We start from the raw sequence: 213,089 nt of genomic DNA on the forward strand, positions 1-213,089 counted from the left end.
TTCTTTTCTCTTGTTGCCTTGAGAATCTTCTCCTTATCTATAACCTTTGAGAGCTTGACTATAATATGCCTTTGGTAGATCCAATCGGTATAAATTTGGATGGTCATCGTTGGTCTTCCTGTACCTGGATATTTGTATCTTTCTCTGGGTTTGGGAAGGTTTCCATTATGATCTCTTTGAATAAACTTTCTACCCCTTTGGCATTCTCAAGTTCCTCCTGAGCCACAATAATCCAAATATTAGCTCTTTTAATGGTATCCCAAAGTTCCCATAAGCTTTCTTCATTCCTCTTCATTCTTTTTCTCCTTCAGCTATGTATTTTCAGATAGCCTGTCTTGGGCTGGGGAGATAGTTCAGTCTGTAGAGTGCTTGTGTTGTAAGCACAAATCCATGGGCTTGATCCCCAGCTCTGCAAAATAAAATAGCCTGTCTTTAAGCTCACTAATTATCTCTTCTGTTTAATTTATCCTGCTATTAATACCTCTGTCATTTTAAAATTTTACTTAATGCATTTGTAAGGTCAAGGGTTTCTGATTTTTTATTATTTTTATTATTGCTTCCATTTCTCTATAAAGTTTCTCTTTTAGAATATTGAGTCATTTTGGTGTGTTTTCTTGGACCTCATTGTGGCTCCTTAAACCAACTATTTTAAATTCTCCATAGAAAAGTTTACCCTTAATGGTAACTATCTGGACAGCACCTGACACCTCATTTTGACCATTAGGTAATGTTAACATTTCCTGAATGTTCTTGATACTTGCTGCACATTGAAGGATTAGGTAATTTTTCCAGTCTTTGTAATCTGGCTTTATATATTTGCCTGTCTTTCTGAAAATTCTAAGCAAACTGCTTATTTCCTTTAAGCCTGTAACAACTTTCCCTGTTTCAGCACTAGATGTCAACCAGGTCCATGTTTACCACAAGTGCACTGTTGATACATTGTCACTGTTTTGGCACTAGAAGACAGCCAAAACCCAATTTGGTCCCAAATCCACTGTTGGTGTGCTGTTCAGCATAAACTGGTGGAGTATTTAAAATGAGTAGTCTGTCCTCACAAGTATCTCCCATAGTCAGTAGAGGCCCAGAAGTTCTATCCACAGTCACTCACCCAAGAATCCCAAGGAATTCTGCCTTGCTCTAGACACAATCACTACTAGAGGAACCATCCCCAGGCTCCTCTGCCTTGTCTGTGGCCACCAATGTGAAAATGCATGTCACACTCTTAGCCCACAGCCTGATGAGAGCACTACAGCTCTGAGTTAGGACCAAGGTTCATACTATTATGTTGTGTCTACTACTGAGGTGGACTCTGGTCTAAGACCCATGCAACTAGTCACAGGTGATTCTGGATAGAATAAAAGTCTAGTATGTTGGGACCACATATCTCTGCTTGCAGCAGGACTGCTCCAGAGACTCTTATCTGTGGACAAAGGCTGGGAGATGATAGCCATTAAGAACTACCCAATGTTCTACTTCACCAGTCCAACACTGAGTTCCAAGGCCATATCCTGAGCTTATTACCTTGTCATATCTCCAAGAGAACAGAGTCTTACTTCATGCTAGCCTGTCCAGGATTGGTGTTGGATAGATGAAGGCAGTAACTTGGCCACCTGCAGTAACACTAAGCTGAGTTCTACCTGAATCTCACAGGTGCAAGGACCTGCACAGTCTCAGGAGCACACTGAGGCCTATGCCATATCTGACAGTGATGCAGATCAAAACATGATTTCTTCCCACTAGGGTACAGGCTGTGTGTGGTGCTAGGGTAGATCTAGAGGCTCCATCTGAAAACACTGACCTGGTGACAATTGTGCAGCCTAAGTTTGGAGAATGGGTGGTGGAGAAAGTCCCTTGGCCATCAAGGCTGATGCTAAAGTTGGGCTACACTAGAGTCTCACAGCTGCAGGAGCTTGCATAATCTCAGGCGATTGGGGTAATATACCTAAGGCACATTCCAAGGCTGGCACTGAACCAGGTCAAAATTCAAATGTGTCCTGCCAACATACACTTTTTTGCCTGGTGCTAGGGCAGATCTAGAGGTTTTGTCTGCAAGCTCCAATATGGGTATAAGGGCTTTTTTTTTCCTTACCTGGTGTTTGGTCCCACCAAGGTAGGCCAAGAATTGAGCTCCAAGACAAAGTCCCATGTTGGCTTCCATGCCCTGTTCCCAAGTGAGTGGAGTCCTGCTGCCTGATCTTCCACCCAAGGTTGGGGGAGGAGAGTTGATGGAGTCAGTCTCTTTACCATCCAGCTAACACATTTCCAGGAGCTTAACCTGAAAATACTGTCCTGTAAATAGAGGTTATAGGTTCTGTGCAGAACTAGGTTTCACTATGGTGGATCTGGTAATGGGTTTTCAAGTCTAAGGTCTGGACCTAATTCTCTGTCCCTACTCCATTGAGAGTTGGGAGAGGATTGACATGTGAAACTTTTCTTCCTGCATTCTTTAATGCATCCCTTCTTATTATTATACTAAAACCTGGAACTACAGTGTCTCACTTGGTCTCCTTAGTTCTTCAAAAGGTTATTTCCTGCATAAAAAGCTCACATTCAAATTCACATGACTGTGGGGAGACAATTGCTGAAGGATGCTACTAAGATATCATTTTCCTTTAACTCCTTATTCTGGGTATGTCTAAAGCACTTTCCCTAATTCACCAATACTGGAAATAATATATAGAAGAATAAACCAATAAATCCCTCACACTTAATCTTTGACATAAATAGTAAAATTTCTAATTAGAATGTTATACTCCATATATGTATATGTCAAAATACACTCTACTGTCATGTATATCTAAAAAGAACAAATTTAAAAAAGAAGAAACAAAAATACATACAGTGAAACTAAAAAAAAAAAATAGTAGAATTTTAAGTAAGTGACATCATCAAAAGTTGCAGAATAAAAAAACTCCAGGGTTCTGTTCCTTCTCACCTCCCAACACCAAAAAAGTAGAAACTAATAAGAGGGCAAAACCATCATAATCAACATTTTCAGAACTCTGTAATTTAGTAAAAAACTGGCAATAATCAGGGAAGAGTTTAATGAGGAAAAAGATGTTGCATGCAGTAAAGTAGCACTGTGGTGCTATAAATTTCTGCCTACCAACCCCACCCCCCAGTTTGCCAGTGGCCAGGAAGACACAGCCCACAGTCATAATGCATGTTCATAGTAACAGAGAAAGCAATATGGCCTTGTTCTCAAGGAGTTATGCTGGTGTTTTTTGAAATGTCTGGTAACTTCCTCAAGAACTAGTGGAAAGTCTCCTTTGTTACCAGTAACTTGGAGCATTCCCAGAACTGAGGTGGTTTCGTGTGCAACTTTTGTCAAAATCATTTTAAGGTAAAATAGTTGAACATAGCAGATAGGGTCAGGGAAAAACCCAGGACAAGGAATATACAGAACAAAATGCCTGGAGATGGAGAGGTTGATACAGGAAAAACTTGCAGGAAAAAAGGTATTTTTAAAGCTATAGTGTATACTGGGGTATCAGGAATGGTATGCCTATATATTGAACTGAGAAGACCAAAGTTTCCCTAATATATGACCTTCATATTTAGTGAAAACAAGACACAAATACCAAGGGAGTGTTATAAATATCCAATCTTTAAAGAATGAGACAGTTTTTATTTTTATTTTTGTTTTGGCTTCAGATGGTTAAGAGAACTCTTTCAAAAAACTAGTTGACCACACTACAAAAAATGTGACTTAAGTGGTCCCAAAAATCAAACAATGCAAACTTTTTAAAATAGCTTTTAGGGAGAAAGAATCTTTCCATTTCATCTGGCCATTATCTAAGCTAAGATGTACACTTGAGAAAGAAGCAATCTGATGTAATGCACTTCCCTAGGAGGATCCACTGCTGGCCATACTTATACCTCTTCACTCTGTCTGCATGGCCTCCTGCCCCATTCAGTTCTATAAAGTGTGCAGACAAGAATAAATGGCCAAGGAAGTTTATGTCAAATATAATACTTGTGTATTCCATAGTGGTTGCAAACATCCAGTTCCTAGGGGTGCAACCTATGGCAAGCCTGTCTATCATGGCGTTAACCAACTGAATTTTGCTCAGAGTCTTCAGTATGTTGCCAAGGAGTGGCCTGGATATCACAGTGGGTCACTAAGAGTCTTGAATTCTTGCTGTTTGGTGAAGGTGTCACTTACAAATTATTTGGCTTATCCTCATTGATCCACTACATAAAGCTATCAGAAAAATAAATCCTGAAACCCAGTAGATCACCATACTGGTCTACAAGTCAGGACACTGCAGATCCTAAGATCCATGGCCTTGTAAAGGGCCAATCCCACTATTGATGGTTCTCACTATGCAGCATAAAGATGGTGCAACACTCTACAGCTCCACTGTTACCACTAATATAAATAATGTTTAAATTCATACCTAATAAAAATTTAGGACAGTCAAACATAGTTTAAAAAAGGCATTATACAAATAATAGTAAGACACATAAGAATATACTAAGCAGCAGCCATAAACCCAAGGGAGTAAGGAAATTATGATTTCCAGAGTTGCCATAATATTAAAAATGTCCTGTTACAAACAAATTATTGCAAGGCACACAAAGAAACAAAAAATCATAAACCCAGCCTGAGTGGAAAATTAAATTAATAAAACTACCCCTAAAGAATTTCAGTCATTAGACATACTGGAAAAAGACTTTAAATCAGTTGTCTTAAGTATGCTTATATAACTAAAGGAAACCATGAACAAAGAATGAAATGAAAGTAGGAGAACAATGTCTCATCAAATAGACAATACAAGAAAAGAAAAAAAAAAAAAAGAAAAGAGCTACAAATTATTGAAAAGGATAGACATCAGCAAAATGGGAGATTAGAACCCTCTAGTGCTCATCCCACAGAAAACTCAGGCTTTGGACTATCCCCACTGTCAATTCTGGGAAAATAATAAAGGAAAGGTTTCTCATCTCTCATTTGTATTTACCAAATAATCGTCAAATTAAAAACCTATAATTTCTCATTACTATGCTAAAACAGAATGAAAGATTATTTAACAGTCATAAGTGAGCAATAGATAATGATCTATGTTATACTGGTTTTCTTAACTTTTTTATTTTTTTATTTTTTTCTAATTGTTATACATGACAGTAGAATGCATTTTGAAACATTCTACACAAATGGAGCACAACTTCTCATTCCTTTGGCTGTACATGTTGCAGAGTCACACCAATAGTGTAATCATACATGTATATAGGGTAATAATGTCCATCTCATTCCACCGTCCTTCTGTCCTCTCCCTTCACTTCCCTCTGCCCAAGTCAAAGTTCCTTCATTCTTCCCTACCTCTTCATTATGGATCAGCATCCACTTAGAGAAAACATTCAGCCTTTGGTTTTTTGGGTTTGGCTTATTTTACTTGGCATGATATCCTCCAACTCTATCCATTTACCTGCAAATGCCATAATTTCATTTTTCTTTAAGGCTGAGTAATATTCTATTCTGTATATATAGCACATTTTTTTTTATCCACTCATCTGTTGAAGGGCAACTATGTTGGTTCCATGGTTTAGCTATTGTGAATTGAGCTGCTATAAACATTGATGTAGCAGTGTCACTGTAGAATGCTGATTTTAAGACCTTTGGATATAAACCAAGAAGTGAGATAGTTAAGTAAAATGATGAATCCATTCCATGTTTTCTGAGGAATCTCCAGGCTGCTTTTCAGAGTGGTTGCACCAAATTGCAGTCCCACCAGCAATGTATGAGTGTACATTTTTCCCCACATCCTCACCAACATTTATTATTGTTTGGATTCTTGATAATTGCCATTCTGAATGGAGTGAGATGAAACCTTAGAGTAGTTTTGATTTGCATTTCTCTAATTGCTAGAGATATTGAACATTTTTTCATATATTTGTTCATCAATTATATTTCCTCTTCTGTGAAGTATCTGTTCAGTTCCTTAGTCCATTTAATGATTGGGTTATTTAGTTTTGGGGGGTTTTTTTGTTTGTTTTGGTGTTAAGTTTTTCAGGTTCTTTATATATTCTGGAGATTAGCGCTCTATCTGAGGTGCTTGTGGTAAAGATTTCCTCCTACTCTGTAGGCTCTCTCTTCACGTTATTGTTTCCTTTGCTGTGAAGAAACTTTTTAGCTTTAATCCATTCCATTTGTTGATTCTTGATTTTATTTCTTGCATTTCAGGAGTCTTGTTAAGGAAGTCAGGTCCTAAGCCAGCATGATGAAGTTTTGGGTCTGCTTTTTCTTCTATTAGGTGCAGGGTCTCTGGTGTAATCGCTAGGTCCTTGATCTTTGAGTTGAGTTTTATGTAGGGTGAGAGGGGTTTAATTTCATTTTGCTGCTTATGGACTTCCAGTTTTCCCAGCACCGTTTGTTGAAGAGGCTAACTTTTCTCCATTGCATGTTTTTGGCACCTTTGTCTAGTATGAGATAACTGTATTTACATGGGTTTGTCTCTGTGTCTTCTATTCTGTACCTTTGGGCTTCGTGTCTATTTTGGTGCCAATACCATGCCATTTTTGTTCCTCTTGCTCTGTAGTATAGTTTAAGTTCTGGTATTGTGATGCCTCCTGCTTCACTCTTCTGGCTAAGGATTGCTTTGGCTATTCTGGGTCTCTTATTTTTCCAAATGAATTTCATGATTGTTTTTTCTAGTTCTATGAAGAATGTCATTGAGATTTTAATTGGAATTTCATTAAATTTGTATAATGCTTCTGGTAGCATGGCCTTTGTGATAATAATAATTCTGCCTATTCAAAAGCATGGGAGATATTTCCATCTTCTAAAGTCTTCTTCAATTTCTTTCTTTAGTGTTCTGTAGCTTTCATTGTAGAGGTCTTTCCCCTCTTTTGTTAGGTTGAGTCCCAAGTATTTTATTTTTTTTGAGGCTATTGTGAATGGGCTAGTTTTCCTAATTTCTCTTTCTGAGGATTCATCACTGATGTATAGAAATGCATTTGATTTAAGGGTATTGATTTTATATCCTGCTACTTTGCTGAATTCATATATTAGTTCTAGAAGCTTACTGTGGAATTTTTTGGATCCTCTAAATACAGAATCATGTCATTGGCAAATAGTGATAATTTGAGTTCTTTTCCTGTTCCTATCCCTTTAATTTCTTTGATCTGTCTAATTGCTCTGGCTAGAGTTTCAAGGACTATGTTGAATGGAAGTGGTGAAAGAGGGCATCCCGTGTTTTTCCAGTTTTTAGAGGGAGTGTTTTCAATTTTTCTCTATTTAGAATGATGTTGGCCATGGGCTTAGCATAAATAACCTTTACAATGTTCCTACTATCCCTAGTTTTTCTAGTGTTTTGAACATGAAGAGGCACTGTATTTTTTCAAATGCTTTTTTTTGCATCTATTGAGATGATCATAAGGTTCTTGTCTTTAAGTCTATTGTTGTGATGTATTATGTTTATTGATTTCCATATGTTGAATCAACCTTGCATTCCAGGGATGAACCCCACTTGATCATGGTGCACTATAATTTTAATATGTTGTTCTATGCAATTTGTGTGTATTTTCATCAAGGATATTGGTCTGAAATTTTCTTTCCGTGATATGCCTTTGTCTGGTTTTGGTATCAGGGTCATGTTAGCCTTGTAGAATGAGTTTGAAAGGGTTCACCTATTTTCTTCTTTATGGATTAATTTGAGGAATATTGTTGTTGATTCTCCTTTGATAGTCTTATAGAACTCAGCTGAGAATCCTTTTGGTCCTGGGTTTTTCTTGGTTGGTAGATTTTTGATGGTGTCTTCTATTTCATTGCTTGAAATTGATCTGTTTAAATTGTGTATGTCCACATTAACAATAAAAAGAATTTTCACACAGAAAATCAATAAGGAAACAGCAGATTTGAGCTACACTATATACCAAGTGAACCTAATAGATACATTCAAAACATTACACCCAACAATAGCAGAATACACATTCTTCTCAAATGCTCACAAAATGTTCTCCAGGAGAGATCACATGTTAGTTCATAAGACAAAGTCTCAACAAATTTGAGGTTGAATCATCCAAATATCTATTTTGACCACAATGAAATAAAACTGGCAATCAACAACAGAAGGAAAACTGGAAAATACACAAATATGTGGAAAGGAAACAATACAATATGGAACAACTATTGAATCAAAAAAGAAATCAAAAGGGAAATTAGAAAATATCTTGACATAAATGAAAATATAACATTGCAAAACGTGTGATATAGCAAAAGCAGAATAAAGTAGGAAATTTATCATAATAAATGCTGACATTAAGAAAGAAGAAAGATTTCAAATAAGTAACCTAAATTTAAAACTCAAGGAATTAGGAAAAGAAAAACTAAAGAGAAAGTTAGAAAAAGAGAAAAAAATTAAAGGTTAGACCAGAAACCAATCAAAAAGAGAACAGCAAAAGAATAAGAAAAACAACAAGTCTAGGGCTTTGTTTTTTGAAAAGAAATACAATTCACAAACCCTTATTTATAATTACATTTCTTTAAAAATAGGTAACTCAAAGTATAAAAATTAAAGTAACATTAAAACTGATGCCATGGAAATAAAAACAGTCATTAAAAATCAAATTCATATTTGTCTCTTTAATTTAGATCCCATATACATGTGAGACCACTCAATATTTTTCTTTTGGGGTAGCAGGAAATGGAGAAAGAAAGGTTAGAGTTTACAAAGCAGCAGATATGTAAGCTGAACAAATGTAGGGATCTAATATACAATATGAGGTAGAGTTAATACAATCATACTACATTTAGGATTCCTGTAAAATAAATGAGTTTTAGCTGTTCTTGTGACAAAAACAAAAAATGGGCAAACTTGTGAGATGACGGATATGTTAATATGCTTCACTAAAGTGACCACTTTGGTATCTATACATATTCCATAACATCTTTTAAATATCTTAAATATATGCAATAAATTTTATTTTTATTTTTAAGATTTTTGTTTAAATTAATGATTTCTGGATGTAGCCAGAATCTGATAGTCACCATCCTGTTCTAACAAATAAGAAGTTGTACAAACTGAAAAATCAACAATTCTTCTTAGATCTGTCAGGGAGGTAGGGTCAAAGGGCAAACTACTGCTCAAAATTGGAGAGACTGACAGGCAAATGTAGATAATCATGGCTTGACAGAGCAGAAACCCACAAACACAAATGTGCACAGAAACCAATGCTGATGTAGAAAAACCTGAACTATAATTGATGAATTACTTGAGGCCAAGCAAGTACAAGTTTGAGAAATTTCAAACACCAGGGAATCATCAGGGGTCTCCATATATTTGAGAGTTTTATCTGAGATTCTCACTATGAATATTGAAGAAAAATCCCTCTGTGCTTCCAGTGGAGTAATGGGGAAATTAATCACTTTTAAATACACCAGAGCATTCTGCCTTTCATAACAGTCATCTCTCAGGAGAAACTATTTAACCAGAGCCTAAACTGCTGTGCTTTCATCAGAGCCTAAATGATCTGGGAGAAAGGAAATACCCAAATCCAGCTGACTTTAGCCATCAATGCAAAGGAAAGGAAATAAACAATTCTAACCACCTCTAGCCCTCTATGTGGAAGAAATGTACAACTCTAGCCCACTATAGCCATACTGTCACACCATGGAGAAGGGGAAAAAACTGAGAAGTGTGTGTGAAGTTCACAGTCCAAGGAAACTAAAAGGTTGAGACCTACTCATAGAACTATAAAATACTTCCTCTCCCTCCACACCTTACCACTGCATGACTAACAACCTATATAAACAAGTTCTTTGGGCCTGATGGGTTGCTTGCCTAGCACATGTGAGGCCCCCAGCATAGCATAAATTAAATAAATAAATAAATTTCTTTCACTGGTACTAAAAGGCAAAAAGCAGTTGAATATACAGAGTTAACATCCAAAACAGACTCAGTTATGGAATGGAATTTAAAACAACTCTGGTTAACATGCTAAGAACTTTACTCGATCAAGTAGACAGTAGATAATATGTAAGAGATTTTAAAACTCAATAGGTGGAAGGAAGTACTGTATAGAGGGAAAAGAGGGGTGGGAGGGGTGGGGGAAGGGAAAAAATAACAGAATGAATCAAACAACAATACTCTATGTAAATTTATGATTACACAAATGGTATGCCTTTACGCCATGTACAAACAGAGAAACAACATGTATCCCATTTGTTTACAATAAAAATAAATAAAAAATTTTAAAAATTTAAAAAAAAAACTCAATAGGTGAAAAACACTAAAAAAAATTAAGAATGTCTTTGATGGGTTCATTTGTGGACTGGACATAGTTAAGGAAAGAATTCATGAGCTTGAGCATATCTCAATAGAAACTGCCAAAACTGAAAAGCAAAGAGAAAAAAAACACTAGAAAAAAACCCCAAATAATCAAGAACTGTGTAACACACATGTGAAAGGAATATTAGAAGAAGAAAGGAATAATAGCAATATGTGAAGCAACAATAACTGACAATTTCTCTCAAATTAATATTAGACACTAAATCACAGTTCCAGGAAATTCAGAGATTTTTTTATTCAATTATGTGTGTGTGTGTGTGTGTGTGTGTGTGTGTGTGTGTGTGTGTGTGGTGTGTGTTTGTTTATATAAAGAAAATGAAAAACAGCAATGATACAATGGAAGGGAGGGAAGAATCAGGATTCTTTTCTTATTAAAAGTTACATTACCTGTGAAGTGGTATAGTGTTATTTAAACATGGACTTGGATTATGTGTAAATGTTTACAGCAAACTCCAAGTCAACCACCTAAAAATGTAAAAAAGAAAAAGAAATACAACTAATATGGCAAGAAAGGAGAGAAAATAGAATCATGAAAGCTATCCCACTCCTCAGTTTATACCCAAAGGACTTAAAATCAGCATATTACAGTGATGCAGCCACATCAATGTTCATAGCAGCTCAATTCACAATAGCTAAACTATGGAACCAACCTAGGTGCCCTTCAACAAAAAAATGGATAAAGAAATTGTGGTACATATATACAATGGAATATTACTTGGCCTTAAAGAAGAATGTAGTTATGGCATTTGCAGGTAAATGGATGGAGCTGGAGAATATCATCGTAAGTGAAATAAGCCAATCCCCAAAAAGCAAAGGCAAAATGTTTTCTCTGATATGTGGATGATGATCCATCATGGGGGTGGGGCATAGGGAAGAATGAAGGAACTTTGGATTAGGCAGAGGGGAGTGAGGGGGGAGCAGGAGGTGTGGGGGTAGGAAAGATAGTAGAATGAGATGAACATTATTACTCTATGTACATGTATGATTGCACGAATGGTATGCTCTGCATTGTGTACAGTCAGAGAAATGAGAAGGTGTACTCCATTTTATACAATGAGTTGACATGCATTCTGTCACATATAACTAGTTAGAAGAAATAAATAAAAATACATATTTAAGAAATAAAAAGTGCACAGTTAAAATTACAAGAGGCAGAAAAAATGAAAGACAAAAATAGGAACAAAGAAACCACCATTCTTCTCTTTTTCTGTCCCTCCTTTCCTATGTACATATATGAATATAACACAGTGAATTTCACCTTTTTGTATAGTGCACTGATTTTTAAAAAACTATAAACAAAAAACTCACTGAAAACTAGGCATCAAATAGGAAAGAGTAAAAAAAGTAGTACATATTATATCAACAACAGCAATAATCCTTAAATCTTAAATGTGATTTAAAGCACCAATTAAAAGAAAGATTATCAAAAACAAGACCAAACTATCTAAATGTTGTGTATACAAATCCCACTTTAGTTGGCCCCCAATGCCCACCTCATTCACCTGGCCTGGCCTGGCCATGATCAGGACAATCCTCATCTTCAATTACCACAGAAAGTCACAGCTCTCCAAATTCTACCAGCCCTACACTGAAGATAACACAACAGCAAATCATTAGAGAAACTTTCCATTTGTTATCTAAAAAGAGATGAAAATGTTCTTAATTTGCTAGGAGGATTTTGATAATCGGTCTTAAGCTGTGTAATTTACTGTGACCTAGGGAATTAAATCTAATTAATTGGAGAATCCAACAATACACTAATTTATAGACATTATGTGACATTATGTTTTGTCTTCTGTGTGGATTCTTCAGAAGGTGAACTTGGAATTTTAAATCCAATTCAACTATTCATGGAAATATTAGACAAATGTTTTGAAAATATCTGTGAACTGGATATAATTTTCCATAAAGACAATGTTCACAATATTCTAACAGAAATGATGTTGGGGGAACGGTATTGGAGACCAATATAAATGAGACTGTTACACAAATAGATGCACAAAACAAAGTGGAGAAATCTGAAGCTGGCTTAGCAGGAGCTCTAGCTTATGTTGTATTAGCTGTAAAGAATATGAATCTTCCTCAAATCCCAAGAAATATTAACATTGGTCACATCAGTATAAAAGTGCCAAACCTGTACTTCTTTAAATAAAATATTAAATAGGTCATTCCAAGATAAAATCTGGGGAGAAATTTATCTATGTTTACCATGCAATTGCTTATCAAAAATAGAAGAGCTGGGCACCCTGGCACACGCCTGTAATTCCAGTGGCTCTGGAAGCTGAGGCAAGAGGATCATGAGTTCAAAGCCAGACTGGGCAATTTAGTGAGGCCCTAATGAACTTGGTGAGACCCTGTCTCTAAATAAAATTTTTTGAAAAGGGCTGGGTATGTGGCTCAGTGGGTACTGGATTCAATCCCCAGTACCAAAAAAAAAAAAAAAAAAAAGAGAGAGAGAGAGAGTCTTAACTTTTGTTTTTGGATTTAAGTCAAAGTACTCTATGGAAGTTGAAAGGTTTTTGCTTTTTTTTTTTTTTTTTGCTCAGTGATTTTAAAGAAATTGAGTAGCCTCTGTGGCCTCTGTGTATTAGCTAGAATTTTGAAAAGTGAGCTATTTCTTTAATTAGGTATAACCCAAAATATTTGGGCTTTGTATGGATCACAAGTGCAGCATTCATTATTTCTTCTATTTGTCACAATTGTTTAAAGAACCAAATGTGTATTGCATGAAAACATTATGAATGTTTTCTCTAAGTTTAAATAAACTTCAAGGTAATCGGGGGAGAAAAGAACCCCCCTTTAAACATAAAGACACATATAGAATAAAAGTAAATGGATGAAGGAAGATATTCTATGCTAATGCTGATCAAATAATAAAGTAGTGAAGTAGTCCTCCCTCCCTTCACCCCTCCCCATTTGTCTACAAGGGATATGTTCCATGACCCTCAGTGAATGCCTAAAACCACCAATTGTACAAAACCCTATATATACTGTTTTTTTCCTAAATGTACATACTTGTGGTGAAGTTTAATTTACAAGTCAGATTCAGTAAGGGATTAACAATAACTTACCATATATCTTAGCAACTTCAGTAAACAATTTTTTCTTCCTTATTTGGTTGAGAACTTTTTTTTTTTTTTACTCAAAGGAAGCACTTTTCAGCTTCCATTTGATGTATCTGAATGACCAGCACCACTGCTCTTGTTCTTTGGAGCCATTATTAGGTAAAATAAAGGTTACATGAACACAAGTACTGTAATACCAAGCCAATCTTATAACTAAGACAGCTAATAAGTAACTAATGGGCAGGTAGCATATACAAAATGGATACAGTGGAAAAAGGAATGATTCACACCCCAGGCAGGAAAGAACAGGTTAGCACTACTCAGAACAGTTGCAATTTAAAACTTCTAAAATATTTATTTCTGGAATTTTTCATTTACTTTTTCCAGATGATAGTTGACTTGGATAACTGAAACCACAAAAATGAAACCAGAGATAAAGGGGGAATACTGTAGCGATTATTTCCAGAAAGAGCAGGCTTCAGACTAAGAAAAGCTATCAAAAATAAAGAGGGGCACTATACAATAATAAAGGAATCAATTTGTCAAGAAGACATAACATCCCTTAACCTCTATGTGCCTAAAAACACATCATCAAATATTTGAGACAACTGATAAAACTGCAAAGAGAAACAGATGGATTCACTATTATAGTTGGAGGCTTCAACACCCTTCTATTAGGAATGGACAGATAAAGCAGGCAGAAAATCATTAACAACATTCCTGAACTCAACAACACCATCATTCAGCTGGATGTAATGGACAAGTATATACTACTTCATCCAACAACAACATAATACATTATTCTCAAGTCTGGTGGAATATCCATCAAGAAAGAGCATATTCTAGGAAATAAAATACACATTAAATTTTTTAAAGACTGGATATCACACAATGACTGCCTCAGATCACAATGGAGTTAAAATACAAATCATTAAAAGAAAGCTGAAAAATCCCAAAATATGTGGAGCTTAAACAGGACATCTCTAAATAAAGGATCAATGTATAAATCTCAAGAGAAATTTTAAAACATTTTGAAAATGAAAATGTAACAACAAAATTTGTGTGATATAGCAAAAGTAGTGTTATATAGGGAAGTTTATAGAACTGAATGCATATATTAGAAAATAACAAAGAGCTAAAATCAAGCACCTAAGCTCCTACCCTAGGAAACTAGAAAAAGTAGAGTAAATTAAATCCCAAGTAATCAGAAGAAAATAAATAATAAATATTAAAACCAAAATCAATGAAATTGAAAATGAAAAACAGAAAATCGATGAAACCAAAAGCCATTTCTTTGAAAAGATCAACAAAATTTTTAAGCCTCTAGCCAGGCTAATGAAGAAACAAAAGAGAATTCTGTAAACATTTTTTAAAAGAATTAAAACCACTCCTTTTAAAACTGTTCCAAAAAATTGAAGAGAAGGGAACAGTTCCAAATGTATTTTATGAGGCCAGCATTACCCTAATACTGAAACCAGACAAGGACACTACGAAGAAAAGGAAAATTACAAACCAATATCCCTTATAAAAATAGATGCAAAAATCCTCAAGAAAATATTAACAATCCTAATTCAACAACATATTAAAAAATCATTCTGTATCATCAAGTAAGATTCATCCCAGAAATATACAGATGTTTCCATATATGCAAATCTATAAACATGATATATCATAATTGCTGAATGAAGGACAAAAACTATATGATCATTTCAATGGACGTAGAAAAAACATTTGACAATGTCTATGCCTTTTCATGATCAAAACTCTCAACAAATTAAGTATAGAAGGAAGGTACCCAAACACAACAAAGAACATATATAATAGATCAAAATTTAACATCATACTCAAAAGTGTAAACCTTATCTTAGAGAATCTAGACGAAGGTAAGGATGTCCAATCTCACCAAAAAAAGAAATACTATTTATCCAAATTAGAAAGGGGAAAAGTTAAAATGTCTCTGCCGATGCCATGATTTATATAAAGAAAACCTTGAAGATTTCATCAAAATGCTATTAAAACTAATCAATGAATTCCATAAAGTTGTAGGACAATAAAAAAAATCAGTTACATCCTGTAAACTAACAATGAATTATCCAAAATACAAATTAAGAAAATAATCCTCTTAGAGTAGTATCAAAAAGAATAAAATATTAGGAGTCAATTTCTCAAAGGAGTTGAAAGATTATACACTGACGACTATAAAACAAGGATTAAGGAAAATGAAAATGATACAAATAAATGGAAAGATGCCCCGTGTTCATGGACTGGAAAAATTAATATTGTTCAGATGTCCATAATACCTACAGCAATCTACAGTTTCAGGGCAATCCCTATTAAAATTCCAATGACATTTTTCACAGAAAGAGATAATGCTAAAATTGAAATCAAATAAAAAGGACCTCAAATAGCTAAAACCAATGTTGTACAAGAAGAATAAAGCTATATTACAAAGCTATAAAAATCATAAAGTATGGTAATGTCATGAAAATAGATATATAGACTGATAGAAAGGGAACCCAGAAATAGATCCACACATTTATAGTCAACTGATCTTTCACAAGGTTTCTAAGAACACACAATGGGAAAAGGATAGCCTCTTCAACAAACAGTGCTGGAAAAACTGGATAGACACATGCAAAAAAAAAAAAATCAAAGCCTCATATTAGAACATAAACAAAAAATTCAAACTGGATTAAATACATAAACATAAGTCCTGAAACTATAAGTTTACTAGAAAAAAACATGGGGAAGTTCCATGGCATGGGCAATGACTTTTTGGATATGACAGCACAAGCACAGCAAACAATAGAAGCAAAAATAGACAAGTGGGACCACATCAAATTAAAACGTTTCCATACAGCAAAAGAAGAAAATCAATAAAAATCAAAGGCAATCTGTAGAATATAAGAAAGTATTTGCAAACTACATATCCAACAAGGGGTTAATATCTAAACTAAGGAAAAAAATATCTAAACTAAGGAACTCATACAACACAATAAAAAATAAAAACTACAAATAACACAGTTATAAAAGGGGCTGAAGTCTTGAATAAATATTTTTCCAAAGAAAGCATACAAATGGCCAACGGACATAGCAAAAATGCTAGCATTACTAATCATAGAGAAATACAAATCAAAGCAACAATGAACTATCACCTCACATCTGTTAGGAAGGCTATTCTCAAAAGTCAAAAGATAAAAAGTGTTGGCAAGGATGGGAAGAAATGGAAAAACTTACACATCATAGTGGAAATGTAAATTGGTATAGCCATCATGGAAAACAGCAAGGAGGTTCCTGAAAATATTAAACAGAGAACTATCATATGATCCAACAATTCCACTTCTAGGGATATATTCAAAGGAAATGAAATCACCACCTTGTAAAGGTATCTGCACTTCCATGATCATTGCAACATTGTTTACAATAGGCAAGAGATAAAAACAACTTAATTGCTGACAGGTGAATGGATAAATAAAATTATATAGATATGTTGTAGATATGTAACACATATTTATATGTAATAATATATATATATACACATACACACAATGTAATATTATTCAGCCTTTAAAAAGAAGGAAGTGAATGTGCCATTCATGACAAAATGGATAAACCTGGAGGATATTGCACTAAGTGAAAAAATTCAAACACAGAAAGACAAATACTTTGTGATTTTGTCTATATGTGTAATCTAAAAATGTTGAAACCATAGAAACAGAAGGTAGAATGTCGATCAACAGAAGTCAAGGGGGAATGGGGAGATTATGGTCAGTGAGTACAAAGTTTCAGTTATAAGATGAATATGTTCTGGGGATCTAACATTCAGCATGGTAACTATAGCAAATAATTGATTATATACTTGAAATTAAAGAAGAGAGTAACTTTAAGTGTTCTCACCTTGCACACAAAACAAGGTGATGGATACGTTAAGTAGTCTGACTGTGGGACTCTTCACAACATATATGAATATCAAAATATCACATTATACAGCTTAAATATATATAATATTTCTTGTCATTTAAACCTCAATGAAGCTGGAAAAAAGAAAATACTGTATTTTCCCAATCAAAAAATTTTCAGGCAATCTCATAAAAGAATAATTTCAATATGTAATTTTAAATTATAAATTTCTTATCATTAGATTCAAACACATAGATTTAATAATATGAAATACCTTTAAAGTAACCACTCTTAAGTGCAATGGGATCCCTGCATTTCATTTATTGGCACTAATAATTTTTTTTAAATGTTTAAAAGTAGTCTCCTTAAGATTGCATCTGATGCATATTTACAATTGGTTTTCTTGCCTTTGTAGCAACCACACTGCTGCAGTGAAAATCTTTGAAATAAATAAGTTGGTGAAAATGCTAAACAAAAATGCTTATTGGCTTTTTTGTTGGACATTTACTCCCAAGAATTATGTGAATTAGGTCTTCATTTTGTAGTTTGATAGGTAATTTTGAAGGGTTCTTTAGAATTTGACCCTCATTTAAAACAAAATTCCTCTGGGTAATGAAGCTGTTTATAAAATTGTTTTGAATAAGGCTCACGTTTCCAAGAGCCCAACCCAAGTCCTATTAAAGGGAGGTGTGTGCATCTATTTGTAGGATGTCACTATTTGCTAGGATAGAGTACTGCCGGCTTCTAAGAGTTCTTGGCTATTGAGTTACTCATGCTCAACTTGGGTACTAAGCTTCGCCAAGGGTATTTTCAGTATATGATCTCTACATACAACTTTTCAAATTCAATTTTCATGGTTGCCCAAAGCTAGATGACATTCCTTTAGTGATGAATTCCTGAGTTCTCATTTGCCTAACAAATAAGTTATCTGTCTTCATGTGCACTTCCAAATGTTTCCACAAGGAAACTTTGTCTAAGGTCGTAGATAAACATACCCTCCATGACAAAAACAATTCACAAGGAGCCCCTACTAGGCTCCCTTACTTGATCTTATTGTTTCTTGGGTCTTGTAGACTAGGAGACGATGAAATGGATAAAACTGTCAGTAAGATGTGGTCCCTGTTCCTCAAAATGCCTTCTTTCACCTGTGGCAGCCCTCCTCAATTCTAGAACATCTCCTGGGTAAATTGCAGTGCTTCAAAGTGAAGCACAGACCCTTTTTACCTCCACTATGAATGTGTGGGTGGTGGAGAACATAAGGCTGGAAATCAGGAAATGAATCTTTCCTCCAAACAGCAAATCCCTTCACCTCACTGGGCTTCACTTCCCTTTTAATTAGATGTTTGGAGAGTTCAATGGTTCATACATTCAATTCCATAAGTAAATTACATCTGTCGATATTCCTCATTTCATTTGTTCTGCTCAGTCTCTTCCAGACCCTCCATGTTTCACCTCTGGACTATGTATATAAGTTGGCCCCTATGGTTGTCTAAATCTCTGGGTCCCCCTGACTTGTTATCTCCCCCTCTCTAATATCCACATTTCTAGCCCAACACCCTGTGAGCTCACTTTGTTCTTTGCTGCGCCTGTAGTCTCTTTTTGCACTGGTCTTACTCCCTTAGTCTGTTTGGAACAGGCAGTGCCCGCTCCATTACTCACAGCTGCACCTACTTTCCTGCTGTCTTCAGACCTTGCTTCCCCCAGAGATACTCTCCAATACCCCAGAAACTGCTTCAGTTTAGGCAGATGGGAACTCATACACCTCTGTTAGAACCATCCCTGTCTGATGCCCAGCAGCAGGAGTCTCTCAAAAAACGCAGCTGAATTGAATTGAACTGATTGAACTACCCTCTGAGAATTGCCATTCCCCAAACTCAGCTCCTGGCACTTGTCTCCTGTCAAACATTAGCATCTCCACAACTCTTAAGGACAGTTTGTTTACTCTGGCCACAGTCGGGCTGGGGAGACTCTCCAATCCACTTATTGGAGAGGACCGAGTGGGGGTGGGGGACTGGCAGACCAGAAGGAGCCTAGCCACACCGTTCATTGTGAGTTATAGTATTTTTTAAGTGTCCCTGCCCTTTCCCCTCACAAATCCTTTTGTTAAAGAACACTTGTGTCCAATCCTATGATTCAGCAATTTCCTCTCCTAGACCCTTTTCACTTTGGGGCCGCAGCTGCCGCAGACCCTTATGAAACAAAATCCACACAATGAAACGGCCAAGAAGATAGGTTTGCAAATTGGGAGCGCTAATCTCAAGAGAACGGAAGAAAAGGTTGGCCGGTCCCACGATTGCGCAAATGAGTGAATAGACTGGTATACAAAGAGGTAACGGCCCTCCTGTCAAAGGACTCGGGAGCAGTGGCTTTCCATTCCCGGGCTTGGGGAGGCACACATTGAGTCAATGTCTTTTGATGTCCCTCGATGAGCTCTTCCTCTTTTCAGAAGGCCAGGCTGCAGCGGCTGGCTGTTAGGCGGGAAGGACTAAGGACCACCTGCCGAGTGTCAGTAGCCTCAGAACCATCTAGATTGGGGAATTGGAATCTCCACAGAACTTAACTAAGAGAAAGAGGGCCATTCCTCGGTCACTCCTGTGTTCTTGGCCCCGCTAAGAGAACCAGAGGAGGATGCCAAAGGGGCAACGGAGAGGCAGGAAAAGTGTGGTCCGTTATAGTACCTTCCCGGGGGGAGGGGCAGTGTGCGACGCGCGCCCGCTGAGGTTCAGCCTGGCACGCAGGGGCTCGCTCGGTTCTCACCGGCGTTCCGAGGCAGAGACGTGCCACGTTGAGGTCGCCCTCCGCCCACTGCTAGCCCAGGTCCCGGAGAGGCTTAGTCCACCACCCCCAGTTCTTCCCAAGGTAACTTGTCGCGCGCACATGACAGAAGTACTGTCCAGGGATTTGGGGGACACTCAAGTGCTTAAAGCACAGAGACGCCTCGACGTGGTGGCGGTATGGTGGGAAAGAATGGGACCTTTGTCAGCACCGGTGAGGGGGTCAGCCAAGAAGCCACGACCTGCCCCCGCCCCCTCCCTCCCCTTTCCCCTGACCTGGTGGCCTGGTTAGTCTGTCAGTACCCGCCCAGGGCCAAGGGCCTGTGACCCCACAGAGGCGAAGGCTGGGGGCCCAGGCCCGCGGCCACTCTTCTGTTTCTTTTCCTGTCACTTTTTCTTCTTGCCCCTCCCCTCCCCGTCCTTGGGCTCGGAACAGCTGCTGCTGTAGCTCCTAACTTTGTGCCTTTCTTCTGCCCCCAACGGCTGTTGGCGTGCTCGGAAACGCGGACTTGTGGCCCAGCCAAGGGGGCGTGAGCAGACTCCTCAGGGACTTCTGCGCGGGGAGGGGACACAGACGGTGCGGTGACCGGATGGAACGCGCCGAATAGCACGCGGCTACGGAGGGGTGGCCAGGGGGCGAGGGGGGCGGAGGGGGCGGGGTGGGGCGGGGCCACCCGGCCGGGGGCTGAGTTCGCCTGTTGCTGGGATGCTGATGGATAGGGTTACACGGCTGCTGGGGCCGGCTCAAGGAGGTGAGGGGATATTTTTGGAGGGAAGAGTTTCGGAGTTTGGGGTCGGGGTGGGGGAGGGCGAGGAGAGACCAAAGGTTCCTTTTACATCTGGACCTTCATTTACATTGGGACCCTATAAAAGGCTCACTTCCCCGCCAGCCTGTGGGTGCCGCATGGAAGGACCTTACTTCCACCATCCCCAGTGCCGCGCGTTCGCCGCTTGGGCCACGTAGGTCCCGCCCGCTCCCCCTTTCTTCGCTTAGCTTCACTTGCTTGTCTTTGTATTTGGTGACTGCTTTTCCAGACCAGGCTTTTATCTTTCTTAATGGTGAATGGGTCCGCATTGCTTACTCTCTTTTCCTCTCTGAAACGCGCGGTCCCAGCTGGAAAATACCTGAAGGGTGACTTGCTTTTGGAGAATCGTCCTTACGGCAACAGTAGTTTTCTGTGTGGAGCTGGTTATAGAATTTGGAGCTTCTAGGGTGGGAGAACTGCTTGTGGGAGGTCGTGTCTATTTCTGTAAAGTGCTGGTTTTGATCTTGCCTTGTTTTCCCTTTCTTTTCTTTCTTTTTTTATATTTTACTTTCTTTTAACGTAGACATTAACTGGTAAGTGAACCAAGTTCTTGTTTTATTGATGGAAGGCATTTAAATTAAATTGCGAAATGTTCACAAGAGCATTGCCCAGCGCTAAGGCATCTTTTAGTTAACCGACTAACAGATAAGTATTTGTGGCTTAGGGTGGGAAGATTGTTTGGAAATCATTTTTGTCCTTCATCTTTGCAAGGCGCCTTCAGGGTACCTGTTGTTATTTCTGTGGACTGTTGACTGTTCTAAAGCTAAAAAGAAATTAACTGATAATGCCTTTGCTTTTGCTACCTGAATATTATTATTATTATTATTAAGACTTACATGAATGGACATCTCTTAAAATCCTTTGAATCAAGTTGTTTGCTCTTTCGTGATGGTGTAGTTGCAAGTTTTTCTTTCTCAAATTTGTCCTTTAATAAACAACTGAACAATAGGACAAATTAATTGTTTTCAAGGAGTTTTGCTGATGCCAAATTAATTTAAGAAACTAATTATTTTATCAATATTCTGACAAATAATCAAAGAAATCAAGAACCTTAAACATTACTTTATAACTTGCAATACCTTAAAGGGAAAAATCAACCTTTTCTTACCTCCAACCTTCCCGCACCAACTTCCCCCTGCCACCCCGTTCTTGCGCACGCCACCCCTCCTGTGACATTCCACTCTCTTACAAGGTTGAAAACATAATGAATACAAGTGAAACGTGGTTCTTAAAGTAATATCTGTGTCATATAGGGTGGGTAACAGAAAGACCAAGGAACTTTCATGGTTTATTTCTGTAAATGACCACAATTTTTTGAAATACTTTGTTACCTTAATTTTTTTGTTTGGCAAAGAATGGGAAATTAATTCTTAGAAACTGGCTTGTTTTTTCCCCCACAAGTGATAATATACATTATTTTTAATCAAATTATAAAATGCTCATGGAGGGAGGCAAGTTAAAGATAATTTGTATCCTAAAGATACGTTTAAATAACTCTCAATAACAAAAATTTAAAGCTTTATTTTATATTGCTTCTCAAACTCAAAAACAGATGACTTATTTGAAAAGTTTCTAACTTTTTTCTTTCAACATTAAATAGAAACCTAAATGGCAGAATTAGGAAAGCATTGCTTTCTTTGTTAAATTCTTTTCACCTGTTTTTGTGTCCATCTCAGAGCAAGTCTGTGGTTAAATCTTTCCAGACTGAGGTGACTCCATGCAGCTCATCACTGCTGAGCCACAGAGTTTTGTAGAAGAATAAGTACCTTTTCAGCGCTGACTTCTTTTATTAAACCCATAAAGTGCGTATTGTAAAATCGCTTTCAACTCCTAATTTAAATTTTTCTCTTTGCTCATTAGTACAAACCTAACATCCAAGGACCCCAAATCCAGTTTTAAGCTCTAGACAAAATTCCTTGTGCTTTAGTCCAGTAAAGTTAGATTGACCAAAGAAAACTAAATCTCAATTTCCTTTCTACAATATTTCAAATGTGCTATGAATTGAAATTGCAGTTCATAATTAAATTTATTTTGGAAATATTTGAGGGAAAGTGAATTTATAATGATCTGCTACTTAAACTTGCCACCTTTCAATATATCTAAACCTTAATACAACAGAGGTTTTGTTTGCATATGCAGTTGGTTTTCTTTGTTTTTATTTGTTTTGCTGTGATTTAGAATTAGAATTTGACATTATCACCAATATTTTCACCTCTAAGTGAAAACAAAATTTTTTGAGAAACTCTCATTCTGTTGTAATTATACTACTTAGTGAATTAAATATGCTAAAAGAAAAAAATGGTAAGTTTAAACTTTTCATGTATACTCACCTTATTTATATCAACATGTTTTCAAAAAGTAAGTAGTTCTTTCTATTTGCAAGTGTTAACAATCAAAAACAATGCTCAAATTTATATTATTGAAATGACAGAAATGTGTAATTCTTAAGATATTCTATTTTTGTCCTGCTTTATGATTTTCAGCATAATTTGGTTTTTAATGATATTTTGAGAAAATAAATTCAGTGGCCTTTCTAAAATGAAAGAATAAATGATATTTAAAAGACAGCCTTTTAATGAGAACATCTTATTCCTCTAGTACAGAAATGCTATACTATTCAGTATAGGAAATTTAGTGGGTTTGGAGATTAAAATAATTTTAAATAGTAAGGATTATATGACACCAACCTAAGGAATATATTTATACATCTATTAATCTAATATAATAATTGGTAATATCTTCATTCTTTAAAATTATTTTATCAAAAATGTATCACTGATTTAATTCAAGGGCAGAGGGCCACAACATTCAAATAGAGACTCATATGTCTGTCTAGGAATTACAACACATGCAACGTATGGTCCCACAGACCATTGCCAGAGCTAAACATAATTCCTTAATTATGACTGATATTTGTAGTTTTGACTCTTCTTGGGGAGCCTTAGTTTTTTAAAAAATGTAACCTAAATATTTCTTAATTTAAAAACTGAGGGGTTAGAAATGCTATAGTAGGTCAACCCATTGACCATCCATTCCTATAATACATATCTTGTGGTAACCACAAGACATTGCATGAAGAATATATCTGCCTTTCATCACATCAGCCCCAGAAGACTAGATAGGCATCTCATACATCCACAGCTTCTATTAATAAAACAGCACTGATTGGATATCTTAGAATATTCTCTAATAACTTCTTAAATCCATATACTATATATATTTTCATACATATTTTCTGTCAAAAATTCTATATTTAATCTCAGCTAGAGGTACCACTTGGACAATGTATCAATTCTTCTTTATATTTGTCTTTAAAACTATTTCTTCAGCCTTTAAGTGACTTCTAGGATGGTAGAAGGGAGTAGAGGGAGGAACACGATTTCTGATACTTCATTGTTTATGGTACAGATGTAAACTTGTCTTAGGTTTACTCTCATTTCCTGTCTTTATGATATAACTTGTGTTTTAATTTTAGAACATAAATAGAAAAATTTAGAAAATATTTTCTTAAAAAATAAGTCACTTGTAATCCCACCCAACCAGAGATAGACACTGGTAAAGTCCAGGTATATTTATGTCCAGTTTATTTCTCATGCATATGTGTATACATGTGCATAAACTTACAAGTCATGGTTGAATGCATGCTATATATAGTTTTATATTCAGTCATATTTATTCAAGTGTATCTTGTATATTTTCCCATTTCTCCAGAAATTGTTGTGTTCCAACAATTCATTCCTTCTCATTCTTTATCTTTCTATACTAAAGTTCTAATTTTTAAAAGCAATCCTTAAGCATGTTTGCTTCATTGAGATTTGGAATCATGTTTACATCTCAAATGATGCATTATTTCTCTACATATTTCATTGAAGGGCCATAGAGTCTGCTCAAGAGTGTTTGTGTCTCTTTTGGTTTACTATTACCCGATTTACAAAGTCCTCCAAAAATATTTAATTTACATATGGCATGTTTAAAAATTGTACTCAACATCTTTCTTAATGTATTCTGTACAGAAAGTTTAAACCAGAACCTCTATTAGAGTTTTGACTTTAAAGTTGTTTTCAGTCATGTAAATCATAATAGCATATTAAAACTCTACTTTTTACAAAGTTTCATGTAGCAGTTTAGCAGTTCCAAAATACTTGTAACTGGGTGATGTTTTCACATTTTACTCTCCAATATTACCTTTTATGTCCATGTTTTAAGGAAATATCTCAATATTTATTCTTTACATTTTTTAACCTAATTACATGTTTTTCTTATCTTTTATTTGTTTTATCAACCTATGCATGCCATGACTAGATTAAGAGGATGGTACAACAAATTAATTTCTATGTGACTTTTTTTTTCAAAGAAACAGTTTTCTTCCTTCAAATTCTAGAAAACTTTATTGATCAGCACATAATCATTCAAATATTATAAACTTGTACATCTAAAGCTAAGTAGTTTTGAAATTTTGGGGGTTACAATAGATGATATATATGTGCAGTTATGTAATATATGTACACCTGGCCTGTCTGACTTGGTAATATCCCATTGATCTTCCACATTCTCCCAGGGCTGCTATAAATTCCAATGGGGACTGTGATTATTTGCATAATAATGACTTCATGCCTTTAGAGGTCCCTATTTGAAGGGGAGCTACACTATTAAAGCAAGAAGATAGTTATTAATAGTCTCTAATTTTATGAAAGGAAATTTTAAAACTAAGAGCTGCAGTATTTGCTATATATCACATCACATCACATCACAGAGAGTGGAAATGAGAATTCTCACTTGCATTCCTTGGCTTCCATATGTAAAAGAATTTTGTTTAATATTTCTATATATTATCATTTATTTTATAATGCATAATCTAGATATTTATACATATTTTCTATTAGAAATTATATTTTATCATATAGACACTACATATGTATATATATATGTATATATATAAACCTAATTGAATATAAGTGGCCTTTGAGGTTTGCTAATATAAATACATATTTCACAGCTCATTTCAAGTCCCATTCATCTATAATTTCAAGCATCATTCATCTCTCCATTTCCAATTATTATTCCAATTATTATTGACTAATAATATATTTTATGTTTTATTATACTGAGTTCAGCATTTTATTTTATATTGGTTACCCCCCACTCAGCTAACAGGTGTATGCTAAAAACATGTAACTTATAAATCTGAACACTCTTGTGCCTTTTGCCAAAGAAATAAAGCTATAAAATGGTAACTAACATTACCAGAAAGTTTCTTCAACACACGATGCAGCTGAAATGCTAGAAGTTCAATGAGAGTATGAACATAATATTCTTACAGGGTTAGTAATCAAAAACAGAAACTACAAGCATATTAAAATCTTGTTGCAAACTGAATGCTGGTACTTGAGGGGAAAACTTGTTAAAAGATAATGAAAGTAGTAACTAAAGACATGGGAATTCTTAAGAAACTTCTAGGCAAGCAGGTAGATGGCATTTATCAGTCATATACCATTTCACTTCTTTTTTTTAATAATTGGGTAGATAACATCCTTTTTTAAAAAATTTTTAGTTGTAGATGGACGCAATACCTTTCCATTTTTTATTTATTTATTTTTGTGTGGTGCTGAGGATTGAACCTAGTGCCTCTCACATGCTAGGCAAGCACTGTACCACTGAGCCACAACCGCAACCCTACAATTTCACTTCTAAATGTAACACTTTGTTTTAGATTTATTAACTGTACTACTCTTTATTAATAGAGGACAAAAAGGTTGTTTCCCTCCTGAGACTCACAGATTAGAGTGGAATTTTCAGTGGGAATTATGCAAGAGTTAGAAGACCAAAGAATTAAGATGGCATTGAGAAAAATCTTGTCTGTGGTAGAATTAACTAAGTAATAAAAATAAATATAGAGATTATAGGCTACAGCATGAATTAGATTAGGGGATGAATTGGAAAGAAAATGACCTTAAATCAATTGTTTTGGCCAACAGTTGATAACATCACAGGTTGGAGGGATATGGGCAGAGTAGAAGTCAGAAGTCAGTAAATGCCTCCACTGTATTGTCTTGTTTTATATCTAAATTCCCTTCCTCAGAAGAAAAACTCACCTTTGAAACTTCTAAGCTGGTAGATGGATGGCCAAGGAAGGTACTGTGCATTGCCCATATCCCACAAATACCAAGTGCAAACCAATCACATATTAGATGCTCAATACGTAATAACAACTTAATAAAATGCCAACTTCATAGACCATTTTAAGGATTAAGTGAGTTCATGGATGTGCATGTTATCTACTGTTATTGCTGTTACTACTATTTTATTGTTTTTTATTAAACCTCTTGCAATACTCAGAGAAGTCATTTATGAAAAATATAAGCACACATTTCTGTGATTTAAAAAGATGATGTACATCAGGGTGAATATAATTAATAACAATGCATTATATAATCTCAGAATAGTTAGAACAGAAGTATATGAATATATTCACCATGAAGAAAGTTTAAGGTAATGGAGATGGTGATCGGAGCTGATCACTACCCAGTGTATTCATGTATTGCAATATCCAATTGTACCTCAAAAATATGTACCTTATAAATATGTTCACATATTCAATCAAAAACTACATTTTTTAAAAAAGGTGATGACATGTGACTGGACAACCTAATTAAAATTTGCCTTATATTGGATGTATAATCTAGTCTTAGCTTCATGTGTTCGATCCTCAGCAACACATAAAAATAAATAAATAAAACAAAGGTATTATGTCCATCTACAACTAAAAAATATTTTTTAAAAATTAAACTGGTCTTTTGAAATAGGGGCTGGTTTTGAGCTGAAAGGAACCTGGAGATAAGCTCTGTTTCATCTGTTGTTGACCAATTTGTGCACTCTTATTTAAATGAAAAGCCCAAGTCTTGATAACTGTGTCATATCCAAGGTTACATCCCACAGAGCCCATTTCAATGATCCTGATCCAATCATTCTATTCATGATAAGCTTTATTGGAGATGTACTTTCAATAGATAATAGAAGACATCTATATTTTTTGTTTAAATAAAATAGGTATCTCTGATATTAGCCACCCATAAATTTTTAAATGCTTAAGAAATACCCTGGATAATTTCTATAAGCTTAATTTCATCTCTAACGTTCATTTTAACTTTGAAGTATACAAATATGTTCATCTTAGACATTCATGAAAGGTCAGTGATCTTTAAGATAATCATTCCTTTAGATATTGAACTGTATTATTTAATATATATACTTTCCTTGAAATTGAGTATTTGATTCTCAACACCATAAATAGGAATATTTTCAAATGATTGTCTCCTAGAGTATGACATGTTCAGATAAAATGTTCATCATTTATTCAGAATTTCTTAAATGCCTACTATATACACAGCAATGTGAAATACAAAGCTTGCCTAGTAAGGGGCAAATCAATAATTTGACCTCATGTCTTTTGACTATCAGACTTACTGCTATGAAACAATGCAATTTTCCCTTCTCTGAGATAAAACTAAAATGTTAAAATCATATGGTTTCTTTCACTAAGATTTGTGTGCCTTAGCAATGTCTTACATAATTCATGTCAATTTCATTAGAATACAGCGTTTGCTTTATATCAAGCTATAAGTTATATTTTAAACTGTGATTCTGTGGCAAGAGTATATTCTAGAAATTTTTTTAAAAACAATTTATTTTAGTTTTAGCAACAATTATGTGTAACTTTTGAATTGGATTTTTAAAGACTGTTGTAAGGAACTTCATTGGAAATGTTACATTTGAGAAACCAAGTAGGAAACCTGAGAGCTGTGGCCCCAAACTATGCATTCTGAATTGAAATACACAAATTATGAAATTTCAAGGAATTTCTGAACCTAAAATTTATTTCTGAGCCAGAAATTTAGTTCTGCTTCTTAATCAAATTAAATATTTGTTTCCTTTTTTTAAAAAAAGTGAAAAATAGTGTCCAAAGTTCACATGTTCCTATCAAAATGTTTTACACGTGGCATAGTATAAAATGTACTTAAATTGGATTCTGAAGTACTGTTTTTACTGAATCACATACAAAAAAATTATATACCAAAGTAATCCATTTTGAAATCTTATACTACTTCTGTCATTGAATAAATTTAGAATATTCATATCTGACCCAAAATTAGATTAAATAAACTATAAAAATTCACAAAACAAGGTGTTCCCTTGTAGACCTTCCCTTTTGATGCATTTAATGTTAGTGTTAAATGTGTATAGTCACATGGTTTAGCTTGGACATCATGCAGTAAGGCACATAAATCCTTTAGTAGTAGGGTATCAGAATTTTTAACTGTAGCAATATTTGCATTTATAGAATTGTGAGAGTGCTTAAATTTAGAATCGGCTTGAAATTAATATATAAAAAGCACTAAACCTAAAAAATCTATTTTAACATTTTTGTCACCAATTTATAAGGCTTTTTTCTGCTTCTAAGGAAACCAAGTTTATTATCTTTCTGTTCTATAATTCCTTGTTTCCTCCAGTTAATAATATTTGTTTATATACAGAAAGTTTTTAAGATGAATTTTTGGAGATTTGTTCTTCATTTGTAGAAATGCCAGTCAACATTTTTCACTTTTTCTCATGAGGCATTTTCTTTCTTTAAAGCTGTTTCATGTTAAAGCATTACATTTATAGATCAACTACAGTGCAAAGTAGCAGAATAATGGTAAATTTGTGAGGAGAATAGAACAGCAAAAATGGGAGCTTCTATAGGATTTTTTTCAGGAGATTTCAAGAGCCTGGAAAGCAAAATTATGAAAGCTGTATTGAAAAAGGTACTTCACCTCATAGAGGAGTTAATTGACCTACCTAATGAGATGGAAAATAGATTATGTTGGAAGAGAGGTATTTAATGAAGCAACCCTAGAAATTCTCTGCACTGAAAAAAAAAGTCCTTGGCAACCAAGCCTTTGTCAAACTGTCCTTCATTATGTAGTTATTCATCTTACTTTTATATAATGGATGAAAGCTGTATTTAAAGCAGATGTTAAATTAGGTTCTAGACAAGAAAATTATATGTCTTATTACCTTTATTCCACCTTTGCCTATAATAATGCTGATAAAACTATAAAAGTTAAGTTCTATAGCTTTTGCACTTTGATTATGCAGGATTTTTATTGGATAAACTAAAAAGGAAAAGTGTATCTTCATTAAAAGTAATTGTAAGGCTATTCTTACTCTTAAATTTTTGTGATTCTTATATAGCTAATTAGTCATAGTATCTTTCAAATATTGAAGATCTACTTAAACATGAATTTAAAGGCTAAGTGTAAAATGAGAGAAGTAATGACCAAAACAAGGAGAAAAAAAATCAAGAACTTTTCCAACTTCACGAAGAAAATGTGATTCCTTATATAATGGAGATAATTTAATGTATAAAACTCAAATACTAAAAGAATAATAAATGGGAGATTTAATCCTATATAATGTTACCCACATAAAGGATAAGACAATTTTAATCATTTATATTTTAAGAACTCTAATGCCAGTTAATTTTTAGTTTCAGAACAAGTAAAATCCCCTTCTCATTTTCTACCTCAAGCTGTTCACTATGAATCTGTTTGCATATAGATGGCACCCAAGATTGAATCAATGATTAAATTAATTCTAGGCATAAGTTGATACTTAGCCAAAGAAAAGATAAAGAAGTAAAGCAGTAAAATCTATTAATTTAACACAATATGTGCACAGATTATTGGAAATTCCAATGAAAATTAACATGTTAAGAAATGGGAAAGGAGATATCAGATAGATAATAGAGTTTGTCTGCCAGTCTCCATTTTTAAACACCATTATAGGTTATGTTTAAAATTTTGACCAATCCAGCCATTAGAATGAAAGAGAAAGCAATGACTTTTGCCCTGAATGAAAACCAATGCTGTGGTGATAAAAGAGATTTAAATTAATATAAGGTGCTTGGCACTGTTGAGTAGATATATTAACACATTAAGTTGGTAGCTATTTCCTATATCTCTGACATATGAGAACATTCATATTTTCCTGCTAGATACACTCCATATTTATCTTTGTTTCATTTTGTTTTAATTTTTAAATTTTATTTGTTCTTTTTAGTTACACATTACAGCAGAATGTACTTTGGCAAATTATACATATGTAGAGTATAACTTATTCTATTTAGGATCCCACTCTTGTGTATATTTTTAATTTATAAAAACCAGAAATTTGCTGGGCACGGTGAAGCACACCTATAATCCCAGAAGCTCAGGAAACTGAGGCAGAAGGATCATGAGTTCAAAGCCAGCCTCAGCAACCTTAGTGAGGCCCTAAGCAACTTGGCAAGACTATGTCTCAAAATAAAATATAAAAGGGGCTGGGGATGTGGCTCAGTGGTTAATTGCCTGTAGGTTTAATCCCCAGTACCCAAAAATAAATAAATAAATAAATAAATAAATAAATAAATAAATAAATAAATAAATAAATAAATAAATAAAACAAAAATTTATTTATCACAGTTCTAAAGGCTGGGAAGTCCATTATCAAGGTACCAGCATCTTTTGAAGGCCTTCTTTCTTTGTCATAACATGGCAGAGGGCATCACATGGAGAGAGAGCACACGTGTGAGAAGGTGGGATCAAGAGCACTTTGTATTTCTTTCTGACATTAAAACAGTTTCATTTTTTAAAACAAGACTTTCATTTATGAAAATCTGTATTTTCAAATAAAAATATAGTCTGCTAAAACTACATTTTCAAAAACTTGGTAAGGAAGTGATGTAGGTAGTGATTAGAATTATGACATAGTGATTGTTCTATTACCAAGGAGTTGTGGAACCACAACAGTACACTTCATTTGGAGGACCTGCCTAGCTCCAGAGAGGTTCCCTCTTGAGTAGCCTCTTTCTCCACCTTTGGAATAATCAGATTTTTCTTTCTGAATTTTGTTCAAGCATTTATGGTACCAAGGACTGGAAAGTTACACCATATTTTGTCACTTGGTGCCATCTACACATGAACCTAGAAAGTATTTTAGGTTTAAGAATTTGGATCATGCTTAAGACGTTTGCTTTTAGTTTCTGAGTTAAGGTAAATTTCTATGTTCCTATCATTTTTAAAGGAATCTAATTAACTCTTACAGCTACTTATGTGGTATGAAATCTTATTTGGTAATTAATATCACAGATTGGAAATCAGTCGTTTGAACTCAACCTGTGTGGATCAAATAAACAATGACTAGTTTAAAACCACTCTTCATGCTGTGAAATGGAAGTGTCTTTATCTTCATGTGAATGAAGACCAAACAATCAAACAAAAATTCTTGATTGCAAGTTTTATAATCTGTCACTCATGAAGATCAATGATTATTTTAAAATGTTGCCATAAAACAATTTTTCTTAAGTAAACATTTTTAGAGTAAAAAATTAAGATGGATTGTCTCAGTATTGTGTCAGGTTTTTTCATTTAAAGCCATGACTCTGACTTCATGTGACTAATCTAATATTTCATTTTTTTAGAATCATCACTCATTTTGAAAGTCATTCTAAAGTGATGGAACATCGGCTTGCACCTACTTTTACTGAAATACCTCTGATAGCTCCACTTATCAATGGCGAGCCCATGTATCAGGTAAAGATAGTTTTGCTTTTTTATTTTTTCATTTTAACTGATTAAAATGTTCTCAAATCTAGCATTAGTTTTTATTTAGAAAAAGTGTTCCATATTTTATGATTGACCACTTATTTTGGAAGATTTTAATTTTTCATCAACATAGGTTTATCTTTCTTATAAGCCTTTTTAAAATCACTTAAGGCATTTAACAGTAGCCTAACCCGCACGTAACTTCCTTTTGGGTTGATTTAGCTGCTTTTTCAGACTCCTTTAATCAGCACAAAAGTCCTGATGCTGTGTTTTAAAGTCTATACTACCTATATCTCTTGTGATTTAAAAAATATGGCTCTAATGTAGACTAACATCCCTTCATATTCATTCACAGCTGAGTTCAACTTCCTAGTAATTTAAAAGTATTGTGTTTGAGCAGCAATGACTTCCATGTATATGAGCAGTTTCCAGAAAGAAAGAGAGAGTATAGTTCAGATTTAGCATTTGCTCCTTCTTTATTCAAGAGAAGTCTGAGCTCAATATGTTATGTGCAAAGATCACTAACTTTTCTTCTCTGGAATTAAAAAAAAGAGCAAAGTTGTACTTCTAGCTTATAATTTTGTTTGAAATAAAAGTGATTGAGATAAAATTTCATTGAAATTAAAATCATTTTTTACTAGATGGAGAGTAATCATATAGACCCCACTGTTGCAATACAGTATTCTACCAATTATTCACAAATGATGATTCATCCCAAGAGATATGCGAGATGGCCTTCTTGTCCTCAGTACTGGATACAACAAGTATGTCTGAATTTCACCTTCAGATAAGAAGTTTTATTTTGTGCATTTCATTTTGGGGAGAAGGGCAAGGGAGAAGTCAATCTTTGTACATCAGTTTACCTGTTTTCTGTGATCTTACTAAGTTTTACTTGGGTGCAGGAGGACCTTTCTTACTAAGGGTATTAAAATTCCCTCCTAAGTGTCCATTGATTCAATGTGCTCTTCTCCTTGAGTTATTTTGTTTTGTTGTTTGTGTGTGTTTGTGGTGCTGGGGATTGAACCCAGGGCTTTGTACCTTGAATAGGCAACTGTTCTACCACAAAGCCACATTCACAGCCCTCCTTGAGCATTTTGAGCCATATATAATTAGTGAGTCTGAATATTATTTTAAAAGGTAATAATAAATTTTAATAGATTTACTAACTTAAAAAGTATGTCATTAAAGAATAATTTATTTCTAGATTATATTGGTGCAAGTTAACCCTGGAGAGACCCTTACCATCAAGTCTGATGATGGGACCATTCAGAATATTCAAGGTCAGTTAAAAGCATAGTTAGATGTGTGTAATATCAAATAGATTAAATTTAAATATTAGTGTGAAATTACTAATAACTCACTAACAGCTTTTGTGGTTGGAGCTAGAGCAAATACTGATAAATTAATATAATACTCCTAGGAGCTTAGCATCAACAGAACGGTTAGGTTCATCTTGCAAATCTTAGTAGTAGCCTTCAAAAGTAAGGTTCTATAAAAATAAGAGAGATCCATTCAAAAATTCCATTTGAAGAAGTCCAGATTTTGGAGATTTGATAGCCATTTACAGTTTTAGACTATTACATAGGAATGCTAAAGGTCTTCAGACAGCTCATTCATTCATACATATAAGTATTTCTTTAGTGCCTAGTATGGAGCAGCACTGTATTAGATATTTAGGGTAGGATAATGTACAGAAGGGAAAGGATAGATATAATAATAATTTATATATATTTTATATGTATACAAATTTTATTGTATATAATATATATTTTCATTGTTTTTATATAAAGAACTGATGGCTTTATTATTACCTATTTCAAATTGAGATGATTATTTCTGTTTTAGGCCAATTATTGTATCCTAAAGTGATTTTTGAGATATGTCTCAAGAATTTCTACAAATATTATCTTCTAGCAATGGATTGCATATGGCCACTATATAAACTTTATCATAAAATTCATTTATTATTATCATAAAATTCATTTATTATTTTCCCCATTACTAAAAAGTTACCATTTTATAACTTTAAAGCCACATATATATTTAGAACTCAGAACTAATTATAATTTCAGATTAAAAAAAGAATATTAACATTTAAAAACATTTTGTGCTATATTTTGAGTTACTATACAATCATATATTTCAAACAGTAGAATACCTAGTATAAAAGTAGAGCACTACATGAGTGGTAGTGGGTCCTCCTTTATAAGATACTGTTTCCTAAAAGTTATTTCACTTTAATATTATTGGTGGGAAGCCTTAAAATGAAAATTGATTTAAGTTTATTAGCTATCACTATAAGAAATATATTTTATGGTAGAGAGAGTTAAAACTTAATTAAGCAATATGTAACCATCACAGGTGAGAAAGAACTACTAGAAGGCTAATAGTTCATTTTCAGTAGCAGTAAAAATTGCCAACATTTTTATAGTATAAATTTTACCCAATACCCATTATGGGTCTCAGTTATTTTCTGTTATTTGTGGTACAAACCAATAGATATTGCAAAGTCCAGAGTCCACTTTGTGAGTAAACAGCCCTCACTTTCAAAATGACTAGCTTCTATTGAAGCTTAGTGCTGATTTTGATTATGCAAAGTTAACTGGCTCCTGTAATAGACTGTGTTTAACTTTATTACAGTATTTATTGGTAATAATTTTCTTAGGGCCTGCTGATGTACCTCTGATGTCACCAAGTGGAACTTTACCACCAATATATCTTCCTCCTGGTTACATGTCTCAGGTATGATAGTGTGATTTTTATTGGGTACTCTAAATTATTATTTATCATTTTTCATTATGTCACTATATAAGAGCCTATAGCCATAGGTGGCTGTTTGATAAAAGAACTTCTGGAATAGTATTTATGTATTCACTTTGCTATTACCATCATTACCAAAAAGCAATTGATTTTAACTAAACCTTAAAATTCAGTTGTTTAAAAGTGACTGGTTTTTTAAATCAAACCTCCCTTTGTAAATGATGCCTAACTTACCTAATGAATTTGGATCTCCTAATCCTCCATTGTTTTGTGGTTGTTTCTAAGTTAATCCATTTTACCTACCTGTTAAATTGCAACAGTAATGGCTACTGATAGTGTGTGTCCTTTAGTCCTTAAAATTACTTACTATGTTCAGTTCTGTAGTATTTCATTCTCAGACTACGACAGGCACTTTTTAAAAATTCCTCAAATTTATCAGGCACCTAAAATTGGCAGGGAGGTATGGCTCCTATAGAGATTAATAAGATGTTTCATAGCCTTGGAAATTTAATAATTCAAAATATGTCTGTTTATGATTCTTCATAGTTTTTGTCTTAGTGATATATCTATTTCTATTACACAACTGAAGAGATGAAGAATACACAAAATAAGTCAATATAATTAGTTTAATTCTAAATAGAATTATCTATTGAGCAATATCTTGTGAAAATACAAGTGCATATCCTTCACTCAGTAATTTCACTGTAAGGAATTTATCTTCAGATATATTTTTACAAATTTGGAAAAGTAAATGTACAAGATTATCCCTTACAATACTGTTTGTAATCACAAAGGGCTGGAAACAATACACATGCCTGTTAATGACCAACCCTGAAGCTGTGCAAAAAATAATGGAAAACTATACACTGGTATATAAAACCCTCCAAGATATATTGCTGAGCACAAAAAGGAAAGTACAGAGTAGTTTAAATAGTGTTCACTTTTATGTAGTAAAAAAGAAGGAAAATATGAATTTGCATTCTTATTTGCTTATATAAGTATAAAGAAATTCTGGAAGAAGTCATAAGAATCCAAGAGCAATTGTCTATTGGAATGAATTGAATATCTAAATATTAAGAGAAACTTAATTTTATAATTTCTTTCACCTTATGGTTTTGAAGTATGTCAATATCTATGGTCAAAAGTCACCTTTTTTAAGAAGGGGACTGAGGGGTAGGGAAGAGAGGTGGGAAAAGGAAGGAAGAGGGAATGAATTTGACCAAATTATGCTATGTGCATTCATAAATATATCACAGTGAATCTTTTATGTATAATTATAATATACCAATTATGAATAAGTACATATAAGGAAGACCAGTACAATAGAGGATAGGGATCAGGGGAAAGGAGGAGAGAAAGAAAAGGGAAGTATTGAGGACTGAAATGGATCAAATTTTATTATATGCATTTATGAATATATCATAGTGAATCCCACTATTATATATAACTATAATGCTCTAATAAAAACACTACCTGTTTAAAAGCTATATATACAGGAAAAAGGAAGAATTAACCTTGCTTCCTGCTTTACATTATAGTTTCACTTGATTATTAGTTTTTTGTTTTGTTTTGGTTTGGTTTTTTTTTACAGTGCTGGGGATTGAACCCAGGGCCTTGTGCTTGCGAGGCAAGCACTCTACCAACTGAGCGATATTCCCAGCCCGATTATTAGTTTTTGATGTGTTTGATTTCTGAATTAAAATCTTAGAATATAAATCAAAATTTAGTAGGGAAAAATCTGATGTTTATGGCTTCTAATATGTATTTTGACTTTCACTTCCACTGTAGGTGGTAGAAGATAATGGAATTCGCAAAATTATCATTGTGCCTCAGACAATTGAGTATCGCATGCCCATGCCTGCTCCTGTACAAGTATCGCACTTCATAACACCACCCTCTCTTATATATCCACAAGCCCCTCAACTGATGTTTCCCCCACTTCATGGGGAATTTCCACTAACTTATATCCAAGAACCTGTGCCTCAGCAGCTACCACCACTACCACCACCACTGCCACCACCGCCACCACTGCCACCACCACCAACATTTATTTACCAGGAGCATCACGGTAGTATATGATTTTCTTAAACAAGAACTATTTTGAGTTTGTTAAAATTAACGAATATGGACAATTATTAAAATGAAGAAAGTTGAACATTCTGTGAATGATTGCATTTCATGCATGTATATTAGAATTGATGTCATAGGGAAAATGTTTATAGTTCCTAAGGTTTATTTGTCTCTTAGATAAAATGTTCATTAAACAGAATTTTCTGTAAATAGTTGTCATACTTTGATATAGCATGTGATTTAAGACAAACTTTTACTGACTGGGTCTATAACATTATTTTATGATTGGAAAAATCATTAAAAATTTTTTGATTACTAATGCCACATGGATATAAAAGACAATGGAAAGTCAACATTACAATCATCTTAGGACCTTAAAATTTGAAAGTGGAGTTATTACCTAAGAAAACACTGTATTTGCTCATGTTTCTTTCTGTGCAAGTCAATATATTATAAATATAACGATACCTACACACATATACCTAATACCTGTTAAGGCAAAGGGAAAAAAAATTTCAAGTAATGCATGGTTTATCAATGCTCTTTTGTTGGTTAGGTAAGAAAAGAACTTGAAGTATATAATTATTATGATCATTAAACATCATCCCATTGTCTCTTTTAGAAACCTATTCTCATGGAAGAGCAAATTATAACCAATTTGATGAAAGGGCTGCTAAAATGGGAGAATATATGAAGAAAAAAATGAGAGAACGCCAAGTTGGTGGATACAAGAATAGCTATATGGTTAACAACACCTCTTTGATTGTAAACAAAACTAATGATTTTTCTAGTATCTCTGGTACTCCAGGTAGTTACTCTGTGAACTGTGCTCCAACCACCTACACTGCTGACAATACATCCAACATTTATACTGTGGACAATGCTCCAAGCACCTATGCTGTTGACAATACTTTGAGCACCTGTACTGTGGACAATGTCCCGTGCACCTACACTGTTGAAAATACTTTGAGCACCTACACTGTGAACAATACTTTGAGCACTTACACTGTGGACAATGCTCCAAGTACCTATACTGTGAACGATGCTCTAAACATTTATGCTGCTGACAATACTCCCAGTACCAACACTGTTGACAATCCTCCAAGCATTCCCAATACTGACAAAACTCCCAATAATTCTTCAGCTGACCATGTCCTTACCACTTCCACCTCAGACAGTACTCTTTGCCCTGACACCACTGATAGTGTTACAGCCCCTTCGGGCACTAATTATGCTCCCACAACGACCACTTCTGACAGAACTCCCAGTCCATCAACTATTGACAGTACACCAAATTCTCCTATTTCTGAGGATGATCCCAACACTTCTGTCCTTGAAAGTGTTCCCAGCATTTCTGTCATTGAAAATGCTTCCAGTACTTCTGCCATTGATAATGCTCCCAGCACATCTGCCATTGATAATGCTCCCAGCACATCTGCCATTGATAATGCTCCCAGCACATCTGCCATTGATAATGCTCCCAGCACATCTGCCATTGATAATGCTCCCATTACTTCTACCATTGATAATACTCTCAGTTCTTCCAATACTACCACAATACCCAGCACTGCTAGGGCTCTGGTTGAGAGTAATCACGGAAAGAAACGGAATGCTATGGGAGGCAGAGACAACAAACATAAATCAGGTGGAAAAGAAAACAAGAGCCAATCATCAAATGCAACTGTAAAAGGTAAAACCAGAAGTTTAGTTGACAATGAATGAACATTCCAGTTTAGGACTCTTAGCACATTTTAAATATTTAGGTGCCATTTTCTGCTTCCATCCACTTTTTCTTCTTTGTATGCCCCTACCTTTAAATTGTTTTTCTAATTTATTTTAAATTTATTAATATTATTTTTGACAATTCATAATTGTATATTTTGTGGGATTCACTGTGATGTTTTGACACATTTACTGTGTAGAATGATTAAATGAAGCTAATGAACATATCAATCACCTCACCTATGTTTTTGATGGTGAGACATTTGAAATTTATTCGTTATTTTGAAATATTCAATACAGTATTATTGACTATACTCACCTTGCTGTGCAATAGTTCTCAAAACCTGTTCCTCCTATCTGAAATTTCATACCCTTTGATTAACAACTCCCCATTTTCTCCCTTCCTACCCCATCCCCCAGACCCTGTTAGCCACCATTCTTTTCTCTACTTTCTATGAGTTCAACTTTATAAGATTTCACATGTATGTAAGATGGTGCAGTATTTGTCTTTCTGTGCTTGGTTTATTTCACTTAGCTTAATGTCCTACTGGTTCATACATGTACAAATGACAGGATCCCCTCCCTCCATTTTAAAGCTGAATAGTATACAAAACCATATGAAAAACTGCTTTTTCAAATCAAGAAGAAAAAACTGTCCTTATACAACATATGTATACCACATAATTTTTTCTAGTTGCCTGCCAGTAAAATATAAAATTGCCCTACAATTCTGACCAGTTCACATGATTTGAAATTGAGGACTTTTGTTCATCTTTTGTTAGAATTTGTTTAGTATTTTATACTTGGTACTGCTCTCTTCTTTTAAATCTTTTAATGTAAATTGCTACTACGTGTTTAGTTGTTCTTTTGGTGATATGTTTGTAGTGGGATAATGGACATCTAACCCCTTTTTCTTATTTTTGCCAATGTAATGTTTGTCTTGATGTGCTTTTTTTTACTTTTAGAATACAAAACAGAACACAGAAAATCATACTATTTCATCACTGAGAAACCCCTTGTAAGTAACTAAAGTGAATATTTAAGCATTCCTTTTCATACTTTGATGGCTGAAAATTTGCAAATTCACTGTGTATTTTTTTCTTGTTTTTTTCCACATTTTTATTGGTACATTAATGTCTTGCATAGTTTTAATTTAAAGTTTTTACATGGTTAATATTTCATAATCTTCTTTAGTAACCTAATAAGTGAAGATCTAATGTAGCATTGTTAAGGATAGGATTAATGGCTCATTGTTTATTCACAGTATTTAAGTACCCAACATGAGAACAATACAGTTAACATCAAGTAAGATTTAAGGAGACTATATTGTAAATTCCAGATTATAATTTTTAAGTATGCTATTTGAATTTTTGCTATTTTAGGTTTCTGATATTCAAACAAGATCTGCTGTTATTTCATGGAATCTATATGGTTCTGAGACATGTGATCATACTAAATCTCCTATAACATTTGAACTGGCAATATCTAATAGTGGTAAAAATGGAAAATACAAAAACGTTTATATGTAAGTCTTTTTAATCAGTTTTCATTTCTTATACTTCAATTAAAATATTCTATCTAAACATACAGACCACAATTTATATCTAGGCTGAATTCTAAAGGGTTTTCTGCAATTTTTCTATGCTTTGAAAGCATGTTTCTACAGAAATCATTTTCTACATAGTGGTAGGTTACCAGATCAGATTTGTCCATGAAATTCATTGGATTATAAATATATTACAGGTGAAAGGCAACTTAAATATCAACTGGTCCATTTTCTTCAGTCTAAAGACTTCCTATTTTGGCAAATTTGAACTCAGGAAAGGAAAAAGAAAATTTTCAATTCTCCTTCTCATCTTTCCCTTAGGTCATTTTAGGACAAAATAAAGTTTCGCATGATTTTACAATGCCTTTGGGTACACAAGCAGTATACATTGCCACAAAAATTTAAGGTTTGGCCTCTCCTGGGGATTTAATTATAGGAGCTAGTTACAAGATAGAGGCTGTGATAGTAGCAGATGAGCTCAGAAATATGTCCACAAGCTAGAACTGGGACTAGGGAGGATAAATTGGAAGACTAGTAAGAGCATACCCAGCCATTCCCAACAGTTTCTGGACTAGATGGGGATATGCAGTCCAAATGGGGAAGGAAGAAAAATTCCTATGCCCCCAGACAATTGGGCATGTCAGTCAGAGATCAGGGAGCTATCTGCACAATATTTTGAAAAACATTTCTTAAACTTTGCTAGAATTTATCATCTTTACTCAGAGACTCAAAATGAAAATTTGAATTTGCTTATATATTGTTCAAAGTTTTATTTCTTTTATAATTAGATAATTTTTTTATTATAATACACAGTCTTCTATATTGGGTAGGGTGAATGGAAGATATAAAATGTAGTGAAAAGCTTTGTATAAAATTAACTTTTCATGAATTAAAATGGCAGTCTTTTTCTGGTATTATGCACTTTACAAAAATTATTGTTGTTTTATTTAAAAATATTTGCTTCCCAGCACTGTAAAAAACAAAAACTTGCCTAGTGATCACTAAGTGGAATTTGCTTTAAAGTATCATTTTTTTACCTTTTTTGAAGTGTGTTTTAGGATCTAAAGTCTGAAGGAGTTCCTTGAAATAATATAATACACCTAGTTGTTTGTGAGTACTTAGGAAGACATATAGACATGGGAAGACAGTCACTTTCTTCATGTAACAAGAGTTCACTACAGAAAAACTGCTCTGTGTGAAAGAATGAATAAACTGCATGACATGTGTTGTCTGAGACTTTTCACATCTACACTATTTAAAATAAGCTAGTTAAAAACAAATCTCTATTAACACAGTGTAAACACTATGCAGGGGTCAAAATGGTAAAATTTTGTTTCTTAAAGCTCTATTAACTTGGCATTCAAATTAAGTATTTTGAATTATTAATATCACCATTTTGATGCACATAAAATGAGTTAAATTTATCCAAACTTCAAGGAGATTTGTGCTTCTTTGTCAGTTGAAATTGTAAGAGTAGGACTGCTTTGCTTAGCTTTTAAATACAGGCGAGATCCATTATTTAAAAATCTCTTCACAGTGGTGATGGAGTTACATTTACCCTACATGATCTGCAACCATCCATGGCCTATTTTTTAAGGTAAGAGTTCCATCCTACACAATCTACCCCCAGTCTGTATCAGTTCGCTACTTAAACAATTCCTCCAACTAGCCTAGCTATTTGCTGGCAAACTAGCCTTTCCTTCAAGCTTCAAAATAACCACTCCAAATCCAGCATTAGTTCACTTTTTCATTTAGAACAGATGAGAGAGTGCTTTGAGAATTATTATCTGCAAGGACCCAGATCTGTTCTATTAGTAAATTTTTTATAATTATCTCTTAAGAAATGTGTCTGGGAATTCGAATTTGTGATTTAATACATGTGTTAGGATAAATATTTGAAAGTTTACAATTGTGATTACATTTTTAGAGTTACAACCATAAGAGGTTCAGAGCACAGGACTGTGTCTGAAGTGTCTAGCTTCACAACACCAGGCTGCGAACCGGACCCTCCACTTGCACCCAGACTGATTAACCGATCCAAGAGTAGCCTGAATTTACAGTGGAAGGTAAGCATTCTACTTGAAAAACACAATTTTAAGACACTCTTTCTACTATATCTTTAATTTTAAATGTGGATTTATGCATGCCTAATCTGACCTATTTCCCTAGCACTTTTTCTTCACAATAATCTTTCTCGTCTTCTATCTGAATCATGTCAAGTAAATTGAGAAATGTCAATAAGAATTTTGATAATTAATAAAGCTGAAGTACTAATTTCTACAACCTAAATTTAGTTATTTACAGTCATAGTTACCAACAAATTTATATCACAATTTACTTAAAGTATTAATTTTCTTCTTTGTATGTAATTTGGAAAATACAAAAAAATCATAGAATCTAGACATGTCTTATAGAATTCAAAAAGTGTATTTTAACTTTAAAATCTAGACTGCTTTATAAACAAGATATAATAAGATTCATTCAGAGTAACATGTCATTTTTAAATGTATATGCAACATATGTAAAAATAGCTGATCATAATTTTATCTTTCTGATATTTCTAGGGTTCCAATGATAATGGCTCCAAAATAAACAGTTTTGTTTTGGAATGGGATGAGGTACACAATTTTATCTTTAAAAACACTTGTGAATAATTATTAATGTTGTGATTAATTTTGTTCTTAATTTTATAATACTCTAATACTTTGTGTCCATTGTTAAGGGTAAAGGTGAAGACTTCAAATGTTGTTATGTGGGTACCATGAAACAACACAAGATCCTTAAACTGAATGCTTCTACAAAATATTCATTCAGATTAGCTGCCAAAAATAACTTTGGCTTAAGGTACATTGAATTATTTGCAGTATTTAAAAGTCTGCTCTTACATAAAAACCTGGAAATAATTTCTCATCCTTAATCTATTTTTCAGCGATTTCAGCGAAATAGCAGTCTTCCATACATCTGGAACTATACCTCCAACACCTTCACCTCCTAAACTAAGAGAAGCAGGAGTCTATAGCTTGTCACTAGAATGGGTTCCCCCAGCTAACTCAAATCCAAATGACAGTCTTACTTATGTACTAGAAATGGAAGATGCTGGATCTGTAAGTTTTATTTTCATATGTTTTAATCTTTAACCTCAGTGTTAGGTACATTTTATAAGTATTTGTCACTTGAAAAATACTTAAATTTGATTAGCTTACTTTCTACTCAGTTCAATCAAGAATTATATGATTCTTGAGTCTGTGCTCTAGATGAGGTCAATGCAGAGCCAGAGTTACTCAAGCCTGAACAAATATGCAAGTCCTGCAAACTAGCTAAATATAGCAGCCACTGTAAGGGCAACATAGAGACTTAAAGAAATGTGTTAGTATTCTCAACTTTAGTCTTCTTCTGGATGATCTTGAGTGGTCAAACAGATGTTTAGCACCTTAACATAATTTGTATTAGTCAGGGTTCTCTAGAGGAACAGAATCAATAGGAATAATGATTATAAAAAGGGGATTTATTAGATTGACTTACACGAACAGAAGCTGGATAGTCCACAATGGCCATCTGCAAGATAGAGAACTGCAATAATCAGTAGGCTGCGCAGTTCAAGAGGCAGAAGTCCCAGAACAAGAAGGATCAACAGTGCTACCCTAGTATGAGACCAAGGCTTCTGGAAGCTACCTGGAAAATCACCAGAAGAGTCTGCTTTGGAAGAATGACGAAGTGAGAGTCTGATATCCTCAGATGATTGAAGCAGCAAACAAGAACCTGTTCAAGAAGAGCCGAGCTTGCATCTGCATCTGCTTCCTTGTTCTTCCAACATTTATTCCATCCAAGCCATCATCCTATTGGGCAGTGCTGCCCATGCTTAGGGAGGGGCTCCACTTCAGTTCACTATCCCACATTCCAATTATTCCTAGACATGCCCTCATTGACACACCCAGAAGCCTCTTAATCATTGATATCTCTCAATCCAATCAAGTTGACAGTTCAAATTAACCATTACATAATTCTTTCAGCTATGCCTTTTCTTTATCATCTTGGATTCCTCATGTGGGTGGGCAACTATTTCATTTCATTCTGAACTTTCAAATCTATACTGAAAAGGCTAGGAGCTGAAGAAATAGCTTGCTTTGGAGAGTGCTTGCCTAGTGTGTGCAAGGGCAGCAGTTCGAATCCCTGGTGCCTCAGAGGGGGGAAAAAAAACTCTTTAAAAAAAAAAGTCTAGTCAATTTCAAAATAAATTGTTGTACATATTTTACCACAGTTGAAAAGCAGCTAACAATGAGAAGTGTTGCAAGTGTTGCAAGTAATATGCTAAGTGCTTTCACATATATAATTTTATTAAATCCTGAAAAGCAGGAGAGGCCCTTTAAAGAAAAATTATCTTTATCCTTTAATAGAGATATATGGAGGTTCAGAAAGATTAAGGACTTGATCAGAACTACCCAGCTGGATAATAAGGTGAATTTAGAACTTGACCCCAGGCCTGCCTAATTCCTAAATTTATCATCTTTCATTTCCAGGGCTTAGGTTTTAAACCTAAATACAATGGAGAAGACCTCTCATGCACTATAAGAAATCTTCAGAGAAGTACTACATACAAGTTTAGGGTATGTAGCTATAATTTATATATTTGTGTCATATTTTAACATAAAATAATACTCTTCACTAGAGAAAATGAGTCTTTTTCTTTGAAATTATTTTGCATTTAGTCCTCAGAAATTCTCACTCATATAACTTGCTTTATATTTGCAAACCATGCACTACAAAACCAGACATTTATTTCCAATGGTCAAGCAAGGAATTCTCTTTTACTCAAATAGATCTTTGCCTACAATATGGAAGGAAGAAGTAACCCCAGTGGAGAAGTAAAATATACTACCTCTCCAGATAAGCCTGGGCCTCCTAGAAAACCACACATAAGGGGAAAGATCCATGCACACAGAGTAAAAATTGGATGGGGTAAGTAATATTTTTGTATTTAAATTTTGCTCTTTCTGTCTTATCTTTTGAGAGCAAATCTTTCTTTAATTGCCCACAACTTTATAGTCTAAATCATTTTTATGAAATATTCTGCCATATAAATTAACTTAGTTGTAAACCATATTGTTTTTTCTAGTTTTATATTAATTTTCTATTGCTCTCATTAATTCATACATGAACAAATTGTAGAACTTTCTGAGTCATTAAGTATTATGCTTATTTCAAGTAAAATTACATCTAAGATTGAGGCCACAATTAAAAGACCACATCAATAATAAATATCACCTTGAAAAGAAATTTATATAAATATTTTTGCCTGAAAACTAGAGAAATGAACTTTATGACACATATATTTGACATTTCAGTCTCTTCTAAATAGCATTTAAAATATTATTTAAATTCTTCATGTCTAATATCTTAAGCATGTAACTTGTATTATATTTTATAATCTTTATTAATATCTGTATACTAATTAAAAAATGGTTAATTTTGTTTTTTCCTCTGTGAAAAAATTAATTTGTGAGATTACATTCCAGTGAAAGACTTATAAGTTTACCAAGTTTATTCAAGAATCATTTTAATTTTATATACCCTTTCAGAATCACCCAAAGATAATGGTGGAACGTACATTTCAAGCTACAGTTTAGAAGTTAGTGAAAATTCAAATGGTAAGATGTCATGATTTTTAAGGTTTTATTTTTAAATAATTTTATACTTACCTAGAAGTTGTAAAAATGGTATAGAGTGTTCCCATATAAACTTTTCACTTGGCTTCTCCTAATCTTAATATCTTAGATAGCCATATTGCAATAATCAAAACCAGGAAATTAGCATTGGTAGAGTCCTATTAACTAAATCCCAGAGCTTGGGTTTCTCCAGCTTTTGATAACAAATCATGTTTACTTACTGACATTTCATGATTTTTATGGTTAATTCTACTGGCAATATAATTTTATTTAACTATATAGAGAATTGGATCATTAATTTCCAAAATAGTTACTACTGAGTATATACATAAGATATCATGAGAACCCATAAAATTTATGTGACCCATAAATAAATTGGATAAATTTGCTTTTATACCTTCAGAAAATCTCTGGAATATAATCTACAATGGCACCATAAAGGAATTTTTATATGACAATTTGAAACCTGGTACTACATATAAACTGAGAGTTTTTTGCAACTCGCCCGTAGGCCAAAGCCAGGTGAGAAAAGAGAGGGGAAACTTTTTTAATTGAGAATTGAAATGAACTATATTACTAAATATTTTACAAAATTGATCTTAAATTTAGTATAGTCATGAGGCATTTTGTATTTTTTCTCTTAGCCTTCAGATATATTGACCATTCAAACACCAACTCTTTCTCCTGCATCTTGCCGTCATCCACCCTTAAATGGTAAAACGAAGTCCAAAGAAATGAACCTCCAAAGTGGTGAGGCTTCCTTGTCTGACTTGGATAACTTCACCTCAATTTCCTGTTCTGTATTTTTGCACATTAAATGTTATTACAGCAGAACAAATGTTTTTTAATTTTTTTTTTAGTTGTAGATGGACACAATGCCTTTATTCATTTATGTGGTGCAGAGGATTTAACCCAGGGCCTCATACTTGCTAGGCAAGCTCTCTACCACTGAGCTACAACCCCAGCCCAGAACAAATGGTTTTTAATACAGAATCAAATATCGCTTAGCAAATTGCCTCTCAATAATTGAAAAACTTATAGTTTTAATGTCTGTAAATCCAATTAAGAAGTTAATTGACACAATGTTTTGAGTCTTCTGTTACTTTAAGCATTTTTAAATAGAACTGTCTTAAATCATTTTGTATTATTTTAATGAAATACCCTTAAAATTATTTTTAGGGGTTGGGAGTATAGCTCAGTAGTAGAGTGTATACTATGCATACATAAAGCTCAGGGTTCAATCCTCAGCACACACAAAAAAAAAACCATTTTTAAATATAGTAAATTTTTTTGTGTACTTTATAGACAATCCTTCTGCTAATGGAAACTCTGAAGTACTTGTACATGTCAAAAAGGCAAAAGGTAACCAAGATGACACAAAAGAGCAACCTGGCTCTGAAAATGGATGCATAGTGAGTAAATTAATTCCTGAGGAATCCACAGTTTTCTGGTTAAAAGTAGCAAATAGGGTTGGGGATGTTATACTGTTCAGTTGGACCATTTGTAGTTCATTTTGCTTTGGATAAATATATGCTTCTACAGTAGTTCTTGTCAAAGTGGGGAGTGACCACACCTGCAAAATCATTTATGTCTTTGCTTCTTTGTTTGTAGCTTGGATCTCATTCAATGACGTGTGAAACAGCACCTTTCCCAGGCCCTCCTTCTCATTGTGGTACACCTGTGCTAAACTGCAAGGGTCCAACCTGTGTTGTTGTTAGTTGGGGAGTATGTTATCAATTTATTTTTATTAATTTTGCTAATATAAAAGCACATTAGTTCATTTAGAAAATCTTTTGAAAGCCTAGAAATCCATAAGAAATGAGATATTAGAATTAGAGTCCCACAGATCTTCAACCATGGTTTCTAGAAAACAACTAGGACCTGATGCCAATGGTATTAGGAACACTATGACAATAATAACCCTGCTCTGCAGATCTATATTTAAGGAGACTAATAAATTTGGAAAACTAAATAGGCCATCAATAGGTAGCTAATTGAATTTTTTAAACTAATACAAGAGATACTGAATTTAAACCAATTTTCAAAATAGCATTTTTTAAAGAACTTCATTGATAAATCTCTGGTAGCGTTTTTTTGCATGTAACTACAACACAGCAAAGAAGAAATGTGACTATACAATATTGAAGCTTTAAAAAAAACAAACACTTTAACATCCATGTGCATATTTTCCCATTTGAACTAATCAAGCTCAAAAATAAAAGAATTTCCCTAATTATTTAACCACATAGGCATATTTAAGTTTTTCTTCCCTTTTTCCCAGACTATAGTAAAGGGTTTTAGCATTGACACAAAATTCTTAGTCTGTTAGTAATAAGTTACATAGCTGATTACACCAAATACTAACCAATACTAATTAAACAACATTAATATATGTTTAAATAACTCATTTGAAAATAATTTAATAAATTTTGGAAAAGTAATTTATCTAACATGTAGGATTAGCAAATCCTTTTTCTTAATTTTATTTGAGTTCTTTAATGTTAATTACAGTGTCCTGCCTGTGTTTGTTCCTATATGTCTCTATCTCATATCATCTGATTATAAATTTTGACATTGAAAAGATCATGTCATAGCTCTCCATAGTATCTAATGTAGTGACCGCTTAGAGAACTCAATTTCAGTATTTTTTGCATCTTTTAGATTCCTGAAAGCAACGGTGCTGAAATCACTGATTATAGACTAGAGTGGGGACAAAATGAAGAATCAATGCACTTGATTTACACTGGCCCTTGTCTGCGTTATGAAGTTAAAGGTCTCATCCCTGCAACTACTTATTTTTGCAGAGTCCAGGTAAACCTGACACTTTTTCCAATGTAAATGAGAAACAGCTATTAACCTACACTGTCCACATTTGTAATACTGACAGGATTTTCAGTATAGAGACCAGAGGCAAGTTCATAAGGGAGGGACTTCTGAATCATAAATATTTTTCATATTCAGCAACACCATTCTGAGCTCCTTCACATGCCATTTAAAGCCCCACATATCTAGCATCTACCTTCTATCCCAATTTAATCTGTCACTATTTCCTCTACAATTGTGTATTTCTCAAATTTTCCTGATCTTGACAATCACCTGAAATACTTGTTAAAAACACTAACTCCAGGCTGGGGAGGTAGCTCGGTTGGTAGAATGCTTGCGTTACAAACACAAGGCCCTGGGTTCAATCCCCAGCACCACATTAAAAAGAAAAACACTAATTCCTACACCCCTATTCAGACCTATTGACCCAAAAGCTCTAATCCAGAGGTTTGCTAATTGGGATATTTAATAAGCACCCACAGTGACAATTATTAATTAGGAAAAATTGCATAAAATCTTTGTTCTAAACAAGCAACTCAGTCACCACCCCCAAGTATACTTTCTACATTAATACATACTATGCTACTGCCTCTTTTGTCCCTCAACACTTGCATGAGTATTTCCCTGAAAATCTTAGTCCAAATTTAAAGTACTCTGATATGTTCTCCCTATAAAATTTAAGTCATCAAAATACCCTAGGAGAGCCTGAGGACATAACTCAGTGGTGGAGCACTTGCTTGGCATACACAAAGCCCTAGGTTCAATTCTCAGCACTGCAAAGAAAAAGGTAGGGGACTAAATACCCTAGAAGCTCTAATACTGGGCATCTAAGCTCCATCTCCCATTGCCTTTCATAACTGAATGGAATTTATTTATTTATTTATTTATTTATTACTTACTTACTTACTTACTTAATTTACCCATTGATCAACTTTTTCCCTTTCCTCTCTACTTCTCTCCCCAGCCTCTGGTAACTACCATTCTACTCTAAATTTCTATCAACCATTGTAGATTCCACATATGAGTGAGATCATGCAGTAGTTTTCTTACTGTGCCTGGCTTATTTCAGTTAACATAATGATCTCTATTTCCATCTATGTCTTAGCAAAAGAAAGGATTTCATTCTTTCTGTGGCTGAATAGTATGCCATTGTGTATACATACAACATTTTATTCATCCAGTGATTACTTGATGGACACTTAGGTTCTTTTCATTTCTTGGCTATTGTGAATAGTGCTGCAATGAACATGAGAGTACAGAAATGTCTTTGCCATACTGATTCATTTCCTTTAGATAAATACTCAGTAGTGGGGTTGCTTGATTGGATGTTAATTCTATTTTTTAATTTTTTGAGAAACCTATATTGTTTTCTGTAATGGCTACACTGATTGATATTCCCACCAACAATGCATAAGGGTTTGCTTTACTCTACATCCTAGTCACCACTCATTATGTTTTGTATTTTAATTAATAGCTGTTCTTACTGGGATGAGGTGATATTTCATTGTTGTTTTGATTTTCATTTCCCTGATGATTAGTTATGTTTGCTTAGCATTTTTCATATATGTGTTAGCTGTTTGTATGCCTTCTTTAGAAAAATGTCTATTTAGGTCTAATGCCCACCCCCAATTTTTACCAGATTATATGTTTATTTCCATGAGCATTGCTCCTGCAGATCAGCCCACATCCCCCTGGCTTGCTATGCAGAGTTCTCATTTTTCTCACTTTAATTTAATAAATTTTAGCTGATACAGGAAGCATAACATCTGTGCACATTAATGAGGTACTCATGGGCATTTATGCTAGAGAAATGAAAACTTACATCTACACAAAGAGACCATATGTGAATGCCCATAGCACCTTTACTTGTAAGAGACCAAAACTAGTAAAAAGAAGTGAGGAATGACTCTAAAACCTCAACACATAAAAATTCAAAGAACCCAGTTAGAAAACAAGCAAAAGACATGAACAGACAGTTCACTGAAGAGGATACACAGATGGCAAGTAAGCATATGAAAAGATATCCAGTATCATCAGTTACTAATTAAATGCACAACGGGATGCTATGGCATACCTATCAGAATGGCTAAACTAAGCAGGGCACATGGTAGCACACACCTATAATCTCAGCAGCTCTAGAGGCTGAAGCAGGAAGATTCCAAGTTCAAAGCCAGCCTCAGCAACTTAGTGAGGACTTAAGCAACTTAGCCAAAACCCTGTCTAAAAATAAAACAAACAAACAAATATATATAGCTGGGGATTTGGCTCAGTAGTTAAGCACACCTGGGTTCAATCCCTGGTATCACCCCCCCCAAAAAAAAACAGCTACACTAAGGGACAGTGATAACACCAAAAGCTGTCAGTGAATAAAAAACTGGATCATTTGTGTTTTTCTAATGGTAATTACAGCCCCTCTAGAAAAGAGTATGGCAGTTTCTTACAAAATTAAAAATATACCTGGTTTAATACTGTACTATAGTTATGCAAATATTATGTTTGGAGGACAGTAGGTAAAGGGTATATGTGTATTTATAATGATCTCAAAATAAAAAAGATTTTACAAAATCCATGAAATTTGTTGAGTGGATATGAATGTCTAGCTACCACCAATAAAAATAGAAACTACAACAGGAACAAAAGGAAAAAAAAGTTTGGTGTGGTGGTTGATGGGTTCTATTTTAGCACATTTTTTTTCTGTGGTGTCCATATTAACACTCTTCACTTACCTTCCCTTATGTATACTCTTTGCCTTCTTAATTACGCAACTTAAATGTTTCATTATATATTTTAGCAACTTAGAACCATGTTGTTAGTATCTGAGTTTATGGAAATTTATTTCCTTATGTAACAACATGTTTTATGCACAAAACAAAGTAATAATGATTCTCTAACAAAGTATATACATTTTCAGGCTGTAAATATAGTTGGAGTTGGAATGTTTGGAGGAACTGGCATAGTAACCACACCAGCAACTGTGCCAGCAGTAGTGCAAATGTTACATGAAGTTGAAAACAAAGTTCCTGCCAAATTGGCATCATCCTGCCTTGCTATTAAATGGGAGGAACCAGATTGCCATGGCTCTCCTATCACTGGATATAACATTGAATATGGAGATAGAAAAATTTTGAATGTTGGTAGAGTAACAGAGTGTCTTCTAAAACATCTACAGCCTGACACCACATATAAGTAAGTCACTTATATCTTACTTTGAGTGAATGAAAAGATTTTTTGAGACTTTTAAACAGATCTCTATTTTTATATTTTATTTAATCTAAGATTTCTTTTGAAAAATATTATACTGCATTGGAAAATTTGGCATTATTAAGAGCCAGTTTCTCCTTCTCATCAATAATTCAAGAGTTTTGATTTGAAAATGTGTCTCTGATAGTATAATATCATGGTCAGTATCCTTTATAAGGTTACTAGGGATTTAGCATATATGTAGAAAATTATTTACTTTACTAAATATAGGTTAAAATATTTTAATTTTTTCCTTCTTAACACTAGAATCAGAATTCAAGCTATCAATCATTATGGACTAAGCCCTTTTAGCCAATCAATAAGAACCAAAACCAAACCACTACCACCTGAGCCTCCACATCTTGATTGTGTAGTCTATGGACACCAGAGCCTCAAACTGAAATGGGGTAACACTTCGAACAAAAGACTACTTTCCAACCTTCTAAGCTATAACTTGTTAATGGGAGATCGTTCTGGCAGGTAAACTATTTTTACCATATATGTATTGTAATAAAAATGGTTTAAATTTTTAATATCTTAATTCTATAATCCAAAGTGGTTCCAATGAACTAATTAGATGTAAAAGCAACCCATTACCATGGAAGATAAACTTTTTAAAATTCTTTCTCATAGTTCAGCAACTTTTGCCTCTTCCAAAGCACTTGTTCATTTAGCACACTTTAAATACCAGGGAATAGAAGGTATAAAAAGAAAGAAAACTGAAATCTTGCCATTATATTTATGACCTGTTTGTTATCCTTTACATTTTGCCTTTCTGGCTTTAAGTTGATTTCCTTAGGCCTTATTGAGGTTTTTAAAACATTTTAAGTTAGTTGTATAAAGAGTTATTTGTACATGTTATAGTTGATTAATAATATCGCTTCCCTCATCTCCATTTCCACCCAGATTCTCTGTCATTTACCATGGACCTTGTCAAACTCACAAAGTGCAGAGATTGGGCGAATATACTCAATACAAATTTAAAATCCAGGCATGTAATGAGGCTGGTGAGGGACCACTCTCTGGCATCTATACTTTCACGACAAACAAAACCCCACCACCCACACTTAAAGGTAAGTATTATTTGCCATGACATTAAAAGTTGCCTTAATTTGAGTTCCAGTAGCTCATATATAAAATTTAGCAGCAATGATTATTTAAATTCAATAATATAATACCAAAAGAGACTAGTACTTAATTATGGATTCAAAGGGCAATGTAGAATTTAATGAGGCTCCAAAAATACATATTTTTAAATACATTAGAAATCATCTAATCCAGCCAATCACTCTACCACCACTACCACTTTTCAGAGAAAAAAGCTAAGTTCAGGGCTGGGGATATAGATATAGCTCAGTTGGTATAGTGCTTGCTTTGCAAGCACAAGGCCCTGGGTTCAATCCTCAGCACCGCAAAAAAAAAAAAAAAAGCTAAGTCCCCCAAATGGTGAATAAGTTAGCTAAAGGCCCCCAGCATCAGTGGCAAAGCCAAGATTAGAGTTATAGGCTCCTGATTCCCATAACAGTACTCTGTCTACTTTGTTATGATATCTATTCCTTGCTGAATCTTTTATTTTCTCAAATACTTTATTACAGGAATTATCAATTGAGAGGTGCGATTATACTTACTAAAGCTAAAAATAAGGCTCTGTAACGTTAGGTTATTTCAAAAACTCTAAATTTACTCTCCTTATTCAAACAGTAAAACAAAATGCTGTCTGTAATACATAACAATGACTCTAAATTACAGTCTGTAGAGCCTAGGATTTGAGGATATTTTTTCTTCCCAGTTGTGAAATTTAGTTGTTCCAATGCATGCATATGAGTATGATCACTATTATTAAATCATTTGTCTTCATTGTAAAGTGTTATAGCTGGAACATATTGGAATTAAACATGATTTAGACCACAGTTATATCTACCTCTCTTCCTGAATAATATCCCTAATATACTTAAGCCCCATTTTCCCCCCAAAATAAGGAGATTAATAATATAAAATAGCCTGCCCACAGTTACTTCCAAATGTATAATGTACAATAGAAATACAGTGCAGGGGATTATACTAGAAGGGAATAAATAAAAATAATAAAAGTTTTAATAAGATATTACTAGAAAAACTAAAAAGTATATATTATTAATTGAGAATTTTAATTTCTTAAAAATTTTATTACAGTGATTAAAATGCCTGATGGTATAGTGAAATAGTGATGATATAGTTAAAATAATAACTGTAACTGTATATTCTTAATTAAGTTTATATGGGCTGTCTTTTAATGGTCATAGAATTGTATAACAAGTTTCAATGTATCTAAGATCATCTAGAAAAAAATAGAACCCTCTAAACTGAAATTTTATTTTTTTAGCACCTAAATTACATCACCTGAATAGCAATATATGTGAGATCAAATGGGAGTCTTTGGAGCCAATAAAAGGAGATCCCATTGTTTACAATCTTCAGCTCATCAGTGAAAAAGGAACTGACTTGGTAAATTCTTGGAAATTTAGTCTTTATGGTTTTATATCATGTTAAGGATTGAGCTTATGTCAAGGAGTATGATATTCTTTTAAGATGCTTAAAGTAAAAGTAAATCTTATCCAGTCCATCCTCCCTAATGGTTATGTACATAATACTTATTATTTTTAGACAAATAGCTTAGTCATTTCATTAGCTAATTACTATTGAATTATTTGGTATTTCTTGATTCCACTGACTACAATCAATGACTCAGTTCCAAACTAATGCAGTTAATCTTTAACAATTATAAATTTTTGTTAGTTATTACTTTGAACAAAACTCCCTAAATAATACTGAATGCTCAAAACATTAGAGACATAGAGTAAAATTTTAGTTTTGTTGTGAAAATGTTCATGAAATGAATAAATTCATATCTTTCCTATTGTCAAAAATATAGATGTATAGGTAGATAGATAAGTGAATGATTTTCATCTTAACTCTTTTTCCTTTAGATTTACAAAGGACCGAACACTTCATTCTCCTTTTCCAACTTTCTCACAAATTCACATTATCGCTTCAAGGTTTGTGCTGGACGCCAATATCAAAGTTCTGCAGGGATGCAAGAACTCTGGGGACCGTATAGTCCCAGCACTCTTTTCTCAACTCATAAGCAACAGCAGGGGCCTGGTAAAGGTGGTGGAGGAAAGGGAGGAAACAACCCTAGTGAAGAAAAAGATGAAAAGCATAGAATAGAGATGAGCGATGATACATTTGTTCTAATCCTTGTGATAGGATTTGCACTTGTTGCCATTCTGTGTGCTGTTGCAATTCAACACTTCCTAATCAACTAGTCTATTCTTGTGCATTTTCTCCACTTTAGGAAGTCCTAAAACAAATTACATCAGATGTAGAAATTGTTAGATATAGCTCAACTCTTACTTAAATGTAAAACCCATTTGGTAGAAATTCTTTACAACTTTTACATAATAGTAAAAGAACTGCCTTAATATTCAAGAAATCCACTGTGACATTAGAAGAGATTTTTTTCCTTAGGGAATAGGTCTATTTTAAATTTCATAATTTTAGAAACAAAAGCATTTCCATTGTTATACAAATCTAGAATCTCTATGGAAGCTATTTCCTGCCTTAATTTTTCAAATGAATATTTTCCAAACTTTGTGGAGTTATAAGAGTAAAACAGCATTTTGGAATTTTATGTAGAACAAAATGAGAAAAATCAATTCTACATGTCAACTTACATTCGTATAAAATAATAAAAAGTATCTACCAAACTTCCTTATGGTAATTTTTTCAAATAATGTACTCAGATATATCTTTGTGTCCTGATAATTACTTTGTTACTACAGAAATCGTAATATATACCATTTTGCTATAGTAGGAACTATAGGAAATGGAAATTAAGAAATGAAGAGCCATTTAATACCTTTCTAAATTTTTTAAAATACATCCTGTGTTGGTTACCTTCTAATCAAAATTGTTAAACATTATGAACATAAAAACTCATTAAAATTATTTTAATACATGACATTAAAAATATTTTTTCTCAGGCTGGGGAGATAGCTCAGTCAGTAGAGTGCTTGCCTTGTAAGCACAAGGCCCTGGGTTCGATCCTCAGCACTGCAAAAAAAAAAATATTTTTTCTCAAAATATATGGATTAACATTCATGTCTAGTTAAAAATGAAACATCACTTCTCCATTCTCATGATTCATCCTTCTGGAGCTATTTTGGCAATCTTGCAAGAAGCTATTTTTTACCCTTATTGAAATATTTAAATATTATTTCCTATTTCAGAGCTTTTTCTTTTTATTTTAAAACTGAAAATCAGAACTTCAAGTTGAAAACATCCAACTTTCATTTGCACTAATAATTTTGTTATATGACATTTTCTTTCACTGAGAACTGAGAAGTGGTAGTATAGAATAAGTAATATGATAAAAGTACTGGTAAATTTTGACAGGCATTGGTTCAGGCTTCCTTCCCAACAAGGACTGTGACTGCCATCACATGTCAGGTAGTACTCTGTTTCCAATTAACCAAATAGTCCATATCTATTTAATCTACTATACAAGTTCAGTATACCCTATTCCCTCTTCATTCCACTCAATGACTTCCAGACTGGTTTTTAGACCTTTTGATAAATTGGACATTGCAAAAGAAATTATTATTAAACCTTATTACAGCACTGTTCACAATAGCCAAGATAATGAGTCAACTTAGGTGCCCACTGAAGGAGGAATAAATAAAGAAAATATGGTTTGGATACACAACTGAATATTATTCAGCCATAAAGAAGCATAAAATTCTGTCATTTTCAGCAAAGTAGATGATGGGACTGAAGGATATTATTTTAAACGAAATAAGACAAACATGGAAAGATACTGCATATTTTCTTTCATATGTGGGAGTTAAAAAGCCAATCAGAATGTAGAATTGTGATTACCACAGGTTGTAAGGGTTGGAAGGAGGGAATATAATGAGGGGTTGAATAATTGGTACCAAAACACAAATAGAAGGAATAAGTTCTAGTGTTCCATAGCATAGTGTTATGACTATAGCTTATAATAATCTATTACATATTGCTTGAAGAACTAGAAGAGAGGAGCTCAAAAGGCTCCATTCATAAAGAAATGACAAGGAGATGATTTTGTCAATGCATGCTGTATACATGTGTTGAAATATCACCGAGTGATGCTTCACAAACTTGGAGGAAGGGAGGTGGGCAACAAGTCATTGCCTAGGCAAGAGACGTTGTTCCCTCCATGGTGAGGCTCAGAGTCGGGTAGAATCCTGCAATGCCTGACTTTGATTATTATATATTATTCAAAAATTTAAAAATAAAACTGAAAAAAGATTATTGAGTCCCAAACTGTAGCAACATAAATTATTCAAAATGAAACATTGAGATAAACATTTTTAATTAAGGTATTGGGAGCAAGATGGCAGCTGAGTAAGATGCTCCTACAATCACCTCCCCAAAGACATACCAATTTGAACAACTATTCATTCAATAATCCATTTTCACAAAAGCTAAAAATCCAGGTGAGAAACCATGGTGCCTGGTATTAGCATAATGATCAGAAAAGAAGCAATGATGAAGGCAGGAAGGATAGAGTTGCCAGTGTCACTTCTCCCCATATCCCAAGTAGCAAAAAAGAGGGACACCTCCCACTTGGAAGAGGGAGAGGGAATTAAGTCCAGACCTTTGATTTAGAACTCAGTACCACCATAAAATCCAGTGGCAGGCTGCACATTAGACCCTCCTTTGCCAGGAGACCAAAGAACTACTTCCATTACCCCTCTCCCAACTTTGGGCAGCAGAGCAATGAGTAGACTATACCTGCTAAGGAGTATGACATGAAAGCACAAGACTTTGCTTTTGTGTGAGGCCTGCTGTAATGGGACCTAGCACTAATTAGAGCCCAAAGGCACCTATCTCCAGGACAGTAGTCACAGAGCCTTTGGATCAGTCCCAGCACTAGACAGGAGCCTGTACTCTGGTAATTCAACCAGCCACAGATGGGCCTAGGACACACTACCAAGATTTGTTCCAGTCTCTAAGGCTATGAGATTCTGGTGTGATCCAGCTTAGTGTCAGCCTGAGCAGCAAGAGACTGCCTCCATCAAGCCAACCCTAACCTCTGGAAGACAGGAAGGACTAAGACTCCAAATTCAAGGGAGCAGAGCAAGAAAGTGAGCACAGGAGTGTCTCTTGCAACTTAATATAAGGCTGGTCAAAACCGGATGGACCTCAGGCAAGTACATATGAATAGAAACTATGAACATAACTCAGTGTCAGTTGGAAACCCATGGGGTCTGTCAGTTGATCTTATAACCCAGCCTGCGGTATGTTGTTGTAGTATTGGGTAGCAAGTCCACTTCAACAAAAGTTAGCAGTGTGGGCCTTTGTTCTACCTATATGCTGCAATGATCTTTGCAGGATATGGGCTCCAAGGGTGATCTAACATTGCACCATTAGAGGCCATGGGACTGCCCATCCCATTCCCCTGCTGCCCCTAATCACAGGTAGCACAGCATGGAGAGAGTAATTCTCATCTTGGGGGAAGAGAGGTGGATACCAAGTCATTGAGTAGGACAGTGGGGCTAGTCCCCCCACTAACTCTCAGTGAGGTTCAGAGCCAGGTAGAATCCTGCACAACCTGACCTTAGGCTTCTGACTATGGATGTGGCATCAATTCCAGCCTCAGGTAGAAATTTGTGATAATGGATTACCCTTTGTAGATACTGCTCCAATTCATTCTGAACATTTGGGACATTTGGGACAATCCTAGACTTGGTATACCCTCTAGTACTGAAATAGTGAAAATTTTCACAGGCTCAGAGAAAATAAAACTGCTTAGTATTTCTGGAAGGATAAGTACAAATAAAACTAGATTATGAAAATTGGGGAAAGTGCCTAATCCTTCAGCATACAGGTGATACATATACCAACACTCATCAAAAACTTAAAGGGAATCATTGTGGGAAGCCATCCTTATCTAGCAGAATCAGTCAGTTCCCTATCTAGTTTTCCTGAGAGAATGGCTCCCCTAACTCTATCCTATCCTGTCCATCACAGAAGAAGCTCCTCCTGGTCTTTCCTCCCTTTACCTGTATGTCTATAAATAAAAGAGAGTTGAGCTACTCCAAGTCGTCGTTGTCAGAGGCCAGAGCTGGTATAGCCAGACCCGTCACACCCCTCTCATTTAAAAAGAGTATTGGCTCTTGTGTGTTCATTGAATAGATAAGTTTTTGGGTAATAGATTGGAAAACCAGCCAACATCCTCCTCCAGCAGTTAACCCTATTCTTATCATGCAAGACATGGCAGAGAGGCCTCCCACAAATCATGACTTTACTTAATGAATAAAGTAATGTTCTAGAAATTGACAATTTAGCAACTGATATCTGAAAATTCTCAAAGAATTAAAAATAGTTGTTTTAAGGAAACTCAAGGAACTTCAAAAAAAAGAAATGATTTAGTAGTCTGACAGGAAAATTCAACATAGAGATAGAAGTAGTTTTAAAAATCAAATTCTTGCATTGAAAAGTACACTAGGTGAAATTTAAAATGTGATAGAAGATATCAGTAGAAGCATAGATCAAACAGAAGAGAGAATTAGGGAGCCTGAAGTTAGGCTATTTGAAAATACACATGCAGAAGAGAAAAAGGAATGAAGATAAATGAAGAAAGCATTAGGAAATTTGGGATGTCATTAAAAGAGTGATTTTTTTAATTGTTAAGGTTAAAAAGAAATTTGAGAATGACAAAGGGGTAGAAAGCATATTCAAAGAGATAACAGAAAACTTTCCAAACAGAGAAAGATAAAAATGTCCATACAAGGTCACAAGTTAGAACCAGTTCAAACAATTCTACCCCAAGACATAATCAGGCTCCAAAGGTGAAAAAAAAATATAAGATTCTTGAGACAGCAAGAGAAAAACCAATAACAAATAAGAACATTTCAATTTACCTGAAATCAGACTTCTCAGAAGAAATCTTACAGACCAGGAAAGAGTGGTATATGATTTTCACAGTACTGAAAGAAAAAAAAAAAAAAAAAACCTGTCATACCCACCCAGCCAAGCTATGCTCTAGAAAGAAAGGAAAGCTAAAGACATTCCCAGATAAAGACTGAGAAAATTTATCACCACCAGACCTGTCCTACAAGAAATGTTAAAGGGTATCTTCAAAAGGAAGAGGAGCTAGTAAGAAGAAAATATTAGAAGTCATAAAACTCTCTAGTCAGAGGAATTATACAGATAAATTCAGAATGCTCTAATATTATATACAAGGTACATAAAACATCCATAACTTTAGTATGAAGAATGAAAACAAAAAAATAAAACTACATTAATATGTTGAGAGATAAACAATATAGAAATATGTAAAATGGTACAACAAAAATTCAAAACGGAAGGAATGGAGGGCAAGTCTAGAGTTTTTATTAGTATTTTTTCTCTTTCATTTCTCTTCATATCACTATGATCAATTGCACTGTTATCATTTCATAAGAACTTGTTATAATTAAAAGATGCTTTAATCCTCATGGTAAACTCCTTCTTTCATCCTCCTTTTCTCCATCATCCCTTTTTCCATTTTACAAATATCAGTGACTTTGCCCTTGAGTTCAGTAAACAAGATAATGCAATTAAGAATATCCAAATGTGTCTGCTGAATTCAGCAAAGCAAGATGAACTCTAATTGCTACTCATAACTTTAGTCTTGAGGCGAAAATAATATGCCAGTCAGCAACATTTCTCACAACGTAGCAGACACTTCTTGGAACCTAAATATGACAGTCAGAAAATCCATGGAACAGAACTGCAATCCCAGAGGTTTGGACGTGAAGGAAAATTAATGCAAACTTTCTATCATTCATATTGGTCAAGACCAGAAGGAAAGGAAATCTCTGCTGTTTAGGATTTCATATTACATTATGCTATTTGAGGATCAACTTTGTGAAAAATACCTTTAAAACAAAGTGAGGGTTGAGGGTGTGGCTCAGTGGCAGTGTGCATGCCTAGCATGGCAGAGGCCCCTGCCTAGTACAATCTCCAGCACCGATCCCTCCCAAAAGAAAACATGATTATAACCTCCCAAGACTTCAGGAAAGCACAAAATTTGTTATGAATCTGCCTTCCCCCATCTAGGCCCTGCCCCCAAAGTAACCACTTCTCTAGAAAAATACTTAGCTTATGTGGGTCTACTGGTATACATTCTACCTCCTCACCCCACATTTCAAATGTATACAAATGATACCATTTTCCTTCTTTACTTTTTTTCTCCTCTAAATATTTCTTAGAAATATCCTTGTGAGTCACATCAATGTTTATAGCAGATCAATTTACAATAGCTAAACTGTGGGACCAACCTAGATGCCCTTCAATAAAAGAATGGATAAAGAAAATGTGGTGTATATATATATACAATGGAATATTACTCACCCAGCCTCAGCAATGGTGAGGTGCTAAGAAACTCACTAAGACTCTGTCTCTAAATTAAAAAAAAAATACAAAATAGGTCTAGGGATGTGGGACAGTGATCAAGTACCACTGAACTCAATCCCCAAGATCCCCCCAAAATTATTATTATTATTAAGAGAATTAACAACCCAACAGAAAAATGAGTATAAGTTATACATAAGTATTTCATACAAGAATAACCTGTAAAGCCAACAAACTTTATTTTTTGGTACCAGGGACCAAACTCAGGGGTGCTTAACCACTGAACCACATCCCCAGCCTTTTTTAATATTTTGTTTAGAGACATGGTATTGCTGAGTTGTTTGGGACCTCACTAAGATGCTGAAGTTGGCTTTGAACTCAAGTTCCTCCTCCCTCAGCCTCCTGAGCTGCTGGAATTACAGATGTACACCACCATGCCTGGCACTAATAAACATTTAAAAAGGCATTCAATGTCATTAGTAATTGGGGAAATGGAAATCAAGCCCAAAATTAGATACAATTGTATACCAATTTTACTAGCAAAACTTTAAATCTGACAATACAAATGATTTAAAAGGATGTACATCCACAAGATTTCTTATATATTGTTCATATATTTTGTATATGTAGCACTTAAACTATGTGTGTGACCAATAATCTACAGTTCTTTTAGATACATACCTGAGAGAAATGTCTATACATGTACAAAATCTCCTATACAAAAGTGGTCATAGTAGTACTGAAATAAAAAAAATACCTGGAAACAATTCAAATTCCTGTCAATTGGAGTGTAGATGAATAAGTTGTGGTAGTCATATAATTCAATATTACACAACAATTAAAACAAACTTACAGCAACGTGTCATAATATGAATAACATAGAACTATGATGTTAAGCTGAAAAACATTAAGTTTAAAAATATTTTATACAGTTAAAAACAACTGAAATAAATATCTGTGATTTTAGGAATATATGTGGCTACAATAAAACAATGAAAAAGTAAATCAAGGAAATGATAAAGAGTATTAGGATGATAACTGCTTCATGTGAGGAAGATAGAGGTGGGGTTGGAAAGAATTATACAGTTATATGGGTTATTAAGGTACAAGCTTTAATTTTGGATTTATTATATTATTAAAAGTAAATAAAAGAGGTTCATGTATGGAGTGTATCACAAGCTGAAATTTATATTAATCCAATTCTAGGCAGTTGTGGGCCTAAATAAGAGGTAAAACAAATAAAAACACAGCATATATTGAATAGATTATTCATTTCTTTGGTTTGTATGTGCCTTCCTCAATACCAATAATTCTTAAATTTGGTCTTTTCATGATATCCCATAACTCTTGGAGGATCTGTTTGTGATTACTTACCATCTTCTCTGTTTGGTCAACTTTGTTTTGAAGAGTAAATATTTTGTCTTCAATGTCTGAGGTTCTGTCTTTCAAGTGATCTAGCCTGTTGGTTATGCTTTCTAATGAGTTTTTAATTTGGTTTATTGTTTCCTTCACTTCAAGGATTTTTGTCTGTTTTTTTTTTCAGAATCTCTATCTCTTTATTGAAATGCTCTTTTGCATTCCTGCATTTGCTCTTTTGACTGTTTATTGGTACGATCATTCATTGCCTGCATTTGCTCTCTTATCTCATCATTTGCTTCTCAGATCATTTTAATTATGTACATTCTGAACTCCCTTTCTGACATTTCTTCTACCATGCTGTCATTGGATTTTATTGACGTAGCATCTAGGTTTGTTTGGGACACTTTCTTCCCTTGTTTTCTCATGTTGTTCATGTATCTTCTCCTCTAGCAGCATGAATCCAAGGTACTGCAGTTTCCCCCCTATAGACTTATAATGTCCCTGCAGGTTTCCAATACCTCACCTTGAAGTGAGAGATCAATATTATCAGCACACCATACAAACAATATGCATCCTTAACCCAAATAGACCCTATTGCCTTAATAAACAGAGATGGTGAGTTCAAATATTATCTAGAGTATAACCAATAGATTTGCAATAAGGACCACAATTTATATTGGTAGACAAAGAGGATGGTGAGGGGTGTAGGATATAACATTAATGAGATAAGAAGTGAGTCTATAGAATATTATGTCATAGGAATAGAGAAAGCAGAATTAAAAGAAATAGATTGTTAGCATGAGAAAAGAGAGAGTCTCCAAGGAAACAGATAGATAAGAGGAAAATAAAGTGAGAAAAATATTAATAAAAGAAAAAAGTAGGAATAATAGGTATAATAGGAATAATTATAATAATACTACTAATAAAAAATTCTACAATAAAACTATACAGTACTATTCAAACCTCCTTGTCTTCAGTAGCCTGATGCCTGAGAGGAACTTGATACTGCAGTGTCCCAAGAAGGGTGCAGTCCCACTATGAATGTTGGCCTCCAGGTAAGGAATAATCCGTGCTAGTGGGCAGAAGCAATCCCATGTGATGATAGATGGTCAGCAGCAGTGCAGGTGCTAGACATCAGGCTGGGGTGTGGGCACTGGAGACAGCGGGTGTGGGCTGGGGTATGGGCCTTGGCACTGGAGATGGCAGGTGGTGGGCCTGGTGGCTCAAAATACAGCATATGTAATCATCTACATAGTATTACCATTTCATTAATATGTATATTTTCTTGGAAATCATCTGGAAGTATAGTCATTTCTTTTTTGGGGTAATGATATTCCAAGCAATTTAAATGATTTCAGTTTTCATTTACCTATATTTTTATTTTTTCAAAAAATATGTACCCACATCATTAATATAAACTTTTTTAAAATTTATTTTTATTGTAAACAAATGGGATACATGTTGTTTCTGTTTGTACATGGAGTAACAGCATACCATTTGCATAATCATACATTTACATAGGGTAATGATGTTTGATTCATTCTGTTATTTTTTCCTTCCCCCCCACCCCTCTTTTCCTCTATACAGTCCCTCCTTCCTCCATTCTTGCCCACCTCCCACCCCCCATTATGTGTCATCATTCGCTTATCAGCAAGATCATTCGTCTTTTGGATTTTTGAGATTGTCTTATCTCATTTAGCATGATATTCTCCAATTTCATTCATTTGCCTGCAAATGCCATATGAGTAATATTCCATTGTATATATATACCACAGTTTCTTTATCCATTCATCAATTGAAGGACATTTAGGTTGGTTCCACAATCTGGCTATTGTGAATTGAGCAGCTATGAACATTGATGTGGCTGTATCTCTGTAGTATGCTGATTTTAAGTCCTTTGGGTATAGGCAAAGGAGTGGGATAGCTGGGTCAAATGGTGGATCCATTCCAAGTTTTCTAAGGAATCTCCACACTGCTTTCCAGAGTGGCTGCACTAATTTGCAGCCCCACCATAATATAAACTTTTTATTGATTATGCCAGTTAATATTGCCTATTCCTATTAAAAGTGTTCTATACTTTCAAGGAGAGCTCTTATCATTGAGAAAAATGTCCAGACTTTAACCCTAAGTACATATCTGGCTAGGCTTCCTCACACTTGATGTTATCATAGGAAAACTGCCAGCAAGACTTCTTTTGATTTCTCTATGTTACACCTGTAATACTATATGAATATAAAATAAATTATCTCTAGATTTTCAAATAAAAGAACATTATTTGGGATCTTATGAACTGCAATTTAGGAGACATGGATTCAGACATTTCTGAATCAGTGTTCCAAAGAAAGAAGGAAAAGTGGGAGCTTATATTTTGAATAAGAACAGGAACATGAGTTATGTGACAAATAGAAGATTGAAAAAAAGAGAATGTACAAACAGATTAGAAATATCCATTAGACAAAAGTCCAGTAACCTCTTGATATATACCTTGAGCCTCTGGGTACGATTTAATTTTCCAATCACTTAGACCTTTCCAGAAGTCTGTAGTCAGAGTGTGTGGGTAACCAAAGTTCACATTGGAGGAAGCTTCTATATGGTTTTCATAATGGCTCCTATCTCCATTTTGAGAAGCTCTTTCAATGTTTATTTCACTGTAATTTTCCTTTGATTTTCACATTTTCCCTGTTTTGATCATGAAGTCTTTGACAGGAAGCACTGATGATCAATCTTTGGATCATGTGTTCATTTTTATAGGTCTGGTCCTTCAGACCTTAGAAGGTTCATTCCCGGGAAGTCATGTCACATGGAAGAGGAAAAGAGGTGACTGTAGATAGAGAGATTAAGGCCACATTTGAGAAACAAGAAAATGGTCAGGAATTAAGGCTGAGGCAATATCTTAATATTTTTCAACATTATGTGCCCAGTAAGAATGAATGGTTTCCTCCAGTCACTGTAAGACCATTATTTCAGTAAGAGCAATGGTTCAAAAATTAGTTACACAACATGTAAGGATGTTATAGAAAATAAAGCAATAGGAATGGGGATGTAGCTCAATGGTAAAGCACTTACCTAGCATGAGCAAGGCACTGGGTCCAATCACCAGTATCACAAAAAGTACAGATAATAAAAAGAATACCAAGAGCCAGATGTGGTGATGCATGACTATAATCTCTGTGCCTTAGGAGACTGAGGCAGGAAGATTACAAATTGAAGATCAGCCTCGGCAATTTACTGAGACCCCATCTCAAAATTTAAAAATTTAAAAAGGGCTGAGGATGTAGCTCAATGGTTAAATGAGTCTAGGTTCAAACCCCAATACTCCAAGACACACACACAAATAACAGCAAGTCACAATAATAGCATCTTTACTAAGGATTTTAACCAGCTAAAACCTGATCCAAACCAATGATTTTGTCTCCATATTTTTTTATTTTTAAATTATATATAAAAGAACAAAGACTATACATAGTAATGAGGTACAATGTGATGTTTTATAAATTTATTTTCCATACATATTCTAGGATTATTCTAGTTCAGGGAAGAATGGTATTTTGATAGGGAATCTTTAGATCACAAATGGGTAGTATGTAAATATAAACAATGTTGATTCTTCCAATTAATGAACATGAGATGTCTTCCTACTATTTTTGTGCCCTTTCATCCTTAATTTCTTTCACCAATACATTTCCTTGTAGAGCTCTTTCACCTATTTTAATAGATTTATTTCTAGGTATTTTTGTAGTTACTGTGAATGTTACTGCTTTCTTGATTTCTATTTCAGATAAACCACTATTGGCATATAGTAGCATAGCTAATTTTTGTATCAAATGTATTACACTATGAGATAAGGTGGTAATAAACCTATACTTGAATTTTGTATTTTTAATTTGTCTCCTCAACTAGGTGTAAGAATCACTTAAGGTAACAGTTTATTTCTTCATATGATTAAATGGGTGGTATTTGATAATTTACCAGGTACAGAGACACAATATTCTGCTTGAACAATAGCACAACTACCCCTTTAAGAGGCAGTGATAATATCAAGGGTTATGTGGCTGAAAAAGACTATTTTGTTATTGTACATTTTTATAGAACATTTCAGTATTTAACAAACTTAATGCTTGCTGTATGCCATTTAAAGCTGTTTTAGTAAATTTTGTTAATGCTTTGAGTCCTAAAGTAAAGACAAATGCAAAAAATAAAGCCATAAATATCCATTCCATAACTAGGGAACAATTTCTCCCAAGAAGTGGGCAAAATCATTCCTGGGGTTTTTCTATCCTTTTTAATGATGATCTGTGCAGCATCATATGAAATTATCTACAGGGTGATCAAGTGGTTAATTTACAGGTCAATTAAAGGGCTCTTGAATAGTAATGCCAAAAGACTACAAAATAGATGCAGTGGCACACACCTGTAATCCCAGCTACTGAAGAGGCAAAAGCAGGAGACTCAAAAGTTTGAGGCCAGTCCTGACAATTTAGCAAGACCCTGTCTCAAAAATAAAAGGGGCTGGGGGTGTAGTTCCATGATAGAAAACCCCCAAGTTAAATATCCAGTACCCGAGAGAAAGAGAGGAGAGAGAGAGAGAGAAAGAGAGAGAGAGAGAGAGAGAGAGAGAGAGAGAGAGAGAGAGAGAGAGAGAGAGAGAGAGAGAGATAGAGTCCAAAATATAGGGATGTTCTCTTTCAAATGAAACAGTTTCTTAATGCTCCCCCATCAATCCAGTATAATTGAGCTATTCGCCAAAAAAGTCCAGAGGTGTCGCATATAAGTCATTGACCAGAAATTCAACAATTGGATTTTTCTTAAAATTATCATATGATTAGGCCACTGAAGAAGAACTATTGAAATTAAAGGTATCAGTATTTGGTAACATACAGAGAAACAGAAAGTATACAGACCATGTACCCATTCTTAGGAGAGCTGTCCACCTCTAACACCATCTACTACATTTTTCCAGGTCTGACAAGTTATTTGCCAAGTATCAAGGGAATTTGAGGTCTCCAGTGTCTTCAGTAAATCATTCAGGAGTAACCTTCTTTAAATAAGAAACAGGAATTCAGAAATCAATTCCTTTTAGTTTCATAGCACAAGTATTAGTTAATAATACCTGATACAGTCCTTTCCAATAATATTGGAAGAGGCTTTTATGAAGATGGTGTTTCCAGTACATGTAATGGCCAGGTTGAAGATTGTGTAATTGATGAGGTTTTTTTTTTCTTTTCCAAGAAGCAGACAGCAAAAAGTCTGCTCTATGGCCTGTGAATATATTTTAAAGGCTTTTGTAAATTCTTGATTATATATAGAATTCATTCAAGTATAGGTTTATTACCACCTTATCTCATAGTGTAATCAATGAAAAACCTAAATAAATTCTCTAGCTTCATTTACTTTCAACTTTTAAAATCACTCATTTTGGAGATGAAACCACTTAGCAATATATTGTTTGTCTCCCACTAGCCCTGCTATACATGACATTTCTGATTTTGATGCCACCTGGTGATTAACATTAAAACTGTTCTCTTGCAAAAGTTGACTTTTCACTTTCCTCCCATTCTGTATCTTAAATGATTAACTGAAGGATTTTTTATTCCTGAAAAAAGAAATTTTCTGTTCAGTAACTTATTTTCAGAGTTACAGAACCCAGGACATTTGGTGACCTTCAGATAACACCAGCATGTGCATATAAAAGCAAGCCACCATAAACTTCATGACTATCCCAGGGCCCCACCAACCTAAGACTAAAATTATACTTCCCCAAAGTCCCTATATATGCTTTGTGCCCATAACCCCTAAGAAAGATGTCTTTTTTTAGGATTAGAGTTCCCATCTTACAACTGCCAGCTTGTTGTCAATACAGATCTTTCTTCTCCCATCACTTTGTCTTTCCCGTTATTGACTTCATTAGGCATCGGTGGAACTGTACCTTTCACATTTAAAAAAGGTCAGCCAGTGACAATTTTATGGGATTTTTTTCATCATTTTTGGCACATTATATTGTACATATTGATAGGATTTGTTACATATTTGTACATGCACACAATATAACAATATAATTTGGCCAACATCACTCATTTCCCCCTCCAGCCCTGCCTCCCACCCCTTGGTCCCTTTCTTCTACTTATCTCCCTTTGATTTTTTTTCCTTTTTTGTTCTTTTCCTTTTTCCTCTCCAGCTTCCTAATATGAAAGAAAACATATGACTCTTAACCTTCTGAGTTTGACTTATTTTGCTTAACATGATTGTGTCTAGTTCCATCCATTTTCCTGCAAATGTCATAATTTCATTTTTCTTTATGGCTCAGTAAAACTCCATTGTGTATATATACCACATTGTCTTTATCCTTTCATCCATTGATGGACACATAGGCTGGTTCCATGGTTTGGCTATTGTGAATTGTGCTGCTATAAACAAGGATTTTCACATATCCCTGTAGTAAGCTGTCTAATTCTTCAGGGTAAATACTGAGAAGTGGTAAAGCTGGGACATATGGTGGTCCCATGCCTAGCCTTTTGAGGAGCCTCCACAATGATTTCCATAGTGGTTGTACTAATTTACAATTCCACCAACAGTGTAAAAGCATTCCTTTTTTTCTACATCCTCTTGAACACATATTATTTGTATTCTTGATAACTGCCATTCTGACTGGCATGAGATGAAATCTCAGTGTAGTTTTTATTTGCATTTTCCTAATTGCTAAAGATTTTGAACATTTTTTCGTGTATTTGTTGGCCATTTGTATTTCTTTTGAGAAGTGTCTGTTTAGTTCACTTTTTGGTGTAAAGTTTTTTGTGCTCTTCAATATTCTAGATATTAATCCTCTGTCAGGAGAGTAGCTAGCAAAGATTTTCTCCCATTCTGTGGGTTCTCTCTTCCTATTACTCATTGTTTCCTCTGTTGTGCAGAAGCTTTTTAATTTGATGCTGTTCCATTTATTAACTCGGCATTATTTCCTGAACTTTAGGAATTCTATTGAGAAAGTCATTGACTATACCTAAAAGCTAGAGTGTTGACTCTGTTTTCTTCTAGGAGTTGCATAGTTAACTGGTCTAATTTCAATGTCTTTGATCCATTTTGAGTTGATTTGTTGCCAGGTAAGAGATAAGGATCTAGTTTCATTCTTCTCCATATAGGTAGCCAGTTGTCCCAGCAACTCTCTGTTTAAAAGACTGTCTTTTCCAGTATGGAGATTCCTTAGAAAACTTGGAATGGAACCAACATTTAACCCAACTATCCCACTCCTCGGTCTATACCCAAATGACTTAAAATCTTCACACTACAGAGATGCCACCACATCAATGTTTATAGCAGCTCAACTTACAATAGCTAAACTGTGGAACCAACCTAGATGCCTTTCAATAGATAATTGGATAAAGAAATGTGGTGTATGTATATACAATAAAATATTACTCAGCCTTAAAGGAGAAAAACATTATGGCATTTGTAGGTAAATCAATGGAGCTGGAGAACATCATGCTAAGTGAAATAAGTCAATCCCCAACGAAACAAAGGCCAAATGTTTTCTCTTATATGTGGTTGCTGATCCATAATGGGTGGGAGTAAATGGAAGAACTTTGGATTGGGTGGAGGGGAGGGCAGAGAGGGAAGGGGACAGAGGGTAGGAAGATGGTGGAATGAAATTGACATCTTTAACCTAAGTACTTGTATGATCGCATGAATGATATGGACTCTATATCATATACAATCAGAGAAATGAATAGTTGTGCTCCATTTGTGTGCAATGAATTGAAATGTATTCTGCTGTCATGTATAACTAATTAGAAGAAATAAAAATTTAAAAATTTATTTCACCTGAACAAAAAAAGATTGTCTTTTCTCCAATGTATATTTTGACACCTTTGTCAAGGATCAGATGACTATATCTGTGGGTTTGTCTCTGTGTCTTCTATTCTGTACCATAGGTCTATGTGTCTGTTTTTACACCAGTACCATGAAATTTTTATTACTGTAGCTCTGTAGAATAATTTGAAGTCAGGTATTGGGATGCCTCCAGCATTGCTCTTTTGGTTTAAAATTGCTTTGGCTATTCTGGGTTTTTTATTCTTCAAAATGAATTTTAGGGATTTTTTTCTAGTTCAGTGAAAAATTCCACTGATATTTTGATGGCAATTGTATTGAATCTGTATATTGCTTTTTGTACTATGGACACTCAAACAATATCAATTTTGCCTATCTGTGAACATGGGTTCTGAGTTCTTCAATTTCTATCTTCAATGTTCTATATTTTTCATTGCAGAGGTCTTCTTGGTTAGATTTATTCCTAGGTATGTTTTTGAGGCTATTGTGAATGGAATTGTTTGACTATTTTCCTCTCAGCAGATTCATATAGGAAAGCTATTGACTTTGGCATGTTGATTTTGTAACCTACTTTGCCAAATTTGTTTATTAACTCTAGCAATCTTTTGGTGGAGTGTTTTGCTGTTTTATTTATTTATTTTTTTTATCTTCTAGGTATAGGATCATATCACCTGCAAACAGTGATAATTTGACTTTTGCCTTTCCTATTTTTTTTGGGGGGGTGGGTGAGTACCAGGGGTTGAACTCAGGGAAACTTGACCATAAAGCCACATCCCCAGCCCTATTTTGTATTTTATTTAGAGACAAGGTCTCACTGAGTTCTTTTGTACCTTGCTTTTTCTTAGGCTGGCTTTGAACTCACGATCCTCCTGCGTCAGCCTGCTGAGCCACTGGGATTACAGGCATGTGCCACTGCACCTGGCTGCCTTTCCTATTTTTATCCATTTTATTTCCTTTTCTTGCCCAATTGCTCTGGCTAGATTTTCTAGCCGTACCTTAAATAGGAGGGGTAGTACTGGACATCCTTATCTTGTCTGAGATTTTAAAGGAAATACTTTCAGTTTTTCCCCATTTACTATGAGGTTGGCTTTGGGTTTCTAATATATAGCTTTTATGATGTTGAAGTAAGTTCCTTCTATCCCGAGTGCCAGTGATGATTTCAAAATGTAACAGCTAATTTTTACCTGAAGCATTGGGTCTAAGACTAAGTAACACCAAGGGCAGAGCCTTAGGCCAGAGCAAGCTAAAGGTTTTCATTAGTTTAGCCAACTGAGCTTCTACAATTTCATTAGTGCATTCCACTAATCCTGAGGATTGAGGATGATATAAACAATGGAAATATTGGAATATAGGCCAAGTTTGAATACAGACTAAACTACTTGTTCAGTCAAATGAGATCCCCTATTACTATGAAGTTCATAGGGTACTTTACAAGGGATAATCTTTTCTAACGGTATTTTACTGGTTGCCATGGTTGTGAACCTGTGATAGGGGAAGACATCTATCCAATGATAGAACAAAGAAATCAATACAATATATATTAATAACATTATGCAAATATAACTCAAAAAAGCTAAACATTTTTATTTGATAATGATTTCTGAATTAGTTAAATGGAACAAGCTTAATATGTTGTTTTTGAACTCCCAGGGCCCCTCTAGAAATCCCAAAGTTAGTTTTAGGTCAGAAAGACTTAATTTTAGAATTTGATTTTGGAAATTTTATCAAACATACTAAAATGCTTAAAATAATTAAATAGAATTATTATGAAATGAACCCAGGATGACAAAAGTTTTCAAAAGCACAAAAAACAAGAAATTAGAGAATCTGTGTTTTTAGTTCATATACCTAAAAAGTAAAGAAACACCTCTTACAATTTTCTATTAAGAGCAGATCACAACAAATCCCACTGTTATATGTAATTATAATGCACCAATAAAAGGAAATAAATGCTTCAAAAAATTCAATCATTTGAACACAAGGGATCAAACTTGAGTTTCACATCAGTATATTTTTTATATCAATGTTTAATTTTTAGAAAAACAGTTTTCTTCTATTTTTTCATTACCATACATTAGAATTTTAATACTTAGTAAACATGAACAAACATTCTGTAGATTACCACCAATTTATAAGTTTTAGAAATATGTGTTTTCTTGTAAGACAATTTTAAATGTGTAAATGTGACATATTTACTAGCAGACCCAAATATATTTAGTTTTCTGTATCTATAAAAACAAAATGCCAAAATATACAAACTTTAAATCTATGCTTAATAATTAATGATTTAGTATTTTAACTTACTCAGAAATGACCTAGAAAATTAGATATCACTTAACTTAGCAAAATTTGAAGGATTAGAGGCCTGTACAGTAAGCATATTACAAAACAAAATTATTGTTTAGAATGTACATTTATAAACTCTTATCCCATTTATACCTACTTGGTTTACTTTTTTAGATAAAACACATTTTTATGATCCTAAGCATCTAATAGAGTTGATACTTGTGTTTCTCTATTATATGTAATGCAGATAGACATGTCTGTTTGAATTAAACCAATATTTTTATTCTAAAAAGATTACTACCATCATGTCCACTTGAAAAACATTTTTCTAAAAGTGAATTGCTTTTATAAGTACTTTATGTATTTATTTATTTTTAGTTGTAGATTGACAGAACGCCTTTATTTTATTTATTTATTTATTTATTTTTTTTTTGGTGCCAAGGATCAAATCTAGTGCTTCACACATGCTAGGCAAGTGCTCTACCACTGAGTCACAACCACAGCTCCCTATTTATTATTTTATGTCAATTAAAATAGATGATTTGTAAACCCATGGGAGAAAAATACCACATATTATATCACACACATATATTAATACAAATACATGAACAGAAGCAGATTTTATAGTTTTGCTTTGAAACTTATGGCCATACCTCAGGTCCTATAACTGAAAATTAATGTGGGCTAAAATGTAAAAATATTTGCCCCTTTTTAGAAAATGAAATATGTGCCTGATAGGCTTTAAGAAAATGCTAGAAGAGGTATAGGTATAGAAACAAACTATTAGGAAATGGTGTGATCCTTAGATAGGTCCCAAATCTCTCTATCCACTCATCTGTTAATAAACAATTCTAACACTCAACTATTGTGAATTGTGCTGCTATAAACATGGATGTCCACATATCACTATAGTATGATGCCTTTCTTTTGGATATATACCAAGGACTAGAATAGCTGGATTATATGGCATTTCCATTCCTTGTCACTTCAGAACCTCCATACTGATTTTCACAGTAGTTGTACTAATTTACAGTCTCACCAAGAGTATATAAATGTTCCTTCTTCCCTGCATCTTTGCCATAATGCTTTAACTATTTATGGTACTTTTTCAAATACCCAGGATTTTTACAATAACATATCCACTGGAGAAAACCAAAGGAGTTTGAGAAATTTGGTTTAAGACATAATTGTTTCATGTGAAGACTCATTAGCTAAGAACCTGAATTTGCAAGTCCATAACTTTAATAACCTTTTTTAAACAATAATTTATGGTAGCTACTCAGCCACAGTAACTAGATAAGGATGCCTTTATTCAGTCATTGCCAGGGAAAGGTGTTTAATTATATTGTTTAGGTCATTCCAAAGGTCAGTTAAAAACTCAAATGGAATAAAATACTAGTTTCTTCTACCAGGTGTTTAATGCCAGAATTTTAAAAGATTTCTTAAATCAAGCATAATAATCATAAACTAATGCACCTAGTCATTGAAAGCATTGTCAGATAAGGTGTCCATCAATGCATTGGTGAAATAGAATAGGGATTTGTTTATGAAGTTCTTGGGCTAATTTCTAAGCATCTGCATGGCCTCTCATACTCACATTAGAAAAATCCCCAGTAAGGTGGTTTCTGCTAGCCACTGTAATCCATTCTGTATCCATGGTATCTACGACAAGGAGGTGGATAAATTTATATAAATGAAAGGGCAGGCTGACAAGTTTTGGTTAAGATATCAAATTGTAAAGTGAACTAAATTGAGACTTCTTTAACATTTGGAAAATCTTCAGCAATAGCATGCAATTCAGCCTTTGTCCAAAGGACAAATATAACAGTTTTGGTACTATCTTCATTAGATGTAGTTTTTTTAATTCATTTTTATTGTAAACAAATGGGATACATCTTGTTTCTCTGTTTGTACATGAAGTAGAGGCATACCATTTGTGTAATCATACATTTACCTAGGGTAATAGTTTTTGATTCATTCTGTTATTTTCTTTCTCCTGCCCACCCCTCCCACCACTCTTATCCCTCTATAGAGTCCCTCCTTCCTCCATTCCTGCCCCCTTCCCACCACCTATATGGGTCATCATCTGCTTATCAGTGAGATCATTCATCCTTTGGTTTTTTGCGATTGGCTTATCTCACTTAGCATGGTATTCTCCAACTGCATCCTTTGCCTGCAAATGCCATAATTTTATTCTTCTTTATGGCTGAGTAATATTCCATTGTATATATATATACCACAGTTTCTTTATCCATTCATCAATTGAGGAGCATCTAGGTTGGTTCCACAATCTGGCTATTGTGAATTGAGCAGCTAGGAACATTGTTGTGGCTATATCTCTGTAGTATGCTGATTTTAAGTCCTTTGGGTATAGGCCAAGGAGTGGGATAGCTGGGTCAAATGGTGGTTCATTCCAAGTATTCTGAGGAATCTCCACACTGCTTTCCAGAGTGGCTGCACTAATTTGCAACCCCATCAGCAATGTATGAGTGTACCTTTTTCCCCACATCCTCTCCAACACCTATTGTTGCTTGTATTCTTGATAATCGCCATTCTAATTGGGGTGAGATGGAATCTTAGTGTAGTTTTGATTTGCATTTCTCTTATTACTAAAGATGTTGAAATTTTTTTTCATATGTTTGTTGATTGCTTGTAGATCCTCTTTTGTGAAGTGTCTGTTCATATCCTTAGCCCATTTGTTGATTGGGTTATTTGTATTCTTTGTGTAGAGTTTTTTGAGTTCTTTATATATTCTGGAAATTAGTGCTCTATCTGAAGTATGAGTGGCAAAGATTTTCTCCCACTCTGCCTTGTTCCAGTTTTTAGGGGGAATGCTTTCAGTTTTTCACCATTTAGAATGGTATTGGCCATGGGCTTAGCATAGATGGCCTTTACAATGTTAAGGAATGTTCCCACAATCCCTATTTTTTCCAGTGTTTTGAGCATGAAGGGATGCTGTATTTAATCAAATGCTTTTTCTGCATCTATCACAATAATCATGTGATTCTTGACTTTAAGTCTGTTGATATGGTGAATTACATTTATTGATTTCCTGATGTTGAACCAACCTTGCATTCCTGGGATAAAACCCACTTGATCGTGGTGCACTATCTTTTTAATATATTTTTGTATGTGATTTGCTAAGATTTTGTTGAGAATTTTTGCATCAATGTTCATTAAGGAGATTGGTCTGAAATTTTCTTTCCTTGATGTGTCTCTGTCTGGTTTAGGTATCAGGGTGATATTGGCTTCATAGAATAAGTTTGGGAGAGTTCCCTCCTCTTCTATTTCATGGAATACTTTGAGAAGTATTAAAATGAGTGCTTCTTCAGAGGTTTTGTAGAACTCGGCTGAGAACCCCTCTGGTTCCAGACTTTTCTTTGTTGGCAGGCTTTTGATGACTTCTTCTATTTCATTACTTGAAATTGATCTATTTAAATTGTGTACGTCCTCCTGGTTTAGTTTAGGTAATTCATATGCCTCTAGAAACCTGTTGATGTCTTCGAGATTTTCTATTTTGTTGGAGTATAGATTTTCAAAATAGCTTCTAATTATGTTTTGTATTTCAATCGTGTCTGTTGTGATATTTCCTTGTTCATTCCGAATTTTAGTAATTTGAGTTTTCTCTCTCTTCTCTTCGTTAGCATGGCTAAGGGTTTATCAATTTTGTTCATTTTTTCAAAGAACCAACTATTTATTTTGTCAATTTTTTCAATTGTTTCTTTTGTTTCAATTTCATTGATTTCAGCTCTGATTTTAACTATTTCTTGTCTTCTTCTACTTTTGGTGTTGCTCTGTTCTTCTTTTTCTAGGGCTTTGAGTCATAGTGTTAGGTCATTTATTTGATTTTTTCTTCTTTTATTGAATGCACTCCATGAAATAAATTTTCCTCTAAGTACTGCTTTCATAGTGTTCCAGAGATTTTGATATGATGTATCTTTGCTCTCGTTTACCTCTAAGAAGTTTTTAATTTCCCTCATGATATCTTCTGTTATCCATTCATCATTCAATAGCGTATTATTTAATCTCCAGGTGTTAGAGTAGTTTCTGTTTTTTATTCTGTCATTTATTTCTAATTTCAATCCATTATGATCTGACAGAATACAAGGTAGTGTCTCTATCTTCTTGTATTTGCTAACAGTAGCTTTGTGGCATAATATATGGTCTATTTTAGAGAAGGATCCATATGCTGCTGAGAAGAAAGTGTATCCCCTCTTTGTTGGATGGTGTATTCTATATGTGCCTGTTAAGTCTAAATTATTGATTGTGTTATTAAGATCTATGGTTTCTTTGTTCAATTTTTGTCTGGAAGATCTGTGCAGTGGTGAAAGAAGTATGTTAAAGTCACCTAGTATTATTGTGTTGTAGTCTATTTGATTCCTGGAATTAAATGGGAAAGACTCACCTGGTGGGGAAGTCTCGCTGGGCAGCTCTCCTCCGAGAAGTTCCCTTCAGTCCAGAACTACCACCTGGGCTGGGCAGCCTTCCTCTGCGACGTTCCAGGGGTCTGGACCTACCTCCTGGGCCAGGGAGCCTCGCCCTGCAAGTGAGTCTCTCGCTGGGCAGCCCTCCTCTATGATGTTCCCTGGGGTCTGAAACTACCACCTGGGCTGGGGAGCCTCACCCTGCACCAAAGCCTCTTTCTGGGCGTCCCTCCTCCCAGAAGCTGCCTGCGGTCCAGTCCTGCCACCAGTCCTGGGACCCTCACTCTGCACCTAAGCTTCTCCCTGGGTGGTCCTCCTCTACAATGCTCCTGGTTGTCTGGGTTCACGTCTCTAGCAGAGGAGTCTCACTGGGCAACTCTACTCCATGAAATTCCCTGCATTCCGGGACTACGGACCAGTTCAGGGAGCCGCGCCCAGTGGGAGAGACTCACCCGGCGGCTCTGATTTAGTCTGGTGTCTCTCAATACCTCCTCTTCTTGAATCCTGAGTCCTGTCAAAGGGCCTCCAGTCTCCTGTAGATGTGTCAGGAAGGGAGCCACCCTTCCGATGATGATGGCTGCACCCTCAAGAATAATTCAAGGTGCCTGCACCAGCCTATAAAGAAGCTGGGGAGCCCCAGTGAGGGTGCGCTGAGTCAGCACAGAGGCAAGTTCAGTATTCCTCAGCAGTAGGGGGGCAGGCGGGCAGGCTCAGCGATGGCATCTGACCTCAGTGTGGGGTTCAGCGGGCTGGCTCACTCAGCGATGGCGTCCAACCTCAGTGTCCAGAGAAAGAAATTAGGAAAGCAATCTCATTCACAATAATTTCAAAAAATAAAATACCTAGAAATAAACTTAAGCAAGGAGTTGAGATAACTCTACAAGGAAAATTAGAAAATAATGAAAAAATGAATTGAGGAAGATACTAGAAGATGGAAAGACCTCCCATGTTCTCGGATTGGAAAAATTAATTTCTTAAATTTAAGACCATACTACCCAAACCAATCTACAAATCCTGTGCAATTCCCATCAAGATATCAATAACAGGCCAGGCATGGTGGTGCACACGTGTTATCCCAGCAGCTTGGGAGGCTAAGGCAGGAGGATTGCAAATTCAAAGTCAGCCTCAGCAAAAGCAAGGCACTAAGCAACTCAGGGAGACCCTGTCTATAAATAAAATACAAAATAGGGTTGGGGATGTGGCTCAGTGGTCAAGTGCCCCTGAGTTCAATCCCTGCTATCCCCTCAAATAATATACCAATAACATTCTTCACAGAATTAGAATAAATTCCAAATTCATATGGAAGCACTAGATCACAAATAGTGAAGGAATCCTGAGCAAAAAGAGCAATGCTACAGGCATAACAATGCCTGATTTCAAAATATACTCCAGAGCTATAAAAACAAAAAATAGCATGGTATTGGCATAACAATAGACATATAAACAAAAGGAATAGAAAAGAGGACTAAGGAATAAACCCATAGATCCACAACCACTCGATTCTCCATAAAGGTGCCAAAAATGGAGAAGACAACCCCTTCAATAAATGGTACTAAGAAAACTAGATATTAACCTGTAGAAGACTGAAACCAGATACACATATTTCACCCAAAAATCAACTTAAAATGGATGATGAACCTTAAAGTAAAACCTGTAACTCTGAAATTACAAGAGGATAGGGAAAACACTGAAAGATATTGGCACAGGCAACAATTTACTGAATAGAACTTCAGTAACTCAGGAAACAAAAGCAAGAATTGACAAAATTGAGATTACATCTAATTTTAAAACTTCTTCACAGCAAAGGAAACAATCAACGGAGTGAAGAGACAATGTACAAAATAGAAGAAAACCTTCACCAGTTATTCATCTGACATAGGATTAATATCAAGAATATATAAAGGCTGTTTCTCGATTTCTCACTGTCAGGCATTTGTCACCCGCCATTTGCCTGGCTCTCGCCTGTCCATCGCCTGCCTTACCCTATCCATCACCCAACACTCGAGGTTCACCTCCCGATCGTCTGACAGCTGCCAGCAGATTGACCGCAGACCGCCAGTGGAGAACCAGCTGCCAGCTGCTGCCTGGAAGTTCACTGTTACAGTACCTGCAGGTTTGATTACACGTGGCTGCCGCCATTTTGAGACAACAGCCAGGCCCAGTAGGACCCCTGGCCGGACTGACTGAATCCTGTCGCCAGGATCCCTCAGCCCAACCGATCACTCCCTGCCTCTGGGGCCCTCACATCAACTGACTGCTCCCTGCCGCCAGGACCCCCAGACCAACTGACTGTGCCCTATCACCGGGAACCCAGACCAACTGATTGCACCCGGCCTCCTGGATCCCACAACCACACCAAACAAACCCAACATCCAGGACCACTGCCGGACCAACTGCATCCTGTCTACAGGACCTCAAACTGACCACGTCCACCACTGAGCTGCAGCTCCCCATTTGCCAACACATTTGGAAGCCAGAGCAGCCATCTTGGATAATCCTGGAAGCCGTAGCTCCGACCTTTGGGTGGGGCAAATCCCATCCTGAGACGCCTGCTGGAGGCTTGAAGCTCATTGTCAGGTACCTCTCATACATCAGGCTACTGAATACTGGGAGGTTTCATTAGTATATGACTATTATACAGTAGATTTTTGTTTTTCTCCTTTTTAAAAAAAATTAAGTTTTTATTTCTTGATGTTTCTTGCTTTCTTTTCCTTCTGTTTACCTGTTCCCTCAGAGTCACTTTCTCCCTTATTTACATGATGTTATTGTACCCATAGGGGCTATTTGGTCTAGGATTGCATAGTGTCTGATTTGGGTACTGCTAATATTGATCTCCCCTTAAAGAAAGGGTTTTGGACACCTATAGGGCCACTATAAGCCAATAGGGGAAATCTGCAATACCCCAGATCTGCAGCGCTAGAGGGGAAGATACATGAACAACATGAAAAAACAAGGGAAGAAAATGATCCAAACAAATCTAGATTCTATAGTAATAGAATCCAATGACAGTATGTTAGAAGAAATGTCAGAAAAGGACTTCAGATTATACATGAATAAGATGATTCGTGAAGCAAAGGATGAGATAAGAGAGCAAATGCAGGCAATGAATGATAACACCAATAAGCTGAAAGAGCACCTGCAGGAAGCAAATGATCATTTCAGCAAAGAGATAGAGATTCTCAAAAAAAAAAAAAACAAATGGAAATCCTTGAAATGAATGAGACAATAAACTAAATAAAAAACTCAATGGAAAGCATCACCAACAGACTAGACCACTTGGAAGACAGAACCTCAGACAATGAAGACAAAATATTTAATCTTGAAAATAAAGTCGCCCAAACAGAGAAGATGGTAAGAAATCATGAGCAGAATCTCCAAGAGCTATGGGACATCATGAAAAGACCAAATTTAACAATTATTGGGATTGAGGAAGGCACAGAGATACAAACCAAAGGAATGAACAACCTATTCAATGAAATAATAGCAGAAAATTTCCCAAACCTGAAGAATGAAATGGAAAATCAAATACAAGAGGCTTACAGAACACCAAACGCACAGAATCACAACAGATCCACACCAATGAACATTATAATGAAAATGCCTAACATTCAAAATAAAGATAGGATTTTGAAGGCCGCAAGAGAAAAGCATCAGATTACATACAGGGGGAGAACAATACGGATAGCAGCCGACTTCTCAACCCAGACTCTAAAAGCTAGAAATATGTTGGCCTGGACCAACATCTTTCAAGCTCTGAAAGAACATGGTTGCCAACAAAGAATCCTATACCCAGCAAAACTAACCTTCAGATTAGAAGATGAAATAAAATCCTTCCATGATAAACAAAAGTTAAAAGGATTTACAAATAGAAAGCCTGCACTACAGAATGTTCTCAACAAAATATTCCATGAGGAGGAAATGAAAAACAACAATGTAGGTCAGCAAAGGGAGGAACTACCTTAGAGAAAAACCACTCAAAGGAGAAACCAAGCCAACTTAAAAACCAAAAATAAGCCAAATGACTGGGAATACAAATCATTTCTCAATAAGAACCCTGAACGTTAATGGCCTAAACTCATCAATCAAAAGACATAGACTGGCAGAATGGATTAAAAAGAAAGACCCAACAATATGCTGCCTGAAAGAGACTCATCTCATAGAAAAACACATCCACAGACTAAAGGTGAAAGGATGGGAAAAACCTACCACACACATGGACCCAGTAAAAAATCAGGGGTTTCCATCCTTATATCAGATAAAGTGGACTTCAAGCCAAAGTTAGTCAGAAGGGATAAGAAGGACACTTCATACTGCTTAAGGGAACCATAAATCAGGAAGACATAACGATAGTTAATATTTATGCCCCAAACAATGGTGCATCCCTATACATCAAACAAATCCTTCTCAATTTCAAGAATCACATAGACCACAACACAATAATTCTGGGCGACTTAAACGCACCGCTGTCTCCACTAGATAGATCTTCCAAACAAAATCCAACCAAAGAAACCATAGAACTCAATAACACAATCAATAACCTAGACTTAATAGACATATATAGAATATTCCATCCATCAACAAGCGGATACACTTTCGTCTCAGCAGCACATGGAACCTTCTCGAAAATAGACCATATGTTATGCCACAAAGCAGCCCTTAGGAAATGCAAAAAAATAGAGATACTGCCTTGTGTTCTATCAGATCATAATTGACTGAGAGTAGAAATCAATGACAAAGTAAAAAAAGGAAATTACTCCAACACTTGGAGACTAAATAATATGCTATTGAATGAAACATGGATAACAAAAAACATCAGGGAGGAGATTAAAAAATTCTTAGAGGTCAATGAGAATGATGATACAACATACCAAAATCTCTGGGACACTATGAAAGCGGTACTAAGAGGAAAATTCATTGCATGGAGCGCAATCCAGAAAAGAATGAAAAATCAACAATTAAATGACCTAACATGACAGCTCAAAGCCCTAGAAAAAGAAGAATAGAATAACAGCAAAAGTAGTAGAAGACAGGAAATATTAAAATCAGAGCTGAAATCAATGAAATTGAAACAAAAGAAACTATTCAAAAAATTGACATAACAAAAAGTTGGTTCTTTGAGAAAGTAAACAAAATAGATAAACCCTTAGCCACACTAACAAAGAGAAGGAGAGAGAAGACTCAAATTACTAAAATACATGATGCAAAAGGAAATATCACAACAGACACCACTGAGATACAGAACATAATGAGAAGCTACTTTGAAAATCTGTCTTCCAACAAAATAGAAAGTACCGAAGACATTGACATATTTCTAGAGACATATGCTCCTCCCAAAATAAGCCAGGAGGACATACACGATTTAAACAGATCAATATCAAGCAATGAAATAGAAGAAGCCATTAAAAATCTACCATCCAAGAAAAGCCCAGGACCAGACGGATTCTCAGCCAAGTTCTACAAGACCTTCAAAGAAGAACTCATTCCAATACTTCTCAAAGTATTCCAGGAAATAGAAAAGGAGGGTACCCTACCGAACTCATTCTATGAAGCTAATATCACCCTCATACCCAAACCAGGAAAAGACACATCAAGGAAAGAAAATTTTAGACCAATATCCTTGATGAATATAGATGCTAAGATCCTTAACAAAATATTGGCAAACTGTATCCAAAAACATATTAAGAAAATTGTACACCATGATCAAGTGGGGTTCATTCCTGGAATGCAAGGATGGTTTAACATCCGTAAATCAATAAACGTAATCCATCATGTCAATAGACTTAAGGATAAGAATCATATGGTTATTTCAATTGACGCAGAAAAAGCATTTCACAATATACAACACCCCTTCATGCTGAAAATACTAGAAAAAATAGGGATAGTAGGAACATACCTCAACATTGTAAAGGCTATTTATGCTAAGCCCATGGCCAACATCATTCTTAATGGAGAAAAACTGAAACCATTCCCTTTAAAAACAGGAACAGGACAGGGATGTCCTCTTTCACCACTTCTATTCAACATTGTCCTCGAAACTAGCCAGAGCAATTAGGCAGACTAAAGAAATTAAAGGGATACGAATAGGAAAAGAGGAACTTAAGCTGTCACTATTTGCAGATGACATGATTCTATATTTAGAGGATCCAAAAACCTCCTCCAGAAAACTTCTAGACCTCATCAATGAATTCAGCAAAATAGCAGGCTATAAAATCAACACACATAAATCTAAAACATTTTTATACGCAAGCGATGAAACAGCTGAAAGGGAAATGAGGAAAACAACTCCATTTGCAATCGCCTCAAAAAAAAAATAAAATACTTGGGTATCAATCTAACCAAAGAGGTAAAAGATCTCTACAATGAAAACTACAAAACACTGAAGAAAGAAATTAAGGAAGACCTTAGAAGATGGAAAGATCTCCCATATTCTTGGATAGGCAGAATTAATATTGTCAAAATGGCCATACTACTTGAAGTGCTATACAGATTCAATGCAATTCCAATTAAAATCCCAATGATGTACCTCACAGAAATAGAGCAAGCAATCATGAAATTCATCGGGAAGGATAAGAAACCCAGAATAGCTAAAGCAATCCTTAGCAGGAAGAATGAAACAGGGGGTATCACAATACCAGAACTTCAACTGTACTACAAAGCAATAGTAACAAAAACGGCATGGTATTGGCACCAAAATAGACAGGTAGATCAATGGTACAGAATAGAGGACACGGACACAAACCCAAATAAATACAATTTTCTCATACTAGACAAAGGGGCCAACAATATGCAATGGAGAAAAGATAGCCTCTTCAACAAATGGTGCTGGGAAAACTGGAAATCCATATGCAACAGAATGAAACTAAACCCCTATCTCTCACCCTGCACAAAACTCGACTCACAATGGATCATGGACCTTGAAAGCAGACCAGAGACCCTGCATTTTATAGAAGAAAAAGTAGGTCCAAATCTTCACCTTGTTGACTTAGGATCAGACTTCCTTAACAGGACTCCCATAGCATAAGAAATAAAAGCAAGAATCAATAACTGGGATAGATTCAAACTAAATAGCTTTCTCTCAGCAAAGGAAACTATCAGCAATGCGAAGAGAGAGCCTACAGAATGGGAGAATATCTTTGCCTCTCATACTTCAGATAGAGCACTAATTTCCAGAATATATAAAGAACTCAAAAAACTCTACACTAAGAATACAAATAACCCAATCAACAAATGGGCTAAGGAAATAAACAGACACTTTACAGAAGAAGATGTGCAAGCAATCAACAGATATATGAAAAAATGTTCAACATCTTTAGTAATAAGAGAAATGCAAATCAAAACTACACTAAGATTCCATCTCACCCCAATTAGAATGGCGATTACCAAGAACACAAGCAACAATAGGTGTTGGAGAGGATCTGGGGAAAAAGGTACACTCATGCATTGCTGGTGGGACTGCAAATTAGTGCAGCCACTCTGGAAAGCAGTGTGGAGATTCCTTAGAAAACTTGGAATGGACCTACCATTTGACTCAGCTATCCCACTCCTCGGCCCATGCCCAAAGGACTTAAAATTAGCACACTACAGAGATACAGCCACATCAATGTTCATAGCGGCTCAATTCACAATAGCCAGACTATGGAACCAACCTAGATGCCCTTCAATTGATGAATGGATAAAGAAACTGTGGTATATATATACAATGGAATATTACTCAGCTATAAAGAATAATAAAATTATGGCATTTGCAGGCAAATGTATGAAATTGGAGAATATCATGTTAAGTGAGATAAGCCATTCTCAAAAATCCAAAAGAGGAATGATCTCACTGATAAGCGGATGATGACACTTAATGGGTGGTGGGAGTGGGACAAGAATGGAGGAAGGAGGGACTTTATAGAGGGAAAAGAGAGGTGGGAGGGGTGGAGGGAAGGAAAAAAATAATGGAATGAATCACATCATTACTCTATGCAAATTTATGAATATGCAAATGATATGCTGTTACTCCATGTACAAACAGAAACAATATGTATCCCATTTGTTTACAATAAAAATAAATTTTAAAAAAGAATATATAAAGAACTCTATAAAATTAACAAAAGAACAAATAATCCAATCAATAAATGGGCACATGATCTGAACAGACATTTCTCAAAAGAAGTACAAATGCCCAATAAATATATGAAAAAATGTTCAACATCTTTAGTCATCAGGGAAACAAATCAAATCTTCATTGAGATTTGATCTCACCCAACCAGAATCGTTATTATTTTTAAAAAAAACTAAAAACAAAAACAAATGCTGGTAAGGTTTTAGATTGGAATGTCAATTAGTATAGCCACTACAGAAAACATTATGTAATTTCCTCAAAAAACTATAAATAGAACTCCCATATGTTCTAATATTCTACTCCTTTGTGTGTATGTGTGTGTGTATAAAATGAAGTCAATACACAAAAGAGATAGGTGCACATTGATGTTTATGGAGGCACTATTCACAACAGCCATGATATGGAATCAGTCTACCTATACATCAACAGATGAATGTATAAAGAAAATATGGTATATATCTGTTATGGTTTGGATGTGAGATGTCCCCCAAAAGCTCATGTGTGAGACAATGCAAGAAGGTTTGGAGGAGAAATGATTGAGTTACAGCATTAACCTAATTAGTGAATTAATCCCTGATGGGATTAACTGAGTGATAACTGGAGGCAGGTGGGGGCGTGGCTGGAGGAAGTGGTTCATTGGGGGCTGGGCTATGGGGTATATATTTTGTAGCTGGAGAGGAGTCTCTCTCTGCTTCTTGATCATGTGAGCTCTTTCCCTTTGCCACACTCTTCCACCATGATGTCCTGCCTCACCTCAAGCCCCAAGGAATGGAGCGTGCTATCTATGGATTAAGACCTCTGAAATTATAAGCCCCTAAATAAACCTTTCCTCCTCTGCAGTTGTTCTGGATAGAATTGGAGTATATCTTGCTAAGCAAAATGAGTCAGCACAGAAAATTATTGTATATTTTCTCTCATATGTGAAAACTAAAAAACAAAATGACTTTGAAGGAGAAGAGGAATTATCAGAAAAGTAGAAATGAACTAGAAGGAAGAGAGAAAAAGGGGAGAGAAGGGAATAAATCAACACATGATATACACATACATTGAAATGTCACAGTGGAACATTACCTTGTATGATAAATATGCATTAATAATTGTAATAAAAAGACATACCTGGATAACTTTAATACTACCACAGGGCAATATAAAATAAGTAAACAAATAGCAGTTCAACCAAAATGCTATACACACTCAGAAAGTAGAGCCATCAATTTTGGTTAGATTCATGCAAGAAGGGTTTATGGTGATCAATAAGACTTCATTGCACTGGGCCTTAAAAAGAAGGAAGGGAATATTTCTTTCTAGGGAAATCTTGGCAAAGGGATTGTTAGAATAATTCCTTTACAAGAAGGTATGCAATAAATATTTTTTGCACTCATTAATGAACAATAGTGCAAAATCAGAAAAGGGCAAGAAACATTTGAAGAAAACTGAAAAACTAGAATGCAAGTACATATGAGGGAAATAATAAAAGGAAATGGTTAGAAAAAATAGGTTGAAACTATTAGCATTCTGTACCCCCTTTAGATTCCCAGAGACTTGTCCAGAACTTGATATACAATATGTATATTCAATTTTTGTTGAACAAATAAACTTCTCTACATTTTAGGAATTTTCCTATATACTTGTAATTCAGACATTTCATTGGGGTTTCTTTAGGCATTTACTTTCTGGAATTTCAAGGTTTTTTACTTATCTTTATCCTTTGGAAAGACATTATCCTTCACTCAATTTCCAAATCTGAGTTATTTTTAAAACCTAGAGATTATTAAGGTGAGAGCAAGTACTCTTGAGAAAGGACTCTATACACCATCATAAAGCATATACAATAAACCTTTCTCCTAACCCTCTCCAAAGATGTCTGAAATCATTTATCAGGTGACTTTACATTGGAGAAAGAAAAATAACTCATTATTTGGGGGTTGCTGAGCATTAGCTCTGAGGTTATGTTAATCCCAGACCAGTTATCTACTGGACAGAGCAGGAGCTTAATGGAAAATCAGGTGATAAAGAGTTTCTTAACAACCCTACCTCACAGTGAAGCTGATGAATATGTGACTCCATCCCATGATTACTTCCTGAGTTCTTGAATGCATATTTGGAATAGACATTCTGTAACTAGCAGAATCCCTATTTCAGTTTTCTGATCTGTTACAAAGGTACCTACCAGCATCTTTTCCACCTATTCTACCAGATTCTCAGTGTACTCATGAAAAAAGTAGCCATGGTGGCAGAGAGATAAGTTATACATGTAACCATAAAACTGGCAACATCAGCTTCATCAAAACTGATCTGGCTACTTTAACTACTGAATGCCTGTTGCAGTTTAGGCTTCCAAAGAATCAGACTTGACATAGAGATTAACAAGCAGGATACTTATTATGGAATGCTCTAAGGATCCATACCTGTGGAATGAAGGAACTGAATCTGTTATATAGGTGATGATATGAAAGTTAGCATATCAACAAGTCAAGCTGTCATGCTGTCCCAATAAGATCCTCAAGTGACTCCACAGGGATCTATGTAGTTGGAAAGGCCCTCAACATTGTCCCAAGTTGGGCAAGGGTGTCAGAACCTTATAATCCCACTTTACTCAATGATTACACATTGTCCATGAAAGAAGGCACAATCTTGGGTAAGACAGTTTTTTTCAGCCAAGACAATCCCAAAGAGGGTTGATAGGTAAGGATCATTTTCCAACAGCACTTCCAGCAATATGGGAAAATTCTTTTTTCTGAAGAAGGAATTGAGAGGGGCATCACAGTGTCTACCACAGTGTGCAATCTGACAACAATCCCTGATATAGCACTATATTCTAGGAAGCCAAAATTGGAAGCTAATTAATCATATTGAAAAACTTCTATCATGGAGGGGAAAATGCCTTATCCTCAATAAAATAGAAAATCATTCTGGATATGAATTTACTTCCTATAACCAATATGGGTTTCCCAGAAATTCCATCCATAGACATAATGAACACACTGATCACTGGTGTGGTATCCCACACAACATTGTTCTTGACCAAGGATCTTGTTTTACAACAAAAGAAGGAGTAAAATGGTCAATGCCCTAGGAATTCATTGTTCTTACCATGTATAACATCATATATAAGGAGCTGACCTGAAAGATGGTGAAATAGCCTACATACGGCTCAACTGTAATGTCAACAGAAAAAAGACCCTTTGCAAAGTTGCAAGGTATCCCATAGGATGCAGTATATTTGCTGCAAAGCTCTAACTACATGCTTGTTCTGTTTAATATGCAAATTGAATGATCGAAAAGCCAAGAATGAAAGAGAGGGAAAGACTTTTCAATTTTTTTTATATAATGACTCACAATAAAATATTTGATTTCTGTCACTTTGACTCTGGGATCTTCTGCTTCAGGGGTCTTATCTCCAAGGGAGGAATGAGTCCACAGATGACACTTCAAAGGTTCAATTGAAGTAGAAGTTGAGGCTACCACTTGGCATTTTTTAGTTACTTCTGCCAGTGAATAAACAAAGAAAGGGGGAGAGGAATTGCTGTGTTGACCAAATTAATTCTGATCATCAAAAGGAAATGAGATTGTTTAGCTATTTTGAATTAGCTGCTATAAACATCAATGTGGCCATGTCACTGAAGTATGCTGATTTTATGTCCTTTGGGTATATACCAAGGAGTGGGATAAACTGGATCAAATGTTGGTTTCATTCCAAGTTTTCTGAATATTGCTGCCACATATAAAAGGAACAAAAAAAGAAGAAAGAGGTCAGTATATCTGGAAATCAGATAATCTCCAAATACATTTCCATGCCCAGTAGTTAAAAAAAAAAAAGTGTAGGGTTTTCAAGATGGCGGACTAGAGGGCGGCTGCATTCCATGTTGCTCCAGGACTCAGGATTCAAGAAAAAGAGATATTGAGAGACTTAGGACCAACTCAAAGCCACCAGGGAGTCTCTCCCATTGGGGAGGCGTCCCGGATGGGGCGGTAGTCCCAGAACTCAGGGAACTTTGTGAAGTAGAGCTGCCCGGCGAGACACCTCTCCCCCCGCTGGAGCGGGGAACTGAGACAACTGGGAGCATTGTAGAGGAGGCCGCTCAGCACAGCACTTGGACTCGGAGCAACCACTGGGGATCCAGGCAGCTGCCCAGAGGAGGAGCTGCGAGGAGAGCTGTTTGGACTCAGAGCGACTGCTCCTGAACACCAGGGCCTGCCCTGAGGAGGAGGAGGAGGAGCGCGGTGGGTCGCTTGGACTTGGAGTGACTACATCAGGGCTACAGGCGGCTGCCCTGAGGAGCAGCTGTGCAGCGAGCTGTTTGGAATCAGAGCGACCGCTCCTGAACACAGGGGCGGGGCCTGCCTGGAGGAGGAGGAGGAGTGCGGCGGGTCGCTTGGTCTTCGAGTGGCCACACCAGAGCTCTGGGCGGCTGCCCGGAGGAGGAAGTGTGCGGCGGGTCGCTTGCACTCAGAGTGACCGCACCTGAACACCTGGAGGGCTGCCTGGAGGAGGAGGAGGAGCGCAGCGGGTCACTGGACTCGGAGTGACTACACCAGGGCTACGGGCAGTTGTCGGGAGGAGGAGGCCTGCAGTGAGTTGCTTGAACTCCTAGCGACCGCACCGGAACACCGGGTGGCTGTGCAGAGGAAGAGGTGTGTGGCGGGTCATTGGGACTCGGAGCGACTGTACGGGGCTCCAGGTGGCTGCTCAGAGGAGGGGCCGAATAGCCAGGTGATTAGGTGCAGAGCAGGGTCCCAGGACCTAGGAGGCTTCTTGGTGGAAGAGCCACACAGAGACAAGCTTAGGGATGAAGCAAAGGTTGCAGGACGGCAGGCAGATTCTCTGAGGAGCGGCAGCCTAAGGAGACTCGTTGGCGAAGGGTGAGGCTCCCAGGCCCAGGAGGTAGGTCCGGGCCCCTGGGAACGTTGCAGAGAAAGGCAGCCCAGCTCAGGCGGTAGTTATGGATTGAGGGGGACCTCTAGGAGGGGAACTGGCCAGCGACACCTTCCCACTGGGTGAGTCTTCCCTGCCGGCTGAGGTTTTCCCATGAGGACGGTAAAACCAGAGACACAGGCCCAAACAGGCCGTGCCTCAGCCCGCAGCCTAGTTCCCCTTTGAATGACCACTGGTCAACAAGTGGAGGCACCTCTGCCCGCTAGCAGGGAATATACCCCACCTGAAGGCCATCACCCCTACAGAGGCAGCTTCCTTGTGGAGCACCGCACTATCAGCTTCCTCCAAGATTTTAGGCTACTGAAGGCTAAGAGGGGATATACTAGAAATCTTCAGGGACATTATAAGTCAAGAGAGGAAATCTGCAATATCTCAGCGGTCCACTGATACCTGAACAATATGAGAAAACAAGGGAAGAAAATGCCCCAAACAAATCTAGATGTTACATCAATAATATCCAATGACAGCATGGCAGAAGAAATGACAGAAAAGGAGTTCAGAATGTACATAATTAAAATGATCAGGGAAGCAAATGATGAGATGAAAGAGCAAATGCAGGCATAGAACAATGAGATGAAAGAGAATGCAGGCATTGAATTATCACACCAATCGACAGTTAAAAGAGCAAATACAGGAAGCAAAAGATCATTTCCATAAAGAGTTAGAGATACTGAAAAAAAACCAAGCAGAAATCCTTGAAATGAAGGAAACAATAAACCAAATTAAGAACTCCATAGAAAGCACAACCAATAGGATAGAACACCTGGAAGACAGAACCTCAGATATTGAAGACAAAATATTTAACCTTGAAAACAAAGTTGATCAAACAGAGAAGATGGTAAGAAATCATGAACAGAATCTACAAGAACTATGGGACATCATGAAAAGGAAAAATATAAGAATTATTGGGATTGAGTAAGGTTTAGAGAAACAAGCCAAAGGAATGAACAATTTATTCAATGAAATCATATCAGAAAATTTCCCAAATCTGAAGAATGAAATGGAAAATCAAGTTCAAGAGGCTTATAGGACTCCAAATACACAAAATTACAACAGACCCACAAGAAGGCACATTATAATGAAAATACCTAACACACAAAATAAAGACAGAATTTTGAAGGCTGCAAGAGAAAAGAACGAAATTACATTCAGGGGGAAACAAATACAGATATCAGCAGATTTTTCAATCCGGACCCTAAAGCTAGAAGGGCCTGGAACAACATTTTTCAAGCCCTGAAAGAAAATGGATGCCAACCAAGAATCTTATACCCAGCAAAATTTGACGATGAAATAAAATCCTTCCATGATAAATAAAAGCTAAAGAATTTACAAAAAGAAAGCCAGCATTACAGAACATTCTCAGCAAAATATTCCATGAGGAAGAGATGAAAAACAAAGAAGCAAATCAGCACAGGGAGGAATTATCCTAAAGGAATTGTCAAATAAATGAGGAACCAAGTCGTGTCAAAATAAATAAATAAATAATTTTCTTTTAAATGAACCAAATGACCGGGAAACCAAATCATATCTCAATAATAACCCTGAATGTTAATGGCCTGAACTCATCAATCAAAAGACATAGACTGGCAGATTGGATTAAAAAAAAAAGATCCAACAATATGTTGCCTGTAAGAGACTCACCTCATAGAAAGAGATACCCATAGACTAAAGGTGAAAGGATGGGGAAAAACATACCATGCACGAGGACTCAGCAAAAAAGCTGGGGTATCCATCCTCATTTCAGATAATGTGGACTTCAAGCCAAAATTAGTCAGAAGGGATAAAGAAGGACATTTCATACTGCTTAAGGGAAGCATAAATCAGCAAGACATAACAATCAAAAACATCTATGCCCCAAACAGTGGCTCATCCATGTATGTCAAACAAATCCTTCTCAATTTCAGAAACCAAATACACCATAACACAATAATACTAGGTGATTTTAACATGCCTCTCTCACCACTGGACAGATCTTCCAGACAAAAATTGAACAAAGAAACCACAGATATCAATAACACAATCAATAATTTAGACTTAATGGACAGTTATAGAATATACCAGAATATACCATCCAACCAAGAGTGAATACACTTTCTTCTCAGCAGCACATGGATCCTTCTCTAAAACAGATCATATATTATGCCACTAAGCTAATGTTAGCAAATATAAGAAGATAGAGACACTACCTTGTATTCTATCAGATCATAATGGATTGAAATTAGAAATAAATGAAAGAGTAAAAAACAGAAACTACTCCAACACCTGGAGATTAAACAATATGCTATTATATGATGAATGGATAACAGAAGATATTAGGAAGGAAATTTAAAAATTCTTAGAGGTAAATGAGAACAAAGAAACATCATATCGAAATCTCTCGGACACTATGAAAGCAGTATTTAGAGGAAAATTTATTTCATGGAGCACATGTAATAAAAGAAGTAAAACTCAACAAATAAACGACCTAACACTACAGCTCAAAGCCCTAGAAAGAGAATAGACCAACACCAAAAGTAGTAGAAGACAGGAAATAGTTAAACTCAGAGCTGAAATCAATGAAGTTGAAACAAAAGAAACAATACAAAAAATTGACAAAATAAATAGTTGGTTCTCTGAAAAAATAAACAAAATTGATAAAACTTTATCCACACTAACAAAGAAAAGACGAGAGAAAACCCAAATCACTAAAATGCGGAATGAACAAGGAAATATCACAACAGACACAAGTGAAATACAAAACATAATTAGAAGCTATTTTGAAAATCTATACTCTAACAAAATAGAAAATCTCGAAGACATCAACAGGTTTCTAGAGACATATGAATTGCCTAAACTGAACGAGGAGGACATACACAATTTAAATAGACCAATTTCAATAATGAAATAGAAGAAGTCATCAAAAGCCTACCAACAAAGAAAAGTCCAAGACCAGATGGGTTCTCAGCCGAGTTCTACAAAACCTTTAAAGAAGAGCTCATTCCAATACTTCACAAAGTATTCCATGAAATAGAAGAGGAGGGAACCCTCCCAAACTCATTCTATGAAGCCAATATCACCCTGATACCTAAACCAGACAGAGACACATCAAGGAAAGAAAATTTCAGACCAATATGCTTAATGAATATTGACGGAAAAATTCTCAACAAAATTTTAGCAAATCGCATACAGAAATATATTAAAAAGATAGTGCACCATGATCAAGTGGGTTTTATCCCAGAGATGCAAGGTTGGTTCAACATCAGGAAATCAATAAGTGTAATTCACCATATCAATAGACTTAAAGTCAAGAATCGCATGATTATTTCAATAGATGCAGAAAAAGCATTTGATAAAATACAGCACCCCTTCATGCTGAAAACACTAGAAAAAATTGGGATAGTGGGAACATTCCTTAACATTGTAAAGGCCATGCTAATATCATGGCTAATATCATTCTAAATGGCAAAAAACTGAAAGCATTCCCCCTAAAAACTGGAACAAGGCAGGGATACCCTCTTTCACCACTTCTATTCAATATCATCCTTGAAACTCTAGCCAGAGCAATTAGACAGACCAAAGAAATTAAAGGGATATGAATAGGAAAAGAAGAACTCAAACTATCCCTATTTGCTGATGATATGATTATATACTTAGAGGAACCTGGAAATTCCACCCGAAAACTTTTAGAACTCATAAGTGAATCCAGTAAAGTAGCAGGATATAAGATTAATGCACATAAATCTAAGGCATTTTTATACATAAGTGATGAATCTTTGGAAAGAATAATTAGGAACACTACCCCATTCACAATAGCCTCAAAAAAAATAAAATACTTGGGAATCAATCTCACAAAAGAAGTGAAAGATCTCTACAATGAGAACTACAGAACACTAAAGAAAGAAATTAAAGAAAACCTTCGAAGATGGAAAGATCACCCATGTTCTTGGATAGGAAGAATTAATATTGTCAAAATGGCCATACTACCTAAAGTGCTATACAGATTCAATGCAATTCCAATTAAAATCCCAATGACATACCTTACAGAAATAGAGCAAGCAATTATGAAATTCATCTGGAAGAATAAGAAACCCAGAATAGCTAAAGCAATCCTTAGCAGAAAGAGCGAAGCAGGGGGTATTGCAATACCAGATCTTCAACTCTACTACAAAGCAATAGTAACAAAAACGGCATGGTATTGGTAACAAAATAGACAGGTAGATCAATGGTACAGAATAGAGGACACGGACACAAACCCAAATAAATACAATTTTCTTATACTAGACAAAGGGGCCAAAAATATGCAATGGAGAAAGATAGCCTCTTCAACAAATGGTGCTGTGAGAATTGGAAATACATATGCAACAGAATGAAACTAAACCCATATCTCTCACCATGCACGAAACTAAACTCAAAATGGATTAAGGACCTTGGAATCAGACCAGAGACCCTGCAGATTATAGAAGAAAAAGTAGGTCCAGATCTTCAACATGTCGGCTTAGGACCAGACTTCCTCAACAGGACTCCCATAGCATAAGAAATAAAAGCAAGAATCAATAACTGGGATAGATTCAAACTAAAAAGCTTTCTCTCAGCAAAGGAAACTATCAGCAATGCAAAGAAAGCCTACAGAGTGGGAGAAAATCTTTGCCAATCATACTTCAGATAGAGCACTATTCTCCAGAATCTATAAAGAACTCAAAAAAACTCCACACCAAGAATACAAATAATTCAGTCGACAAATGAGCTAAGGAAATGAACAGACACTTCACAGAAGAAGATCTACAAGCAATCAACAAAAATATGGAAAAATGTTCAACATCTCTAGTAATAAGAGAAATGCAAATCAAAACTACACTAAGATTCCATCTCACCCCAATTAGAATGGCGATTATCAAGAATACAAGCAACAAAAGGTGTTGGCGAGGATGTGGGGAAATCATACATTGCTGGTGGGACTGCAAATTAGTGCAGCCACTCTGGAAAGCAGTGTGGAGATTCCTTAGAAAACTTGGAATGGAACCACCATTTGACCCAGCTATCCCACTCCTTGGCCTATACCCAAACGACTTAAAATCAGCATACTACAGAGATACAGCCACATCAATGTTCATCGCTGCTCAATTCACAATAGCCATATTGTGGAACTAACCTAGATGTCCTTCAATTGATGAATGGATAAAGAAACTGTGGTATATATATATATACAATGGAATATTACTCAGCCATAAAGAATGATAAAATTATGGCATTTGCAGACAAATGGATGAAATTGGAGAATATCATGCTAAGTGAGATAAGCCAATCTCAAAATACCAAAGGACGAATGATCTTGCTGATAAGCAGATGATGACATATAATGGGGGGTGGGAGGGGTTATCATTAGTTTTAGTTTTAGGGTTAGGGAGGGCGGCAAGAATGAAGGAAGGAAGGACTGTATAGCGGGAAAAGAGGGGTGGGAGGGGTGGGGGGAAGGGGAAAAAAACAGAATGAATCAAACAACATTACTCTATGTAAATTTATGATTACACAAATGGTATGCCTTTACGCCATGTACAAACAGAGAAACAACATGTATCCCATTTGTTTACAATAAAAAAAATAAAAAAATAAAAATAAATTTATGATTACACAAATGGTACGCCTTTACTCCATGTACAAACAGAGAAACAGCATGTATCCCATATTTTTACAATTTAAAAAAATTAAGGAGAAATTCAAAAGTAAAAAAAAAAGTGTAAGGCTCAACAACCATATACAGGTTCAACCATGAACCATATACCATGTGTTCAGATTCCTCTGGAATGAAGCACTGAGACATTCCAAGAGACAAAGAACCCCATTCAAGTGAAAGAAAAGGAAAAATGGAATAGGCAATAGAGAAAAGAATCTGGAAATACCAAAGATAGTCTTATGCCAAATTACACAAACTAGAGCTTGTATAAACTAGCAATGTTTTCCTTCTTTATTATGTATACATTTACATATTAACTAATTTAATTTCCCTTTCACTTTTCTCAATGGCTATAAATTAATCCTGTTCATGTTCTCAAGTTTTATGCATTAATGTTTAATAGATAGAATTTTAACTGAATTAGAAGAGAAAGAATAGCATCCGGTTTTGGAAGCAGTAAATGATGGACTTTAGGTATTTCCTCTTGGGAGAAGATGAGTGCATTATTGATTGCACAAGAAATACCTGCATTATGTTATAAGGGAATATTTTATCATGACTGTTCTTTGAAAGTTTAAGTACAGATTGAAAGTTATAACTTCATGTTAAATAGTTAATAGTCAACATCCATTCCTACCTACTTCTGTGTGTTTTGCCATACTAAAAAATGTAGAAATTTTTAATTTACATTTTTTCAGAGTCTCTTGAAGCCAGAAGTCATTGAAGAACTATCAAGATAATGAGCTATTGAACGAAGATTCAGAGGAGGATGGAAGCCCAAGAAGGTAAAACCAACATTTGGGGCTATGTTCTCTTAGAATATTTGTTGATTCTGTATGAGGTGGCTAAGAGGCTAATAGGCTAAGTGGTGATTTTCTAGACTAATGGGAATAAAGGGACAGAGACTCAAGAACAAAGTCCACCAAGGGTAAAAGGGCAATAAGGAAACAGTCCCTTCCAGGGATACAACTCAGCTTTTAACCATCTCAAGACCCAAAACTGGAATGAAATGATCTCCTCAGGCATATGGCAGAAGAAATATAAATCTTTTCTATAGAAAAATATATATTTTCATATTTCCTTATTTTTTTCAAATGATTTTTAAATATAATATCTAGAACTAGTAAAAACTTACAAGGTAACTGTCACATTATTCACAATAGCCAAGATATGAATTAATAAAGAAATTGTGAGATACACACACACATATATATATATACATATATATAATGGAATATTATTTAGACTTTAAAAAAAGAAGATACTGCCATTTGTGATATTAATGAACATTAGAAAGTATTATGCTAAATGAAATAAGCCAGACACAAAAAGGAAAATAGTACATAAATTCACTTGTATGTGGAATCTAAAAACAAACAAACAAAAAATCCCCAAAGTCAGATACATAGAAATAGAGATGTAGATCAAAGGGGACAAACTTGCAATTACATAAGATATATAAGTCTAGAGCTCTAATGTACAGCTGGAGGGCTATAGTTAATAATATTGTACTGTATATTGAAAATTTGCTAAAGGAGTATATTTATGTGCTCATAAGACAAAACTGGTAACTATGGAAGATGATGGATATGTTAAATAGCTTACTACAACAATCATTTCACTATGTATATGTATATTAAAATATCATGTTGCTCACCTTAAATGTATGCAATAAAAATAACCAGGCTGTCAAGATGATAAAAGCAAAAACTATCAGAAAAAAATAGACAACAATATAGATAGAAATATATTCACAGGAAGTTAGCCACAAACTTTAAAACACATTTCCATTACCAAAGAGATAAAAGAAAGGGCTGATAATTTTAGCTGAGAACCAGAAAGTACAAAAAAAATAACCAAATGGATATTCTAGTGTAAAATGTACAATAACTGAAATTGATAAATTAACAGATTTAAATATAGATAGATCAGTTAAAGGGAGAACTTGTGAACTAGAAGATGAATCAGAAGAAAATATCCACAATGAAACATGGACAGAAAAAGAAAATATAAAACAGAGTGTAAGAGTCCATAATAAGAAGCTCTAACATATGTTCCTATGGAGTGACAGAGAAGAGAAAGAGAATTAGATAGTTTAACTATATAATGACTGCTTTAGTTGGCTTTTTTGTCATTATAAACAAAATATCTGAAAATAACAACTTAAAGGAAGGAAGGTTTATTTGGGGTTCATGATATCAGAGTTCTCAGTCCATACATGGCCAATTTCATTGCTCTAGGCCCAAGATGAGGTGGTACACCATGGAGGAAGGGCCCAGTAGAAGAAAGGTGCTCCAACTATGACAGGATCTGGAAGCAGAGAGTGTAGAAAGAGGCCACAGGGAAAATGCACCCTTCCAGGGCATGCCCACAGTGACCCACCTCCACCAGCCACGTCCACCTGCCTCCTGTTGCCACCCAGTCAGTCCATTCAAACTAGTATGAACTGATTATATTACAGCTCTCATTGTTCATTCCTTTCACTTCTGAATATTCCTATGTTAAAAGGAGCTTTGGAGAGACACATCATATCCACATATCCAACCACAACACTGACTTTACAAATTAAAGACATAAGGTCACAGACCAAATAAAGTCTAAGACAGAGTAAAAAAGTCTATGCAGAATTAATACAAATAAAGCCATATGTGTGTGCATTATGGTAATTGTGCTGAAAACACTAAAAGCAGCCAGAACAAAAATCACTTGAAGGAGCAATAACTAGTTTTCAACAGAAATGGTTGAAGCAAGGTAAAGATAATAGAATTATACGTTTCTAGTACAAAAACGAGTCAGTTGATCAAGTATGGATATTCAACAGGTAGTACTAGGGAAATGTTTTACTCATAAGTAAAACTTATTTTCATGCAAAAAATTAAGTTCTTAGATTGCAGGCCTAAAGTTGAAAACCAAAACTTTTAAGACTTGAAAAGAAAACATGATACATCTTTATTATTTCATGACAAGACAGGAAAGGATTTTTTAAACATGATACAAAAAGAATAAATATTATCCAGGTACCATGGTGTACACCTGTAATTCCAGCAACTCAGGAGACTGAAGCAAGAGGATTACAAGTTTGAGGCCAGCTTCAGCAACTAAGCAAAATCCTATTTCAAATTAAAAGGACTGAGAATGTAGCACAATGGTTCAATTCCAGTACCAAATAAACTGTAAAAAATAATACTAATTTGACTATATTGAAACTTTAAAAGTTAAATTTTGTTCAACTAGACCAGATATCTTTTCAATAAAATTGAAAAGTTATAGATTTAAAGAAAATAATTCAATATGTATTATATATATATGGACCCTATAAATATGTAGATATATATACTAGCAGTGAATAGATGTATTTAAAAGAACTGCAAATCAACTAAAATAAAAATCAAGAAGAAAAATGGGTAAAGTATATGAACAAGTTATTTCCCTATTGCTATGATACCAAATTACCACAAACCTAACGCCCTAAAATAAGATAAATATATCTTTAGTTCTGGAAGTCTAAAGTCCAGAATCAGTGTTAGTGGGTAACAATCAAGGTGAGCAATTTTTTTTTTTCTGTAGGCTTCTGGGAAGAAACGATTTCCTTGCTGTTTCTAGATTCTGCGGCCATGCTGATTCATTGGCTCCTGACTCCTTCCCTTGTATTACTTCAACTTCTTCCTTCCATTCATCTTCACATCACCTTCTCTCTTGCCTTTTTTTTTTTTTTGTAGTGCTGGGGATATAACAGAACTCAGGGCCTTGTGCATGCTGGGCAAGCACTCTACCACTGGGCCACATCCCAAGCCCCCTTTCTCTTCTTATAGTCAAATATTCCTCTGTCTTCCTACTATAAGGTCATCTGTGATTACATTCAGGGTCCATGTAGGTAATACCAAATAATCTCTCAATCTTCAACTTAATCACATCTACAAAATTCCTTTTGCCATATAAGGATAGCCCTCACAGTTTCCCAGGATTAGAACATGGACATGTTTTCTCATTAAACAAGCAAGGCTTATTATTCATTGTAGCAAGAGAGAATATGCACCATGGGAAGCTACTGGACATCTCAGGGAGCATTAGAAAATCTAAGGAAGAAACTATTACCAGAATGTGGGGACAACTCCCTGGGCACATGCCTGTAATTCCATCAATTTGGGAGGCTGAGGAAGAAGGATTGTAAGTTTGAAGAAAGCCTCAGCAAATTAGCAAGGATCTAAGCAACTTTGCAAGACCCCATCTCAAAGTAAAACAATTTTAAAAGGATTGAGGATGTAGCTTGGTGCTAAACCACCCCTGGGTTCAATCTCCAATATAAGGAAGGAAGGAAGAAAGAGGGGACAAATTTGATTGGGTATCATAATAAAGCTCACCTACAGAGAAGGCAGGTTTTCAAGGATAAAGTTGTAATTGGTAAAATAGTAGTCACTTATACTACCTGAGCAAGAAATGTGTTTGGTATTTCATAGGTCATAGTGACCTTGTTTTTGTCTACACTTAGACAAAGTTACAAAGAGATCTTGGTATGTCTCACTTTTTCATACTACCAGAGTGACTCTGTCTGATATTGGTATTCCTTGAGAGTCTTTCCAAGACAATAACATGACCTAACTTTGTACCAGGCAAGTTTCTAACAACACTGAGGACTACCTGTGTTAGACCATTTCCTGGACGTCAGAATATACTTTTTTGTCAGTTCCCTCATTTGGTCAAAGGCAAATAAAGTCAGACCAGAAAACTTTAATCCACGTTAACCAGATTTTCACCATTGCCAAAATGTTGCTGATCAAAATGAAATGAATACCAACTAGGATACTTTGTGAAACTAACACAGGCTATTATCAGAAACAAAATGACTATTGGTCCTTGTGTGGTATGGATATAAAAACATACCCCAAAGTGCATATTTGTTAGGCAATGTAACATTGTTCAGAGGTGAAATAACTGGATTATGAGAGCTGTAACCTCATCAGTGGATTAATCCATTTGATGGATTAATAATTTGAATGGACTGCTGGTTGGTAACTGTAGGCAACTGGGGCATAGCTAGAGGAAGTAGGTCAGTTGAGGCATGCCCTTGTGGCCCATAGCTTGTTTCTAGTTCCTCAACTAGTTCTCTGCTTCCCAGATGACAGGAGCTGAGTGCTTTTCCTCTGCCTCACCCTTTGGGCCCAGAGCAATGGAGTCAGCCAACCATGGACTGAGCCTCTGAAACCATGAGCCCAAAATTATTTTTTTCCTCCACTAATTTGTTCTTATCAGGCATTTTGGTCACACTGCTGAAAAGCTAACACAGTCCTTCCAACAGATCTCAAAGTCAAGGGGCCTCAATTATAAAACCCAGGCAACTAAAGCATGTTCCAGAATCCAGCTGGGTCTCTCTTATAGAGTCAAATTTTTTGTTTGTTTGTTTGTGGCTAATCACACACTGTTATACTTGTCCTGTGGAATTTATTTAGATCAAACAAAATTTTGCTTAATTATTCAAGAGGAAATCAAGGGTTATATGACTGTCCATGACAAGTGTAACTAATGAATTACACTAGTTTTTAAATTATTTTATTGTAGATAATGGATTTAGACTAGTTTGGTGGACTTTCGGAGAAGAAGTAATGTCATATATGACATCTGCTAGGGTCAGAGACAAACTTAGAACCAGTTTTAGTTGTATTAGTCTCACTCAGGGCACTGTAGATCACAAAGTTCACATGAAAAGGAAATCAGTTATTTCTCCCAAAAGTTCTCCCAAATAAGTGGTGCTTGTCCCATTTCAAAGGCATTCTGGATATCATTCTCAGAAAAAAAAATGATTTACAAGATAGTAGTTGTGAATATCTGAAAATCTCTAATAAATACTCCAAATACACAGGCTAAGGTAGTGTGCAGCAGACAAGTATAACCCTGATGTCCCTATAAGAAGATATAACCTAGTAAAGCACCTATTGTATTGGGACTATAAGTACCATTCAGTGCAATAGGAGTGAGCTAATTTTGTGTCCCAGTGCTGGATGCTTATAATTTTATTTTTAGTTGTAGATGGACATAAAAATTTTATTTTTTTATGTGTGCTGAGTACTGAACCCAGTTCCTCACATGTGTCAGGCAAGCACTCTAGCACTAATCCACAACCCCAGTCCTGTATGTTGCCTTAACATCCATTTTAAATGCAAGTTTAGTTTTCTCGTGTCAGATGTAGGGCTCAATCACACTTGCAAATTACAGTTTCCAGTTCTACACTATACCTCAATGGTTCAAGTCAATGGGCAAGAGATAAAAATTTAAAGGCATCTCTAAGACTGAGTTCCTCACTTTCCTACTCATTTAACAATGAACTTAAAATTATCCACACCTTTACCCAATGTATACTACTAGTCCCCTTACTCTCTTCTCTCTCTTGGCTTGTGCTCCCTGGCCACTGTGACCATCCCATAAGAAATCACACAGATGGGTTCCCTGCAGATGCTCTTCCCCCTCATATTATTTAATTAGTCTTACAATTAAGTAGCAATAATTGGAACTGTTAAGGAATCCTGTTCTGTTTAGATAACAGTATTATATAACAGAAACATGAATAACAAAGTTTAGATGAACAATTACTTTCAAGTATCAACATGAGTGCAATTATTTTTTTATTATGTTATGGGGTTTTCTACCTTATACAGCTATATTACTGTTTGGCTCTCTAAAAGTTGGTCACCCTAAGAATATAGTACAATTCAGTAAGTGGAAGAAGATATAAACTATTTATTAATCATGCAAACAAAAAACAAACAGTGATTCCTTCTGGGAAAGAAAAATGAGTGGCTGAAGGTGGGGAAAGCTTTTTTCTCCTTTATTTTTAATTTTGTATCTTGTTTATATAGTACCTCTTTAAAAGGGATTGTTGTTAGTTTTTTAGAGGTCTGGCAGGGTTAGAAGTGGGTAAAGTTCTCCCACTGGAAACAATGTATTGAGACACGTGGTTTTTGAGGGACCTGCTTAAAGTTCAAGATGGCTACCTGGTGGGCAGACGAGTCAGACGACTCAGATGAGGTAAACTGAAGGAACTACTAAACCCAGGAATCAGAGAAGGAGAGGGAGACAGAAAGAGAGAAACTACTGAAGGAAAACAATATTTTTTAATTTATAAATCAGAGATCCCTCCAGTTGTATGATGTATGTGTGGGATCCCTATTTCAGGGGCCCCTTTCTGTAATTTTAGTAAGGTGGTTGTCTCGGACTTGTTAGAATGATAGCACTGTATGGAGATGCAGAGAAACAGACACATGCGTAACTCTGGGAGGTCGCCCGGGTAGGACTTCCTGCTAAATTACATGTGGATTGTGAGGGAAAGCAGCAACATGGCTACCTGCTCCTTTTCCGGTGTGGGGCAGTCATAGTGCTTTGTCCTGATATGGAGGATGCTAGGGCATCGATGGATGCAGGAGTAAAACAGAGATCTCTGCGCTATTTTAAGCCAGAAATGGTTAACTGATGTTTGTCTTTTTAAAATAACTCAGGCTGGATGACTGACTCTCAAGAACTTCACTAGGGTTCTTCTAAGAATTAGGGGTGTCGAGGAGGAAGGAAGATCCCTGTGTGGGCCTCCTTGGTGACAACTACTCAGACCAAGAGATGAGTTTGTAGGGGCTTGAGTGAGACAGGTGGTTAAAGATTTTAGCTCCCACAAGCTTATAATCCCAGCCACTCTGGAGGCTGAGGCAGGAGGTTCCTAAATTCAAGGGAAGCCTAGGCAACTTAGCAAGACCCTGATTCAAATTTTTTAAAAAAATAAAATTAAAAAGGCTGGGGATGGAGCCCAGTGGTAAAGCACCCTTGGGTTACATCCCCAGTGCCTTAAAAAAAGAGTTTAGCTTTCCATCAATGTGAAATATGCAGAAGGCAGAGCTTGGAGAGCAACAAGAGCTGACCAAAGTTCCACTGACCAAAGTCCTGGGTGTGGAGAACAGCTTATTGGGTAGGGCTACCAGACTTAGCAAATAAAAAGCCAGGGCACCAAATTGAATTTGAATGTCAAATTAACAACAAATAAGTTTGTAGTATAAGTATGGCCCATGCAATCTTTGGGATATACTTATACTAAAGTATACACCAAATTCGTCAAATATAACTGGTTGTTCTGTGTGGCCGGGCAATCCTAACACTGAAGCAGGCCTCTGCAGTAATTCCAGGAGCTGGAAGGGGCCAGGGTGGTAGTGCAGGGTGTGAGGAGGGAGTCCAGAGGGCAGCCCACTCGGTGTGCTTTGCCGGTGAACAACGTTGGAAGCTTCTAGGCTCTTCTGTATTATTTAGCTCCCGATAGGGCTCCCAGGGAAAGGCTTACCCGCCTCTTCCAATCCTCCCAGCTGGCCCCCACTGTTTTGGGCGCCGGCGCACGGCTCGCAGAGCCTCTTGGAGAGCCCGGTTTCCCGCGGGCCGCACAGGCCAGGAATAGCAGCTGTGAAACAGCCACAGGCTCTGCCTGCGCGGTAACCCCGCCTTCCGCCCCGACAGAGGTGGAGCCTGAGCGAGGAGTCCTCGAGCTGCCCTCTCTCCCCGGATGACGAGAGCCTGGATAACATGGAGTCGGGCAAGATGGCGCCTCCCAAGAACGCTCCTAGAGATGCCTTGGTAAGTGCGAAGGATGAGAGGCGGGGCGCGAAGCCTGGCGCGGCCTGTGAACTGCGAGGCAGGCCCAGACTGAAGGCCAGAGGGTGGGCTCGCACGCCTGCTTCAGCACAGCCGAGGCAGCCAGGTGGAGGGGGCGATGGGGGTTCGCTTGGCCCCAGGGTCGCTCTCCCTCAGCTCCCGCGTAGCCCCTCTGAAGGGTTGTGGTTCAAGTAAGTGCGCGGGCGGCCGCCAGGCTTTGTCTCCTGGGCCTCTAGGTATCGCCGCCGTCACCTCCTCGTCTTATCCCATCGCCCCACCTATGAGCCCTGACTCTCAGCGTCCAGCGTTCTGATGCTGGCTTCCCCCACCGCTCCATCTGAAAATGACAACCAGCTGGAGCCACCCCACCGCTGCTGAAAAAGCCAACCCCGACCTTTTTCTTTTGTCAGCCTTGCCAAAAACAAAAAGTTTTCAGCCAGAGCATACAGTCGGTCTGGTGTGATCATTGACACTTGGGAAGACAAGGAGAAGTAGGAGTTTGGAGCCCAAAGAAGGGGGATGTTGTCTCATAAATATAAACAACTAGCTTCAGTTCAGCCTTGATTTTCCAGTACCTAGTTTTTTCATCTGGCGTTTTTATTTGAATCCACAGGTGATGGCACAGATCCTGAAGGATATGGGAATCACAGAGTATGAACCAAGAGTTATAAATCAAATGTTGGAATTTGCTTTTCGTAAGTTAAAAACACCAAAAACTTGCCAAACTTGTGAATTTAAAAAAAAAAATCATTTTATTATAAGAATATTTTTCAACCAAATTATATTGAATTATTAATATAAAAATAACTAGAATACTGGATGTGATGGCACATGCCTGTAATCCCAGATGCTTGTGAGACTGAAGCAGGAGGATCACAGCTTCTGCGACTTAGTTAGACCCTGTCTCAAAATAAAAAGGGCTGGGGATGTAGTTCAATGATAGAGTGCTCATATGTGAGGCCCTGGGTTCAATCTCCAGTACTGCAAATAAGTAAATAAATCAGTCATTAAAAAGAAGCTCAAGCTAGGGGCAGTAGTATTTACATTGTAATACCTGTTTAAAATTTATCATCTGTACAGAAAAATTAGCCATTAAAATCAAAACTTGTAAACTTCCCAGAAATTACTGGGAACTAAGACAAGTTTCTATAAATATTAAGCTGTCTTCATATACTTAAAAAGATTTGTTCTTAAAGGATATGTGACTACAATTCTGGATGATGCAAAAATTTATTCAAGCCATGCTAAGAAACCTAATGTTGATGCAGATGATGTGAGACTTGCAATCCAGTGTCGTGCAGACCAATCTTTTACCTCTCCTCCACCAAGAGATGTGAGCGAACATTTATTTCAAGTTATTTTTACTTAGAATTTTTCAAATTGTAGTTCTAACGAAGGTTTTTTTCTTTAGTTTTTACTGGATATTGCAAGGCAGAAAAATCAAACACCTTTGCCACTGATTAAGCCATATTCGGGACCAAGGCTGCCACCTGATAGATACTGCTTAACAGCTCCAAACTACAGACTGAAGTCCTTAATTAAAAAGGTTAGAATTTTTAGTCAACTTTGCTTTTTAAACAAAGTGGGATACAGAGGGTGGGGATATTACTCAGTGTCAGAGACTTGTCTAGCAGGAGTGAGGCCCTAAGTTCATCCCCAGCACTGCAAAAAACAAAACAAAACAAAACAAAAGTGGAATAGGGGAAAAGCAAACTCCTATTGATAACAGTTAATTAAAGATTAAGATAATTTTCTAGAATTTTAGAACATTTTTTAGAGCTAGAAGGAACTTTAGTATTCACCTAATCCAGTAGACTTTTGTTCACATCAGGAAATTATGCCTGGACGTATTTGTGGAATTAGTTTCAAAGCTAGAAATGATTCCCAGGTCTCATAACTACTGATCTTTCCACTACACCATAGTTTTTTAGTAAGATCCGATAACAAGAGTAAATGTTATACTATCATGAATTAGGCCTGCTTTCTGAAATATGATGTAAGGCTCTCCCACCACTGAAAATAGTTCTCCCTACATTCAGCTGCCTTTGTTTTCTGAAATTCTGCTATAAGAGAATTTTCTTTCATTGGGGGTTAAGACATTGAATAGTGAAGGTTAAAAATCACAAAAAAGTTATCTGTTATCCCCGTTCAGATAAGACTCTAAGCACTGTATAGAATTAAGATACATAGAGTCATAATTATGTTTATATAGATATGTACTTGTATATACATTTGTGAAAACTTTAGTTTAAATATTGGATTCAGAACACAAATAGAACAAAAATAAGACATTCTTATCATGGGTTATCCACTAATAACTCGCATTATTAATTGCAAATTCACTCTTTGTTAAGTTTAGGTATCAAATCTTAACAACATTGAAACTAACTTGTGTTTAAATTCCCTTCTAGGGGCCTAACCAAGGAAGACTAGTTCCACGGTTAAGTGTTGGTACTGTTAGTAGCAGGCCTACTACTCCTACTATTGGTGAGTGAAAGGGGGAAATGGCTTTTCTGGCTGGTAAAGAAGTGCTGCAGCACTTGGTTTTGAACTATAATCCAAGTCAAAATGTGACTCAAATTTCCATGTGTATGTTGCCATTCATAATTGTACTCATCCTCTAATAAACCTGTAAACATATTTTACTTCATTTTAAAATGAGAAAGCCACAAGGTTCATCTGATCCCATATGAGCATAAAATCCCATGAGTATAAAATTGGACATTGCCCAACACTGTTATTGGTATAAACTATGATACCAGAAATAGGAGTTTACTCTTAGGCTGTGGTATTTTCATTTTCTATACAAATATAAATGTACTGATTATCCTTTATTGGTTGTCCTATAGTGGTCAATGAGAGCCCCCATCAAGCAGTGCCCTATATATCCTTTTTGATAGATCTCCATCATACTTTGAACATTTCTTTCTTTCTAACACAAGATGTTCAAAGCCCATCTTATATTTTGCTGTGTCAGATATAGAATCAGCCACTTTTCCAAAGAGACTTGGTTCTTTTAGTGAAGAATGGTATTTACTGGTAACCATTATTTAATTTTTAATGTCATCATTATTTAGATGAGGGAAAACAAATAACGTAATCAGGTTTCCCTGTTTTTGCTGTGGTTCTTTTTTTTTTTTTTTTTTTTTTTGTGCTGGGAATTGAACCCAGGGCCTTGTGCATGCAAGGCAAGCATTCTACCAACTGAGCTATATCCCCAGCCCCTTGCTGTGGTTCTTAAGTAACCTAATTTAAATATTTTCAGGAAAATCCCCATCTCTTTCCCAATTCCATGGTTCTCATTGTTTATAACTTGTATCTTATAGCTGTCATATAACTCTAGTATAAGCAATTTGATTTTTGAGGTGTGAACCATCTCTTATTCTCAAGATAAAAATTTACTGTTTCAGCATTTTAAAACCAGCGTTGTATAGAATCAAATGTACACTTCTAATTACCTACGTATAACTTTTGTGGATAGATATTTGCATATATGATCTGTATAACTTTGTGATCATATTCTTCTTATCTATGAATACATGTGTATTTATTTTTAATTTTTTGAGGGGGAGGATCTTGCTATATTAAGCAAGCTGGTCAAAAACTCCTGGGCTCAAGTCATCCTCCTGCCTTCTGCCTCCCAAGTAGCTGGTACTACAGGACCATGCTACCTCACTTGAAAATATTAATTTTTTTTATACCAGGGATTGAAACCAGAGACTTTTAACCACTGAGTCATACCCCTGGCCCTTTTTTATTTTTCATTTTGAGACAGGGTTTGACTGAGTTGTTTAGGGCCTCACTAACTTGCCAAGCTGAATTTGAACTTACAATCCTCCTGCCTTGGCCTCCCAAGCAACTAGGATTATAAGCATGCACCACCACACCCAGCGACAATACTAATTTTTTAAACCTCTAAGATGTGGTAATCAGTTACATATGTTATGTGAGTTAACCAATTTCAGTTATCAATTGTGATTTTTATTCCTAGTCATTTGTTGTACATGCTTAAGAGACTTTTTTTAAAATCTAGAGTGAGGGTGCTACTCAAAACCTACTAAAGATGCAAGTTTTAATCTTTAAATTAAAAAATACTTGTATAAACATAGATCTTAAATCTATGCATCTAATCTACTCAGTTCTAAAGACTAAACTTCATACTTAAGTGTTTTAATTCCTTAATCACCAAGAAAACAACCAACTGTAAATTTTTTCTTGACAAAATATAATATATTGCTTCATTAAGCTTCCCCAAATTCTCTGGACTACTTAACATGAGAAAACTTGCCTAAAATGGAGATATATCAGGAAGGTCTCACATTCTTTTTGGGAGAGGAATCACTGGAACCAGATTTCTGGGTACCTTTGGGCTTTCTTCTGTTTAGACTTCTTCCTCTTTGTCCCTAGAGATCATGCTAGTTATACTGCCTTAAGCAACTCTAACTCTGGGTAGACTACTGGTTCTGGAGGGATGTATGGGTAGCCTGCATCACCAAAGGAAAAAATTGGAAGCAGACACACTTCCACAAATTTATTTTTGAGAGGGCATTGCCAGTATAGATATTAAATCTTGCAAAATCCATTCATTAAGCAAACATTTGTTGAAGACCTGTTTGAAGAAAGGCACAAGAGCCACATGCTCACGAGGATAAAAAATGTTAGCCAAGGCTTCTATGCTAGTGAATGAAATAAGATACTAATAATATGACTTCTGTGACATGTTAGAGGAAATACAGAGGCAGGAGATAAGGCTTTTAACTAATATAATCCCCATAACTTGGGAGGCTCAGGCAGGAGGATCCCAAGTTCAAGGCTACCCTTAGCAACTAGTGAGACCCTCAGCAACTCAGCAAGACCCTGCCTCAAAATAAAATAAATAAATAAAAAGGGCTGTGGATATAGCTCAATGGTAAAGCACCCCGGGTTTAATCCCCAGTACCAAAAAAAAAAGGACATAACTGAGCAAGTCAAGGAAAGTTTTATAAAATAGGGTGATTATGTGAGGTATACCTTAAAATAAGAAGTAGGGACTAGAACTATAGCTCAGTGGTAGAGCACTTGCCAAGCAGGTGTAATGTCCTGGGTTTGATCCCCAGGCACCATAAAAATGAATAATAGAATTTAGATGATGAGAGCCAAGATCCCTTTCTGCCTAAAAATTCTCTGAACATAGAAAAGGAGTAGTAGTTTCTTTCCCACCTGGAGACCCCAAGGTATGATTTTAATCAGCTTCTTTTTGTTAGGTGCATGGTGATTTACCTTCATAAGCATAGTAGACATTTCCTAATTCTCAGCAAGTGACACATATTAAAAATGACACCTAAAGTAATTTAGAGAAAATTTGAGTCTTTGTTCTGGTCAACTATTTCATGGGTTCATGTAGCTTAAATTTAGTATTTACTGTGTGCTAGATGAAGTTTGAAGAGTTTTACATGGATTATTTTACTTAGTTCTCCTTAAAATTTCATGAAATAAGTACTATTGTCCCCATTTTACAGATGAGAAAACTGAGGTACAAAAGAACTTGCCCAAGGAAACCCAGCTAGTAGGTGATAGAGCCTGGATTCAATCTCAAGCAGGTAGGATCCACAGCCTGAGTTTTTTCTTTTTTTGGGTAGGGGTGGGGGTATGGGATTGAACCCAGGGGTGATTTTGCCACTGAGCCACATTGCTAGCACTTTTTATTTATTTATTTTGAGACAGGGTCTAAGTTACTGAGGCTGGCCTCAAACTTGTGATTCTCCTATCTCAGCCTCCTGAGCTGCTGGGATTTTTGTCATGTGCCACCACGCCCAGCTCCAGAGCCCTATTCTTTACTACACTATTCTAAATTTGGAATTGTTTGGGTTTTTCTTCCCCAATGTTGGGTATTGAATCCAAGGCCTCACACGTGCTAGGCAAGTATATTACTACTGAGCTGTATACCCCAAGTCCAATTTTATAGCATCTGTACAAATTTGTAAGCTTTTAATTACTTTGCTTTTTTCCCAGCAACTTGGGAAAGAGGAGTATCACAAAATTTTGAGGTCAGCCTGGGCAACATAGGGAGACCCTTTCTCAAAAATTTTTTAAAAAATAAATAAATAAAGGGCTGGGCTTGTTGTAGTTCAGTGTTAAATCATCCCTGGCCCAATTCCCAGAATCACAATTTTTTAAAAATAAAAATCACTTTGCTCTTATTCTAGTGATACTTTCTCACTTACCCTAGTTCTCTGTGCTTTGAAGGTAATTTGTTGTAAGCTAAGGAGTATAGAATATTTATCTGAAAACTCATCTAACACAATCTGTTGATTATAACTACAGCAACCCCACAAACAGTGTCTGTCCCAAATAAAGTTGCAACTCCAGTATCAGTGACAAGCCAAAGATTTACGGTGCAGATTCCACCTTCTCAGTCCACACCTGTCAAACCAGGTAACACAATTGGGTGGGGGGCAGAATTCATGAGTAATTGCAATTATAGAACAGTTAGTGTTCCTATGGCAAGAAATAAACTGATCACAATAGGAAGTTGGCAGTAATGCTGTAAATCAGTGTTCTTCAGAAATGGTGTATGAGTCCTCTAAAATTGTATGAAGTTTTTCCATGTGTACACATTTTCAGGGGAGGGGAGAGTATTCCACATACTTATCATATTCTCAAAGAATATGATGAAGTAAAAACCGTCAGCATCCACAAATCTAAGGCATCCTCAGGGAAAAGCACATATAATAAAAGCTCAAAATGATAAAACTTAGTAATGAATGCGTGTGTGATCCAGAATGTAAATGTAAATTCAAATGAAAATTGTTTTACTCACTTCACAAAATATAGATTGTCTGGAATAATAGAATTCTAGTATAGCATAGTTTACTAATAAGTATGTTTAGATTTGCACACCCTTTGAAACCTAACTACTTACAATAAACAACTTATAAATATTAGCCTGTGAGGTAAGCATGTTTCCTAGCCTTAAACATGGGCCTGTAGTACTTTTCATGACCAATTCACTGTACTAATTGAAATTTCATGTAGTTAAAATGTAATAAAACATCTTTAACATTGCATTAGATACATTTTAGATTTAATCTTTATGTATATATCAAACATCACATTGTACCCTAAATCACATATTTTCCAATTAAAAACAAAATATTTTAACAATTTAATTCAACTCAATGCAATATAATTACCTTTGTTTCTTCTATGATGTAGTTGTACTCCATACTACTGAAATTTCAATTAGACTTAAATTCAGCTTTGTTGTGTACTTTTGACTGTATATTTTATATTCTGGGTAATTCATAGTTTGTGGGGGGTTTCTTCTCTGTTTACAGTTCCTGCAACAACTGCAGTTCAAAATGTTCTGATTAATCCTTCAATGATTGGGCCCAAAAATATTCTTATTACCACCAACATGGTTTCATCACAGAACACAGGTAATGACTCAAACCCACTGAAGAGGAAACATGAAGATGATGATGACAATGATACGATGTAGGGAGTATAGTCTAGTCTACATCCATTTAAAAAGTGTGTACTTGGTTTTGAGCTGATGTACTGGACTAGAACATTCTAGATCTTAACGTTTTTTTCTTAGAAAACTTAAATGTAGTTGCAGTATTTTTCACATTAGTTCAAACTGTTAGATTTCTTTAATTAAGAATTGTTACAAATGTTTTTCAATTAGGCTTCAAGTACAAAAGTACTTGTTTCTTAATAGTTTCATTAATATGGAGTCCTACCACAGCAATTCTATTTTTGGAAGCAGTTTTCTGCCACGTGTTACTGACAGCAGCACTTACGTTTCAGTTTCTACAGCCCGGTCAGTGAACTAATCTTTAATTTCTAACCTCCATTTAAAGTTCTACTTTGTCTTATAAAATAGTCACTTTCATTGTCACTAACTTTTTTGACCAAGTCTATTTAGGAAACATTTTTTTTGGAAAGTTGAATGTATTTTTCTTAGTTTTCCTTAACTTCCCACCCCAGCTCCCTCTCTAGATCCCATTTTCTGTACTCACCCACACAGGCTTAAGTTTATCCCCATTGCTCTTAAATGGAAAAGGTCATAACTGGAATTTTCAAAATATCATTCCTGATAATACAGGTGTCATTTTCATGTGTTTAAAACATGCTCTTCATGCTTGATGTTCTGTGGTTCACTTGAACCTGTAATTTTGCATTTGCTCTTTTTCACTCCATACTATATCAACAGGGCTTTATCCTCTGCCTTTCATGCCTTTTGAGCTTCAGTGTGCTTAACAGGTAGTTTAGGGGTCAGTTACATTCAGTTGTAATCCAAGTTGATAACTCCACCGTATTTCACATTTTAAAATTTAACAGAAATGATATAGCTTAAAATCTGCCTTGATAATTTACACTGGACCTAGACAAACCACTGAAGAGCAAGTGTTTTCTTCATACCACATGCATATATGGTTTGGTCACTACTGCTTGAGTCCTCCTATTGGTATAATTCAGATCATTTTCCTAGCTCGTTGCTAAGGATTTCACACATGAGATAGGATCAAACTTGAAAGTAGAATATAATGGTTCTTCTCCTCCTTCTCTGTTAAGGCCAAGGAAAACAAATTAATGTCATGTGACTTGCATTTAGGTGCATTCCGTATAGGTTTCCCAGTAATGTTGCTGAACACCTTCCCATATTTTCCATTTATACACATAAAAGTCTTATTGGGAAAAATTGCAAAGCTTTTGAGAATAAAAATAGGCCTGTTTGGTTTCAGTCTGACATAAACAGCATGGGAATAGTTAGGCAGAATTTTCTAAAATAATTCTTCATATCATAGTCTAAGCATTTGTAGCCAGAGATCCTCAAAACTTATAAGTTTCACCTTAGGATGGTGCTTGACACGTCTAAGAAATAGTTCAGAAACAGGGAAGAAATGTCTATCAGTTTGAATGTTTAGGAACATTAGAGAAAGGTGATAAAGAACTTAAAATGGATCTGATCAACATCATAGGAGAGAAATTTTCATTATATAGCATGGATATCATTACTTGAATGTTCTCAGGGAGGCAGCATGTCAGAAGGCCTAAGTTCTAGTCCTGGCTCCATCTTTACCAACTGTGTGACCTTACTTCACCTCTGAGCCTTGTTCTCATTAGTAATAGGAAAATAACACCTACCCTGCCTACCTCACAGGGATGTTGTGAGGGTTTAATTGGTGTATGTGAAAGTTCTTTCAAAATTGTAAAATGCTATATAACTATAATGAATTATTATTAATGTATTTGTTCCAAGGTTATTAATAAAATTTAAGCTTATCAGTGACCTTTCATTTCTGACTGAAGAGATTCAAAGAAAATGAGTAATGCTAATTTGAGGATCAAAAAGCAATTAACATTTATGTAATGGATGAATTGCTATATATTAGAAAATTGCTTGCTTTTGACTTTTCATAATAAAGCAAAATGAAAATGAGTGATAAGAATATAGGTTTAAATCTATTAAACACTTAAGCTCACTTGGCACAGTGGCACACAGCTATAATCCCAGTAATTTGGGAGGCTGAGGCAGGAGGATTGCAAGTTTGAAGTCAGCCTAAAACTTAGGCCCTAAGCAACTGAGACCCTGTCTCAAAAAATAGAAAGGGCTAGGAATGTAGCTCAGTGGTAGGGTACCCCTGGCAAGTTCAATCTCCAGTACAAAAAAATATATATTTAAAAAATTGACCTGCTAGGGCTTTGGGGAAAATCTGAGTGTTCATTCACTTAACAGGTCAGCCAGTGAGTGGTTTGGAGCAGTGTGCATGTCACCATTCATATTTTAATATATAATACATGGATATGTGCTTCATATGCATTAAGTAGCTGTAGACTGAACAAAACTAGTTTTAAAGCCAGTAGGGAATTGAGGTAGGATGGTTTCTTCTTTCTTTGTACCCTTTTTTGTTCACATGCAAACCCCTATGCTAGAGGGAAATTTTAGACATGAAAAGGAAAGCAGGAAAACACTGAGCTAAAGAATAGATTTCAATTCCTCATTTATAACATGGGTTTTTTTTCCCCATATAAAGGCATACATATGTATTTGTGGAAGTTAATAGTGAGTTTAGTGGGCTGTAGCTTAGTGACAGAGTGCTTGCCCAGCATGTGTGAGGCACTGGGTTCAATTCTTGGCACCACATAAAAATAAATTAAAAAATATTTTTTTAAAAAGGCCTATACCTTTGCAATTATTTTTATCAATAGTGCATAATTTTATATTAAATCAGGAAACATATCCTCACACTATTCTACTTCATATGCTCATAAGCTGTATATTATCTACTGTCTTGACTAAGTTATGAATTCCTTCAGAACATAAATGCTATCTCGTATTTCCTTCCACCATAACCTAAGCACATAGCAGGTATACAAATATTTGGCTAATTACCAAATTGTTTAAAACTGGAGTTTCCCCATTCTTGAGATTAAAAACCTAAATCAATGGGGGACAACCTGGAAGTGGGTTCTAGTAGGAAGTACTTAAGAGGTAATCAGGGATTGGATAGATGGATGATGCTGGCAATCATAGTCTAGATCCTGGGTATATGGGTGTTTGTTGTACATTTCATTCAATATCTCTATGTACTTGAAATAATAAAATATTGGAGAAAATGTAATCAGTAAGAAATATAAGTGATCATACTGCTAAAGTTCTAGGCCAGCTGTAACATTAATTTGCTGAACCTGTAGGTAGCATCTCTGGGTCTCATCTACAAATACATGACTAGAATTCCTGCTGCTCAAACCAGAGGGCGGCCAGTAAAACAACAGAGCAACAGCTGTACAGCAAACCTAGAGAGCAGCCAGTACAAACTGGAGCAAAAGCACCAACTGGATGTCTCCAGTAAAAATTAAGATTGTCTAATGTGTTTGAATAAATTGAAACATTTATACTTCTGGCAGATTTGGGAATGAATCAATGATAGATACACAGAAAAAAAGAGAAAAAATTTTTTAAAAACCATTAACTCCTAAGAATAAAAATTATATAAGTAAATATAGCATACTACATAGCTCAGCAGTGAATAGTATTTATAATGATGTAAACTTTTATCTGTGACAAAACTATACTGTAAAAATGAAGAAGTAGAAGCATATGTGAAACAAGCTATAAGTTAAATCGTCCATGGTATGAAATTAATAGGTACCTTTTTTAAAAGTTCAAGAAGTCAGCAGGATGTTACATAGAAACATGGAGGTAAATAACTAGAAAAACAGTGGTCACCTCTGGCAAATGGGACTCACAAATGCGAGTTGAGCTGGAGCTCTATTTGCTGCTATAGAAACCTTGACTATTTAAATTATGATTATGTCAAACTGATAATATTTTAAAACAAAATACTAGCAGTATCTGCCATAGAGTAGCCCTTCAATAAGGAGTAGACTTCACCTAATCCCCCCACCTCCCCACTGCTGCCACCCCATTTCTTACATTTAGAAAAGTAGATATTTGGTCCCTTCAAGTTTCTGTTCTTACCCTTCCTAACAAAGTATGACAGGAAAAAAATTCCAGTTTCAATGGACACTTTTATTGATTATTTAATAGATCATCAATTGCTTCTCCCTAAAACTGGAATTTCATCTTGTTTCCATGCCAAGTAGTGAACAGTGACAAGCTAATCAAAATAAGCTACGTCAAAAAGAAAACTAAGCTAACACAGTTGGCTTTGTTTTAACAGGCAAAATATAAATAGATGCACTCTAGAATGCACGATGGTTTAGTCACTAAGAAATTTAAATGGTATCTTGAAGAATATAGGCAAATCCAGGGTGCAGTAAAGATGAGCTGAGATGCTGTGCAACTGTTTAAGGGTTCCTGGTGCTACATCTCTTGGCCACTAGCTGAATCTTGATGTGGGGGGAGGTTTTAGCTAATGCCAATGCTAAGATGACTTAGGGGCCGTGCACAGGAACCAAAAGGCAGGAAAGTACTAAACATTGCTGAGAGCATCCACCCCGGGAAGGACTTTACCTGTTTTTGAGAGAGCACATACACATAGACAGCATTACTATAGGGCCCACTAAGCCAGATCTGCCCCCTTCTCTGTTCCCAATAACATGTCAGCTCTTCTTTAAGATAATTTAGCCAGGAGTTGGGCAACTTTTGCATTTTGTGTCCCAGGTCTACTAGAATGTGACATGTTTAAGAACAAATTCCTTTTTGCCCCTCCCCTCCTGAAAAGGATACAAGAGCTTTATTCGAAGTTCCTCCATTTGTACTGCCCAGCTAATAATGACTGCTAATGACAGTACTAGCCATTAACTTTCTTTATTCCATTCTACCCACTTCTTAGTGAAGAGTCCCCCCACTACCACCAAATAAGCCAAAAACCAAGGAAGAACCTCACCTTCCAGGAGCTCCAAACTAGCACCACCACCAGTGCTTACATGGCTGACTTTATCCTCTGTGTTCCATTTGGCACAGCAAGTGGCCGTGTCTCCACCACCTGTTGAATGAAAGCCAGGTAAAAAGGGAAAGTAGAAAGAAAAAAAGTTGATCAGCACCAAAACTATAAGGCAACCCAAAAGTAGTTGTATGAAGTCCCAACTCTTTCATGAAGATGCTCCTACAATATACCCATTTGCTCTAAAGATTCACCTAACACCAAGAGGCCCAAGAAAAGTCTACCATTCCCCCTTCTACCTTCCTCTGATTAGAATTCTGCCAGTTCACCTTAGTATTAGTTTTGTAAAGGACACCTTACCTATGATGGTGATGCAGCCCCTGGAAGTAGCTTTCACCACCTCATCCATGAGTGCTTTGGTTCCCCGGGCAAAAGCTTCCCATTCAAAAACACCCACAGGTCCATTCCATACAATTTGCTTAGCCCGACTGACAGCCTCAGCATACTTCTTGCTGCTCTCAGGACCACAGTCCAAGCCCTGAGGGGTAGAGTTAAAAGAGAAGATGAGCTGCCGAGGAGAGGAAAGTTACTTGGAAGAGCAAATACCACCTTCACCAAGTCCGAACACAAGGCTAAACACCAGAGTTTCTTCTAAAACCAAAAGGTACCCTTCAGTCTTTAAAATCATAAACTTATCCGTGCCCCTTGACTCAAAAATTCTACTTTATGAATGATCAAGTACAAGGGAAAACCTCAAGTTATTTAATGCAGACAATTTTGGCCACACTATGTATGACAAACAAGAAAAAGATCAGTGGATCTCAACCTGGGTCAGACCTGCATCTCCACAAGAGACATGAAGCAATGTCTGAAGACATTTCTGAAAGATAAAATTGTGGCGGGGGGGACTACTAGCACGTAGTGGCCAAGGATGCTTTAAACATCTCACAATGAAACTACAGACCTCCACAATAAAAATGGAGATGTCAAAAATGTTGAGATTGAGAAATACTGAACTAGACCAGTAGTTCTCAAACTTTGGCATGCATCAGAATCACCAGGACACTTTGTTCAAACACAATTTGTTGAGGCCCTCTCCCAGGCTTCCAGGGTTTCAGATTCAGTAAGTGTGGAGTAATATATTCTTCAACAAATTCCAGAAATGATGCCTATACTGCTGGTCTTAGGGACACTGAGAAATGATGAACCCAAATGCCTAACACTGAGAAATAATACCCAAAAGCCTAACAAAAGAAAAATGACTCAGCAAACGGGCATGCCAACATGATATGATTCTATACAGCTATCAAAATATGTGGAGAAGACTATGATCAACTATTTATATTAGTTTTTTTATATTAATCTCTAATACATACATTTTTCATTATAATTAGTATACTTCTATGTTAATGTTTTCATGTAAGTTTTCTCATACAGGTTGAAGATCTGTATACCACTGCTTTCCACTGATACCACTGCTTTCACCCCATGAATTCTACCACAAAAAGTGTTTCACTGCACATCTGGAGCCCTCTCTGATAGCTCCTAGTGTTTGTTGGACAGCTGGGGTTGTAGCTCAGCAGTAGAGCACTTGCCTAGCAAGAACAAGTTCCTAGATTTGATCCCAGCATCACAAAAAATGTTAGTTGGTTGGCTAGATGACACAAAAGTTTCTGTTCACTCATACTACCAACCACTGAAGTGACTCACCATCCAGCCAGCAGGTATGCCAGAGGCCACAGTGGCTTGGCCAGTCTTGGCATTCTCATCAAACTTGTCAGCAGTGACAAAATCAACAGGCAAAGTAATCTTCACACCATTCTTCTCAGCTTTGGACATAAGGTCTTTGACAATCTTGGATCCTTCTTCATCAAACAGAGAAGTGCCAATCTGTATGGGGAGGGGGAGGTCAAGATGATGAAGATTAGCCTCAATACTAAGAACATGACTGCCTCACAAAAGTGGATAGGAATCAGACATGATACAATATAAAGAAACAATTGCAAAAAGAAAACAACTTGATAGGATAAAAACAGGAGTTTTTACCATTTGACCCAGCTATCCCACTCCTCAATTTATACCCAAAGGACTTAAAAATCAGCATACTACTGTGACACCGCCACATCAAAGTTCATAGCAGCTCAATTCACAATAGCTAAACTATGGAACCAACCTAGATGCCCTTCAACAGATGAATAGATAAAGAAAATCTGATACACATACACAGTGGAATATTACTCAGTCTTAAAGAAGAATGAAATTATGGCATTTGCAGGTAAACGAATGGAGATGGAGAATATCATGCTAAGCAAAATAAGCCAGTCCCAAAAAACCAAAGGCTGAAAGTTTTCTGATCAGCAAATGCTGATCCATAGTGGGGAGGGGAGGGAAGAATGAAGGAACTTTGGATTGTGCAGAAGGGAATGAGATGAAGGGAGGGATGGGGCAGTGGGGATGAGAAGGACAGTAGAATGACACATAAATTACATTATTACCCTATACACATGTATGATTACACTACTGGTGTGACTCAGCACCATGTACAGCCAGAAGAATAAGAAGTTATGCTACATCTGTGTATAATGTGTCAAAATGTATAACCAATTATAATAAAAAAAGAAAAAACAGTTGTTCTTAGGGAGGCTTCATATCGGTTGGTTTTCTTTTTTAAATTTAGATAAGCTGCTATTATAATGAAGAGCTACTTCACATTGGCATTGGTTTCCTACCTCCATGTTGTTGAGCACCTTAAGGAAGGTAAAAGCCATTCCACCACCAATAATCATCTCATTGACTTTGTCCAGCATATTATTGATCAGCTGGATCTTATCTGCAACTTTAGCTCTAGAAGAGAAAGCAAAAACCACCAAAATAATGATTAACTGGGGAAGTAATAATATAACAGAGCTTGAGATTTTATGCTAAGGCAGGGAACAAAAATATGCCCCAGAGTGACCAAGTACTGCATAACTTTGCCCTGTGTTTCTCCAACCCAAAAGCCCAATCCATTTCAAAGAAACCTTTGAAGATATGGCACCAAAACAAGAAGGGCTTAGAAAACCTTGGCTGAGGACCCAGCTCAGTAATAGAGTATTTGCCTAGTATTCACAAGGCCCTAGATTCAATCCTCAGCACTGAAAAAAGGAAAGGAAAACCAACCCTTATCCAAATAAACCATGGATTCCTCATATACTCCCCTCAAAATTCACAGGGTCCAGACTGCCAACTGTACCTGAGCAAGGTTGCTAATCATGAGATCCCTGCATCTACTCAAAACTGTCTTAATCCTAGAACAGGGATAAGATTGTACACCAAACATATACTGAACAAAAATATATTTCTAGTCTCAATTCACACCGCATGCTCAGTTGCTGGGGACAATTTCTTTAAGGTATTTTTCTGCTGAACCACTTAATTCAACACCTATACTGGGCACCTACTCTGTGCCAAGCACTGTTCTAGGTGTTTAAGAAACCTCAGTGGGCAAAAGAAAGATTCCTGCCCTTTTGAAGCTTATTTTCCAGTGGAGGAAAATAAATACATGTACCTCTTACCTCCCTGTGAGAGAAAAAAAATCCTAAGAGAAACAAATAGTTAGCCTTCCATAAATGTTCCCATACATTTAAATCCCACTTAAATGGCCAAATCACTTCAGGACTGTTTCCCTCTTCATTCAATAAACAAGATGATGCCCACCCTGAGAGATCCTATGGAATAAAGCAACAATGATACAGGGGAATGGATGGTAAGAGGCTCTGTATTTCACTTGTATGGACTGGTCACCACTAAGGGTAAGAATTGATTATTTGTTTAAAATGTGTACACACATACAGAGACTCCTAAACTTGCATCCAATAAAGCCACCATAAGTTGAAAATATAGTAAGTTGAAAATGCAGTTAATACACTAAATCTGACAAACACCACAGCTTAGCAGTACAGTACACTATAGAGTTAAACATTGTTTACCATCATGACTGCATGACTGGCTGGGAACTGTAGCTCACTTCTAGCATGTCGTCCCAAGAAAGTATTATACTGCACATCACTAGCCCAAGAAAAGACCAAAATTCAAAGTACAGTTTCTACTGAATATACATCATCTTCACACCATCCTGGCATCTTTGCACACAAAAAATACATGCTCATCTTCTAAGGGCCAGTGTACAGCTCAAATGTCCCTGTTTCTTCAACACACTGATGGAATGAAAATGAGAAGGGGACTATTATAGAATAAAGGATACTTAACAAAGTAACTTATGTATAATATGGTGGTTATTTAAAAGAAAATTCCTAGCTGGGCACAGTGGTACATGGCTCTAATCCCAACTAATCTGGAGAATGAGGCAGAAGGATCTCAACTTCGAGGCCAGCCTCAGGAACTTAGCAAGGCCCTGTTACAAAATAAAAAATAAAAAATGACTGGGGATATAGCTCAATGGTAGAGCACCCCTGGTTTCAACCCCAAGCACTGGGGGAAAAAATTCTGAACAAAATAGGGTTCACAGATAAAACAAGACTGGCAAAATGTCAATTGTTAAAGCAATGTAACAAACAGATACTCAGGAGTTTATCATGCTATTCTTTCAACTTCTGTACATGTTTGTTTCCACAGTAAAGTTTTAATGTAAAAATTTCCCAGAAATTGTTAATTGCCTCAGAAGACGACATTATAAGAATGTGGCAAAAAAAAAAAAAAAAAAAGAATGTGGCAAAATCTTCCACATCAACCTCACCAAAATGGCTACAGTAGGCACCCCCTTATCCAGTTTCACTTATCTGTGGTCAAACACAGTCCAAAATTATTAAATGGAAAATTCTAGAAATAAACAAATTATAAGTTTTAAATAACTTGTATAATAGTATATTGCTATAATTCATTAGTGTTATTAATTTCTCAATGTGCCTAATTTATAAATTAAACTATCATAGGTACATAGAGGGAAAGAAAAAAAAATATATATGAGGTTTCCAAGCTATCCCTGATTTCAAGCATTCACTGGGACTATAAATCTAACCATAACCACTAGGTGGCACTCTCCCATATTACGAGTCTATAAAAAGTCTACAAAGCCAGTCAGCTCAAATCCTAATCTCCAGGGAAAAAAAAGCTGAGTCTGACATTCATAATCCAGTGTACAAGAGGGGCAATGACTCCAATAATTTACCTTTTTGCAAGTACAAAACACAACAACCTGAATCCACCTAGATCATTTTTAGAATTCTGAAACTGGGCTCATAAAGCCTAGAGAGCAACTATACTACTGAAATCAACACCCAACTCCAGAGTCAGTTTTCATCAGGAAATGCTGAGTGTGTCTAGCCCCATAGGGGAAAAAAACCTGCTTACAGAAGGGTCACAGTCCTGTAACCATAAAGAAGCTGCAACCAAACAGCCATGCCAAGTAACACAACGCTCTCTCATCCAAGCACTCCCAGTCCTTTGTCACCTAAAATGTATTCTCTCAACCATCCATTCTGAAATTTTTATTCTTTACTAAGCCATGAGAAAATCACTATCCACATGCTGCCCTTTCCCCAGAAGAACAAATACAAAATAGGTATCTAATGTGCAAAATGAAGTCTAAATTATATAAACACATAATATTGAACACATAGGAAGAGATTTTCCTAGTTATTCCCAGCCAGGTTGTATGTAAGAGCCTCACCAAAACTCCAAAATTATGAAATGAGCACCTTTAGCAGATTTTCTGCATTCTTCCCTCCACAACCATTTTCTACCCTTCTCCACCCTGTTTTATCCCAGGAGGCTGACTTGCATGAACCACATCAAGGGACTCCCTTATCCTCTGGCTTCCAGTTGGGTTTCAGCAATTGGTGGTAGGTATGGATGCCACAACAGGAGACTGAAGGAAGATCATAGTATTTATTTCCCTGGATCCCTCCCTGCCAGACAATCATCCATCCCTTGAACAAAGACTATATAATTCTAACTGGAAGGCTCTCTCCACATACTACCCTCTTTGGATTCCTTCCTTTGTCCCCTCAGGCCTAGGGATGGTGATGCCTATTGGTAGCCCAATTATTGTAACGTCCCTTTCGAGTGTCCCTAAATCTACCCTCACTTCTATAGATAATCCCTTTATTAAATTCTACACAATTACCCAGCAGGACTATGCTATCTGACAATAAACCACCCAAGTTATGGCCTACTACCATGCAAACAGTACTTAAAACATAATCCAGAAGTATACTTCATACCCGCCTAGGATGGCCAGGAAAGGTCGCTCTGGGCTCTCCAAGGCCTTGGCAAAATAGTTCAGCTCCTTCTTCATCAAAAAACCACCAGCCTTCTGTGGAAGATTGACTCCCACCATGGAGCTAGAAAAGACCAAAGACAATCAAATTCTCATCAAATCCTACTATTTCTCCCAGCTCTAGTAGCCAGCTCCTCATCACTAAAATGCTTTTATCTCTTCTAAGTCTCCAAGAGATCATGGTTTTCATCCTGAAACTACAATAAAAAGCACATAGGTACAAAATAAGGTTTTTGACTGATAAACAGGGTCAAGTAGAAAGAGTAAAAGGCAATGAGCTTAGGTAGACTCTAAGATAACTAATAGTCTTCAGCCGGACAAGGGCTAAATTACAGTATACAATAAACTGGGTGCAGTAGTGCACACCTGTAATCCCAGCAGCTTGGAGGTGATGCAGGAGGATCACCAAGTTCAAAGCCAGCCTCAGTAAGTCAGCAAGACCCTAAGCAACTCAGCAAGACCTTGTCTCATAATAAAAACCAGCTGGGGATGTTACTCAGTGGTCAAGCCGCTCTGGGTTCAATCCCAGATACCAAAAAAAAAAAAAAAAACAATATACAATAAATAATCAACCAGCTGATAGGAATGTAAGATTCTGATCTCATAACATTCCCAAAGGAATATCCATTAGAAAGAGAAACCTCTTCCTAAAGCCACATAAAAAGCTTGATAATTCCCAACATTTTTTACCTTTATTTCCTCTCTGGATCAGGGATACTTAACAAGAGCCACAATAGTGGCTCCAATTAGAGATAGAAGCTGAAATGATCACAATACTATACAGCAATCTTTAAAGGCAGCCCAGAGTTTGAGCTGCTCAAGTAAACAAAAATACTGCTCCCAACCCAGCATCCAATAAGGCTCTTGGTACCTGTGGGCTCGGTGTGCAGTGCCAAAAGCATCATTCACATAGACATCCCCTAGTTTGGAAAGTGAAGCTCGGAAAGCTTCTACTTTGGCTGGCTCGGCTTTCACCTGCAAAGAAAAACAAAAGATGAAAACCAACACAGAAGTGTTGATGGCTTCAAACACAACTAACTGTAAAAGCATTTCATGCCACTAGGAGTCTGTCTGAACTTCTCTAAAGACCTTGAATAGATGGGACAACAAATTGTTAACAACAGGATTGTTTTTTTCTCCCAAATATTCCACATCCTTTTGCCATTTCTTCATGATCCTGCACTCCCTCACCCTCCATCAAAATTGCAAATCTAATATTGAGCCATGGCTTAACCTCTAATCATATGAGGCTAATCACATTCCACTGGCCTCTCTCCAAACTATAGGCCAAAATTCTGACTTTTCTTCCCTCTCCTTTTGGCTGACTCATTTCCTCATTTTAATATATTCTCCTTGTGAAAGTATTATACTTCACTCAAGATGCTGACTACCAAGGCCCTTCTGCAAAGGCAAAGTGGCTCTCATACATATTCCTCATAAAAGCAACAAGGGAAGGCTTGGACACAGATGGCAAATTACACATGACAATAGAAAAGTATCTCAGAAAAATTTTATATTGGTTTAAAAGGAAGTCTTTTATAGCCTTCCCTCAAAGTTAGACATCTGAGAAAACAAGACATACACTTCTACAAAGAGAGAGAGAAAAAAAAATAGAAGGAAAACACAGGGTTATAAGGTAGCAGCTCACCATCCAGGGATCCCCCAAAGGACAGAAAACAGAATGGCAAAGGGAGCAAAACAAAGTCTCTGGCAGGTATCTAAGCAAGGATGCACAGGAAGCATGCCAGATGAAGGGGTACATGGCACAAAATTGATGCTCATTTTAGTAACTGCCCACTCCCATTTTCATACATATCAAGAGGTGAAGAAGGCCACCACAAAGAATGGCATTTTCCACTAATGACCCAAAGAATTACAGAGGAATGAATACTAAAAATAAGGATGGTGGAGCCCCTAAAATCTCTTTAGGGTGGAAAACCATCTACCGCTAGTGACTGGAAGATGATACATGTAGTAATGGTAACACTACTCAAACATCAGGAGACCTGGGTTCTAGGACTAGCTCTTACACTAATTCACCATATAACTGTTGAACTCTCTGTCCTTCATATATTCCTATCGACCAAAAAGGCATGATAACCATTCCATTTTAAGAACTGTTTAAGGAGCCACTAGGTGCAGTGGCCCACACTTGTAATCCCAGTGTTTAAGGAGGGAGAGACAGAAGGGTTCCAAGTTCAAGGCCAGCCACAGCAATTTAGTGAAGCCCTGAGCAACTCAGTGAGACCCTATTTTCAAAATAAAAACTAAAAAGGACCAGAGATGTACCCTCAGTAGCTCAGTAGCAAAGTGCCCCGGGCTAAATCCCAAGTACCAAAAAAAATAATAATAATAATACACACACACACACAAATAATATATTTAAATGATGTAATATAAATATATAAATAGATATATATGTATGAAAAATGGGGAAAAAAATGCCACACGATCAAACAATAATAATCATAATTCATTCCTCATTTTTAATCTGCCAATAACTAAAAGGAAGATGATGTTCATTCTCAAAGATCAATGTGGTCACTCTGGATAAAATTAAAATTTTATGTTCTCACTTTATTCTTGTGTCCAGTTTGAATTTATTACCAGGCTCCTGAAATTTCTGATATTGAAAGCCATTAGACACTAAATGCCAAATTAATTAACTATTAAAAAAAATCACAGAATAGCTTAAGCAGTTCATCATATACTGAATAAAACATTTTGCCCCAATTTGCCAGTTTGCCTCCCATCACTTCTAAGCCCTAGAGTTTGTGCATCTTGAGTTTCAGTTTAAAAGGTCATCAAATTTTAGGTCAGCATTTGACTCCTAGTACTTTATCAAGACCATGCCAAAGGCAGGATAAGGCAAAATCAGGGCCTGTGCTGCTAAGAAAAGAAACTGCTTGAAAGCAGGCACTCCCAATGACCTTAAGAAATGTCAGAAGTCGAAAGGGGACTGAGATACCAGCCTCAGGGCATGTGTTCTCAGATGCTAAAGACCAGCAGAGTGGAAAGTACTGAACAGTGCCTTCAGCTTCCCTTCTACTGAATCAAATCAAAATCATGCTCAAACATCCATAAGACTGGAATCTTAATTAGAATAAGATATATTCCATGCTTGTATAAATATATCAAAATAGATTCTACTGTCATCCATAACTAAAAAGAATAAAGAAAAAAATCATGCTCAAAGATCATTTAATAATAGAACTCTGGTTGTCAAGTCATAGTAATCTGTTTGTGGGTTATCTATGGCTGCTTTTGCCTGACAATGGCAGAGCCAAGTAGAGCCAGCAGAGCCTACATGGCCTTTATGACCCACAAGACCTAAAATATTTACTATCTAGCCACTACAGAAAAAGTTTGTTGATCTAATGGCCTCAGCTGTAAGTCTAGCAATAGCACCACTAACTTTAGTCAAATGATTACCTTTCTATAACTTAGTATCTTTTTCCTGAGACTTAGTTTCTTTATGAAGTGAGGATGAAACCTAGAATCTTTGACTCTAAAGACAGATTCAAAGGAAAAGATTTTATAATTCTTAGGAAAATACCTTAAATCCAATATCACCATGACCATCAAATTCACTGAATAATCTTATACCCCAAGTGTGTTCACATGTTTCAAACCATTTGAATACCAGGAGGACTTCTGGGAGGCTGGTAGTATTCTATTACTTGACCCAGGTGGTAGTTACAAAGCTTGATGCATGAAATTAACACATGCATCAAGCTATGTGTTTGTGCATTCTTACATGTATATTATACTTCAATAAAAGGTGTCTAGGGAAAAATAAACAAGAGCTTCTTATATTCTTCAATCACAGTCTCTGACAGATTAAGGACCTTATCCTCAATAATGTCAAAATCACAGGACCCACCTTGTTCCCAGAAGCATCTTTTCCCTTCCCTTCTTCCTCCACGTGAAAGCGAAGGTTCTCCAACAGGATAACAGACCCAGCTGCAGGATTGGCACAAGCTTTCTCTACTTCTGGACCCACACAGTCCTTCAAGAACAGAACATCCCTCGGGAGAGCAAGAGATGAAGCCACTTAAGCAGTCTGAAAATCAAAAACCAATAACAACATGCCTGACAACCTATCCTATACCCAACCAGCACCAGAGCCTGACACTTACTTGCCCAGTAAAGATTTTAGTTCTACAGCAACTGGTTCTAAGGAGTACTTGTCAGGCATGGGAACACCATCAGGCCTGCCCAGGTGGCTCATAAGGACAACTGACTTGGCTCCATTGTCCAAACAGAATTTGATGCTTGGGACAGCAGCCTTGATCCTGAAAAAATAAAATAAAATAAAATAAAATAAATACAGTTGACAGAGCAACGTTATTCCTAGGGATTACTCGGAGATAGTTTATTCATGACTTAAAAAAACCTAAAGCCCCTTTACCTTTCTAAGTTCCTTCAAATCTACTGTCAGCAACTCAGTGGTAGTCCTAAAATTCATGTCCAGGGAAGAAATTAAATATGATGCCAGTCTTCCACCCAGGATAATATAGGGTCATCATGGATTTGTCCCTTGTGCAGAAAAGAGTTTGCAAAGCCAGCCTGAATTTGCTATCTATAGGAGGACCTGCTTGGAAGGCTGGCCCTTGACAGGTATGTAAGAACTTGGCTTCTGAAATGTTCCCTCAGCTCTCTAACTGGCAAGGGCTGTTCTTTCCCTAAACTGTATAAACAAGTTAATTTATGTTGAACATCTACTCTCTTCTAGAAGTCTGAAATTTGGGTGGTTGCTAGGTAGAAGGTACCTATGTAACCAGTTCCCCTGGGTATATAGTCAAAGAAAATGAAATCAGTATCCAAAAGATTTTTTTCATATCCACGTTTACTGCAATGCTATTCACAATAGCTAAGATATGGCAATCAGCCTAGGTCCCTCATCAACAGATGAATGGATAAAGAAAAAAATACATATGTACATACATATATGTATATACACAAACAGAAAAGTATTATTTGGCCATAAAGAAGAATGAAATTCTATCATTTTCAACAAAATGGATGGAACTGGCAGACAACATATAAAATGAAATACAGAAAGACAAGTACTGTGTTCTCTCTCATTTGTGGTATCTAAACAAATCATCTTGAAAGTAGAATGGTGATTACTAAAGATTGGGAAGGGTGGGAGAGGTCAGAAAAGGGTGATTGGATTTAATCAGTGCACTTTATATGCATATATAGAAATATCACACTGAACCCCATTAATATGTACAACTAATATGTGGTTGTTAAAATAAAGAAAGAAAAAATATTGGAATGAGTCTCTAATGGCCTTCTCTAGAAAGAATCACTGCACACAATTACTACATTCTTCACTGTGTAGTGAGCACATCTGATATGTCCCCTCATGGTATGTTAGAAGTCTGAGCCATGGAATTCTCCAGACTCCTCCTGTGTCTTTTCCTCTTGCTGATCTTGTCATGCCATCCTTTCACTGAAATATAGTTTGACCATTAGAACGATTATATGCCAAGTCCTCACTATGGAATATGTGGGTGTTTTTGGAGACTCCTAAAACACCACTCTTATGTGGTGGCAGAAGACATAATATTTCAAATCCTGAAACCACGAAGGAAATTTTGGAAAAAAATAAATTTGTAGCAACTTTTCTGCACCCATAATATATACTAAGTCACTTTGTTATGTAGACAAAATAAACACATATAGAACTTGGTTTCCATAATGTATCACATTTATTATATTTTAATTTTAAAAAACTGGGGCTGAGCCAGCACAGTGGCACATGCCTATAACCTCAGCTATTTGGGAAGCTGAGGCAGAAGGATCACAAGTTTGAGGCCAGCCTGGGCAACTCAATAAGACCCTGGCTCAAAATAAAACAAAAAGAGCTGAGGATGTAGGCCTTGGGTTCATTTCTGAGTACACAAAAGAAAAAAGAAGCTCAGCAGTAGAGTATGTGCTTAGGTTGCATAAGGCCCACCACCAAAAATAGAAACAATAATAAAAAACTCACTTTAAGCATTTTTTTTTTACTTTGGATTAAACCCAGAGGTGTTTTACCACTGAGATACATCCCCAGTTCCTTTTGTTTTTTGAGACAAGGTCTTACTAAGTTGCTAAGGTCTCACTTAGTTGCTGAGGCTGGCCTTGAACATATCACCTTCCTGCCTCAGCCTCACAAGTTGCTAGAATTACAGGTGTGCACCAGCTTGCCCAGCTTCCTTTAAATATTTACAAGTTTTGTTACAAACCTGCTGCTTTCTATTTTCCCCAGTTTATAAGAAATTAAAACTAATGGCACAAGCCTATAATCCCAGCGGCTCGGGAGGCTGAGGCAGGAGGATCACGAGTCCAAAAGCCAGCCTCAGCAATTCAGTGAGGGCCTCAGCAATTTGGCAAGACTTTGTCTCTAAATAAAATTTAAAAAGGGCTGGGGATGTGGCTCAGTGGTTAAGTGCCCCTGCGTTCAATCCCTGGTACAAAACAAAACAACCTGGTAACAAAGCAAAACATTTATTTTTCAACAATATTTACTAAATGATTCTTTTGGGCCAGTCATATCATTCCAGGTGCAAAGAATATAAAAGTAAATTAAAAAAAAAAAAACAGACATGCAACACAGTAGGTGAAGCAGGAGGATTACAAGTTCAAGGACAGCCTGGGCAATTTAGCAAGACCTTGTCTCAAAAAATGGACTACAGATGTGGCTCTGTGGTAAAGCACACCTAGGATCAAACCCCAGTAGCAAAAAATAAATAAAAATTAAAATAAGCAGTCTCTGTTCTAATGTAAGTAGAATTCTAATGTAGGGAGAGAAAATTTTTAAATGTGTGTATGTGTAAAAGCATGCACACAATGTATATGTATGTGTAATCTTTCAGATCATGTTAAAGAGTTATAGATAAAGTAAAGCAATAAAGGAGGATAAAAGAATGACTAAAGAATAACAGTGGAGGAGATTTTATATAGGCTGCCCAGGGAAAGCATGATAAAGTGATAATTGAGCAAAGAAGGGAAAAACGAAGCAAAAAAGTAATGTTTCAAAAATATTTTATGCTATGTAACAGATATAGAAAATTGTTTAGATAAAATAAATAAAACTGTGTCATATATAGTTTGACCCAATGAACCATCTTATACATAACTATGTATAACTATCTTATACATAAGTTCTACTGCTTCTAATACTTCATTTGTTAATCAACCCCATGAATTTCTGAAAGTGCCAAGATGCACCCAGACCTGTTTCTCTGCTTTTACTCATTAAATACCTTGATAGACAAATGTCCAATCTTTCCTGCATACTGCAGTATAATGAAAATTAAGAGTGGTCAAAGGTGAGGATGTGGAACAGTGTAAGAGTGCCTGCCTAGCATGCTTGGGGTCTAGGGTTCAACCACCAGCATCACAAAAATGGGGGAGGGTTCAAAGCTGTTCACCATGATAATTCAGGGATGTGCATGATAAAATGTCAGGCCCTATTCTTGGCCCAATACCTGAAAATATTCTGGATCTAGACCTACATTGTCCAATACGGTAGCCATTAGTAATTAGCCAACAGTCATTATGGTGCCTATTGACTACTAGAAAAGAGACTAGTCCAAACTGAGATGTGCTATATATGTGTAAAATATATGCTGAATCTTAAAAAGACTTACCATAAAAATATTAACTGTCCTTTAATTTTATAGTGATTATATATTGAAATAATTTTTTAGACTTACTGAATTAAATAAAATATGCCTTATATTACATTTCTTTTGGGTAACACTGGCCTTGGGAAGCACCTTTCAAGATCAAATTTTCATTTAAAATTTAAAATAAAAACCTTTTATAATCATTAGAAGTGAGAACCGTACTATCACTTAAAACTTCTGCCTCTGAAAGGAAGACTTACACTGTTGGTGGGATTATAAATTAGTACAATCACTATGAAAAATCAGTATGAATGTTCCTAAGAGTGGAGCCACCATATGACCCAACTATAACTCTCCTTGGTATTTACCCTAAAGAATTAAAGTCATCATACTGTAGCAATACATGCATGTTTATAGCAGAACAATCCACAAAAGCCAAACTATGGAACTGGCCTACCTGTTGATCAACAGATGAATGGATAAACAAAATGTGTTATATATACACAATGGAGTTTTACTCAGCCATAAAGAAAGATGAGTCAATGGCACACACCTGTAATTCCAGCAATTTGGGAGAGTGAGGAAAAAGAATTACAAGTTCAAGGCCAGCAATTTAGCAAGGCCCTAAGCAACTTAGTGATACCCTGTCTCAAAATAAAAATAAAAAGAGTGGGGGATGTGGCTCGGTAGCTAGGTGGCCCTGGATTCAATGCCTAGTACCAAAGAAGAAAAGAAAATTGAAATTATGGCATTTGCTGGAAAATGGATGGAACTTGAGTACATTTTGTTAAATGCAATAAGCCAGACTCAGAAGATCAAGGGTCAAATGTTTTCTCTTTCATATAGCAGCTAGAGAGGAAAAAAGGGGAAAACAAGGTATGTGGGGGATCTCAGAAAAATCAAAGGGAGATCAGTGGAAAAGAGGAAATGAACAAGGGAGAAGGAGGAGGGGAACTGCAAAGGGATGATATTAGACAAACTATATTGTCATATTGTGTGTGTGTATATATGTATATATATATACATGAATACATAACAACAAATCCACTGTTGTGTACAATTATACTGCACTGATAAAAAAAAATGTGGAATTTTTTTAAAAAAGAAAAAAAAAAGAACTTCTGCTTCTGAATCTAGGATCCAAGACACTGAAACAGCTAAACTGACTGAAAATATTACTTTCAAAGTCTTTTCCCTCATTTTTTAAAAGCAAAAACAAATCAAAGCCAGTCATGGCAATGCACACTTATATTCCCAGCTACTCAGGAAGCTAAGGCTAGAGGATCATGAGTTCATGCCCAGCCTAGGCAACACAGCAAGACCTGGTCTCAAAATTAAATTTAATTTAATTTAAATTAAAAGTAAAAATGAATCAAAATTCTCCAAAGCTGACTTTTTAAAGCTATCTGGAATAATCTTGTAAAAATACATGTAAGCCTAATAATTATTGGTATTAAAAATACTCTTGCATAGTTCTTCATTTCTTAAGAGAAGTCAATGAACCTAAAACTTTGATATTATTTAAAAAGGAATAACTCCAAATTCTTCAAATTAAAAAAATAGGGAAGAAAGGAAAATTACTTTCTTAGGACGATTTTTTTTTCAATTTGTATTTCTCATAATTTAGAATGTTTCAGGGGCTGGGGTTGTGGTTCAGTGGTAGAGTGCTTGCATATCACATGTGAGGCACTGGGATCAATCCTTAGCCCCTCATACAAAATAAAAATATTATGTCCATCTAAAAATATTTTTAAAAATTTAGAATGTTGCAATTCTTACATTCTCATAAGAAAGCAGACCAGGGCTGGGGCTGTAGCTCAGTGGTAGAGCACTGGCCTTGCAAGTGCAAGGCACTGGGTTTGATCCTCAGCACCACATAAAAATAATAAAGATATTGTGTCCATCTACAACTAAAAAATCTTTTTAAAAAGAAAGAAGAAAGCAGACCAGATGGCAGATTGGAAGAAAGCCAAAATCATATGGCTTAAGTTGCTATCACTTAACAATATGAAAGGAAAACCATTTTATCCTATATATTCACACCAATACACCTCTTAAACCCAGCTCAGATTTAGCAGAGACATTACCTCTGGTTGTTCGTTATCTGGTTATTCTTCATAGGAACATTGAAGTCCACCCTAAAAAAGAAACAAAATTTCAGTTTCAGAACCATGATCAACTTACCATTCCCTCAAGATCAAGAGAAGCACTTTTACTGAACCAGTTAAGTAAGCCAGAAGTTCAAATCTCACCTTAAAAATAATCAGGGACATTAAAAGTCAAGATAATAATTAGCCACTGGGATAGAATACCAGAGGGGGCTTCTGGTAATGTTCTACTTATTCTTGACCTGAGTGATTGCATAAATGTGCTCATTATGTGATACTTTGTTGAGATTATGATTTATACCCTTTTAAGTATGACCTCACACTTTAAAAGAAATTTCAAAAAATAAAAAATAAAAAACCTTACTTAAATCACAGGAACTATACCTGAAGACCTGGGAAGCTAAAGTCAATTCCATTTGAAAGTACTTCCATCTAGGTCTGGAATGACTATCTGAGTAGCATCGTCATGGATGAAGAAAAGTAAGAAATGAATCTTGATTCTAATGCTTCTGATTCTATTCCTGGGTCCTTGTGAAACTAACATCACTCAAAGGAAAAATTAATTAGAAGAATAAAACACATTAACCAATTAAAAACAGAAGGGAGATCAGTAGAATGAAGAGGGTTGGAGGAGGGAAAGGGGAAATACTAAAGAATAAAATGGAGCAAATTGTGTTATGTGCATATATAAATGGTGTAATGAACCCCACTATTATATATAATTATAATATATTAAATTTTAAAATAATGAAAATTAAAATTTAAATAAAAACGCATCAAGAGTCTGTAATGGTGACGCACACCTGTGATCCTAGCAACTGTGAAGGCTGGAACAGGAGGACCTCAGGTTTGAGACCAGCCTTAGCAACTTAGCAAATCCTGGTCTCAAAATAGGGGTAGGGGGGACTGGGGATGTAGCTCAGGGACACAGTACTCCTCGATTCTATCCCCAATACTGGAAAACACACACACACATTAAGAGAATATCATTGCCTGGTGGCAGTGGTGCATGCCTATAATCGCAGGGGAGGCTGAAGAAGGAGGATCACAAATTTGAGGCCAACTGCAGCAACTTAGCAATACCCTGTCTCAAAATAAAAATAAAAACAAAAAGGTCTGGAGGGCTGGGGTTGTAGCTCAGTGGTAGAATGCTTGCCTAGCACGTGTAAAGCACTGGGTTCAATCCTCAGCACTACATCAAACAATTAATAAAATAAAGGCACTGTGTCCATCTACAACTAAAAAGATATTTTTTTAAAAAAAGGGTTGGGTATGTAGCTTTGTGGTAAAGCACCCCTGGTTCAATTCCTGGAACAAAAAAAAAAAAAAAATCAAGAAGATACGATCATTTATTTTGGAGAAAGCCTGTGGCCTTAAGACTAGGAAGTAACCCAGGGTCAAGTACCAAGCTCACACATTATCCTTCAAGCAGACAATACAAATAAGATAACCTTATTTAAAAGGCTACCTTTCAAAAAGCCTGAAAGCATGAGACATGTACCCTAGCCCACCTGACAGACAATTACAAGGGAAGCAGTCAAATGTCACAAGCTAATAATGTACCACAATCTTTCCCTTCTAACCTAACAGATGACTGCTTTACCATTTTTAAGAACCAATTCTGAATCCCTAGGAACCTCAGCCTACTTCTATTGTGACTGAAAGCAATAATCTATGGCTCCTATTTTAAGGTCTGTTTTGCCTGCCAAGATCATATTTTTTTTTCTTATCTGTAGAATGGGGGTGATAGTATCTACGTCATAGTCATTAAGAGAATTAAATAACCAATTTGTAAAGTGCTTAGGAGAGTATCCGGCACACAGTTATGTGCTATTAAGTGTTAGCTCTTATATATGTTAATGCTTCTTCAAATTATAAATCTGTGATTTGGAAGACATTACTACAAACAACTGCTAAGGGACTACAGGGAAGTGTGAATAGTCAAGAAAACTGCTGCTGTCCTCCATCACAAAACTCCATCTTTTCCTTCTGCCCTTTGCACCACCTGCTTCCTCTCAACAGCTGAGGGCTGGGAGATGACTATGAAATTCTTCAGACCTACTGAGAAAACCACTACATTTTCTGTATGTCCTAGGCCTGAGGAGCCTTTTCCAAAAGTAGACTGAGGGAAATATTTCTTCTATATTCAACCATTCTAAAGAAAGCCTTCAAAACTAAAAGGTAGTATGCCTCTAAAGAAAGAAATATACTCTGCTTAGTTTCAGGCCACTTGATTCTGATTCTAAGCATCTTCTTTAAATATCTTGAACAAGGCCCCTGCCAGCATCAGAGTGCATTCCAAAGAATCAGGTATCCTGTTACCACGGGTCATTTGCACCACTGCAGCTTCCCAGAAAGGCAAGAGCTAATGGCAAGAGAGTGAGCACAAACCACCCCTTGCATCACTGTTCCCTACCCCTAGACCTTACAGGAAGGAATGCCTTTGGGCAGAAACACCCAAGAATCTGTCTCCTCTATCCATGTTGCATGGCATCAGCTCACTGATGAAAATTGGATTTGTACTCTCTCCTCACTGCCCTCGTCATCGTCTATACTCTCAGCAAGTCTATTTTCAGCTTCTCCTCTTAAGACTCCAACACAGTAACTGCTCTTGCCTACACATTCTACTCATTCCATTTTATGTAAAATCTGCACCCCTTCCTTTTGCACTTCCCTGAAACATTCCTGAGCTTTGCCACAGGAATAAATTCAGATATCACTGCACACGTATCAGAATGGCTAAAATTAAAAAAAAAATAATGACACACCAATGCTGGTGAGGATGCAGAGATTACTTGTACACTGCTGGTAGGAATGTAAAATGGTGCCACAGCTGTGGGAAACAATCTGGAAATTCCCTCAAAAGGTTAAATACAAGTTAGGAGCATATCTCAATTGCAGGGCACTTGAAAAGCATGTGGGAGGCCCTAGGTTCAATCCCCAAAACAAAAAAAAAGGGAGGAGAGTTAAATATGACCCAGAAATTCCACTCCTAACATTTATCCCAGAGTAATTACAGCATATGTTCATACTGACTTCATTTACAATAGCCCAAAACTAGAAACAACTCAAATGTCCAGTGGATGAATGTTTCAACAAATTATGATATAATCATACCATAGAAAACTGCTCAGCAATACAAAGGAATGTACTACCAATACATGTGACAACTTGGAGAAATCTTGATGATATAATGCTGAGTGAAAAAGTCAATACCAAAAAGTTACACACTATATAATTCCATTTATATAACTTCTTTTTCTTTTTTGGTACCAGGTACTGAACCCAGGGGTACTTAACCACTCAGCCACATCCCCAGCACTGTTTTGTATTTTAGAGACAGTGTCTCACTGAGTTGCTTAGTGCCTTGCTAAGTTGCTGAGGCTGGCTTTGAACTCACGATCCTCCTGCCTCATCCTCCTGAGCTGCTGGGATTACAGGTTTGTACTGCCTCACCCAACTACATAACTTTTTTGAAATGACAAAATTTTAGAAACAGGAGAAATCAGTAATGACCAGGAGTTAGGAATGGGGTGTGACTACAAAGGGATAGCATGAGGGAGATCTTGGTAGTGATACAGATCTGTATCTTGATTATGGTGGTGGTTTCACAAATCTACACATGATAAAGTAACAGAACTATATACACTTTATACCAATGTCAGTTTCCCACTCTTGATATTGTACTATAATTAATGTAAGATCTATCCACCAGGGGAAACTGAATGAACAATACCTCACTGTATGATCTTTGCAACTCTCCTGTAACTATAATTATTTCAAAATAAATTTTTTAAATCATTGATTTGTTTGGAATATGAATATCAAGTCTTTATTACTTGAAATCTCAGGACTCCAGACTCAGTTCCATTAAAAACTCTCAAAGCAACCATGTCCATCATAGTATCACTGTCCCTGATTAGAAAACTGGGGTATTACAGCTGTTTTGGAGGCATTTCTTCTTTTGCTGTCAGTTTTTTCTCTTTCCACTGCATCAGGGCTGTTGCTTAACAAGTTATAACAAGTTAGAGAAAAACAGTGAGGTTTAAAAAACAGGAGGGAACAAGGAAAGGGGAAGTGCTTTACAAGCAAGCAAAAGATGACTGGCAACCTATGGGACAGAAGAAAGGAAATGACATGGCAAAAATAAGCAGGAAATTTACTCAAAGAGACTGTAAAGTCAATGGGAGTCCGAAAAAACTGAGGTGGAACTTGGTAATTAACCAGTCAAGTTTCTGGCTATGGAAAGTTCCCCCAACAAGACAGTTGATTTCCCTTGGCAATTCAAACCAGGGGACTGTCAGCAAACACACAGTTCCTTCCACAGGACAAAGAGGCAAATGAAGCAGCCACTACTCAGGAGGCCCCATTTCTGAAACACTGCCAGCCACCACCACATAAAGGCACTGAAACAAAAAGGAATTGAGCTGAGCAGGCAGGGTTTGTCTGGGCTCCTCCAAAAAAAATCTACAATGTGACTCTGTTCAAAAGAGATACATTAATAATCAGGAAACAAAATAACTTCCTGTCTTCAGCCTAAATAAATACAATTTACTGTGAGAAAATTATTGACTGTAACCTTCAGCAGACAAAAGGTTTATTTTAACCTGTCCTAGTTCATTATGTTCAAATATGTAAAGGATCTGATTGGTAGCCAAAGAGACCCAAATTGTAGCCCTGGCTCTGCCACCAACTTGCTACTTCAGTAACCTTGAACAGGTCATCTTCCATCAGCAAAACAGGACTAGCCAATCATTTCGTGGCTCAGGGTTAATCTGTGTTAAATGAAACTTTATTGGATGCAGAGGCAAAAAAGATAAGCACCTCGTCCTCCGCTCCCACCCACAACCAGCCAAGTTAATTCCTCAAGCCAGTTTACCTGCAAAGAGAGGAGATAAAGCTCCTGACTGCCATTATAGCAAGTGACTAGCATGATGCCCCATTCCTTGTCTTTCTGTTGATACATGCATCTGGAAAGGTCAGCCTTAAGCACAGTGGAAATGAAAAAGAATAATTAAAACCTAAGAGGTAGTTGCAGGCCAATGTCTACCAGTTCTGTATTCCAGATAGACTATCGCCTTTTCATAGGATGATGGTACAAGGTCCACAGAGAGCCCTTATCTAATACTAGGATGGCTGGGATTCCTAGTTTGTTCAGATTACAAAGGCTATCCCATTTGGGGAAATATGGATATCAGGTATTTTTCATGGACATTCCTATTGGGTTCTATTTCCGTAGGAAGGTAGAGAAGGCAAACTGCAGACTAGTCCTGGCCATAATGAAATGAGAAGAGGAGAGCTACATTAACTTTTAGGATACACATACAGTTCTCTAGCTCATAAATGCCCTCATATGTTTAAAGCTGGAGTAAAAGAAGATCCCCTACTGCCTTGTGCATCCATTAATATCCAAAAGATGACCTCATTTAACTGGTCCAAACTGTAAAAGGGGCTGAATCACACCATTCACATACATACCCATCAACTGCCTACATTCCCTAAAAGGTCAGGGCTGCACAAGGCAATCAATCAAATTCTTATGGCCCTTTTTAACAGTACATGAACTATCAAGTTTCATCCCTACCCATCTTCCCATCTTCATGCACCTTATTCTTGGCATGCAGAATTGTATCATGCATTACAAAAAGGATACATGTATAAATTCCATACACCCTACTAGTAATTCTGGCAGATAAGGGAGAAGCCATGTTGGTAAATGACCAAGGATCCACATGTGCAGTGTAAGAGACCCCCACGTGCTTGGGGAGGCTTCCTCACTTCTAATGTCCTGTTTCGCTACCCACATGCCAGAGAGAGGTTGAAGAATAGCAAGTATGAACAGCCACACCCTGCGCTACCATTACCCAGTATGTGTCACAATCCTGATGCAAACCCCTTGGCCCGAAGTCCAACCACACGGTAGGGCAGCAGAGGCTTGTTACATAAACTCTGCAGGGCCTCATCCGGTGCGCCCCATCCTCCCACCCCCAATTCTTTATGGGGGTTCCATACTTACACATTTAAAGAAACATCCTCTGGGAAACATATCCTTTTGTGCAAGGACCTTTAAAATGAGGGTCATTTTTTCATTTGTCTGGGAAGGTCTAGAATGGTGGGGGAAGGGAGATTACCCAAATGACCTTTCAAGGTCCCTTTCCTAGGGCCTAAAGATTTAGGGGGTAAGAATTGGGTCCCATTCGCCGATGAGGGGCTGTAAGTGCATTTCAGGAGCAGGAAAGAGGAAAAATAGATCTGGGCAATCTGAGCCCTTTCTCGGTGGGATCCATTCCCGTAAGGTGACTACGGCGCTTCCTGGACTAAAAGAAAAATGGTTAGGAACCCTCAAACTTGGGCACAGTCTCAGCCCCAAAGGAGGGCAGCCTCGTCCCGCAAATCTAAGACCCCAGGGATCCCGCTGAGAGGTGAAAGTAACTTTGGGTAGACTGGAAAGCAAGTCCGCCCAGGCCAAAGAGGCTGAGGCAAAACCTACAGGGCACGCGGGCAGATTTGTAAGATTACCTCATAACGACCCTCTTTCCCTTCACGTCCAGCTTGTCCAGAGTCAGTTTGTTAGACAGCGACATTTTGGCAATGAGGAGAGGGCGAGAGGTCGGCGATTGAGAAAAGGATAATGCGACCGACGTACTGTCCAGACGCGTGCAGAATGCCGAGCACCTCGCGGACCGGGAGCGCGCCCGCACCGCCCCCCGACGCCCCGCCTCCCGCACCGCCCCTTCCCGGCCACGGATCAGGGCGCGCCAAGCAGAGCAGCCGCTATTGGCCGCGGCCCAAAGGGGCCGGCGCGCTGCCATTGCTCCGAGGTGCTGTCCGTCTGCGAGGGAACTGGTGGGACGTGAGGCTTCCATTTGTCACGTCCGGCACGCTGCGAGCTGCGGGAACCTTCCTGACTAGGGGCGGAGCGAGAGGCGGTGTGAAGGGACCCGCAGGTGGGGCGGATGGGAGCTGGGTGGAGCTGCGGAATGGCTGTGGAAAGTGTGAGAGGCCCACAGCTTCTGCGGCCTTGGTCCAGGAGCCACACCCAAGGAGCTGCGATGCTGCTCCAGCCCTAGACTGCCTTCAGAAAAGCGCCCACCCCAACCCGGTGGAATTACCAGTGAAATGCCACCTCCTTTTGAAAACCTGGTGTCCTGGCTCCCCAAAATGGAATTCTGCTACGTTAGGCCTTACTTAAGTTCGGAGACCTTGCAGAAGTCGGAAAAGGCCCCGTCCTCCTGACTCACCCCACCGTGTTTAAGAATTAAAAAAATGCAGTGTAATTGTTCCGGTTACGACATTATTAATGGTAAGCACACATATATACATACCACTTTTCGTGTATTAACTAATTTAATGCTCCCATAATCGAAAGTAGGTACTGTCATTATCATTTTCAGATGAAGCAATTGATGCACAAAGAAGTTTATTGATTTGCCTAGGATTTCAGAGCTTGTAAGTTGTAGATTCAAGCCTTGGCCATCTGGATCTAGAATCCGTACACTTCACTACTGCATTATATATGCTGCTGCTAGGGACTAGGTACTCAGTGTTAGGTATGCTTACAGAGTTAGTGCAAATGAAATAACTTGAATATGAAACATAAAATTGTACTATATATGGCGTTTGAGGTCCATATAAAATACAGGCGCATAAGCTGGGAGTGATGCCATATACCATAATTTCTGCAACTCAGGAGGTTGAGGCAGAAGGATTACAAGCTCGAAGACAGCCCGAGAAATTGGTAAGTCCCTGCCTCAAAATTTAAAAATAAAAATAAAAATGGCCACAGATGTAACAGAGGTAGAGTGCCCCTGGGTACAATCCCCAGTACTGTAAAAAAAATGAAGGAACATAGTAATTCATAGTGCACTGATATTAATACACAATTGTGTCTGATAATGAGACACAAATTTAAACATAAAATAAACATCAATTTCTTTGAATCCTGTCACATATTATGGGAAACTTTCTTGGGAAATTACTTCTTGGAGTTATTTCCAAATGAGTCTACATTTGAGGTTTGATTGGGCCTCCTGGCCATCCTGTGATCTGTTCTGGATACATTTAGCACTTATTTCATTACACCTGGGTTAGTATGGTTGTGGAATGAATTATTTTTGGATAAGGTAGAATTGCAAAGGTCAATTCAGCAGGGAAACAGAACAAACATGTGATCTGACAGCCTGGAATTAACAGTTCTTCTCAATTATTGAATACTTGCTGTTTGCTGAGAACTGAACATACATGACTTATTCCTCACAATAATTTTGTGAAGAAGACACTATTATATCTCTATAGAGAATTATATTGAAGTTCATAAAGATCAGGATGCTTCATCCACTACTGATCTGAAGCAGCAGCAGAAATGCAAAGATCCTAAGATGGGAAAGAGCCTGGGATGATAGAGAAATTCCAGTGTTGCTAGAAAGTAGTGGAAGAGAACAGATCTCTAAAATTGTGTAGATGAGGCAACCACCAAAAGGGACCACATCATATAGACACAATGGAATATTACTCAGTCATAAAGAAGAATGAAATTATGGCATTTGCCAGTAAACGGATGGAACTGTACACTATCATGCTAAGTCAAATAAACCAATCCCAAAAACCCAAAGGCCAAATGTTCTCTCTGATTTGTGGATGCTAACACAAAACAAGGGAGGTTGGGAGGAGAAGTAATAGAAATCCATTGGATTAGATAAAGGGAAATGAAGGGAAGGGGTGGGGGAGGGAAATAGGAAAGGCATAATTAATTGGTCATATCTTTCCTAGATTTGTATTTGTATACACAACTAGGGTAACTCCACATCATGTATGACCACAGGAGTGGGAATCTAAATAGAGTTGTTATACTCTATGTATGTATATTCTACCAAAATTCACTCTATTGTCATGTATAACTATAAACTAAAAGTAAAGAAAAAAAGACACAATAGCCACCTAAGGAGAACAAGAAAACCAAAAAAGGGGAGGTACCATATCCCTTGGACTTCATAATTATGTTAAAGATATGATTTTTAAAGATACAATTTTTCTCCTAAGAGAAATGAGAAGCCATTTGTTGCAGTCACTCTTGCCTATCCAATAGCTGTTTCCCACCCACTACCTTCCTGGCTAGCAGAAATCTAACTTGATTGAGTATTGGGGTACTGCATATGCTCAAGGTAGATAGGCTTATCTGTCCACCCCAAGGGGTGAATCTCAATTGTTTTAAACATGGTACTCCTATCCTCCTTTTTCACACATTGGTCTGGGAATGGGCATTGATCCAATTTGGGTCAATGAGATAAAGGGAAATCTGCTGACACATTATGGAAAAAAACTTTATTCTCTGATAAAAGAGAGACCAGATAGAAGAGCAAAACTTTTATGTTCTTTTGACCTCAGCCACTACTTCTTGCTTGAGATGCTATCCTGTGAAAAAATTATGTTTAGAGTTTTTGGTGGCTTTAATGTCCAGCCAGGCATGGTAGCACACACCCTGCATTCCAAGCTACTGGGAAGGCTAAGGCAAGAAGAAGATCCCAAGTTCAAATTCAGTCTGGGCAACTTAGTGAAATCCTGTCTCAAATGAATAAATCAATTAAATAAAACATGTTCATAAAATATATGATGCCTCTCTATTGTTTTTGCAGTACTAGGGATCAAATCCAAGGTCTCACACATGCTTGGCAAGAGATCTAACAATGAACTATATTCCCAGCCCTTTTTTAAAATTTTATTTTGGGAATTTATTTTAAAATTTTATTTTTATTTTAAGTTGCTCAGGCTGTCCTCAAACTGTTGATCATCCGACCTTAGCCTCCCTAGTAGCCAAAATTACAGACATACACCATAGCCACCCAATTTGATACCCCTTTCAAAAGTTGAAGCCTAGTTCCTTTTAGTGTGGCCTGTACATAGTTGGCTCTCTTATGCTTAGTTAAATATAGTAAAAGTAACTATGGGTGACTTCCAAGAGTAGGCCATAAAAGGTATTGTGTATTCCTCCTTGCTCTCTGAATCTTTCATTCGGAGGAAGGTGAGCTGCCATATCATGGGGAAACTCAAACAGCTTTATAGTGAGGCCCACATGATAAGGAGGTAAGCTTCCTATAAGTACCTATTTAAATGACCCATCATGGAAATGGATCCTCCAGTCCCAGTCGGACATCCAGATGTCTGCAACCCTGGCCAACATGCCAACCACAATCTCATGAGACACCATTGAATCACCATGAGCCAGAACCATGGAGCTTAGCTATTCTCAAATTCCTGACCCACATAAAGTATAAAATAATAAAGGTTTATTGTTTAGAGAAATTTTATTACTCATCAATAGATAATTAATATGAAGTTCCAGCAATGATTTTGACACTCGAAGGGTAAATAATCACCAGATATTGAGAATGGAAGAGTGGAACCATAGAACAAACCTGAGCCCCTGTTGACCTCAGTGATCTACTGATTTAACCAACCCTCAATTTCCAGCTGAAAGCATCTCGTTACCTTGTTAAAGTGATTTAAATGAGAGATTTTTACATTTTAAAAATTAATTCTTAGGGGAGTTTCAATTCTGGTAATCTTGGACTAAATAATTAGAACTAATCCTCCCACTGAGAAAGAATAGAAAAACTGGATACAAAGCATTTGTTTGAGGTATTGGATAACTACCAGGAACAGTGAAGCATAAAAGATTAAAGAAGAAAAGTCTATATTTGAGGTTGTTTTTCCCACAAGGGCATTTGCCAATTCCAGAAGAGGCAACTGAGAGGCTGAAAAGATGAGCATGGCTTTGGTGAGATTCATAGGACTTCAGGGACCACCAAGGAGAAGGGGCTCTGACCAACCCCACAAGTTGGTGTTGCAACCCTAAATGGCAACACCTTATGAATAAAGGTAAATACGAAATAGACAAGCCCTCATGACAAATAAAGCACAGATTCATCTCATCTCAATCCATGATCAAATAAAATGATCTGTAATTTTTAATACCCCTCACTTAGTAGCAAGGATGGTCAGATAACAACTGTGGAGGATTTTCCTTAAACTAACTTAACAGAATTCTTGCTTGAAATAGGTTCTTCGATGGCAAGGATAGAAGCTTATTCTAGTACAAAACCAAAGTTTTGGCCAAATGAAAGAGTTTTGTCAAGTTGCAGTTATCAGAAGACTTGAGTGGGACTAAAGGATTCAGATCTAAGATGTTGTCCACATAGCTGTTGACAAGAGAGGTCGATTTCTTACCACTTGTTCCTCTCCATGAGACTGAGTATTGTCATGATATGACAGCTGGCTTTCCATTCATTTCAAGAATGAACAATCCAAGACACAAACAAGATGCTACAATACATTTTATGACTTTTCAGATGTCACACACCATCATTTCAGTCATACTTTATTCATTGGATCTACTGATCTGTAAGTCTAGTCCATGAATGTGGGGAGGGCTACAAAGTTTCACCTCTTGAAGAAAAATGTATGGAAAAATGTGTGGACATATTTTTTAAAATTTATTTTTATTGTAAACAAATGGGATACACAAATGGGATACATGTTGTTTCTGTTTGTACATGGAGTAACAGCATACCATTTGCATAATCGTACATTTACATAGGGTAATGATGTTTGATTCATTCTGTTATTTTTTCCTTCCCCCTCACTCCTCCCACCCCTCTTTTCCCTCTATACAGTCCCTCCTTCCTCCATTCTTGCCCACCTCCCACCCCCATTATATGTCATCATCCGCTTATCACCAAGATCATTCGTCCTTTGGTTTTTTGAGATTGGCTTATCTCACTTAGCATGATATTCTCCAGTTTCATCCATTTGCCTGCAAATGCCATAATTTTATTATTCTTTATAGCTGAGTAATATTCCATAGTATGTATATATATATATATATATATATATATATATATATATATATATATACCACAGTTTCTTTATCCATTCATCAATTGAAGGACATCTAGGTTGGTTCCACAATCTGGCTATTGTGAATTGAGCAGCTATGAACATTGATGTGGCTGTATCTCTGTAGTATGCTGATTTTAAGTCCTCTGGGTATAGGCTGAGGAGTGGGATAGCTGGGTCAAATGGTGGGTCCATTCCAAGTTTTCTAAGGAATCTCCACACTGCTTTCCAGAGTGGCTGAACTAATTTGCAGCCCCACCAGCAATGTATGAGTGTACCTTTTTCCCCACATCCTCTGTATGGACATATTTTTTTAAGTTTTTAATTTTTCCCTATGTAATATTTGTGGGCATACATTAAGACCACGACACATACTTTTCCTGACCCTTCTTTTGCTGAAGACTAGGCCAGGTAGTATCTGACATCACATATTCCTTAGCTCATGCACATAACAACTCTGAGGAATAATGAAAACAGTAGATTTCTGCCACTGTGAAGATTGCCTATACTTCTATCCAAGTCTTGCCTGTACTAATATTTTTATGGAATTATAAAATTTTGCAGCAGGTAGAAATCCTAAAGGTCTCACATATACAAACTACTAACTTCTATACTATAAAAATGCCTTTGAAGTCTTCTAGCTTCTATTTGAATGCTCAATGATGAATCACTACACTAAAGGGCACTTGTTTACATTGTTACATAAATATAATTATTAGGAAAACTTTATATTAAACAATGATCAAGGATACAATCAGCAAAATCCCAGATGTTGGAAACTCTATAGGATAATTGAGCTAGTTCTTTCAATAAATTTCAAGAAAAGGAAGCAAATGGGAGAACCTAAAGATTTAAAGAAACGAGACATTTCAAACAAGTACAATGAGTGGTCCTTGTTAGATTTCTGACAAACCAACTGTAAACACATGTATACATATACATACACATTTATGGAACAACCTGAAATTTTTGAACAATGACTGACTACATATTTGATGGTCTTAAGGTATTTGATAAAAATTTCTAGGTATGATAAAATATTTTTGAAGAGGCCTTTTCCTATCTACTAAAATGATTTTTTTAATTTTTTTGTGGTGCTAGGGTTTGAACTCAGGATCTTCCACATGCTCACATGCTTTACCTCTGAGCTTTAGTCCTATACTAAAATGTTTTTAACTTTCTTTTGAAGATGCTTTCAACTTTAAAGAAAAGTTTCAAAAATAATACAAATAACTCCGATATATCTTTGGTTCAAATGTATCAGTTTCTAATATTTTGATGCATTTGTTTTATTATATATCCTGACACTAGATAGATAGATAGATAGATAGATAGATAGATAGATAGATAGATAGATAGATAGATAGATAGATAAGGCTGGGAATACTGCTCAGTCATAAAATACCTGGCTAGCATATATGATGCCCTGGGTTCATTATCCAGTACAGCAAAAAAAAAAAAAAAAAAAAAAAAAAAAAAAACCATTCTAAATAGATGATAGATAGGTAGGTAGATAGATAGATAGATAGATAGATAGATAGATAGATAGATTCCAGTACCATTACTCCTTTACCCATGAATATGTCTGTGAATATTTCTCAAAAGCCAAGATATTTACTTATATAACTATAAAACAATTATCAATCAGGAAATTTATTCTCAACACCATACTATTATCTAATAGCATTCAAATTTTCCAATTGTCTTAATCATGTTCTTTATAGCAAATATATTGGTCCCAGATTGAATCCAGGATCATACACTGCATTTTGCTTTTGTGATTCTTGAATCTCTTTTAACCTGGAATAGTTTCTCAATCTTTATCTTTCATGTCATTGACATTTTAATAATACAAGCAATTTATTTTGTAGAAACTCATTCAACTTAGTTTGATGTTTCCTCATGATCCTATTCTGGCTATGTATTTTTGGTTGGAATACTTTGTAATGTTGCATCTTCCTCCGTTCAGTTATATTAGGAAATACATGATGTTGGTTGATATCATTATTGGCAATGATAATTTTGATCATTTGGTTAAGGCAGTATCTGACAAATTTCACTACCATAAAGTTACTCTTTTTCCCTTACTGTAATCAGTAAGTAATTTGTGGGAAGACAGTGTGAATCTATGTAAATACCTTGTACCTCACTAGTTTCTGTATCCTGATTGTGGTTGGAGTTGTATCAATCAATATATGTGTTGAAACTCATAAAACTATCCATCGACTAAATTAGTATGGGGGAAATGGCTCTACAGGCTAGTATTGCATGACTCGGAAGATGTCTGCCAGCTGGATTCAGCCCATGGGCCATGAGGTTATAACCTCTGCTCTTTAGTTCATAGCACCCATATTAAAATACAGTGTCTTAAAATAATCTGTGGTGTTAGAAGTCAGTATAGTGGTTTCCTTTGAGGAGGAGGGGTGTGTATTCATTAATAAACCATATGAGGGCTTCTAGGATGCTGGTAATTTCCTATTCCTTAATCTGGGTTATCTAGAGTAATCAACAGTCTGATTTACTCAGGACCAAGGAGTTACCCAGGATATAGGAATTTCAGTGGTAAAACCAGAATGGTCCTGAAGAACTTGGAATAGTCAGTAAGTCACACTAACAGTTACATGGGTGTGTTTATTTTGTGGAAAATTTATTGAGTGTATATTTATGACTCATGCACTTTTCTGTGTTCCTGTAAAATACTGTGTTAAACTGGCACAGATGAGGTCTGTTTAGCACAGAGTAGAGCTGTTATTTGCAGTAACTTAGACTTCTACTAACTAGGCTTAAGTTTGCATTAACATTTTCCTCAGCCATGTCATCATGCTAACTTGTGGTAAATTAAGCCTCTCAGATATTTTTCACACGAACTATTATGTAAACATAGCTCCTCTTTCCTTCATTTATACAAATACTTTCTAAACTTACAGAGAGGACCTTATACTTTTTTCCCTGTTAAAGTTCATCCTTCTCCTTCTATTGTATTTTACTGAAATATATCCTTGGTTTTAAGGAATTTATTATCTTAGCCTGGACCTCCCATGATCTTTTGCATACTAATAAAAAGCATGAAAGAGCTATTATTCACCAGACTATTCCCTTCAACCATCCTCAACATCATGGTTCAATACCACCATTATTTATTCCAAGTAATCTTCCATAATTTGGATCTTAAATATCCCCCAAAGGTCCATGCCACAGTCTGTGGCACTTTTGAGAGGTGGTAGAATCTTTAAGAGGTGGGGCCTAGTGGGAGGATTTCGGTTCATTGGAAGCATGCCCTTGATATTGGGGACAGTAAGGCCCCAGCCCCTTCCTTTTTCTCTGTTTCATTTCCAGTCATAAGGTGAGTCGTTTTGCTCCCACAAATGTGTGCTCCCGCCATGATGTATTACCACAGGCCAAAGCAGTCATGAACTGAAACCTCTGAAACTGAGCAAAAACAAAACTTGTCTTTTTATAAATTGATTTACCTCAGGTGTTTGTTACAATAATGGAAAACTAACACATAGCCCCACACATTGACCCATCTGCCAAACAATTCTGAACTTAGAATGCTTTTATTATTTTAAATTCAATGTATGTAAAAAATTAAATAAATACAACAGAATTTATTCACAGTAATGGGAAAATATATATACTGATTAAGGATATATTCTAGTTTACTATTATTATGATATAACATGTCACCAAATTACCCCCTTCAGAAATGAGGCAGTCATTTTTTGGTTGCTAACAGCTTACAGCTGAGTCCCTTCACAGAAATTGCCCTCTGTTGAAAGGAGCTACCTTATCTCAGGTTATGCCCCCATTCCCAGGGGGATCCATCAAACAATGATTGATTAATCTGGTTATAAATACCTGGTTTCTGTGACTCATTTCAGGACATTTCTAAAGGATCAAGTTTGGTCCAGAACTTTCTGTGGGTTTGACTGAAATCTCTATTGCAACTTCTCCCTCTCTATCTAATCCTGATTTCCTTTCTCCTTGGTGAGGGTGTTGTTCCCAGAATCAATCTTCAATAATCTACCTGCATACAAATCTCAATCTCAGAGCCTGCCTCTAGGGATCCTAGGAAGACTTCCCAGATGGCTCCCATGATCTCTAGCCTCTAGTGTTCAAGTCTTTGAATAATTCTCTCCCCTTCAATGTGAGCTGAGCCTGTGACTTGTTTTTTTATTTGCTTGTTTGTTTGTTTTTGGACAGCACTTGGGATTGACTACAGGGGTGTTCTACCACTAAGCTATATACCCATTCTCACACCTTTGTTATTTTTATTTTTTGAGACAAGTTCTTGCTAAGTTTCCCAGGCCGGCCTTGAATTTGCAGTCCTCCTGCCTCAGCCTCCCGAGTTGCTGGAATTAAAAGTATACACCTGCCTGGCCTGTGACTTGCCTTTAACCCATAGTATGACAAAAGTAATGGAATACCACTCACATGATTAAATTAAGTTGCAAACATAAGACTCTATCTTGCTAGTATGCACTACAAAGATTCTTTCTCTGGCTTTGAAGTAAACTACCATGCTGTGAAAGGGTCTATAAAGAGACCCATGTGGCAAGGAACTGTGGCAGGATCCTTGGATGGGAAAGCAGCCCGTGGTGAATAGCCAGCAAGAAAACATAGACCTCAGGCTGGGGATGTAGCCCAGTGGTAGAGCAATTGCTTAGCACACAGGCCCTAGGTTCAATCACTAGCACTGCCAAAATAAAAGAAAGGAGGAAATGTGGACCTTGCCAGGCATGGTGGTGCATGCCTATAATCTCAGTGACTCTGAGATGAGGCAGGAGGCTCACATGTTTGAGGCCAGCCTCAGAAAGTTACTGAGACTTTGTCTCAAAATAAAAAAATTACAGGGCTGTGGATGTAGCTCAGTAGTAGAGTGGCCCTGGATTCAATCCCTGGCACCACACACACACAAGTGTCCAGGAAACATACTCTGGATGGAAGCAAAAATTCATAAACTATGAAAATAGTTGAGCTGAAATATTTACACAGTTCTAATAAAAATTAGTATTGAGACTATCCTCCATATAACAGATGTTTTCTATTCCTATAAAGAGTATTTTCTCAATTAAAACAATATGGGACCCAGCTATCCCACTCCTCGGCCTATACCCAAAGGACTTAAAATCAGCACACTATAGAGATACAGCCACATCAATGTTCATAGCAGCTCAATTCACAATAGCCAGATTGTGGAACCAACCTAGATGTCCTTCAATTGATGAATGGATAAAGAAACTGTGGTATACATATACAATGGAATATTACTCAGCTATAAAGAATATAAAATTATGGCATTTGCAGGCAAATGGATTAAATTGGAGAATATCATGTTAAGTGAGATAAGCCAATCTCAAAAATCCAAAAGAGGAATGATCTCACTGATAAGCAGATGATGACACTCAATGGGAGGTGGGAGGGGGGGCAAGAATGGAGGAAGGAGGGACTGTATAGAAGGAAAAGAGAGGTGGGAGGGGTGGGGGGGAAGGAAAAAAATAACAGAATGAATCAAACATCATTACTCTATGTAAATATATGAATATGCAAATGGTATGCTGTTACTCCATGTACAAACAGAAACAACATCCCATTTGTTTACAATAAAAATAAATTTAAAAAATAAATAAATAAAACAGTATGGTATATAGAGAAGAGTCAATTGAAGAAGTCTATAATTTCAAATTTACTAAACAAATTGCAGATTACAGGCAATTTTATAATAAAAAATTAAAAACTGAAAGATCATATTGGGAAAAAATGCATTTTTCAAAAAATACCAATAACATAGTATTTAAGACAAATAGGGCTAAGAAAGTGATCAAAGTGTGTGAATATGTATCAATAAATTATTCTGTTTGTTATTTCTAATGTTAGGTAATCAATATAAATAAGGTACTTTGCTCTAATATATAATGAGATACCTTTTATTTTATTTTTAGAAAAATTTCTACTTTTGAAGTTAGAATTATCATAGAATTATTTTTTATTCCACCAATATGAAAAACCAATTTGTCAATCAGCAGATAAATACTTCATATATATTGAATTACTTTAATGCCTTGAACTCTTTGAAGTTTCCAAGTTTAGATGATAAATTATATGATCTCCCTAAGGCTATAGGACCTTTCCTTTGTGGTTTTATCTCTGTCCTTTAGTATAGCAGTGTCTACAATCCAGATCCTCTTTAATATGCAACCTTAGCCTTCTGTAAATGTGAAAAGGTCACTTCTCACTGTTCATTCATTTTTTTGCAAGTGTTCATTCTTTATCACATTCAAGTGAGGTATCAGGGGAAGTGAGATAGGAAGTTCAGAAATACAAAACAGGCTCTGATTTTTGTTCCTTGGAAGGCCTCTTTCACCTAATTAATTCATTAACAAGCCCCTAGAGTTGCCTCAGAAATAAATCAATATCTCTAGGGATGTGTAAGCAAAGCAATGAGAGAAGAACAAACAAAAATGCACACCTACAGCAACACATACAAACAGAAGGAGAAAAAGAGAGCAAGAGGTTCAACAAATAGTAAATTGAGCAAAAAGAACCCCAAAATTGTGAGGGCAAGAAGGTAAAGCCTAGATGAACCCTGAACTCCTCTGCACCAGTCACCCAATGCCAATTCCTGGAGAGAAGGGTTTAGACCATTATTTATTTAGCAATGCTCCAATACCTTTTAGCCTCAGGCCACCATTATAATGGAAATCATTTTCCCCTTTTTACTAAGATGTATAACTCTTAAGTTTTTGTCAGGCACAGGGCTATCCAGCAAGAAACTATATTTCCCCATCCCCCTTGTAGATAGAAGTGGCCATGTGAACAAGTTCTGGACATCCTACATGAACCATTTTCACACTGTGACCCTAAAAAGGAATGTTCATGCTGTCTTCTGATCTCCTCCCCCACCCAACTCCTGTTTGGGAGATGACAAAAGCTAGGTCAGGCCACGTGGCACACACCTGTAATCCAAGGGACTGGGGAATCTGAGGAAGGAGGATCTCAAGTTCAAAGTCAGCCTTAGCAACTTAGAGAGGCCCTAAGCCACTCAGAAAGACCCTGTCTCTAAATAAAATACAAAAATAGGACTGGGAATGTGACTCGGTGGTTAAGTGCCCCTGGGTTCAGTCCCAGGTTTGAAAAAAAAAAAATAAGCTAGACCAGTCATCTTAGATTCCTTACAGCCCTGGACCTCTCACCTGTATAGCTTTTTTTTTTTTTTATTGAACCCAGGGCCTTGTGCTTGACAGGCAAGCACTCTATGAACTGAGCTATATCCCCAGCCCCTATATAACTTTTAACATACAAAGAAACCAAATTCTATCTCATTAAAATTACTTATATAAAATCTTGGGTATCTTTGTTATATTATCTGTCCCCCCCCCTAATAAAAACATGCTGAGCTAACCTTGAAAAAGGCAAAAAGCATACACTGAGTCACTGGAAGATGAGTGAGCAGAGCAATAGGACCATTTAATAAGTCCACAAATATGATCATCGGGGTAAGGATGGACTTTTATTTTGTAGCAATGGTGTTGAGAAAATTGTGTAATTACATAGAAAAGATAAATTTTTGTTTTTTATTTTTATGTTTGTGATGCTAGGGATTGAATCAAAGCCTCACACATGGTATGTAAACACTCTACTACACATCCCCAACCCTATTATTTTATTTTGAGATGGTATAGCTAAGCTGCCCAGGCTAGCCACAAACATGTGATCCTCCTGCCTCAGCCTCCTGAGTTGCTTGGATTATAGGTGTTTACCACCACACCTGACTTAGAATTTATAATCCAAAAAGTGGCTTGACATTTTAAAACTTTGCAAGCTGGTTCATTACTTTAATCTCAGCAACTCAGGAGGCCAAGGCAGAAGAATGGGAAATTCAAGATGAACGTGAGCAATTTAGCAAGATACTGTCTCAAAATTAAAAAATAAAAGGGCCGCAAATGTAGCTCAGTAGTAGAATGCCTCAAAAAAAAAATTAGAAAACTTGCATTTTATTTACTCATTCATCCAAAATTTATGGGACAATGACTATTTTTTCTTTTTGTGGGGGTGGGTACTGGAGATTTAACACAGGGGTTACACTTCACCACTGAGCTATATCCCCAGCCCGTTTTATTTTTTATTTGGAGACAGGGTCTTGTTAAGTTGCTGAGGGCCTCATTAAGTTGCTGAGGCCGGTCTCAAACTTGCAATGCTCCTCTCTAAGCCTCCAGAGTTGCTGAATTACAGGCATGCACCATAGCACCCACCTTAGTTCTCTTGTTTTCACTTTAGTAAAATTACTAATAAAGCATTTATAATCAAGCTTTTTCACATAACTTTTGTTTTATCAACAGTAATGGCATTTTTAATTTTGATTCATTGTACACAAATGGGATACAACTATCATTTCTCTGGTTGTAAATGAAGTAGAGTCAAACCATTTGCTTAATCATATATGTACGTGTTTGTCTCATTCTATTATCTTTCCTTTCCTCCACCCCCTCCCTGCCCCTCATTTTCCTCTATTCAATTCATCCTTCCTCCATTCTTCCCTTACCTACCCCCAGTAATGGTATTAAAAGATTAAAATTAATATATAAGTATGTTCAAAATGTATAACTTTTATTTTATATGTTATTATTATTGATAGTACTAGGGATTGAACCCAGGTGTGCTTTGCCACTGAGCCACATCCCCAGCCCTTTTAAGTTTTTTTATTTTGAGATAAGGTCTTGCTATGTTTCCCAGGATGGCTTCAAACTTGCAATCTTCCTTCTTCAGTCTCTGAAGTAACTGGGATTACAGAAGTGTGCCACCATGCCCAGATTATTGTTTTTTTTTAATATTTTTTAGTTGTCAATGGATCATTTTATTCATTTTATTTTATTTATTCATATGTGGTGCTGAGTATCAAACCCAGGGCCTCACACATGCCAGGCAAGCACTCTACCACTGAGCCACAACCCCAGCCCCCAGATTATTATTATATATTTTCAAAAAGTATAAACTAAATGCAGAAATAAAGATGTGTAATAGAAAAAAAAACAGGAAAAAATCACAAGTTTCTATCAATAGGGGAGTAATTGAATAAACTATGTTATATTGATACCATTATATAATGTTAGATGAAGCTCTAAGAAGGAATGAGGGAGTTCTATAAGTCCTGATACATAAAGATCTTCAGCATGTAGTTAGGTGAAGAAAGATTCAGAAAAGAGCAGAAATATGCTACATTTTATGTAAGAAAGGGGAGAAATAAGAATATATACATTTGCTTATTGTCTGCATACAGAAATAGAGGATATATAAAAACAATTAAGGAGTGGTCTTTGGGAGTAGAAAGAGTAGGGTAGAAGTAAATAGGAGTGGGTTATGGAAGTTTCAAATGTAAACCTTCTTTTGTTTTTATGTTTGAACCATATTAATACATTGCCTATTCAAAACATAAAATTAAAACTTTAAAAGAAAAAACATGGAATGGGAGAAACATGATCATCCATAAGCTGTGTCAGGAAAGTCCAAGACTTTAATCAGAGGCCAAAACCATTGGTAAATTATGCTATCTGAGCAACTCCCTGAATATCAGTGTGCCAGCAGTAAACCTATGGGAAGGGAAATCAAGAAAACTGGCATGCCTTTGAACTGTAAACTGCCTAGAGAATCTAGATACCATGAAACCACAATAGAAATCTACAGAAGTGATGAATTCAGCATCCTCTATGGCAGTGAGACCTCTTATCCCCTCTTCTTGTTATTATAGATGATTTTACTGGGTGGAACTGGAGACTATCATGCTAAGTGAAATAAGCCAATCCCAAAAAAACAAAAGCCGAATATTCTCTCTGTTATGCAGATGGTAACACACAAAAGGTGGGTGGTAGAAGTCCATTGGATTAGACAAAGGGGAATGAAGGGAAGAGAGGAGGGATAGGAATAGGAAAGCGAGCAGAATGAATTGGACATAACCTTCCTATGTTCATATACGAATACATGACCAGTGTAACTCCATATCATGTACAACCACAAAAATGGGAAGTTATACTCCATGTATATGAGATGTGTCAAAATTCTACTGTTATGTATATCTAAAAAGAAATTAAAAATAAATTTCAAGAATGCTTCCAAGAATCATTCTTGAAAATGATTAAAAATTAAAAATAAATTTCAAGAATAATTCCAAGAATGATTCATTGGAATGATTCCAATGATATAAAAAAATAGATGATTTTGCTGGGTTTGGTGGCACACACCTATAATCACAGTGGCTCAGGAGGCTGAGGTCAGCCTCAACAAAAGTGAGGTGCTAAGCAACTCAGTGAGACCCTGTCTCTAAATAAAATACAAAATAGGGCAGGGGATGTGGCTCAGGGGTCGAGTGCCCCTGTGTTCAATCCCTGGTATCAAAACAAAAATAGATGATTTTATGAGCAATTACTTTAGGTCACATTGGAAAACAGCAGAGAAGATCAACAACGGTGAGATCACAAAATGTGAGGAATTATTATTGAATTATTTAGCTTATGGGTCATATACAAAGACAGCTACAGGTGTAGAGAAAATGGATGGTGATTTTTAAATGTCTTCAGGGTGGGCTAAGTGGCCAACTTGCTCAGATTTCTTGCATTGAACTACCAGGTTCACAAACTCTACCACGTAAGGCAATGTTTGGGTCAGAGTTTGGAAAGCCCTGGCTAAACAGAGTTGAAGAGTTATCATATTAGGCAAATACCATCCAGTAGCATCATATGCATTAGAAAGTAATCTATTGTCCTGAAATTGGATCAAGAAATTATTAGCTTTTTATGCTGAGAGGAATTAAAAGGAATAATGCAATGGATACCAGCAGAAGAGGGAAGGCTTGGGAGTACAACAATAATGAAGACTGGAGATCTGGAATGGAACATGAGAGATGAAAATGGCAGGGGAAATATGTGGAAATGGAGAAGCCATGACAAATCTCAGCCTAGTTCCATGTAGCTTATCATGTGGATGTCTGAGACCCTCTTAAATTTACTAAATCATTACATAGATGAAATTCCAAGTGGAACAAAAATGTAATGCAAATTAATAAAAAAAGTAATGCAAATTAAAAGGGAGCTATAAAATTTTATCAAGTACCCCATGTGCTTTTTAAGAATCACTTAAAGAAATTTCACTTAAACATTGACCTAGTCGTAGAAGAGACAAGCTCACAAATTCCAACAGATTCTGTTATGGTTATAAAGTGAAGAATATTCACCTATGCATAGTTTATTGTTTGTTTGTTTGGGGGGTTGCTTGTTTATTTTGTTTTGTTGGTACTGGAGATTGAAGTCAGAGGCACTTTACCACTCAGTCACATCCCCCAGCCCTTTTTTATTTTTTTATTTAGAGACAAGGTCTCACTAAGTTGCTGAGGGCTTTGCTAATTTGCTAAGGCTGGCCTCAAACTTGCAATCCTCCTGCCTCAGGCTCCTGAGTAGTTGAGACTTACAGGCATGTGCCACCATGCCCAGCTAACCTATGCAAAGTTTTATAGTAATTACTGTCGTACAATGAACCATCAACCACAGTTCACTCATTACTAGCCATGTTGTCTTTAAACACAAAGTATGATATGTTATATATACACATAATTGCTTTCACAAATAAATGTGAATGGTTTCATAAATAATTCAAACTTTCAGTACAAAACAATACCACTTTTGGCTCTGAAGTATGTTTTAAAATGTGTTCTGTTTTAATAAAACCAAATATATATGAAAGTTCAAATGATAAACAGGTAACAGATGATTACTCCTATTATAAAAGGTTATTTGATTTATAGCAAGTTTTAAGAATATGATTGTTTACAATAATTTAATTCCTAGGCAGCACTTTAAATCTGTTAAATCTGTTACATTTCTTTTAATTATCTGAGGGATTCTGGGAAAGTAGTGACTAAAAGGCACACAGGGCTTTTCGGGTTTACCTATTGGCAGTTCAGTACATGGGTATGTTAAGTTTCTGAAATTTCATCAGGCTCATAATATATGCACTTTTCTTTTTATGTACTTGAATTAAAAGGCTAAAAAAAAGGAGTGGAAAAAGTATGCCAGGAAAATAGAAAATATACACAAGAAGAAATACACAATGCTAGGGTGTTATATCTAAATATTACAGATGCTGTCTCATTTTCTTGCAAGTTTGATCAGATCCCTGTGACCCTAGCCCATTCTCCAATCCATAGGCAATAATGAAATACACCTGGAAGATTTGAATATGGATGTGAATGGTTGAACAAATGTGAATTACATTTTTGTGATTACTTTAAAAACAATAAAACAAAGCCTTTTGGTAAAATATATATCATCTCAGATTTTCTAGAAACAGTAATATTGCCTGCAAGCAATGACAATTTTTTCTCTTCCTTTACAATACAATATTTATACATTTTTCTTCCTCTTTCTTATTGATAGGAACCTCCAGAAAAAATATTGACAAGCAGAGTTGTTGAACACCTCGATTTTGGTTCTGACTTCATTGATGCTTTCACCTTCTACATTAAAGATTTTCAGCTTTTAAAAACATATTCCACAGTAAAAAACAAACCAAAAAAACACTTTTGGGACTGGGCTGGGAATTGAACTGGGACTTTGGCACACTAAGCATGCATTCTACCACTGAGATACATCTGCAGCCCACCAGAAACATTTTATTTTGCAATCCAGTACACACACACACACACACACACACACACACACACACACACACACACAGAGTTGTTGGGTTTTTTGTTGTTGTTGTTGTTGTTTGTTTTTAAGAAACAATGCTCTTGCCAGGCACGGTGGTACATGCCTGTAATCCCAACGACTTGAGAGACCGAGGCAGGAGGATCACAAGTTCAAGAGCAGCCTTGGCAATTTAGCAAGACCCTCTCAGAATAGAAAATAAAAGGGCTGAGGATGTAGTTCAATGGTAGAGTGCCAGAAGAGGAAGAAGAAGGAAACAATGCTTTCTACATGCAACACATTCTACCATTATGTATCCTAATTGAGATTTTCATAAAAGAGCATTAAAAACATTTAGGGACCATTGAGGAAATTTGAATATGACTAGGTTTTAGACAATTCTAAGGAATTTACTATTTTTTCTTGTTTTTTTGTTTCTTCTTTGCAATAGTGAGGATTGAACCCAGGGGCACTCTACCCCTGAGTTACATCCCCAGCCCTTTTTATTTTTTATTCTGAGCCACAGGAGTCTCACTAAATTGCCAAGACTGGCCTCAAACTTTGATCCTCCTGCTTCAGGTTCCCTAGTTGCTGGAATTACAGGCATTGGCCACTACACCCAGCTATTATTATTATTGTTATTATTATTATTGGTGATGCTGGTGATCAAACCCAGGGCCTTGCACATGCTAGCTGTTTTTTTTTTTTTTTTTGGATACAGATTCTCACTATGTTGCTTAGGCTGGCCTCAAACTCTGGGCTGAACTGATCTTCCCACCTCAGCCTCCCAAGTGCTGAGCCAACATGTGCCACACTACTGAACCAATCTTACTATTAATTTTTTACTTATGTAAGTATGTACTTATGTGTTATTTAATTACATACACAATTGAAGTAATATCACTTGCCTCACCCTAGTCCTGGCCTGGAAGATTCTATTCCATTTATGTGCCATTCAAGAAAATACCCCCCACACACACACATAAAAAGGAATAAAAAGCAGATGAGTGCATGGAGGTTGGTGTGGGGAAAGGATTGACTACAAACTAGTAGAATGAGGGAACTTTCTGAAGGGTGATATAACTATTTTCTATCCCGATTGTGATGGCGGTACTTACATTTGCATAGAACTAACTGTGTACCAAAAAGAGTGAATTTTACTGCATGTGAACTTTAAAAAGTTATAAAAAGCAAAAAAAGAAATCCAGGTTATGTGTATATGATAGTCCATGATACACTTTTCTCTACTTTTCTTCACATGTGGCATCTCATGATAAAAAGTAAAATAGAGTTGGGGGGTGTGAAGAGCTTGCCAAGCATATGCAAGTTTCTGGGTCTGATCCTCAGCACCAAAGCTAAAGTAAAATATCAAAATGTCAGTTGCTTCCAAGTATATTGATCATCAACCCACCATTTGAAAGACACTGATGTAAACATATATTTCTGAAATATTTAAATATGACAATATGTGTATATAACTTTGTAATCAAAAACGTAAAGAAAAAGCAAAGGTTTTGACACAAAAATATTCATCTCAACTCTACTTATAATAGGGAAATATACTGAATGCTCAAGATTAGAGAGGCTAAAAAATTATGGTACAGCCATAAGATGGTATCTCAGCAAGAAAAAGGAAAAAAAGCCAGGTACAGTGGTACACTTCTGTAATCCCAGTTATTCGGGAGGCTGAGGCAGGAGGATTGCAAGTTTGAGGCCAGCCTCAGCAAATTATTAAGACCCTGTCTCAAATAGGGCTGGGGATGTAAAGTGCCCACGGTTCAATTTCCAGTACCACAAAAGAAGGAATTAAAAGGATAAAATTATTTTTACATAGCTTTTGTACAACCCAAGGAAATGCTCTTAATACAAAATTAAATGTAAAAAGAAGTACACATGATTTTAACCATGTTATTTTTTTTCCTTTTTGGTTCTGGGGATTGAACCCAGGGATGCTTAACTACTGAGCTGCATCCCTCAACCTTTTTATTTTTTATTTTGAGACAGGGTCTTACTAAGTTGCTTAGGGCCTCACTAAGTTGCTGAGGCTGGCCTTGAATTCACAGCCCTCCTGCCTCAGTCTCCAGAGCTGCTGGGATTACAGGTGTGCACCCCGCATCAGCAACAATGTTAAATTTTCTGCAGAGAAAAGAGTGAAAGGAAATAAATTAAAATAGTTGCAGATGTCTTGGGTATTTCCATTTTCCGCTTTTAAATTATTTTATTATTTTCCAAATTTTCTACAATGAGCAAAAATTTTAGTTGTCATAGACAATTCACAGGGCAAAAACTATATTGTAACAAAAGACCAAACCAATAGGTGACATTTGCAAGGGAAAGAAAATCAATTTCCTGAACTACATATCTGCTAACCCACTATGCCAGGTCACTATGCTTTGTTGATTAGAGTTTAAAATCATGCCTTCTGGCTAGGCGAGGCACAGAAGGCTTAGACATGAGGACTGCAAGTTCAAGGATCCTAGCCTCAGCAATTTAGCAAGGCCCTAAGCAACTCAGCGAGACCCTATCTCTAAGTAAAATATTAAAAAGGGCTGGAGATGTGACTCAGTGGTTACAAGCCCCTGGGTTCAATCCCCAGTACCAAAGAATGAACAAAAATCATGCCTTCTGTTCAGTAACTGAAAGCATGCTTGGATTTGAAAAGAACTTTTCTTTTTGCAGTGTGAGGGAATGAATCCAGGGCCTCACATATACCAGGCAAACACCCTACCACTGAGCTACACCTTCAGCCCCTAAAAAGCCTTTTTTTAATTTTAACAAGACTTTTATTTTATACCCAGAGCCAGGCTGACAAAGATAGTTTCTTTAAATCAATAGCTCTAATAGAAATGAAGACAATTTTTGAGTACTTGTCATTGTGCTAAATGCTTTTCAAGTTGAATTAGTTCGTGTTGCCTGCCATGACAAAATACCACAGTCTGGGTGTGTTAGACACAGAAATTTATCTCTTTGCAGTTCTGGAGACCCCAAGTTCAGGATCAAGGTATTGCTAGATTTGTTTTTCCCTGAATCCCCCTTCTCTCTTTTTGTTCTCTTCTTGGTTTGCTGACAACTGCCTCCTGTGTCTTCACATGGTCTACGCTGTACACACACATCCCTGGTGTCTCTTCGTGGGTCCAATTTCTCTCTTCTCATGATACAATCAGATTGGATTAGAGTTCACCCTTACAGTCTCTGATCACCCCTTTAAAGGGGTAATATTATAATCAAATCCTGAGATAGTGTGAGGTAGGGCATCAGCTTACAAATTTTGGAGGCAAACATGCATTATTTGATTTCTCTAATAATATCATGAGACACATTCATTCCTCACTTCTACCTCCCAAATTCCTCCTTTTGCATCAATTCCTCCCTAACCTCCAACCACCTTCCTTCATTTTCTCCTCACATTCCCATCCAAAGACATAATCGTCTGTAGAAAAGGTTAATGTCACAATTATTTATTTCATATATTTATGATTCCCTAATGTCAAGAAGTACTTGGTTAACTCTATCTCTTTTTCTAATTCTGACGTATTTCTATCCTTTCCTAGGTTCAAAATCTGTTGAATTGAAGGGAAGCAGCCTACTGAATTGTATGGGACACTGCACACTGTGCCTGACAAGAAATGCCTATGGAGGGCTCTAGACACAGAATTTACACCTAGAGCTCCACGGAGCTACAACGGAAGGTCTGCTCTGCCATTTGGGAATATCTCCATGATTTTCTTCATATGTGATCATTTAACTTTTTGAAAAATTGGGAGACTTAATTTTTTTAGGGCAGTTCATGGAAAAATCAAGCACTAAGTATGGAAAGTTCCCATTGAGCCTCTCTTTGCCCATCTCCCCTCACAAAAAAATTCTCATCTTGCATTTGTGTGGTACATTTGTTACAGATGATGAACCAGCAGGTGTGGTGATGCACGCTTGTAATCCCAGTGGCTTGGGAGACTGAGACAGGAGGATCAAGAGTTCAAAGCCAGTCTCAGCAAAAGCAAGGCCCTAAGCAACTCAGTGAGACCCTGTCTGTCAGTAAAATACAAAATAGGGCTGGGGATGAGGCTTAGTGGTTGAGGGCCCCTGAGTTCAATCCCAGGTACCAAAAAAAAAGTTGATCGATTAATCAATATTGAATACCATATTATTATTATTGACCAAAGGCAATAGTTTAGTTTACATTGGGTACACTCTGTGTTGCATGGTTTTGTTTTTTGTTCTGTTTTGTTTGTTTGGATTTTTTATTGTTGTTTTGTTTTTGTGGAGGATTTTTGTTTGGTTGGGTGTTTTTTTGTGTGTGGGGTTTGGTTTTTGCTGTACTAGGGATTGAACTCAGGACCTTGTACCTGCTTGGAAAGTGTTATACCACTGAGCTGTAGCCCCAGCCCTTATTTTATTTTGAGACAGTATCTCATTACATTGCCCAGATTGGCCTTGAATTTGTGATCCTCCTACCTGGCCTCCCAAGTAATGGGATTATAGGTATACAGCACCACGACCAGATTTTTCTATAGGTTTTTACAAATGTATAATGACATGTATCCTCCATTAATTACACTATCATACATGCTAGTTTCCAAGACTTCAAAATTCCTGTACTCTACCTCGTCATCCCTCCCTCCCTGTCCCCTATCCTGGACACCCACTAATCCTTTTACTGTCACTATCATTTTGCCTTTTCCAGAATGTTATGTATTTGGATTCATATAGTATATACCCTTTTTTGGATTGGCTTCTTTCACATAGCAATATGCATTTAAAGTTCCTCCACAACTCTTTGCAGCTTGATAGCTTATTTCTTTATATCGCCAAATAATATTGCAATACCTGGATGTATCAAAATTTATCCATTCACCCATTGAAAGACATTGTGCTTGCTTCCAGGTTTTGGCAATTATGAATAAAGCTGCTACAAATATTCATATGAATTTTTATTTTTGTTTGTTCGTGGCACTGGAAATTGAACCCAGGGTTGCTCTGACACTGAGCCACATTTCAGCCCTTTTTATTTTATCTTTTCTTTTGAGACAGGGTCTCACTAACTTGCTGAGGCTGGCCTCAAACTTGTGAACCTCCTGCCTCAGCCTCCAGAGTTGCTGAGATTATAAGTGTGTGCTATTGTGCCCAGCTTATGCACAGATTTTTATGTGGGTGATTTAACTTTTATTTGAAAAATATTTTTTCTGAAATACATTTTGATATTAGTTTTCATTGCAAAATAATACATGCTTGCTACCACACATTCAAACAATACAGAAATGAATAAATTAGCTGCCATTCTCCGATCTTTTAAAATTATCAAAAAATAACATATGTTCAGAATAGAAAGTTTGGAAGACACAAAAGTAAAGTGAAAAAAATAGATCCCCAGTGCCACATCACAAAGATAGATACTATCATTAACATTTTGGTGTATTTTCAGTGTTTAGGGATATAAGAAATTTTATGTCATTATAATTATCTTAGAAACTAACTTACACACACACACACACACACACACACACACACACACACACACGTAGCATAGGCCATCTGAGGAAAATTTGGAACATAAAGATATACTAATGGAAAAAAATATTTAAACCACTCAAACTTTCACCACCCAATGATAATCTCTGTTACTAATCTGGTATATGTGTTCTTATAGATTTACATCTTTATATCTACAAATAGAAATGCATATATATGAACATGGGATCATCCTAGACATACTGTTTTGGAATTTTCTTTTTTCAATTTATAATACTTTGTAAAATCTTTCTATTTTAATAAATATATAAATTTATACTTCATATGTGAGGCCTATTCCACTTAATGGATATATCATAATTTATTTTGTCAGTGTACTCCTGCTGAACATTATATAGTTTCCAAGTTTTCACCATTATGAACAATGCTTCAAGAAATAGCCTAATATATCTTTAAATGTTTCTCCAGTCATTTCTTTTTTTTTTTTATTGTAAACAAATGGGAAACATGTTGTTCCTCTGTTTGTACATGGCGTAAAGGCATACCATTTGTGTAATCATAAATTTACATAGAGCAATGTTGTTTGATTCATTCTGTTATTTTTTCCCGTCCCCCCACCCCTCCCACCCCTCTTTACCCTCTATACAGTACTTCCTTCCTCTATACTTGCCCCCCTCCCTAACCCTAACTCTAACCCTAACACTAACCCTTCCCTCCCCCCCATTATGTGTCATCCTCCACTTATTAGTGATATCATTCGTCCTTTGGCTTTTTGAGATTGGCTTATCTCACTTAGCATGATATTCTCCAATTTCATCCATTTGCCTGCAAATGCCATAATTTTATCATTCTTTATGGCTGAGTAATATTCCATTGTATATATATACACCACAGTTTCTTTATCCATTCTTTTATTGAAGGGCATCTAGCTTGGTCCCACAGTATGGCTATTGTGAATTGAGCAGCTATGAACATTAATCTGGCTGTATCTCTGTAGTATGCTGATTTTAAGTCCTTTGGGTATAGGCCAAGGAGTGGGATAGCTGGGTCAAATGGAGGGTCCATTCCAAGTTTTCTAAGGAATCTCCACACTGCTTTCCAGAGTGGCTGCACTAACTTGCAGTCCCACCAGCAATGTATGAGTGTACCTTTCTCCCCACATCCTCGCCAATACCTGTTGTTGCTCGTATTTTTGATAATCAGCATTCTAAATGGGGTGAGATGGAATCTTACGGTGGTTTTGATTTGCATTTCTCTTATTACTAGAGATGTTGAACATTTTTCCATATGTTTGTTGATTCCTTGTAGATCTTCTTCTGTGAAGTGTCTATTCATTTCATTAGCCCATTTGTCGACTGGATTATTTGAATTCGAGGAGTAGAGTTTTTTGAGTTCTTTATAGATTCTGGAGATTAGTGCTCTATCTGAAGTATGATTGGCAAAGATATTCTCCCACTCTGTAGGCTCTTTCTTCGCATTGCTGATAGTTTCCTTTGCTGAGAGAAAGCTTTTGAGTTTGAATCTATCCCAGTTATTGATTCTTGCTTTTATTTCTTGTGCTATGGGAGTCCTGTTAAGGAAGTCTGGTCCTAAGCCAACATGTTGAAGATCTGGACCTACTTTTTCTTCTATAATCTGCAGGGTCTTTGGTCTGATTCCAAGGTCCTTAATCCATTTTGAGTTTAGTTTCGTGCATGGTGAGAGATATGGGTTTAGTTTCATTCTGTTGCATATGGATTTCCAATTCTCCCAGCACCATTTGTTGAAGAGGCTATCTTTTCTCCATTGCATATGTTTGGCACCTTTGTCTAGTATGAGAAAATTGTATTTATTTGGGTTTGTGTCCGTGTCCTCTATTCTGTACCATTGATCTACCTGTCTATTTTGGTACCAATACCATGCCGTTTTTGTTACTATTGCTTTGTAGTAGAGTTGAAGATCTGGTATTGCAATACCCCCTGTTTCACTCTTCCTGCTAACGATTGCTTTAGCTATTCTGGGTTTCTTATTCTTCCAGATGAATTTCATAATTGCTTGCTCTATTTCTGTAAGGTACGTCATTGGGATTTTAATTGGAATTGCATTGAATTTGTATAGCACTTTAGGTAGTATGGCCATTTTGACAATATTAATTCTTCCTATCCAAGAACATGGAAGATCTTTCCATCTTCTAAGGTGTTCTTTAATTTCTTTCTTCAGTGTTCTGTAGTTCTCATTGTAGAGGTCTTTCACCTCTTTTGTGAGATTGATTCCCAAGTATTTTATTTTTTTGATGCTATTGTGAATGGGGTAGTTTTCCTAATTTCTCTTTCTGAAGATTCATCACTTATGTATAAAAATGCATTGAATTTATGAGCATTGATCTTGTAACCTGCTACTTTACTGAATTCACTTATGAGTTCTCAGAGTTTTCTGGTGGAATTTCCAGGTTCCTCTAAATATATAATCATGTCATCAGCAAACAGGGATACTTTGAGTTCTTCTTTTCCAATTCATATCCCTTTAATTTCCTTGGTTTGTCTAATTGCTCTGGCTAGAGTCTCAAGAACGATGTTGAATAGAAGTGGTGAAAGAGGGCATCCCTGCCTTGTTCCAGTTTTTAGGGGGAATGCTTTCAGTTTTTCACCATTTAGAATGATATTAGCCATGGGCTTAGTATAAATAGCCTTTACAATGTTAAGGAATGTTCCCACTATCCCTATTTTTTCTAGTGTTTTGAGCATGAAGGGGTGCTGTATTTTATCAAATGCTTTTTCTTCATCTATTCAAATAATCATGTGATTCTTGACTTTAAATCTATTGATATGGTGAATGACATTTATTGATTTCCGGATGTTGAACCAACCTTGCATCCCTGGGATGAAACCCACTTGATCATGGTGCACTATCTTTTAATATGTTTTTGTATGCGATTTGCTAAAATTTTGTTGAGAATTTCTGCGTCGATGTTCATTAAGGATATTGGTCTGAAATTTTCTTTCCTTGATGAGTCTCTGTCTGGTTTAGGTATCAGTGTGATATTGGCTTCATAGAATGAGTTTGGGAGGGTTCCCTCCTCTTCTATTTTATGGAATACTTTGAGAAGTATTGGAATGAGCTCTTCTTTAAAGGTTTTGTAGAACTCGGCTGAGAACCCATCTGGTCCTGGACTTTTCTTTGATGGTAGGCTTTTGATGACTTCTTCTATTTCAGTACTTGAAATTGGTCTATTTAAATTGTGTATGTCCTCCTCGTTCAGTTTAGGCAATTCATATGTCTCTAGAAACATGTTGATGTCTTCAAAATTTTCTATTTTGTTGCAGTATAGATTTTCAAAATAGCTTCTAATTATGTTTTGTATTTCAATCCTGTGTGTTGTGATATTTCCTTGTTCATTCCGAATTTTAGTGATTTGGGTTTTCTCTTGTCTTCTCTTTGTTAGTGTGGCTAAAGGTTTATCAATTTTGTTTATTTTTTCGAAGAACCAACTATTTATTTTGTCAATTTTTTGTATTGTTTCTTTTGTTTCAACTTCATTGATTTTAGCTCTGAGTTTAACTATTTTCTGTCTACTACTACTTTTGGTGCTGGTCTGTTCTTTTTCTAGGGTTTTGAGCTGTAGTGTTAGGTTGTTTATTTGTTGAGTTTTACTTCTTTTATTAAATGCGCTCCATGAAATAAATTTCCCTCTAAGTACTGCTTTCATAGTGTCCCAGAGATTTTGATATGATGTTTCTTTGTTCTCATTTACCTCTAAGAATTTTTTAATTTCCTTCCTAGTATCTTCTGTTATCCATTCATCATATAATAGCATATTTTTTAATCTCCAGATGTTGCAATAGTTTCTGTGTTTTACTCTTTTATTTATTTCAAACTTCAATCCATTATGATCTGATAGAATACATGGTAGTGTCTCTATCTTCTTGTATTTGCTAACATTAGCTTTGTGGCATAATATATGGTCTATTTTAGAGAAGGATCCATGTGCTGCTGAGAAGAAAGTGTATTTGCTCTTGGTTGGATGGTTCTATAACTGTCCATTAAGTCTAAATTATTGATTGTGTTATTGAGATCTATGGTTTCTTTGTTCAATTTTTATCTGGAAGATCTCTCCAGTGGTGAGAGAGGCGTGTTAAAATCACCTAGTATTATTGTGTTATGGTCTATTTGGTATCTGAAATTGAGAAGGATTTGTTTGACATACATGGATGAGCCACTGTTTGGGGCATAGATGTTTATGATTGTTATATCTGGCTGATTTATGCTTCCCTTAAGCAGTATGAAATGACCTTCTTTATCCCTTCTGACTAACTTTGGCTTGAAGTCCACATTATCTGAAATGAGGATGGATACTCCAGCTTCTTTGCAGAGTCCATGCGCATGGTATGTTTTTCCCCATCCTTTCACCTTTAGTCTATGGGTATCTTTTTCTATGAGGTGAGTCTCTTGTAGGCAACATATTGTTGGATCTTTCTTTTTAATCCAATCTGCCGGTCTCTGTCTTTGATTGATGAATTCAGGCCATTAACATTCAGGGTTATTATTGAGATATGGTTTGGTTTCCCGGTCATTTGGTTCATTTTTTAAATTTTATTTATTTATTTGTTTGACACAACTTGTTTCCTCCTTTATTTGACAATTCCTTTAGGATAATTCCTCCCTTTGCTGATTTGCTTCTTTGTTTTTCATCTCTTCCTCATGGAATATTTTGCTGAGAATGTTCTGTAATGTTGGCTTTCTTTTTGTAAATTCTTTTAGCTTTTGTTTATCATGGAAGGATTTTATTTCATCGTCAAATTTGAAGGTAAGTTTTGCTGGGTATAAGATTCTTGGTTGGCATCCATTTTCTTTCAGGGCTTGAAAAATGTTGTTGCAGGCCCTTCTAGCTTTTAGGGTCTGGATTGAAAAATCTGCTGATATCCGTATTGGTTTCCCCCTGAATATAATTTGATTCTTTTCTCTCACAGCCTTTAAAATTCTGTTTTTATTTTGTATGTTAGGCATTTTCATTATAATGTGCCTTGGTGTGGGTCTGTTGTAATTTTGTGTATTTGGAGTCCTATAAGCCTCTTGAACTTGATTTTCCATTTCATTCTTCAGATTTGGGAAATTTTCTGATATTATTTCATTGAATAGATTGTTCATTCCTTTGGCTTGTTTCTCTAGGCCTTCCTCAATCCCAATAATTCTTAAATTTGGCCTTTTCATGATATCCCATAGTTCTTGTAGATTCTGTTCATTATTTCTTACCATCTTCTCTGTTTGTTCAACTTTGTTTTCAAGGTTAAATATTTTGTCTTCAATGTCTGAGGTTCTGTCTTCCAGGTGTTCTATCCTACTGGATATGCTTTCTATGGAGTTCTTAATTTGTTTTATTATTTCCTTCATTTCAAGGATTTCTGTTTGGTTTTTTTTCAATATCTCTAACTCTTTATTGAAATGATCTTTTGCTTCCTGTATTTGCTCTTTTAACTGTCGATTGGTGCGATCATTCAATGCCTGCGTTTGCTCTTTCATCTCATCATTCAGTGCGTGCATTTGCTCTTTCATCTCATCGTTTGCTTCTCTGATCATTTTAATTATGTACATTCTGAACTCCTTTTCTGTCATTTCTTCTGCCATGCTGTCATTGGGTTTTATTGTTGTAACATCTAGATTTGTTTGCAGCATTTTCTTTCCTTGTTTTCTCATATTGTTCAGGTATCAGTGGACTGCTGTGATATTGCAGATTTCCTCTATTGACTTACAATGTCCCTGAAGATTTCTATATATATCCCCTCTTAGCCTTCAGTAGGCTGAAGTCTTGGAGGAAGTTGATAATGTGGTACTCCACAAGGAAGCTGCCTCCCTAGGAGTGGTGGCCTTCAGGTTGGATATATTCCCTGCTAGTGGGCAGAGGTGCCTCCACTTGTTGACCAATGGTCATCCAAAGGGGAACTAGGCTGTGGGCTGAGGCAAGGCCAGTTTGGGCCTGTGTCTCTGGTTTTACCGTCTTTGTGGGGAAACCTCACCCGGCAGGGAAGACTCACCCGGTGGGGACGTGTCGCTGGTCAATTCCCTCCTAGAGGTTCCCCTCAATTTACAGCTACCGCCTGGTCTGGGCTGCCTTCCTCTGCAAAGTTCCCAGGGGCCCGGCCCTACCTCCTGGGCCTGGGAGCCTCACCCTTCACAGATAAATCTCCTTAGGCTGCCCCTCCTCAGAGAATCTGCCCACAGGCCTGGAACCTTCGCTCCGCCCTAAGCCTGTCTCTGTGCGGCTCTTCCACCCAGAAGCCTCCTAGATCCTGGGACCCTTCTCTGCACCTAATCATCTGGCTATGCGGCCCCTCCTCTGAGCAGCCACCTGGGGCCCCGTACAATCGCTCTGAGTCCCAGAGACCCGCCACACGCCTCTTCCTCCAGACAGCCGCCCAGTATTCCGGTGCGGTCATTAGGAGTCCAAGCAACTCACTGCGTGCTTCCTCCTCCCAGCAACCGCCCGTAGCCCTGGGCAATCACTCTGAGTCGAAGTGACCCGCCCCGTTCCTCCTCCTCCTCCAGGTAACCCCCCGGGTGTTCAGGAGCGGTCGCTCTGAGTGGCTCTGAATCCACGTGACCCGCTGCACGTGTCCTCTGGGCAACCGCCCGGAGCTCTGGTGTGGCCACTCGAGACCAAGCGACCCACCGCGCTTCCCTTCCAGGCAGCCCCCCTGTGTTCAGGAGCGGTCGCTTTAAGTCCAAACAACTCACCAATCGCCTCCTCCTCTGAGCAGCCGCCTGGAGCTCTAATGCAGTCACTGCGAGTCCAAACGACCCGCCGCGCTCCTGCTCCTCCTCTTCCTACTCCTCCAGGCAGGCCCCGGTGTTCAGAAGTGGTCTGAGTCCAAACAGCTCACCACGCAGCCCCTCCTCTGGCAATCGCCTGTAGCTCTGGTGTAGTCACTCCGAATCCAAGCGGCCACGCTCCTCCTCCTCCTCCTCCTCTGGGCAGGTCCCGGTGTTCAGGAGCGGCCGCCCTGAGTCCACACAGCTCTCCTAGCCGCTCCTCCCCTGGGCAGCCACCGGAGCCCCAGTGGTTGCTCCGAGTCCCAGCACTGTGCTGAGCAGCCTCCTCTACGAAGCTCCCAGTTGTCCGAGTTCACCGCTCCAGCGGGGGGAGCGGTGTCTCGCCGGCAGCTCTAGTTCACAAAGTTCCCTGCGTTCCGGGACTACCGCCCCATCCGGGACGCCTCCCCAATGGGAGAGACTCACCCGGCTGCTTTGAGTTGGTCCCAAGTCTCTCAATATCTCCTGTTTTGAATCCTGAGTCCTGGAGCAACATGAAATGCATCCACCCTCTAGGCCGCCATCTTGAAAACCTATTTCTTTACTGTAAATGCTTGGCAGTCAAAATATGAGGTCAAAGAATATGGGCATCGAACTCAGTGGTAGAGTGCTTGCCTAGCACATGTGAGGCACTGGGTTCAATCCTCAGCACCACATAAAAAATTAAATGAATAAGATAAAGGCATTGTGTCCATCTACAACTATTTTTTAAAAAAGAATATGGGCATTGAAAAGCTATTAAATGGAAAATACGTACATATATAGGTTGACCAAGATTCAAATCATACAAAAATATACACAAAGAAAAATAAATCTCCCTCTTACTCCATACCTTCCAAGTCACTCTTTGTTTTATATATAAATTATAGCATAATATACATATGGTTTTGGTTTTTTTTTTGTTCAATATGTCTTGGAGATATTTCCCTATCAGTACTCATAGCTAGATATTTTATTTTCATTTTATATTTGCATATTAAAAATGAATAATGAACTTTGAAGACATTACATTTAGTGAAATAAGCCAGTCACAAAAGGACAAATGTCATGATTCTGTTTATATGAAATACGTAGTCATTAAAGACATAGAAATAGAAAGTAGAAGAGTGGTTATGAGAGGTTGGGAGGAGAGTAACTGGAGACTTATTGTTTAATGAGTACAGAGTTTCAGTGTGGGATGATGAAAAAATTTTGGAGATATATGATGATGACTGTTGAACAACAATGTGAACATACTACGCCATTGAACTGTACACTTAAAAATGTTTAAAATAGAGAGTGTATGAAGAATGTTTTTCCCCAAAACCATTTGAGAGTAAATTGCTGAAATGTATCATCATTTGTGATTACTTTAATATTTCCTACAATTCAGGACATGCGATACAACTGAAACACAAATTTCATAACTGAAATATTAATACTTATATTAAAATCCCAATGTTGTACCTTACAGAAATAGAGCAAACAATCATGAAATTCATCTGGAAGAATAAGAGACCCAGAATAGTTAAAGCAATCCTTAGCAGGAAGAGTGAAACAGGGGGTATCGCAATACCAGAACTTCAACTATACTACAAAGCAATAGAACAAAAACAGCATGGTATTGGCACCAAAATAGACAGGTAGATCAATGGTACAGAATAGAGGACATGGACACAAACCTAAATAAATACAATGTTCTCATACTAGACAAAGGTGCCAAAAATATGCAATGGAGAAAAGATAGCCTCTTCAACAAATGGTGCTGAGAAAACTGGAAATCCATATGCAGCAGAATGAAACTAAACCCCTATCTGTCACCCTGCACAAAACTCAACTCAAAATGGATCAAGGACCTCGGAATCTGACCAGAGACCCTGCATCTTATAGAAGAAAAAGTAGGTCCAAATCTTCAACATGTTGGCTTAGGATCAGACTTTCTTAACAGGACTCCCATAGCACAAGAAATAAAAGCAAGAATCAATAACTGGGATAGATTCAAACTAAATAGCTTTCTCTCAGCAAAGGAAACTATCAGCAATGCGAAGAGAGAGCCTACAGAGTGGGAGAAAATCTTTGCCACTCATACTTCAGATAGAGCGCTAATTTCCAGAATATATAAAGAACTCAAAAAACTCTGCACCAAGAAGACAAATAACCCAATCAACAAATGGGCTAAGGAAATGAACAGACACTTCACAGAAGAAGATGCACAAGCAATCAATAGACATATGAAAAAATGTTCAACTTCTCTAGTAATAAGAGAAATGCAAATCAAAACTACCCTAAGATTCCATCTCACCCCAATTAGAATGGTGATTATCAAGAACACAAGCAACAATAGGTGTTGGTGAGGATGTGGGGAAAAAGGTACACTCATACATTGCTGGTGGGACTGCAAATTAGTGCAGCCACTCTGGAAAGCAGTATGGAGATTCCTCAGAAAGCTTGGAATGGAACCACCATTTGACCCAGCTATCCCACTCCTTGGCCTATACCCAAAGGACTTAAAATCAGCATATTACAGAGATACAGCCACATCAATGTTCATAGCTGCACCACGCACAATAGCCAGATTATGGAACCAACCTAGATGTTTCCTTCAATTGATGAATGGATAAAGAAACTGTGAGATATATATATATTACTCAGCCATAAAGAATAATAAAATTATGGCATTTGCAGGCAAGTGGATGAAATTGGAGAATATCATGCTAAGTGAGATAATCCAATCTCAAAAAACTAAAGGATGAATGATCTCGCTGATAAGCAGATGATGACACATAATAGGAGGTGGGAGGGGGCAAGAATGGAGGAAGGAGGGACTGTATAGAGGGAAAAGAGGGGTAGGAGGGATAGGGGGAGGGAAAAAAATAACAGAATGAATCAAACAGCATTACCCTATGTAAATGTATGATTACACAAATGGTATGCCTTTACTTCATGTACAAACAGAAACAACACGTATCCCATTTGTTTACAATAAAAATAAATTTTAAAAAAAGAAATGGTCATGATTTCTAGATAAAAACTCGTGTTTATCTTCATAAATATATTTAAAAAACAAAAAAAATACTTATACATTCTATCATACAATATTCTACCATCATCAGATTCTTTCCAGTTTTGCTACCTTCCTAATAATGTCCTTTATGAGAATGGTATCTCATTCAGATTTATGTAATGCACTTAATTGTAGTGTTTTGTCGACTCCTTCAGGCTCAAACATTCCTCAGTCTCTCCTTGACCTTCATGATCTTGAATCTTTTAAGGATGAATCCTCATATAATGTGAGTCAGTATTTTTTTCAGGTTTCTTTGTGATTGGAATCAGATTATATATAATTTGTCAAGAGTATCACAGAGGTGATTCTGTGACTTTCTCTTTGAATCCCATTACTGATGATTTTAATATTGACCACTAAAGGTGATGTCTTTGGGGTTTGTGTTCTGTAATGTTAACTTTTCCCTTTGTAATTATTTAGCATTTTATAGAGAGATAAGTTGAAACTATTACATATATACCTGTGCCTCATCCAACTTTCTATTTATTTATTTAATAGTATCAATGTAGATCTATGGTTTATTTTATTGAGTATAATGTAACTTATTAATTTTGAAATTTTATTTTTCTTTTAGAAATATTGTTTTGATAATTTTAGATTTATGAGAAGATTTGTAATATTACTACAAGAAGTTCCTAGAAAACATTCTCCAAATGTTAACATTTTACTACCTTTGCTTTATCTCTTCTCCTCCTGTCTTTCTAGATAAATATAAATGTAGGTATATAACAAAGACAATTTTCTCTCAACCATTTGTGAGTTGCAGATGTGATGCCTCTTTCTGATAAAATACTTGTATTTCCTAAAAACAAGAAATTATCTTGTATAACTATAGTATAATGATCACAGATAATCGAATTTGTTAAATATTAATATCTAATCTACAAAACTTAGGCATAAATTGCCAATTATTTCAACAATGTCCTTTGTAACCAAAATAAAACCAAGCTTGAAGGTTTTCATGATTTATAAAAATAATGGGGACTGGGGCTATAGTTCAGTAGTAGATGACATGTCTATTATGTGAGTGGTCCTGGGTTCAATTCTCACGTTTGCAGAAAAAGTGGTTAAAGGGGCTGGGGACGTGACTCACTAGTATAGCACTTGCCTAGCATGCACAAAGCCTTGAGTTCGCTCCCCAACACCAAGAAAATTAAGTGGTTAAAGGCAGAAGGCAGGGACCTGGGCATGTCCCACAAGTATTCATTGAGCATCCACCATGTATTGGAGGACAGTAGAAAATGAGACATGTAAGGCCCTTCTGACATGGAGTTTCCATTTGACCTGAAGTTCATTTGAAATTCCTTCAAGTAAGGGGGCTCACAGTTTCTCCTAGCATGACCTTGATCTGGTCAGAAACCACAAGAATCGGCTCCTGTGTGTGGCCCTATAGTGCTGAGGCTGATCACACCCATAACTGCAGAGCTCTCATGGCTGCTGCCTCTACTTCCACCCCTGTCATTTCACAGCCCCAGTACACAGCCATCAACCGTAGTGCTTCTACAATGAGTCTATCGCCTTCTTCTATAACCATAGTGAAAAGTATTTTTCTACAGAATGGAACATAGTCAGAAAGCTGGCTATGGGACTTGTAATTACTATTTGTCTTCATCATGGTGGCCAACTGACTCATCATGGCAGTAATCTATGTCAATGGCTGCTTCCATTTTCCTATTTATTATTTTAATGGCTGATTTGGTTGCTGCAAACTTCTTTGCCTGGTTGGTCTACTTCCACCTAATGTTCAACACAGGTCCCAATACCATTACCATGTGGCTCCTCATCAGGGCCTCAAAGACACCAGCCTGAGAGCATCTATGGCCAACTTATTAACTGTTCAATCAAGAAACACATCATAGTTTTCTGCTTGCAACTCCATATACAGATGAGCAACCAGCTGGTAGTGGTGTCATTGTGATCATCTGGGCTATGGACATTGTTATGAGTGCTATGCCCAGTGTGGACTGGAACTGCATCTGTGATTTCAAAAATTGTTCCAACACGGCACCCCTCTACAGTGGGCCATTTTCAGTTTGGTGATCTTTGTGGTAATGGTAGTTCTCCATGCTCATATCTTTGGTTATGTTCACCAGAAGCCTATGAGAATGTATCAGCACAGCTCTGGACCCTGGCAGAATCAAAACACCGTGATGAATCTATTGAACACTGTAGTCATTAAGCTTGGTGCTTTTATCACCTGCCAGACTCCTGGATTTGTCTGGTTACTGCTACATGTCTGTTGTCCACAGTGTGGATATTTCGGCCGAGGAGGACTTTTTCCTCCTCCTTGCTGAATTCAACTCTACCATGAACCCCACCATCTACTCCTACCAAGACAAGGAGATGAGTACACCTTCACACAGATCCTCTGCTGCAGCCCAGTGAGAACACCAACAGTACCATGGAAGGCTCAGAGCACTCTGCTTCCTCCCTCAAACACACCATCTTGGCCGAAGTCCACAGCAATGACCGCTCTGTGGTTTAGAAAGGAAATGAAGATGCAAAGCCAGCTATCCTCTATAGAGACATGAACTGCCTCTCCCCACGCAATTGCCAGGGCAAGGTGGGGAGTGAGAGAGGAGAGAAAGAAACTCTTGTACTTCAACACTAACTAATGGCAGTATTTGTTTCTAGACCCCAGGAGATTTGATATTCATTGACAATTAGCTGATGTGACAACTTTCATCCCAATCCCCATTCCTTTTGAAAGTAGAAAGTATAGTTCTTGCAATGGAATTGAGGAATTGACTCTGGACCGTCCATTCAAACTGTACTCACTAGACTTTGAAAAGATTTTGTGTGGTTTTGTGCAAACCAGAATAAATCCTGATGAATTGAGTCCACAACTTCATTTAAGTACAGGCTTCTCTTTTTTCTTTTTCAAGGATACATTTCATTTAAAAAACACATTTATGTCTATCAGCATGTTTATGATGCATAAGACTAGACTGTTAAACTACCATAATTTCATTTTTCCCCTTATGTAGGAAAACTGTAAGTTAGACATATTTTTTGTTTAGAAAGCATGCATGGAATGTATGTATGCAGTATGTTTTGCTTAAAAAGACAAAATAATATTAATTTTAAATCTTCTAGGAAATAGAAGAACCTAGTTGTCCAAACCAGTATATGTTTAAGCTATGAAAGAAATAATGTTCTAATCACAATATTACCTTTTTATTAAAATGTTGTGACAAAACAAACAGGAAACATAAGTTTATTATAAAAATAATATGTACTCTAAAAAAGTCATAGGAGATGAAGCACAGTAATTTTGTTCCTGCATATTTAAAATATTCCAAGTACATTCTTATTGCCAGTACATCAGAGGAATTTTTTTTAATTTGTTCATGACAGCAAAATGCCTTTTGATTCATTGTACACAAGTGGAGTACAATTTTGGAGAATATCATGCTAAGCAAGATAAGCCAATCCCAAAAAACCAAAGGCCAAATGTTTTCTCTGATAAGTGGATGCTGATACATAAGGCGGGGCAGGGGAATTGGCTAAGGGAAGAATGGAGGAACTTTGAATTAGGCAAAGGGGAATGAGGGGAAGGGAGAGGCAAGGGAGTGGGAAAGACAGAATGATATGGACATCAGAGGAAATTAAAAAAAAATTTTTAGCTGTAGATGGACACTATACCTTTATATTATTTATTTATTTTTATGTGATGCTGGTGATTGAACCCAGTGCCTCATGTGCACAAGGCAATTGCTCCACCGCTGAGCTATAGCCTCAGACTCAGAGGAAATTTTAATTTTTTCTGGGTTATAAAATAATACTTGTAGAAAATTTGAAAAATGCAGAAATCGTAAAAAAGAAAAAATTATTATCAATAATATCACAATCCAGAAGCAACTATCCTTAACATTCCCATAAGTATACCTATGTGTATATTATATGCATTTTACATAATTGGGATCATACTGTAAACAGTTTTAAAACTAGCTTTTTTTATTTGCAGAATTTCCATGACATTAAAAATTTTACAAAAAGAATGATTTTGGTGGCTATGAACTCAATTCATTTAACCAATCCCATTTAACCAATCCCATATTTAGGTTATTTCTCATTTTCACTATTTTAAAGTGGCAAAAAATTTGTGTAATAAACCTTTGTCCATATAATTCATTATTTACTTGGGACCTATTCACATGAAGAAATTTTTAAAATGTGAAATGTCTTCTTATGCATTTACATCTTATAAAAATGGATTTCCTGCTTTTGTACTGTATGGGTATAGAATTGTGAGTAAAGTCAGTTAATTTACCTTCTTACAAAAGAAATGCAGTGGTTTATTTAGTTGAGAGTGATTTATTTATTTATTATTGGTACTGAGGATTGAACTCAGGGGAACACAACGACTGAGCTACATCCCAGCCCTTTTTATATTTTATTTTGAGACCGGGTCTTGCTGAGTTATTTAGGGCCTTGCTAAGTTGCTGAAACTGGTTTTGAACTTGTGATCCTTCCTCCTCAACCTCTCAAGTCGCTTGGATTACAGGTGTGCACCACCGCACCCAGTGAGAGTGACTTTTTAATATTACAAAATGGATTTAGAAACAGTCAAGGGTCACAATAATCAAGATACCTTAATATACCTATCAATTCCAAATTTTAATTGAGGACCAGTTTTCCCTCTTTTGGTGACCACAACTATAATGTAGAATTGAAGAAAATACAAAGAAATCCAAGGTGCCAAGTGAATAAAGGATTGGTGTGTTACGTCACTTGGGCCCTTCTGTCTGTAGCAAAGGGATTGAGTGTGTCTATATGTAACTGGCTACTGTATTCTCCAGGGTTCACCTGCTGCCATCCCAGGTGATACCTGTTTAATACATCGTCAAGGTTAAGTAGTGATTTGCATCAGTTTGTTGTAATATGGAACCAGGAAGTAACACAGTCTTAAAGCAGGTACAAGGAGGTTAGGAGGACATCCAGGAGAAATAACTCCCAGAGAAGAATGGTTGTCTAGGAAGGAAGAAGTCAACACGCAGACAGCATTTGAGATGGTAGACTTGTAAAGTGCCCACAGTGAAAAGAACATGGAGAACCAATTAGCAGAAAGGTGTTTGCCCATTATACAAAATGCAGAACATCTTAAACTAAAAATGAAAGAAATGAACTTGGACTTTTACTGACGTGCCTATTTTTATGGAGGAGATATTGACTATTTGAGATTGAAAGCATACTAATTGGATCCTAATAAATCATTCTCAATCAGAAAAAAATCAAATAAATAAATGATTAAAATAGTAAATTTTGCATTGTGTATATTTTTCCACAATAAAATTTTTAAAAATTATGTCTCCTTCTTGTTCACATAGTTGATTGCAAGTGGTCATAATTTTACATTTTCAAAAAGTGGTTCAGGGCTGGGGAGATAGCTCAGCTGGTAGAGTGCTTGCCTTGCAAGCACAAGGCCCTGAGTTCGATCCCCAGTACCGCAAAAAAAAAAAAAAAAAAAAAAAAAAGTGGTTCAAAAAATCTACTCTACATTCTTTAAACACACATAAACATATCTAAAGTTGTTTGTGTACAATGTACCACATTAAGTACGATCCTTAACTTTTCAGAGGAAAATCAGAAATGGTAATTAGAGGTCAGTACCAGAAGGCAGCAAACAAGATTACTGTAGAATTCCTCAGTCAGGTTTAATGATAAAGACTGCCTTATTTGAATATATCAAAATGTATTCAGTCACTTCCCTACTGAAGGACACTTGTTTCCACTCTGCTACTAAAACCAATGCTGCAATAAATACTCCTACAGATACATGTTAACCAGGAAGAGGGAGTATATACGTATGATAAAATTCTTACCTATTCTTGGTCAAAGCATTTGTGGGTTTAAACTGTGGATACATAATGCCAAATTATTCTCAAAAGAAGGTTTACCAATTTACACTTTCACCAACAGTGTATATGAATGTGTATTTCCCCACCAGCACAAGGCATTATCAACCTTTTTAAATCTTTGTCTATTAGTCAGGTGAAATGGTATCTTCTTGTATTTTCAATTTGCTCTTGTCTTATGAATAAGATTGAAGGGAATATGAAATGTCAAAGGTCTTGTTATTGCCAAACTACCACATAGAAAGTGAAACATTTCCAAAAGAAATACATAAGAATACATTTTATTAAATTCTCACCAGCAACAAGGAATTATCGTCTTTTTCATCTTCACAAATCTTTGCCAAAAATTGTTGCCAGGTGCAGTGGTGCATGCCTGTAATCCCAAAGGCTCAGGAGGCTGAGGCAGGAGGATATTGAGTTCAAAGCCAGCCTCAGCAAAAATGAGGCCCTAAGCAATTCAGCAAGACCCTGTTTCTAAATAAAATATAAAAAGGGCTGGGATGTTGCTCAGTGGTTAATCACCCCTGAGTTCAATCCCTGGTGCTCCCCAAAAATGTATCTCATTTTTATTTTTATTTACAAGAGTATTGAGTAAAATATCTTTTCATGTGCAGTTATTGAGCCATTGCATTTGTGGTTTTGTCACCAGCCTGTTCAGATTCTCTCTCTCTCTCTCTCTCTCTCTCTCTCTCTCTCTCTCTCATTCTCTCTCTCTCTCCCCTCTCACCCTGCAGGAAGATACTCTGCTTAATAAAATTTCTTGCATGAGTTCCCACCCACATCCAGAGTGGTTTCTGGGTGCTTTCAGAAGGAGAAGAAGAAAAAGGAGGAGGCGAAGGAGAGGAAAAACAGGAAGAAAAGAAGGCCAAATGAAGATGGTGGCAAAGATTGGAGTCATCTGACCACAAGTTCAGGAATGCCAGCAGCCACCCAAAGCTGGAAGAGGCAAGGCACAATTCTTCCCCTAGACCCTCCAGAGGCCACACAGCCTGCCAACACCTTGTTTTTGTACTCCTTGCCTTTAGAACTGTGAGAGAATAAATTTCTGTTGCTTTAAGTCGCCATATTTGTAGTAATTTGTTAAAGTAGCAACAGGAAACCAATAATGTTTCACCCTGCTCTCTCAGTTAATTCTGGAGTGCAAGGCCACACATTAGGACAGGACCATGGGGGGAAAAGGATGTGATTCATTAAATGACCACCAGATGGCAGTGCTGTTTAGGGGATAGAAAGGAAACTGGTTCTACTTATTCTCCCTGTTCCCTTCTGATCTGTTCCTTTCATTCCTTCAGTTTACTGAACCAGAATCTTGGGCATTGGACATCTGCAAGTAGTTTCAAGTTATAGCTTTTCCTTAAATTATTTTTAACATCTCTGATTGGGGGAACAAGTTTCCCAGTTAGATCCGGTGTTCATCAGCTTTCCTTTACTCTGACAAAATATCTGAGATAATCGATTTGTAAGGTGGAAAGGCGGACACAGTGATGTATGCCTGTAATCCCAGCTACTTGAAAGACTGAAGCAAGAGAATCACAAGTTCAAGGCCAGCATGAACAACTTAGCAAGACCCTATCTCAAAATTTGAAAGGAGAGGGGTTGTTGCTGGGGATGTATCTCATTGGTAGGAGTGCTTCCCTACCCTATCATGTATGAGGGCATGGGTTCAACACTCAGAACCACAAAAAAGGAGGAAATTTTTATTATGCCTTACAGTTTCGGAGATTTTGGTGCATGGTTCCTTGGCTCCATTGCTTTGGGCTGTGGCAAGGCAGAACATCATGGTGGAGCAAAGCTGCTCACCTCATAATGACCAGGAAGCAAAGGTGGTGGCAGTCAGGGTCTCAATATCCCATTCAAGGGCATGCCCTCAATAACCTAACTTCCTTCCACTAGGCCCTACCTCCAAAAGGTTTCAGCACCTCCCAACAGCACAAGTTGGTGACAAAGCCTTTAGCATATGGGTCTTTGGGGGACATTTCCGATCCAAACCATAGCAAATCCCTATTCATGTCATTGGGTTTAATGAGTTTTCAGTTTGGAAAGATTCTCCTCAAGCTGTATTTGAAAACTACAAAATTGTTAGGACTAGAGCATTTATAATGCACCATACCTTTTTCCCATTTCCTGCTCACTTCTTACATAAAACTTAATACTTGTGACTAGATTCTAAATGCAGCAGGATGCAAAGGGCTACCTATATCAGGCTTAAACTCCTCCTGGAAGCACAGTAGAGTAAAATTAAAGATGACTACATTAATTGACATTATTGGGTCAATGTCACCTTCTTGATTAACAGGCAAATCTTCAGATCAGTCTGTGTCCAGACACATCTACAAAATTATTTTTATATTTTCTGAATTAAAAAGACACATTTTCTTGGGCTAATTTTAACTCATTCAAGTTAAGTTGCTTACAGTTGTAAATAAACACAAAATGTAGCTTGCAGAGGCTCTACTTTTTTGTACCTTAACAGAATGAATTTTGTTTGTTTACTGTGATGCTGAGGCTCAAACTCAGAGCCTTGAACATACGAGGGAAGTACTCTGCCTCTCAGCTACATCCCCAGTCCTATAATATTAGAATAATAATTAAGTCTACCCAATGATAAAGAGCCCTTCTGGGATTCTATGGCTCATTGTATATTGTCATTTTAGAAATATGTACTCACTCTATTTTATATCATAACTATTACATCTTATGTCTATTTTGTACTTATAATTTATTCAGATTTCTACCTATGCTATTCTTGACCTTTAAAATGACCATTAGGGATAAAGCAATACTTTTTTTTTTTTTTTTTTTTTTTTTTTTTTTGCGGTGCTGGGGATCAAACCCAGGGCCTCGTGCTTGCAAGGTGAGCACTCTACCGACTGAGCTATCTCCCCACCCCAAAGCAATACATTATTAACCTAACTTCATGTTTATTGGTAGGATGATTAGAGTACATTGGATTAATGGGTTACCCATGGTAAACGAATCAAGTGAGATCACAGGTATGAAAATGCTTTGAAAACAGTAAAAAAGCCACTATACATCCTAAAATTACATTATAATTACTGTTATTGTTTGTGGCTGCTTTTGTCTGTTCTTTATTGGCAATGGGGATGGAACCCAGGGCTTCATGCATACAAAGCAACTGCTTTACCACTGAGGTACACCCCATTCCATTACTGCTATTCTTTTTTTTTTTTTTTTTTTTTTTTTTTTTGAAAGGCATAGACAGGAGTTGATTTAGGAAAGTAGATATGTATTCAAGAGAGATTGGGAGTAATCTCAAGAGAGAAACCTTTGGGATAAAGCAAAGAATACACATTCAAGAGAGAATGTGTGCCATCTCCAGAGGGAGAGACAGCCTCAAAACTCTTTAAAGACATATCATAAGAGCAATTCAAAGAACATTTAATGATTACATTTTGATTACTTTGTCACATAAGAGGAGTCAATTTTGGAGGATAGGAGAATCTTTCCAGAGTTTCCTTCATGTAGGTAATTGCTTGACTCAGTGTTTCTCACACTTTAATGTGCATAGGAGTTCCATGGGGTTCTTGTTATCTTGTTAACAGGCAGCTTCCAGATGGGCTCAAGGTTCTGCATTTCTGACAAGCACCCGGGTAACGTTGGTGCTGTGGGTGTGTGGATCACACTGTGAGTGGGAAGAAGTTATTTTGACTTTGCCTTTTCTACCTAATCACTAATCCTATTATTAAGAGGAAATGCGTGGTTATAAGGAAACTTATTCAGTAAATAGATTCATTACCCCAATTTCACAAATACAGAACTGGCACTGAAATTCTGGTTTGGAAGATGAGCTTGAAAATCATCCAGGTGGGCCACATATAAATGGTTCCTAACAGAGAAGTTCCTTTTTTTCAATATTCATAGAGTAGAAAATTTTGGTTCCTTTCAGTAAATTTAAATGTTAACATATTTACACATTTACTAATAGGAAACTTTCCTTTACTCATTTAATTTTTTTCTGTTATAATTTAACCTCGTGTTTTTTTCAGGTTGTTTGAGAGAGAAATTAACAATATAATCATTTCCAAACATTGTTAGAGCCCCAATGACTTCATTTATAATGTTCTTGGAGTTCAAGTAATTTGATCTATAAAATGAATTTCCCCGTATCCTGGCTAAGTAGATATTTTTATTTTTGTGGTACTGGGTATTGAATCCAGGGGCACTTAACCACTGAGACACATCCCCAGCGCTTTTTATTTTTTTATTTTGAGACTGGGTCTAATTAAGTTGCTTAGTGCCTTGCTAAGTTGCTGAGGCTAGCCTCAAACTTGTATTCTCCTATCTCAGTCTCCCTATTCACTGAGATTACAGGTGTTTGCCCCTGCACCCGAAGTAAACATTTGATACATGTAATAAAGATATAATGCAAGCCCTTGTATAATTGATATACCTTGGATTTCAGCCCCATCCCTTCCATGACTAAAACAAGAATGGCAACATCATCATTTTGTCTGTGACAGTAATGGTATTATTCTTTTTTTCCCCTAAGTTTTAATTTTTCCATATTTTTATTGATGCATTGTAATGATACATAACAGTGGGATTCATTTTAACACACATATAGCAATATAATTTAGTCAGTATCATTCCCCAGTATTTCCCCTTTCCCTTCTGTCCTCCCTCAGTATTTACCAACCACAATTCCAATTCTTTTCTTAGATCACCTCAGGCCAGAGAGATCATTTTTTTCAAGAAAGCAATCATAGCTTTTTTATTTTTATTTTTTGGTACTGGAGATTGAATCCAGGGGCACTTTGCCACTGAGCTACATCCTTAGTCCTTTTTATATTTTTATTTTGAGACAAGGCCTCAGTAAGTTGCTGAGGTTGGCCTTCAACTTGCAATTCTCTTGCCACGGTCTCCCAAGTCACAGGGATTACAGGTGTGCACCACCACACCAGGTGGCAATCCTAGTTTTACTGAATTAATTGATATATTCTTTGGGGAACTCTCCACTAGTTTTCTATGTGCAGATTCAAGTTATGAAGGGCAAAGCTGATATTCCTGCAGTTCATAGTCACAAGTAAGGGCAACTTCATGGGCAAGTAACCAGTGCCCTCACACAGAGCCTCAGACTCAGAAGTTCTCTGTGTTTTGTCAGATTCTCTTCCATCTGTGTCTTGAAAATCTGAATAATTTTGAAACAAGTATCTCCATATTTACATCTTACACTGGGCCCTGCAATCTATGTAGCTTATCCTGAGTACACAGATGATCCGGTTCATCCAGTTTCCTAGAACATGAGTATAAAATTTAGTCTCTGTACCAGTATGATTGCCTCATCCTTGCAAAAACCAAACCAGTTCAAGTAACTATTTACCTTCCTCACACCCTCTTCATGGTATTGGGCCCCTCATGTCACATACTGTAGTTTCAAGAAAACCTAGACTGCCATCAATTGGCATGCTGCCCAGTGATCTTAGTCTTTTTTATGTTAGTTATATTAGATATATTGTGTTATGTTAGATATATCAGTTATGTTAGATATTAGTTTATGCTTTGTTTTCCCTGCCTCAGTAGTAGTGAGAAGCGAACTATACTTCCACCCATTCAAAGTGAATGTGTCCCTATGCCTGTTGAGATTGAATACAACCTCTCTTCTCGCTGATGTGCAGGGAAGAGAGAGAAGAGAGCAACTGTGGGGGTAAGAGGGAAGTGGAGAGGTGGCTGAAGGAACCAGAGAGGTGAAGATTACCCAAGACCAGGAAAGAAACAGAAGTTCGCAGTTTCCTTTAGTGGTTGGCACCCATGACCCACACCATGCCCAGAAAGGTTACAGGACTTCAGGAAAAAAAAAAGGTTGTGCCAAATTTCAGCAAAAATTTAGTGCCAAACATTGCTCAGAAGTAAGAAGGTCCTTAGACTTCAGGGATCCAGTTTGGACAGTGGGCATACAAGTGGCAATAATTTGGTACAAAGACTGGAGAAACTTTTTTTCCTTATATAAGAATACTAGAGGCTAGTAGGTAAGGGTGGAAAACCCAATAATGACAGATATTAAAATTCCCCCGGTCTATAAAATCTTCATACTACAATGATGCAGCTACATCAATGTATCTAGCAGCTCAATTCATGATAGCTAAACTATGGAACCAACCTAGATGCCCTTCAACAGATGAATGAATTAAAAAATTGTGGTATATATGCACAGTGGAATATTATTCAGCCTTAAAGAAGAATGAAATTATGGCATTTGCAGGTAAATGGATGGAGTTGGAGAATATCATGCTAAACGAAATAAGCCAGTCCCCCAAAACCAGAGGCCAGTTGTTTTCTCTGATATGAGGAAGCCAATCCATAATGGGTGGGGGAGTGGGGCAAGGGAAGAAAGGAGGAACTTTGGAAGGGACAGATGGGATGTAGGGGACGGGAGGGGACACGGAAGTGGGAAAGATGATGAAATGAGATTGACATCATTACCCTAGATACATGTATAGTCATGTGAATGATAATGACTACATCATGTACAACTAGAGAAATGGAAAGTTGTGCTTCATTCATGTACAGTGAATCGAAATGCATTCTAATGTCATGTAGAACTAATTAGAACAAATTTTTAAAAAGTGAGGGCTGGGATTGTAGCTCAGTGGTAGAGTGCTTGCCTCGTACCTGTGAGTCACTGGGTTTAATCCTTGGCACCACATAAAAATAAAATAAAAGTATTGGGTCCATCTACACTAAAAAAAAAAAGAAATTTTTTAAGTGAAAAAATCTCCCCCAGTGGGCTGGGGAGATAGCTCAGTTGGTAGAGGGCTCGCCTCACAAGCACAGGGCCCTGGGTTTAATCCCCAGCACCACAAAAATAAAATAAAGGGCTAGGGATACAGCTCAGTTGGTAGAGTGCTTGCCTCACAAGCACAACACCCTGGGTTCAATCCCCAGTACTGAAAAATAAAATAAAATAAAATCTCCCCCACTCTAGCCAGACAGGGCTTCAAAATCAGACTATTTGACTTAAAGGAAACTCAAAAATGTGGTAGTTCTTACGTGTCCCATTGCAATTTTTTTTCTTGCTGCAATGTAATATTTAACCCACAAACCCCTAGCTAATGACACACAATTTGCAAAACAGATGACTTTGGATTTAATCACTAACACATGCAAGTTCCAGCAAAAACAGGCCCACCTCTCTTTATACTGAGAGGCCTGGCTAGGACCCATTGAGGTAGACATCTGTCTACCTCAGTCAATAAAAATTCTGCCCTTCAGGACCTTTTCTTCAACAAGATCCACCACCCCATCCCAGAATTTTAAGGATAAGGTGAAATTTTGAGAAAGAAGACAAAGTCTTCCTGGAGAAAAAAATCAGAAAAAGGCAACCTCATGGGCATGTGACTATAAACTATAGTTTATAAACTTTAACTGTTCATCTATGCTCTCTCTTGTTGTAGGAGTTTGGAGCATTTTTCTTTTAGAAAATTTCTGCCCTAGAACTTTGGCCTAATGCCAGAGCCATGGCCCCTATGCTGAGTGTTGTTTTCAATAAACATTGCCTTCTACATAACAGTGTCTGATGCTTGAAACACAGTCATTGGAGTCTACACACCTGTCTTAAGATGGCTGCCAAAAGCTGCTCTATGAAGCCTGTTTTGCTCCCCTCGGGGGATAATTTCCACAAGCATCATTGCTCTGCTACCTCATCAAGTCTGCTTTCCACGAAGTAAATAGATGTATCCAAACTAGGATTTTCCTAGCTTTTATAATTTGACTTAGAGGAAAAGATGACATTTGGAGCATTATCCCCAATATGACACAAACAACTTTGCTGCTCTTGTTGTTTTTACATTTTTGTTGTTTTTATGTTTTGATTTTTGTTTTATCAGGGTTTTTTCTTTTACTAAACCCTGTACATGGCGTTTCTGTTGTTATAGGCTCTTAGAAGGAGTACAGTTCAATCTATCTTAACAGAAACTGGTTTGGAGAAACTAACTGAGCAATAATCAAGCATATATCAGAGCCTCCTGGTCCACAGAATTTCAGGTGACTGGTATTTCAAGACTTCCACTTGATAATACAAGTGTTCCTTCCAGATATCTAGTCCCCTAATAGTGGGACCTGGTTCCTGAAGCTTCTTCAGGCAGTCCCCTTCACTCTTCCAGTTACTTGATGGACATTATTCAAATGGTCCTGGCCTTATGGTCATGAGCAATCCATGTATGTCCTTCTCCCTGGAGAACAGTCAACCTCTTACCCTACACATGTCTTGGGCAACATTATACAGTTGGATTTGAGGTTACAAGACTTTCAGTCACTCGACCACTATTAGCTGTGCATTGTCCTTCTCCATGGTTCTGTTGCCCAAGGCATTTCTAATTCGAGCCCAAAAGAGTGGCCTCTCATGAACATTGTCTGGCCAAGTAATAAATGTTTGCCTATTCACAAGTTTCCTGAGTCGGTGGTAGCTGGATAACTTATAGTTTGGGATCTCTTCCAAGAAGATCAAGATAATAACATCCTCATGCTCATAGAACATCTTGATACTGGCCAGCTGCACTTCAAGCCGACACCATTCACTGTGGAGGTAGTGGTTACTGACCACACACAAAGTTTTACGGCTGGTATCAATGGCATTCTGAATGTTTTCAAAGATATCCATACCCGGTTCAAAGTCCCGGTGGTGAAGACAGAGCTTAAATTTGGGCTGGCCACCATCTTCTAGGGCTGGAACAAGCTCTTCATATACCCACTGCTCATCAGTGGCAGTGAAAGAGACAAAGGCATCATAGATGAATTCCTTCTCTGTCCTGTGCCATTTAGCCAGGTACCAGGCTCTAAATATGTAGAGTCCATACCATAGAGATGAAATTATCTTGGCACTGAACCAAGAGAAGACCATGGTTGTGAGGACCAGGCTAAAAGAACAAAAGAAGTAGACCTTTCCAAGGTCAAAATTACACATGGTATCATCAAAATCTATCAACAAACTCTGGGTATTTGGCTGCTGACAGGGGTAGCTCCGGAGGTAGGGGATATGGACATCTGCCGTGTTTGTTGACCAGTTTTTGAACCACATATTGTCACAGTTGCACTGCAGTTTGTTCCCATAGACATCAAAGTACATCAAAGACTTCAGATTCTCCAAAAGACTTTGATTAATGACTTTCAGGTTGTTGAATCTTAAAGAGAAGACCTGAAGGCTTTCTAAGCCAGAGAACATGCCAGGAGTCAGAGACTCTAAGTTGTTGTTTTCAAGACGCAGCATTTTCAGTCTTTTGAGTTTTTGGAATAAGGAAGTATTTAAGTAGAGACTTCGGTCTCCAGCTTTTGTTCCTGAGATATCCAACTTTGTAAGATTAACCAAGGGGTCAAATTGGAGGTGATCCAGGAATACCCTGGAATTTTTTCCTAGGAATAGTTCCTGCAAGCCACTCAGCCCTTGGAAGAAGTTGGTTGGAACAACCTGAATCCCCTGTTTTTGTCCTTCAAGGTTGAGTTGTTTCAAAGACTTCAGGTTATTGAATGGAGGAAATGGCAAGGTCCTAGTGGTTTCATATGAAATTTTATTATAACTGAGATTCAAAACTTCTAGATTTTCAAGGCCCAAGAAAAGGTCTGCATGAAAACCTGACAAGCTATTGTATGTCAGGTCAAGATAATATAGGTAAGTGAGGCCAAAAAATGCACTGTTCTCTATAACTTCCAGGCGGTTCCTGGACAGAATCAGAATTTTGAGTTTTTTCAGAAATCGAAAGGGTCTGTGCTTCAGAGTACGAATATTGTTGACTCCAAGATCTAAACTCTCTAAATTTGTAAAGTGAACAAAGGAGGAACTGTCAATCATTACTATCCAGCACCCAGCTAAGTTGAGCTCCTTCAATAAATACAGCCCTTTGAAGGCCATATTATTGAGGTGTGTGATAGGATTTCTAGAGAGAAACAGAGATTGTAGGCTCTTCAGGGGTGAAAATGCAAAATCCGGAAAGCTTTTAAACTTGTTGTGGCTCAGGTATAGAGATGTCAAGTTCTGGAGGGAACTCCAGGTCTTGTTGCTGACAAAGGAAAGCTGGCACTTGTTTAGATGCAGACTTTGGAGGCTGGGCATAGCAACAAACTCACTGTCATTGAGGTGAACCAGATCACTGTTTTGGCTCAGGTCAAGGGACAAAAGCCTGGTGCAATTGGCAAGATGTTTTATGTTCCCTGCATCAATGACATTTTTCTGAAAAACTAATGCTTCTAGTATGGGTAAGTTTCTGAGGAGGTGACACACTGTATTCAAGTTTAAGTGATTACCTCTAAGCTCCAAGTTACTGATGTCCATTTTTCTTAGATTCTGAAGGTATTTGGCTAGAAGCATCTCCAGTTTCACCAGTGTTCCACTCAGATTCAAGTTCCTCAGTTGGGGCAGAGTTTCTAGATCCACATTCTGGATGACTTGGTGTCTATTCTGAGAGACATCCAGAGTGGTCAGATTAGGCAGTGACAAAGCAGAGAAATTTAACTCCATTAGTTTGTTACCCTGAAGACTGAGATGGGTCAGGGACACCAATGACCTTGGGTTATGGTCCAAGGAAATGATACTGTTATTAGTAAGGTCAAGGTATTCCAGGCATGGAAGGTGCTGGACTGCTTCAAGAACATTGGAAAAATTGGTGATAAAGTTTCGAGACAGGCTCAAATGTTTTAATTTGACAAGAGGGACAAAGGCAGTTTTGTGAATATAAGTAATACGATTATGGCTCAGGAGCAAAGTCTCCAAGTTGGACAAGCCCTCAAAGGAGTTGGTCACACTTTCAATCTTATTTTCTACTAAATTCAGAAAGGTCAGGTTTCCAAGTCCCTTAAAGGCACCCTCACCAATCTTCCAAATGAAATTCCATTCCAGGCGCAAGTCCACCAGGTTCGACAAATTAGCAAAGCTATGGGGAGGAAGAACCTGAATTTGGTTTTGTGTAAGATTGAGGTGAGTAGTGTATCTAGGGATGTCACCAATGGCATCTGTCAGGTTGGTGATCTTCTTCCGAATGCAGAACACGTGATGAATGTTTAATTCATACTGTGTGCATTTGCGGAACCCATATGTCTCAACCAAAGACAGTAGACAAAGCCCAATTAAAATGAGCCCAAGCTGTTGAGAAGGGAGAAAGCTCTCTGAGCTCATCCTGTTGGCCCCAGGCCTCAACGTTACCATAGGAAAAAAAAATCCCTTCACATTTGTGCTGCTGGTGTTTGAAGGAATGGTCTTTCCATTTTGACTTTGCTGCAAAAGAGAGAAAGAGAGAAATATTTTAGTTTTTAGTTTATATTTCTTTCTCCTAATAAGTATTTCATAGTTGCTTCAAGGAATCTAAAAAGCTCTGCCCCAAAGTGAACTTCCAAAGCCCATTTCCAAAGCAATCTTTGTGTATCAGCAAAGACTACTGTTTTTCTCCTACAACCAAAATTGTCAGCATGTGGAGGCAAAGGAAGCAATTGCATATCTAATTTAATTAAGGCAATCTAAGAATTTCCTCAACCCTCCTTGCACCCTTGCACAATAAAATATCTCCATTGCTGTTTGGGCTGACACCTGAAATTCTACCACCAGAAATGTATTGTCAATTGGGTAGGGTCTGTGGATCTCAGTCAAGATAGAAAATAAACATCCATGATAGGGACAGAGAAAAAAGACATATAGGTCACTTCTTACCCTAACATGAACAAATATAGGAGTCCTGGATTTAAAGGACTGAGTTACTACAATTTGCCTTTACAGTTCTCAGTCAATTATATCTGCTATTGGTACAGTATATGACATTGACAGTAAACAAAAAATACTACAATATTTAGTTCTGTCAGTCAGTGTGCTGCCCAAGGTTTCTCCAGCCTTGCCTCCAGTTTCAACCTGTTCCCAGTCACTTGTGATGTACTGAAAAGAGCACCAGCTCAGACAGACCTGGGCTCCAATCCTGTGTCGTTTCACAAATTATTTAACTTCTCTGCCCATGTTTCCATATCCGTACAATGAGATGATTACACCTACTCCCTCATAATGTCATGATGATTCAACAAGACTAATTATTGAGCTCCAAAACTCAATAAAAGGTTATTCTTGCTGGTCATGATGACCCACACATTTATCCCAGCAACTCAGGAGGCTGAGGCAGGAGGATCACAAGTTCAAAGCCAGCCTCAGCAACTCAGCAAAGCTCTGTCTCAAAATAAAACAAAAAAACAGAGCTGGGAATGTAGCTCAGAGGTAGAGCTCCTCTGGGTTTGATCCCTAGTCCCACAAAAAAGGTATTCTTTTCTTTTCCCATTAACTCAAGACAGATACCAGCACACCATCTTTGTGTGGATTCTAGCCCTTGCCTCAAGAGCACTAGCAGCCCCAGAGAAAAGAGAGGAAACCATATAGTTGAATTGTTTTTTTTCTTTTGTATGTAATTTTATATACACACAAAGATATGTAATATATTTTCTAACATTGATTGTAATTCTAGAGATCAAAAAAAATATCCATTACAGAAACTGCTCTCTCTATATATATATGTGTGTGTGTGTGTGTGTATGCGTGTGTGTGCATATATATCAATATAAATATGTAATTGTTTATATATAAAATTGATAATGAACCCCTTGTTGAACATATATAGACCAGTTTATATATATATATATATATATATATATATAGAGAGAGAGAGAGAGAGAGAGAGAGAGAGATTGAGAGAGAGAGAGGGAGAGTCTAATAGACAAGTGTATACACAATAGAGATAGAAAGAAAGAGAGAAAGAGTTGTAAACTGGTTCCCCACAAAAAATTGGAATTTCTTGGTACACTCATGATCATGACAGCATTTCTTTGAATAGAATGACAAAATGTGACTTTTAAAAGCTTTTATAAGCAATGTAAACCACTTCCTGAAATATTAACTATCAAGAGTAGTCCATAAGAGAACCAACATTAGTAACTTGGTATTATCCACTTTTATAATTTTTACAATTCTAATAGTATTAAAATGATAACATTGTCTTTTTACTCTTTTTTTAATGTATTTTTTATTTGACACATAAAAATAAAAATGTACATATCCATGTATACATGTATCAAACATTACAGCATCACGTTACAAGTGCTCAGATTCCTGGAAACAAATGTAACAGTACCATGAAGGATTTGATATATGTGTATTGTGTAATATAAATCAGATCAAACAAATTTATCTGCTGAAATGTTTATCCATTCCTATGGTAAAAACTTTCAAGCTCCTTTTCTTACAGCTTTTTAAAATGTACAGTACATTATTATTATCTATAGTCTCCCTACTGTGCAGTGGCACACCTCAACTTCTTACTCCTGTCTATAAGTACCCATTGATGAACCTTCTCCATCCCTCCCCTCTCCTGCTGTTCTCAGCCTTCGGGAACCACCATTCTACTTTCAACCTCTATGAGATCAACCTTTTTTAATTCCTCCTGTGAGCGAGATCATGCTGGACCTGTGCATGGCTTATTTCACTTAAAAATGATAACTGTTTCTATCCATGTTGTTGCAAATAACAGGATTTCATTCCTTTATGACTAAATATTATTCCATCGTATATGTGCACCACATTTTCTTTATCCATTCGCCAGCTGATGGACACTTAACTGGTTTCCTTTTCTTGGCATTGTGAATAATATTGCCGTGAGCATATCTGCAGACATCTCTGTGACATACTGGTTTAATTTCCTTTGGATATGTACACAGTAGTAGAGATGCTGGATCCAGAATATTGGTAGATTAATTTTTAATTTTTTTTTGAGGAACTTCCATATTGTTTTCTAGAACAGGTGGACTATTTTACATTCCCACCAACAGTGTGCAAAGGCTCCCTTTTTTCCTGCATCTTTATCAGTGCTTATTATGTTAGCCTATTTTTAAAAATATTTTTAGTTGTCAGTGGATTTTATTTATTTATTTATTTATTTATTTATTTATTTATATGCGGTGCTGAGAATCAAACCCAGTGCCTCACACATGCTAGGCAAGCACTGTACCTCTGAGCCACAAGCCCAGCCCACCTTAGCCTTTTTGATAGTAGCCAAACTACTTTAAGATTTCCTCTCATTCCAGTCAGAATAGCAATTATCAAGAATATAAGCAATAATAAGTGTTGGCAAGGATATGGGTGTAAAGGCACACTCACACATCGCTGGTGGGATGGCAAACTGGAAATTTGGAAATTATGGAAAGCATATGGAAAATCGTAAGAAAACTTGGAATGAAATCACCATTTGACCCAGCTATCCCACTCCTTGGTTTATACCCAAAGGACTTAAAATCAGCATAGTATAATGACTCAGCCACATCAATGTTTATAGCAGCTCAATTCACAATATCCAAACTGTGGAACCTAGATGCCCTTCAACAGATGAATGAATAAAGAGAATGTGGTATACACAATGGAATATTACTCAGTCTTAAAGAAGAATGAAATTATGGCATTTGCTAGTAAATGGATGGAGTTGGAGAAGATCATGGTAAGTGAAATAAGCCAATCCCCAAAAAACAAAGGCCTAATGTTTTCTCTGATATGTGGATGCTAACTCACAATAAGGTGTGTGGGGGTGCTAGGGATGAATAGTGGTACTTTGGATTAGGCAGAGGGGAGTGAAGGGAGGAAAGGGGTATGTGGGGTAGGAAGAATAGTAGAATGAATTGAACATTGTCTTTTCTTGATATTACTTAAATATATCATTTCCCCCTTCTTCCTTCCCCTTTTCTTTTCAGCCCTCCCTCTCTCTTCTTCAGTGTAACTGGAAAATGTGTTATGAGTTTTCAAACATCTGGACTATCAAACTTTTTTTCAGATGTTCTTCCTCTGCCTTTCCTCCCCCTCCTTTCCCTTCATTTTCCTTCCTTCATTCTTTCCTTAGAGAACCGTACTTTGAGAGAAAACAAAATGGGGAAGAAGGGCTGGGGTCGTGGCTCAGTGGTAGAGTGCTTGTCTAGCATGTGTGAGGCACTGGGTTCGATTCGCAGCACCACATAGAAATAAATAAATAATAAAGGTATTGTGTCCATCTACAACTAAAAAAATCTATAAATAAATAAATAAAAGGAACAATGTTTATTTCAAAAAATGGGGAAGGGGACAAAATAACAGAACAAAAAAGAGAAGGAAACATGATTGTGAGCAGGTGATTCATGAAGGCAAGGGAGAGGTAAACATTTCATCTATGCTGAACCAAGGAAGGATTGGGAATCAGGAAGAGAAGGGAGGGAAAGGGGAAATCATAAGAAATATTGGGAGCAGAGGGAAGGGGAAACATGAAGATAATGCAATTAGAGATAAGACAGTTTAGCCAGTAAGGTTCTGTGACATGATATCTGCATATTTGTGATTTTGAGAATCTTTCCATTTATTTGATAGTCATTTGAATTTTTCTTTCAGTAACCTGCTTACTTATATCATTTCTCAATTCTTCTATTGAGTTTTGGGGGGTATGTTCCTGATGACTTGTGGGCATTTTTGTATATTCTAGATATTAATCCTTTATTGGTTTTAATGATTTAAATATCATCTGTCTCCTATCACTTAAAATTGTTTATGAATCCCTTTGTTGACCAGAACATGTTAATTATAAAATGGCAAAAGCCATTTCTTTTAGGGCTAATTATTCTGCTTTTCAATTCCTGTTTAAAACATTTTACCCGGCCAGATGTAATGGTATACACCCGTAATCCCAGCTACTCAGGAGGCTAAAGCAGGAGGATGGTGAGTTCAAGGCCAGCCTCAAGTAACTTATAGATCCTGCCTTAAAATAAAACAAAATAAAAAGAACTGGAAATGTAATTTAGTGATACAGCACTCCTGGATTCAATCCCCAGCACTACCAAAAAAATGGGGGGGGCCCTGTTAAGAGTACATTAGAGATTGTACATTTAGCTTTACCTTCTCACATCTAAACTGTCTTAATTCCATTTATTATATTATTTAATACAGCTGCATTTTATAATTATTATAATATAATCCAGCTATATTTTCCAATTAGTGAACCAGTTCATTGCAAACTAGAAAAACAATCTGATGCCTTTCCAAAGCTTTGAGGACATCTTTATTCTGTATCAAATTACCATATGCTAGAATGTATTTCCAAACTTTATTTTTAGTTCCTTTGTTTGCTTATCAATTCCTACAAGGTACCAAGGCCATTTTATTACTGTGGTTTAAAAGTATGTTTTAGTATCTAATAGGGCAAATTATTCTCTTTGCTCTTATTTCTATTACCTTTGACTTAGCCCAGCCACCCTCCCTGGATCTTGGCTGGCTGGATTCAGTTGTTCACCTGCATAATAGGCAAAAGATGGGAAAAGGAATTTTTTGCAGGTTGATTAAACCAAAGAAAAGCAGCTAGATTGTGTCTCCCTCTGGTCCAAGAGAAGCAGTTACAATTTATAGGGAAAAAAAAGCCATATGTAGATTTGATTAGCCTGTGCTAGACAAACCTGGGCAGGGACGAATCTCCACTCAGCTTCTTTGGTGTCAAGTCAGGGGGAGGTCAGTCCTTCTGTCTCCACTCAGTATGAGGAAGCTGCTCTCAATTGCAGAGGGACCCCCAATATCATAGGGAGTTATGAAAAAAATCCATTATAAATGTTAGTCTACTAACCCTTTCCCAAAAACCTGCTGGAATTTGGTTTGAGATATGCACTGAATTTGCAAATTAATGTGGGGTGATTGGCAAATCACCCCAAACATGGACATAATATATTTCCATTTAGTCAAAACCACCTTTAAACTTTTAAAGAGTTTTAAAATAGGCTCTGTAAAATTTTGTGCTTTAGGTTCTTTCCTGCAAAGAAAATTTTATCTTATTATTTTGAGGGTTATCTTATTCCCTATCTTACTTTCTAGTTTGGTATAGCAAGGGTACTAGAAATCTTGAATTTTTGTTGTTGTTGATGGTAGATGTAACAAGCTTTCTAAACTCTCTTAATTAGTTTTCAAAATAAAACTATTCATTCTGTTAGGTTTTATCTGATAAAATGATTATATTATTTGCTAGTAATGGAAAGTAGTCTTTCTTTATCAAATTCTTACATTTTCTATGCCTTTCTTTTATATTGATCTTATGATATCCTTAATGCTATCTTAAATGACATGACAACCTTAATGCTGTCTTCAATCATAGTGGTGATAGAGGATAACTTTCTGTCAATGAGATGGCATCTATAAGTTTTATATTAGTTGTTATTTGCTATAGATTTTGATATATGTCAAGTTAGAAAAATTACTTCCTACTCCTAATTCTTTGGGGAGAGTCCCTATTGAACCCAGGGACTTTACCATAGAGTTACATCCCCAGTTCTTTTTATATTTTATTATGAGACAAGGCCTTGATAAATTGCTGAGGCTGGACTTGAACTTGAGATCCTCCTGCCTCAGCCTCCCAAATCATTTGAGATTACAGGCCTGTACCACCACACCTGACCTTACTCCTAATTTTTAAAGGAAGAAAGTAGTTGAGTTTGGCTACAACAAAAAGAAAAGCATTGGAATAGAGCCATCAACCAAGGGAGTATGTATAGGGGCAATAAACTTAGGAGATTAAATTTTGCACAAATGATAGACTGGCTTAAATATGGAAGGAACCATAAAAATATGCATTTTCATGGAAGTACATATTGATTCATTGCAAACCCTGCAAGGTAAATAGTCTTAACCCCATTTTATATATGAAGAACTAGAAACTCAGAGGACAGGGCTTGCGCAAATATTGCATAGCTAATACGTGGAAGATAAGTGATTCAAGGCAAGGTTTATATCATTTGAGAATCTCATGCTCTTTGAGGAGACACCAGAACAAATGTAGTGATGATGTACTCTATCTTAATTATTGCTCTGAATAATGCTCATTTCATTTTAAAATGCTGGAATATTTCAGAAAAGGTGGAGTCTTAAGTTTATACCTACACTTTATATTCATCTCTATAATGCATTAAATGAAAAAGCAATGCTCTAATGATAGTTTCAATTTCGATTTTAAGGCAGCCCACTGATGATATGACTGAGACGAATAGATTGATTCAATGCTAGGTATGCAATGCTTCAAGGCTTTTTGGCCTACAAGATCAAAAGGCAACAAGAAGTGGAAAAAAGGAGAAGAGAGCCATTATACAAATAAATACCAAAAATAAGAAGAAGAAAAAGAAGAGGAGGAAGAGGGAGGCGTGGGGAAAAGGAGAGGAGAAGGAGAGAAAGAAGTAATAGTAGAAATAAATGTCTTGCTTAAGAATTGGGTGGCTGGAGAAAACTGAGTAGAACAAGATGACGCAGCCAAATTAGTGTGTTCTCGAAGATGGCAAAAGACATAATTGTGAGCCCTAAAATGTGTCCCTCTTTGCAACAGGAAATTTCAAATAAAAGAAAATAATAATCAGATTGTCCTACGTGTATACATCCAAAGTCATCTACACATCCAAATTTCCTACCCTGACAAGGGCCACAAAGGGGCAAAACTTGTTAGTAAATTTTCCATGGGGGCAGGACTGGTGGAGGAGGTTTCTTTTACCTGAAGCTGCTGGTGATACTGTAATTGGTTGCAACATCAGAGTAGGAAGCTGAGACCTGCAAGCCAGAGAAGAGTTTTAAAGGTAGCCAAAATGAAGGGCTTCTAAAATCAGATGTCAATATGTCATGGGGATGACATCAGAGAACAGTCAAGAGTAAACGGGGATGCACTGATCATGCTGACATAGGTATTTCAGTCTGCATGGCAAAAGTTCTACATCTTACTACAAAATAATAAACTAACTGGTTTATAAAAAAAAAAATAAAAGAGTAAACAGGAAGCAATCTTGTGGGTTTTTTTTTGCTGCTTGCTTTTACAGACCCATCACAGTTGCTTGACAAAAGGAAACTTTGAAAGGACCAGGAAAGGGCAAAAAGTCAATCCCTTCCTGTTATGGTATTAAAAATAAAGCAAGGATTGTGAAGAAATAGTTTTCTATAGCAGAGTTGGAGCCTGTATTCTTCTGGATACATTTTTATACTGTTGTTGTTTTGCTCTACCTACTTAGTTTATATGCACTTCAGAAAAATTTTACCTAGAGTGACCATATTTTCTGAAGGGAAAATCAACACACCCTAGTACATATTTGTCTTATGTAGGTTTAAAATATTTTAAATGGAACTAGCTTTAAATATTTAGGATGTACTTTTTACAGTATTATAAAATTTAATCTAAAAGCATGACATTTAACATGTGATTAAATATGATATTATTTGTGGACATTTTAATTAAAAAGTTGGCATCAGCTTTCAGTTTAGAATGTAATCCTTCATTTTTAAAAACCCTTTATAAGAAAATAAGATTGGATCTATATTGCTTCAATCTATAATATTCTCCCCTATGTTACATGACATGAATGGCCTGAATAGCAGATCCTTTACTGAAAAAAAAAGGATTTAAAATATTTGCATCTTAAATATCCCTCAATGGCTCATGTGTTAAAGGCTTACTCTCACTGGGCATGGTAGCACACATCAGCAACTTGAGAGGCTGAAAAAGGAAGGTCAAAATCTTGAGGCTAGCCTTGGCAACTTAGCAAGATCTTGTCTCAAAAAATAAAAAGGACTGAGGAAATAGTTCAGTGGTAAAGTGTTCCTGCATACAATCCCCAGTTTAAAAAAAAAAAAGGTTTAGTCCCCATGTTGGGACTATTAGGAGATGGTACAACCTTCGAAGATGGAGCCTAGTTTGAGGTCTTTGAGTCTCTGGGGATGTGCCCCTGAAGGGGATAATGGAAACCCAGTTCCTTCCTCTTTCTCTTTTTTTTGCTCCCAGACATGAGGTGAGCAACTTTGCTCCATGACACATTCTGTGCCATGATGTGCTGCCTAACTACAGGCTCAAAAGCAATGGAACAACTGACTATGCGCTGAAACCTCCAATACTGTGAGCCCAAATGAAACTTTCCTTTTTATAAGTTGATTATCTCAGGTATTTGTTAGAGTAATGGAATGTTAACTTACACAGATGCCTTGATACCTTGCCTGGTTTCCCTCAATGGTGACATGTTACAAAACTGTGGAATAATATCACAACCAGGAAATTGGTATTGATATAATCCACCGACCTTTTTCAGTAAAAGAAAATGAAGGAATAAGTCTACCTTAACGATATCATTGCCACATGACATCCCTATGTTTAATACTGATTATAATCATATTCTCAGGCAATTAACATTGGCCAAAAGATTTAGAGAACTTGTTAAAAAAGGGAAGACTTCAAAAATTTTTTAAATTAACAAGACAGTATAAACTGGGTGTGGTGGCACACTCTTGTACTGTCAGTGACTTCAGAGGCTGAGGCAGCAGGGTAACAAGCTGGAGGCCATCTTGGGCAACTTAGAACATCCCTGCCTCAAAATTAAAATAAATAAATAGACCTAGTGGAAGATGATTAGATCATGGGGACACCACTCTCATAAGAGATTAATGTCCATCTCGAGAGAGTGGATTAGGTCTTGTGGTAACTGCATTAGTTCTCGTGAGAGCAAGTTGTTAAGTGAGGCCACCCCACATACTTGGTTCCTTGTTCATGTGGCTAGTTCCCATTTCACTTCTCCACCCATGTGATGCAATCAGAGAGCCCTTATAATAAATCAGGACCACGCTGTTTGGATTTTGCAGTCACCAGAATTATAAGCCAAATAAACCTCATTTTTCGTATCTTACCTAGTCTCAACTATTTTGTTGTAGCAACAGAAAATGGAGCCAGACAACTTGCAAAAGTAATGTTTAATAATTATGAAAAGTAGAATTAGGAATCAGCCTCATATAGTTTTAGACAGAAAGTAATTTATTATTATTGTTTATACCTCTCCACCTTTACAGATAATTTGACCAAGTGAAAAAAATGTGGGCTTTAGAATCAGATTTGAACCCTTGCTCTCTGTAACACTGCACAAATCACTTAACCCCTCAGAACCTTACTTTTGGGAAATTTACAACTTTGTGAATGAGTGTTAATAATCCACACCTTACAAGGTTAAAGTATTAAATGGGATAACATTGCTGAAATTATCTAGCACAGGACTTGGCATGTGGCAGGTTCTCAGTAAATGTCAATTCTTGTTAAGCAGGAATCAAGGCTTTTATAATATCTTAAATACAATAAGACCATAGAAGACAAGCCTAAGTCTTAAGTTTGTTCTGAAATGACAAAACATTGTGTTTGTTGAAATACTGTCAGTTTTTCATGATCCGTGTAACCTAATTATAATTTCTAAGTCATACAAAAGTAACAAGAATATTATTTACCAGAATTCAGGGAGAGGGTTCTCCCTGGAGGAGAAAATTAGCCAGAATGAAAGAACAGATCCAGGAGGGGTTACATGTATCCCAGAAGCCTGATGGCAAAGAGCACAAGTTTTTAGGTTTGTGGAGGAAGAAGAAGCAGAGAGAACAGTCTGGAGTGATGAGTAAAGGGTGCAAGAATGAGGTAAGAAGAAACAGACTGGAATCTGGTTGTGGAGACATTTCAGAAGATGAATAAAAGAAGAGGAATTTTACCAAGCTTTACTGTGTTGTTTTTTGTTGTTGTTGTTGGGGTATTTTTGTTTGGTTGCCGTGCTGGATAACAAACCCATGACTTCACATGTGCTAGACAGGCATTCTAACTCTGAGCTACATTCCCAGCCCAACTTTTACTGTTCGGCATACAGTATAGACACCTGCACTGCGCCTTTAGCAAATTTATAGGTGAGGAATGTAATTCCGTGGGAGAGCACATGACTAGTATGCACAAGGCTCTGCATCACACAAAGCAAGCAAGGAAGCAAGAAAGAAAATCTAAAAAAGAAATCTACTGAAAAGAGTCTCTTTTATGAAAGGTTATCAATGTTGAATTCGTGCTTTGACTCTGCTAACATCAGCCCACAAGCTGATGGGCAGCTTTTAACAGCTGTAGGGCAGGTCCAAAATGACTATAGTTAGACTCCCTTGCTGAGGTTTCCAGTGGTCTATGCTTTCAGTGTATAGTCAGGGTCCTAAGCACTCTGATTCAGCATGTGTACTCAGGGCTGTAAACATTTGCTTGTGAGCATGGTTCCACTGATATAAACTTTTGGGGGTGTACCTTCTTTGTCTAGCCTGCATATAAAAAAATCCCTATGGAAAAGACTCAGAGTGGCTAAATGAAACTGGCTGGAGGTAAATGTAACTGGTTGGGGGCTGAAACAGGAGCTGAGTGTTGGCTAAGGGCTACTGCTGCGTCTGAATAAAACATGTCTACTATCCCAACTGTGTCTTTCATCTTCTTTCACCTGCCAGGATCCTGAATCTGTTTCCTGGGTCTGAGTCCCTACCTGACAACATTCTACATAGCTTAATACAAGTTGTTTCCCATTGCATCTCTTAGTAGAAGGAATTGCTCATTTCTTGGATTCTAAGAAACTTGAAACCTATGCATTCTCTAGACCCATCTGAAAAATCCCAGGGGAGCACCTGATATTTTCAAACCACCTCTTTCCTGGAAAGTAATTAAAAGGGATGGGAAATTCTTGACCTGAAGTAGGCTCATCTTTTTAAAAAATATTTTAGTTGTAGATGGACACAATACCTTTATTTTATTTATTTTTTATGTGGTGCTTAGGATCAAACCCAGTGCCTCACACTTGCTAGGCAAGCACTACACAACTGAGCTACAACCCCTGCTTCTTTGAGGTCAGCATAACCTGGCTTCAATTTTCAGTTCTGTCATTCGCCAGATAAGATCAAATTATATACATGTTTCAGCCTCAGTTTCCTAATCTGTGACCTGGAATTCAATTAATGACCCAATTGTCAACAGAGTTACTCAGGCCATAACCTTGCTGCTGAGCACTGAGCCACCAGGCTCCTGGGCAGCACGCAGCCTCCTAGTATGTTACAACAGGAGTTTCTTGTACTCCTGGAGAACTGAACAGAGGGACCACAGAGCCAAGTGAAGTACAGCAGAGGAAGAACTGTTTTGTGATGCTGAGGGAGCTGCAGAGATCCTGTTGACTGTACTGGCAGGCCAGAGACATGTCCAAATTCTTTTCAGCAAAACCCAAGAAAGGAGCTGAAGGATACTGTAGTTCACTGAGGCATAGTTTTACTTGTGCAATAGGACCTGATGCTGACTGGGATTGGAAGACAAAGGGTGGGTTAGGGGTTGGGGAGCAGTACAAGTCATCAAAACCAGAAAGGCTCGGCCTTAAAGAGCAAGGTCGTGCAATAGATTAATCCAAGAAACAGCAGTTTACTTAGTTCCCAAATCACTTGGAAGCTCTCAGAGCAGATGGGGCTTTTATCACCCTGATCTTTCCAATCTTAGAAACTACATTAGCTGTTTTTGAGGTGTGAGAGTGAAGAGTGAAAGTAGAACACAGGCAGAACATGGAACAGGCTGCTACTCCCCTTGACTTCTGCAAATGAGGTTGGAAAACTCAGTTTGAGAAAAATGAACCCTGCAATTTCACTAAGAGGTGCCTAGATGGTTACCCATTTGTTCCTTTCCTAACAGACATCAAGATTCCTAGCCCTGTAGATTAATATATTCTGGAATCATTCACTGATCCTAGCCCTAGATATCACCCACAGACCTTTATTGCTAATCTAGCTTTTAAAAGTAGTTAAAGAACCAGGTATGGTGGCACATGCCTGTAATCCCAGCAACTCAGCAGGGTAAGGCAGGAGGATCACAAGTTCAAGGCCAGCCTCAGAATTTAGCAAGGCCCTAAGGGGCTGGGGATGTAGTTCAGTGGTAAAGTGACCCTGGGTTTAATCCCTAGTACCAAAAATAAAATTGTCGAGAATCCCAGACTAGGGAGGAACTTCTAAAGGCCATCAAGATCTTGAAGCAGTCTTGTGCCTAATATAAGACAGAGGATTTCTCAGTCTATGTGTTAAGATCTTCAGGGAAGGAGATTCCAGGACACTCCTGGTAGTTTATATAAGTGTTTGTTTTTGTTTTTGTTTTTTTTGGTGGTGTCACCTGATCCTGATTTTCTTGTCTTTACTTAGTCATTTAAAGGTACCACCTTTTATTTGACTTTTTTAGAATTAGAAACTGTAGCACACATTACCTAGGATCAACATAAAAATGACATGTGCCTATAAAAATAATGCTGTAAATGCAACTGAGGTTCATAAGATATACTGGGGACAACAGGAAGAACTCCTTAGGTTTGTTCTGAACAAAAAGAAGGAAGATAGAAATTGACAGTCAAAAATTGTTTTTAAAAATACAAAGTTCGTAAGCTTATAAGAGATGAATTCAGAACCAAATATAGATTATTTTGTTAATAAATTATAATAAAGATTGTGTGAAAGATAAGAAAAAAAAGGAAGGTGACATAAGAAGGATAACCATACGTAATTTATCAACCAAATAAGAATACTTTTGAGAGTGAAAGGGGCACCAAAATAACAGGCACTAAGAGAGCTTCGCCAGGCTGCAAAATCTTGGACAACCTGACAATAAGCTAAAAAATAAAGAGAAACCCAGACTACTCGACTGTATTTTATTTACAGTTTCTAAATTAAAACAACAAGAGCAATGTTTTCAAGTTGAAGAGGATAGAACAAATACAGAGAAGAAGGAGCTGAATGACAAGATATTTGAGGTATTGGTAAGTGAATATATAGCTGTTTTAAAGTCATGCATTCATTTGCTAATTCCATACACATTTGTTGAGCACCTACTTTGTTTCAGTTACTTTTCTAAGTGATGTTCACATCAACAAGGTGTATAGGGATGGTCCCTGCCCTTGATCAATTATTCGTAGAGAGATGGATTCATATCCATAAATAAATTATGTGACATAAGAATAAATATCTAATATATAAATAAGAAAAATGGTGTAGGAATTGAAGTCTCCAAGCCCAAATCAATAACATTCAAAGAAAGTAGGCTTCTTAGATATAATTTTGAAAAAACTTACTGCTGGCAACCTTTAAGTAATTATAAGGAACCAAAAGAACCAAAGTTTTAAAAAACATTTACTTATTTGAATTTTGCAATTTTCTTTTTGTATCTTTTTTTTTTCAGTGCTGGGGATGGAACCCAGGACCTTGTGTATACTAGGCAAGCACTCTACCACTAAGCTACATCCCAGCCCCAGCACCTAGGAATCCTGTGTTCCATACAAGAATCTGCATTTAAAAAAAATACCAGGGGTGGGAGGGATGGGGGGAAGGGAAAAAATAACAGAATGAATCAAACAACATTGCTCTATGTAAATTTATGATTACACAAATGGTATGCCTTTACGCCATGTACAAACAGAGAAACAACATGTATCCCATTTGTTTACAATAAAAAATAAAAATAAAAAAAAAATAAAAATAAAAAAAAAAATAAAAAAAAATACCTCTGTGTACAGTTAGGATGATGAACTGCAGCTCTAATCCAGTAGTTCTTGCTGCAGAGGAGATATGTCTATGGAGCCAAAGTAGCTGAGGGGGTCCATAGCCACCAGTTCTTGCAATTATGCAGGAAATATTTCAAAAGAGTTGCACGGAGTATAGAAGCCTATTAGGATAGTGAGAAAGGAGGATGACATACAATATAGGCACTTCATGGACTACCTCCAGGGAGAATGGTGTGGCTCATACAGAAACTATTTTTTGTTTGTTTGTTTTGTAATACTGGGAGTTGATCTCAGGGGCATTCTACCACTGAGCTACATCCCAGCCCCCTCCCTTTAATCCTTTTCGTTTTGAGACAGGGTCTCACTACTTTGCTGAGGCTGGCCTTGAACTTGCAATCTTCCTGCCTCCACCATACATCCTCAGTCCCTTCCCTTTTCAGGAATACCTTTGAAGGATACTGGTAAAAGCCATGGGATAATAGAACTTGGAAAAGAAACTCGGGAATTCCCCTCAGGTATAACCCTTGTAAATGTGACCAGAGTAGGCTTCTGTTCTCAGAGTTCAGCTTATCTGCTGTGGGGAAACTTATTTTGATTTGGCTGCTGAAAGATCTGTGCACTCTGTATTAGGCCCTAGTGAAACTGTGAGGTCAAACACTGCTGTTCACTGTTGGGCCAATCCTGCCCCTCAGAGAATAGGGCAAAGGGTATGTATGTGGGGGTGTCTGCTTAGCTGTGGTGACCTTGAGGGGTTTGTGAGCTGATTGTTTTCTGCAGACACATGGGTAGAGACTGACTTGATAACTGAGGTTTGGGGCTAATTCCAATTTCCTTAGCAGTGTTTTGGTGCAAGGACAAAGAGGAGGAGGTCATCAAATCCTTAGAACTCAAGGCTGAACTCAGATAGGTGATGCCAATTGTTCACAGAATATGGTCCCTGGGACCAGTACTATCAACAGCACCTTGGAACTTGATGAATTCTTGGGCCCCTCTCCAGATCAAGTGAATCTAAAATTCTGGGGATGGGACCCAGCAAGTCATGGTGTAATAAGCCTTCAGGTGATCCTGAGTCATGTTAACGTTTGAGAACTTTTACGTAGCTAGTCCACCATGAGCAAGTGGGTGGAAGAAGGAAAATGAAGAGTGGTAACTTACAGGAAGAACCTCAGACATATATATCAAAGAGAGTCCATACAGGACAGGGAACCATAGGGAACCTTATCAAAACAGACAAAAATCTGGAAAATGGTAACTAGTACGCCACACTTTTCCCCACCATAGTTAATTAAAACTCCTTAAGAAAACTATTTTTTCGAGATCATCACACCCCACCTCGTTGACCAGGTCAAGACCCTCACCTTGTGACTAGGTCCTCACTGACTCTCACACAAGAAATTTGCCTAGGGGAAAATAAAGGGTAAAACAATAAAACAACACAAACAAAAACACTTCAAGAGGGAATGTGAAACTTAAGCAAGAACAAAGGAACCCCAAACCCCAAACCCTTAAAGACCGCATACTCTGATGGGAACAGTGACAGACACCTCTGTGAAAAGGTACTCCATCTCAGAAACCTGCTATGAATTCAACTCTGACTCACTTATTATTTTATAAATTATTCTAGGCTTTGTCTGTGGAATTGATAGGACTGGATGCTTCCATTTCTACCCTTTGAAGTTTCTTTTTGTTTTGTTCCGCTTTGAGAGAAAATCTCACTAAATTGTCCAGGCTAGGGTCAATAATCCTCCTGCTTCAGCCTTTCAAGTAGTTGGGCCATCAGGTAGGTGCCATAGCACTCAGCTGGAAGTCTCATGACAGTGCTATAATTTGAACATTAGGGTGGGGATGGAGAAGATGAGAAAAGGAAATAAGCCAAAGTCTGTACTCTAGTCTGAGGGGCCAACAGGACTTGCTGCCTCAGAATTGCTTAGAACTTCACAATTTATAGTCCTGTCATATCTCTCCATAGAGGTTTACAGAAGAGAAGAGGAGGCCCAGAGAATTAGCATGACTTTATACTAAGCTAGTAATTGATATGTATGATTGAGATTTAAATCCAGGCCTTATACCAGGTATAGTGGTGCTCGCCTATAATCCCAGCAACTCAGAAGATTGAGGCAGGAGGATCACAAATTTGAGGCCAGCCTCAGCAATTTAGTGAGACCCTGTCTCAAAATTTAAAAATAAAAATCAAGAAGGGCTGGGGATATGGCTCAGTGGTAAAGCGCCCCTGGGTTCAATCCCTGGTAAACCCCCCCAAAATTTGAGACCTTATGATCTCAAATCTAGTGCTCTAAGCACCTCAGCAGAGCTGATGCAAACACAGTTCTAGATGCCTGCTCCCCAAAGGCACCCCTTGGACTCTGTAATGTGGGTCAGAGTTCTGTCTAGAATTCTACCCCTTCCCTTCCTTCTAACTGCTTCTTCCTGGAACATAAAAGGTATGGTGAAACTCTACCAAAAACCACTGCAGTGGTCAAAATGAAAATTAACTCTAAATTTGGATATGCTCTTTTAGAGAGTTTATTAGACTGAGCATAGAGGTGCCTTTTTTTTTTTTTTTAAAGCAGGGATTGAACCCACGGGGGGTTAACCACTGAGCCACATCCCCAGGCTTTTTTTTTTTTCTTTTTTTTAGTTTTTAGTTTGAGACAGGGTCTTGCTAAGTTGCTTAGGGCCTCATTAAGTTGCAGAGGCTGGCCTCAAATTTACAAACCTCCTGCCTCAGCCTCCCAAGATGCTGGGATTATAGGCATACACTACCATGCCTGGCTATGGAGGTGCATTTTTAAAGCACTATAATAATTTGCATAGCAGATTCTACTCAGTAGCTACTGAAGTACCTATCTTAGGATATATGTGGGGATTCCAAATTCTTAAGTGCTGCTTAGGCTATTGGGTTTAGGCGAAAAGGTAAAAGCAACAGGGGGCAGGGGCTTGTTGTTGTAAAAACAAGTGCTAGTTCACCACCATGTAATGCCACTGTCTATGGTAGAAGTTCTAAAGTGAGTTACTTTGAGGAAATAAGTTTTTTCATGATCCTTCAGTTTTCAGCAATGCTATCTATCTCTTGGTACTATTCTGGGAAAACAAAAACTTCTTCTCAATTCCCCTTATATTGCTGGAAGGCAATCAAAAGTCAAGGAAAACAACATACCTGTGAGAAGCTCTTTGTACACATCCCTGTTGTTCATCATCCTGTAGTCAGATTTTTTTCTAAAATAGATAGCTTCTCTATTAGGAATCTTCAAAACCTCAAGATGATTGCTCTAAGCTCTTAGGACATGTGACGAAAATCCAAAGGCATTTCCTTCCTCTTCAGACCTCATGGGTTTTTTATGGGTACTGGGGGAGGTTGTTCTGAAATGCTGAAATATTGCTTAGTGTTTGTTACAAAAGCAAATCAGAATTTCTGCTTATCATAAATTCCTCCAGATTTCTTGCTCCCCAGGAGCTCTTGGGGTTGCTCAGTTGGCTCAAGCCCTGTGTTTGGAGCAATTCCACCCAGAAAACCTGGAATTGCATATGTGGATTGGTAGAGAGAAGTCTTTCTCCTCTTTCCTTCCTGGAACTTGTGTGCTTCCTTTTCATCAAGATAGAAGAAATAAAATTAAAAAAAAAAAAAGAAAAAAGTAGACATAAAGGAAGGACAAGGAAATATAATTTTAAAGTTCCACATGCTTTTTCCAGTCTGTTACTCCTAAATTTCTGGGAAATCTGTAAATCTTAAAGTTTACATAACTTCACCTATTTATGAAAATTATCTTGTACACTATTAATTAGCTTAAGCAATAAATAATTGAGCAAAGTGTGATGGGTTGACATTTGACTCCATGGAAATGTTATAGGTCAGGCTACATGGGCAATGACTAAACAGACTCCATTTTACCATGTCATATAGGAAACGCTTCTCCCATGGGAACACCCCGCCTCTGTACCCATCAACAGTTGGCTTAGCATGACATGTTTGGCAATACAAAATGATGAAATGGCAATTCTTGTATAATGAAAATTGTTCTCTTTTTGATTCCTAGGTCCCTAAACAATGTACCATGTTAACATCAATTGTTTAGATGTTAGTAACCATTCTTTAGTTTATACCTAAATAAGGTCATTTTGAACCACTTCCCCCTCTGCTAATGATTTCAGTTCCCATGATGTTAGTTTATAATTTTAAATCATAGCAACAGATGCTTATGATCGATGTACTGACATGGTATAAAAACCCTTTCAACCCTATGGTCAGGGCTGTTCTCCCAGTAGCTATTTTTGGGGCATTGTGTGACAGTCAGTCAGTGGCTTAATAAAGACTCCCAAATTTGGGCTTCTCAGTGTGATCAGTCTGTTCTTAAGTTACCCCCATAACACAAATAAACTATAATTTAGGGAATTTTCCAGCATGAGTTACTGATCAGACAATGGAGACCACATCAGAATCCTGAGAATGGTCAGACCACCATAAACCATCTTGTGATCACCAGACTGATGTCATTCCCACACACTCTCATATCTACACCTCACCAAGTTTCCTTTAAAAGAAGAACTGGAGAATCCCAAAAGTTCCTCTCACTCTTGAGATGGTCTCACTCTCTCTTCAACGTATACTCCTTTCTTTACTCCAAAAGGTGTCTCTCCCTTGACATATCCCTCATTCTCCCTTGAATATGTGTCTGCTTTCTTAAAAAAAAAAAAAAAAAAAAAAAAAAAACTCTCTTTCTGTGTCTCTGACTGGCATGTGCTGAAATTCTTTTCCATCACATATGCCAAGGACCCTGCTTGCCCTGACTCAAGTTCCCTCATCTCTAACAACTTCTCAGTACTCTTCCAGTAACAGCCCCAGATGTGGTGAAACCTTATGACCAGGCTGCCTGAACGCTTCCTCCCCTTTTGACTTCTTTATTCTACCACAAATTTGGCTTCCTGATTGAAGGGCTTTCCCATATTGTCCTGCATTTACTTTGGTATGGGGTATAGAACAGATTTTTTTCTCTTAAAATTATGGCCAAGAGAAGCTTACAAAGAGACTGAATCCTAAAGTCACCACACTATCAAGAAATGATTTGAAGGAATAACTAGAGGGTGGGAAGAAGAAACACCATGAAAGTTGACTTACATGACCAGCCTTTGGCAGAACTGAGAAATTTCTGGGCCCAGATTATCATTTGACAGGTGTGTCATACTCCAGAAACTTGAGGATACACCTTCCCCTGATAATTTAGTACACCTCACTTTTAAGCACTGGGACCACAAGTAGAGGTATAGTTCAGAAAAAGAGATAAAAGCGGAATTATATATCCTGCAATAACTTCATAAAGGTGAGAGGTTGGACTATCCCAGAACAAGATCTTTTATTTGTGGATCTGGAAACATTCCCTAGTAGGAGTCCTGAAGTTTGTGTCAATGCCTTCTTGATGGGAGGACTCTCTTTTAGCTTTTTCAATACTCTCATACTATGCACACTCTCTTATTTTCCAGTAATAACAATTAATGGCAAGGATTATAGCACATTTATCATTGTCAGGCATTGTAATAAGTACTTTATATGTATTTACTCAGATAACAAACAACTCTCTGTACAATCAGTATTATTATTATTTAGATAAGAAAACTGAGACAGAGAATAATTAAGTAGTCCAAAGTCTCTCAGCCAGTAAGAAGCTGAACTGCCATAATATGCTTCTCTCCATCCAACATACTTTCTGCGGGTGTGCTGGGAAAGTGTCTGTTTCTTGGGATCCTGAATCTCTCTTGCACAAGGCACTGCTAGCTCTTCTGAACACTGGATAGGCTCTGAGGTCTACACATTAAAAAAAAAAAAAAAACTTTATTTTATCTATTAATTTAAAAGTCACACGAAGTAGCACCACTCCCAAAACAGTTTTTTCATTCATCTTTCTGGGAGAACTATTCTCTATCAGACTTTCTTTAATAAGAAGGTATTTATAAGCCTACTGGCAAGAAATTCTCCCATTCTTTACCACTCAGTGATGGCTTCCTTATAAATTTTTTTCCAGAAAAAATCCATGCTTGTTTCTTCTACCTGAGTACAACTGAAGTTCAAGAAAGACAAGGTCAAAGTCATATTCTGGCTCATCAGGTAATACATGGAATAAACTCTTTGATAGTCAAGTGCTGCATTTGGAGGCAAATACACCAGAATGTTGTTCTAACCATCAGAATTATACAAGCTCTTTGAAGCAAGCATAGCCTGTAAACCAATGAATTGCAATGCCACAATGAAGAAATATTTATTTGCATGGTTTTTACTTCCTTAAAATAATAAAAGGAATTCTATTTTTGTCAGATTTTTTTTCTCTTCTTTCGCTTTTGTTTTTGTTTTTCTTAAATCAGTTCACAACCTCTTCCTACCTCTCCTGGGTATGACAGGAAGCCATTCAATTTTTCAGTCTGTACTTCTGGAGAAATATCCAGAGGGTACCTGGAGGAAAGGAGAAAAGGAGAAGGAGAAATGACAGATTTAAGATTGATTTGCTTGTGGTACTATGGTAACTCCTCCTGAGAACAGGAATGGGCATGGGAGGTGGCCTCTTCTTTATTTCTCCCTTAAATGATCTACAGAGAGAAAAGGGGTCATTGCATGGTCTTTCAAGAACAGAGTCAAGGCAAGAAGGACAACACTTAACCACTGAGCCATGTCCCCAGCCCTTTTTATTTTTTATTTTAAGACCAGGTCGTGCGGGCTGGGGAGATAGCTCAGTTGGTAGAGTGTTTGCCTCGTAAGCACAAGGCCCTGGGTTCAATCCCCAATACCGCAAAAAAAAAAAAAAAAAGACCAGGTGGTGCTAAGTTGCTTAGGGCCTCACTAAATTGCTGAGGCCTGCAATCCCAGTGGCTCAGGAGGCTGAGGCAGGAGGATCACAAGCTCAAAGCCAGCCTCAACAACTGAGCAAGGTCCTAAGCAACTTAGCAAGACCCTGTCTCCAAATAAAAAGTAAAATAGCTCAGTGGTAAAGTGCTCCTGGGTTCAATCTCCAGTACCAACTAAAAAAAAAAAAGGAGAAGGGGAACAGGAGGGGAGGGGAAGTCAAAGGAGGAAGAAGAAGAGAAGGAGAAAAACTAATATGTTTGCACAGGTAACTCTGAACTCAATGGCAGAAAAGAAAGTCAAGAAACCAGTGATGAATAAAAAAGAATGGTACAGAGACAGAAAATTTATCAGAAAGACTGAAGCTCAGAATTTGTTAAGACTTGTAAAATTAATTAAAGGAAACAAAGGAAAATAAAAAGCATTTTACTCTATAATTGGAGCTAGCAGAGAAAGAGATGGTACAAAAAGTATATTATTACCAATGACAGCAAAGAGAAGACTTGTTCAATTCCTATTCTGTTGCTACATTTTTTTCTTTTCAGTGCTGGGATTGAACCCAGGGCCTCACAGAAGCTAGACAAGTCCTTTACCACTGAGCCATAGCCCTCTACTTGTTCTATATTTTTTCTGTCAAAAGGAATATACTTTTCCTGGAAATAGGGAAATGGAAATGCAATAATTTAGGGGAGAAGCACTTATAGAGAAGTTAAGCTCGTGACAGCTTGTTAAGTTGTCAATATAGTGATTTTAGTCTGGGAAAGATTCCTAGTGGCTTGTTACAAATCTTCATTCTCAGTTCTTCCCTATATCAACTTTTTTTTTTGGTATTGGGACTTGAACCAGGGATGCTGTACCACTGAGCTAAACCTTCAGTCCGTTTTATTTTTTTTATTTTGAGACAGGTCTTGCTAAGTTGCCTAGGGCCTAAGTTGCTGAGGCTGATCTCAAATATCTCAAACTTGCAATCCACCTGCCTCGGCCTCTTGAGTTGCTGGGATTACAGGCACGTGCCACTATGTCCAGCCTAAATCAACATTTTTATCAGTGAGTTTGAAGATTCTAAAAGCTTACTTATCAAATTTACTGACATAAAACTGGAAAACATGGCAAATATATTATGCAATCTAATCCAGATAAATTTAAAAGTGAATTTTTTCATTCCACAATCTTGCTACTGCAAGTAGTTTCACTCTGCTTGACGTTGATAAGCATGTAATAGTGTCACCAGAAGGGGTTCAAAGATGTCCCTAGAAGGGAAAAGGGGACCTCAACTCAGCATTGGCAAGTTTTTGACTTATCCCACAGAAAGTAATTTCAGGATGTGTCAAAAGAGGCACAAGCAAAAATTGATTCAGAAAAGCAAACAATAGAACAGAATATATACTCAAAGGGAGAGGGAGTGTGGGCACCGGAAATTGAAATGTATTTTTAGGGCCTCAGGCTTCTTTTTTTAGAGGAAATTTTGTGAATGGCAATCATGAGGGGTATGTGGGGTGGCGTCAATCTAATGTGTTCAATTCTTTTGATTGTTGGAGCACAGAGAAGGTCACAGTGTTCTGGTTCTTAGAATCTTCAGGTTGATGTTATCTAGTTAATAGTGCTTGGACTGCATCCAAATCATGGGTTTTTAACATTATTTCTAAAGAACATTTTGTAAACTCACAAGGTGTAATAGCACCAATTATCCGGATTTACAGTACTCTTGTCCCCTCAGTACTGGTGATTGAACCCATGGGCACTCTACCAGTGAACTACATCCCCAGCCCTTTTTATTTTATTTTGAGAAGGGTCTCACTAAGTTGCCCAGGGTGGCCTTGAATTTGTAGTCCTCCTGCCTCAGCCTCTCAAGGCACTGGGAGGCCTTACAGTACTCTTCAAAGGATTCAGGCCTGGAGGAAAATAGGTCTGGAGAATGAAGGTGGGGGTGTTCAAGGAGTTTTTAGATTTAAAGTTGCAGTCCCTCTTTCCTTCCCTGCCT

General features: G+C 36.9%; 4 protein-coding genes, 1 long non-coding RNA gene and 1 pseudogene across 9 annotated transcripts; 3 read left to right on the forward strand and 3 right to left on the reverse strand.

The window, feature by feature from the left end:
* Positions 1-11,804: 11,804 nt before the first annotated feature.
* LOC306651218 (AP-3 complex subunit sigma-1-like) lies at positions 11,805-12,438 on the forward strand (annotated as a pseudogene). The gene is made up of 2 exons: positions 11,805-11,874; positions 12,132-12,438. The product of its transcript is annotated as an AP-3 complex subunit sigma-1-like (transcript).
* Positions 12,439-19,838: 7,400 nt separating this feature from the next.
* Positions 19,839-56,215, forward strand: LOC306650753 (fibronectin type III domain containing protein 3C1-like). 2 transcript variants are annotated; one of them, XM_079123014.1, is made up of 27 exons: positions 19,839-20,110; positions 32,329-32,440; positions 33,094-33,216; positions 33,657-33,732; positions 35,118-35,194; positions 37,001-37,280; positions 37,905-38,972; positions 39,970-40,022; positions 40,387-40,529; positions 42,088-42,147; positions 42,478-42,616; positions 43,115-43,168; positions 43,273-43,394; positions 43,480-43,654; positions 45,068-45,154; positions 45,368-45,506; positions 46,127-46,195; positions 46,617-46,735; positions 46,858-46,963; positions 47,519-47,625; positions 47,825-47,938; positions 48,875-49,024; positions 51,948-52,222; positions 52,544-52,756; positions 53,183-53,349; positions 54,639-54,760; positions 55,243-56,215. In XM_079123014.1, the coding sequence occupies exons 2-27, from the start codon at positions 32,363-32,365 to the stop codon at positions 55,579-55,581; spliced, it is 4,455 nt and encodes a 1,484-aa protein (XP_078979140.1). In that variant the 5' UTR covers positions 19,839-20,110; positions 32,329-32,362; the 3' UTR covers positions 55,582-56,215. The 2 variants fall into 2 exon arrangements, with proteins under 2 accessions (XP_078979140.1, XP_078979139.1); XM_079123013.1 differs by lacking the exon at positions 19,839-20,110 and adding an exon at positions 20,727-20,777.
* An 8,605-nt stretch (positions 56,216-64,820) lies between these two features.
* Positions 64,821-104,725, reverse strand: LOC306650799. Its single transcript, XR_013761023.1, has 3 exons — positions 104,588-104,725; positions 67,957-68,093; positions 64,821-65,876 (listed from the first exon to the last, which is right to left on the reverse strand). It is a non-coding gene; the product is annotated as an uncharacterized lncRNA (long non-coding RNA).
* TAF9B (TATA-box binding protein associated factor 9b) lies at positions 104,668-114,169 on the forward strand. 2 transcript variants are annotated; one of them, XM_079123089.1, is made up of 8 exons: positions 104,668-104,874; positions 105,506-105,587; positions 106,089-106,225; positions 106,304-106,438; positions 107,304-107,379; positions 110,391-110,471; positions 111,196-111,306; positions 112,209-114,169. In XM_079123089.1, exons 1-8 carry the CDS (start codon positions 104,824-104,826, stop codon positions 112,370-112,372), a joined length of 837 nt encoding a protein of 278 aa, XP_078979215.1. In that variant the 5' UTR covers positions 104,668-104,823; the 3' UTR covers positions 112,373-114,169. The 2 variants fall into 2 exon arrangements, with proteins under 2 accessions (XP_078979215.1, XP_078979216.1); XM_079123090.1 differs by lacking the exon at positions 111,196-111,306 and having other exon boundaries at positions 104,758-104,874.
* Positions 114,170-116,746: 2,577 nt separating this feature from the next.
* PGK1 (phosphoglycerate kinase 1) lies at positions 116,747-139,934 on the reverse strand. Its single transcript, XM_079124878.1, has 11 exons — positions 139,760-139,934; positions 133,220-133,270; positions 127,647-127,802; positions 127,391-127,535; positions 124,379-124,482; positions 123,452-123,571; positions 119,960-120,074; positions 118,941-119,120; positions 117,591-117,768; positions 117,234-117,332; positions 116,747-116,857 (listed from the first exon to the last, which is right to left on the reverse strand). The coding sequence occupies exons 1-11, from the start codon at positions 139,822-139,824 to the stop codon at positions 116,817-116,819; spliced, it is 1,254 nt and encodes a 417-aa protein (XP_078981004.1). The 5' UTR covers positions 139,825-139,934; the 3' UTR covers positions 116,747-116,816.
* Positions 139,935-182,148: 42,214 nt separating this feature from the next.
* On the reverse strand, positions 182,149-207,564 carry LOC306651335 (toll-like receptor 13). Of its 2 annotated transcripts, XM_079123915.1 has the most exons (3): positions 207,440-207,564; positions 197,454-197,509; positions 182,149-190,177 (listed from the first exon to the last, which is right to left on the reverse strand). In XM_079123915.1, the coding sequence occupies exon 3, from the start codon at positions 190,106-190,108 to the stop codon at positions 187,226-187,228; it is 2,883 nt and encodes a 960-aa protein (XP_078980041.1). In that variant the 5' UTR covers positions 190,109-190,177; positions 197,454-197,509; positions 207,440-207,564; the 3' UTR covers positions 182,149-187,225. The 2 variants fall into 2 exon arrangements, with proteins under 2 accessions (XP_078980041.1, XP_078980040.1); XM_079123914.1 differs by lacking the exon at positions 197,454-197,509 and having other exon boundaries at positions 207,440-207,553.
* Positions 207,565-213,089: the final 5,525 nt, after the last annotated feature.

The sequence above is a fragment of the Sciurus vulgaris genome, assembly GCF_902686455.1.
Source record: "Sciurus vulgaris genome assembly, chromosome: X".
Lineage (NCBI taxonomy): Eukaryota > Metazoa > Chordata > Mammalia > Rodentia > Sciuridae > Sciurus > Sciurus vulgaris.

What these genes read in the sequence shown, in the direction of transcription:
- LOC306650753 (XM_079123014.1), top strand. Translation starts at nt 32,363, where the DNA reads ATGGAACATCGGCTTGCACCTACTTTTACTGAAATACCTCTGATAGCT. An exon ending in TATTTACCAGGAGCATCACG is followed by an intron (nt 37,281 to 37,904) that starts GTAGTATATGAT and finishes TGTCTCTTTTAG; the next exon opens with AAACCTATTCTCATGGAAGA. An exon ending in CCCACCACCCACACTTAAAG is followed by an intron (nt 53,350 to 54,638) that starts GTAAGTATTATT and finishes TTATTTTTTTAG; the next exon opens with CACCTAAATTACATCACCTG.
- TAF9B (XM_079123089.1), top strand. Translation starts at nt 104,824, where the DNA reads ATGGAGTCGGGCAAGATGGCGCCTCCCAAGAACGCTCCTAGAGATGCC. An exon ending in ACGCTCCTAGAGATGCCTTG is followed by an intron (nt 104,875 to 105,505) that starts GTAAGTGCGAAG and finishes TTGAATCCACAG; the next exon opens with GTGATGGCACAGATCCTGAA. An exon ending in GTCCACACCTGTCAAACCAG is followed by an intron (nt 111,307 to 112,208) that starts GTAACACAATTG and finishes CTCTGTTTACAG; the next exon opens with TTCCTGCAACAACTGCAGTT.
- PGK1 (XM_079124878.1), bottom strand. Translation starts at nt 139,824, where the DNA reads ATGTCGCTGTCTAACAAACTGACTCTGGACAAGCTGGACGTGAAGGGA. An exon ending in CTAAAATCTTTACTGGGCAA is followed by an intron (nt 127,536 to 127,646) that starts GTAAGTGTCAGG and finishes TGCTCTCCCGAG; the next exon opens with GGATGTTCTGTTCTTGAAGG. An exon ending in ACTGCACACCGAGCCCACAG is followed by an intron (nt 123,572 to 124,378) that starts GTACCAAGAGCC and finishes GGTCTTTTCTAG; the next exon opens with CTCCATGGTGGGAGTCAATC.
- LOC306651335 (XM_079123914.1), bottom strand. Translation starts at nt 207,463, where the DNA reads ATGTGTACAAAGAGCTTCTCACAG. An exon ending in GTACAAAGAGCTTCTCACAG is followed by an intron (nt 190,178 to 207,439) that starts GTATGTTGTTTT and finishes TCTCTTTTGCAG; the next exon opens with CAAAGTCAAAATGGAAAGAC.